The following is a 288,358-nucleotide window of genomic DNA, read 5'->3' on the forward strand; positions in this document are numbered from 1 at the left end:
AGAAATGCTTCTACAGGAACAGTAGCACATACTAGAAGTGAACTGGCATTCAACAAATGACAAAACACTCATATTCTATAACTGTAACTATTGGAATTTTATTAATATCTTCAAATTATTATTATTATTTACTTAAATGCAACCTTATGTTAACATTTACATTTATATTTTTCTTTTCACATTTGTATTTTTTTAAAAATATTTTCTTGTTATATTTATATTTATGTTTTCTTGTTATGTTTATATTATCCTATGACTAATATTACTGAAATGAGAATATTCGTAATTGTAGGTAATGTGAATTTTTTTATTTCTCTTTAGTGTAATCAAGCTTTCCATCTGTACTCATATATTATCATATTATATTATATATACTTATATTTTGTCATGTAGCTCATGACAAGGGTTAGGTGGCAGAGCAGACTACAGCTGAACCTCGCCCGCTAAATAAAGGAATTATTATTATTATTAATACAACTAATAAAGAGATCAACTCCTTATTATGAACGAAATCCATAGTTATGTCAAGCACTGAGATGTATAAAAATAATAGTATTTAAAGAAAGCTATATTAGCAGCATCATTCTGTTGAACGAAATATTTGTATTCACATGCAAGTAAAGTATTCTGTGTACCTTCAGATAAACAGGTTTCAGCAAAACGGGAGCAATTCCTAGAGTACAAAATAACTTCGGGATTGATATCTACAGTGCCCACGTAGGAAACACACAGTAAAGCATAATGAGGCCAGGGTCACATACTAGAAGTGAACTGGCAACACTCATATTCTATAACTGTAACTATTGGAATTTTATTAATATCTTCGAATTATTATTATTATTATTGTTGTTTACTTAAATGCAACCTTATGTTAACATTTACATTTATATTTTTCTTTTCACATTTGTATTTTTTTTTAAATATTTTCTTGTTCTTTCACATTTATATTATCCTATGACTAATATTACTGAAATGAGAATAATTGTAATTGTAGGTAATGTGATTTTTTTTATTTCTCTTTAGTGTAATCAAGCTTTCCATCTGTACTCATATATTATCATATTATATTATATATACTTATATTTTCTTATGTAGGTCATGACAAGGGTTAGGTGGCAGAGCAGCCTACGGCTGAACCTCGCCCGCTAAATAAAGGATTTATTATATTATTATTATAACCAACATACAATAGGTATTATTTAAAACAGTGGCAAGAAGGATTCACCAAGGACGTACTGCCTACAAACTTCAGTGATAACTGATATGCATGTGAGGAAAATTATTTAGTGTTACAGTAGTGGCTTTTATGAAATTTTATTTTTAGTACCATAGTATCAATCCTATAGGAAAAATTGCTAATTAAACACTGTGTTGCAACAAACTCTCTCGCTCGCTCTCTGTCTATCTAGGCAAACTGAGTTGTCCATATATATATATATATTGTAGTGTGACGTCGGGTATGGCACGAGATCGAGTCACGCCGGGACGTAGCTCAGTTAAATAAGATAAGTTTTTAGTTTTGATCTAGCTGAACCACGTCTACCCTGAATGATACAGATGAAGGATTGTTGGGAGCCTAAGTCGTTGAACGCTACTCACCCCTTGCTCGTTGTCGTGGCCCTCGGCTTCTAGCATTTGCGATGGTCGGAATGGAGACGGGTGCCCACTGGAGAGTTTGTTGGCGGCGATAAGAGGCAGCTGGCGATATGGCGACTCAATTAATAAAGCACTGATTCTCTGGACTTGGGCTGGCTTTAGGCTAATGACTCTCTGTAGTCCGGACTGCTTATTGAACTGCTCGCTTGTTGCCGCCTCGTAAAGTCATGATCTCTCAGCTGGCAGTTATCGTGGTTTCCTCAATCAGCTTGCTAGTAATTGCGAAGATTAAAAAAGATCGATTTACTTTCTCCAGGGGTTTTATACATTGGAATTGAGTCATGACGTGGTGGACTTTGCACCTGCAACTGTACACCTGGGGTATCCCTGGATGCAAGTGGAAATTTACAGTGGACGTGCACTCATTGCTGGCGAGGGCCGTTTGCCTTGCTGACTGTGCGGAGCCGAGTGGAAAATTCTTGTTGCTTGGCTCTGCATCCGGTGGAATTTGGGGTGAATGAGCATTCAGGATGATGTTTTAGTAAAATTGATATTTCTACTTTTATGCTCCCAATTCCTTCATCAATATATCGAAACGAATTACAGTGAGTTCAGTGCCTGTGCGAGTTTATTCAACACTTCACAATATCGATTGACTTTGGTTTCTTGTCATTCATACTGTGTCTACATGTGGGAACATGGTGCAACAGCACGTGAGGGCCAGGGCCTACCTACAAACTGCCAGCCTTACTGAATTAGTTTCCTTATTTTGCGGTTTTGTAGATTATTTTTTATCATCGAACGAGAAAGATTGCTAAGAACAAGAAAACCATTGAGAACTCACCATAAATTGTCCATATTTCATTATACTTTGTAGTGGCATTTTCGAAACGAATCAAAATTTCAATGTTTAATTGACACTGTTGCAAGAGACAAGGAAACTTCTGGCACACAGATCAGTTTCTAGGATCATTCTTGTGTATTTCTATTTTTCTTTCATTTTACTTATCCTTTCTGCCTTTTCAGGCAACTCACAACCACGACGACGAACGATCCAGTGACACCTTTCTCCAGGCAGAAACTCGAATCCAAAACCTTTGGTAGCAAAATCGTCTGTCGATCACTAAATGTAATTGGCCACTGAGGCAGCTTGAAAATATTTCTTTGCGCAGTGCTTGACATATGTGTGGATAATTTGGCTTTAGTTCCTGCTAAGGATTGATTGATTTGGTTTATTTTATTATTCAATTTGGTGTTTCAAGTCTACTTTAGGCACAATAAAGCTAATCGTTACTGGGCCTACAGTTTAAAGTGGCATCCAAACCACTATGTTCTTCCACCATGTATCAAACCAGGGACCCCTTGAGTACAAGGCAACAACACTACCACTGCACCATTGAGGAGGATTTGTTCATTTTCTTTCGCATTTATGCCACATTTGACTAATCCCAAAGAATAGGGTGAGTGATGATGTGATGAAATTGTTGAAGTAACACTCAGAAAGATTATCCATGTGTAGGCGGGGCCCCTGGTGGAAAGAAGACTGCGAGATTGCCTAGAACCTGACTTCGAAGAGGAACAAGTGCCATTCCGTACAGGGACATAAGACCATATATTCTCATTGCAAACCATATTGGACAGATTTTTGAGCAGAGGAAAAGAAACAAACCTGTCATTCCTCGATTTGAAAGCTGCTTTCCACATGATGGCACTGAAGGTAATATGGGAACTGTTAAAAAGGAGGAAGGTCCCACCAAGACTATTCAGAGTAGTAACGTCGATGTATGAGAAAGTAGAAGGAGTTGTTCAACTGAACAGCGAAACATCACAAACCATTACAATATATAGAGGAGTAAAAGAGTAATGGATGAAGTGATAAAAATAGATAAACGAAGAACAGAGAAAACCAAGGTAGGAATGTGGAGAATGAGGCCAGTGTATTGTCAAACTTTGGTGTATGCAGACGATATAGTACTTATTGCAAACAGAGGGAAAGTTACAAAGAGCAGTATTAGAATGGACAGAAACCTAAACATAAACTGTAATGGAAATCAGCTCGAACAGGTCCCAAGTTGGAACAATACTTCATTAAAATGGGGAAATAGAGCAAGAAGTCTCAAATTGTGTCCAAAAAGCAAATAATGCATATTATCAATTGAACCAGACAATATTTGGAAAACGAGAAATAGGAACGAGAGCCAAACTACAAATATATAAATCAGTAATAGAGCTAATAATAATGTATGGACAAAGAGCTGGCCAACGAAAGGAAAGGAACTTAGTAAGATAAGAACTGTAGATATCAAACGCTACCGAAAGATAGTAGGAAAAACAAGAAGAGATAGAGTAAGAAATGAAAGGATAAGGGAAGAGATGGAACAAACATCAATTGAAAACCATCTAATCAAAAGACAGATGAAATGGTTTGGCCACGTAACCATAATGGAAGAGGAAAGGAAACCCAAGCAGTTCTTGGAGGCAAGACCAGAAGAAAGAAGCCCAAGGGGCAGACCAAGGAAGACGTACGAGAATATGGTGGAAGAATTAGGGAAGAAAAGAGGGAAGACACTCCAAGAAATAAAGAAGATTGCCAAGAGAGAAGAATGGAAACAATGGGTTGAGGCATCCCCGACGCTGTAATGACATAAGGGGTAGAGAAAGAAGAAGAAGTAAGGGGCTCGACCCCGTTTATGTAAATGACTCAATTAGATATTACGCTACATGCCAAGGTATAATTTCCAAATAAATTGTTACAGTCTGCATGTTTGAAACAAGGCAGCAAGCACATTATGATTTCATTTGTTCATTCTTCGATTTCATCAGCATCTGTCACACGCCTCCCTTGCGATTGTTTTTGTCAATACTGAAAATACTTCTTACAACATGGCAAGTATCATCATTTTGTTTGTATTTTGCTCAGGTAAGACCGCCAAGACACCAAGCGACGCGTAATTTATGGGGTGGAAAAACTAGGTTACAAAAACCTGAATTTTCAGCATGTGGGTATAATGCAACCAAAAGTTTTTGATTTTGAAAATCATTGCAAAGACATGCTCTTTTGCTACAAAGAATGAAAATTTATGGTTTTTTTAATCCCCATAACAAACATTTTACATTTTTTACACATTGTGGAAAATTTCAGTCAATCCACACCAAATGGTCCAGAACTTGCCAGCACAACTTCACCATTTTTTAAAATTTTCTTTTTTTGTTTTAGTGTGCAAGGGTGGTTCAAAACAGGCATTATTCTTCTAAAACCTGACTTCATTTGAAAATGACGGCCATTTTTGTTTCATAACTTGCGGCATTTTTGGCCTCTGCAGAAAGTTGTGATAATTATGATAATTCAGCTAAGAAAAATGATAGAAAGCTGGGGGTAAAAAACATTGTTTTCAGTACATTCCAAGCTACATTTTATGTTTGGTACCTTTTTCATCATCTCTAATTCAAATGGCTGAAATTTCGGGCCAAAATTGATACATATTCAATTTTGAAGAGAAATGAATGTTTAGGATATTTTTTTAGTAGGTACGCAACATAATATTAGAGCTACATCTTTTTAGAGGAAACATATACATTCCAAGTTTTAATAGAAAACATTTGAGCTCTATTCCTGGTTTCATCTTTGAGTTAAAGCTCTGTGAAAATGTTAGTTTTTCTTCTTCTTCATAATTTGGGACCTAATATATCTAGTTAGGGTCTTAGGGACCTAATAAGAATTTGATATTTACAGCATAAAGAGTGGTACCTGTAAAAGTTTTGATATTCCATGAATAACGAAATTACAGCAGGGGGAAGTTGGGAATAAACAGGCAAATTTACATTATGAGTTACAAAAAAAAATTACCATTAATGAACTATCACACAATTATAATTTTACATTACATCATACGAATGGCATAGTAAACCTGTTACGAGGGTCACTATTTATATTTTGAGCCTTGGCAACACTGATTGAAGTTAGGTGCGATTTTAGGTTTGCACGGAATCGTTTGGCATTATTGACCATAACGTACTTCAAATGTTTTGTCAATAGCTTCATTTCTGTCGTTTATGTTGCCTTGGAGATTGCGCGACAACAATAAAATGGAATTAACTCGTGAACATTTTCGTGCGATGATTTTTTACGATTTTCGACGTGGATTATCAAGACAAGTGTGCATCGATCAACTTACTTCCATATTTGGCGATGAAGCCCCATCCTTTGCCACTGTGAAACGCTGGTATAACGAATTTAATCGCGGCCGCCATTCGCTCACCGACAAGAGATTCGCGAAGGTCGTCCAAAATCAGTTGTTGTTCAAGAAAACATTGATGCTGTGCAAAACCTAATACTGCAAGATCGTCATGTGACATACTGTGAGATTCAGGCAACCATAGGCATTAGTTCCACCAGCATATATAAAATATTACATGATCGTTTAGCGGTGAGAAAGGTATGTTCTCGTTGGATCCCACACAATTTGACAAAAACTCAAAAAGACGCTCGCGTCAATTGGTGCAAACAAATGCTCAATAAATACAATCGTGGTGCTTCAAAAGACGTATATAAGATTGTAACAGGTGACGAATCATGGATATATGCATATGAGTCGGAACGTAAACAGCAGTCGACTGTATGGGTGTTTCAAGATGAACCCAATCCAACGAAAGTTGTTCGCGCTTGAAGCACATCGAAACAAATGGTCGCCTGTTTTTTCGGGAAAACTGGTCATGTGGCAACTGTGCCTTTAGAGGAACTTAGAACGGTCAACTCTGAATGGTACACAACAATTTGTTTGCCAGAGGTCTTCGGTCAAATACGGAAAACAAACAAACGCCGTCGGATCATTCTTCATCAAGACAATGCCAGCTGTCACACATCTCGTCTAACAACCGACTTTATGAACAGTCAAAAAATCGAATTGATGGGTCATCCACCATACAGTCCTGATTTGGCACCCAATGACTTCTTCTTGTTCCCGAATGTCAAGAATAAATTGCGTGGACAACGATTTTCGTCGGCGGAAGATGCCGTTGATGCGTTCAAAAACCATATTATGGAGGTGTCTCAAGAAGATTGGAAAAACTGTTCTGACAAATGGTTCGAACGAATGCAAAAGTGTATTGACCATAAAGGAGAATACTTCGAAAAACAATAAAGCAGTTTTCAATGCCAAATTCCTGTTTTTTCATTGTTAGGCTCAAAATATAAATAGTGACCCTCGTAGTAGCTATTATGAATGAAAATATGCATAAGGCAATGTGTCAAATATTTTCTGCTAAAACTTTGGATGTATATGTTTACTCAAAAAAAATATAGCTCTGATATTGCATTGCTTCCCTACTAAAAAAATATCCTAAACATTCATTTGTCAAAATTGAATATCAGTTTTGGCCCATAATTTCAGTCATTTACATGAGAGATGATGAAAAAGGTACCTATCATATGTACTGAAAACAATGTTTTTGCCCCAGTTTTCTATCATTTTTTTAGCTGAGTTATCACAATTATCGCAACTGCTTGCAGAGACCAAAAATGCCGCAAGTTATGAAAAAAAAATGGTCGCCATTTTCAAATGAAGTCAGGTTTTAGAAGAATAATGCATTTCGAACTACCCTTGCACACTACAACAAAAAAATTAAAAAATGGTCGGAGCGACCAGTGCTGGACCATTTATTGTGGATTGACTGAAAATTTCCACAATGTCTAAAAATGTAAAATTGTTGTCACAAGAAGTAAAAAAAACAAACATAAATTTCATTCTTTGTAGCAAAAGTGCATGTCTTTGCAATGATTTTCAACTTTCAACTTTTGGTTGCATTATGCCCACATGCTGAAAATTCAGGTTTTCGTAACCTAGAATTTCCACATAAATTAGGCTACAAGTACTTTATTAGTCTCTTTTTAAGGCTTTTATAAAATCTTTCGAGTGCTGATATATTTTTTTCTGAAATCCTCATTATTCCATTAAGCTTTCTGTAAAATTTCAGAAAGATCTGATCATTGGTTAAGGAGGAAAACAATAAAATGTAAGCAAGGGTATCTTGTGCCGAGAGTCTCAAGAGTGACAGACAACCCAGATTTAATTACATTTTGAAGTGCTGTAAAATTTAAACCATTTGAGATAGAGCATAAAATTTCAGGTTTCCTTCAACCATAAGAGAAGGGTGTACACCAAGTTTCATCAAAATCTGAGATGGTGGGTGAAAAAAATCTTTGTTTTTTTTCGTTGATTTGATGTGGAACAATTCATCAAATTTTTCACATGAGACAGGCACTTGAGGAAAAATGGGAATATAATCAAAATGTCCATTAGGTATTCATTGATTTTAAAAAAAAGATACGATTCTGTTAAGAGATAAATTACATAATATATCAGTCGATTTCATGATGGATGCGGTAAAAGCAGTTTAAAATTACTTACGTGAAATCTGGAAATCTCCAGATGCCGTACCCTTAGTGAATGAAGACAGAGAGTCTTCAAAATTAATAGGATTTAACCATTAAATTGTGCAATGTGGAAATACGAAATTTCAAAATTTCACGTAAGTAATATATTAGTCGAGTTTGGAATACCTAAGAAGCTTGTTAATATGATAAAAGTATACAATAACGAAACAGAAAGTAAAATTAATGTGGGTATTACAACATCTGATAAATTTACAATTCATGATGGGTTAAAACAAGGAGATGCATTATCTCCATATCTCTTTAACTTATCTTTACAATCTTTTGTTAGAAGGTAAAAGAAACTAATGAAGCACTAAAATTAAATGGTCCTACTCAGTTGTTATCATATGCAGATGATGTAGACTTACTAGGGAATGATGTAAATACAATTAAGAATAATGCTAAAAATATAATTTAAAAGCAGCTAAAGAGATAGGTTTGGAAGTTAGCAAAGAGAAAACTAAATATATACTTACACACCAAAACAAAGTGTTAGGTAATAATCAAAATTTAATTACTGATAACAACTCGTTTGAATCAGTTTCCAAATTCAAGTAAAAGGTCTACCAATTTGAATGTCAGAACTTTGAGTGTTATGGCAACACTGACTGAATGACGAGATGGAACTGGGACATCTGTGTGCAGTAGTCTGTGGCACGTTATCATGGAGAGCAACACAATGCAACAGAACACAGAAATTACTCAAATTTATTATCAAAATTCGTGTTCAGTTCAACAGACATTTCGTGCATTTTCCGATGAAGCACATTTTTTCTTCATGGCTACGTTAACAAACAAAACTGAAGGATTTGGTCAGATGAAAATCCGCAAGTGATTCTGGGCATACTCCTTCATCCTAAGAAAGTGACTGTGTGGTGTGGTTTTTGGGCCAATGGCGTGATCGTGCCTTATTTTTTTGAGCACCAACATGGAAATCACAGACTGTCAATGGGGAGCGATACAGGAATATGGTGGTGCAGTTTTTGTGGCCTAAACTGGCAAATCTTGACATCAACAATGTGTTTTTCCAACAGGACGGTGCACCTTGCCACACAACTTGCCAAACAATGCAATTATTGCAGGCAAAGTTCCCTTGGACGAGTTCTGTCCAGAAAGGGTGATGTGAACTGGCCACCAAGATCATGTGACCTAACCCCCCTGGATTATTTTCTATGGGGTTATGTCAAATCTAAGGTCTATGAGACTAAGCCACGCACAGCTCGTGACCTGAAACAGAACATTGAACGAACCATTGAGGCTATACTGCTCAATATGTGTGCAGACGTGCTGGGAAATTGGACATACAGAATCCATTCCACCCACCGAAGCAGAGGAGGACATTTGAACGACATACTGATCAAAACATAATGCCATTGTTTGCTCTTCAAAATAAAAAAAATATATGTCATCATCACTTGTGGTTTTCATTCTATCTAATTTTAAAGATCTGACGCTCAAATTGGTAGACCCTATACTTAGGACTATTAAAGAGGAAATGAGTGTTACTTTTCTCTTCCTAAACTCTTATCTTCTGATAAAAAATCTAAGAAACTAAAAGTTAAAATATACAAAACAGTAATTTTGCCTGTAGTATTATTTGGTCTAGGAATTAATTGGTGCGGTTGTTACGCACACATTGAAGCTGTAGTTCAAACACAAAATACATAAATACCTTAAGAAAAATATTGTCCATCGCGAGCCACCACTTTCGCCCATCTGTCAGGCAAGTTACGGATTCCGTGGCAAAAGAAGTCCTCATCCTTTGAAGCGTTCCAGTCAGAGACCCATTTTTCGATATCTTCTGAAGAAGTGAACCGCTGTCCAATCAAATTGTTATTCATGCAATCGAACAAGTAGTAGTCCGAAGGAGCAACGTCTGGTGAATACGGCGGGTGGGGTAAAACTTCCCATCCGACATTTTCTAAATAGGTTTTGACCAGTTTTGCGACATGTGGGCGAGCGTTATCATGTTGAAAAATAAGTTTATCATGTCTGTTCTCCCATTCTTGTCGTTTCCTGGCCAGAGCTTGCTTCAAACGCATTAATTGTCGTCGATAACGTTCTCCATTAATAGTTTCACCCGGTTGCAGCAGCTCATAGTACACCACACCTTTCATATCCCACCATATGCACAGCATAACCTTTGCACACTGAATATCTCGTTTCGGTTGTGATGGACCTGGTTCACCTGGCTTCACCCAGGCATTTTTTCGTTTCGGGTTCTCGTAATGGATCCACTTCTCATCGCCAGTAACAATGCGATGCAAAAATCCCTTTCTTTTCTGTCTTTGAAGCAGCAATTCGCAAATGGTTTTTCGTCTTTCAACGTCTCTGTCTTTCAATTCATGTGGAACCCAATGTGACATCTTTTGAATCATTCCCATGGCTTTGAGTCGTTTGGAAACTGTTGTTTGATCAACGCCTAATGCTTCTGCAAGTTCTTCCTGCGTTTGACACGAATCCTGATCGAGCAATGCTCTCAATTCTTCGTCTTCAAATTTTTTGGCTGTCCAGGTCGCTCTTGGTCTTCCAGGCCGAAATCACGACTTCTAAACCGTGCAAACCACTTCTGACACGTTCTCTTAGGTAGCGCATGGTCACCATACACTTCCACCAAAATACGATGACTTTTGGTAGCACTTTTCTGCATGTTAAAGTAATGAAGCAGAACACCCCGCAAAAACACTTTATCTGGCACGAACTGCGCCATGTTCAGTTGACTACAAAATGCTGTTGTTGACACGTCAATCAACTGCCCTATACTACGAACGATGCGCGCTGACAGGAGTTTTCAATGCATGTGTGGATACACGGAACTGTGGGACGAACGCTCGTTACGCCATCTCTTGTCCAGGCGCACGAATTAATTCCTAGACCAAATATATGGATATGTCCCACACCTTGGCAGTGCGGTCTAGGGCATCATGCTTTGGGCTCTGGCTAAGGAATACATGCATGTTAGGTTCTCCTGGAGGAAGCATAACATTTTTTCTCTCGAGATTTCAGCCTGTGTATGAGACCGGTGGCCACACCGCAACTGCTTGGATGATCTCCAACCTCTGCTGAGAGTGAGGCTGGCAGTCGGTAGTAGGCCCTGCACCACAGTTATTTATATGCATGTGAAACTTGGTCCATTACATTAAAAAAGTAACATAAATTAAATAGTATTTGAAAATAAAATCCATAGAAAAACATTTGGACTTAAAAGGGATGAAAAGACAGATGAGTGGAGAAGGTCACATAATTTAAATCTGCATAATTTCTATTCATGTCCAGATTAGGGATGGCCAAACGGATCAGGATCCGAAAAATCTGGATCCGGATCCAAAAGTTCCGGATCTGGATCCGGATCCATGTCCGAAAGTTTCGGATCTGGATCTGGATCCGGATCCGAGAGTTTCGTATCTCAATCCCATTATAATATTACCACACCTTAAAAGGTATTATGATCTTCGATTACAAAGAAATTTTTCGTTAGTCCTACAAGATTTTTTTTCAAGTGATGTTCCTAAAATACTTTGCTACGCATCGGCTAACACACCCGTGCACAAATGTCCGAGGTGATTTTGTAAATGCCATTGAAACGAATATGTATTCATTCGAATATATTGGAAATGAAAACACACATAAATGTGAGACATTCTATTCCAGGATGAAACCTTTAACACATATAACAAGATAGAAATGTTATACAAAAATTATACAATTGTTCTACAGTTACTAACTAACTAACTAACTAACTCTCTAGCCTTCTTAAACCCGAAGGTTCATGGCTGCAGCAACACAGGCCTTCCATGTTTCCCTATCTTGAGCAAGATCTATATACTCTTTTCCATCCCTACCGATTTCCCTTAGGTCCATCTCAACGTTGTCCCTCCATCTTCGTCTTGGCCTTCCTACAGGTCTCTTACCATCAGGTTTCCCAACAAGAATCCTGTAAACTCCTCTTTCCTCTCCCATTCGTGCCACATGGCCTGCCCACCTAAGTCTTCTTGATTTAATTATTCTAATAATATCTGGACACAAATACAAATTATGTAGTTCTAAATTATGTAACCTTCTCCACTCACCTGTCTCCTCATCCCTTTTAGGTCCAAATATTTTCCTAAGGATCTTATTTTCAAATACTCTCAATTTCTGTTCCTCTTTCAATGTAAGGGACCAAGTTTCACATCCATATAATACTACAGGCAAAATTACTGTTTTGTATATTTTAACTTTTAGTTTCTTAGATATTAGACGAGAAGACAAAAGTTTATGAAGAGAGAAGTAACATGCATTTCCTGAATTAAGCCTACTTAATTCTACAGTTACAGTTACAGTTTTAAAAATTAAAATAAAACATTATAATGTATGCAGTGTTAAATAATTACAGAGTGTAAGCCTATCAAGGGAGGTTATCTAAGTGTCCCCCTCTGATTTCCATGAAACTTGGCAGTATAGTGGAGCCCAAATGAAGAAATACGTGTTTTTTTTGTTTCGGCTAAAAAACTGTTTTAGGGGGCACCCCCCCCCCCTCAAATGTCAATATGAAGACAAATTTAAGTAGGCATTTGACTTATGTGTCGCCCTCCGATTTCCATAAAACTTGGCAGGTGTATAGTGGGGCCCAAATAAAGAAATGTGTTTTTTTTTTGTTTCAGCTAAAAACGGTTTTACAGGGCGAAACCCACTCAATTGTCAAGATGAGGACAAATTGAAGTGGGGATTTGACCCCTGTGTCCCCCTCCGATTTCCATGAAACGTGGCAGGTGTATAGAGGGGCCCGAAGGAAGAATTACGTGCTTTTTGTTTCAGCTAAAAACTGTTTTAGGGGGAAAAATCCCCTCAAATGTCAAGATGAGGACAAATTTAAGTTAGGATCTGACCCATGTGTCCCCCTCCGATTTTCATGAAACTTGGCAGGTGTATAGAGGGGCCCAAAGGAAGAAATACGTGTTTTTTTTTTTTGTTTCGGCTAAAAAACTGTTTTAGGCGGCAAAACCCGCCTCAAATGTCAAGATGAGGACAAATTGACGTGGGGATCATCTGACCCCTGTGTCCCCCTTCGATTCCCATGAAATTTGACAGGTGTATAGAGAGGCCCTATGCCCCCTGTTTCTTCCTATACCATATTTACATGGTTTCGGGGTCAGATCCCCCCCTTCAATTTCTCCTCATCTTGACATTTGAGGGGGGGGGGCCTCTATACAAATGCCAACTTTAATGGAAATCGGAGGGGGAGACTTACCTGTAGACCTCCCTAGTAAGTGTATTAATTAATTACAAATCGCGCACGTGCGCACACACAATATATATATATATATATATATATATATATATATATATATGAGTGTGAGTGTGTGTATATTATATATATATATATGTATATTAGCAGGTAACAATATGTTATAACCACATTCTTGCTTTCCAAAGAAGTGCATGTGGGATGGCAAAACAGATCCAGATCCGGATCCGAAAGTAGCTGATCCGGATCAGAGAGTTCTGAATCTGGATCCGAAAGTACCGGATCCGGATCCGGATCTGAAAATTCCGGATCCGGAACCAACCAGATCCGGATTTCGGATCCGCCAGGATCCGGATCTGGCCATCCCTAGTCCAGATATTATGAATATAATTAACTCACGAAGACGTAGGTGGGCAGGCCATGTGGCACGAACGGGAAAGGAAGGAAGGGTTTACAGGATTCTTATAGGGAAATCTGTAGGTAAGGGACCTGTAGGAAGGCTAAGACGAAGATGGAGGGATAACGCTGAGATGGAAGGCTTTTGTTGCTACAGCCATAAACCTTTGTGCACCGCTACATGTCCTTGAACCTGTCCACACACCATTCAACTCAACACGGCCCACGGATTATTATGTCGTAATTTTGAGCTGTTATATGCATCACCTACAACATTATTAGCAAATTCATCAGGCCAGTTCTATAAAAATCACCCTGTACTTCCTCCAAATATGGTCCATGCAGCAGAAGAAATTTTGGAAATTGTATTTGTAAGTTAGCAACACTGCCGCCCTTATACATTTATTTTTTTCCCTAAGAAGTATCAGGGTCTATTTTCAATGATACTTTGCACAGTTGTAGGGATGTGCCACTGCTACATACTACATTTTTCATTTACTTTGGTCAATTGTGGTGGGCACAGGAACATGCCATTTTTTTAATATATTTTTTCTTCTTATTCCATAACTGTCATTACTGGAGGGTACAACGTATAAATTTCACCTCCGCTAAAAGACATGTCCTTAAAAAAGAAAACAAAACAGATTTCATCTCTCTAAGACAATTGGTTCTCAAACTACGATTTTTTTTATGTATCACAGCAAGTTTGAAAAAAGCATGAAAGGTTTCGGTCCATAGAAGCTATCCTCATGCATGTGGCTCCATCCACTAAAGGTGAAGCTTTGTAGGAGTACAATGATTAAAAGACACTTGAATATATAAACTATATTTAATTTTGAAATAAAGGTAACAGATCACAGGATTCACATTACATTTAATATACCACATTCTTCTCGTGTGTGATTATTACAATCTTGTAGAAAATATTAAACATGTCGCACATATTCATTGATACGATTCCTTGTACATTTTCAGTAACATGTAAATAATAACATTACAAGGCATGAAATCTGTAGAAAATGGTACATGGAACATCTAAATTATTAAAGTATAATAGAGTAAAAAAAAGTAAAAAGTAAAGTGCTCCCCTGTGCTTTGCACAATGCCATGAAGGCGTATAGGGGGTGCACTTTCTTGATCTCGGCCAAAGGTGGAGATGATGTGATCAGCACCATGCCCCTGGCCACTTTATCCCCCAGATTCCTCCAGGTACCCACTTTGTACGACGCTGGGTGGGCGACGAAGCCACTTGAACAGGTGGAAAAAAATCAAGGTTCTCCCCTTCCGGGGATCAAGCCTGGGTCTCTCGCATGGTAGTCAGACACCCTAATGACTGAGCTCATTAAATTAAAGAATAATAGCGAAATATACAAATAATATTTTTAAAAATCCAAGATGATTTGAATAACTTCTGCTAATGATAAAGAATAAATTGCCATGGGAGAACTTTCAGGTATCAAATATTTAATCGCATATCTTGTTCACAAATTTTCGTTTGCATTTAGATGTACCATTTTAAAGTAATCTTATAACACAGTAGCAGTTATAAATGCTATTCTAGTTTTATTATTCATTATTGAGGAAAATAAAAATTGAAATCTTCCAATGTCATAAACACGGAGGGGGACCAAAAAGAAACCGGAATCATTCTCTGGTGGACAGGCCCATTGTAGTACATGCTTCCTCCACTAGATGCCTCTTGCCTTTCTGCATAAGTCTGCCAACCGGGTCGTCAAGTGAAGTTGTGGTGCCACATAGTAAATCTTTTTGTTAAGCTCCTCTTCCTTGTTGGTCAATTTTTGTGATGGCTGAAAAGTTTGAACAACCTGTGCCTGTGAAATTCTGTTTTCTGTTAGGGAAAATGGCAGGGGAAACAGTTGTATTGCTTGAAACAGTTTACAAGGAAGCTGCTCTGGGAAAAACACAAGTATATGAGTGGTTTCCCCACCTAGAGTGATCCTCGACCTCCCGAATGGATGAAAACATCGCAAGAATTTGGTGAACTGGTCTTGGAAGACCGTTGCAGAACAATTGATGAACTTGTTGATTTGTCTGGTGTGTCCTGCCAACGGATTTTGAGCGAGGAATTGCAAATGAAAAGAGTTGCAGCAAAATTCGTCCTTCAGGTGCTCACAGCTGATCAAAAGCATCCCCAAGTGGATGCGTGTCGGGAATTGAAAGAACATTTTAAAATCGACTCTGACCTTCTTTTGAAGGTCATTACTGGTGACAAAAGTTGGTGCTATGCCTACTACTCAGAGACGAAGCAGCAGTGAAGCAAATGGAAGAGTCCCAAAAAACCATGGCGAGTGAAGTCCAATGTCAACACGATGCTGCTGTTTTTTGTTTTTTTGTTTTTTTTTTGTTGTTGCAAACGGCATTGTTCACTCAAAATTTGTTCCTAATGGTCAGACTGTTGACCTGGCATTTAACATACAAGTTCTGAAACGTTTGCATGAAGCGGTGAGATTGAGATGAAAACGCTCTGAGTTGTGGAAAAGTGGGGAGTGCTGGCTGTACTATGACCCATCATATTAACCTGATCTTGCTATGTGCAACTTCTTTTTATTCTCCCAAATGTTAAAGGTACATATTTTGTGGACATGGAAGGGTGAAGAAAAAACGACAGAGGCATTAAAAGGCATCAGTTTGCAAGAGTTTCAGGACTGCTTCGAAAAATGGAAAACACGTTTAGACTGGTGCATTTCATCAAATGGACAGTACTTTTAAGATTAAATTTGTAACAACTAAAAATAATAACACAATTTTTTATTATAAAAATTCCGGTTTCTTTTGGTTCCCCCTTGTACATCCAGGATTTATGCCAATTAAGTGAGATCATAATTATTGAAAAAGCTGTGACACGAGCACCTGGGAAAACTTAGATCAATTATATTAATTGTAGTTTACTTATGAAGGGCTTAATTTTATAATACAACTTTTTCTCTAACTTACAAATACAATTCACTGCCACCAGTCAACTGTATAGAAACATAATGATACTGGGTAAAGCAACACAGTTCAGATTCACAATCACTCAGCAATACTGCATGCATATTATTACATCAGTTTCTTTTTTCCATATTTATTCTCAATCCTTCTATGGGTGAGAGTCAATGAACACTGGATTTCTCACTCACCTATACTGAGGACAATGTTGCTTAACAATTGAACGAGATACATCAGCATGACCTGGAAGGAGAGAACACAAAATACATAAAGAAAATTGGGAAAAATATTCTGCCAATTGCAAAAAGTAATTCACAAGGAAATTACTCAAATTTCATTAGTGGGCAGGCCATGTGGCATGAATGGGAGAGGAAAGAAGAATTCACAGGATTCTTGTTGGGAAATCTGATGGTAAGGGTCCTGTAGGAAGGCCAAAATGAAGATGGAGGGATAACGTTGAGATCAAATACCTCTTGCATATGGCTAGAACCTTCTCACACATTTCTTGCACTGCTAAAAGCATATCGTGAGATCAGTTTTCAGAATTGGAAGCAGGTACGTTGACATGTAATGACATCTTTAGGAGGAGGAAATGGCCACAAATTGTAGGTTTAATGTATGGGAACAGGGACGTAGCTATTCTGAAGAAAGCTTAACATTGCAGCAGGTTCTCATGCATTAATCTTCATGCGAACTGAGCAGTTTCTCCTGTATCAGTATTACATTAACTATAACTACTAAGTGAAATATTTCAGTGACGCTCAGAATATTGGCAGCAGTTGACAACCTCCGAACAGTGCAATGTCCTACACTCATATTAGTACTTTATATTACTATAAAGTATATTCTACTACACAGGGTGTTTCCGTGACCATGTTACAAACTTTCAGGGATGATGGAAGGAGACAAAAGCATCAATATGAGATAAGCAACACCTGTCTGGAAAAGCCTTGTTCAGAAGTTACAAGCCAAAACCATAGTGATGAGAAGGGTATGCCAGCAGGTTCGCCTGATGTGTTCCTACTTGATTTGTTTACAGGGGTCACGCCTCTGAGGTGAAAAACAGACAATTAATATTCAATTTCCGTATCATTGATTATTGATTTCATCCGAATAATAACAAAAATAAAATAAAATCTTATACAAGATATGCTCCATTACAATTAAAATAAAGGTATGAATCCACCACTGTAACAATGAAATGTTTGTTTATGTTCATCTCAAATTACTCTTAGGTATTTATCGTTAGTCTAGAAATTGGAATGCAACGAAAGAACATTTTTTTTTAAAAAATGAAGAAAGCAGAACTTAGGTTCTTTTTGTAACTTGTCATAAAGATTACTACACATAGGTTAAAGACACACAGAAAATATTTAGTAAGCCAATAAAAATATATATCACATGCATAAAAAAGGAATAAAGATTCTCTCCGCATCTCTGTATGCAGGCATAAGTGCAAGTGAAAAACATTGTATGACACTTTATTTCATCACATATTTCCTGACAATGCAATTTAATTCATCATCATTATTATTATTATTATTATTATTATTATTATTTGAGAAAAAGTGCTGCCAGTGAAAATGGCTTGATACAGTGATTACCATATTCTTTGAGAACAGAAATAAAAATTGGTTCAAGAAAATGAAAATGTAGCAAAATACAATTATAATTATGGCCCAGAAGATGATGCAAAATCATATTTTTCTCTGAGCCTTGAAATCAATGCCAAACGTGATATCAGTCAGTTTCGTTTCAGTTAAAACCAGAAATCATTGTTTTTATTTTACCTTTTTTGGTGGGCATTTTTCAGCCTTTTTCGCTTTTAGGTCATTTTTCAGGACATTTTGCTGTTTTGATTGCATTACATTTTTGTTCATTCCACTACTGTTTTGTGTATTTTAAATGCACTTGCTAGCATAACTTACATATTTAAATTTCCTTTTAATAATATGAAACACTACATGAACTACAGGGTGGCTACAGACAAGCAGAAATAAAATTCCCTGACTTTTCCAGGTTTTCCAGGACAAAAATTTACATTTTTCCCTGACAATTATAAACTAAATTCATGTTTCTGCAAATGGAAATTACAATGTCATACAGATCTAGGTATATTAACCTTTTCAGTCCCAAGCGTCTCGCGGAGGAGTGACCTTCATATAGATTAGGAAGCCAGTTGAGCAGGAATGACCAAACCTTCAAGTTGTATATAGTGATACACACAGGGTTTTTTAGTTTTTTTTTTAACGTTTTTAACATGAGAATAGGTTTATTGTGCAAGTTTTAGTGAACGACGAGCTTTTTATATACGTCTGGGGCGAGGATATAATAACTTAAATGTATCCACACCAACCCTTGTCCACAATCCTTTTATTACATTTCAACGTGGTACTATGCTAAGTACCTAGTTTTTCCATACGAACCTGAAGAAGGGGGTAGTTAATCTCCGAAATGTAGTTCTACAGAAAGGAAAATAGGAACAACATACTCGCATACGTAAGTACAGTTTTTAACGTTAATTTTTTAATGTCTTTTTATATTCTGGAATTGCGAGTAATACACACCAAACCTACAAAATGCTATTTGTAATTTTTCAATCTCTTTATCCATTCTCATTATTATATGTTGATATTTCCACCAAGGTTTGGAAACCTCTTGTTGAAAGAACCATGAGTGCAGATTCATTTTTCAATGCACAAACCTACTTCTCTTTTCTATGTAAAGCAAACAACTTAACCCTTGCACACAAGTGAAACAATTGAAACATACAAAACAAAGTGTCATATTTCCTTACATTATGAATGGGATTTCTCCTTCAGTACAAACATTCACAGTACTGTGAAACTGCCAACATGCATTTATACAATTATTACTGGCAAAAAGGGTATATATGTATTAAAAATTAAACGCAAGCAATTTATGGAAAGGGAATCTACTGCATTGTAAAGGTGCCTGATTTAGGTAATCAAATATTAAAAGAGGAACATGCTGCTGATAACAGCTTCTGAAAGTTTATGTACTAGGGGAATCCAGAAAAAGTTCCAATGGCATCTGTACACAGCACTAGTGGTCGGAGCGCAACATGCATGTGCAGGCAGAAAGAAGTGTCATGTAAGGTGGCGCTGTAAAATGCAGCCGTTTTAGCACAGTTCTAGGTTAAAGATGGCAGCTTTCATACAGTCTCCCACCAACTGCAAGATACGTGTGGTAATCATATTTTTGCATGCTCAGAATCCAGCATCTTGGACCACTCCCTATACAGTCCTGGTCTTGCATGTACCCACTTTCATCTCTTTGTTCAGCTGAAGAGATTTCTGGCAGGACAAAGTTTTGACAGCTACATTGCAGTACAGATAGTTCCAGTGGGACAAAATTTAGTGTCATGCTACGAACAATGCCAGAACAATAGTGGTGATTATGCTGAAAATTAGATTAGGAGACATTGTAACTAATGCTTTCAATTACTACTGATATTCTTGTTTTATTTATGCCTAATCGGTAGGGACCTTGATCTTTTGTTATTTTTCTTCCAAATTGGTGTTATTCTTTATTTATTTATTTTTACTACTCAGTGTTATTTTTCCCAAAATTCATTTTGTGGCAAATATACCTAAAATTATACCTTCATGGTGTTTTTAAACTACTGTTTTAAATTATAGTTCACGTGGTGTACGTATTTGTGACAGTTTGATATGTTGGATCTGATTTTTGAGAAATTAATTTTCCATTATTTCTCACTCGACAAATGGAGATGTTATGACTCCCCTATGGTGGTAGGTCGATCTCGATCTCCACGAAAATAGCACCACTTAGCACGGTGATTCAAAACACTTCTCGCGTGACAAATACTGATGATGTGGCTTCTGTGTGAACCCTGCTACATTGCTCTGAGGTGCAAATTGTTCTGATAGAAGATGAGAAAATCCTGGGAAATATTTCATTGAATGTGGTTGTCAGGATTATTCCACGTACAACATGCATTATAGTTTTCTAGGGGTGTGCGGGACAGAATCTTTTTTGTCAGGACAGGAATTTTTTTAAATCCTGGCATTTGGGACGGGAAAGCAATTTTCCGACTTCCAAATCTTAAATTTTACACGTCATTTTCACCTTAAGTGATTGTTTTTGCATTTCTGGAATAAAAACTAACAATTTCCGATAAGTTTCAGACACTTACAATGCAGAAAACATTGAGAAATAACGACTTTTTAAAATGATCATTCGGTATTTCCCGAGATTTGCTCGGGATTCCGAAAAGCTGGGAAGTAATTTCCCAGTTGGAATCGGGCTAGGAAATGTTTTTTTTTCCGAACCTGGTCCCGACTTTCCGGATCCCGCATACCCCTACAGTTTTCTCTTGGATAAAATGTTGGAAAACTTGTGTGTTCTAGTTACACAAATATGGCACATTTTGTTTCTTTAAGCCTAAAACAGACATGAATGTTGGATTTCGAAGTATTTTTCGTTGTTTACGCACATTTTTAAAAATGACCTTTAAAACGAGGTATTACTCGACCCCCTTGCCATTTGAAATTTTCGAGTTCTTCTCTAACTTTAGACCCCCTTTTTTGGGTCACGCGGTTTCATCCTTTTTTAGTCCCGCAGTCATCATGTGGCATATCGTTGGAAAGCTTGTGTCCTGCACTTTCCGAAACTGTTATGGTGCTGCACTTATCTTAATTGTTAAGCTCGGTATACTCGCTTTGGCTCATCTTCCTTTTTTTGCAAAACCGTTATCTACATGGAAAATGGTATGTCGTACAGACAAATGTTTCATATGACAATTGTATTTTTTCCCCGCCTTTCCGAATCTGCATTCCAAATATACCCTTCCCATTTGAAAATCGCAAGAACGGGGCATGTGCCCCCCACTAAAACCACAAAGGGTGGCTTTCAGACTGTTGCAAATACTTTCTACAGATTCTTTGGGCCCAACTTAGTGGTGCATTTTTTTTGTTTCAACTTGATACGATCTCCCGTTCTCAAGAAAAAGGTAGTGTCTGGGTCACTCTGAAACACCCTGTATAAGGAGCCAAAAAAGTTTTTTCAATGAAATGTTGTACTACACCAGACAAACTCGGATGTACAAGGCTCTGTTTATGCATGGAATTTTTGTCAGATGTTGCAGTCCGAAAACATCCAACAAAAATCAATTCCATAAGAATGCCATGCATGCTATTTTTGTCACACGTTGTAGTGAACATTTTGTCGAAGTTCAACATTAGCCAGACGGCGACATCCGGCAAAAATCGTATGCATCAATGGAGCCTAAATGTTCATCCGACAAATGCCGTACCACGACATTCAACAAATTACAGGGTTGCATAGTGCCCTTTTTGTTTCCATGTTCCTTCAGAATGTCCGACAAAATGCCATGCTATGTCGCCCAACAACTATCGGACAGTGCCACAGTGGCAATGCCCCTACCACCCTACCCCAATCTGTGGAGTGTTCTGTCCCCTTACTACTTCCACACAGACAAGAAAAATGATACTTCAATGCATTTTCCACATGATATTTAGAGGCTTATCAAATTTTTCTGCCCCTCCAGAAATTTCTCTCCCCCCCCCCCCAATCACTGGTTTCTGTTCTGGTGCTGTGGTTGTGTTGTGCATAATAGGGGGCCAAGATTTAGATTTACTGTTCCCATGCAGCACTACATAACAGCATCTTTCAAAGCAAACGACTGGCACATTCATTGCATTAAAAAAAAAACAGTTAAAAGACAAAATTCCCTGACATTCTCCTAACTTTTTTTGATCTCTCAAATTCCCTGACTTTTCCAGGTCTGTCGCCACCCTGATAAAACACAGTATGCTTACATTGGCATTAATTGTAAAACAACACAAAATGGGTTTTCATTTTGTTTCCAAAACAACGAATAACAAAATTTTGTTGTAAGTGTTCGAACGTGAATTTCCTTCTGTTGTCTCTTAAGATGGATTATATCGACTAAAACTGCATTCAATATCGCAAGAAGTAACGGGAGTGGATTTCAAATTTGTCAGTTATTCGCAAGAAATTCACCCAACACTTTCAGTCACACAGCAACATATAGTTCTTGCATGAATATGGAGCATATGTTGAGAAATGCTCTCAAATATGGAAATAATATGTAAAAATAACTAATATATGTAAAATATGAACCAAAATATAATATATGTACAAATATGGAAAATAGTAATGGAATTTTTCGAATCTACATGCCATGATGTGCAAAGATAATACAAAATACAACTGATTTTGGCTTCATCCATAAATATGTATTTAGATATAAATCCCTTCCATGGTTATAAGCACTAAAACCATATACACAGAAACAAACTCTGAGAAGAGAAAAGGCAGGATCACTTACCCAAGAGTATCTCAATGTAAAGTGCTAGCATTATTACATGAATGGGAACATCGCAAGAGGGACTTTTTGATGTCCAAACCTAAAACAAAGGAGAGATAAAAAGTTACACGTAAAAATGTACATTAATAATAATATTTAAACCTTCTTTCTGCATACATAAAGTCACCCTGCTTGGAGGCGTAGATAGTTGCCCTATCACCAAGATTGGGTGCTGTTGGTTAATGAGAGATATGCATATTTCATTTTTTGACAAAAACTAGAAATGTGAAATAACATGATGTAATGCTCATTTTCATGATTTTGAAAGGCATTTGCCTATAAAATGTTGCCATGTGAAATGACCTGCAAAATGAGAAATAAACCCTTAAACATTAAACAGAACACGCTCTAAAGTCTGGATTATCCTGCAAGTTATGCAAAATCACAGAAAAATTGGATAATTCTACTGCAAATATTGAGAAGCAAAAATGGACTGCTTTACATAGGAATAAACGTAATATTCTGGCATGGTAACTCAGTTGGTAGAGCATCTGGCTACCACGTGGAAGATCTGGGTTTGAATCCTGGGGCAGGTGATCTGGATCAGGAATTTGCCAGTCATTTTGTGTTCCTGAGTGGCTCTGAGGCTCATCCAGACTTGTACCAATGCATACTTGGGGGCAAACCTGGGGAACAAAGGTGGCCAAGGCATGAATCATTCCAACTATGGTCAAGATCAAGAATATGTGGAGCTCTACCTCCACATCACCCCATATGCCTTCATGGCATGTGTGCACATGCACATGGGTACCTTTACCTAACCTTACTCTGATAACTATATAAAGTGCTATTAGAAAGAAAATGTTCATTTTGTGCACTAATTATAGTTTTTAAATCAGATGTAGGACTATATTCTCCATTTTATATACTTCTTTTGATCCCAAAATGTGCCCAGTTTGTTTACCATAAATACATGGGTGGCCCCATATATTATAGAATCTAAAGTGGAACAAAGGCAGATTGATCCTAGGAACAAAGCCAAATTGATCCTAAGTTGATAATTGTTGGCATGAAAAGGAAAACAAAAATTGGCTTCTGGAAGTAATTATGTGATCAAGCAGAATGCTAGTTAGCCAGTGACAATATTTTACATTACATAACTGGAAATCTTTTGCGACTCTTGGAACATTTTACTTTCTTACTTCAAATGCTTATACATTTTGTGTACAAAATATCTAAAGTAGATATCTATGAATATTAAGAATGTTTCACCTTTTTAACCATCTTGTCTCATTACTTCTATATTTCTCTTACAGTTTGAAGCAAAAATAATACTGTATTTACGCGTGTATAATGCACACCCTGGTTTTTGATGGGGAAAAGTGACAAACAATTTTATCTCGTGTATAATGTGCAGTATAATCCAGGTTCAAGAAATGGCTTTCTTAGTTGTAGGTCTTATAGTGACATCATACCTATTCAATGAGTCATCTGTTGCTATGTGGAGAATATCCTCTTGTGTAAGCAGTAAGTCACTAACCCAAGCCACCTCCCCCCTCTCCCTCTGCTGTGTTTAACCATCCAAAAGCTTTCACTCTTTAACCACCTTATTTATTCTGTAATAGTAGAAAGGGAGATCAAAATTACCTTATGGATTTGCAGTGCTCAGGAAGTTATTTTCTGTTATATCTTGCCCAACAAATACCGCTGATCAACATTACATGTGTTGGAAGTTGCATGCTCGAAGTCTGCCAGAACGGCACTGCTTTTCTTCTGTAGCAGAACATTACATTACAAAGTGAAAAATCGTGGAAAATGGCCTTTAAAGTTTTATGTGTGGGTTTGCTAATTTTCTCTTTAAATTTTCTGAAAAAAAAAAAATCTTCAAAATATATACTTTTTAGCAGAATAAGATTTATTTCATTAAGGCATTTACACTCTCCTAACTATTATTTTCTTTCTCCTTATCTTTTCTTTCATGAGCCGCAGTAGCTCAGTCGTTAGGGCATCTGACTACCATGCGAGACACCCAGGTTCGATCCCCGGTGGTGGAGAACTGGGGATTTTTCCACCTGTTCAAGCAACTCCAGTGCCGACCCAGCATTGCATAAAGTGGGTACCTGGAGGAAACTCTGGGGGGTAAAGGCAGCCAGGGGCATGGTGCTGATCAAATCACCCCCACATTCGGCCGTGATCAAGAAAGTGTGGGGCCCTAACCCCACACCCCCTATACACCTTCATGGCATGGTGCATAGCACAGGGGAGCACTTTACCTTTTTTATCTCTTCTTTCATCCAAATTACCACAAAAATTCAGAACGTTCATTCATTTTGTGATGAGTTTATTTCAACTGCATTGCACATTAGTGTCACCATATTTAGAAACTACAGAATTCAAGCCTTACAACGATATGTGTAACATGATAGGGTTCCATAAACATGAAAAAATATTCCGTGCGTAATACGTGGCACAGTTTTTGGGTGCAAAAATTTGGGAAAAAAGTGTGCTTTATACATGAGTAAATACAGTACTTTTTATGAATTTCATGGAAGAATGTTTTCATTTTTTTCTGAATGGCCACAAAGTATTTCAATTAAAAAAATACCCTGTAATGTTCATTACGGTTAAGTACTATTTTCTAGCATTTTTTTCAGATTTATTATTGAAAGTTGAAATAGTTGCTTACTGGCAACACTGTATGTAGGTGGTGTGACCTTGACTAGACTAGATTCATGCTGTCCACTATAGCACCAACATTTCCCTTTGCTCACCCAAATTAGATAAAAGTAGAGGAATAAATGTGTTGAGGTAAAACATCAAATTTCTATTTTGATAGTTAAAAATCCTTTTATGTAACTGTTTTTAAATTGCAAATTATGCATACTTTGTAAAATCATTTATAAATAAAAAAATAGACTTAACAATTTTGTTCAAGTATTTTGTAACAATCATTTTTGTATGACTAATTCTTGTATTGTATGAAAAAGAAAGAGGAAAAATAAAATGATCAAGTATCCACAATGATTCTAATAAAAAGTTATTACACTTAAATATAATATAAGAAACTTCCCAATCAACTTATAATACAGTTAAAAAATGTGTTACATCTCATTTACGTCCTATTTATGTCACTAGATGTAATACAATATTTGAGAATGTTCTTTGAAGAGAAACCTTAAAATGCATAAACTATGCCATCAAAATGTTACTTCTTGTGTATTAATAATTTAATTATATGTGCAAACATATAAATTGCTCCACTGAAAAATTGAAAAACTTGGGATATAGCACTTTGTGACGAGGTCGATGATATGTGAAAGAAATACCCACATTAACTGAAAGGAACAGCAACCATGTGTAATACTCCATGACTTTTATATGTCTGAATATTTTTTATGAAATTCCCTGACTTTTTCAAGGCAATATTAGCTATATATGTTGTTACATCTAGAATGAGTCTCGCAGTCGACTTGACCATGGAGTGGCAGCCAGTGCGCTGGTTGGTGAGAGTGCATCTGCCGGCATTTAGACACACAGCTGTACATTGAGTTGCCACTGGAAGCATCAGTGTTTCATTATCCAGATAGCTGGTGTTCAGTTTGCAGGTGTTTGTGAAACGTTAAGGTGTTAACAAGCATTTTGGAATGTTTTGTTTTAGTTTATGAATTAGTAGTGCTTTTCTGCAGTCTAATAATGCCATGCTATCAGTACAATTTAAAACAGCAAAGTTTTATGTACAACTCTTGCATCATTACGAATTCTTGTAATGCAGATAGATGGTATTTTGCAGCAGAATTCCCAGATGCTCCCGATTCGCACAGACAGTGTGTTTGGATACTTGTGAACGAATTCAGGGAAACAGGGTCTGTTCTTGATATGGAGCTAAGGGTAAAAAATCCCTCTGGCACCTTACACAAGAAAAATAATTTCCAAGTTGTCTGCATGTCGAGCTACTAAGCTTTTAAACTGGAAGCCATACATTAGGAGAACTGGAAGAAAACATCAGGTGATACGTGTTAGTGAAAATTTCCTTAATAAATGCCATAAATGTGTGGAATCAGGAGGACAACATTTCCAACAGCTCTTGTAACAAGGTACGTGCTCGTTTTAATTCTAACTGTCAATGTAATTGTATGAGCTTATTCATTACATAGCTAGAGGTTCCAGTTATGCGGACGTTGCACGCAGTTTGCCACTCCACGGCCAAGTCGACCGTGACACTCACTGTATTACCACACAAACATGCAAATAGCAACAGATGTCTCACAAATTAGAAACATCCCCCACCCCCCCCACAAAAAATATTCTCTAATACAGTTATTTTAGTGGATTTTATTTTATTTTATCTGTGATGTTTTGTTCTGGTTTCCCAGAACTTTTTCTAGCTACACCAAGCAACCAGAACGAAACGTCGCAAATAAAATAAAATAAAAATCACTAAAAATAACTGTGTTAGATTATTTTGCATCTACAAAAAGTGGTTATGTGAACCATTAAGAACAAAAAATATTCTACAAATTGAATTAAATGTTACAAAGACAACTGGTGCAAAAAAGATTAGTTTAAATATCTCTTAAGATTATAATGAGTGCAAGAATTTATTTTCTGTATAAACTCACTTCATGTGAAATCAGTCAAGCCATTGGAGTGTGCCTCACTTTGGTTGTTTAACCTTTTCAGTCCCAAGTGTCTCAATCGAGATACCCAAAAGTAAGCCTCACGGCCCCAAGCATCTCGATCGAGACACTGTGTCAAGGTCATAGTTTTTACGTTATAACGTTTCTATTTTTGGCTAGAATTTCGATTTTTTTATATATATTGTTCCTAACACATGTATTTAACAGGAATGTTTTTTTGGATTTTTTTTTGTCTTCATGAAAATGGAGGGGAAAAGGCGGGAAAAGGGACTTCTCTTTTGCGTCTCTTTTCAAGGGAAAATTTTTGCCGACAAAGGAAGACCGGCTTTGTTGTTCTAAAGCAATGCTTTTCATTCCCGCCTGTGAACTGCATTCGAAGGAAGCTTGTTAATCAGTATCTGATGTCAAAATGAAAGTTTTCCGTGAGGGTGCAAGCAGGGGGTGGGGGTGGGGGGAGGGGGAAGACTGGTTGTTGAATCTGCATTGTGAGAATGGAATTTCGAAGCGCGCTGAAGGAAACCTTTGTTTTTTTTAGCACAAGTGTCCACAAGTTGCGACAGAGTTCTAAAAATTGAATTTCAAGCAGCTGCAAGAATCGGCGCTCATTTTTCACTGCGTTCTAGCTTTTCGTCAGTGAATGTTGTGCGTAGGTGCCGTTTTGTGCCCAAGTGCGAGGACATTTTTTGGGTGGTGACAATTTTTTAAAATAATTTTTGGGGGTTTTCTCCCTTCCCCCTCCATATATATGCCAAATTTTGCATTTTGTGCATTTTGACATTTTTTTCGGGGGGGGGGGAACACCATTTTTTTAAGAAAAGTATTTTTGAGGGGATTTCACCCCTTCCCCCCTCCATATGTACGCCGAATGTGCATAAATTATATATCGTCTGAATCTGTGATTCATTCTGACCTATAGTAATTTCAAGGTACCACTGCATTTTGAAGCTTGAATCAGTGGCGTGCCGACCATTCCTTTTGGGGGTACAAGTCAAGTTACATTGGTCATACGACAATGATGCAAATATTTTTCTGTTTCTTACATGCCAGCGATAATTTTTATGTGCATTTTGAACTTTTCATATCCTTTTTTCGGGGGGCGGGAGGGGGGGCGAAACGCCATTTTAAAAAAAAAAAGTATTTTCAGAGGATTTCTCCCCTTTCCCCTCCATATATACGCCGAATGTGCATAAATTATATATCGTCTGAATCTGTGATTCATTCTGCGTACAACGGTATATCGTTCATATCTCCAGTGTAAATAGTCTCTGAGCTAAAGTCATTTGAAGGTACCGCTGCATTTTGAAGCTTGAATCAGTGGCGTGCCAACCATTCCTTTTGGGGGTACAACTCAAGTTACATTAGTCATATGATAATAATGCAAATATTTTTGTGTTCCTTACATGTCAGCGATCATTTCCATGTGCATGTCGACACTGTCATGTACTTTTTTCTTGGGGGGAGGGTGGGGGAACCAATTTTTTTCCCCGAAATTTTGGAATTTTGAGAGTTAGCCCCCTCCCCCCGCCACATATACGCTGAATTTGCATAAATTTCATATAGTCTGAATCTCTGATTCATTCCGTGTACAACAGTATATCACTCATCTCTCTAGGGCAATTAGTCTCCGATCTACACTCATTTAATTGAAACTCTGCATTTTGCTCAAAATCGGCTCAGGACAGAGGCTTACTTGTGAAAATGGCCTTGGGACTGAAAAGGTTAAATTATTTTAGCATAAACTGGTCAGAATTTGCTGTAACTGAAATTTCCTAAATAAATTTGCAAACAGTTTTAGATTTTCTTTGAAGAAAATACCCAGTGAGTGAACAAAAACTGTAAAGTACTGAATTTTAGGGTTCATTAGTTTCATTGTTGAAAAAGTGTTGAAAAATTGAAAGTAGATATCAATTAGGACTGAGCCAATACCGATGCCAATGTATCAGTATCGTTATTGGAAAGTATCAGTTGGAATTCATCTTTCGATACCAACCGATACTTCTCTGGCATTTTGGCCTTTCATGGAGTCTGCAAAAATGACACGCAACACTTTCGCAGAGTCTAATTAACCTGGAAATTATGCAAAATTCAAACTTTATTTTTATTTTGCACCAATTTTGTCCTAAAAACTTAATTTTGTGATTACATAACATCTATTTTAATATTCTGATGCAATTCTTGAATGTTCTAAAGCAAATTTCTTGGTAAATTGATCCATATAATTGGAGAAGAATATTTCAGGGTGGCTACAGACAAGCAGAAATGAAATTCCCTGACATTTCCAGGACAAATTTTATATTTTCCCCTGACAATTATAAACTAAATCCATGTTTTTACAAATGGAAATAATAAACTCACATACAGATCCAGGTATGGATTGTGTTCAGTACCAATATTATTTAGAGAGAAACTGACTTCATTTCGCTATGATTTGAAACTGCATAATAGTGAAGTTGGAAAATTATTACAATTCACAAGCTAGGGAGAATTTATTCCAGGAATTCTTTCATATGCAGAATTTCATATTTTCCACTAAAAAAAAATTGATTACTTTAAAAGTTGTGAGTAAATGAGATTTGAGTGAAGTGCCATTAATAAAAAAATAAATTTTGTAATTTATCAATTTCCTTAGACTTTCTCATTATTATATGTTGATATTTCCACTGAGGTTTGGATCCCTCTGCTTGCAAGACCCATGAGTGCAGACTCTTGTATCATACTTCTCTTTTCTCTACAAATGAAACAACTTAACCTTTGCACATAATATGAGCGAGATTTAGACAGGGAAAATTCGTGACTTATTCGATGCACACATGGCAACACATAGTATCTGCTTGGCACCAAAACTCCTAAAATCCCTTAAACCTGATTCTCGGGAGTAAATGTTCTGATAATGAAACAATGGAATCCTACAAAACAAAGTGTTATATTTCCTTACATTATCAATGGAACTTCTCCTTCAGTTCAAACATTCACAGTATACAGTTTATCCATGTACTGCGAAAATGAGAACATGCAGTTATACCATTATTGCTGGCGAAAACGGTATATACGTACTGTATTAAAAATTTAAGGCAAGAAATTTATAGACAAGAATCTGCTGCAATCGCAGCACAGTCGTGTTAGGTCAGTGCTAGGAGAAAGATGGTGCTTACGGTAATCAGATTTTTGCATGCTAAGAAGTGGGACATCAGTATAGAGCCACCAGCAATTGTGTGAGGTGTACAAACCGGACGTTATGAGCGACAGTATGGTCTTACGATGGTGCTGACAATTTACTGAAGGTCGATCTAATGTGCACTACCCCATACAGCTGAGTGCATGTGGGTTCTTTTCAATCACTTCAAGTGAGAGATGTTAGACCACTCCTATACACTCCCGACCTTGCACATGCCAACTAATCTCTTTAACCAGCTGAAGAGGCACGTTCTACATGCACAAATATGGTATATTTTGTTTCTTTAAGACTAAAAACCACACTAATGTTGGATTTCGCATTATTTTTAGTTGTTTAAGAACATTTTTTTTAAAAAAAAGTGAAAAATGCAAAAATTTGCATTTTATGCCAAATTCGCATTAGTTTGCTATTTCGGATGGGTGAAAAATGTGTCCAGATATTACTGCAAATTCATAAACAGAGTTTGCAGCAATTAACTTATTTCAGTATTATCGCATCAGGGCCGAGTGGGTGGGTGGTGGAGGGTGAATTGCGACTATAGTAGAAAACTGAGGTTGTGACCATGCACAAGTCAAATTTTGTTAACGTTTACGAATGCAGATATCTGTTCCACTTTGTCATGATATTTTTCAATAGATATATCCCGATTCGCTGGATTCTTGACATGGAATAACAGTTCAATGTCAATGTAAACGTGTGATAACCTGTATTATGTTAGGGGGATGAAAGAAAACATTTGTACGCACTGCTACATTAAATAAGGTAAAGTAAGCCAGAAGAGTAATACAATTCTAGCAGCATATTTGCAGTGGTGCAGCAGTGTAAGGTTCCTTTTATGAATTTGATTTTTGTTGGATGTTGCATCTGACAAATATACAAATATCGTAAACTACAAAAACTATTATTCTGGGACATCCAAGGAACATCGGATTAATAAGAGCGCAATGCATGCGATTATTTTCGGATGTTGCATATAACAAATTTATTTATTTAACAGAAGATTCCAAATACAGCATTAGCCATTTTAAATTGGAATGTACTAACAACAGAAATTAACACGAAAAATAATAACATAAACTAATATTACGTGTGATTATGTGACTTGCATATTTTTACTAAACAGCCTTCTAAAACATGCCAGATTTTCAGATGTCTATTTTGTTTGTTAAATTATTGAATTGGCTGGGCAATCTGTGGAACAGGGAACAAATGTCAAACTGCTATGTCTGAAATGCATAAAAAGTTTGTTCAATGGAATGTGGAACCACACCAGACAAACTCGGATGTACAGTCACGGACACTTCTGGGTTGTAACTATCCCATTAAAAGTCAATGAAATTGTTACAATGCTGAATTGTCCATGACTGTACAAGGCTCCGTTTATGCATGCGATTTTTGGCAGATGTCGCAGTCTGAAGACATTCAACAAGAATTAATTCCATAAGAGTACCATGCATGTGATTCTTGTCATATGCTGTAGTGAAACATTTTGTCGAAGTTCGACATTAGTCTCAGACAGCAATATCTGCAACAAAAATTGCAAGCATCAATGCAGCTTAAATGTTTGTCTGACAAATGCTGTACTACGACATTCAACAAATTTTCGGGTTGTATAGCATCCTTATTTGTTTTCATGTGTTGTGCATAAAAAATGCCTAAAAGTTGATGCCGAGACTTAACAAGATTTCCTATTTCCATGCAGCACTTCATAACATCTAAAAAAAAAAAAAAAGTCAATCAAGACAAAATTCCCTGACTTTCTTTGAGCTCTCAAATTCCCTGACTTTTCCCGGTTGTCCAGGTCTGTCACCACCCTGATATTTACACATCAATATTGATCAATATTTTGAACATATTTTAATTATTGCAATTTTCAAGTATCAGTATCGGTATCGGTGGGAATCTGTAAGAGTATCGGTATTGGTTTAAAGTGGTATCGGCTCAGCCCTAATATCAACACTTTCTTGTTAACAATATCAAATAATAGAATAGCTAGAGCAAGAGCTTTCAATTACGCCAGTCTCAGTAGTTTCAAAGTTGTGAATTATTTTATTTCTCAGAAAAAAATAAAAGAAATGAAGACCTGAAGCAGTAAACAATTGGAAGGAACTTGTGTATAATGAGAAGTCACAGAATGGTTTAATTGAGGTCCGCAAAAAGTCATAATGTCAATGAAAGATAGAGAAAAGCACTGACAGTCTTTGTAATTTATTGTGTTTCGTAACTATTAGGCTTAACGGTCCCTAACCCTGTACATATATAAGGGCCAGTCAGTGGAAAACAGGCCACCTCGTGCATATCAACGTGCATATGCCTTGCCACGAAACTTCTGCCAGCAGAAGTGGGTTCAGTTGTCACACGGTAGATGGCAGTTGCGTCACATGCTTGTGTGAAGCAGTGCAAGTGTGAGCCGTGTGAAGTGTAGACATGCAGGGACTTGCCATCTGGCATATCATGGAGCCTGGTAAGGAAGATCAGTGAGCAGACAACGGAACCTCCTTCCAGTGGCAAGAATTTCAATTATTGTAAGCCCACACTTTCTCCAAACATTCTACAATTTATTCTATTCTCAAAAAATATCGCACAATATGAAACCAATTTTATTAAACCAACCATAAAAGTCTCCATAAAAATTACTTACATGCTTGAGAGTTTCTCCTGCTTTGTCCAGTTCACCTCGCATAGCAAAAGAAACAGCCAGATTGTACTGGAGAACAGCCTTCACTGTTGCAAGTGTATTTGGATACCAGGCTGAAAGACAACAAGAAATAATTATTCCAGTTTTTCACTACTGAAAGTTGTAAACATTTAAAAATCATGTATTTTATCATGCAGTTTGTATGTTTTCTGTTGATTTTAAGAAGTACGTTGCCAGCACGTGACATAAGAGGTATTTTACTGTCATATTACACATTTATAGTTAGAGCACTTGAGCGAGTTATCACATGATGATAAAGAAATTCTGCCTAAAAGTTAACACACTGTCTGTTAATTTCAGAGGCACAGCCAGGCAATGGCCAGGAGGGCTGAGCTTTCCCTGTCACTGCCATCAGCCTTCCCGACAATAGGTTAAATACTTTGTAAATTTGTTTGCACTGACAAGTGAAAATGTAGACAGCAGATGGGCCTCCCCGATGGCGCAGTGGCCTTGTAATCAAGGGGTCCCAGGTTTATGACTGATGTACCAATTACCATTTCGGTCTTTCTCCACACTTCTCCAAGCTCTCATTTTTCTGCTCTCTGAGAAAATGCCAGGCCTATATTTAATCACTGGACCTACTTCAAGAGAAGGAAGCCAGTGTGTTCCTGCAATAAACCATCCAGTCTACATTCGGCTCATGTCACCATCAATTCACTTTCGGCTTGATGGTTGAAATTTAGTGAAGCAGGGGGACAACGGTGGGATGCAGCTAATCAGGAAGCTTCAAGCATTTTAAAATTAAAAACCCCCAACGAGACTCTCGCCCTTGTCCTGAACAACGATCCTCTGTTCTCGAGGGAGTATGCAACTGCCCAGGCCAGGAATCAAACCAACAGCTCTGCACACAACAGACCGGAACATAACTCTTGCGAGTGCGCCAGTCAGTCTACAGTTTAAACATCTCCCTGCCAAAGTGACTGAGGTGAAAAATTGAACTGCGACCTTACTCGAGAATATTTATTTCTGCCACTGGAGATATGGCAGCCAAGAAAAGCATAAATTTGACCCCTTGTCAATGGAAAGTGCTCGCAGTGGACTCACGAGGAACTTAATTTAATTAGAGCGAGATATTTTTTGCCCTCCAAATCAACCCCGCAAACAAGAAGTTGTGTTTCCATGCTACGCGATTATTACTTCTCAGTGCAAACTTTAAGTCACGTGTGGGAGGAGTTAAAGTGTATGGGCCAATAGGGAACGAGGACAATCCCTCTCGGTAACAGTGTACTCAGACAATGGGGGTGAAAGACAGAACTTAAAGGGAGACTCTCGCAACAGCTTTCTTCACCATCGGAGGGGAAAAGACTTGACCAAGTTTGGACTCTGTGCATCAAAAGTTCCATTTTATATACTGTGCTTTTAAGTTAGTTATTTTAAATCACGAAGAGGAAAGGTGCGTCCATAAAAACACTACTTAATGTAAGTTGTTTCGTGCAGAATGCTGGCTATCAGTGGCTAGCAGTATTAATCTGTTCTGACCCAGTTAATTCGCTTGTCAACAAATGACGGCGAAGAAGGTGAGCGTGTAATACGACGAGATCTTGTAAGTATGTTCGCAACATGAATTAAACTTCTAGTGTCACTTATAATCCATGGTCTGATTTCTTAATTTGTGAAACATAATTTAATCTCTTGGCTTGTGATTGAAGACCAACAAATAAGAAATTTAGACAGTGGCCGCGGTGGCTCAGTCGGTAACGCGTCTGACTACTATGCTAAAGGTCCCGGGTTCGATCCCCGGCTGGTTCAAATCCGGGAACTTTTCTAACGTTGGAAGCGGCCCCGGCGTCCACCCAGCGTCGAATAACATGGGTACCCGGGGGAAACCCTGGGGGGTAAAGGCGGTCAGGGGCGTGGTGCTGATCACATCACCCCCACTCACGACCGGATCAAGAAAGTGTGGGGCGTTACCCCCACACCCCCTATACGCCTTCATGCCGTGGTGCTAAGCACAGGGGAACACTTTACCTTTTTTTTTACCTTTAGACATTTCCTATCCGTTGGCCGAATTTCTGGGCCGTTAAAACCCTAAACATTGCATCTCCTATGTCACGGTACTTTGGTATGTTTGCTTTCAGTTTGTTTTTATGTAAATACATCCATGCCTAACGTAATCTAGATTATTCGAACCCCCTTCCGTTTATAGGTTCGATACCCGGTGGAGGCACATAGTGGTTCGGATTCCAGTCCTGATTAGCCTTACTGTGCATAAAGTGTACTTAAAACACCAAATCAATCAATCAATGTAGACAGCAGATATTATTTTGCTCATAACTTGATGAAGAATAAATTCATAGAACACGAAGTAATTAGAAGATGAGTATTTCAAATTCAGAAACATTTTGTATGAAAGAAGTACTAAATAAGCACACATTTGGAACAATCATATCACTGATTGAATTTACAATTTTAATCTTGGAACATTTCATGGTGCACACATTGCGAACCAGTGCTATAACCTTTCGATCACATGTATATTTTTAGTTTTGAGGCACAGAAATACATGAATGAATATTTCGCAACAGTGTGCAATGTCACGAGTAACACATCACAAGGGGGCTCTGATTGGTTGGCTATTGGCAGCCGATATATATGAGTGAGTGAGTGAGAGTGTGAGAGTGAGTGAGTGAGTGAGTGAGTGAGTGAGTGAAAGAGAGAGAGAGAGAGAGAGAGAGAGAGAGAGAGAGAGAGAAAAAAGAGAGAGAGAAAGAGAAAGAGAGAGAGAGAGAGAGAGAAAGGGGAGGGGGAATTGTCTAAGCCAGGTATCTCCAATAGCAAAAGCAAAGAGTTGGGAGATGAAAAAAAATATATATTGTTCAGTTGACAAAAAACTTGTAATTAACGCAATTGGAGGGTGTAATAAAAAAGGTCATACACATTCGTTCGTTTTACGTCGTTTCAGACTTTGTCAGTTATTCACAAGAAATTCACCCAAGTCTTTCGATCACACAGGAACATGTAGTTATTGTGTGAATATGGAGTACATGTTGAAAAATATTCTGAAATATGGAAATAATACGTAAAAAATAACTAAAATATGTAAAATAAGGGCCAAAAACTAATATATGTACAAATATGGAAAACAAAAACAATTTTCCGAGTCTACATGCATGATGGACAAATATAATACAAAATATAAAGGATTTCAGCTTTATACATAAATATGTATTTACACATAAATCCGTTCCCTGTTTATCAGTCTCTGGAATCAGCATTCTGTCAAATGAGGAACTATTTGTTTCAGTGCATATCAGAAGAAAGTTGATACCCCTGACACCTTTGATGAATTATACAAAATCACAATGTCTTATGAGCATAAGAACTTTTGCAAGCAGTACAGTGTTGTGTGAATCAGCTTTCTCTGTGTTGAACTGCATCACAACCTCAGAGACTGTCAGTAATTTTACCACCTGCTAAATCTGTTTTTTCTGACATTTGTGGCCTCTCCCGTGGTGAAGTGGTAGCATTGTCACCTTGTAATCAAGGGGTCCTGAGTTCAATTTCCGGTGGAGGCACGTAGTGGTTCGGATCCCACTTTAAACTGTAAGTCTAGTCCCGATTAGCCTTACTGAGCATAAAGTGGACTTAAAACATTAAATCAACAACAAATCTGACATTTGTGACAAAAGAAGAATTTAACATATACAGGGTTGACCATTTAAGTTGATAACTCAAAATATCTTACAAACAAAGCATTTTCAAAAGAAAAATTTCAAATAAAAATTAATTTGCTTTAAGGTTAAAGAGAATGTCATTAATTATGTTTTAGTAGGTGGTCATTTTGAAGGTCACTCAAATTTTTCCTAACTTGAATGTTTTTTCTTAGCACCTGCCCAAAACATCAATTTCGTAGACTCTCACTTCCTGCTCTGTCTGCAACCAATAGTCATAGGTAGATAATCTTTCTTTTTAGTCTTAATCCTCATTAGATGGGCAAGAAAAAAATGTTCTGTTAAATTTTTAGATAATGTCAGTGGTTTTACTGTAATTTAAAAAATAATCTTTAAAAAGTTGAATTTTCTAATACTTTTGAAAGTTTTTGCATTGTAAGTTTTGAACAAACTTAAGCAATTTTCTGGATTTTTCTCTTCTGTAAGCTGGCCACACTGGTTTGCCACTAAGTATCAGCCTATTTTCAATGCAACTTTGCATGGTTGTAGGAATGTACCACTGTTACACACTACATTTTTCATTCACTTTGACTATTGTGGTGCCTATCATTCTGAAAAAAATAGAAGGATTTCATCTCTCTATGATAATTAGTTCTCAAGCTACGATCCTTTGTGTATTGCATTAGTTTGAAAAGCGAGCACTTGAGAGGCTCTACATGCGGGAGAGGTTAGTTTCCTATTGGTTAACTCGATTAACATGTCTGGCTGACAGACAATAATCAATCTAAAGTGATTTGTCCGTATCTGAAAACTGGCAAATATGAATCTAAAAATTAAAAGTTTAATGTGCTATATATTGTTATTGCTCGATTCGTATGTCTATTAGTTATTATCCGCATTAAAGAAAGAGCTATTCAACAAACTACATAACCTACAATAGAAAGTTTTTCTTCCAACTCAACTGGTCTGAAAATGCAAGCAAGAAGTTTGTCAAATGCTACCTATTCTAAAATGATCAACAGAAAACGGATTTATATGTAAGAGGGTTTTTTGATAAGTTTCTGGCCTCAGAAAGAAATAATGGCGTCAGTGACTAATGGATGTTATTTTATTCAACATAGTTCCCTTTCAGGTTGAATGACACACATGACACATTTTCCTGCAGCAATTCTAACCCATGTTAATAGGAAGTTATATCTTGATCTGCAAACCATGTCTCTACCGACGAAATGGCATCACTGGTGTCTCTAAATTCAGTATCTTTGAGGTGTGTTTTGTGTTTGGGGAGAAGATTATAGTATGATGGGACCAGATCGTGGGAATAGGGGGGATGGTCAATGCAATGAGTTCATGCTTTAAATCATGAAATTTCTGCATTGTGATGCCAGCTTTGTGGGAAGGAGCATTGTCTTGGAGGAAGAGGATGCCTTTTGACCATTTCCTCTGCCTCTTTCCTTTAAAGCTGAATATAATTTATCCAACAGGACAACATCAGGTTCAGCATTCAAGGTGGTGCTCTTGAGTATTATGCCCTCAAAATCCCAAAATATCACACCCATTACTGTTCCTGCAGATTTCTGTCAGCGACATTTTTTGGGCTGTGATGATCCACTATGGCACCATTACACAGTGATGCGGAATGCGAAAAAATTTGGCAAAAATCAGGAGCACACTATTTGACCCCTAAATCAATACAAATGTATAAGTTTAGCTATTTTAAGGAATAATTCACACTTTGGGTCCACAGAACCACATGAGATTGATTATTTTGATTTTTATACAAAAAGTATATTTTTGACCTATTTCAATACACACTTGGAACCACAGTAAAATTAAACAATACACTTGGATGACCAAAATCCATTTCCAGAAATAGATTAAATAATAACAACAATAAATAAAAAAAGTGCTCCCCTGTGCTTAGCACCACGCCATAAAGGCATATAGGGGGTGTGGGGGTAACGCCCCACACTTTCTTGATCCGGTCGTGAGTGGGGGTGATGTGAACAGCATCATGCCCCTGACCACCTTTTCGACGCTGGTTGGGTGCCGGAGCCGCTTCCAACGTTAGAAAAGTTAAAAAATAATAACAACAATAATAATAATAATAGTAATAATAAATGTGAGAAGTATCGTTAAAATGAATATATGCACAATAAATGTTTAAAGCAAGGAAAATAGACTTCCTATCAAATCACTTTCAAGATAGATTAATATCTATTAAGGTATGAAATAATATTAATTTACTAGTTCCGGTATCTTTTCTTCCTCCTTTAAATGTACTTTGGTGGTCAATGTGAGTTTCTTAGATGTATTTTCCCAGTGAAGCTCTTCAGTATATCACTTATTATTTCTGTCACTACTTTCTTCAAAACTGATAATCTGCTCTTTAGATTGCATAGAGTGAAGAAAAAGCAACTACAAACAGCACATTTTTTTAAAAGTCAACTGATAAACTCTTTGCTGCAGCACCGTGACACACCAACACTAAAGATCTTAAGCGATATTTTCAAAATTTATAGAATCTAACACGAATTAAACAAATTATTAATCTGATAATTTCTATCTTCATCAGATTTTTCAGGAATAATGTTTTGTGGATTTCTATGACACACCACTACCATTAAGGTAGGTGCAAGGACACGTGAATGGGTAAAAATGACCCAAGTGATTTTAAAATATTTTTTTCATCTTTACCAATGAGAGTGCCTGAGGTGACCCTTCTCAGTACCTTTCCAGTAAACACTCTCGAATGTCATGTCACGATGACCTTGAAGCAGCTATGAAGCTTCGTTAGTTCCCCTCACAGGGTAGAAACATTGCTTGTGCAAATTTCACCCACACCTGTGCTCCTGCGCTTCAGCTTGGTATTTAAACATGATCCTTTCTCTCATTTTTATCAATTGTGAAATACAATAAATATGTTCGAAATTAATACAATTAGTTTAACCAATAAAGGTATTGTTATTCTAATGCTTTAATGTAATTATAATTCGGACTTAGGAAGTAATTTTGCTTCTGAGCAATATTTACACAGTTGAGTCTTTGGGGAAAATGTTAGGGAGGGTGTTGATGAAAGTTTTGGGGGTGTTAGGCATTGTTGGGGATGTTCGAATAAATTTCTGTTACACTACACTACTTCTATATATATTAAGCATCAGCTGATAGCGAAATTGGAGACGATCTATTCCCCTAGCATGCGAACACGTGACCACGTTTGATTCAGGGTTGCCCATTAACAAAGGAGAGCACGTTCACAAATAAGCTACATTTGTCAAAAATAGCAAAAAGTAGCAAAACTTTTCTCCCGTGCCATTTTCACAATACTTTAAAATATCCATTGCTTTAGAAATCGTCGCAGGAAATGGCAGCGAAAGCTATGTTAACTCAAGATAACTTTTGTATTTTCAACTCAAAAATAAAAACATTATATTTTATTGTAATTCAAATATGTGTTCCTTTTCTCTGCATTACTGAGAAGTTGTGAGTCTACCTAGCACAATTACATTGTCCGGCAAAAAAATAATTGCTACAACAAGTCTTAAAAATAAGTACAAAATATAGTCAGAAAATTTCATTTTCACGAACCGCAATTTTGAGACTCGAAAACAAGAACAAATAATCAATTTAGAGAAAAATGTATCTGGCAGTTGCATGCCCCATTTAGTTGTTTACAGAAGTGGTCATGTTTTATCCCCTTACCGAAAAGTCAAAATTTATATTTTTGCCGACTTTTTTGGCATTCTGGATCACTGTGCACTGCATGGATTGATAAATTGGCTCAGGATCATATACATGCAATTAAACTTCATTTACTGTCCCTTCTTTTCCACTTGTGATCAGCTGTCAAGAATTTGGGCACCTACTTGACAAAGTTTTTTCATCTCTAGTTGTTCATGCACAATGTAATACACCAATTCTAAACTGATGCCTAGGGTGTCTGCTATATGCTATACATTGTTACGAGGAATGACGTCTCACTGAGTTTTCTGCTGAATGTACAGTTTTAAAAGCAACCGTGGGCGAAAGGTAATCTAGGCAAGAGCATTTACAAATATCCAAATTTTTACACATATACTTTCCATAATGAAGATGTGTGCGTGAAAACCACACAGCAACATTGCAGACCAATCTTCCTGTATGCAAGGATCATGTCCTGGACAATACCAACAATTTCCTAAGTCACTACTGTTCTGGGTCTGCCTGGCCTTTCCTCATCCTCTGTGCTTGTTCTCTCCCTCCTGAAATCCACCACCCAGGATTTCACTGTGCTGTATGAAGGATAGTCATTGGGCATTGTTTGTGTCAATTTGTCGTATATTTCCCTGGTTCCCATGTTTTTCGAGAAGTACTTGATGACAGCTTGTGACATATTTCTCCACAGTCCGTAAAGAAATTATAAACCTATCAGTTTTATTACTGCAGGAAATATCCCACAAGTTTCCTGATATCTAATTCAGTACGCAGTGCATCATTGTTTTGTTTGGAGTGTTGATTGTAGTATTGGCAGCTAGAGGGACGTAGTGCACGACTGTCCTTTTTTTCCGCATCTGCTTAGAACTCGCACAAGACTCGGCTCACAACACTCACACTCGTTCATCGATGCATGGTCATCAGACGTTCTCCTCTTCGATTGCAGTGAACTGGAAGAAGGCTCTCCCTTACCCCTTATCGCCGCCTTTCGTACAAGAATATGGACAAGGCAGTGTTACGATTGAAGTGAATGGCTTCTTACATGAAGTCTCAAGGAACTATCGTCTTTACGAGAACACCATTTCTACAGTGATAAAGGAAAGGAGATCATAGGACAGCACAATGTTTTTGACCCAGGTCCAATACTACAATTTTGTCGCCAACAATTACGGACGTTTTGGAGTTTTGGATATGCCGTGCTTCTAGGACATGTACAGGGTTGGTGCACGAAAGAGGTATTTGTGAATATCGGTACTGTTTAATCACCTTGTTGCCTTGAGATGAATGGATGTTGTACCATTTTGAAGCTGCTGCTTTGAAGTATTTTCATTGTTTCCAAAAAGAACGATCGCAGAGTTTGGATTCCTACGTAGAGGGAATGGATTGAGGTGGAAGCATCTGCCCGAGTTTGGTTTACTGGGACGACCAATTCAACTTTTGCTTATTTTCCCAAGATACAAGAATACTCGACCATGCAACAAGAGGAACGGATTTGAAGAAAACACTACTGAGCCAAGCCCATTCAAATGGTTCTTCACTCTTCAAGAATTCTTACCATGGGTATTCAATGACAAACGAGGTATGTACATTTCTTATGTAGTGAACTTGTAGCGGTTCATTGACGTGACAAAAAAGAAGGACAAACTGCTTTTGTGTGTGTAGACTTACATTTTTTCACTGGTCGAAAAAAGTGAATGCTTAAAATCGCTTGTGGCATTTCTGCAGGCAGCAGTCACTAGTCTCGTGACGGATGAAAGGAATGAACAGTGGCGGTTGGTGGGGCCCATTGCCAATTGTGTTTTTGTGACGTCGAATTTAGGTTATCCTCCTAAAAATTGGATTTTTACTCACAAAATAACTGAACCCGAAGTGGTTACCTTTTGTAAGATAGTAATTAATTTAAACTACAAATTACCATCACCTTTTCTTGTTATGAATCACACCTTTCCTTATTTTGAAGAGCACCAGTTGTTTCAAAAATTGAAGTTTGTTTGGGGCGTAATTAAAGATTTAATACCAAGAATAATTAAGATAACATTAATTAAGTAATCTTCGCAAGCACGTTCTATACAAAAAAGAGAAGCTTAATGTGTTATATGTTATTCAAGTTGTTCATGAAATTAAGCAGTTGTTGAATATCTTTTTTGATATTGTAAGAATTGACGCTGGATTGTCTAAAATTGGTTTAATATTATTGTTGTATTGCTTGATAATAGCCTTTACTTCATTGTGTTGGCTATTATAATACACCTGTTAGTTAAAATAACCTAAAAACTGTCGTTCTTCAATATCCTGACACCCTTTAGATTATTACGTAAAATGGGTGTATTTTGGAATACTAAAGCTGCTTATTTCAGGAGTTAGTAGTGTAGTAGTGTGATGCCTAGTGGAGTGTTTCGTGTTCTCTTTGCCACCGCTTTATACAAAGGTTCGAGCACACTTGAAGAAGAGACATTTTTATATGCGATTAAGATTGATAATTTATCTTGAAGAAATTGTTCTTGGGCATTGCAGTGGGGCAGCAGTTCAATTTTACCTAGAGTTTTACTTCTGCGTCTAGGTTCTTGTATGAGACTGAAGCGACATGCAAAAAACGTGTCATTAGCTTCCTACTTAGAGACTTTTGTGATTACTAGGATAGGGTATATTTTTGTCCATGGCCTTATGCATGTCTTCCCATTATAAATTTACATCGTCCACCTAGCACATTACAAGCTCTCTTTTCCAATCTGGAAAACTGCATACTCTGTGTTGCCTTGGTCACTTCAAACTTGTAACACAAAAGTATTACTAGCAGTATCTGTCTGAAATTTTGCACAACATGTTCTGAAACATCGACTCACAAAATACTAAAAGAATTTGCATCTATTCCAATACTTTCCTGTCAGGACGGAGACTTATCAAAACCCCCTCCCCTCGTAAATACATATATTTATGCATGAAGCTGAAACCAGTTGTATTTTGTATTATTTTTGCACATCATGGCATGTAGACTTGAAAATTTAAGTTTATTTTCCACATTTTAGTTATTTTTACATATTATTTCCATATTTCAAAACATTTCTCAACATGTACTGCATATTTGTGCATTAACTACATATCCCGAAGTGACCAAAAGAGTTGGGTGAATTTCTTGCAAATAAAGTCTGAAGCAACGTTGAACAAACAAAAGTTTATAACCTTATTTACACTCTCCAATTGCGTTAAGTACAAGTTTTCTGTCATCCGACCAATAATATTTTATTTCGATTTTACACCTCCCAACTGTTTGCTTTTGCTATTGTAAAACACTTGAAATTCCTATTTATTTACAAGCTGTCAACAATAGAAAACGGGGGCTCAATCATTGGCTCCTGGTTGTTATAAAAGTTATTTTGGCAAAAGTTGAAAGAGAGTCCCAAGTCGAGCAGCCCATTGCTAACTCCACCCTCACTACCTTGCACACCCGATAGCAGTGCCAGAAGCAACGATTTGTGGCACATGTATGCTTCTGGTTTCACTTCAAGACAGTCACGGTAATAGTTACAATGCCGAAACTGTATGTTATGCAGATCGTACAGTGTCTCATATTATTAAAAAGATATTTTTTCTTTACAATTTTAAGTCCATGTTTAACTCCATATTCTTGTGAAAATAACTAAATATGTATTTACATATCTAGCATATTTTTACTACACATAAATCCATTCCCTGATGATCAATATAATGTTTATAATTATATAATTATTAGATGACTTACAGTGTGGTTACATTGAAAGATGAAATTTTAACACACAGATATCTACACAGGTATCTCCCAAAACATTAAACATAAAATAATAATTGGTGGATATAAAGAACAGATTGCTCAAACATTGCAATAACATAGATTACAATAAAAAAGCACCAGTAACAAATAAATAGTAATTAGAAAAAACTCTGCAGAAAAATCAAGATACAAATATCAAGTATGTATACAATACAGAGGAAGAGAAAAGAGGAAATTAGTTGGAATTGACAGGAGTGGAGAAAAATAAACAATTAATAGAAGTAAAAGACAATTCAAATGGCAGAATGCAAGGGACATGAAAAGTTAACAACAGATTAATATTGAAAGATAATAAATAGAGGTATGCATATTTCGTTTTTGAAGGAAACATGAAATGTGAAATAACACCCTTTAATGTTACTTTTTCATGTTTCTGTAAGGTGTGAGGTGCATTGTCGTACCTTGTTTTGTCACGAAATGATGTGAAACAAATTCATAACCATGAAATTTATACATTTTTGTGCAGTTTGAATTATCCTGTGAATTATGCAAATCATGGAAAATTGATTAATTTTGCTGTAGATATTTGAAAAGCAAAAAATGGACTCCTTTACATAGGAATAAACTTGATACTCTGTCAACTACATAATTGTGCTATTGAAAGGGAAAAGGTAATTTTGTATAATAAGTTTAGTTTTAAAATCAAATTTAGGGGTTTATTCACCATCTTAACACCAAAATGCCATTTTATATACCACTTTTTATCCTGAAATGTTGCCAGTTTCTGTACCGAAATCTTACTCTTTTATCATCATAAATATGCGGCTCTAATAATAAGTTTAAAAAATATGAAGGGAATATTCAACACATATAAGTATAGGAAAATTCTGAAAAATATAACAAATATAACTTAGAAATAAAAGATGATACCTTTGAGTACTTTGTTTCCCTCAGCAGCCCCTTCTCCCTTCTCCTTTTCCTTCTCACTTTCTCTCTCCCATGCTGGGTACAGAACTGAAATATCTTTCACGTTCTCTGGGTTCAAATGTTCAATAGCATCAGAAACTTTGTCCAGAAGAATCAGAGATTCTGCACAATATAAATGGCCAAGCAACCTAAAGAGAAAAGTTCACACAAAATTACTATAACTTTTTTTTAAATTTTTAATGTGTAACTCATTATGTATAGTTCAAATTGGACTTTTCAGTCAAGTAGTACACATAAATGGAAATTCTAGTCTGGGTGAAATTTACATCCTGCTAAGAATGACTACATACGGCAGTCCTGCTGACTGGCCGCATAGTGTCGCTGTGGTGCACTACAGCAGGTAGGTGGCACCAGGGGGTGGTACCATGTCACTTCTCTCGTCCCAGCAAGAGGTAGTTGCATGCATACAGTGTAAGCAGAACCATGGTCTCTGTTGTGAAGAGTAGTTGAAAACGAATGGTGAAACTTGAGAATGTTGCAGTTTGAGCAATGGGCAAATGTCAAGTTCTGTCAAAAATTAGGCAAATCCGTTAGCGAAACGTTTCAGATGATGAAGTAAAGCAAGCGTATGGTGATGACGCCTTAGGCTGCAGTGCTGTGTTTAAGTAGCACCAACGCTTTGCACAGGGGAGAGACAGTTTGGAGGATGATGAGAATACTGGTAGGCCATAAACAAGCTAAACTGAACGTGCAAAATTGGAGAAGTGCATGCCAACTGCCCCAAAACAGTAGACGATCTCACAGCAGCAGTACGGATTAGGCATGATACGTGCCACAAAATTCTGTCTGATGACCAGAAGCCGTACAGGAACGTCCTGCCAATATATTTCAGCAGTGTTTCCAACAGTTATTCCAGCGTTGGCAGACGTGCACAGTGGCCAACATGGCTATTTTGAGAGACGATGTGGATCTGTGTAACTGTACGCCATGTTGCATGGCTGCCTAAACTCGAGGTGCAAGTCCACGAACTTATTGACTGTGGTAGTATTAAGACTAAAATTATTTCAAAAGAAACCTCAAAATCATCTCAACAAAATAGTATCTCAGTTTGCAGTATTCAAAAGTCAAGATTTGCTAGGAGGATTTTCATTAGGTACACTTAATGACCTGAGAACTCAACTTCACCAATTACGGTTTTACGTTTCTGCCTGGCCAAGCACTGAAGTAAACTTTCCTCTTGTTTCTTCACCACTCCTCTCCCTCTCTCTCTCTGCAATCTTCTTTTTCTTCTTATACTTTGGCCTCTCATAGGCTTCCTGCCAATTTCTTCTGCACTGTAGGTTTTCATTGCACACATCTTCCTCATACATACAAGAAAACTTCATTGGTACAATTCTAGATAATACAAAGTACACATTAATTGAAAGTTGTTTGCTTTCGCCAGGGTTTTTACTGTACAGGGTGTCCTGGAAGTGAGGGGGCAACTGTATCTGATCTATTGATCTATGTTTATTGAACTTGGTCCACATAGAAGTGGAAATAGTTTAAAGGAACAGCATGATTAGTATTACCACACTGAAAGTGTATGTACACATAGTTCATAGTACATGTTCAAATAGTGCAACATTATTTTCCAGACATTTGGTAGCTCTGTGACGAAGTGCTGAGCACACTTTGGTACACAGATCAATCGGAATGTTTGCACATGCTTGTTCGACGTTACGTTTCAGTTCAGTTCATCAATCGTACTTTTAAGTCAAAAGATATTTGGACCTAAATGAAATGAAACAACAAGTGAGTGGAGAATGTTACATAATACAGAAATGCATAATCTATATTCAACCATTAATATTATTAAATCAACTTCAATGGGCAGGCCATGTATATGCGAGATATGCGTCTCTCAGGTTTACTCTACTGTTTCACTGAAATTAGTGACATCTCAGCCCTCACTTTGTACTTCAAATCATTCATCTCCCCAATAATAGAATACTTCTCTCCCGTCTGGTCCATGGCATGTCCCACTCACCTCTCCAGATTCGATTCAGTCTTTCACTTCTTCCTAGCTATAGTCCGTCACAGGGTTCCCTCATTACGCAATTTTTCATCTTCGCATCTCTTGTATTTTCTAAACTTACAAACTGCTTATCAGCGACGTTTGCAGAATCATTTCAGTTACTTATACAAAATTGTGAATGGCAAAATCCGCTGCAACACACTCCTTGAGGAATTCCACTTTAGAGTACCTATGCGCACAACTCGCAATACAAGGTTATTTTATACTAAAAAACCTAGACTCGAAATTCAAAAAAGATCTCTCTTTTATAGACTTGCAGCACAATACAATGATCTCCCCTCAAGGATTGATATATTTTCCTCCGAGTTTGCCTTTCGGTCTTCTATCAGAAGAAATACTTGTAATTAATATCACATAGTGCCATCTCTTACTTATTTTTTTGTTCATTTGCTATTCACTTTTATGTTGTTTTGTTACCCTTAATTATTTCTTATTTATTTTTATTTATTTATTATTTTTATTTTACTTTTATGCTTATTATAATTATTGCTTTCTCATTGTTGACAATTTCAGTGTAAAATGGCCACCTGTGCTGTATCTGAAATTTTCTCAAATAAATAAATAAATAAATAAATGTTTACAGGAGTCATGTTGAGAAACCTGACTGTACAAATCTTGTAGGAAGGCGAACACAATCATGGAATGGCAATATTACAATGAACTTGAAGAAAATTGGCAAGGATGGTCAGGAGTTGATCGAATAGGAAAAATAGAGAGATGGAAATCCCAGCATTGACCTGGCAATGAACTTTCAAGTTGAAGACCTGAGAGTCGGTTAGTTGGATGTATGCATTTTGTGTAATTTGAATTTTCTTGTTGAGTTTTGGCTAGGTTGTTGAGTTCATGTAAAATAGTCAATTAAAGCCCTAAATGAGGATTGGATGAGTCTAAATTGACATTTGATAGTAAGTATCAAATCGTGATGAAGTGTTGACAAAAAATTCTACAGCCACTAAATCAAAAACTCAATATGCTGACCAAGGCAGAATTAATTTTATTTTAAAAAACATAAACCAAACGTTACGTTTCAAGGTCTTCTTCAGACTCTGTACCAAATACAAATAAAATAAGGTACAGAGTTTGAAGAAGACCTTGCTAGAAGGTTGAAACGTAACGTTTAGTTTATGTTTTTAAAATAAAATAAATTCTGCCTTGGTCAGCATATTGAGTTTTTGGTTATCATGGAAACAAGGATTAATGGGGTTAGCCACTAAATATATCAAATAAAATTTCTGTATGTATGTATAATACACAGGAGCCATGGTGGTACTTTGTTTATTTCGGAGTATAACAATGGCAAAGCTGGCATGCGCGATAACCATGTAAAGATGTAAATTCCATTCAAATGTAAAGATTTCCATTGTGGCGACCGTATAACTGAAAAAAAAATGTTGATGCTTAATTTTTACACATTACACTGAAAAAGAAACTGTTCATTGAACAGAATATTTAACTATTTTTTAAATTTTTTGTCGATCTTGTCTCCAACACTGAAAAAAAAGAACCTTGTCATTTTTTTAATTTTCATTGAACAAAATAGTTATACACTTTAAATGTTTATGTATAAGTACACATACAAATTCGGAAGGAAAGTTTATTAAAGCCTTTTTTTTTATTTCTGCCACTAGCAACTGCCATACATACGAACAACCATGGCAAAAAAAACATGTTTTAAGTTTGATTCTAGCAATCCTGGGCACAGATCACAGGGAATTTTACCTTTATTTAGGGATGGGCCGATTTAAATTTTGGCTAATACTGATAAAGTACAGATACAAAATTTAGATATTAATAACAGATTTCCTACCGATCCGATACAAGATTCCAAATGGTCCTTGAAGAATATGAATAGTTCTTTGACCTCCTTAATATATGTTTGTTTCCAGGTGGCTGCAGTGCAAAAGAAGTTTGATACTCAGACATTTACTTTTTTAAAAAGTAGGGCATGGAGATTATCTATTAAAATTATAACAAAATAGCAGAATTTTGCACTAAATTATAAGATATTTATAAACATGTCGGATTGGTAAAATAATCGGTAATTTTACCGATATGCCTACATCGGCCGATACCGATAGAGTACCAATTAATCTGTTCCATCCCTACTATATATAATACACAAAATCTAATTTTTTATATGCAGTGGAACCTCGATTTTACATACCCAGATTTTACATTTTCCGACATTCAATCAAGATGGTCCCAACATTGAAAAATGTTATAAAATTTTATTCAATTGTACATTTTCCTGCATTGAAGTTTTTTGACCTTGGTCTACTAAAAACATCAAATCAAGGTTCCACTGTAAGCTTATTTTCATCATACTTACCTATGAGCTCCAGATAGCTTTGGTTGGTGAAGCAATGACTCTGCATGTTTCAGAGATAGAACGTAGTCTCCAAGGCACAGAGAAACGTACGCACTGGCAGCCAGCACAGAACACTTTAAACTTGCTACTTCGTTTGTCTTCAAGGGATTCGATGGGATTGCACTTAATCCAACAGCTGGAGTAGGATTAGGTTGGTCTTCCGTTCCACTTCCTGTTGATGTGACGGGAACATCGTCTGGTAGCAACATTAATGAATTCCGAAGACACAGACTGCCAAATTCTATTGTAGCAACTGGTATAGCAAATGACTGACCTTCACAGCTAAAAAGATAAATAAAATAATTTACACAGGGTGGGATCAAAGTCGATTTCCCCAAAAATATACATTGCTCATTTCTTTACTCAAAATCTTACATTGCTCATTTCTTTACAAAGTTTGTTCAAAATGGAGACCCTGTTTCAGAATACACAATTTGCATTGTTTAGGATTTGATTAACAGATTTTCGAACATAAATGATTATTTTTATCGATCTTCTCAAATGGTAGTTGGATCAACTGTTGGTTTCTGAGAAGAATCAACATCTTGCACGATAGCCCCAACTGAAAAAGCACATGGTGCTTTATTGCATGATCTGGGTGGCCAATCTGTCGTGCCATGAAGAGCAATCCATTCTTGGCCAGGAAAACGAACACAATAATCAGTGACAATCCAACATTGTAAAAAATATGAAACATGAACAGGGTTGCCAAGTGACACCACTTACCCACGGTGTACTTCTTTGTTCAAGCTATGATGTCTGTACGTGTTTATTCATGAACAAGTATGAAAACTTAGTACAAATTTTTGGGGAAAGGGACTTTTACCCACCCCCCACCATATATTTTTACACTTTCCTTTTAAAAAATATAGATCACATTTTCTGCTTTGAGTTGAACAATATGAGGCAGACCTGAATAACAATCTTGTAAAATGGTTAATTCACTTCAACTACAAAGTCAAACAAGCAGTAAAATGTATAAATCTGAAATTAAATAAACAGAATAACAATCCTCAGATTTGTTTCCCGCCCTTTGTATTGGTTTCTTTGGATCTGACTAGAAATTATACGATGAGGTAGTGGTGACATCGTAAGCTTGTAATTAACGGGTCTGAGGCTTGATCCAATGCTTGATACCCAATCATTCCGGGCAGGAACTTTTCAAGTGTGCAATTTTCAGACTTGGCACGAAGTTAAAGAAAAAAAATGCTCGAGAGCTAATCATCCGTGAGTAACTGGTATCATCACAGGCGGCAGAGTTCTATGAAGAGGGTATCCAAAAACTCATAGTTCGTTACGATAAATGTATAAACCGGCAAGGAAATTATGTAGAAAAATAGAGAAGTTTATGTAAATTCAGAAAATAAACGGTTTTCTGAAAAACATTTACTTACTTCGTTTTTATTGCAAAATGGATCTTACTTAAAAAATAACCCTCGTACTTACATGATTCGAAGAGTATGTCCTGGCTCAATTTTGTGACCCTTTTAAAACATGACAGATACCAATGCAATAGTCCAGTTCTCCTCTCCCAGGACTTTTCCCCTTGCACAGAAAACCATTTTTTTCACATAGATCGACTGCCTTGTGAGTGGTTGTTTGCCATGCCGTGTGTTCTAAAACGAGGCTGGACGACAGTAACAGAATTTGTTTTTTCACATTCAAGCACACAGAAAGCTTTCTCTACCTGGCTAGTGGCCATATTGCTCAACTGACTTCAAGGGCGCTCACAAAAAGTGGAGGTCGTAAACTTGAAGACTTTCTCTATAAAAAAGTACCTAATGCTTCATGATAAACAAACAGTTTTCGATTTATATAGCATTTATTCTGTCAATTTCTTTCAGGCTCACCCTGTGTATCCCACCCGTTTACTAAAGCTTAAAACAAAACCTCAAAACTTTTAAAATACAGCATGTCCACAAAAACATTCCATAATTACGAGGGTCACTATTTATATTTTGAGCCTAATAATGAAAAAACAGGAATTTGGCATTGAAAACTGCTTTATTGTTTTTCGAAGTATTCTCCTTTATGGTCAATACACTCTTGCATTCGTTCGAACCATTTGTCAAAGCAGTTTTTCCAATCTTCTTGAGACACCTCCATAATATGGTTTTTGAATGCATCAACGGCGTCTTCCGCCGACGAAAATCGTTGTCCACGCAATTTATTCTTGACATTCGGGAACAAGAAGAAGTCATTGGGTGCCAAATCAGGACTGTACGGCGGATGACCCATCAATTCGATTTTTTGACTGTTCATAAAGTCTTTTGTTAGATGAGATGTGTGACAGCTGGCATTGTCTTGATGAAGAATGATCCGACGGCGTTTGTTTGTTTTCCGTATTGGACTGAAGACCTCTGGCAAACAAATTGTTGTGTACCATTCAGAGTTGACCGTTCTACGTTCCTCTAAAGGCACAGTTGCCACATGACCAGTTTTCAAGAAAAAACAGGCGACCATTTGTTTCGATGTGCTTCGAGCGCGAACAACTTTTGTTGGATTGGGTTCATCTTGAAACACCCATACAGTCGACTGCTGTTTACGTTCCGGCTCATATGCATATATCCATGATTCGTCACCTGTTACAATCTTATATATGTCTTTTGAAGCACCACGATTGTATTTATTGACCATTTGTTTGCACCAATTGACGCGAGCGTCTTTTTGAGTTTTTGTCAAATTGTGTGGGATCCAACGAGAACATACCTTTCTCACAGCTAAATGATCATGTAATATTTTATATATGCTGGTGGAACTAATGCCTATGGTTGCCTCAATCTCACAGAATTTCACATAACGATCTTGCAGTATTAGGTTTTACACAGCATCAATGTTTTCTTGAACAACAACTGATTTTGGACGACCTTCGCAAATCTCGTCGGTGAGCGAATGGCGGCCAAGATTAAATTCGTTATACCAGCATTTCACAGTGGCAAAGGATGGGGCTTCATCGCCAAATGTGGAAGTAAGTTGATCGATGCACTCTTGTCTTGATAATCCATGTCGAAAATCGTAAAAAATCATCACACGAAAATGTTCACGAGTTAATTCCATTTTATTGTTGTCGCGCAATCTCCAAGGCATCATAAACAACACAAATGAAGCTATTGACAAAACATTTGAAGTACGTTATGGTCAATAATGCCAGACGATTCTGTGCAAATGTCAAATCATGCCTAACTTCAATCAGTGTTGCCAAGGCTCAAAATATAAATAGTGAGCCTCGTATAAACACATATAGAATCGCTCTCGGTACTCATATTTATATAAAATTGGTGTCATTAGAAGCAGAAACTCAAAAATTTGAATACCTAAACTACCTACCTCAGTGGCACTCAATGTGTGCTCCTCGTGTCACACTGCAAACAACAAGGCAATATTCCCACTCATGCCACACACATTCCAATGTATCTACAGTGACGGTCCCGATGGCGGCGATGATATGACGTTTCAGATCTTCCTGGTCTTGAGGCAGCGGAGGTACGTATACAAGATCTTTTATGTGACCCCATAAGAAGTCATAGAACGTCAAGTCAGAACACAGCATCTTTGTTTCCGGAGCACCCAATCCATCTTCCTTCAAGTTTCTCATTTAGAAAATTCCGAACATGAACATGGATTTTGGACACGGAGGATTTAGGGATGTTTAACTGCAGGCTAGCTCTACACAATTTGCTTCTAACAACAATGCCATTTACAATAACACATTAACAATATAAATATTTTTTCCATTTTTCATTCTTTTATTGTTATGCCATCTATTGTTGTTGTTAACGCCAACAATTACACATCCGCTAAAATTCTTTGAGCTGTTCTTTTGAATGGTATCGGCAAATTTCGTAATATACATAATTAAAATTTTGTGGTTGTATATAATCAAGGAATGTTTTTGTGGACACACTGTACAAGGGAATCTTGGCACTGCTTAAGGCTTGATGTTATTTACATATTATTAATATATTTTTTTCTTTTCAAATCACACCATACTATGACATCACATAATCAAACCTGTGATGACTAAGTAGTTAAGCAATTCAATGTTTGTATGTGACAACATGTATAAAAATAGATTCAAGTCTATGTATTAAAAGATATCCTGACAATTAGTTCATCTCAGAGGAACCACCCTATGAAGGAAACTGCAATTGTTGTGTTCAGTTCCACACGTGATTCTCTTGTTAGGAAACCCAAAGATTCCTCAGTAACTGTTTTATTTCTTTTATGGTTCCGTATGAAAACTGAAATGTATGATATGTATATCGAAGCAGAACCATCACACCCCTCAACAAAATTGACTGTATCCGTGACTTTGAGATGCAACAACCAAGTAGGTGTACTGATGTAGAGTGATTGCGAGTGCCACATACATGTACTCAGTTCAACAGGTTTTTATTGTTCATGAATATGTGTGAACAAGTTCATTTAAACAATGCCAAAGGGCATTTTGGAATAGGTATAATGAAGGAAGTGTACTGTCAAAATCCTGCATTTGCAAACTGGTGAATGTACGACAACATACGACAATTAAGGATTCATGGGGGATGCAGGGGCAAAAGTCTGATTGTCAAAATTTGCACCGATCAAGTGGTAGAAAGAAGGTAACACATACCATGTGCTGATAATTATGTATGGAGCTGAGACTTGGACAATGACAGAGAGAGACAAAAGAAAGATGCAGGCAGTGGAGATCACATTTTTAAGGAGTATATTGGGGAAGACTCAACATATAAAATATTATCTAACATTCTTTTAACAAGACTAACCCCACATGCTAATGAAATTATAGAAAAAGGTAAAGTGCTCCCCTTGTGCTTAGCACCACGCCATGAAGGCGTATAGGGGGTGTGGGGGTAACGCCCCACACTTTCTTGATCCGGTCGTGAGTGGGGGTGATGTGATCAGCAACACGCCCCTGACCGCCTTTACCCCCCAGGGTTTCCCCCAGGTACCCAATGTTATTCGACGCTGGGTGGGCGCCGGGGCCGCTTCCATCGTTAGAAAAGTTCCCGGATTTGAACCGGCCGGGGATCGAACCCGGGACCTTGAGCATGGTAGTCAGACGCGTTACCGACTGAGCCACCGCGGCCACTATAATGAAATTATAGGTGATTATCAATGTGGATTTAAACGTAACAGATCAACTACTGATCAAATTTTTCACATCAGACAGATTCTTGAAAAAAAGTGGGAATATAATCAAAATGTCCATCAGCTATTCATTGATTTTAAAAAAGCATATGATTCGGTCAAAAGAGATAAGCTATATAATATATTAGTAGAGTTTGGAATACCTAAGAAGCTTGTTAGTATGATAAAAGTATGCACCAGTGAAACAGAAAGTAAAATTCGTGTGGGTATTAATATGTCTGACAAATTTACAATTCATGATGGGTTAAAACAAAGAGATGCATTATCTCCATTGCTCTTTAATTTTGCCTTAGAATATGCTGTTAGGAAGGTAAAAGAAACTAAGGAAGGACTAAAATTAAATGGTGTGACTCAGTTGTTAGCATATGCAGATGATGTAGACTTACTGGGGGATGATGTGAATACAATTAAGAATAATGCTAAAATATTTTTCAAAACTGCTAAAGAGATAGGTTTGGAAGTTAACAAAGAGAAAACTAAATATATGCTTACAGGCCGAAACCAAGTGTTAGGTAATAATCAAAATCTAATTATTGATAACAACTCGTTTGAAACAGTTTTCAAATTCAAATACTTAGGAGTAATATTAACAAATGAAAATTATATTAAAGAGGAAATAAAAAGTAGGCTTAATTCAGGAAATGCATGTTACTTCTCTCTTCATAAACTTTTGTCTTCTCGTTTAATATCTAAGAAACTAAAAGTTAAAATATACAAAACAGTAATTTTGCCTGTAGTATTATATGGATGTGAAACTTGGTCCCTTACATTGAAAGAGGAACATAAATTGAGAGTATTTGAAAATAAGATCCTTAGGAAAATATTTGGATCTAAAAGGGATGAGGAGACACATGAGTGGAGAAGGTTACATAATTTAGAACTACATAATTTGTATTCATGTCCAGATATTATTAGAATAATTAAATCAAGAAGACTTAGGTGGGCAGGCCATGTGGCACGAATGGGAGAGGAAAGAGGAGTTTACAGGATTCTTGTTGGGAAACCTGATGGTAAGAGACCTGTAGGAAGGCCAAGACGAAGATGGAGGGACAACGTTGAGATGGACCTAAGGGAAATCGGTAGGGATGGAAAAGAGTATATAGATCTTGCTCAAGATAGGGAAACATGGAAGGCCTGTGTTGCTGCAGCCATGAACCTTCGGGTTTAAGAAGGCTAGAGAGTTAGTTAGTTAGTTAGTTATATTGGGGAAGACTAGAATCGACAGAATAAGGAATGAGGAAGTCCGACAGACAGTGGGGGTGGTGAAGCTTCAGGCTAGTATAGTATAGATCAGGCACAGATGAGATGATTCGGATACTGAAGAAAGGGGGAGACCAAGATGTCGGTGGAAAGAGCAGATAGCGGAGAGTGTTAGGAGAAGAGGACAAGATTGGAACACCGAGGAAAGAGAGGAGAGTGGTGGAAGACCAGGAAAAAATGGAAAGGCTTGACTTCTATGCCAACCCAGCCAGAGGCAGGAAACGGCTAAGGATGAGGATGAAGTGGTAGCACACAGCAATAATTGATGCGTCAATCCTTGAAAACTACCAACTATATCTCAATTATGTCTTTTTTGTACATTAGTATACCTGTAAATGTATTACATACTGAAATTACAAAATAATATATTCATTGTTACTATTATTAAGAAGTTCCATTTGAAAAAGGCCTTTGTTTCCCTTTTGTTACTATGGAATAAATTGAAAATACTTCTAAACTACTAATTCTAAATATAAGAATGAGTAATAACCAACATTTTAAGTAACATCTGACAATTAAAGAGTCATGGGGGGAAACAGGGGTAAAGGCCCAAAGTTTGATATTTTCCGTAATTAGGCAAAATTTCCGAACTTCGTAATTTCGGGGTTTTTTTCTTCACAGTTGCAGAACGAGCATTACATATCCTCATAGTGTGGTCTTTTGTCCTGCTTCCCTCCAAATTTGGTCCATCCAGCATCCATAAGATCGACGTTAGAACCGATTTTCCAGACATTGTCCTGAAGCTGGCAACACTGCAACTTTATTTAATGTTATTAGTTTTTTACTCAAAAAGTGTTAGTCTGATTTCAACAAAACTTTGCACGATTGTAGTGTAAGACACTGCTACATACTACATTATTTCATTCACTTTTTTTTCAGTCTATTGCAGGGGGTACAGGTCTTCTTCCTATAACACTAATTATTGGAAGGTACAATGTTTAAATTTTACCTCTGTTAAAAGCCCTGCTTTTAAAAAAGAAAACAAAACCAATTTCATCTCTCTAGGACAATTAGTTCTCGAGTTAAGATTTCTTTTTTTTGTACTTCATAGCAAGTTTGAAAAGCACGATCTTGAAAAGTGCCATCTTCAAAGGGAATATTTCTTCTGCAAGTTTCCATCCACTAAAGGTTAACCCATTCTCATAAGTTTAAAAATAACTTTTATTAAGAAGGACCTTTAATTTCCACCACAAAGTTTGACACCCTTGAACGAATCCAAGCGGTAAAAGAAGCAACGCAACAGCAAGGGGTGTTAGCATCTGTGCAAATTTCCACCATCTTTCAGCCTGCATCACAAAATTGTAACTGAGTGGATGATGGATCCTCCGTTGTTGAACGGTGTACTTTGCAGGCAATTAAAGGCACCATAAGTGTAGCATACCAAACCAAGACACAGGCTTTTTTGGGACGGAACCCTAGCTACAAAATCATTCAATTGTTAAAGCATGGCCGGTGTTATTTCTGGCCTCCAACATTGTGAGAGCACAGGAACATTCCAAGAATACCCCCATCTGATTGTCTGTTTCGAGTGTCTGCTATGAAAAGCAGAAAAGGCAATCGTGCAAGTGACCAATCACGTCACCTATTTCCCCCGATTGACACAACAGTTTAAATGAAAGGGGAGGGTTCGTGCCGGAAACTACAACTGCCCTGGTGTAGAGGTTGTTCATAAAGGACAGAAGACAATTGTGAACCTGGCTGCCGCATATTTTTTAGCTCACTTTATGCACAGATAGACTAATTGGGACTGAACCTACAGTTTAAAGTGAGATTCGAACCAGTACCTTCTCCGAGTATCGAACCCACAACCTCTTCATTACAAGCCGAAGATGTTACCACTATGCCTCGGGGAGGCAAACACCTGTCTTGGGAATCTGAGCAGTTGCATTTATGAAGTGTGCACCAATAACTTCCTGCAGCATGGAGAGAAGGTTCTCCATGCACAAGATGTCTGGGCCTCTCCGATGGTGTAGTGGTAACGTCGTTGCCTTGTAATCTAGGGGGTCCCGGGTTTCATACCTGGTGTAGGCACACGGCACACTCGTTCAGATTCCAGTTTAAAATGTAGGTCGAGTCCCAATTTGCCTATCTGTGCATAAAGTGGACTCAAAACAACAAATGAATTAATCACGGACGACTGGAAGAACTTCACCACAGAGAACATTGAAAAACATATGGTGGTGCAGTACTTCAAAATATGATAAGATTTTGTATTGGGCAAATTGTATCTTTTTTTACAATCATAGAATAGAATTCATTGCACTTAAAGTAGTACCTTTTGTATACAAATTGCATCTAAAACTAGTTATTTCATAAAATTACTATTAATTAATAATTACAGTTATTAATTTATTATAAGCACCTAAAAGTCGTAAAAATCCATTATCTACTGATCACACAGTGCAGGATGTAAATAATTGATTAGTGGCATTGCCAAGAAAATCTTAAACAAGACTTTCATCAGAAACTAAAATATCTTATTCCATGTGTCAAAAGAGCTGGTGAAAATGCAAAAGAGCATTTATATTTTGTGTGTCTGTGCTTCAAGAGTTGAATCCAACAAATTTGGAGGAATTTAAACATTTCTGTTTATGATTCCAACATTTATTTGGAGAACATCCAGAGAGTTTTGAAATTACATTGTTTATGGAAGAAGAGTGACAACACCACCTTGCAGAACATGTATGTATTGGCAGAAGAAAACCCACATGAAATTCATCTGGAGCCTTTACATTCACAGATTGACTGAATGCGTTCGCCGCCAGGGTAGCCTCTTAACTGATGTCATGTTCAAAAAGTGAAACCTGCAAACTAAACTGCAAATACAGGGCTTTCTATTGTATTGCTTTTTCTTCTTTCCTGTAAAATTCTTTCTCACTAAATGGGTTTAAAAGCCATCACATTCTATTAAGACACCCTGTAATTTCCTTTACGAGTTGATAATTCTTCTAGCTAATTAGCACAAGATTCTAACAAAGGTGTTATTTTTAGAAGAATTTATCATGATATTGATCAGCTGAGTTCTGGAAAAAAATCAATCAAGAACCTTTAAGATTTAATGGTATTCTCATCTTCATGGAATTCTAAAGTGGTTGAACCCCTGAAGATAAAAATAATGTTAGTTCTCCGAGCTCAGAAACTTTCCAGAACTCACCAGGTACTCACCTGGAGTAAATCCCTTCATTAAGAGCCATTATTTTGAAATTCGAACAAAAAGTGATATTTGGGTAGTTGTATCCAAGGGTAGTTGTATCCAAACCACTTCTACCTCCACCTTGCATCAAACCCGGGCACTCTTGATTACAAGAAGGCAACATTACCACTATCAACCAAGAATGAACAACTAAAACCGTCCCAGAACATGTCAAGACATTGACTGATCCATTTTTAACAAAGAAAGGGAGGAGAAAGACCTGTTCCACTTTCTGATAGGGAAGGAAGTGTGATAACTTACATTGACATTTCTTAACATTTAAATTTTTTTCTTCCTTAAAGGGGATGAGACACAATATTGTTTCTTTTTTGTTTTGTTTTTCATATCCTTGTCTTAGTACATATATTCAGCAACAAGATGGCATACTTAGTTTATTTCTTGCCTGACACTGTTTTGAGATAAGCCTAATTCTAAAGTTGAAGATTTTGCAATTTTTTAGTATTTAGAGGGTTATATCTGCAAACAGCATCAATATCTAAGTAAAGTGCTTAGCTTGTCCAAATAGCGAGCTTCAATGCACAGTAAACAAATCTTTGGGATACTGTTGCCTAACCAAGAAATTAAGGGCCAAAAACAGGCAAGAACTGCATTTTGGACACTCCTTGTTGGTGCATAATAATGGAAAGCATTAATGCCCCACCAAAACAAGTGATTGTGTACATGTAAGGAGGGTTATACTAACAATATATGAAAACAGAAGTTCGGGGTATTGTTGCCTTGCATAGATACAGCACTCCAAACTTAGTCATATTTCACTTTTCATGAAAAATGGACAGTACGATCTTGAACTTTTGACATTTTCTACAGGGGAGGGAAAAGTTTCTCAGGGTCTCAAAGTTGCACAATATTCATTTCTCATGGCCTACTTCAACATATAAAGAAATCAAGCGAATCAAAAAATACAACTATCTTACTTTGTTCCCATATAAAAATAATGGCTCTTAATCATTGGCAGTCTTGCACCATGGTCATGCACTCTAAGGCGTCATGCTTTGGGTTGCAGCTACAGGATGTGCACAGGTTCGAGTCTCCTGGGGGAAGCGTAACAACTTTTCTAATGAGATTTTGACCTGTGTATGGGACCAGTGGCCACCCACCATTGTGAGGAAACTGGGGAGCTACGAATGAGTAGTGTAACATGCTCATGGAAACTTACAACAACTACTGGAAGTTTGTCGTGCTGACCACATGTTACCCTGTATCTGATTGGATGATCTTCCACCTCGGCACATGGGAGTGAGGCTGGCAGTCGGTAGGTAGGCCCTGACCCTCATGGGCTGTTGGACCATGGGTTATTAATCATTGTCAGAATGTCTCAAGGCACATTTTACACATGTTTATGTCCATTTCTTGTTTAATGGACATACATAATACTCATAATGAAGTTACCTGAACTTACTTGTATTTGGTGTCCGTTGATATATGTGATGTCAGAATGATTTTTCTGTGTGTACCAGCACCAACCACACCCTGAACAAGGTCCTTTCTTCTCGCTTGAATATTGAAATCCCTTTCATTATCCTAAAACATAAAGAAGAAAAATAGACCACATACTCAAAAACAAATTGAGATATTTCACAAACATTTTACCATTGAGAAGAATTACAGAATTTTCTATACAAACTGTATATGAGCAATTCCATTGCGATGGGTGTGACATTCAGACTAATTTACATTATTTTTTAAATTATTTTCTTAGCACCTTCAAATATATAACTCTATTAATTCATTTTATTTCATTTTCCTTGATGAAAGTTATTTCATTTCAGAATATTTCTTCCCCATATCAATTTCCAGCTACAGAAAATACATTTTTTGTAATTGTGACGGGTGCGGCACTTCTGAGACTTGACTTCCAGAAAACTCTGTGAAATATATAGGTCTACTAAAACAATTTTATTTCATTTTCACGAAGCAAACGTTACTCGGCATTTAGATACTTTCAATTTCTAAAAATATTACTACCTACCTTTTCTTTTAAAACATTTTTTTGTCTGAAAAATTTTGTGATGGGTGTGATACCAAGCACATTATTTACATTGTAGCATTATGGAAAAATGCAAAGGCTATGAAAATTATCATAAATAGATTCTTCAAACTAAGGTTTGTTTCAGAAATGAAGTAGGATACTTCAGAGCGTAAGATACACAAACAATAAATGAGACAATTAGAACGAAATTTGAATTATTTTCGATTTCTTATGGTATAATACTGTACCATAATGAAACTGAATTAAGTGGAAAACCCAGACATAAAATCGCACTTCTACTATAAAAAGTAATAGGTTTGACACAATATGTTATTTAAAAACCATGCAACTAATGTTTGTATTAATAATTCCAAATTGTGCATAGTTTTTCCTTTAATTTCATGTGTAATTAGTAGAGACATGCATATTTAGTTTTTGACGAAAACACGAAATATTAAATAACACATTCTAATGTTAATTCTTCATGTTTCTGAAAGTTGTGAGGTGCATTTTCAATACCCTGTTTTGTCACGAAATGATGCGAAATGAACTGCAAAATGTGAAATAGACTCTTAAACACGAAATTTATAGTTTATTTACCGACGCAACACTTTCTGAAGTTTGCAATTCACGGAAAATTGATTAATACTGCTGTACATATTTGAGAAGCAAGAACAGACCCCTTTATACACAAATGAACTTAATACTCTGGTAACTACACTAGTGTCCAAAATTAAAGCAACAAACAGAAATCCTTTCCTCGTGTGATTTTTTTTGTTGATAAATTTGCCAAGTTTAACCTGTTCCTATCGTGATTTTATTGTTGATAAATCCTGGCAGGGGTGCCCACAGGGGAGTTTTATGATGCAGGTTGCGCCATCGAGATTTTTTGGGGGATTTTGTCCCTTCAAATAATATAAAATTCAACATTTATATCTTTTCCAAAATATATGTAAAAATTTTACACCTTAAATGCACCATATTTAATCCATTAGATGAAGAATAGAAAGTGTTTAGGACATTATCAAAAGGGGGGGGGGGTATCAAACTCCTATATATTTGGCCTTAATTAACACATGGGTTCTGAGGGGGATTCTGAATTAAACTAACTTTGGGGGGGGGGGGGGGCAGTATCCAACTCTAGGTCTTAGATTATGGCAAGTACTTTAGTTAAAGGGGGACTGAGCGTTAAATTGAAGGGGATATCCAATTCTTGTGTATTACTATTGTCTTACACTGTTGCGGAAATTCTGGTGTGGAGACTGAGAATTAATTTTTGGAGGAGGCAATGTCCACTCTTCAATATCAACAGTAAGTCTAAAATTGTCATGGAAATTTTGGTGGTAGGATTGAGTACGAAATTTAAAGGGGGAGATAGAAAGCTCTTGATAAAGTGTTAAATCTTAGATTGTCAAGGGATTTCTGTAGTGGAGAGAGAGTTCGAACATTACATTTTGTAGACTGTATTTAACGATAAGGCATCAACACGTTTTCGACCCCGAATGTGCCAAAGGAAAATACTAAATATCTCGGGATCTTAAGAAAGTAATGACACCCCATTCAATTAATATTCTTCAAAGCCTGCAAAGAAAGGGATGTAAAAATTTTCTTGCTCGCTTCGCTCGCAATAATTTGTTGCTACGATGTGTGTTTGGAGTTATAATGAGATGAATATGAAGTTTTTGTGCTAAAGCTGCGTTACAAGATTGATTGATTTGGCTCTTTTAGTCCACTTTATGCACTCTAAGACTAATCGGGACTGAACCTACAGTTTAAAGCGGGATCCACGCGATATTCTCGATTAGGGGTGGTCTTGAGTGATGACACCCCTGTTTAGGGAGGAGGGGCAGATCAATTATAATGTTCAGTAAAGCTAAGAAAAAGTTACGTTCAGTAGACACGTTGTCGTAATTAAATATTTTGTGGGGATTACGATATGGTTTAAGGGCGCGAATGATATGATTTGGGGGAAACGCATGATATGAGTTTCAGGGGGATGCGCCATTGGCCTTGGGGGGATGGGCACTCCTGAATCCTGGCACATTAAGGTTAGTTTATTTTCTATAGGTTAGTTTATTTTCTATCTTAAACCAGTTGTCTATGACAACATAAATATTACTATCACCTGATCGTATTATGTGGTAAAATGGACACACGTTTGTTGCTTTAATTTTGGACATTAGTATACATAAATGTGTTATTAGAAGGGTTGTGTTTATTTGTAATATGTACAGTTTTTAAATCACATTTTGGATTATGTTCACAATTTTAAAACCAAAATGTTATTTTCTGTACCGCTTTTGATCTGATTTGTCACCACTTTAACATCAAAATTTTATTTTATTTACCGCTTTTGAACCCGAAATTGACTTTGTTTTTGTACCGAAATTTTGCTTTTATATTTACCAAAAATATGTGCATCTATTAATTAGTGATACTTTGAATGAAAATAAAATTAACTAAGGTAAACGTCCCTAATTTCGACAATGTGCCTAAGTTCGACAGGGTATTTGAAAAATCGTAAAAGATAAGGAAACGATGCGATGCAGAAAATCGTGTATGTATCATGCGACAGTGTACAGGTTTACCCCACGTCGTGAAAAGGGCGGTTGCTCCAGTTGAGACATAGCAGCAGCTCGGGAGAAATTGTGACGGCACTATTTGCTAACTGCGATAAAATCAACTGATTTTTAGTGGATTTCGTAAGAAGGTAAGTTTTCTACGTAAGGTTTTTACTAGTTTTGTGTTGTTTCAAAACAAATTTCAATACTTTATTATTGTTTTTGAGCCTTTTTCTGAGCTTCCTAGTCTGTTGCGGCAGACAAAGGTTGTTCACGTAACAAAATAAGGGGGGTGTCGAACATATGAGCACAAAACATGGATGGTGCACCAAATTTCGACAAGTGTCGAACCTTATTCGAAAATACACAATGTTGGGTTTTGATGTGCATTGAAAGGCATGTTGTTTACCATTCATAAAAATACCAGTTTCATTGCCCTACGGCAATTGCAACATTAATCCGACAGGGGGCTGTCAAAGTTTGGTGCCATGCATGTCGAATTTTGGGACATTCCCCGAAACGTCATTTCTGGGCTTTTTGCATAGTTTTTCTCTCTTCTGTCATTGCTATTGCCATGAAATCACTCTTTCTTCCTGCGTCACTAAATGTGAGGTACCTGAACTATACAAAATTGCAATAGTTATACCAAGAAATGTCACGTTATAATTACGTGTTTATATTGGCTTAATGCGATAAACTGAACTAAAATTCAATGCAAATTAAATTGCCGAATGATGAAAATTTTGTATTATGTACGATTTTTTAATATTCTTAACAATTCTGTGAAAATGTGGCAAAATTGGCCTGATTAATGATAAATATTACACTGAACTAAAATTTGGCCTCATACAGTACACGTATTTCCTTGTTCTACAATTTTGTGAAAAATGTAGGAGTGTGTGGGACAGAATTTTTTTGGGTCGGGGCGAAGCTCTGGAAATCTCAAATTCTACACATCATTTTCACTTTAAGTGATTGTTTCTGCATTTCTGGTACAAAATGAACAATTTTCGATAAGTTTAAGCCATTTACAATGCAGAAAACATCGAGAATTAACAACAAAATGACCATTCGGTATTTCCCAACTGCTCGGGATCCCGAAAAGTCGGGAATCATTTCCCGGTTCTGACTTTTCGGGATCCCGCACACCCCTTAGAAAAATGTTGCAAAATTGCAAAAATGGGTATAAAAGTAAGCTTAATTTTAATTTATTCTCTGATTAAAATCAGATTTTTGTGATCCTCACAATGACTAAGAAAAGGAAAAGCTTGGTTCTTTCTGAATCCTAAAGGAGGCAAAGTTCTTGCCCAGCGAGGAACAAAGGACACTGGAGCCGCTTGATAATTAATTTACATTAAACACAGCCTAATTTGTGTTTGGCCAAGTCAAAAAACCTCCAAGAAAGCAAAGAGAAAGACTGCCTGCTGTGATTACATCTCCTTAAATGATCAAATACTTTACAAAGGAGGAGGATTGGTTTGGTGTTTTAAGTCCACTTTATGCACAGTAAGGCTAATCAGGACTGGACCTACAGCTTAAAGTGGGATCCGAACCACTATGTGCCTCCATCGGGGATCGAACCCGGGATCCCTAGATTACAAGACGATGACGCTACCACTGCTAACAAAGGAGGAGAAAAAGCATCAAGTAGACGAGGCAAAAGAGCTAGAGAGCTGAAGAAACTTGCTGCACAGAACGAGAAGACAAAGAGTTAGGCAAAAAGGGAAAGAAATGGGTTGAAATGAGTGACTCAGAATCTTCAGATGAAAGTGCACTGTCATTGAAAGAAAGTGATTCTGACTGGCAAGAGGAGGAATCAGATGAAATGACATTAGAGATTGTCAATGAAAGTGATGAACCTCTGTGTTGTTCAGGAGATCCTGAAAAATGTAATAAAAATGATTGGACTTAAGAGTGTTGATGTGGCCAAGAAGGAATTTGTCACCAATGAAAGTGATGTTTCGTTCATATCAGACCGTCAAATTATTGGCCGTGTTGAGTTGCCAGATTTGGTAATGAGGGGGGAAAGGATCAGATATGTTTTCAAGAAAAGAAAAAAATGTCTAAGAGGGTTAGGTCTTTGATTTTGAGGACTCACACCTAACTTCAGACAGAAAGTTGTTTTGCATTTGTTTAAAGTTTATGTTAATTAATTATTAGTGTTATATATAATGTTACCAATATCCCAGATACCAACAGCAATTGTTCCTTAGCATCTAGGCTTGGCTAAGTAAATGTTATACTTAGTCCTCAAAATTTTTTCCTTGTTTTTGATACACCATTGGGAATCACCCTGTAAAACAATGTTTCAAAGTTGTAATATAAACGCAATCAACATTTTCAGTGTTTTATTTGCTTTGATGTACCTAGCCTTTGGCACGATAAGTAATTCATGTTAATATTTTAAATTTTGTTGAGCATAAAAGAGGGGAGTTTAACAACAAATCTTTTTTTGTTCAGTTCATGCCCTGATAAATCTGTAAATTCAGTTAAATATATTGAAATGCCAATAGAAGAACATGTGCAGTTTTTGGTATTATTAACATCTGCATATTTAGTGTCTGATGTTGAGATATAAGGGGCTGTCGAATTTTGGTACACAAACTGTCGAAATTAAGGACAGGGTGTCGAACTTAGGGACATATTGTAGGATTCACTTTTTTGATTTTTTAATAATTATGTAACGTAACTGTTGGAATGCAAAATACTTTTTGGGTGAAAGTAGAATCTTTAAACTTTCAGGCAAAAAAAAGATTACTCGCATTTATGAAATACAAAAGCCACTACAAGCAATTAACTGCAAAAATTTTCCTTAACCTGTCAAACTTAGGGACGTTTACCTTATGTTTGTCAACTTTCACATGGAATGGGTCATATACAGTAGTTCATGTAACGTACAGAAGGGTTTTGTATGGAAGTTCACAATACAATTCAAATTGCAAACTTCATTGACATTTTCAAATTTCTCATGAATGTCAGAGAGGTATCAACTTGAATGGAAAATTCACATAATTGCTAAAGTTCAGGGGACCGGACTTCCCAAAAGACTTACAAAGTACTAAAATTAAGTAATGAAAATATTAGCATTTGTTGCATAATCGATGGTTATTAATTTCCTCTGAACTTTTTAGAAGGCAAGGATTATATTGGGATCATACGGCTTTGAATGACATTTTAAAGAAGATTTATGTACACTACTACTAAAAATAATATGCATAAGATATTAATCAGAAACTTACTTTTCTCCAACTACAACTACATGTAACATCATTTTTCTTATTCGATGAATATTCAATTATTCATCTATTTGACATTAATTCATTGCCAGGACACTTGTTTTTATGTAAATTATTCCAATCTTAAATTAGAAGCATGACCAAAACCAAAATTTGTTCCTTTTCAAAGGTTCATTTACCTTTTCCAACTTACCTTTGGCTTTGAAAAAACTAAAAAATACGTATTTGTGCATTTGTTAGATGAACATGGGACTCAAGTTCCTTGAACAGCAAGTACGTGACAAAGAATCCATATGCAGATAAGACTCGCAGTCAGGTATCTTTCAAATCAAGGGTAAATTTTCCGCAGCATGAACCCCAAAGCAAGACTTGTCTTTCTAATCCTCATTTTCCTATTCCTACTTGTTGCATGTCAAAAACAGATGCAACGGCAGGAGATGCAGTTAATGATTTTATTGCCTGTTCGATTAAGGGAACTTGGAGGTCTTTTGAAAATGCACTTTTCCTCCCTGCTAGGTCAAAATTCAGCCCGAATGACTGGTAAGCCGTAACAGATGTCCCTCAGGATCATCAGGAGCTTTTGGGAAATGATTTTCATTCCGCTCTCAGATTACGGAGATAGTCATAGTTAGGGTGACCATAATATTTTGGCTCTAAACAGGACAATGCCACCCACCCTCCCACCCACCTCCCGAAAAATCGTTTAGGTGTATTTTTACAGAAAATGCATTGTTATTATTATTTATTAAGTATGGGTCACATGAATGTTACATCATGCCTTGTAAAAAAGGGACCTCACGTTCAATACCCGGTGGAGGCACATAGTGGTTCGGGTCCCACTTTAAACTGTATTCCTGTCGCGATTAGCTTTTCTGTGCATAAAATTGACTTAAAAACTGAAACAACTCAAATTGTACATCATAAACAATCAATGAAACGTGGTCTTCTGCTATAATAAGGTATTAACCGTTCATAAAAATCTGCACATATCTGACACAGAATGCAAAATTTGTATTTTGAGTTTTGTCAAGATGCAGAAATTTAAATTCCAGTTACAGGTCCGTACTGAAACATATATGCTTCTTGACCATGCTTATACATTGTTCTACAAATAATGGAATACACACGAAGCAATATAACTCAGGTCGCAAGCTAACTTAAACAGAAAACTGTTGGCTGCTCGAACATTCTAGATGTTATATTAATAAAACCGAAATAACAGACAACATCCATTTCTAGTAAAATTCTACTCTTAAATCTAACATGGTTATTAGTATTGAGTAATTATTACTTACACATATACACATACACTTGCGGTATCGCAGTAAAACACCAATATTATTTAAACTTTGAGGTTTGAGACTGGGAGAGGTGTTTACAGAGGGTGCTCAAGTGTCAACCTTTCTTCCTGCATTGTTGCAGATCAATGAGGCTCTGGCATGTGGACCCACAGTCAGTATAATCCTCTGACAGTTCTGTTGTGTCTTTACTTTGTGATTGTCCATTCATCTTATCACCCACCATTCATCTTCATTGTTAGGATTAAAGCCAGAGACATTATCATAGGAATAAAAGGGGAGGATAACAATGAAGCAAAAGCTGTAAATGTATCCAAACTTTCCAAGTTCTTCCCTGCAATATGCATATATAACACATAAAATATAACATTTGTAATATTTTTTTAATAAAGCTACTTTCCTATCAACAATTTCATCTAACCACTATTCATCATTGTCGTTGCGATTAGCCATAACCAAATGTGTAAATAAAGTGCCGCAAAAAAAAATACAGTAAAATACCAATGCAATCAAGTCAATACGTGTGCCATCAAGTGCCTAAGTGCATTTTCATAATTTTGAGTGCCTATTTGCCTGCCGTTTTTATAAGTTTTAAAGTTTTTAGTGTCTGCAAATCTGCACCCCTGCTCATTACGCTAAGAAACAACAGCATTACGTGTTTTGTACGTGTATGAGATGGTCGGACGCCAGAGAAACCCTGATGCAGTTGTAAACACAAGGGGGTGGAAAAGAGCCAAGCAAACCTTCATCAGGCCCTGAATGCCGACGGTCTGTACGTTCCTTTTCATCTTTCCTCACTTCGGCTACATCCTAAATGCAAGTGCGCGGTGTGATACACCCTCAAATTTGTCTCTGCCAGCTTCAACTCAAAAGAATCATGAATGTACTCCATCCAGAAATAGTTTATGATGGAAAATCGGTAGAAAATTTGTTTCACAAATAAAATAAATATGCCGCTGTTCGATGCCAGACTGTCTGCGAATTTGGACTGATAGCCTAAGAAAAAAAAAGTGAAAAATGCCCCTTCCCCATTATTGGTCTCTCCGATGACGTGGTGGTAGCGTCATCCCTTTGTAATCAAGAGTTCCCAGGTTTGATACCCGGTGGAGGCACAATAAGAAGCACAGCATGCATGCCCCATTAGGGTGGTCCAAATTATTGTGTGTCACATTCCACACAGATGGAAAATACATTAGACTTGCTCTTGATGTCCAGCAAATGGATGATTATATAGGAGTTTTGCCCCTTCAATGATATCCCATTTCTGACTTACACGAATCGGATTGTGGCTACCAAAACTTACGGAGCATTCTGGAGATATCTCTCATTTCTTTCTGAACATCTTGTTCCACTTGCCTTTTTGATGATCGAATGGCATGGAAACCAAGGAGAAAATATCAGAATTTACAACGTCCAAGATCTTCCATATCCCTGCACGACGTCTTCAGATCACAGATGAAGTGGAAAATCTGAAGTTAGCGAACCTTGTCACAGAAAGGATCTATTCCTTTCTTTGATGTATTTATGGAGGAAGCTAAAACAAAATTTGAAACTTTTCTTCATGGTCCCATTTTTCAATTAATTTTATCATAGGATCTCACAAATGAAAGTAGTGAATGACACAGCAGAACGAGGCATTGCCCTAAACCGAAAGTATAATGAAACTATGATAGTAAATGAAGTAACAAATCACAAAAACAAGTTTCAAGTTCCATGAAAAGCAAATGTAATGTCGTAGGTTTCTAAATGTACAGCTCTTAAATAAGAGATACATGCAATACATACACTTAATTAGATAAAAAGTGTAATTTAGGCGAACCCTAAATATTGTTTGTTTGAAGTAAAATTTGGATGTTTTTTAGTTGCATGTCAAGGAATAATACCCTTGTGGAGAGTGGATTTGTGGACTACCCTAATGTTCCATGTTCCCACTTCATAAGATCATAGTAATCTCCTTTGGAGGAAGGAAATGTATTTCCACCTCTCCTGACTCGTGGGAAACGTTGTTTCAACAACAAAAGAATAAACATCATGAAAGGATCAAATCTTCTGCTTCTCATGGTCAGGTGGAACAATGGAGAATGGTGGAGGGAGAAAATAAACCATTTGGATAAAGTCAGCAACTTCCACCTCCTTTCTGCCTTCTTCAAACATATGAAAACATCAAATCCATTTGCCATGGGGACCAGTGTTGTGCAACATAAAATGCAGATTCAAAATTAGTGTGCAAAAACGTGAAGTTTTTACCTTAGTTATACAGGAGATTCGCCAGGACAGGAACGAGAGAGCATAAAGAATGGATAAACATTATATCGCAATACAGATCATGATTTGCACAATACTGTATTTACACGTGTACAATGCGCACCTTAATTTTTGATGGGGACAAGCAACAAATAATTATATCTCCTATATAATGCACAGTACAATTCAGGTTCAAGAAATGGTTTTCTTAGTTGTAGGTCACAAAGCTGTTGCTATGCCAATCATGAGTGAATGACATCATACCTATTCAATACCTGTTGATATGTGGACCAAGAGGAGAACATAGTCTTGCGTATACAATGAGTCAACAACCCACACAAGCTAACCCCTTTCCCTCCACTGTGTTTAGCATCCCAAAGCTTTCAGTTCTGTTTATTCTGTAGTAGAAGAAAGTGAGATCAAAATTATGTTATGGATTTGCAGCACTCGGGAAGATTTTTTCTATTATTATTTCTTGCCCAACAAATAAATACTGATACACATCCCGTGTGCAGCGCTGTTCGGTGGGAACATGGAACATTAGGGTAGTCCACAAATCCACTAAAAAAACATGGGCAATAGCCATTTCACTATTTACAGTGTTTTTTTTTTGTTTTTTTTTTCAATTATTACTAAAGAAATCCAACCTGCTAATTTGTATTTGCGCCTGTTACGTGTTACATGCAGTGACATAGTGAAAACATGCATTGGCTGTCTGAAGTATTCCATGCACAATACGCACCACAGTTATTGGGGACAAAAATTTTGAAAAAAATTTGCATTATACATGAGTAAATATGGTAACTCGAAAAAGTGGAAGTGCAGACATAGAAATCAACAAATATACTTACTTGCTTATGCGCCATGATGCAACATTCTGCTATTCTCAACCATAGTCTGGGATTCATGTGGTATACCTGAACAGCTTCAATAAGGCAGTCAAATGCTTGGGTTGGTTTTCCTGCGTGAAGAAGGGCTACACCCAAGTTATACAGAATTTCATAACATCTGTTGGAGCCAAGGGTATACAGCGGTCTTCCTGTCAGAGGTTCAGCTGGAATGGATATTGCAATAAGTAAATTTACATGCACAGACTAAATTTAGAGCACAAATAATAACTTTCTTTTTTTAAAAAAATTCTTAGCAGCCTTTGAAAATCTTTTATGCAATTTAAATATTACAAAATGTTTCAAATACTTTGCCCATGAAGAGTTGAAAATGTTGTTCCGTTCCTCGACAGTTATTTTTTCTCCTTTAATCAGAAACATGGAGACTCTAAGGGTCTACACTGAAACCTTCTCAGGTAAGCTTGAAGGGAAACTCTGGCCACCGGGTAGAATTTGATAATGGTTTATTATTGGAAAGTTAGTCTTAGTGCATCTGGATAAAAGCAGCACAAGGTCTGGAATCTGGGTATTTACTTTCTTTCGTATGATCGAGTACTTAACACATTCCTACCCGTAAATGGCCATTAGATTATGTCCACTTAGTTTCAAAGTTCTCTACACAAATGTACATTTTTCAACTTAGCAGTTAGGTTAGTTAATTGTAATTTGTTTTTCAAACCTTCTCATTCAATTTGTACTTTTTCTGTTTACTAGTAGTGATTCTAACATAATTATGTAGTTGCACACATAGCAAGGTGCAAAACATGGATCCTCTGCTTTAATTTACTTTGACTCGCCCTTAATAAAATGAAAATGTTCTTGTATCTTTTGTAAAGATTAAACAACAACTTGGATAGCCGAACTAGCTTACCATTTTTTTTAAAAAAAAAATGTGAATGTATATCATAGGCCTATGTTAATGCAGACATCAATTATTTTTTTTAGATAGAATTTCAACCTCAAGTTCACTTGGTACTAGTACATCCACTCATGTTTCAGCCACTATTGCATATTCTTCTAATGAGAGGATTGGAAATAAATCAGAAGGCAAGAAGAGAAAAATTGAAACATTGGATTCAAATGTAGTTAGATCAACACCAGTGCAGAAGAAGTCTTTGGATCAGCAAGTAGCTTGTTTTATATTCGCAACAAATACTGCTTTTCATAGTATTGAACATCCTCAATTTGTGAGACTTGTGCAACAACTTTGCCTAGTTTACACCCCTCCAAACAGAAAAGAAATTAGTCGGTCTTTATTGGAAACTATTTATGAAGAAAAGGAAACTTGCTCCCTTTTTCTGAAAAATCAAAGTGTATGCCTTGGGTTTGATGCTTGGTCAAATGTCCACAATGAACCAATAATATGCCTTACAGTTACCACCAAAGAAGGGGATGTTTATTTAGTGGACACAATTGAAGCCTTTACATGGAAAAGGATGTAAGTGCCAAATATGCAGAATTCAGGAACACAGAGGCCTTCAACAATGATACGCAGGTAATATCCTTAAGTGATGGCAAGAAAAAAGACTTACTGGCAATGCTGGATTACCTGGATGCACAATATCATGCGTTCTGCATAACAACACTGTGCACACAGAATACACACATGAAGCATTTTTGAGATCACAATACTAAGTTTTTTCTTTCTCCTGAAAAATTTACTTTCTGGCACTTACATCCTTTTCCGTGTCAACTCTTCAATTGACACATCTGTTCATGCTCACATGAACACTGCAGATTATCTGGCAGAAGTGGCTCTTAACAGCATTTAAAAAAATATGAGGAAGACTTAAAGTGCAAAGTTCGTTCTGTTGTTACAGATAATGCTGCCAACGTTGCAAAAATGCGTCTTTTGCTTGAAAATTACGAGGATTTGGATGTCATCACATATGGTTGCTCAGCACATGTACTAAATCTGCTAGCAAATGACTTTCAATTTCCAAATGTGAAAGAGCATGTGCTAAATGTAATAAAGTACTTCAGAAGCAACCATTTTGCTAATGAACGTTACAGAAAATCTGGTGCCCAAAACTTGTGCTCCCAAGTGAAGTGTGCTGGAATACCATGGTAGATTGCTTGGAGTCATATCTTAAAGGCTGGCCAATTTTATTAAGAATTTGCGAAGAAAATTGTGAAACTATTGATAAAGCAGTGCAAACACAAGTTTCCAATTTTGTATTAAAGTGGAATGTAGAGGACATGCTTAATCGCTTAAAGCCTATTGCCACTGCCCTTGAAGTACAGAAAAACAACTGCACCATCTGTGAATCAGTACGTGTGTGGAAGAAACTTCAAATGGAAATTGGAGTTACAAATGAGAAACACATGAAACAAAAATTCAAAAACAGATATAATATGGCTCTAACACCAGCCAATTTTTTAGCTTACATGCTGGATCCAAAAAAAGAATCCATCATTTGATTTAACTGAAGAAGATTTTTTTCTTCATAATCTTGTGTAGTAGTAGTAGTTGTGCGTTTGTGTTTTTCTTGTGTAGTGGTTGTTATGTGTTTGTGTTGTGCAGTAGTTATGTGTGCAGTAGTTGTGCTGTGTAGTGTGTTTGGGTTTGTCTTGTGTAGTAGTTGTGGTGTCTAGTGTGTTTGTCTTGTGTAGTAGCGGTGGTGTGCTAGTATGTGGGTTTGTCTTGTGTAGTAGTTGTGCTGTCTAGTGTGGTTGGGATTGTCTTGTGTAGTAGTTATGCTGTCTAATGTGTTTCTGTTTGTCTTGTGTAGTATCGGTGGTGTGTATGTATGTGTCTTGTGCTGTACTTGTGCTGTCTAGTATGTTTGTGTAGTAGTTGTGCTGTCTAGTATGTTTGTTTTGTCTTGCATAGTAGTTGTGCTGTCTAATTTGTTTGTGTTTGTCTTGTGTAGTAGTTGTGGTGTGTAGTTTGTTTGTGTTTATATTGTGTAGTAGTTGTGGTGTGTTTGTGTTTATATTGTGTTATAGTTGTGATGTGTTTGTGTGTGTCTTGTGTAGAAGTTATGCTGTCTAATGTGTTTGTGTTCGTCTTGTGTAGTAATTGTGCTGCCTAATGTGTTTATGTTTGTCTTGTGTAGTAGTTCCTCCATTCATATTGGGGGTTAGGCGTAGAGCTGACAACTCTGTACTGTAAAAAAAAATGTCAAGAAACAGCAATATAAGGCCATGGATGTTCCCAAGGTAAAATATATTATTTTCAATGGAAGATAAAGATGATAATACTAAAGATGATTTTTATGCAGAGTTAGAACAGGTCTTTGATAAATTTTATCAGTATGATATGAAAATTCTGTTAGGTGACTGTAATGCACAGATTGGCAAAGAAGAGACATTTAAACCCACGATTGGTAAAAAAAAGTCTTCATGAATTAAGTAATGATAATGGTATAAGATTGATTACTTTTGCAACATCAAAGAATTTAATTGTGAAAAGTACCACTTTTAAACATAAAGATATCCATAAATATACCTGGTCTTCTCCAGATGGTAAAACTCATAATCAGATAGATCATATTCTCATTGATAAGAGAAGGCATACTAGTATAATTGACGTTCGTACACATAGAGGTGCTGACTGTGCCAGTGACCATTATTTAGTAATTGCTAAATTAAGAGAAAGACTCTCAGTGATAAATCATAAGCAACAAAATCTAAAAGTTATAAAATTTGATACAGGAAAGTTTACTGATGAAAGAATTAAGAAAGATTACCAAATTAAACTGTCAAATAGATTTGATGTTTTGCAGGATTTAAATGATGATGAAAATATAAATGAAACAGACGTAAATAAGAATTGGGAGCACATACGTAATGCAATTGAATCAGCAGCTAAAGAAAGTATAGGATACCATAAATCGAGAAAAAGTAAGCCATGGTTTGACAATGAATGTCATAATCTAATAGAAATAAGAAATCAGGCTAGACTTAGGTGGTTAAATAACTCTGATGATACAAATCTAAACAATTATAATAGAATAAAGCGAGAAGTTAACCGCACGTTTAGAAGTAAAGAAAGAGATTACTTGAAAAGCAAAATTAACGAAATTGAAACAAACAGCAAAAATAAAAATATCAGAGATTTATATAAAGGTGTAAATGAGTTTAGAAAGGGGTGGCAACCTAAAGTAAACTTGATAAAAGATAAAGACGGTGATTTTCTAGCTGACCCAAGCGATATTCTAAATAGAGGGAAGAACTTCTTTAATGACCTTTTAAATGTCCATGTAGGAGATAAATCAGAAGTAAATGAAGTCCACACAGCAGAACCTTTAGTTCCAGAACCTAACTTGACTGAAGTTAAAGATGCTATTAAAAGGCTAAAGAATAACAAAGCACCTGGCATTGATTTAATACCAGATGAGTTAATTAAATATGGGGGAAATTTATTAATATGTCAAATTCATAAATTAATTTGTTTAATATAGAATAAAGAAGAAATCCCTCAACAGTGGAAAGAATCCATAATTGTTCCTGTGTTTAAAAAAGGTGATAAAATGAACTGCAATAATTACCGTGGAATTTCTCTACTCCCAACAACATATAAAATATTATCTAACATTCTTTTAACAAGACTAACTCCATATGCTAATGAAATTATAGGCGATTATCAATGTGGATTTAAATGTAACAGATCAACTACAGATCAGATTTTTCACATCAGACAGACACTTGAAAAAAAATGGGAATATAATCAAAATGTCCATCAGCTATTCATTGATTTCAAAAAAGCATATGATTCGGTCAAAAGAGAGAAATTATATAATATATTAGTAGAGTTTGGAATACCTAAGAAGCTTGTTAGTATGATAAAAATATGCACCAGTGAAACAGAAAGTAAAATTCGTGTGGGTATTAATATGTCTGACAAATTTACAATTCATGATGGGTTAAAACAAGGAGATGCATTATCTCCATTGCTCTCTAATTTTGCCTTAGAATATGCTGTTAGGAAGGTAAAAGAAACTAAAGAAGGACTAAAATTAAATGGTGTGACTCAGTTGTTAGCATATGCAGATGATGTAGACTTACTGTGGATGATGTAAATACAATTAAAAATAATGCTAAAATATTTTTCAAAACTGCTAAAGAGATAGGTTTGGAAGTTAACAAAGAGAAAACTAAATATATGCTTACAGGCCGAAACCAAGTGTTAGGTAATAATCAAAATCTAATTATTGATAACAACTCGTTTGAACCAGTTTCCAAATTCAAATACTTAGGAGTAATATTAACAAATGAAAATTATATTAAAGAGGAAATAAAAAGTAGGCTTAATTCAGGAAATGCATGTTACTTCTCTGTTCATAAACTTTTGTTTTCTCGTTTAATATCTAAGAAACTAAAAGTTAAAATATACAAAACAGTAATTTTGCCTGTAGTATTATATGGATGTGAAACTTGGTCCCTTACATTGAAAGAGGAACATAAATTGAGAGTATTTGAAAATAAGATCCTTAGGAAAATCTTTGGACCTAAAAGGGATGAGGAGACAGGTGAGTGGAGAAGGTTACATAATTTAGAACTACATAATTTGTATTCATGTCCAGATATTATTAGAATAATTAAATCAAGAAGACTTAGGTGGGCAGGCCATGTGGCACTAATCGGAGAGGAAAGAGGAGTTTACAGGATTCTTGTAGGGAAACCTGATGGTAAGAGACCTGTAGGAAGGCCAAGACGAAGATGGAGGGACAACGTTGAGATGGACCTAAGGGAAATCGGTAGGGATGGAAAAGAGTATATAGAACTTGCTCAAGATAGGGAAAGATGGAAGGCCTGTGTTGCTGCAGCCATGAACCTTCGGGTTTAAGAAGGCTAGGGAGTTAGTTAGTTAGTTAGTTAGATCTAGAAGGATATTATAATTTGCCCAAACCTTGTAATTTGTCTCATTTTATTTTCTAAACTTAAACATCACATATATTGGACAAAAATAGCCAACTTACCGGAATCTGCTTTAGGAAAGGTCTTTATAGCAGCTTCATTCTCTTTCAGGGCCTTCTGGAGATAAAAGCATGCCAGGTTGGGCTTTCCCATATAATAGTGTATACAACCCATATTGTTGTAATAAAGCATTCCTAGTGATTCACCCGTATCTCTGAGAATAAATATACATATATATAATTAAAAGCTTGAATATGTTAACATCAAATGTCTGAAATACATAATTGGAAATGATTGAAAGATATGGAAGAAGCATCTTCAAAACATAGTTTTAATCCTATTCAAATTTCTTGCATATTCTGTTATCACTAGAGCCCGGGACTTAATGTCCTATAAAACTGTGAAATATGTATGTAATTATGTCATACAAATTTAGAAATGTGTCATAAAAAATTAAAAATTTCAGAAAAATGCAGAAATATTCCCAGTAAAGCCAATAATATGCACAACAGTACTTCCGAATGTCTCATTACATGGGATGTCAGTATCTTCCATGGAATATTGAGTAGGGTGGGGTATTAAACAAAGTCAGAATCATTTTAGTCGAAGAATGTAGTGGGAAAATACTGAAAATATTGTGAGGTTCATTGCAATTATCCTAAATTAATTTACTATTATGTCAGATTTACACCTGTGTGGAAACTAAAGCATAATTGGCAGCTCGCTTCAGCTCTGGTAAATCTAAGTAATCAATACACGAACACAACTTTTTAGGCAGATTTTAACTACATAGAATCTGAAAAACAGCCTTACTTTGAACTGATTGTTGCGAGAAGTGAAAAAAGGGTAAAGAAATGTTCGAACGACTATCAATTGTCAGCCAAATAAAAAGGGGATAATATTGTTCTGTATTAGTTGGTAAGAAACGAAAGCATCTGCTTTTGATTTCTTCGTGGATTATTTCCTTATCCTGCCATCGATACTATAAACTATCCGTTGAAATAAACAAAGAATAAATTATAAAATAACTGTTTTATACAAAACAATTACGAAATTATACAGAAAAATGTCTTATTACGAGAAAAATGAAGAAATATGTTGTAAAAATGAAAAATTGGTAAAATATGTCAAAATATGCCTTATCAAGTTTGTCTATTTCGGTTGATTTTCATCACGTATGTAAAGATCTCACACCAGTATTCAATCTGATGGCAAATAAAAAATATGTTGTAACATAAAGTACCAGGCCCCAGTTATCACTTTATTACTCACTCTGTCCCATAATTATAGTCCGGTATGCCAAAATGGTGACTTTTTATTTATGTTCTTTTGGATACTTGATCGGCAAATTTGTACTGATCCTTGAGTAATAATGTTGTATGGCTCATTCCCGTCTTTAATTTTCTTCTTCTGTATACACCAATGTCACAGTTTGCCTATCGGACAATTATTATGGGACAACAAACAAAAGTGTACCGGACAATAATTATGGGACAGAGGGAGTAAATTATTGTTCAATTTGAGAAACAATTTTAATAAAGGAGGGAATGAGCAATGGAGAATCCGTTATCACAATGGGCTTGAAAAAACTTAGTCATGGAATATTTCGAAAATCAAAGAAGAATACAAGAGGAAATCATGAATAGAGTATGAAAATCTAACAATGCATGCTACCAACTGAGCCAGAGCATTTTCAGAAAAAGGGAAATAGATACCAAATCTAAACTGCAAGTGTGCAATCCAGTAGTGGAACTAATTTTACTATACGGCAATGAAAGCTGGCCAGTAAGAGGAAAAGAACTAAGATAAATAACAACAGTTCAGATGAAATGCTTCCGTAGAATACTTGGTAAAACAAGGAGATAGAGTACGTAATAACAGAACAAGAGACAAATTAAATCAGAAGCCAATAGAAGAAAAACTGACACAAAGACAATTAAAATGGTTCAGACATGTGGTAAGAATGAACGTAGATAGAAAAACAAAACAATTAATGGAAGCTAGAACAGAGGGAAGGAGAACAAAAGGAAGACCCTGGAAGTCATTCACCAAACGAATAAAAGAAATGAAGAGGATGGCAAAGGAACGAGAGAGATGGACAGAATGGATAGAGGCAACCCCGACACTATAAGGCAAAAGGGGAAAGAGGAAGCTGTAGAAGACGGAAACTAAATAAGAAAAAAGAATGAATTAAAAACTTAATTCTCCACGTTGATTTTTCACAAATGATATAACATTGCAAAAAGGTGTTTGTGTACAATGACATGTTCTAAACACATTTTTCATGCATTTGAAATTGTAAAACAATGCACATTTGGCATAAAAAGCAAATTATGACCTTTTTTGCTAATTTCAACACATGTTGTGCTTACAAAATCCATAAAATTTCAATATTACTTGAGCTTTAGGCTTTAATTTTATTTTTTTAAAATTAAGGTGTGTTATACATGGATTACTTCCGACAGCTACATGAAATCACATGTAAATCAATGTTTCTTACGATTTATCACATTTTAGCGGAAAGTTTTGCATCACTGAACAGATTGGCAGGGTTCCGTCAAGCCATTGAGTGCACACCTACCTCACATGGAAGCTGTAACATCGGTTTTTGTTGTGCAAGAAATGATTTGCATTACTGATCAAATTGACATGGTTTTGGTGGAGATGAAGCACACACCTACTGCCAGATTGGAGCTGTAACAACAGTAGCATTTTGTAGGTTTGGTGCGTATTACTCACAATTCCAGAATATAAAAAGACTTTAAAAATTTTTTTTAACGTTAAAAACTGTACTTACGTATGCGAGTATGTTGTTCCCATTTTTCTTTCTGTAGAACTACGTTTCGGAGATTAACTATCTCCTTCTTCAGGTTCGTATGAAAAAACTAGGTACTTAGCATAATACCACGTCGATATGTAATATAAGGATTGTGGACAAGGGTTGGTGTGGATACATTTAAAATATTATATCCTCGCCCTAGATATATATATATAAAGAGCTCGTCGTTCACTAAAAAACTTGGCACAATAAACCTATTATCAGTTAAAAATGTTAAAAATCTAAAAACCTGCATGTATCACTATATACAACTTGCAGGTTCGGCCATTCCTGCCCAACTCTGTATATGCAGGTTTTTAGTTTTTTAACATTTTTAACTGAGAATAGGTTTATTGTGCAAGTTTTTTAGTGAACGATGAGCTTTTTATATACCTCTAAAGGTAAAAAAAAAAAGGTAAAGTGCTCCCCTGTGCTTAGCACCACACCATGAAGGCGTATAGGGGTGTGGGGGTAACACCCCACACTTTCTTGATCCGGTCGTGAGTGGGGGTGATGTGATCAGCATCACGCCCTGACCTCCTTTACCCCCCAGGGTTTCCCCCAGGTACCCATGTTATTCGACGATAGGTGGGTGGCAGGGCCGCTTCCAACGTTAGAAAAGTTCCCGGATTTGAGCCGGCCGGGGATCAAACCCAGGACCTTTAGCATGGTAGTCAGATGCGTTACCAACTGAGCCACCACCTCTAGGGCGAGGATATAATATTTTAAATGTATCCACACCAACCCTTGTCCACAATCCTTATATTACATTTCGACGTGGTACTATGCTAAGTACATAGTTTTCTCATACGAACCTGAAGAAGGAGATAGTTAATCTCTGAAACGTAGTTCTACAGAAAGAAAAATGGGAACAACATACTCGCATACGTAAGTACAGTTTTTAACGTTAAATTTTTTTTAACGTCTTTTCATATTCTGTAACAACAGTATTTATTGCACAAGGAAACTTTTGTATTACCATGCGAGGAGGTGCAGTTTTGGTGGAGATCAACTGTTATGGGAGCCATAACATCAGCATTTGTCTCACAGGAAATGGAAAATAACTTCCTCTAAAATCATTTCCAAAGTATGCATCATGAACAAGTGTAGGTTATGTGACTTAAAAATTAAAATACTAGATTAAAAGCAGAAAGAAAGTCTAATATTGGGGAATATCTAACAGAAAAGTGTGCTAAAATAAAATTGAAATATTTGAAAAAATAACACCGAAAAGTACAAAAAACACACCAAAAAATTAAGGTCACTATGCATAGCTATTTAGACGATTTTTCAGTAATTCAAGAAAAAGAAAACTTCAATTCATGTAACAGTGAGGGGGGGGGGAGACGGCAAAATTACATATTAAGATGATTTGGACATATATAGAAAAAAAAATTACGAATTGAAGCTATAGGAAACTGACTGCTGGTTCTAACTTTACTCTAACCACCCTCCTCAACAAAAATATGGCACAATTTCACAAAAAGAACAGTGAAGCTTAAAAACATAAATTCATTTACAAAAAGAACAAGGTAAGACAAATTGATACTCGCCTATGATAATAGATCGAGCATTAAACAAAGTAAAAAGAACAAACGATGAAAAATCAAACAAGAAAAAGAAAAATGGATAGAAATTACATACATTAAAGGGATTCTGAAATATAAATGCTAGGGAAAAAAAAAGAGGATGGAAAACAGCATATAAACCTAGAAGAGAAATAAGGAATATCATTTTAAAAAAATCAGGAATGCTGTATATACGAGGGCATGCTGAAAATTAATGCCTCCTATCTTTTATTGGAAAACAGTTGAATTTATTTGAATAAAAGAAATTCACGTAATTTTCTAGAACTTCATTGTCCATATCTACACAATAACTTTTTCCACATAATCGCTCTGGTGATAAACACACGTCTGCCAATAAGAGACCAGTTTCTTAATGGTGCCACTGTAGAATTTTTGACCACGACGACAGAGCCACAGCCTCACTTCTGTTTGCACTACTTCATCAGAATCAAAGTGAACTCCTCTCAAGTGTCCCTTAAAATTTGGAATGCATCACCAAGTTCGTACCTCTGAAGCAACTATTGGCTAATGTCTAGTGTCTTCTGTTTCATGTCAGGGGTGAGCTTGAGGCACAAACAGTGGCACAAAGTTTTTGGTATCACAGATCTGCGATTGGATATACTATATGGAATAAACATCCTCCACACACAATCAAGTGATAGAGAAAAATAAATACAGTGGAATTGTTTCAGCTTGATCCCCTGAAAAATGTTTAACCAAGTTATAGTGTGCCGAAGCTGATTACCGATGTATGAATTTCGGCATCGGCAAAAAACTGATATTTAAATTGGTACCGATAATACTACAGTTTAACCTTGTAATGAGCTTTATATTTTAATTTTGTAAGATTTATTGAAAATTAGGTTATGGGTCTTCATCACTGTAAAGTTTTCGTGATAAAATTTTTGCTAACTCTCATTCAGATAATAATCAACCTACCACAAAATCAGAAATAGAACAGTATATTGCTGAACCAATTATTCCACATGACCAGGATCCGCTGTTGTATTGGAAATTTAAAAATGAGTATCCATACCTGAAGCAAGTGGTGAGAAAATACTTGGGCATACCTGCTGCATCAGTATTCACTGAAATTGATTATTATAATTATTATTATCGGTACCAATTTAAATATTGGATTTCTTTGATCCCAATACTGATGCCGATATGTCAATTTCTGTTGCTGGATAGATTTGTGATAAGAGAAGTAGGTTACTTCCAGAAGTGCTTCCAAAACTAGAGTTTCTGAAGTTGAATCTGCCAGCATCAAATTTACAATATTAAAGACAAGAATTCTTTTTGCATTTCAAAGAACTGCTTGTGACTAATGTTAAATATTTGGTAATATATATTTTATATGCAATTAGAAATGTTTATAGGAAATTTATTTTTGTCATGCTGAAAATAACATTCCATTTCTGTGGAAAAACCTTATGTATCAGAATCGGTTAAATATCTGCATCGATATTAAAGTAAAAAAAAAAAGTCAAGTGCTCCCCTGTGCATAGCACCATACCATGAAGGTGTATAGGGGGTGTGGGGGTAACACACCACACTTTCTTGATCCGGTTGTGAGAGGGGGTGATGTGATCAGCATCACGCCCCTGACCACCTTTACCCCCCCGGGTTTCCCCCACGAACCCATGTTATTCGACGCTGGGTGGGCGCCGGGCCCACTTCCATCGTTAGAAAAGTTCCAGGATTTGAACTGGCCGGGGATTGAACCCGGGACCTTTAGCATGGTAGTCAGATGCGTTACCGACTGAGCCACCGCGGCCACTTCGATATTGGTTCCAAAAATTATCAGCATTGGTAAATTTTCAGCTTCATCACATCACTAGTATAGTGTGAAACAAGTGCTGTTGAACACTAAAACTGTACTAGAATCACACACATATTTTTCCAAGATAGTACATTGGTAGACATTGCAATTGACACAAATGATCACTTATGCACAATGAGAGCACAGTATTCTTGGAAGAGTGATGTCATAGACACAAATGTTGAGAAAATCACGACCGTTACTGCTCTGTCGTATTAAGTGGGTGTTATGAAGTCTTCTCACAAGGTTGTTGAAGAACTTTGAACTACAAATGAGATTGCTCCAGATAGTTTCAATCTTGTTACATCGTGCAAGAGGTTTTGTTTGTTGTCATGAGCATTCAAGGTTGACAACACTGAAACAAGCGATGCAAGGAATTCTATAAATAAATTTACAACAATAAGGAACATATTTATTTTTCTCTCGGTGAGTATGTTACTGTAAAAGAAATGTTAGAAGCCTTCCATGATAGATTTTTGCATTGGTGGATTCTCGAATGTGTTACATGTTAGAAATGGAGTCTTTTGTTGGGACACATGTATCTAAGACCAAGTAATACTGTGAAAAGACAATGCACAACTGGTTTACTGCAATGGATTTGCAAATCAACTTGTAAGAGAAGACAACCTTACAGAGAGCAATATCTTAAGGAAAAACAAAATGGAGCTCCTCCTGAAACTGTAAACTCATGATAAAGCTTGTGAAATGTGACCTGTTATAAAATATATAAATAAATGTATTACATTAAAACATTGAATAATATAAAATGGTAATATTAAGAAGCACACCTCAAAGTGGAAAAGAAGATGGATGCACAGAATAGAGAGCCTAACATCCGGCCACCAATTTTAGATTTTTCAACTCCCTGGCATTTTATCTGGAAGTGAAGGTCTACAATCTTTCCTCTACTCAGATCTCGTATTTAAACTATGCAGCATCGACTTTATACAAAAAAAAGAACTCAGTAAATGTATACAGGGTGTCTACAATCTCGTAAAAACAGAATTCCCTGACTTTTCCAGATTCTCGAGACAAAAGCAAAAATTTTCAAAAACAAACATTACACAGTGGGCCAGAATTCTGAAAATGGGGACAAAAATCTGAATTGGTGAATAGGGATACTTTACGCTGTCAGTATTTCTAAATTAGAATATAATACACACAAAACATAAAATGATTGAAATTCTGTAATTATTCACATAATGAGTGCAAACTATTAAAGTAAAGTCTTCTGTACAAAGAATGTCCCATGCTCATGTAATGAGAAAAACTACGGTTTGCAACATCACATAAACTCAGTTGAATCATGTGCTTGTTGACAAGAAAACACTAATAAATTATTCCTCGTGGTCCAGTCAGTATAGCGTCTGACTGCCAAGGCGGGACTTGGGTTCGATTCTCGGTGTGGGTGATCTACAGTTGGAATTGTTTATGGCCATAAAAACGGATCTGGGGTTTACACACAACATGTAATAAATGGGTACCTGAAGGCACACTGGAAGGGGAAAGGGCAGTATGGTTGTCATCGCATTACCTTCACAAATGAGTGAGATCATCATGAATATGTACACTCTCAACATTCCCCTATATTCTTTCATGGCATGGTGAATTTCACGTACCTTACAGTATGATATATATATATTTGGTCTAGGAATTAATTCGTGCGGTTGTTACACACACATTGAAGCTGTAGTTCAAACACAAAATACATAAATACCTTAAGAAAAATATTGTCCATCGCGAGCCACCACTTTCGCCCATCTGTCAGGCAAGTTACGGATTCCGTGGCGAAAGAAGTCCTCATCCTTTGAAGCGATTCAGTCAGAGACCCATTTTTCGATATCGTCTGAAGAAGTGAACCGCTGTCCAATCAAATTGTTATTCATGCAATTGAACAAGTAGTAGTCCGAAGGAGCAACGTCTGGTGAATACGGCGGATGGGGTAAAACTTCCCATCCGACATTTTCTAAATAGGTTTTGACCGGTTTTGCGACATGTGGGCGAGCGTTATCATGTTGAAAAATAAGTTTATCATGTCTGTTCTCCCATTCTGGTCGTTTCCTGGCCAGAGCTTGCTTCAAACGCATTAATTGTCGTCGATAACGTTCTCCATTAATAGTTTCACCCGTTTGCAGCAGCTCATAGTACACCACACCTTTCATATCCCACCATATGCACAGCATAACCTTTGCACAGTGAATATCTCGTTTCGGTTGTGATGGACCTGGTTCACCTGGCTTCACCCAGGCCTTTTTTCGTTTTGGGTTCTCGTAATGGATCCACTTCTCATCGCCAGTAAAAATGCGATGCAAAAACCCCTTTCTTTTCTGTCTTTGAAGCAGCAATTTGCAAATGGTTTTTCGTCTTTCAACGTCTCTGTCTTTCAATTCATGTGGAACCCAATGTGACATCTTTTGAATCATTCCCATGGCTTTGAGGCGTTTGGAAACTGTTGTTTGATCAACGCCTAATGCTTCTGCAAGTTCTTCCTGCGTTTGACACGAATCCTGATCGAGCAATGCTCTCAATTCTTCGTCTTCAAATTGTTTTGGCTGTCCAGGTCGCTCTTGGTCTTCCAGGCCGAAATCACCACTTCTAAACCGTGCAAACCACTTCTCGACACGTTCGCTCAGCTAGCGCATGGTCACCATACACTTACACCAAAATACGATGACTTTCGGTAGCACTTTTCTGCATGTTAAAGTAATGAAGCAGAACACCCCGCAAAAACACTTTATCTGGCACGAACTGCGCCATGTTCAGTTGACTACAAAATGCTGTTGTTGACGCGTCAATCAACTGCCCTATACTACGAATAATAGCGGTGACAGGAGTTTTCAACGCATGTGTGGCTACACGGAACTGTGGGACGATACGCTCGTTACGCCATCTCTTGTCCAGGTGCACGAATTAATTCCTAGACCAAATATATATATTTTTTAAATTTCACTGTGTTCAGATACTGACAGACAAACCTTAATCTTCACTTTCACTGTTAGCAGTGGATAGATTTTCATTTGTTAGGCACAATGCTGGAGTTCATCTGACACTCAGTGATGTCGAGCAAGTGAGTCATGTCTTCTAAGAGCATACATGATTTTATAGGAGGCAAAAGCCGAAGACTTGTTATTAGTGGATCAGATGAGATAAGCAGATCATGCAAAAGATCATCACTGATATAAATTCGAGCGCTCTCGCGGGCAAGTCACTCTCTTAATGGTCTGGAGATTCTCGTTTCTTGAGCCTCATCCCAGAGCTGCCGAATGGAAGAACAGCTTCTGCTCTGGCATCTGGACCGTGAAAGAAGATCTTGTGTACGCCATCGGGCATATAATACCACACACATTCTACTACTAGAAGTTTCGCAATTTCCAACACATATTCACAAAAACTCTGGACGTTAGTTGCCTTGACGATTGTGTTTACAAAATAGTTGCATCGTTTGATTAACACCTCGTTGATGCCGGTGATTTCGACTGGCTTTCTTGGGATTCTGAATGAATTGATGTGTTGTCGGAGCCACTACCATCTTGTTTAGGCTTGTCGATGGCAACGTCCACGAAGCGTTTGCTTGGTCGTTTGGCTTTCGGACATTCGTTTTCGCTTTGTCTTCTCAACATGTCTCCTCCCTCTTGAATTCAATTCGATACGACATGTGAAAGAAGATCTCAAGAATCAAATCATGTGCACGTAGGATTGACAATTAGAACTGAGTATTTGGCAAAATTGTTTTAATTTCTGTTGGCCAAGCATCACAAATGTAACACACCTTAGCAGATGATGTACTTCTCACTTTGTTGCAAACTAATATCTGAAAAACTGTCAGATCTTCCAGAATGCCAGTTGAGAAGTATGTAGTAGGACTGAGATGCTGTATCTGGTCTCCAATGGATCCTGATTTTGCTCGGTTTACGTTAAATACTGCATTCCAATGCAATTCTGTTTCAACGCAGACATCTTTGTCATTGTGAAGTCATTCTTTTTACATTTCGTAAGTGCGAATAGGCACAAGTTGGCAGCCAATTTTCTCTTGGTTGCATTTGTAAGACCCACCATCTTCATCCCACCTAATCCCACAAATTCTGAAAGTCAAAGGGAAGAAACATATGTCATTGCAACTCAGCTGAAAACGGTAGCGTGTGAATCGGCTTGTATAACAATACCCACAATTCAGTACATAAATTCTTACTCCACCCACAGAAAGTACATACCTTGATGATATGTAGAATATGTGCCACAGAAGCCCACACAGATAACGTTCTGACCAGTCTGAATGGGTGAAACTGTGCGAGAGATGTTTGTGAAATGGGATTTGGTAAATGGGTGGTGGGTTTTGCCCACCTTAAATCCTCCTTTACGCTAACACCCGGATGGAACAATTTGCATTTTGAGGCAGCCTCATCATTGTTCTACAGGGACCTAATGGTTTAAACGTTCTGTTTTCAAGTAGGAATTTCGATTTTTTGTCCCCATTTTCAAAATTCTGGCCCACTGTGCATCAGTGCAATTACTGTACATGAACATGTCTAAAAAAAAAAAGTGACTATATTTCAGCTAAATGCACACTTAGACTTCCACTCAACCTAGTATTGAAATATTTACTTGTAAAGGTAATAATGAGAAGGGAGACTCAACAGTACAGCGCCTTGAATAACGTAGTGTGGAAAACGGCACGGTTCTGCGCTCTCTGGCTGGTTTCACTCGAAAATGATCCGCTAGAGGCGCTGGTGTTGAACCCGGTGCTTGGTATTCGTCTGCTTATAATGGAAGTAAATGGAGTTTTTGCTGCAAAGTCTGATTCTTTTACATGAAGCATTGCTATGAGTGTGATAATTGCTATGATATTTGGTACAGTGGTCGCAAAGATATTAACGAACATTGTAGACAGTCGACCACGTCCTGTTATCGTCATACTTTCGTTAATAATACAGGAGAAAAAATATGCGTGGAATGCTCTTGGTAACTAAATTTTTGTGTATGAATTAGGTTCATTATTATTATCATCATCATCATTTCTTTTAAAGATATACACACTGAAGCATTTGTATTTTTGATATTTACTGTCTCTTTTCTTCCGATTTAAACTAATTGCGGCGATGATGATTGCATGAAACGACAAGGGGAACCCCACAAAACTTTCTTAGTGCTATCGACAGGCAATGTATGCTATGTAAGGCAACTTTCAAACCAATGGGACAAGCGACACGGGATGTTCACACTGTCACACTAATGACACACACTTCCAGACTGTAAAATAGCATTCATTGCACATGAGGGTTCAAACAGCAAATGACACGTTCATATGGCGTATTCGCATGCTACTTGTTACTTCGGTCGGAAAGCTCCTTAAAGGAAGGGTGCTGAGACCGAAGCGACACGCTACAGGGGGAGAACAAGTGACATTGTGCCTTCAGTCTATTAGCAAGCGTTGCTTGCGAACAACAGATAGGCGACACGATAAACCGCACATTACAACAACAGATCTAGGCGATAAGCCACACGTGTCGCTTTGTCGCTTCTGCGTCGCTCAAACTGGGCCATTTCCTCAATAGCTTGCAACATGTTGCCGTGGTTTGTTGTTCGCGCATACGCGATGCAATGAGTGTCTTGCTTTAGTGAGATTGCGCACCAAAGCGACAAGCGGCACGCGACACTTATCGCTTGAGGATTTCACCAACCGAACGCTGGCCTGTGCTTCCCGTCATGCCACTACGATGTGAAATGTTGCTCTTGATTGGCTTGTTTCCAAGCAACATGTGTCACTTCGGTATGAAAGTTGCCTTGGACCAAATGACCCGTGTCGCTTTGGTGTGAAATCCTCGTATCGTTTGTCGCGTGTCGCGTGGTAAAATCTCCTTGAGGAAACGGTGCAGTCAGAGCTTGTGTCCCTACAGTTCGAAAGGCTGCATTGATTTCCGACTGCTCGCTTTCAAGCGACATTTGTGGTTTGTCGCTTCGGTATGAAATATCTCTCAGGATACTATTTATATTCTAATAACATAGAAAAATAAACTCTAATACACAGTCCAAGACCTGACGTCCGGAATCACATTGCGATGTTTCTTCTTGTGTTGCGCATGCATGCTATTTATTTATTAATTTTATTTTACTTTTCTTTCCAAATTAATGCCATTTCGTGACTGCAAATCACTCTACAAATATAACTGTTTCCATCAATTCATGTACCGCCTTTCAAGACAAACAAATCTACATAATATATTCAAAAAACTAACTAAGCCACAATACTTTCATAAGAAAATTAGCGCCCGACCCTGTGGCCGAGTGGTTAGCACATCGCGCTGTGATGCCTAGGGTCCCGGGTTCGAATCCCGGTCGGGCTTGGTTGTTTGTGAATGTCCATTCATCAATTTCATCATTTCATCACTCATCCCCATCTTCGCAAATTAACCAAGAGGCACAAAACACGAAGTAAAATAAACTAAATCAATCAATCAATAAGTAAATTAGCACCGACATTGATTGCACTGCCATCTATGTTTCTCATCCGTCTGGGGAACCAGTTTCTTGGGTCGTTTTCCACACTACATTATTCAAGATGCTGTACGCAACAGTATTTGTTGGATACGGGGTGGGAAGCAAGTACCAGGGGTGAGTTTTTATGTTATACTTGCCATGTATTGAGCAATGAATAATAAAGAATAATTTTCTATTAAAAAATTATAAATTGTTGCATAATACATAATCAGGGTGGCTACAAACAAGAAGAAATTAAATTCCCTGACTTTTCCAGGTTTTCCAGGATACAATTTACATTTTTCCCTGACAATTACAAACTAAACTAAATCGATATTTTTGCAAATGGAAATAATAAACTCATACAGATCCAGGTATGGATTTGTTAAGTAACAATATTATCTTCTATGAAATTGACTTAATTTCTATATTCTCTATGATTTGAATTCAAACAGCAAAATAGTGGATTTGGAAAATCATTACAATTCACAAGGTAGGGAAGGATTATGGAATTTTATTATATGCAGTAAGTTTAAAATAAAATACTTGATTATTTTTAAAGTTATGACTAAATGAGATAAGAGTGAAGAGTGATTGATTAAGAAATATAATTTGTAATTTATCAGTCTCCTTATATGTACATTCTCGGTATTATATGTTGATATTTCCACTGAGGTTTGGAACCCTCTGCTTGCAAGAACCATGAGTGCGGACTCATTTTTCGATGCATAAAGGTACTCTCTTCTCTGTAAAGCAAACAACTTAACTCTTGCATATAAGTGAAACAATTGAATTGTACAACAAAAGAAAGTGTCATATTTCCTTACATTATCAATGAGATTTCTGCTTCAGTACAGTATATCCAAGTGAAGTACTGTGAAACTGACAACATGCAGTTATACCATTATTGCTGACGAAAAGGGTATGTAGGTATTTAGAAATTTAACACAAGAAATTTATAGAATTGCACTGTATAGGTAGGTACCTGATTTAGCTAACCACACATTAAAACAGGAACACTCTGTTAATAACAGCTTCTGAAAGTTCATATATGAGCGGCATCCTGAAAAAAGCTCCAATGGTGCCTATACACAGCACTAGTGGTCGGAGAGCAACACACACATATGCAGGCAGGAAGATGTGGCATGTAGCTGTAATCTAGTACAGTCGCAATGCAGCCGTTTTAGGACAGTTGTAAGTTAAAGATTCCAGCTCTCATACAGTCTCCCACCAACTGTGATGTAGCCTACATGTAGTAATCAGATTTTTCCACACTTAGGATTTGGCACAGAGCCAGCAGCAATCGTGTGAGGTGTGCAGACCGGACGTCGTGAGTGATAGTATGGTCAGACAATGGTGCAGAAAATTCACGGAAGGCCAATCGAATGTGCACAACCCCATACAGCTGAGTACACGCGGGCTCTTTGCACCACTTCAGGTGAGAGATCTTAGACCACTTCCTGTACAACCCTGGCTTTGCATATACCGACAAGGATTTGACAGCTGCACTGTGGTAGAGATAGTGCCAGTCTTTGCTGTCAGACACATATACCATGGGCATACAAAATTTAGTGCCATGCTACGACAAATGCCAGAATAATGGTGTTGATTATGCCAAAAATTAGGTTAGAACTCACTGTTACTAATCCAATAAATTACAACTGATATTTGGTTTTATTTATGCCTAATCGGAAGGAACCTGGATTTCTTGTTATCTTTTTTCAAATTGGTTTATTTTTTTATTTTTTACTATTCGGTGTTATTTTCCCCAAAATTCACATTTTCATTTTAGCGCATTTTCTGGCAAATATCTGAAATTATACCTTCATGGTGTTTTTAAACTATTTCAAATTGTAAGTCACATGGCTTACGCCTCTTCGTGAGAGTTTGATATTTTGAAAGTTATTTTGGGAAAGGTATTTTCCATACCCCCTTTTTAATTTTACGGTAAGAGTTTCAGATAATGGAATTTTCTCCGTATATACTGAAGGGTGGATAATGGCCATAAGTGGCAACGCATCCAAAAAATTTACATCAATCAATCTCACATAACAGATACCTATATATTATGGCACCAAAAATTGGCATTACCTTTTTTTGACTTGTTAGTGTTAAGTTTTCCAAAATTCGCGTTTTTGTTTTAGAACATATTTCTGCCAAATATGCCGAAATGTAATATTCCATTGTGCTTTTAAACAATTATTTTAAATTGTAGGTCACATGGTTTACGTATTTTTGTGACAGTTTGATATGTTGGAACAGATTTTAAGGAGGTAAAAGTAAAGTGCTCCCCTGCACTTTGCCATGAAGGTGTATAGGGGTGTGGAGTTAGGGACCCACACTTTATTGATCAAGGCTGAAGGTGGGGGTGATGAGATCAGCACCATGCTCCTGGCTACCTTTATCACTCAGTTTCCTCCAGGAACCCGCTTGATATGATGCTGGGTGGGCGCCGGAGCAGTTTGAATAGGTGGAAAAGATCCTGGTTCTCCCCTGCAGGGGATCGACTCCGGGTCTTTCGCATGGTAGTCAGATGCCCTAACAACTGAGCTCCATTATTTCTCGCTCAACAAATGCCGATGGCGCACACTTAGCTTGGTGATCGCTCGACACATGCCAATAGTGCGCACTTAGTTAGGTAATAACACATCTCGCGCAAGAAATGCTGAAGATGTGGCTCCCGTGTGACGGTAGATACACACTCGATCTCCTGTTAGAACCCTGCCACTTTGCTCTGTGATGCAAATGGTTTTGATAGAAGTTGAAAAAATCGTGGGAAATACATGATTTAATGTGGTTCTTGGAATTATTTCATGTATAACAAGCATTATAGTTTACTCTTGAATAAAATGTTGGAAAACGTGCACGTTCTATGTAGACAAACATGGCCTAGAAAAGACAAGAATGTTGGATTTCATGGAATTTTTCATTGCTTTAGGACATCTCTTTTAAAAAATCACTAAAAATGCCAACAACAATTTGCATTTTATGCCAAATTCGCATTATTTCGATATTATTTCAAAAAATATGTCCAGACATCACCGCACATTCAAAAACACAACTTCGCAGCAATTACCATTTTTCACGGTTTTAGCGATTGCGAAAAATCAATGTCCCTACTAATTGGAGATTACTTTCTGGCCACCCCTCGTATAAAGTGAAAATTTAGCAGGGCTCGCAGAGAAAAGTCAATTCTTGAAGAAAGTGATTTGCTTTTATGATTGAATGATTCGAGTACATATGATATTAAAATATTTACGTATTTATTATAAGTATTTTATTTCATAATATTGGACATTAACTTCACTCAGTGAGAGAGTAATGACCATCTCTCACGAATTTAAACAGACAGTACAGAGAGTGGCGTTAATTTCATTGAGTTGCAGTGTTGCAGTAAATTTGAGGTTGGGAGCATGCACTTGCCAATTTTTATAACGTCCACCAATGCAGTTTTATGTTTCACTTTTTCATGATAGTATTCAATATATATCCCATTTTGTTGGATTCTTCTTGATATCTAAGAATAGTGCAATGTCATTGTAAACGTATGATAACTTGCGTAAAACCAGTAATACGTCAGGATGATGAAAGAAAACCTTTGTAAGAACTGCTACATTAAATAAGGTGAAGTGAGCCAGAAGAGTAATAAAATTTAAGCAGCATATTTGCAGTCTAAAGTTCTTCTTGTTTGTGCATGCAATTTTGGTTGGATGTTGCAGTCCGAAGACATCCAACAAAAATTAATTCAATACGAGTGCCAAGCATGCAATTTCTGTCGCGTGTTGTAGTGAGATACTTTGTCGGGTGGCGATATTCGACAAAAAATCGTATGTATCAATGGAGCCTATTTGTTTTCATGTTCCTTCAAGTTGTCCAACAAAATGCCTTACTGCAACATCCGGCAACTATCTGACGGCGCCACCCACTCCCATCCCTTCCATCTGTTGATAGTTCTGCCCCCTTACTACTCCCATACGGACAAGAAAAAATGATAATTCAATGCATTTTCCACATAATATTTAGAGGCTTAACACATTTTTCTGCACCTCCGGAAATTTTTCTCGTGCAGAGTTCCCTAACGATATCTTCATCTTCATTAAAAAAAAAAAAAAAAAAAAAAAAAAAAGCAATCAAGACAAAATTCTGAGATATTTCCCTGACTTTTTGGGACACCTCAAATTCCCTGACTTTTCCTGGTTTTCCAGGTCTGTCGCCACCTTGATAATTATAGTACAATTTAGTAACATATGTATTGTTCCCAACAACAATTTAACAAACAAACACCAAAAATAGCAACAGAAAGTAATAAATCCAATAGCCACCTATTGTAGTAGAACTACTGGTAATACTCAGTACATCAAACTAAAGGATAGCTTGTCAACAACAAGTGTTAAATTTCTTGCTTGCCCTTTCTTTCTTTCTTTGTTCAAAAACCTACTCTTAGTGTACTATAACAAAAATGTAGACTTTTTCCAGAAACACAGTAAATTTCCCAGACATTTCCATGGCTTTTCCAGAAAAAATAAATTCCCTGACTTTTCAAGGACTTCCAGGTTATTCATAATGGTAGATACCCTGAATGTATCCCTCGATGCACAAAACATATAAACTAAACAGAAATGACAAAACATTGAATTGAACTGAGAAGAGAATAGAATTTGCTCTGGCAGGCAAGTGAAGAGTATCATCCAATACAGTTTTGAAAGAAATAACAATTATACTGCAGTCAAAGAGCGAGATTAAGATAATTGAGGGAAGAAAATTGAAAGTTACATATTACATCAATGTATTGTACGTAACACTACAAAGAAGAGTTTGTCTTAACCTAGTTATGTTCTGGGAAAACTTTAAGAGTTCTCTCAAACTCTTTCTTTTCTATCCCTAAAGATGAGAGATCAGAAAATTTTTCAGAACAAAACTTTCGCTATCCTGAGTAAATCTATTCATCATTCATCCTCAGTAAGCTTAAAAACAAATAGTACTGTTCTGGTCCATCAATCAATCTCACGTGTTGAAAAATTTTCATGCTCCAGAGTCAGCTTATTCAGCACCAAATTCACTAGATTTATTCACAGAGTTTTCATCCAGTTTTGTGTGCACTGAAATACACCCACAATTTGTTCATTTAATCATCACTCATTCTCATCATTGCAATTAGTCAAAGTGACAGAAATGTGACGTAACATGACAAAATTACAAACTATCAGTGTTCAACTGATTACTTACCTACAAACTAGTGATGTGATGAAAATTAAAAATTTTACCGATGCCGATGTACTCAACGATAATTTTTGGAACTGATAGCAATGGCGATATTTAACCGATTCCGATACATAAGATTATTCAACAGAAATGCAATATTATCAGCATGATAAAAATAAATTTGTCATGTACATTTCTATGCACATTATATACATGTATGTATATACAGCACTCATATATTCTCAGAGATTTAACATTAGTACACAAGCAGTTCTTTGAAATGCAAAATGAATTCTTGTTCTTAATATTGTAAATTTAATGCTGGCAGAATCAACACGAGTTTTTGAAGCACTTTTAAAATAGAAAACTTATTAGAAGGTAAAATACTACTATTATCGGAACCAAATTTACGAGGTGGTATCAAAAAGTTTTGAGACTAGCTCTGTTTACAAAAAGTACTTTATGTATTTATATTCACACACTATCGCCTTCAAAATAGTTCCCTTGCACAGCAGTACAGCACTCCTAGCATTCCTACCACTTCTGGAATGTGTCCTTCAAGTCTTGTTTACAAAGTGTGTAAAGCACCTTCTGTCATTCATGCTGGATCTCCGCAATGGTGTCAAAACAGCGACCTTTGAGCTGGATCTTCATTTTCGGAAAGAGGGCGAAGTCGGCAGTAGCCAAATCTGGCGAGTAAGGTGTGAGATTTTGTTGTTTCTGGAGAGAAACTCACACGTAGAACTCGGTGACAGGGTGCATTGTAGTTATGGAGCATCCAGTTTTTCACACACTGCATGATGAAATCACAGACATAGTAACACACGTGGTCAGAATAGCATCAGTTGCATAGCTCCCGATGTACACAGGACAATTCTCTTGGCACACTGAGTTATGAAGGCCGGTGCTTCATGTAATTGTGCATGTAGCCTTGTGCTGCCATCTGCTGGCATGTTACAGAACTAGTTTCAAAAGTTTTTGATACCACCTCATAAACATCGGATTTTTGCTGATGCCGATATGTCAATTTTGGCCGACATTCCTGCATCGGTAATCGGCTTTGGCACATCCCTACTACAAACAAAGAACCAAAAATAACAAAAAGTAATTAAAAACCTACTTGAAGCTCATAGTAGTCTGTGGCAAGGAATTTAATGCTTTTATTGCTTTCCTGTAGTTTCCTCTCAAGTATTCAAGGTAGGCTTTCAGGTAAATGGATCCAAGATTCTGCAGGGAAAAGGAAAAAAAAATACCTCAGTAATAAATCTTCAATTTTTAAAAAAAATTACACTGCAACTTACTCAAAATTATGTTTAACATTCATAAGCTGGCTGACTCATTTCTGGCCACGCTCGTGCAGTCTTCTTCCGGATGTTTCCGGTGGGAAACGTAAGATGTGGTCAGACGTGTTTGCTTTTAGCTCCTGTGTACGGTGAAGTGGAATGAGATGGGGATTTCCGTGGAACAGTGGCGGCTGGCAATTGGCCTTTTCCGCGTAACCCTGCATGTGAGTAATGCTGGTCGGAGACGTGTTTGTGGTGACAATGAGTGCTACTCTGCATATGGCATTGTTGTGTTTATGTTACTCATTGTAGGCAGTGTTGAACTAAACTCCGGTCCACCCGCGAATATGCAGTCTGAAATTAGGGAACTAAAACAGGTTATGCTTCAAATAAAATCATCTAATGAAGCAATCATGTCTGAGATGAAACAACTTTCTTGAACTGAGAACAAGCTTGATGGGCGAATTGAAAAGATTGAAGTGCCAAAAAAACAGTTGACAAATGATGTTAACGAGCTTCACTCCCATGTACGCTCCCTTGAGGACCATATCGACGACTTAAGAAACTTAGAAAACAGATCCAGGTGGCAAAACCTTGTCTTCCATGGAATAGCTGAAACTGAGCACGAGACCTGGGACGACTCGGCTGTGGCTGTGAAAAATTTAGTCGAAAAAATCTCAGTCTTCCACTGCCATCGGACGACATACAGAGGGTGCACCGTACAGGAAGACCACGATCTGGGCACCCTAGACCTATAGTGTGCAAGTTCTTGCGTGACACAACCAAAGAAAGTATTCTAAGAAATAGTAATAAAACTGAAAGGGACTAATTATTATATCAATCAGGATTACAGTTTTGAAGTCAGAAATCAGGAAGTCCAGATCCAGACTGTCCATTGAGAAGGAAGTCCAGATCCAGACCGTCCATTGAGAAGGAAGTCCATTAAGGAGGAAGTCCAGATCCAGACCATCCATTACGAAGGAAGTCCAGATAGAAGAATATACAAATTGAAGAAAAGAAATAAGAAAAAACATATTGAGATAAAACTTGACTGTAGATGAGAATTATAGAGAAAAGTAGTTCATCATGTAAATATTCTATTTCCATGTATCCTTGTTTATATAATATAGTTGTTTAAACGTCTCCATTGGAAGGCATCCTGTCTGGTTTTGTTGTCTACAAAGAACCCTACCCTGTAGATATTCTAGCTGCTGTAGATATTCTAGCTGAGGTTTAAGATTAAGATTCATGCACCTTGCACCAAATAGAGGTAGCACCGCAGGTAACGGAAGAATCTTGAACTGCATTCCAGACAACCTCCTTGGACGGCCAACTACAGGATCCTCACTCCCCCTCCCCCCCTTTCCATCAGTGAGCATACTTCAACAAAAGCGGACAATATGCCTCGCAAGGACTTCCCCTCCTCCAAGGGTTTCAACAATATCCCACACGTCAGAGCTGCATCCAAGAAAATTCCTGAGACGAGGAAAGAACAACAGTGAAATGCAAACAATTAATAGACAGGCAACGAAATAATATACACGTAAGTAGAGATAATACTCAGTCCATATTTACGATCGCATATCAAAATGTAAGAGGTATACGTACTAAACTTTCCGAACTACACAAAAGTGTACTATCTAATAATTATAGTGCAATTGCAATTGTTGAAAGCTGGTTAATACCCAGTATTAAAAATAGTGAAGTGTTAGATGCTAGGTACCACATTAACAGACATGACCGTGAAACCTCAGTAGGTAAGAAAGATGGAGGAGGTGTTCTACTTGGAACACAAAACAAAATGTCATTAATTCCTGTCGACATGCCAAATATGCCAATACAATGTGTACTAACTAAAACTGTAATCAATGATAGTATGTCAATTTTTATGTGTGTAGCATATCCCCCCCAGTATGTCCACCCGGGTCACCCACGTTCCTTGAAGCCAATTTTAATATACCAGAGATAACCAGCTGCAACTATGATCTCAGTAAAGGTTCACCTAAATGCCAAGCTCTATATAACTTCATGTGCTATTACAACCTTACAAGCAAAAACAATGTCGTCAATGCAAATAACAGAACTCTAGATTTAGTACTCACCAACATTGACAACTTGCACGTATACAACGAAACCCAAACCCTAGTTCCCGCTGATAAACATCACCCCCAACTCAGCATTGAAATACTCTATAACAAAAACTTCAAATTGAAAAAAGACAAACTGACCTACAGGCGAAACTTTCACAATGCCGATTTAAAAAAAATGTAAGAGGAAATTTCCAGCATCACTTGGAAACAAATCTTTAATCAATGCCATATTAATCAAGCACTCAACATTTTCTATGAAAAAATTGAGGATGTCTTCGATAAAACTGTACCCTACAAAAAGTACTCTGCTACTGCGACTTATCCCTGTTGGTTCGATAGTGAAATAATCAGAGCACTCAAGAGTAAATCGCATCATCACAAGAATTGGAAGCGAGGTTTAGGAAATGTGCATTATCATCGCGAACGATTTGTATTCCTACGTGAAAAAACAAAAAAGCTAATTGAAGTTCCGTATAATACAAAAATGAAACTGAGAATAATATTAACCTTGATATAAAAAGCTTTTGGTCTTTTCTTAACCATAAGGATAGGAAAGATAAGAAAAAATCTCCCACATACAAAAATGGATCATTATCCAGCAAAGATGAAACGCACATGCATTCACCCTACATTTCCTTCCAACTTATAAGAGCCACCCCGCTACGTACGATTGTACACTCATTGAAGGACACAAAATAAATGAAGTTCTAAATACATTTGAACTAAATGATATTTATATCCCAGAAGTTGAAAAAGCAATAAAAAGTCTCAAGCCTAAGAAATAATGTGGTCCTGATGGCATCCCACCATACATATTCAAAGGATGCGCTCACGTACTTGCTCCCCCTCTAGCTAGAATCTTTAACTTGTCCCTGACTAATGGTGAATTCCAGACAAAATGGAAAACTACCATCGTGTGCCCTATTCCTAAAGGCAAGGCAGCCGACAAAATTGAAAATCACAGGCCAATAGCTATAATGAGCACACCTGCAAAGATTTTTGAAAGTATAATATTTCAATGCTTATTATCGCATATAATGCCTATACTCTCCCTGAACCAACATGGCTTCTTACCTGGAAGATCCACCGTTACAAACCTCTCTCTTCATACTAACTTTATAGATGCAAATCTTGAAAACAAAAAGCAAGTCGATGTCATATATACAGAAGTATATACTTTAGTAAAGCATTTGACCAGATTAACCATGATGTCTTGTTAAGTAAACTAAAATGTTTGCACTTAACAAAACTGACACTTGACTTCTTCTCTTCATATCTCAGAGAACGTAGACAACGGGTCTGATACGAAGGTATGATAACCGACAAATTCTCAGTGCTTTCAGGGGTTCCCAGGGATCAAACCTTGGCCCTCCCTTATTCTTAATATTAATAAAGGACCTTCCCAACTGCTTGCAAAACTCTATCCATGTTCTATATGCAGATGATCTAAAGTTCGGTAGAATTATTGACAACGACAGAGACTCTGAATCCCTGAAAAAAGATATAACTGAGGTTACCAAGTGGTGTCAACTTTATGATCTGAACCTCAATGTAAATAAATGTTTTGCAATGACATACACACGTAAAAAGGTACATCTGAATTATAACTACAATATTGATAACACTAATATAAACAAGGTCAATGAGATCAAAGACCTAGGGGTTATTTTCGACACTAAGCTAACATTCTCCTCCCACGTCGAAAAAATTGTGAACGAAGCTTACAGAAACCTAGGATACATGATAAGAATGTGGAGGGATTTCAAGAGACAGGATACTCTAAAAACACTACAACGCACTGGTCTGATCGAAACTGGAATATGCTGCCGAAATATGGAACCCTGTAAGCAAAAAATATAGCCATAAAGTAGAAATAATACAATCAAAATTCATAAGATACGTAGTTTTTAAGGAAACTGGAATATATCCTCGCATTGAACCATATCAATCCTTGGTTAAACAAGTTAACATGGCTTTCCTCAATGCCAGAAGAAACGCACGGTTACTTTGCCTCCTGTACAAAACCATCAACAACAAAATCCAATTGCCACAAACACTCGAACAAATAAAATTCAGAGTTCCCTGCGTCAAAACACAACCAAAGGCTGGCTTGTTTCACTGCAAAACCCTCAAAACCAATGTAATGAAACAATCGCCTGTTCGGAGTATGTGTGACCTTCGCGGAATTCAAAAGAGCAATAAAATATGTAGGTGACATAATCAATGTATAACCAGTATCCAAATTTGTATTGATATGATTATAATGTATTATGTATATGCATGTGTGTATATATATTTGTCAACTATCAATAAGAATTATTAAGGAGTTATTCACATTGTATTGATAATCTTGTACTGTCTGAACACTGTAACTGGGATTTATCCTGTTGTGTTCTATTGAATAAATAAATAAATATTGTCATCAGATTGCAATGAAACTTCACACACATATAATGTGATGTTACTAATGCACACAAATTTTCATTTGCAAGTAACTAAATAAACAACATGAATAGCAGAGAAAAACAAGAGCTGTGATCGAGTTCTTGCAAATAGAGGGTTGTTGGGCACCGGACATCCATAGCAGGCTGCAGGTGGCATATGGAGAGGGTACAATTGACATTAGCAATGTTAGGATGATGAAGTTCCGAGAGGAGGAAACCTCGGTGGCAGACCTGCAACAGCAGTGACAGATGAAAACCGAGAAAGAGTGAAAGCATTCTGGGACAGAGAGGTGTCATCTGTACGGACTTCTTGGAATGTGGTGCGATGAGAAGTGCTCAGTACGTGCAGGCTTTAAAAAAAGTTGATGAAAAAGAAAGCACATTCCACTGAACAGAATTGTTTTGCACCATGATAACGCCCATCCCCATGTGTCAGTGGAAACGTCACAAGCCATTGCCAAAATGGGTGGTCAGTAATGTCCCACCCAACCCCCTTATAGTCCTGAATTAACCCCCATCAGACTTCCATTGGTTTGTCCCTCTCAGAAACAACCTTTGTGGACAGCATTTTCAGGATGTGGAAGATATTAAAATCACTGTGAATGGATGGGTCAAGAAACAACCTCCGACCAGAGCAGATTCCAGCATTGAGTTGAATGGTGGCAGAAATGTGTGGAAAGCAAAGGACAGTATTTTGAATAGGTGCCAAACATGTGTATCTATTTTCACACAAACTTTTCAATTGTTCCTCCTTCACATAAAATTTTTACATCAGAGAAAATGATAATCCAGAACAATATACAGGTATTGGACATTGAAACTGAAACACCTGTGTAAATAGCCTGGGATATTCGTGGGACTCACCAGAGCCATCTGGTAGTTGAAATCGTACTTATGGGCAATGAGTCACGTTTGGGTCCTTGGTAGTCACTCCAGTACAAGAGGTTAGTCAGTGAACGTCAAATCGTGTGTGTAGAGCGATATAATGGGGGACGCACGAAAACGGAAAACCACCGCATCGGCAATCACCGCAGAAGTGAATACACACCTCACAGAACCTGTGTGCACAAAAACAGTCCGTCGATACCTGCATAAGGCCAACATTCATGGCAGGGTTGCTATCCCGAAGCCTTTCATCAGTAGCACAAATGCCGTAAAGCGGGTTCAGTGATGCCACACTCATAAAAACTGGTCGTTGGATGACCAAAAACGTGTCATATTTTCGGATGAGTCCAGCTACACCGTGTTCCCAACAACAGGGAGAGTGTTCGTCTGGAGAAGTCCCTCTGATGCATACAACCCAGACTGATTGGTACCCACAGTCAAACATGAAGCTGGATCCATGATGGTGTGGGGTGCAATATCGTGGCAGACCTTGGGCCCACTAATTGTTCTCGAGGGTCGTGTCACTGCCAAGGACTATAGGACCATTCTGGAGGACCATTTACACCCTATGGTTCAAACACTCTTCCCGGACGGCGGTGCTGTGTTTCAGGATGATAACTGCCCTATTCACACTGCTAAACGTACCACAAAGTAGTTCGATGAGCATGACAGTGAGGTTGAACATCTGCCATGGCCCGCTGAACATTATTGAGCCTGTATGGGGTTTGTTAGAGGATCGAGTGCACCCTCCACCATGTACACGTGCTGAACTTGTCGCTGTGCTTCAGGAGGAATGGTTCCAAATCCCTCTGCACACGGTGCAGGACCTCTATTGATCCTTCCCACGTCGTTTTGCTGCTGTACTGGCAGCCAAAGGTGCCCCAACACCTTATTAAATAAAAATTATGGCTTTCTACCAAGTGTTTCAGTTTCAATGTCCAATACCTGTATGAATGTGAGAATTATGAAAGTAACAACGTAAGAATCAGATATTTCTAACTTGGCGCACAACAAGATGTAAACTAGCAAAGCTGACATAAATTAAATGGCATATTTTATAGCTTACAGTACTGCGATCTTAAGTCCAACTGAAGCTCAGGGATTGAAATAAATGGAAACCAAGATAATGATCAGAAGCTGAAGCTAAAGCTAAAGGAGGATTAAATAAAATGATCGGTTCTGCCTTAGCACTGACCATGTAGAACACACGACACCTGACTTTTCCAGAGCTCACCTGATTAATATGCTGAAAAACATCATTTTATGTCACAAGGAAAACTTCAAGACATATTCTGATATAAGTTTTCATTCATAACTTTGTATTCTAGCCAGAGGTTAAAAAACAAGTTTCTAATTCACATTTCATTAAATTCATACTAAGAGGGATGATCGGGAAAACAAAGATAAAGCCTGTAAATTCCAGTAGGTATTTACTAGACAAATGCAAATGGACTCACGTGAAAGGATACTTCATACACTACTTCTCAACATAGTCTCCTCCCTGGTTCAGGCATTTATCCCAGCACTTCACGAGGTTCATGATGCCTGTTTCATGAAACTCGAGGTCCTGTTGTCAGAGCCAAGCCCTTACTTGTGTTGCACAACATCACTCGAGTGAAATTGGCATTACTGCTGTGTGTATGACAGCAATATGGAAAAAAGAAGCCCAGGCTTCTCACCATAAGAGTCAGTCTGCTTCATGACAACTGGACTCCACACATGGCTTGGGTGCATGTGCTCCAACATCCACCATACATCTCGGACCTTACTCTGAGCAATTACCATTTCTTTGCTCCTTTGAAGAAACATCTCAGAGGATGCTGGTTTCACTTGGATGATGTTGTGCAGCATGAAGTAAGGGTTGGGCTTCAACAGTACCCCAGGTTCTATGAGACAGGTATCATGAACCTCATGAAGCACAGAGATAAATGCCTGAACTGGGGGGGACTGTGTTGAGAAGTAGTGCATGATGTATCACTTCACATGAGTCAATTTGTATTTGTCTAATAAATACCAGGCTTTGTATTATTTTTTCTGATCATCCCTCGTACGAACACTTCAAGCATACAAGTATTCCTACACTACCACTATTAAACACAGTCAAAAAAGTTTTGCATCACCCGAGCAGTGATGAAAATAGCATCTGCAACATGCAGAAGCGGACAAGAAATGATGAAGCAGAGCTCATTGTGCGAAGTAACGTGGTCGACGTGCAATACCGATCACCACAGACTACTATCGGAGTCGGCAAGTGCATGCATGTGTTCGAGCATAGCACCACGGTAGTCGGCGAAGGTTAGTTAGGTGTTCCTTGTGTCCAGTTAGCGAAGGCGAGCGAGTGCAGCTGCGTGCAAGGCATGCTTAGGCATACTATAGTGCAGTTTGATCGGGCCAGGATCATCACGCTACTGCAGACTGGCATGTCACAACGGGCTGTAGATAGGGCTGTTGGAGTGCGCAAAGCGATGTCTGTAGGACCTGGAGGTGGTATACAGACACAGGAACAGTAGCAGATCGTCAACAGACAGGTCGTCCATGGGTCACAACACCAGCACAAGACCACTATGTACGACACTCAGCTCGGCGACAGAATACCATTACGGCAAGGAACATCACTCATGCCCTCCAGGCAGCCTCTGGTGTGTGTGTGTTAAACCAAACTGTCTGTAACAGACTCCGAGAAAGTGGTTTACGTTCCAGAAGACCTCTCCGCAGCCAGTACCTATTGCCACGACATCGGCGCGACCGTGTGCATTGGGCCCGTGCACATCGAAATTGGGGACCCGATCATTGGGCTCATGTGCTCTTCACCGATGAATATAGATTCTGTCTAAGGCCAGTTTCATGAAGAGGATGGGTGTGGCAAGGCCCTGGACTGCAGGAGCGGCTTCGTGGTGTCCAGGGGGTCCATCCATACCTAGGAGGAGGAATCATTGTGTGGGCAGGGATCATGCTCGGATGTTGAACGCCCCTAATTCCAATTAGAGGAACACAAACAGCTGTTCGTTATGTCAGGGACATTCTCCAGACGACTGTGGAACCATTTCATCAGGAAATTGGTGACGAATTTGTCTTGGTGGATGACAATGCCCGTCCACACAGGGCACAGATGGTACACGATTATCTGCAGGCGGCGAATATCCGTCGCATGCTTTGGCCAGCGCAAAGTCCCGACATGAATTGCATCGAACATGCATGGGCAACGCTAAAAAATGCTATTACAAACCGTCCTGTGGCTCCCACCAATCTTCGTGAAGTTCTTCTTGCGGCACAGGACGAATGGGATCGCTTACGGCAAGATCACCTTGATCGTCTCATCCTCAGTATGCCACAGCGTGTTCAAGAACTTCTTGCAGACAGGGGAGGACACACCAGGTGGTAGACACTGTTTCTGGTGGATCCGCTATGACGAAGAGTCTTCTTGTGACAGTTCTTTGTTTTTCCACCTCCATCATGAAATGTGTCATTTTCGTTTTAAACACATTTCTGAGAGAATTGTACGTTTTTTGTTCCCTTTTCATTCCACATGTCTTGTTCTTCATCTTTTCTTTTGTATTCCCACTGTCATTGTCAATAAACCTTGTGCTTCATATATCTTTTGTCATTTTCCGTCCTGATGCAGAACTTTTTTGACTGTGTTTAGATACAAAACACAATAATATGAGCAATAAAGAAGTGGCCAGTTTCTTCATGTACACATTTTATAATGCAAAAAGTTGTTCATGGCTTCTTAATTAGACACACTTACCACACCGCCAGATGTCATCACACTCTTCAGTTCCCGTTTGCAGGCCTTCAACGAGTGACTCATCAAACAGCAGCGGGCTTTGTACTGCTGCAACTTTAAACGAAGCGCTTCTGCTGGTGCATCTGGTTCCTAGTGAAGGAGATAAAATTTGCAACTTTTAATTACATCCAGATAATATGCTCATATCATTCTGCTGAAGAACAGCTAACTAGCCTAAGTACAGCAATACATACAAGTAAGTAAAAAAAAGTAAAGTGTTCCCCTGCGCTTAGCACCACGCCATGAAGGCGTATAGGGAGTGTGGGGGTAACGCCCCACACTTTCTTGATCCGGTTGTGAGTGGGGGTGATGTGATCAGCGCCATGCCTCTGACCGCCTTTACCCCCCAGGTTTCTCCAGGTACACATGTTATTCGACGCTGGGTGGGCACCGGGGCCGCTTCCATCGTTAGAAAAGTTCCCGGATTTGAACCAGCCGGGGATCGAACCCGGGACCTTTAGCATGGTAGTCAGACGCGTTACCGACTGAGCCACCGCGGCCACACATACAAGTAAGAAAAACGTGAAAAGATCAAAGATCAATTACTTATGTGTGTGAGTACGGAATGTCGATCAAAACAACGTTTCAGAGGTCATGACTGCCTCCTTCTTCAGGTTAATACGTATTCCTAGACACCTGACATGGTGTCACGTTAAAAAAGTGTTGGTTGAGGATAGAGGTAAAAGGTTATGGTAAAAAATACTTATGGAAAAAGCTGTAACCTTCACACTAATAAAACTCAAATCTAAAACCGCACGTTTCCTATTCTAACAACACTTAAAAGAAACATCCTAAGCGACTGTTAGAAGCTACCTGGCCAGTGCTTGGGAGAAGCGATTGTGCCAGATCTCATCACCACTGAGCTACCGAGCCAACCCTAGTTAGGGTTGTTAGACACCCTACATTCTACTTAAACTGGAGTCTCCATTTGTCTTGTATTTTTGGTTATTTTATTTTAATTTTCTTTACATTAGCCATCTGCTGTGATCTTAGCTCGCGTTAATTTGAAGAAAACCCTTAAAATTTTTCAAGGTCATCGCCTGGTGGGAACTTGCGGACTTCCTGGAGAGAAACTGAAGGTAAGGTGCTGTGCGCTCCACCTAACGACGAGTATCAGAACTACCAAGAGGGCTCAGAAAACTACCGGTGCTCAGTCAAGCGTGGTGAAGGGTGACAGCCATAAGCGGGATTCCTCTGGGTATAAAATTATCTTCTCTGTGGTTTTAGTATGTTACCATAAATGTGTATCTCCAGTTACAGATATTACCATTCAATATGTAATGCTTCAACAAAAACAAAACAAAAAATATTTTGAATATTATTTTTGTAATTTTGTGTGTTTGGAACCTACAAAGTACAGGGTAAGTGTTATAGAACCGGCCTGATGAATTTGCTAATAATGCTGCAGGTGATGCATACAAAAAAAAAAAAAAGTAAAGTTCTTCCCTGTGTTTTGCACCATACCATGAAGGGGTATAGGGGGTGTGGGGTTAGGGCTCCACACTTTCTTGATCTCGGCCAAGTTGGGGTGATGTGATCAGCACCATGCCCCTGGTTGCCTTCACCCCCCAGTTTCCTCCAGGTACCCACATTATACGACGCTGGGTGTGCGCCACAGCCGCTTGAACAGGTTGAAAAAGTTCCAGTTCTCCCCCGCACGGTATCGAACCTGCGTCTCTGGTAGTCAGACGCCCTAACATACAACTGCTCACAATTTCGACATCATAATCCATGCGCCGTGCTGAGTCGAACAGTGTGCGAACAGTGTGCCTGACAGGTGGCAGCTCTTATGCTGCAAGGTTCAAGGACATGTAACGGTGCATGTACGAATGTGTTTGAAGTGGCCAAGCGACAAGCCCCAATATCCCCTAACCTTACCAGCCCCGATTTTTATCCTGTGTTTACTGAAGGACAGGGTGTATGCAAAACAAACCACATACTTTACAAGCTTTAAAGGACAACATTTTGGCTGGAGAAACACTGCAGCAAGTCATGGCAAATATGCAAACACGGATGGAGGCGTGCCTTCTTGAAAACGACTGGCACTTTCATCACATACTCTGGTCACAATGAAGAATCAACAGCACACTATCCAAGGTATGTCATGTATAAATTGCATTAATATCTACATTATTACAGCTCATTTTGTCGGGCCAGTTCTATAAGAATCACCCTGTACAACACTAAATTATTTCCTTACCTTGACTTCTTTGCTGTCCTTTTCCATCAAATTGCCATCTTTGTCTGGTGTACCTTTAGACAGGCTTACAGTGGTAAGAAACTGATTTTCAACATAGGTTATCAACGCAAGTGCTGTTTCCGGTTGGTATCTACACAGGTGAAGTTCTATTATTAACAGGCACACCCGATGAGCCAAACTTTCTTCTGCAAATATCAGGAGATGAGATCAATAAACACACATACGTAGTTAAAGCATAATAGTTAAAGAAAATTCCCTCATCAGAATCCAAAACATATACAGGGTGAGTCAGAAATATGGCTACATGTTTGAAGTAAATGTCGTGTGTTACTGTACACTAGAACGAAATGGCAGGGGCGGCGACAGAAATTTCCGACCGGGTGGGCAGAAGCTGTATATTAATAGATTAGGGTGGGCAGGTATACAGTCCCATGTGAATTAATCGGAACAAGATATTTTTAGGCATGATAGAGTCTCAAACTTGTCTATGGTTTCATGATGATGAATCTATGACAAATCATGTAATATAAATTATATAACAGAAAGAAGAACATATTAGCTATTAAGAAATATTACGAATATGTAATTTATTGTTTCTGAATAGAGTAATTGATGAATTAGGGTATAAGTACAAAAAAATACATAAAGTGTGTAGTTACTGTCGTATTTCAATTAATTCGCACAGGACTGTAGACCTTATTTCTGATTGGCCTACTTTTTTAAAAATATTTTCTCAACGTTCATACATTATTAGTGGGCGAATTCACCCACACATAGCCATAGCTTGTAACTATTAATTAATTTCACTGTTTACATAAGTAAAAAAATATGGTTTTATATATGTATCTTTATCATAAGTCCACTAACTGTTTCTGACTTCACTGAACATCACAATTAGCAGAAGGTGGAATTTCACCAGCTGTCTCTCATTCTACTCAGCATGAAAGGTTATTATTAAAAAAGTAAAGTAAAGTAAAGTGCTCCCCTGTGCATAGCACCATGCCATGAAGGCGTATAGGGGGTGTGGGGGTAAAGCCCCACACTTTCTTGATCCGGTCGTGAGTGGGGGTGATGTGATCAGCAACATGCCCCTGACCGCCTTTACTCCCCAGGGTTTCCCCCAGGTACCCATGTTATTCGACGCTGGGTGGGCGCCGTGGCCGCTTCCATCGTTAGAAAAGTTCCCGGATTTGAACCGGCCGGGGATCGAACCCGGGACCTTTAGCATGGTAGTCAGACGCGTTACCGACTGAGCCACCGCGGCCACCTGAAAGGTTATTATTGCACTTAATAACTATGTATTGTTTCAGATGCTCAAAAGTAAACTTATGCCTGTTATCCACGAGAATACTTTTATACTCTGAACACACTCTCTCCACATCACAAGAAAGAATAGGTGCATGTTGTAATTTCAACAAATCGGAAACGTGCAGTTCACTTGTAATACGTCCACATTTTGTTTCTCTTCATGAATAGAGCAAATGTCCTTTAGGAGCTTGTAGCCAGAATTCTTTGTGAACACATAATGAATCATGTTTCTGAATTGCTCCAAAGGAAAGGAAACTACAAATTTTCAGACAGAAAGATCAGAATATGCATTTGTAAGAAAAAGTTGGTAAAATATGCAATATATTCTGAAGACACTGAAAATATACATTTGCATATGATATATGCAAAATGCATAAGTATCCGAAGCCTAGTAATTATATACTAAGGTTACCAATAGATCATATTCTCATTGATAAGAGAAGGCATACTAGTATAATTGACGTTCGTACACATAGAGGTGCTGACTGTGCCAGTGACCATTATTTAGTAATTTAAGAGAAAGGCTCTCAGTGATAAATCATAAGCAACAGAATCTAAAAGTTCTAAAATTTGATACAGGAAAGTTTACTGATGAAAGAATTAAGAAAGATTACCAAATTAAACTGTCAAATAGATTTGATGTTTTGCAGGATTTAAATGATGATGAAAATATAAATGAAACAGACGTAAATAAGAATTGGGAGCACATACGTAATGCAATAGAATCAGCAGCTAAAGAAAGTATAGGATACCATAAACCGAGAAAAAGTAAGCCATGGTTTGATAATGAATGTCATAATCTAATAGAAATAAGAAATCAGGCTAGACTTAGGTGGTTAAATAACTCTGATGATACAAATCTAAACAATTATAATAGAATAAAGCGAGAAGTTAAACGCACATTTAGAAGTAAAAAAAGAGATTACTTGAAAAGCAAAATTAACGAAATTGAAACAAACAGCAAAAATAAAAATATCAGAGATTTATATAAAGGTGTAAATGAGTTTAGAAAGGGGTGGCAACCTAAAGTAAACTTGATAAAAGATAAAGACGGTGATTTTCTAGCTGACCCAAGCGATATTCTAAATAGAGGGAAGAACTACTTTAATGAACTTTTAAATGTCCATGCAGGAGATAAATCAGAAGTAAATGAAGTACACACAGCAGAACCTCTAGTTCCAGAACCTAACTTGACTGAAGTTAAAGATGCTATTAAAAGGCTTAAGAATAACAAAGCACCTGGCATTGATTTAATACCAGCTGAGTTAATTAAATATGGTGGAAATTCATTAATATGTCAAATTCATAAATTAATTTGTTTAATATGGAATAAAGAAGAAATCCCTCAACAGTGGAAAGAATCCATAATTGTTCCTGTGTTAAAAAAAAGGTGATAAAATGAACTGCAATAATTACCGTGGAATTTCTCTACTCTCAACAACATATAAAATATTATCTAACATTCTTTTAACAAGACTCACCCCATATGCTAATGAAATTATAGATGATTATCAATGTGGATTTAAACGTAACAGATCAACTACAGATCAAATTTTTCACATCAGACAGACACTTGAAAAAAAGTGGGAATATAATCAAAATGTCCATCAGCTATTCATTGATTTCAAAAAAGCATATGATTCGGTCAAAAGAGATAAATTATATAATATATTAGTAGAGTTTGGAATACCTAAGAAGCTTGTTAGTATGATAAAAATATGCACCAGTGAAACAGAAAGTAAAATTCGTGTGGGTATTAATATGTCTGACAAATTTACAATTCATGATGGGTTAAAACAAGGAGATGCATTATCTCCATTGCTCTCTAATTTTGCCTTAGAATATGCTGTTAGGAAGGTAAAAGAAACTAAAGAAGGACTAAAATTAAATGGTGTGACTCAGTTGTTAGCATATGCAGATGATGTAGACTTACTGGGGGATGATGTGAATACAATTAAGAATAAATATAATATATATGCTTACAGGCCGAAACCAAGTGTTAGGTAATAATCAAAATCTAATTATTGATAACAACTCGTTTGAACCAGTTTCCAAATTCAAATACTTAGGAGTAATATTAACAAATGAAAATTATATTAAAGAGGAAATAAAAAGTAGGCTTAATTCAGGAAATGTATGTTACTTCTCTCTTCATAAACTTTTGTCTTCTCGTTTAATATCTAAGAAACTAAAAGTTAAAATATACAAAACAGTAATTTTGCCTGTAGTATTATATGGATGTGAAACTTGGTGCCTTACATTGAAAGAGGAACATAAATTGAGAGTATTTGAAAATAAGATCCTTAGGAAAATCTTTGGACCTAAAAGGGATGAGGAGACAGGTGAGTGGAGAAGGTTACATAATTTAGAACTACATAATTTGTATTCATGTCCAGATATTATTAGAATAATTAAATCAAGAAGACTTAGGTGGGCAGGCCATGTGGCACGAATGGGAGAGGAAAGAGGAGTTTACAGAATTCTTGTTGGGAAACCTGATGGTAAGAGACCTGTAGGAAGGCTAAGACGAAGATGGAGGGACAACGTTGAGATGGACCTAAGGGAAATCGGTAGGGATGGAAAAGAGTATATAGAACTTGCTCAAGATAGGGACAGATGGAAGGCCTGTGTTGCTGCAGCCATGAACCTTCGGGTTTAAGAAGGCTAGGGAGTTAGTTAGTTTGGTTACCAATGAGACCTGTTTTAGTGTCAAATAGGTATTGCTTAAGTGGGTCATGAGTAAGATTGGAGGGATAATGTCATGAGAATATATGACTATTTATAATAATATATATAGTGTAATGATAAAACAAAAAAAAAGTATACATAGAACTGTACATTCGGGTTTAGTAATTGTGCACCAGTGACCAAGTTTGCCCTGGTATCCAGACCAGTTTCTGTTTATATTTTCTTCTTTATTCTTTTCCTATTTTCACACTTCCGTTTTTTGCACTTTAAGTGTGATTACATACATGAACTGTATGTGCGAGTTGTATTATTTTGATGGTATGAACTATTGTAAGGTAATAGTATAAGAAACAGGGACACATGATTGTTAATACACTGCAACCAATATAAAAAGATACATAGTTGTTTTTTTTATTTGTCATCATCATTTCCTTATTTATTTTAAGTATTCCAATAAAATCTAAGTTTGAGTCTCCTCTGAGACTACTGGTGTCCAGCAGAGTACTGGTCTAGCAGTATTTCATATTGATCGGTATCTCTTTGATTGAAATTGCTGAGATTCTTCGGAATTCCCAGAAATCAGCAGGAATTGATGTACAGGATTGTCAGTTTGGTAACGAAATTGTTTATTTACTTGTTTATCACAGGAAGTTAAAACTATCAAAAAATATTTATTTATTTGAGTTTTGTTAATTTTGCCTGGGTTGAATCCTATCCGTGTAGTCAGTCAGGATGGACGAACGAGGGTCACTATTTATATTTTGAACCTAACAATGAAAAAACAGGAATTTGGCATTGAAAACTGCTTTATTGTTTTTCGAAGTATTCTCCTTTATGGTCAATACACTTTTGCATTCGTTCGAACCATTTGTCAAAGCAATTTTTCCAATCTTCTTGAGACACCTCCATAATATGGTTTTTGAACGCATCAACGGCATCTTCCGCCGACGAAAATCGTTGTCCACGCAATTTATTCTTGACATTCGGGAACAAGAAGAAGTCATTGGGTGCCAAATCAGGACTGTACGGTGGATGACCCATCAATTTAATTTTTTGACTGTTCATAAAGTCGGTTGTTAGACGAGATGTGTGACAGCTGGCATTGTCTTGATGAAGAATGATCCGATGGCGTTTGTTTGTTTTCCATATTTGACGAAGACCTCTGGCAAACAAATTGTTGTGTACCATTCAGAGTTGACCGTTCAACGTTCCTCTAAAGGCACAGTTGCCACATGACCAGTTTTCCCGAAAAAACAGGCGACCATTTGTTTCGATGTGCTTCGAGCGTGAACAACTTTTGTTGGATTGGGTACATCTTGAAACACCCATACAGTCGACTGCTGTTTACATTCCGGCTCATATGCATATATCCATGATTCGTCACCTGTTACAATCTTATGTACGTCTTTTGAAGCACCACGATTGTATTTATTGAGCATTTGTTTGCACCAATTGACGCAAGCGTCTTTTTGAGTTTTTGTCAACTTGTGTGGGATCCAACGAGAACATACCTTTCTCACAGTTAAATGATCATGTAATATTTTATATATGAAGGTGGAACTAATGCCTATGGTTGCCTCAATCTCACAGTATGTCACATGACGATCTTGCAGTATTAGGTTTTGCACAGCATCAATGTTTTCTTGAACAACAACTGATTTTGGACGACCTTCGCGAATCTCGTCGGTGAGCGAATGGCGGCCACGATTAAATTCGTTATACCAGCGTTTCACAGTGGTAAAGGATGGGGCTTTATCGCCAAATGTGGAAGTAAGTTGATCGATGCACTCTTGTCTTGATAATCCACATCGAAAATCGTAAAAAATCATCGCACGAAAATGTTCACGAGTTAATTCCATTTTATTGTTGTCGCGCAATCTCCAAGGCAACATAAACAACACAAATCAAGCTATTGACAAAACATTTGAAGTACGTTATGGTCAATAATGCCAGACGATTCCGTGCAAACGTCAAATCTCGCCTAACTTTAATCAGTGTTGCCAAGGCTCAAAATATAAATAGTGGCCCTCGTATCCCTCTTCTGGTCGCCGACTCCTGCCTTCCTGTAGGCACAATGGAAACTCCGGTGGCACCCTCTAGTGCTTCCTCTTCCGCCTGGTGTTCTTATGGATCTGGGGGTGTTCTCCTGGGGTTGTGTAGTCTGGTTGATCTTCTGGGTGGTTGAGGGGGAGAGGGTGGCCGTGGGGGCAGCAGTTAGTTTCTTGATTGTTCTTTGAAACGCTTCAATTCTTCCTCCGATACCGTATCAGCAAGTTCATTGAGCCTCTGTCGGTGCGGACCACGCAGTAGGCTAAAGGTGTTTATGTCTGGTAACGCATTCCTGGCAAATTTGATTCTCTCGCTGGACACAGGGCAGGAGTAAACTCAATGTTCCGAGTGTCTATTTCATTTACGCATGTCGGACATGTGTTGCTTTGCCTTTTTCCAAATCTCTTCAAGTACGTTCCATATGGACAGTGTCCTGTAAGGAAATGAACTAGGCATCTTGAAGGTTGAAAGTTTGCTTGCATTACTTGGTCCTGCATATTAGGAATAAATTGATAGAGAATCTCCGACTCATCCCATTCCTGTTGGCATTCCCAGTTGATGAAACTTTTTATTTCCGGGAACGTAGGGAAGAAATTTTGTATTAGTTCAATAATTTCCCACTCGTGTCGCTTCTTAAAGTGATACGATAACACCCTTAGTTTAACATGATAATCTATCAGAAGAAGGTCTGTTATGATTAGTAGGGCTTGCGTTGGGGTAGTTCGGAAGGTGCCTTGAGCCTCAGGATCACCTTTCTTTGTGACGACCGTAGAACTTGTGCCTATGCTACTTTTTCCAGGGACTTTGCCCAGGATGAGGCTCCATAAGTAATGACTGAGTTGTAAATGGAGAGCAAATAAGTTCTGATTATCGAAGGAGGTAATTTGTAGTTTTTTGACCCTATTGTGGCTATTTTGTTCATTATTGCTTCTCCTTTTGCGGTAGTGTTTTCTATATGTTTTTTTTAAGAACATGCCCTCCTCTAGAGTCACTCCCAGGTATTTTGTTTCTCGTACTCTTCTTATGCTTGTATCTTTTAATTTTATTTGAGGATTACGACTTCTACTTAGATTTCCTTTTAACAATATGTATACAGGGTGGCTACTCTAGGACCATGATAAAAGGTATTCAAGGTGAACTTTCCATAAATTCAAGCAGATGTTTTCTCTATTTCAACCTTACGTATTACCTACCGCCTCTCAACATCCACATACAAATATCTTAATAATATAAAGGGTCTATCCAAAAATTCTGATTCAATTAAACGGTATACGTAATATAATTTAAATATTTAATTTAAGGTACTGAGTTTCTATTTACAATCAGAAGCGCAACCACGAATTTTTGTCTCTGTCTCCTTGTGATCAAGGGGTCCCGAGTTCGATACCCGGTGGAGGCACATGACACAGTGGTCCGGATTTGTACCAATTAGGTTTTCTGTTCATAAAGTGGACTTAAAACCGCAAATCAATCAATCAAATTTACAACTTTTTTAAATTTAGATTGTTTGGTGCCGAGGGCCGACTCCCGCCGCCCCTAGCTACAGTTATAAACTTGATAAGACTAAGAAAAGCCTGAATTACGAGCAAGAAAATTTTACGAAAATAATTTTCATTTGCATAAAATGTGAAGTTGTGGGCGATAATTGCCCCCTGCAGGTACACTTGGTCGTCAATGTTTGTCCACCTTGCCTTGCCCCCCTAGAACTCATTTCCGTCCAAGGTTGGGGGGGGCAATACTCTTTGCCCCCTGTGGTTGCACCACTGTTTAACTAATCTACAAAAAAATGTTAATTGTGAAACTGAAATTTACCTAATCAACCTCAAGATATCTTGCAATAATCTTTCATCTCTCAGATTGTTCTGGAAAGGACAGTAACAAAGTAAACGGATTGAGATAATTGTTTTATTTTTCACACAACTTTCGTTGCCTTCCTAGATAAAAAATGGTAGCTCAACTTTGAAAAACTTACCTCAGGGCATTTATAAATACATGTAAAATTTGAATAGGATTTGGATTAATAAAAGTTGTAATTTTTCACGTCTACGGAGAAAAAATCAAGTAGAATTCACGCATAATTCCCGGAACTCAAGGAATTCCCAGTGAGTAGCCACCCTGGTATAGTTTGTTTAGGTTTTTGATAATTTCAGTTTCACGTTTTCGCACCATGTTGCCAATTTCTTCATTACGGAAGTAGTTTTCCTTTCAATTTCCCTTTGTGAGTTTCCCGTGGTCACTATCAGGAGGTCGTCTGCGTAGGCTAAGGTTTGAGAACTTCTGGCATGGAATTTAAAATTTTGACACAGGGCTCGAGGTCGAGGTTCCACAGATGTGGGCCCAGCACCATTCCGTAGCAAATGTCAGGGAATGCTCTGTAGAAGTATAGTTCGTCCACAACAAATTTAAAATTTCCTGCTTATCCTTTTTTTCTTTACTTGATCAAACACCTACATTTACTGCACTGCCACAAAAATGTTGATTTTTCCAGAAACACAGTAAATATTCCTGACATTTCCATGACTTTTCTAGAAAAAGTAAATTACCTGACATTTCCAGGATTTCCAAGTTTTCCAGACTAATAGACACCCTGATGTATCCACGTTAATTTTTAAAATGCTAACGTTAATGTTATACTTTTGCCTTGCAATTATAAACAATGCTATTGATAAAAATAATATTCTATATTCCACTCAGAATAAGTATTTAGTGTGTTACCATTCTCTCTTTTAATAATCTTTGTTGTCCCTTCACGGATCATTTATTATTTCAAGATGTAATTACCTCCTGGTTAAAACTTAAAAACTGCTTTAATCCTCCTAAAAAGAAAATAGTATATGTTCAAGAGCACCATCTGTGCTTAATGATTTTATATTACGGAATTTCACACCGAGGTTACCTGTTAAAAATATCCTCAAATAGAAATATGATACTTTACCACTATAAATAAATATCTTTAAGAAGCACTTACCCATTGGTTCTATGAAGCTGAATATCTTGTTCATAATTTTCAGTGCTGTGCTGTACTGTTTGATATGATATAAAAGGATTGCTTGATTGTAATAAATTACACAATGTTCAACATCCTCCAATGAGTCAATATCTTCAATGTTTATATGTGCCTAGAAAATATAAAAATAACATTTATTTTAAAATGTGTGCCATTGTGTGTATGGGGTGTAGATATTACAATGCTAGAAAAATTACCTTACGGTTTGGCACACATGAGATGTACTATGCAGAAATTTCAGCGAAAAATGCAGGCTTTATCAGGACTCAAACCTGGGTCTGGCATATCATGCCATTGCTCCACCAAACACATCTGATGTTAAGGGCACGAGGGACAGTTTCCACATCCAGCCAGTCACGAGAACCCAAAACTGCCTCCCTGACCTTTCCCCACTGCAAGCTGAGGACAGAGGGGTCTGTGAGCTTGTAGGTTGAAGAAGGGGGGGGGATAACATGTTATGACTATTGGAGTATTGTTTTACTTGTTCTGTTGGGAATATCAAACTTCCGATGGTGTAAAAACATGTTGAAGATTAGGTTTGTGTTAGGGAAATTGGAAACTTCAATTTGATTAGCCATAACTTCAAGTTGAAGTTGTTTGTCCACAAGGATTACATGGGAGGCTATAAATAATTATTCATCATAAATTATTTTTTTACACCACTTCCTGCAATACTTTGCTTCAATTCTCTCAAATTTTGTTGCACTGGGTGTATACTTTACTCTTAAGGTAACCCCATAGAAAAAATCTGCTAGTGTCAAATCGGGACTTCTCGGTGCCCGGTTTATGTCCGCTCTGCGACTGATGACCCTTTCTGGGAATAACTGTGAAGAGCATTCAGTGAATCATTGGTGACATGAGAAGTGCCCCCCCCCCCCCCATCTTCCTGGAAAAACGTGTTTCTGTTGTAGCTTTCATGGTTCTGTATTGTAGGAGTTTAAAAAGTCCTAATCATTTGGCAGTAGCACTCAGAAGTTAGTTTGAGCATTACCATGATCATTTTTAAAAAATAAGGGCCACTGATTCCTTGGCTTGATAGGGCAGCCTAGACGACAACTTTAGGTGAATGTAATGGCATCTCATAAAGGTTTTTGGGGTTTTCCTCTGCCCAGTATCGGCAGTTCTGTTTATTAACATGCCCGTTTATGTGAAAATTTGATTCATCAGAAAACCATATGTTATTGTAACCATTGAAGCGATCTCTCATGGTTCTACAGAACTTTAATCGATTGGCAGGATCTTGTGGTTTTAATTCTTGTGTAATAACAATTTTGTATGGATGAAAATGCATATCCTTGCGAATAATGCAATGAACAGTCGTCGACTTATGTAAATTTAAAGAAGCTGCATGCAGTCTTAATGACTGGCAAAGATCCTCACTAACAGACTGGCACACACGGTCAACGTTTCTGTTCGATCTCGATGACCTTGGACATCCCGGCGGTTTACTCGCCATAGTGCTTCCAGTGTTTTCAAACTCTCTCACCCAATACTTAATTAAATTTGCACTTGGGATTTCTCTCATTCCTTCCAGGTTATAATGATGCCGGTACAAACGACGCACAACAGCATAAGAATTATTTCATTATTTTTATAAAACACACAAACACAAAAAGCACGTTGCTGCACCGTAAAGTGCTCCATGGCAACTAAATATTACCAATGTTGCCAAGCATTTGCGATCTATCTCATTTCTCTGTAATGTGGGAATTGCCCCAGAGGGCGGATTCAAAAACAAAAATATTTCTGAGACACCTCTTACATATTAAAAATAATTGTGAAAATGAAATTAGCAAGCTAAAGAATCCATATTTTGTTTTGATGAAAGGAAGAACACAAAAGGGTTGTTTCAAAACGATCTACATATTAAATGATGCTTTATCTTAGGAGAAGGGCATCATTATATCAGTCACTGGTTAAGTTGTAATGCCATTCGATATGATCATATGGTTGACTCCACAGCATTAGTTATTTATTTAGAAAATTCCCGATGAGCCCAAATGGTCATTTTAAACTGAAATTGAAAATTCAGTCTTCTGAAGACCAAAAGGGAAAAATATATTGATACTTGATGGGAGATCATTATTTTGTGTGGGAAGTCTGTACGATTTTTTTTTTTTTTTTAATTTCAAATCTAGGGGTTTCTTTGTGTAAAATAAGCTTGTGTTACATGTTGTGTACATAGGTACTCAAAAGTGGAATTCCTCAAGGTGTGTGTTGCAGCAGATTTTGCCATTGGCAATTTTGTATAAATAATTAAAGTCATTCTGCAAATGGCGCTGATATGGAGTCTGTAAGTTTAGAAAAGAAAAGAGATGCCGAGATTAAAAATTGTATAATTAGGGAACTCTGTAACGAACTATAGCTAGGAAAAAGTGAAAGACTGAATCGATTCTAAAGCTGAGTGGGACATGCCATGGACCAGACAGCATTTGATTGATTGACTGAGTTGGTGTTTTAAGTCCACTTTATGCACAGTAAGGTTACTCGAGACTAGACCTACGGTTTAAAGTGGGATCCGAACCACTATGTGCATCCACAAGGTCTCAAACCTGGGACCCCTTGATTACAAGGCAACGATGCTACCACTGCACCATCAGGGAGGCCCAGATCAAACAGGAGAAAACTATTCTATTATTGAGGAGACAAATGACTTGAAGTATAGCTTCAAGATCCATCGAGTTCAAGAAGTTGTGAGTGGAAGGAAGAGAGAATCTCGAATGGAAAACGCTGAGGGAGAAGAGAAAATCATGACACAGTCACGTAGTCTTTAGAGAACATACTTCCTGTTATCTCTGAAGCAGCATTGCAAAATTGAAACTGCACGTGATAGCTCTGGCAATGTTGATACAAGCACTATGCAGCTACTAAGGCTTTGGGGGGGGGGGGAGGTACATTAAGTCAGGGCCTCCTGTTTAGGTATAGTTGGAAATTAATGATGCTTCAGATTTCATCCTGGATGGGGAATGGTTTTTTGCAAGAGTGGTCCGTGAGGTTGAAGGATGCGATTCTATTCCATTCTATTCATTACTTATTTTTTTTTACAAAACATCGCCCATAGAACAACACATTTTTTTAAGAAACAAAGTGAACAAATCTTAACCACAACTCAAAACTATTTTAGATTTCCAAATATTCTATTATATCAAAAACCATTACAAGTATATACTGTAAAAAATAGCAAAAATTCTTGACTTTCTTGACCTATCTGTTGATTTCTTGACATTCTTGACTGGTAGACAACCTGTTTACGCTTTTTCACAGCAAGTGTTATCTTAGCAGTATTTAACTTTGCAGTTACTCTCCCACGCACATAATTGATCTGGATTGTTCAAACAGTTGCTTCCCATATTTACAATTACTAGTGTTTTATGCACCCAAAAAATAATAATGAGTTACAATTTTTGCAACTTTACACTGAAACTGTGGGTAGTGTGTAATGGCTGACACATCACAATGAACTTTCTGAAAATATATTCCGGTAGCTCAGTCATTAGGGCATCTGACTACCATGCTAGAGACGAGGGTTCAATCCCCAGTGGGGGAGAGCCAGGATTTTATCCACCTGTCCAAGTGCCCACCCAGCACCGCATAAAGTGGGTAGGTAGAGGAAACTCTGTGGGGTAATGGCAGCCTGGGGCATAGTGCTCATCACATCACCCCCAGCTCGGACGAGATCAAGAAAGTGTCGGGCCCTAACCCCACAGCCCGTAAATGCCATCATGACGTGGTGCAAAGCACAGGGGAGCACTTCAAACTTTATATTCAAACATATACATAAACCTGGACAGTTGCCGCTGCTTACGGTGCAAGTTTTGGCCGTGTAAGGTAATAAATAGATTTATTATTAATTTTTGAAACCACACCATTCATTTGTAAACACAGTGTATATATCTAACATCTACAAATAAAAAGCAACTAGTTCAAAATGGTTGTTTCATGTCAACAATCAGATATGCAGTAGGTCGAATATTTCCTCTTTCCTCCACAATGTTGCACACTGTCATTGGGGGAGAACAATCTTTACTGGCAACAATTTTAAAATGTAGTTGCATATTTTTAGATCAACATATAGAACTGATTTCAGAAATAGATCACGTGCACAGCAGGATATAATTAAATTACTACAGTATAATATACGTAAAAGTGAGAAATCGTTTTGACTTTAGCCCTGAGCTATCACTCAACTTCATTTTGTAAAATTTACAAATTATTTTTTAATAATGCACAGCACTTATAGTTTGAATATCAGTAAGCTGTAAATGTGATGCAAAGTTTGTTTTAAGTACACTTTTATGCTCAGATAGGCAAATCGGGAGTGGAACCACAGTTTAGTTACAATTTTGAGCCACTGAGAAACAAACCCAAGGTCCATTGATTACGATGTAACATGTTGTCCTCTCGGGAAGGCTCCTGGTATGCAATTATGAATTTTAACCCTTAAATGCCAGCTGTGACATATCTGTCACATTTTGGTGAGGTCGGTAGTACCAGGATGTCACATGAAGCATTTTCGAATTTTGGAACATAACAATGTTTGAAGATACCTTAATATTTTTTTCTCTGAAACTATCAGCAGCAAGTGTGCAATTCTTGCTACAAGAAAGGAACATATATCAGGCAATATGCAGACACTGTTTTGAACCCTCATGTTCCAGTATTGCCTACATGCGGGCCAAGCTAAATATAAATTTCGTAAGATTTTTTTTTTTTGCTTTTGTCGTCATCTACTTGATAAATGAAAATTACGTTTTTGAGACAATAGGCTTAGTGCCTAGCCTGTAATAAAGAAAACTAGTAACTTTAGTATTCATAGTTTCAGAGATATAAAATTTTGTTGAGAACCTTGGAGAATTTTAAATTTCCGAAAACAAGCATGACTTTTACATTAGATTTTTTTATCTCCAAAAGGCAATGATTTTTCTTAATTGGTACACCTCATTAAGGTTAGGATTAATAGAACATTTGGAAGCACTGGTCTTGGGCTGGTTGGTCATCTCTCTGTTCCTAAGAAAGTGCAAACAATTTGAATAATAACATTTTAACCAAAGAACCTTTATTGTTGAAACTTTAAAATGATACAGGGAGGTTATTTCAGTCGTTTACAGTGAGAGCGCCGGCCGCTTATCGGCCCTTTCATGCAACAGGTCCCGGCAAATTGCATTACAGGAAGTCTGTAACAGAAACAGCTTGTTTTGTAATGTTTCCACTTTTCACAATTCCAGTTACAATTACAATTGAAATAAGCAAGTACCTTGTCGCAAGGATGCTGGAAAAGGTGCCCTCCCAAATACAAATATTTCTGGCACCTTATTTCTGACATCTAATCTTAGATTAGACATTGCTACTTTATCCTCAGTTGTCGCGAGAGCGCCGGCAGCTTATCGGGGAGTTGTCAGCTGCGAGAGGGTACTTCTTACTGCTGTCGGCAGTGATGCCAACCGTAGGGACATGTCCCTACGAATAGGGACTTTTCACTATATTTCGCCCATGTAGGGACAGATTTGCAAAATGAGGGAAAACGTAGGGACCTTTTCAATCTTGGAAAATAACATTTTATTGTGCAAAGGTGCAAAGCTTACTCGCCAGTCAGTTGCACTTTCTTCGTTCTCGGTTTGGAATGAATAGATTAGTTTATCTGGATACTTTAGCGAGGAGGAGAAAAAAGAACTAACTAACAAATCTCCATCCCTGGGCTGGGTTATCTTCCCAGAGGCGGAGCTGTATGCCACCAGGCGCGTCCCCAGGTTGCGGATAGGGGAACGGCCAGCAGATATGTTGGCTGGCTAGCTGGAAAGTCGCGGACAAGCAGCAGCAGGATTGGGGGGGGGGGGGGGGCAGCAAGATGTGGAGTGGCAACTGCAATTCGGTAAATACTGCAAGGCTCCGATGAAAATCCTGCGATGTGGCGAGGAGAGCCGCCACTAACTAAGCTCAGCCCCTGCTGCCTTGCAGGGAGGGGAGGGATCCCCAAAGGCTAAGGGAAGGATACACTGACAGAAAACCAAGGGCGGGGCAGACTCGTAAGGCATAGTGAAGCCAGCTGCCCTACGGGAGTAAACCCTAAACAAATCCTGGTCCTCCAAGAATGGGGGTTGGGCGTGGGGCCGACAACCCCATCCCACAAAAGGAACCACGTTACAAGACCTCAAAGAAATGTAGCTGGACAGATCTACCGACGACGGACTGGCGTGAACAATGGACAAGCGAATTATGGAAAGGGAAGGGATCTATATGTAGGGATCTGGAATGTGCTATCTTTGTATAGGGCAGGTGCATTGAGGATGTTGCTGGATCAACTAAATAATTATAAGCCTGCGATAGTGGCATTGCAAGAAGTACGTTGGATCGGAAAAGGAGTTTTGGAAAAGAGAGAAGCAACTGCCTTCTATAGCTGTGATGAAAGGCTGCATATGCTAGGAACTGGGTTTATAATACATAAACAACTAAAACATCTAGTGATAGGATTTAAAGCTATAAGTTCAAGATTATCGACATTAACAGTTAAAGGAGAGTTCTTTAATTACAGTATAATCAATGCACATGCACCCACGGAAGTATCCACAGATGATGTAAAAGAAGATTTCTATGATGCGTTAGAGAAAGCATTTGATGATTGCCCAAAAAATGACATAAAAATAGTAATTGGAGACTTTAATGCCCAGATAGGCATTGAAGACGTGTATCAAACAACAATTGGTAAACAAAGTATGCATAAAGTAACAAATAACAATGGTATGAGGCTAATAATGTTTGCAGCATCTTGGAATCAAGTAATAACAACAACAACTCTGTTCCAGCACAAGGATATTCATAAAATGACATGGAGAGCCCCGGATGGAAAAACTTACAATCAAATTGACCACATGCTGATAGATTGTAGACATAGATCAGATATCATTGATGTTAGATGTTTTAGAGGGGCTAATATTGATTCCGACCATTATTTGATTATGGGAAGGATTAGAGCAAGAATATCTAATAGTCGAAAAATGAAGGCGACTAGCCTGATTAAATTTAATGTCACGCAGTTAAGAAATCCAACGGTGGTTGAGAGGTACAGAAGTAAACTACAAGAGGGATTCGTCGGGATGAAACCGGCAGAAGTGGAAAATGTAGATGAGAGGTGGGATAGATATAAGCTGAGGATCAGTAATGTAGCGACGGAAATACTTGAAACACAAAAGTCAGTAAAGAAAGAAACGTGGTTCGATGAGGAATGTCAAAATGTAACCAAAGAAAAGAATGAAGTATATAAGAGGATGCAGCAAAGAAGTGCAACAAGGAGAGCTAGGGATGAATATCAAGAGAAAAGAAGGATTGAGAAGAGAGTCCATAGGAAAAGAAAAAGGGATTGGATGAAGCAAGAGATGAAACAGTTGGAAAGCCTGCATGAGCAGAAGAATGTAAGACAGATGTATAAGCTGGTAAATAATACAAAATATGTTTTTAAACCAAGGACAACAGTCTGTAGAAATGAAACAGACGATATAATTAGTGACAGTAATGAAATTTTAGAAAGGTGGAGAAGGCATTTTAATGATGTATTGAATGGCAGTGCAGATGTAGCAGGTATGCTGGAAGAAGGATTAAATGAAGAAGAGGAAGGAGAAGAGGGCATAGAAAGTCCAAAGTTAGATGAAATATGGGAGGCAGTCAAGATATTGAAAAATAGTAAAGCACCTGGTATAGATAACTTGCAAGCAGAGCTGCTTAAGCATGGAGGCGAGAGTGTCATTAGAGGCTTGAAGGAAATAATAAACATAATCTGGAAAAAGGGACAGATGCCAATTGAATGGAGGACGGGTATCATAGTACCTATCCACAAGAAAGGGGATATGATGGAGTGTGCAAACTATCGTGGAATTACATTGTTGAACGTTGCATATAAAGTATTTGCAAGAATTATATATAAAAGACTACTACCATATGTAGAAAAGTGCATTGGACCATATCAATGTGGGTTCAGGCCAGGAAAATCTACAATTAACCAGATATTCACCTTAAGGCAAATACTGGAGAAAACGCTGGAGTTTGGGATAGGAACGCACCATCTATTTCTTGATTTTAAATCTGCATACGATAGTATAAACAGGACCCAACTATATCTGGCAATGAAAGATCTCGAAATTCCAATAGGATTAATAAGAATGGTGAGGATAACTATGGAGGGCTCTAATAGTAAGATAAGAGTAGGAGGACAACTCTCAGAACCTGCTGAAATAGAAAATGGACTAAGACAAGGCGATGTCCTGTCCTGTTTGTTGTTTAACATTGCCTTAGAGAAGGTTATACGGGAAGCTCGGGTGCTTATACCATATATTATAAGTCAATCCAGATACTTGCATATGCAGATGATGTGGACATAGTTGGAAGATCTCTACATGCAGTGGAAGAAGCATTTCTGGCCATAGAAAGGGAAGGAAAGAAGATGGGATTGGTGGTGAATGAAGGGAAGACTAAGTACATGGCAGCAGGCAAAGCACACGGATATAATCCATCACCGACCATAACAATGGCTAATTATACCTTTGATAGAGTGGATGCCTTTATCTACCTGGGTTCTGTTGTGACAGATGAAAATGATTCAAAGGAGGAAGTAAAGGCACGACTTATAGCAGCGAATAGGGCCTATTATGGACTACAGAGACATTTTAAGAGCACCATATTGTCCAGAACAACTAAGTTAATACTTTACAAGACACTGATAAGACCTGTATTGACCTATGCTGCGGAAACTTGGACCAGTTCAAGGAAAGATGAAGAGCTGGTAGAGACCTTTGAAAGAAAGATATTACGAAGAATATTGGGACCAGTATGTGAGAATGGAAAATGGAGAAAGCGATTTAATAAGGAGCTCTACGACTTATATCAAGAACCAACAGTTATTGGTGTAATAAAGGCGGCTAGATTAAGATGGGCAGGTCATGTGATGCGCATGAGTGATAGTGACCCTGCAAAGAGAGTGATGTTGGATAGCCCAGGTGGACAAAGGAAACGAGGAAGGGCTAAATTAAGATGGGTGGATGGAGTGGATGAGGATGTTCGGATGCTCCAGTATAGAAATTGGAAAGTTGTGGCAAAACGTAGAGATAGATGGAGACAAAACACAGAGGAGGCCAAGGTTCATCAGTGGACTGTAGCACCATAAGAAGAATAAGAACAAATCTCCATCAGAATTTTGGAACATGTTATTGGTTACCAAGAACTTTCAAGGCAAGTTCTTTTTTTAAAACATTTCCACTCTTGCGAAAATAGTGCTAACATTGCCACATTTTAATGCGGAAACGTAAAGAATATTTTCAATGTTAATTGATACAAAAACAAAAAAAGAGAAATAGAATGGGACCAGAATTGTTAAATACTGCAGGAAATACAGCATCACGAACCAACATCTATCTCTTCACAGAAGCAGCATGTATGACTTCAAATAACATAATCAACAGTAAATGACTCAACGTTATTCATTAGGGGTGTGCGGATTCCGAAAAGTCGGGACCGGAATTGGGGAAAAAAATTCCCGTCGTGATCCTGATTTGGGGAAATGTGTAAGTTTCTGGAACTTATCGGAAATTGTAAGTTTTTATTCTACAAATGCAAAAACAAACACTTAAAGTGAAAATGACGTGTAGAATTCGAGATTTCCAGGGCTTCGGAAATTTCTCGTCCCGAAAATTTCCCGACTTGGTCGGGAAGTTGCAAATTTTTCCCATCCCGATTTTCGGGATATAAAAAATTCCCATCCCGATCCTGTCCAGACCCAAAAAATTCTGTCCCGCACACCCCTATTATTCATTAAGGCAAAAATTTACAATACCGGACCATTCTGTAATTTCTATGCTACGTCTTATACTCACGAAATAATTAGTCGTGATGATTTATCTCAAGTTAACATGTTGGGGTGAACTGAAAAAATTGTTCATTAACGTGTAGAAGTTGTGAAATAAGCTTTTAAATTCTCGCAATGATTCTCCATATACAAATATGGTAGCCATATTTGTTGATATGAACAATTGACATTCGCAATTAGTTACGATGTCTACAGCATTGCCACACTGTTGATTTCATACTTGGAGAGCATGGATCGTGTAAGAATGGCGGAAGAGAACAGTAAAAAAGATGTTAATGTTGTATAGATTTTTAGGTGTAGTGTGCAGGAGGATTGCTGTGGACTAATTAATAAACTTATGGATTTCGGTATATTGCCCAAAGAAGGTGCTTACATGTGACAGTGACAATCACGATGTAGAAGAATATGTGGAATGTGGACTGATTTGATTACAGGTAAGTTAGGCAACAGTGCATCGATCGTAAATTTGCAGGATACGAAAATGGCATCTTCAATGATGAACGTTTGCCGTTAAAGTGCTACGAAAATAAGATATTTTTTATCGGTTCGTAATCAAAATTGGCGCAAAACCATTCACGGATAGCCCCACTGTCCATTCTCGGTAAGGTTAGGTTAAGTTAGGTTATAGTGTGCGTCAAATCTCCTGCATATGGCGATAGCCAATAGCAGCGCACTGCAGCGGTGCCATGTCGAAATCTCACACGGAAAAGAGACAGCGTGGTTGAGCGAAACGCCTTGTCACGGAGAGCACGGAACATTATATAATATAACATATTATCATATTTATACATATAATAAACTTAATGGGAGAAAAGAACATACCTGATTATGCCAGAGGGCTGCATAATTGTTTCAATATTCTCAAGGTGGAAGTTGTACAGCCTTTGTAAGATATTTTGTCCCGTAAAGAGTACGTTATCTTTTTGGCAGTAGAAAATTCGCCACAATCGTAAATTTCAAAGACGTTTCTACGAACTATGTCTTTTTCAAAGTCATCTAAGTTTGTCGTTCTTTTTTGGTACGTTAATGTGCTTTCTAGGTGATTGAAACATTGGAGCAGGCCCCGATCCACATTGTTTTGCCCCCGAACATATCCGACAAACGGTAGCTTGATTCACACCACACGCTTGAGCTGTTAGAGCCTGGCACTTCTTAAAGTCAATTTTACTGCTCTCTTCTTCACTCAAACATTCTTTTTTAAAAAGTTGTACACCTGAAAAATCACCTGTCGTGCCTGGCTTCGTACAACACTGTATTGTTCTCTCTTCTCTCTCTCTATCACTATCACTTGGTTTACTCAACGACATGCTGCACACACACACACACACACACACACACACACACACACACTAAAAACGTAGGAAAAACTAACAGTGACGGTATCCTCTTCGTCAATTTCTCCTTCTACCATCACTGGGAACGAACCTGCCCTGTTCCCTTCGCTAATCGGAAAGTTTCGGAATGCAACATGAACGAAGGGAGAAAAAAAAGGAACAATGCAAATACGTTTATAATAACATTGCTTCTACAGAGGGAACGGTATAAGCTACAATCACGCTTGTTTTTCGTACACACTCGCAAATTCATTATCTTTCCATCTGTTGAACTACTGACACTTGAAATAATATATTTATATCCGAGCGCCAGGTACACAATTTAGTAGCGAGGTGAAACAGGTTCTGAACTAGGCAACGCCGCACGTCTGTGATTCGCTGGTGCTGTTCAGCAGTTCAAAGGCCATATGCAGGAGATTTGACGTGCACTCTAGGCAAGGCAAACATAGTTAAAATTTGGGGTCGAAAAACCATGCACGGGTAGCCCCACAAACCATTGACGGATAGCACCACGAACCCTTTAACGGTAATGTTAGGTTAGGTTAGGTTAGGTTAGGATAGGCAAACATAGTTAAAATTTGGGGCCATAGTAATATGAGGAATGTATATTTCGTTTTTTAAGTATTGGAAACACAAAATCTTCCGGTAAATAATGAGCAATCGTACCGATCGTGGACCACTCAATTTATCTTATTTTGCAATTTCTACACGTGACCCCCAAATTTTAACTTCAAGTTCGTGATTAGGAGGTTTCAATTATTGAGTATGCGGAATATTACAAAAATCGGGGAGGGGTCCTGTATTGTAAATTCGCTCCTTCATTAATTGTGGAAGCACCGAGCAGAAAGATTTGGTAAGTAAATGTGTATATTTTATCTATTTTATCTTCTGTTTTGCACACTCATGAGGTGTTGTTTTTTGTAGTCGCTTTACTTGGCGTAGGGACATTTGGTAAGTTGTAGGGAGATTTTGACTACGTCTGTAGGGACATTGCCGGAAACTGGTTAGCAACACTGTCGGCTACCAGACGTAGTGAGTCTACGCTATGTTCACTTCTGTTTGCTTTTATCAGTACGCGTGTTGTTTATACTGTGTTATTGAGTTAGTCTGCTATTCAGTGCTAGTGCTTTATTGTGTGTTAATTCATTCATTAGTTATTCCGCTAAACAAATATAGTCTTGAACAAAGAGTTTTTATGTACGATAATTACGTGAAAACGAACTCTTGCAGAAAAGTGGTCAGGCAATTACGAACGAGAGACAGGATCTCTTGAACCTAAGAAACGTGTTGTATTGATGTCGAAGGAGGTCATTTTCAACATCTCTTATAACACAGGATGTTAGTGATCATTATTATTACTTTTAAATATCATTTTACGCTTTCAGTTTGCTTTATGCACCGGGATGCTGTCTTCCCTTTCTGTCAACTGAGGATAAAGTAGCGATGTCTAATCTAAGATTAGATGTCAGAAATAAGGTGCCAGAAATATTTGTATTTGGGAGGACACCTCTTCCAGCATCCTTGCGATAAGGTGCTTATTTCAATTGTAATTGTAAATGTAATTGTGAAAAGTGGAAACATTACAAAACAAGCTGTTTCTGTTACGGACTTCCTGTAATGCAATTTGCCGGGACCTGTTGCATGAAGGGGCCACTAAGCGGCCGGCGCTCTCACGGAAAATGACTGAAATAACCTCTCTGTATTATGTGATCAAATATAATGTTAATGTAAATTCACACGCATGCAGTGACAAAGAAAATTGAAACAACAAAATCATGTTCACTGCATATTTTGGTGCCCTTTATAATTGCCAATAAATGTGTACCTTAGTCATTTAGTTCTATGTGCAAGGGTAGTATTCCAAATGGTGCCAATGAAGACATGTATGCCAATACTTTTTCCACCCATCTTAATAATGTAACACTTAATACTCTGATATGGAAACTTAATATGTATTATGGTCATACAAGGTGCATTCAGAAGGTAGTACCCATTTGGTAATAAAAAAAAGAACAAAAGAAGTTAACTGAACAAAACCTTATTACTCTGAAAGTGATTACCTTGATGTATTTTTCTACATGGGCACCCACAGCACTGAGGCACATTGTACTGAGAGAGAAGTCATACACTCTTGCCACCTGTCCTTCGGCAGAAGGATTCTGTGTCGGTAGAAGGATATACAAAGGGTATCCAAGATCATCCGTTACGAGTCAGTTGCGTGTGAGCTCTCCTGGTGCAAGTTGAATCATTTTAGTAGCTGTACACGTGTTTCTATGGGCAATCAAGATGAACCAGAAAATTTAGAATCCTGCCAAGTGTGAAATTGGAGCTGTCATTTGATTTTTGGATGCCAGAAAAACTCGACCTTCTGAAATTTATCATCACAGAAGTTTATGGTGATTAAGTGATGGACACATTAACCGTGAGACAATGGAAGAGAAAGTTAAAGGGAGGAGGGGAGCAAGGGGTTGGGTGATGAAGAATGTCCTGACTGGCCATCTGCCACTACGGACAAATGGCTACATAATGAAGTCACACAGGACAATCAGTGTCTCACCGTTCATGAATTCCATGCAAATTTTCCACATGTGACATCATTATCAGTCATATCAATTGAAATGTTTGTGCTAGGTGGGTGCAATCGAAGGTGATGACTTTCTGTTCCACATTGTGACAGGTGTGGAAACCTGGGTGACTAAACCCAAGAGCAAACAACAATCCATAGCATGGTATTATCAAACCAGAGGCAGGCATGCAGACCATCTCCATCAACAAGACAATGACCACTGTGTTCTGGGACAGACATGGTTCACTTCTTCTGAAGAGAACCATTCAAAATGACAGGAAAGACATTTTGTCTGACAGTGGGATCATCCTCCATGACAATGCCTGGCCACATGTCACTGCACAAACACACCAGCACCAGCTGCTTCAAAAGTATTGGTGGGAGATTTCAGAGCAACCAGCTTACAGCCCTGATCTTGCCCCCATCAATTATCAACTCTTTACAAAATTGAAGAATTTTTTTACACAAAAGCACTCTGATGACAACAAAGAGGTCCAGGTGGCAAAAGTGTATGACGAGCATATACAAAAAGTTGTCTCCCATTGCAGTTTGTAGTTTCAGAGTAAAATCGTTTTGTTCTCAACTAACTTCTTTCATGCTTTATTACCAAAACAGTATTACTTTCTAGACATGCCTCGTATAAGCATTGATTGCTTCACTTAGAAAATGTTTCTCAACTATGAGCATTATCTGTTGCACAATGAAAATAACCAATCTGAATATTATAAGAAATCAACATGTGTAATATACATAATAAAAAAAAAGTAATTTCTTTGTTCTCCTGGTAGCATTGAAAGTAGTAATTCTGCTTGCTACACAAAAACATTGTTGTTGAAGAAGTTATTAATGAGCAGTGTTAAGTATTATACAAAATATGAAGTAAATTATGTCTTGCCTATGCTTTACTATAGAAAAAACATGTGATTTGAGTTATTATGTATTGTAAATCACAGACACACTCACTGGTTTTGAATACACCCGTTAGATGTGAATTCAATGGGACACTTGTAAAATTTACCATATTTACGAGAATATGATGTGTGTGCGTGTAAAATGCACTCCTTATCTTTGATGGGGAAAAGTGACAAACAATAATATCTCATGTATAATGCAAAGTACAATTCAGGTTCAAGAAATGGCTTTCTTAGTAGTAGGTCATAAAGCTGTTGCTGTGGTGACGAGCAAATGACATCATACCTATTCAATACCTGTTGCTATGTGAACCAAGAGGAGAAAATAGTCTTCTGAAAACAATGAGTTACCAACCCATGAAGTTATTTTCTATTATTTCTCGCCTAACAAATACCGCTGATACGCATCCCATGTAACAGGAGGTGCATGTTCAAATTCTGCCAGAACAGCTCCACTTTTCTCCGTGTCACCAAGCATTCTATTACAAAGTCAAAAATCACGGAAAACAAAAAATTCAATTTTATAGTGTTATCTTAAAAATTATTATCACTAAAGACATCCTGTACAGTGCCTTGAGGGACACCACAAGGAATGTTATTTCCACGAAGATTTTTCATATCGGTCAATGACACATTGTTGACGTTCTTTTAGATAGGAGCAGAACCATTAACTGCAGAGTCAGAAAAATTTAATAACGATGATATATTAGCGAGTAGAATTTCATGATCTACGCAGTGACAGTGAAAGCATGTGTGGTTTCATGTTGGCTATCTGAATTATTCTGTGCATAGTATGCACCAGTTTTGGGGAGACAACTTCTTGGAAAAAAGTGCACATCATACATGAGTAAATACAGTAATTTTCAAATGATGAATTACAAGAACAATCTAAATTAACCCTGTTCTTATAAACAGAATATACACAAACCATACCTGACTGCACACAAGGTTCATACTCTTCCGAAATTGATCCGTCTTCTTCAATTCACTTTTGTAGTACTCAACCACAGCTTTGTTATGAGCCACTTTCATATCTGATGGTCTGGAAGACTCAAGTTTCGTAAGATGCTGCAGACAAGATCCATAATTCCCCTTCATGAAGTCCGCTAAAGCAGACTGTGCCAAGTCTCTTTCCTGATCAGATATCACAGGGGTTGATGGAACGTTTGGAGCTTTTTCCGTCTCTGTCTCTTTCTCAGACATTTCTTAGATACACTTCAGCAACACAAAATTCTGTAACAAAAGACAAACAGAATTAGAATCAGAAAGATAAATAATTATACATTTTCAAATTTTGCATTGACAAATTTCCTACTCATTGCACAAATGAAACACTACTTCTGTGTCAAAATAAGTTGACTTGTACTGCTGTTGAAGTGTTTAAAGAAATTACAATAGGGTCACTCCATGCCAAACAATCCAATGGTGGTTGCATGACCATTTTAGAAAAAATTCATTTTTAGTACATAGGTTTGTACATGTTTTTAGATATCAAAACCAAAGTTCAAAAAAAAAAAATTGTCTTTAGTTCTCCTGGGGCAGCCATTTTTCCAACATGGCGCATTGCTTTTTTTGCTCATGTAGCAGTATACAGAAACCTTAATATCACAAAAACCATTAAAGCTAGAGACCTGAAACAAAATTCATTTTGTAGCTAATGAAGTATACTTCCTATGATATTCAGGTATGTTTTGCTTGAAATTGCATCGTAAGTACGAAAATTATGGTGAAAAATTGCATTTTTAAGCCCGATTTTTTTAATGAGGGGGTTTAGTCTAAGGCTTGTTTTATTTTTTCATGTGTAGACCTACCTGCAGGGTGTCTGTAAATAAAATATCAGTGCCTAGAAATTCACCCCTTTTTTACAGCATAGGCTCAAACATGGCCGTTCATTGAATTTTGACAGTTTTTGGGGTTAAATATCTCAGATGAGTCCCACTTTAAAAAATCTGAAATTTGGCACATAGGAAGCACTTCATGAACCTAACTCACAGTAAAAATCTCAACTTTTAGATTCAACTCGTTTTGGTCAATATGAGGTAACATATGTCACCTAATTTTTGACGTTGCAAAGTAAACTACATCCCATACTTAAAATAATGAAGTCTTTTCTTTTTCTTTTTTAAATTTGGGTTAAATAAAGGCTCAGAAAATATAGTAACATAAGGTTTTAATACTTGACTTACCATAAATTGAAATTACAAGGTATGACAATTGAAAATCAGCAAAATTTCATTGCAAAAGGTTTGATTTATTAGGTACCCACGACCAGTTGGTATTGTCAGCTCCAAAACTGAGCTTCCCCCATATTTTTATCAATGTAGCAGTACATGCAGCTTAAGATAGGCAGTGGCATACCCAGGAATTTTGAAAGGAAGGGCAGGGGGGTTACATATACTTTTTTAGTATACAGCCCTGTTTTTGCCACATTATCTTGCCTTTGACGTAATTGTTTATGGAATACTAGGCCAAAGATATTGTACCTATGTACTAAAAATGAAATTTTTCTAAAATGGTCAAGCAACCAATTTTTAAAAAATTGGTTGATTTGACATGGAATGACCCAATAAACAGTGGAACCTTGATCTTACGTTTTATGGGGGGCCCAAGACGAAAAAACTTAAAATGTGGGAAAATGTAAAATTAAGGAAAACGTTATAACATTTTGCTATCTTGGGACCATCAAGATTGAATGTATAGGGTCTGGCAATATATCTTTATCTATTCATTTATTTATTTATTTCGTCTTTTTTTACATGGTGAAGTTAAGGCTGTGGAACCTTTTCTTCCACTTGCCCATGTTTACAAAAATTCTTGAATCTGGAATATTGAAATATTGAAAAAAGAAAGAAAGAAAAGAAAATATATAAAAATTACAGAGGAACAAAAAAATACATTCAAGAATGGTAATCTAACCTATAGATACCGGCACACACACTAACACTCACACATACATATTCTTGCCCTTACACATACACACGTACGAGCAAATACATAACATTACACTTACTTAAACACAGTCCAAAATAGTATACTTTAACGATAATCATTATGTTAAATCATTTTTGTGCCTTACATTCTTCTATCATTCTCTGCACCTGCCACTTTATTAGGAAAGTCAAACATTTAATTTTCATTATATAATGTGTGTAACTTTAACAATTTTTTGAACGTTACAATTGAGGAAGACACATGAATTTCAGGTGGCAACTTGTTCCAAAGGCCTGCTGAGGTAACAGTAAAAGAATTTGCATAAAAGTTGGATTTCTGGAGTGGAATTAAGAGCAGAGACCTTTCGCGCGATCTGGTGTTGCGGCTGTGAAAGTCAGAGAGATGTTGAAATTGGTTATAGATATATTGCGGTTCTTTTATTTGGAGAATTTGTACAGCAAAATTAACTTATGAAAATTACATTTGTCGTTCCTTAACTTAAGCCACTCAACCTTCGTAAAGTACGATGTCAAATGCTCTGAATATTTTAGATCGAAACCAAAACGAATGCAGGCATTTTGTATTCGCTGCAGTCGTTTAGCTTGTTCGTGATTGACATCCAAAAAAAAGCAATGTCGCAATAGTCAATAATGGGAAAGACAAGAGACTGGACCAGTTTAATCTTTGTGTGTTCAGGGAGGATGCTTTTGAGCCGATACAGTGAAGCATAAATGCAATGCACCAAAAGCTCTTCTAGATACTGAGTTAACATGATCTGCCCAGGTGAGATGGTGGTTGAGTATCACACCTAGATTCTTAACAGTAGTTGAGAAGGGCAGATGTGTATCATTTACGTTGAGTTTAGAGAGGCTACATTTATCTATTTTGCTCAAAATTCTAGGGGAAACTACAAGAATACACTGGGTTTTAGTAGGGTTTAGATATAAGCCATGGCTTGCAGACCAGGTACCTATTTGTTTAAGGTCATTGTTCACAATTTCTATTGCATGCAGTATTTATTGAGGGGGAAAAGAGAAATACAACTGAAAATCGTCTGCACAGATATGGTATTTACAGCAGTTAAGCACCGTCGGCAGGTCGTTCATATACAGAGCAAATAAGAGGGGGGCCGAGTACAGTGCCTTGAGGGACACCACAAGGAATGTTTTTCCACGAAGATTTTTCATATAGGCCAACGACACATTGTTGACGTTCTTGTAGATACAGTGATCAAAAAAAGTTTTGCATATTATGATTGCATGCGGTTTGAGTAATGATATCCCTAAAAGGTATACAATGTTCATTATGAGAGCAATGCCCGAGACAGAAACCGAAAATAATGCCCCAAGTGAGTTCAATATTCAGCAGATAGAGGGCAGTAGTTGCCACATGATCCCTGAGCAGATTAGAAAGCAGTCCGATGGGAGGCATTGTCCGTGTCTTATCAGCACTTGTGAGTTGGAAACTGCAGAGAGAGCAGGTGGAAAACGACGGGCAACATGCCTGGAGCAACAGTTTCTGCTACGGACCGGATTCGAATTGTAACGCTGCTGCAAGAGGGATATCGCCAAGTCGACGTCGCTGCCCGTGTTGGAGTGAGCCAAGGTGATGTCTCTCGAGTGTGGAAAAAGTTCAGGGACACACAATCAGTTGCTGATCAACCAAGGACAAGGCGGCCATGCAAAACAACACGCAGGGAAGATCGGTACGTGGTGATTTCGGCACGTCGTAGTCCCACTGCAACTGCTACCAGTTTTGTGCCAAGATCTGCGGAGGGCCTCAGGAGCGAATGTTTCCAATCAGACAGTGCGGAATCCACTTTATGAGGAAGGATTGACGTCAAGAAGACCCATACCCAAGGCTCCTCTTAATCTACACCATACGAGAGACCGTGTGAGGTGGGCAACAATGCACAGTGAATGGAGTCAGAAACAGTGGGAGCACACGCTCTTTACAGACGAGGTCACCATCAGATTGCACCCGTTAAGCAAAAGCGAAAGGGTTTGGAGACAATCAGATGAGAGATTGAACGAGCCCTTCATCCAGGAACGTCACCAGCAGCAGGGGGGATCCATCATGTTTTGGGGTGGAATCATGTTTGGTCGACGTACGCCCCTAATTCCTCTCCAGTGTCACATGACTGGTGTGATGTACAGAAACGCTATTCTGGAACCCGTGGTAGCAGGTTTCTCTACAACTGTGGGGGATGGATTCACGCTGGTGGATGATAACGCTCGACCACATCGAGCCAGAGTGGTTCAAGAGTTCCTTGATGTGCATGGCATTCGATGCATGGTGTGGCGGACGTATTCTCCAGACATGAACTGTGTGGAACATGCATGGGGACACCTGAAGCGAGTAATTATCAGCCGCAGAAATCCTCCTGTGAACAAGGTGCAATTGCGGGAGGCTGCCATTCAAGAGTGGGACAGTCTTCCTCAGGAGAAGTTGAATGCTCTTATCCTTAGCATACCCCATCGTGTTCAAGCATGCCTTCGGGCTCGAGGTGGCTATACACGGTACTGAACTCCCATCTGTTGATCTCAAGCATGCCTGCGAGCCGTAGGAACACGGCATTGCACTGCCTTTCTTTTGTGTATCGCATCCCACATTTTCAATCTTGTGCTTGTTGTGTGATTCTGGTATGATTTTGTTTCTTCTGCATGGCTGCAGTGTTTTCTTTCTGTTTGTATGTCTCCCCTGTACTCTTAAATATGATTCCATGTATCAAGTACAATAAAATGATCACAAACCCTGAATATGCAAAACTTTTTTTGAGCACTGTAGGAGCAGAACCAATTAACTGCAGAGTCAGAAAAATTAAATAACGATGATAATTTAGCGAGTAGAACTTCATGATCAATGGTTTGAAAAGCTTCTGTGAAGTCTAGAAGTACCAGAATCGTAAGTTGTTTATTGTCCATGGGTAGCCTCATGTCATCTGTTACATTGACAAGAGCCATGCAAGTGCTGTGGTTACTTCGAAAGCCAGACTGAAAAGGATCTACCGTATAAAGTTATTTCGCGTTTCAAAGTCCCAGCTTTGATCACTAACGAGATGCTCTAGGGCTTTAGACAAGGCTGGGAGGATGCTGATTTGTCGGTTGTCATTGACGTTTATTATGTTGTTTGTTTTAGCTATAGGGCATACCAGGGCGAGTTTCCAAGACGAGGGAAATGCGCCAATAATTAAAGAAAAACTAAAAATATAAGTGACAGGAGCAAGTACGTGGTAGAGATTTTATTTTAATCATGAGGATAGAAATTTCATCTACTCCTACGGCTGATGACTTCATCTTCTGTAACGATTTTCTGACTTGTTCTGGAGAAAAATAAGAAAAACAAAATTTTGGAGCAGTTGTGGAGTGTGTTATGAATCGTTTTGTGTTTCACATTATCATCGACAATCGGAATCTCACAAAAGTGATCGTTCAATACTTTACTTACTTAGTTGCGTCCTCTTCTACCTGCCGGTGTCGAGGGGTTACAGAGAGCTCTCCAGACGTTTCTGTCCAACGCCTTTTCCTGTGCCTCTTTCCATCTTATGCTTCGTTTCTCCAAAATCTCTTTGACACTCATATTCCATGTCTTTCTTGGTCTTCCTTTTGGTCTTGTTCCTTGTGAACGTGCTTCCCATATCTGCTTTTGGCAGTCTCGTCTTACTCATTCTGCTCAAATGACCGAACCATCTGAGTTGATTACGTTCAACTGTTTCTTGTAGTGGCTGAGCATTTAAAGATTGCCGAATGGTTTGATTCCTTATCCGATCTTTCCTGGTTTTCCCACTTATTCTTTGAAGGTACCTCATTTCCATTGTTTGTACACTTTGCAGGTGTTTTCCAGTCATTGTCCAATTTTCACTACTATATGTAAGTGTTGGTATATAAATTGTTTTATATACAGTGAATTTTGTTTGGGTAGATATTTCTTTTTTGCCTATAAATCCTCTATTTATCATCTGATATAGCTTTCTTGTCTTCATGATTCTATCTCTTATTTCTTCCTCTTCTTTTCCTTGACTGCTTATAATTACTCCAAGATACTTCAATACTTCTGGTGGAAATTTATTAATGGATTCGTGGTTTCTCCGTTTCCCCATTCCCAATATTTTCATTTTTTTCCAGATGGCGTCAGGTTTGCTTTCATAGCTTAGTAGTTGAGATGTGAATCGGCATTTTGCAATGGTTCCTCAGGATTCAGTAATTTTCAAAGACGGATATGTTATGATCACCGACCTTCATCTCTTTCCTATACTTGGTGTATGCTTTGTCACGCATTGCCATAAGCTGGTGCAACTCGTCCGTCATGCAGGGGGCAGGGGGATGCGAAACGTGCTTCTTCCTAACTGGAGAATGTTTATCGTACAATTGGAGAGTAAAGGTATTTAGCAATAAAACCACTGTAGGTAACGTACTAATTAAATGCCACGGTACAAGAGCAGAATCTTCATTTAGGTGGTTTTCGTTAATATTTTTGAAGTCTCTATATGAAACTTGTTTTGCTTTATATTTAGGAACACGAAGATAATAGGACATGTAAATTAAATCGTGGTAGGAAATCCAGGTACTGGTATTTGACCATGGCACGTTTAAGTCCACTTTATGCACAGTAAGGATAATCGGGTCTGGACCAACAGTTGGTAAAACTTCGAAAGTGTCCCAACACCTCTCACTAATAGTATCTACTAAGAATGTGCTGCATCTTGAAAAACACATATTTTTACATCCTTAAATTTGAGTATCATTGCAGGAGGAAGAAAGTAACAAACCTGACTGATAAAACTAAAAGTCTTACTGTAAAAAAGTTATTTATTGTTCTTATTTCTCTGGGAAGAATCGTTGCACTATTCAAGTTGATTTGTTATGTTACTGTGTTGCCCCATTCAAGTATAAACACACAAATATGCATTTCTCTAGTTTGGGTCATTGATTGATTGGGTTTATTTTACTACTCTTTTGTGTCACAATTGGCAAATCGCAAAGATTAGAATGAGTGACGATGTGATGAAGGAACATACAAAGAATACCCATGCCCAGGCTGGGATTTGAACCCAGGACCTGTGGCATTGTAGGCATTTCTCGTTAGAATAAAATGTCACCTACAATATGGAGTACTGTTGTTGACTGCCAGAAAAAGCAGCACTGGTTATAACATATTTGTACTTCCCCCTCCTGATTGCTGGACACCAAAGTATGCATCTTAGTTTTACAGCACTGATTATTCATCTGACATGTTCAGACATAATTTCTGAGGTTCAACACATACCTCCTCAGAAAATGCAACACTGATCACAAAGCAAAAGCATTAACTATTACTCCCTCCAGGAAGAGTAGAATCAAACTGTTAGACAAATATTTTAGAACTGAATATTTTAACAGAAATGTTAAATAGCATTTGATTCAATGAACTATTCCCTGTCTCGGTTATCTCTGGAGCAAGACCATGCATAACATCAGAGAAGGGGAGGAAATCGAGTGGGCAGAGCAAAGCAATGCACACTGCTGTGAAGGCTGGTAACTGCAGTCGTGCAGAGACTTGTTTTAGTTTACTTCTCCAGAGATACTGGGACAGGTTATAAAGCAATACAAATTGAATGATATTATACATTATTACTAGAGGAAAAATGTATTTCATTTTAAAATATCAATTTTTAAACATAACCTGAAAAAAAGCAATAAAACAGTTTTACCCAGGTTTTTTGGGGTTTTATCTGAAGAAAAAAAAGCAGGCAAAATGCCAACCCTGACAGGATTGTGTAGGTACGGGATATAATATTATTTTTCATCTGTAAGCATTGCATACAATGCTTAAATGTACATCACACTTTTGCTGACACCAGAGCACTGTTACTGTTAGCACTAGTTACTCATGACAATAATTTTATAATATTAACTAAAACACTTGGCTTCCATTAAATGTCCCATTCTTCTGCAAGTCATGAACTGCAAAAGTAATGATATTTGATAAGGTTTGTAAACAACAATTCAAATTACGGTAACGGTACCAAATGTTATATGTTTTTTCAAATTCTCCTACCAGGAAGATGGCAATTATTGTCACACGAAATTTGAACCTTCCTTAAAGTAATGAGTACTGTTTGGATTTTGAAAAAAGAAATAGCTATTTATGTTGAAAAAAAAAACAAATTAAAAATTACCTTATGCAAGAATGTGCACTTCACATGGACAATATTTTTTCCATTGACAAGCAACTGTAAGTATCACAGACAAGTGAAAATTACTGTAGAAGTAAATCGGATATTTGGTAGAGTACATTTAGAGACTTTATTTTAAGGCTAAGAAAACCAAACTGGCCTGCCTAACCTAACTGCAAAAGTATATACTGAACAAAATCTTAAGTAATCGCTAAAACTCCGCAGTATGTGTTAACAGAAGTAAATCAAAATCGAACCATGTTGAAATTGCATTCGTAGCATAATGAAATCGCAATAAAGCAAAAGGAATTTGGGCCCAAATTACGGAGCAAATTTACAATAGCGGAAGGATCTCCAAATTGTTTCTTAAACTAAGTAATGTTGGCCTCGTAATCATGAATCTGAAGTTAAATTGTGGGGGGTCACATCTGGAAATTGGAAAATAAGCCAAATGAAGTGGTTTTCGGTTATGTTTCTTTGGAGCTATATGTGCATTGTTTGACGAACTAAATTTTAACTATGCTTGCCTAACCTTAACCTTACCGAAAATGGTCTTGGGAATATCAGAGAATGGGTTGCGGGCCAATAGCGAGCATATACATTAACGAAATGTTAGTTTTGTAACACTAGAGAGGCAAGCAAAGTTTTTCTCCCTCACGCAAGATGCCATTTTAATCAAATGAACGCTCGAGAATGTCACTTGTTCATATCATCAAACATGGTTCCCAGGTTTGTGTATGGAGAATGATCACGGTAATTAAGAACGTTATTTTACAACTTGTACACTTGCATGTACAATTTCTACACGTCACCCCCAAATCTTAACTACAGATACATCATCAGGACTCGATATTTAGTGAGTATAAGAAGTAGGAAAGAAATTGGAGATCCTTCTGGTATTGTAAATTCTTACCCAAATTATAATGCAGAATACATAGCCTAATTCAAAATGTATAACAAATAACACAGAGTTGCCAATAATGCCATGGTGTGATAAATAGTATGGTATCAAACCACTTATTATGTACAAGGTATTTCCATCAGCTAAAAACAGAAAATGTTCATATGAAACACAATCTGGTCACACAATGCAATATTTTCCACATTCCACAGGGTACAATTCATGTAAATTACAACAGGATCATTATCCAGCCATCGGTAATTGGGCTACAATTTCATTTACGTTTCTTATGCCAATTAATTTGCATTGCAATTTGGCAACATCAGAAGTAATGGCCTTCTCCATGAAATTATATAAAGTGCTGTCTCATACCGACACAAAACACTGAGTGTAATGCTTGTCAGAAGCCTAGATTATGCCTCACTCCGTGCTTACTGTTCCACAGACTACACAGCTACTATCCGTGGCAAAAATATTGAGCCCTCGGTTTACGCACTTGTAAAATTGAACTCCATGGGAGGAAAAAATTCAAACATACCTCATTGGAAAGCTTCAAGTATCTACATTTTAATAAACATTATCTGAAAATTAATCTTAACTTTGTTATCTTACTATAATAAACAAAATCACTGAGAAGTAGTTTTTTCATCCAATTTTCACAAACGGGGAACTTAACACCATACAGTTCATAATTGACAGTGCATATAATTTTTAGATTTTGTGTACTTGAAGTTTGATTATTTCTGCACCTCTGTAGAAAAAATCAAATGCATATTTTTACTACATGCTTCAAAAATTGGCGTTTTAGGGAAACGTGCAAACTTGAAATGCAAAATTACAAATTCAATGAAATTGCAAAATATTGTTTATATAACACATATGATCAAATGCCAGAAGTTTGGCGTGTGCACCTCAAATATGATTCCAGATATTAATTATTCTTTTGCAATCCTAATAAGGTAAATGGGCGCATGACGTATGCCTGAGTGCGGCCAATCTCAGACTCCGCGGGCTGCATGCGACTTCCACATCATTGCAGTTTCACTGCACTTCACTGCGAGAATTGCGCAAGTGGGTTCCATCTAGCCAATCCAAAGTATTGTCGCAGCATAAAATAATGAATGACATATTTCTCATATTGCAAATGGAGTTCTGCCATACTGCAGTTTTTTCTGATGGGGGGGGGGGTGCATTTCTTCTAGCTGTTAACTTCATATGAAAGTCGTCTCCTTCGATATCCGGTGGAGATACATAGTGGTTCGGATCCCACTTTAAACTGTAAGTCCACTCCCGATTAGCCTACCTGTGCATAAAGTAAACTTAAAGAAAGAGAAAACAACTCCACTCAGCTTTATATGAATGTCATTTTCCCAGTATTATTTTATGTTGAACATTTAAACAGATATATTGAGTGCAACGATGTTCGATGACAGATCCAGTCTTCTCTGTATACAATAATAACGCACCTGCTGTGGACAGAGATTTCATAAGCAAAGGAAACAGAGTGAGGTGTGTACTAGCAATAGCAACGCATAAAAATTATACTTAAAGAATTGCGCATTTGAAGCCTTCACGCCAACTAACATTATAAAATATATTTCGAGCAAAAAAGCATGTAAAATGTGTTTATCTCGCAAAATTTACTTAAGCATTGTATCGAGTAGTGGTGGTGGTTTCAGCATTTAACATGTTGCTATACATTCCACCTGAAATATTGTTTTTATATTTTGGCCTCTTACACAGCTGCAACTGTTGTTATAAGCAAGGAGTTGTGGGTTCATTTAGAGAGACAGAAGGACTAAAAACTAATAAATTTTCAATAAATATAATGAGTGAAAGGTAAAAGTATAAAATGATGTTCATAATGGATTCTGTTGAACTGGATAATTAAAATAAAAGACGTGTATCTATCTTCTCACCATATCTTGCAAAACTCGCCCAAAAAAATATTGGGTCAATGCAAATCTTTGTTGTTCCCTTCTTCTTTACATACCTTTTTCACTGTGCTGACGTAACCCCCCAAACACTCTGCCGTGCACTTGACACCTCGGTTTATGTTGTGAGATGCGCCCATTTGTTTCTCCTGATAGAAATATCTCTTGGCATGGACTATCATTTCTTTTGCACCACAATGATATTTCCGTCTTGCCATTATCATGCAACAAAAAAAATCACTTCACAGAACCGCTATCACTCAATACTGTGTGTACGAACAAACACGCGAACTTGTGAGAGACCGACTGCCTGGACAGAATGCACGTAAGAATTATTATTATGGCTATGTGGGTGTTCAGGCAATATTCATGGCAGGAATGTAAACATAGAAGTAACAAAAGAAACTTTCGGCATCTCTACAATGCTTTTCCTTGTGCAACACATTGTTTCAGCTCATTTCCCGTGTCAAAGCTGCATGGACACAGAGCTTAAAGGGCAAGCAGAAACATTTGGCAACAAAGCTCACTTGTTCTTAGCCACGATGTGAATCGCGCGGGAACCGGTTGCCAAGAAAAACAATTCACTCTGTTGTTTTCAATTTGCACAGTGTGAAAGATGAGATATGGAAATTTGATTTTTATTCCATGGCCATCTTTTTGATATGTATTTCATGAGCATTGCACTAACCAGTTCTGAGATTGCAACATCATAATTAATCATTAATTGTGGCTGTTCTACAAGTGATAGTACCATTATATTTGGCTGAGATATTTCCACATAACCAAGCTTCAATCACAAAAAAATCATATTTTTACGACGGTTTTACATGAAGCTACACACAATTGAATTCGGCTAATGTAAAAATTACACGAAAAAACTACACTTTTACAAACATTTTTGTCTGAACAGAAAATAGTTAAAATCACTTTGTCTTGCTTTCCAATGAGGTATATTTGACTTTTTTCCTCCCAAGGAGTAGTTTTAGAAGCTCGCAAACCAAGGGCTCAATATTTTTGTCACGGATAGTAATTGGGTAAAACTTCAATAGCGTCCCAACACCTCTCACTGGTTTATTTCGTCATTTTTAACATTCGTACCTATTCTGCATTCCGAAAGATTCTTCAAGGTGCTTTTTTGCTTTTTTCACGAAAAAAAGTTCAATTTTTGACATAAAGAGTAATTATTAAACCATTGATGTTAGCCCCAAAAACCATTGACGTTAGCCACACAAACCATTGACGTTAGCCCAAAAAAAACATCCACGGGTAGCCCAAAAACCATTGACGTTAGCCCCAAAAATTCACGATAGCCCCACGAACCATCATGTGGACAAGGTATGCCTACGAGGTTAGGTTAGGTTCCATAAGCACTCATTTCCTTCAATTTAGCATAAACGGACAACATCAGTTTTTCTCGATAAAAGAAAATACCAACAAGAACTCCTAAATGCTACAGAAACTCATTTCGGTAAGTAGTTTCTTGTGTAAAAATGAAGAAATCCGTTGGGACGATATTGAAGTTTTACCAGTAATTGAAGATTAGGCACACACAGGTGATGTACTACATAGAAATTTTCAGCGAAAAATGCAGGCTCGACCAGGACTCGAACCCAGGTATCTGACATACCGTGCCATTGCTCTAAATTAGGCGTGGCCAGGCACGCTCAGTAGCTAAGTGGTTAGAGCGGAGTGAATTTACAATACCGGAAGTATCTCCAATTTGTTTGAAATTCTGCATACTCACTAATTTTGGCCTCCTAATCACGAATCTGCAGTTGAAATTTGGCAGTCACGTCTAGAAATTGCAAAATAAGACGAAATAAGTGTAACGTAGTAAACACCCTTGATTTATGAAGAAAACAACTATTTTTTGTAATGATTAGAGTTTCAAAACTATGTTTATGATGACCCTTAGTTTTTACTATGCTTGCCTAGCCTAACCTAACCTTACCGTGAATGGTTTGTGGGGCAAACATTTATTCCACCTTATGCAAGACGGCATTTTCTCGGCATGAGTTTACAATACCGGACCACTCTCCAATTTCTATAAAATTTCGCCTACTTACTAATTTCGGTGTCCTGATGATGTAACTGTAGTTCATATTTGGCGGTCGCTTGTTAAAATTGTACATTTACGTCTAGAAATTGTAAAATAACCTTGCGATTTACCACGCTGATTGTCCCTACACAGCAATTCGGAACCATCTTTCTTTCGCAATTCGTTAATGGTCTTCCTTTATGCACAACAATCTTGCTGACGTAAGATGAGGAATGCCTACGAGGTTAGGTTAGGCCTGTTAGGTTAGGTTCCATTAGCATAAATACAAAGAAAAAATAATATTTTAGCTACGAGAACTATACCTTGTCTTGCCTGTTGCTTTCTTCATGTTGGGAAAATGGCGTCTTCCGTGGAGCTATTGTTCTTATGGTAGGGTTACGTTAAGAAAACATAGTTTATTTCGTTTTTTTCTCGATTTCCATATTTGACCGCCAATTATTACATGCAGATTCGTGTTTAGGAGTTCACAATTAGTGAGTAGGTGACATTTCATAGAAATTGGAGAGTGGTCCGGTATTGTAAACTCGTTCCATTTTCTCAAATGCAAATCAGTGTATCGACAATCATAGCATTAATATGTTCACGTAATTTCGCAACTTCTGGAAGTGACTGACAATTTTTAACTGCAGATTCTTGATTACGAGGCCGAAACTATTGAGTATGCATAATTTCAACGCAATTTACAATCCGGTATTGTAAATTTATACAGTTAGAGCAATAGCACAGTATGCCAGAGACCCAGGTTTGAGTCCTGGTCGAACCTCACCAGACATTTCTGAAAATCAGGCAAGTGTCAGAAGCCTGTTGTACAAAGAGAAGTCACTTAACTCTTAGTTCATTCCAGTGTAAAACGGCTAATGCTGTATTTAGAAAACTTCTTAAATTAATAATTTGTATTCTAAGCCAAGATACTAATTTTGGTACATAATTTGTTTCTTGGTAATAAAACAAACTTTGACGACTGAATTATCTACTTTAGTGCATAAATTTTACTAATTGCCCTTACTGTCGGTACATGATTGATTGATTGATTTGGTTTACTTCGCATTTTCTGTCACTTTTGGATAATCGCTAAGATGAGGATGAGTGACGAAATGATAAAGGATGCTCGCGAAGAATACCAATGTCCAGGCCGTGATTCGAACACGGCAATCTTAGCGTGCTAACCACTCCGCCAAGGAAATAGGCTATCGATGCACAGTTTCTACAGTAGAATTTATTTATTGCTTTAATTCACTGACAAGAAGTTGGACGACAGAGACACTATTCGAATTAATGTGGAGAACAGAATGTAAGTTTCAATAGTCTTACCCGGCATGATAGCTGTAGAATGCAATTATACACGATAAAATCATATTTACCTGATTTTAATTAGTTCAGTACCAGTTTCATCCTCTGTATTTATTTACACCATAAGTTAAATTTACAACTCCATGCTGCAAACACAACACAATTTCGAATATAATAGGTCCTTCCAATTGTCCCGGGCTGCAAAGAAGTCAACAAAATACTCTACTTACGAAGAAAAAGCATTTATTGTAGACCAAAGTATCACTACATATAATCCAACATAAATAAAATAAACATGGCATGAAATATGAAAATAATGTCAACTCATACTGCTTCTAACAATATGACATGGAAGGTCATCATTACGTCCTGGGGGAAATTTTTCAACCCTATTTCCAAACAGAGCAACCAACGAGATAGAACATAGTATGAATAGAGTGGTGGAACTCATCAGCCATGACATGTCCATAAAAAAAAGTAGTGTCTGCTGCCACGTTCTTTTTTTGCTGGGACCTGCCTGAAAAAAGATGCGCGTGGCAGCAGACTAGGTCTTTGTCTTATCGTGATTTCATCATGCTATGTATGCAATTACGTCTGTAACACGTACTGTGAAGTTGTAGTTGTAGCTATGGTTGTAGCGATTACTTTCACAAAAATGTTTTAAGATTATGTCCCTTGGCATTCTTCTAATAATAAACCTAAATGCTCTCGTAGTTTGGTTCTGTTAGCATTAAAATAATATCGCTAAATGCTTTCTAAAGAAAAAGGTTCTAAATTACCTGTACATTCATTCCCACTAATCATAAACTTGCATTTCTCTCGTCTCAATCTGTTCTTAAGATTTGTAACACCCTCTTAGCAGACGAATTACGTGGCAGCAGCAAATTTGACACTTATTCTTACTGCTGACATAAAAAAAAGCCAAATGGATATTTCCATACAACAATTTTAAAAAACTACACCATAGAAAAATTACACCTGTGCGTTTTCGCGTTTCTTTGAGTCCAAAGTAAACTATTTTTTTTTCTAGGTAGCAGCACAGCACCCCTTGTTGTTTTTCCCACCAGGGGTGCCCATCCTCCCCAAGGCTCATGACGCACTTCCCCCTGTTTATGCCGAATTAATTACTCAAATTATTTTTGTCAGACAAAATTTGCGGAAAAATATAATACCAGGGGTGCAACCACGAATTTTTGTCTCGGGGGGCAAGTACCAGGATAAACGTACCAATAATAATAACATTAATAATGACTTCATTATTATTATTATTATTACTACTACTACCAGTTGTAGTATAGTGGAACCACGAGCAAAACAACCTGGGCAGACCCGCGACTCCTGTTCACCGTACTCCCGCCAGGAGGGGGGAGGAGAGTGGACCATGCTTCCTTATGGTACAGCGCCTAGAATAACGTAGTGTGGAAAACGGCATGCTTCTGTGCTCTCTGGCTGGTTCCATTCGAAAATGATCCGCTAGAGGCGCTGGTGTTGACCCCGGTGCTTGGTGTTCGACTGCTTATAATGGAAGTAAATTGAGTTTTCGCTGCAATGTCTGATTCTTTTACATGATGCATTTCTATGAATGTGATAATTGCTATGATATTTGGTAAAGTGGTCGCGAAGATATTAACGAACATTCTAGACAGTCGACCACGTCCTGTTATCGTCATACTTTCGTTAATAATACGGGAGAAAAAATACGCGTGACAAGCGACATGGTGCCTTCCGTCTCTTGGAAACTAAATGTTTGTGTATGAATTAGGTTCGTTATTATTATCATCATGTTATCATCATCATTTCTTTTAAAGATATACACACTGAAGCATTTGTATTTTTTATATTTACTGCCTCTTTTCTTCCGCTTTAAACTAATCGCGGCGATGATGATAATGATGATTGCATGAAACGACAAGGGGAACCCCACAAAACTTTCTTAGTGCCATCGACATGAGTGTAAGGCAACTTTCAAACCAATGGGACAAGCGACACGGGATGTTCACACTGTCACACTAGTGACACACACTTCCAGACTGTAAAATAGCATTCATTGCACATGAGGGTCCAAACAGCAAACGACACGTTCATATGGCGTATTCGCGTGCTACTTGTTACTTCGGTCGGAAAGCTCCTTAAAGGAAGGGTGCTGAGACCGAAGCGACGCGCTACAGGGGGAGTTCCCAACTAAGTGACAAGCGACATGGTGCCTTCCGTCTATTAGCAAGCGTTGCTTGCCAACAACAGATAGGCGACACGATAAACCGCACTATACAACTACAGATCTAGGCGACACGATAAGCCACACGTGTCGCTTTTTCGCTTGTGCGTCGCTCAAACTGGGCCATTTCCTCAATAGCTTGCAACATGTTGCCGTGGTTTGTTGTTCGCGCATACGCGATGCAAGGAGTGTCTTGCTTTAGTGAGATTGCGCACCAAAGCGACAAGCGGCACGCGACACTTATCGCTTGAGGATTTCACCAACCGAACGCTGGCCTGTACTTCCCGTCATGTCGCTACGATGTGAAATGTTGCTCTTGATTGGCTCGTTTCCAAGCAACATGTGTCGCTTCGGTGTGAAAGTTGCCTTGGACCAAATGACCCGTGTCGCTTTGGTGTGAAATCCTCGTATCGATTGATTGATTGATTGATTGATTTAGTTTATTTTACTTCGCGTTTTGAGCCTCTTGGCTAATTTGAGAATTTGCAGATGGGGATGAGTGATGAAATGGTGAAATTGATGAATGGACATTCACAAACAACCAAGCCCAACCAGGATTCGAACCCGGGACCCTTGGCGTCGCAGCGCGATATGCTAACCACTCGGCCACAGGGTCGGGCGAAATCCTCGTATCGTTTGTCGCGTGTCGCTTTGGTGTAAAATCTCCTTGAGGAAACGGTGCAGTCAGAGCTTGTGTCCCTACGGTTCGAAAGGCTGCATTGATTTCCGACTGCTCGCTTTCAAGCGACATTTGTGGTTTGTCGCCTCGGTATGAAATATCTCTCAGGATACTATTTATATTCTAATAACATAGAAAAATAAGCTGTAATACACAGTCCAAGACCTGACGTCCGGAATCACATTGCGATGTTTCTTCTTGTGTTACGCATGCTATTTATTTATTAGCTAATTTTATTTTACTTTTCTTTCCAAATTAATGCCATTTCGAGACTGCAAATCACTCCACAAATATAACTGTTTCCATCAATTCACTTACCGCCTTTCTAGAGAAACAAATCTACACAATATATTCCAAAAACTAACTAAGCCGCATTACTTTCATAACAAAATTAGCACCTGGGTCGATCGCACTTCCATCTACTTGTCATCGCCTCGGGGAACCAGTTTCTTGGGTCGTTTTCCACACTACGTTATTCAAGGCGCTGTACTTATGGCCCGAGGTGGAGGGAAGAAGGGAAAGCTGCGCGGGGACTTTTCGTCCCAAGGTTTAAATATTGCGAATCCGATGTGAATTCCAGGAACAATAACGAAGGTGAAGCTGTGCTGAGAGCGAATCATTTAATTAAGATAATAGAAATAACACGGGAAACGCACACGAAACTAATGTATACGCACTGGTTTTTCAAAGCGGTGCTGTTTCATATGCACTGCACCTCGGTCGTAACTGCCTAACTGGGGTTCTCAGAAATGATTTGAAAATTTAGCAATTCACTTGTATTGCAAAGCTTGGGAGGAAATAAATGAAAACATGCTGTTGCAGTTTTTTCCCCAAAAGGCAGGTTGGTTTAATAACAACACCGGATAGAGATAATAATAATAATAACAATAACAAGAATTTCATTGAGACTATTTTCAGTCTTCTCTGAAAATTGACATGCTGAATGAAGCAGCAACATTAGTATGCCAATTATGTTTTTCTGACTTACCTTTATGATTACGGACATTAATTAATTCTCAAACTATTTTCATCTTTGGACTTAATCGACTTGCACCTGTTCCAAATTACATACATAATACATTGTTTTCGAAAAATATGTTATAATCATAATGAGTAATTTAAAACTTACTTTCATGGCAATAAAATCATCTTTCCGAAAGATTATTTCGGAAAATTGAGTGAACAGACTCGTATTACATTCTTTGTAATTTCCTTGCCGCATTTCAGTTATGCCAATCTTGTCAATCAGTTCTGTTTTCCCTGATTTATTTAAACATTTCATTTTGTTTATTCCAATAGGTGGAAAACACGTGTAAGCTTTTCACTTGTCCTGAACCACAAAACGATTTAGAGCAAAAAACTGAACAGTATACGCTACTTTTTCGCAAGTCCCCCATGCTTTGAACGGCTTCAACACGGCGAACCACGTGGAGTGGTTCCTGAGAATCTCACCAGATGGCATATCGGATAATTTTAATCGCGAATAGGGTATCCCACGAACGGCGCAACTGGGAATTAAGAGTGGCGTTACTTTGTAACCGAAACCTGTACATACATAAGTCATAAACCAAATGTTAGCCCTGTCCAAGTAGATATTTTTAAACATAGAAACAACAAACGGGGTGCAGTGTTGTTCATGCAGTGTTGCCAAATGTAAGTGAAAGTGTAAATTTATTTTTCACAAAGCATGGAAAATTGCATGTCAAACAATCGTACGGAAATTTGGACGTCAATTTCCACCTTGGGTAGGTGGACTATTTCGCCATCTATAGTTCAGAGAAGAAAACCGATCGTTTTCGCGTATAGCCAATCCTGAAATGCCTCGTAAAGGCGTACCGGTCCAAATGGGTGTTTTAAAAACATTATGAGGTACAGTGGCAACACTGTTGATGTTTGAAGGCAACAAAAGGTGTGTTTAGTGATGGTCTATGACATGGGAATACTCGAAACAGGAAAAAAAAGAAAATGAAAATTATGGTGAAAAAAAATGTTACTTACCTACTCCTGGCAACCATGCAATGCGATAAGAGCGCCCACCGAACGAGAACAAAAGAATCAGTTAGTTGTGTACTCAGAACTGTTTGAGCCGTGCATTTCGCATTGTTCGTAGGGGAAGATTAGATTTGTTCTGTGAAATGAAGTACTCTTTGGAAGAGAGGGTGTTCATTGTGGAACATTATTTTTGTTCAAAATCGTACGCTAGTGTAAAAACTGTGTAAAAAGTAAAGTAAAGTGCTCCCCTGTGCATAGCATCACGCCATGAAGGCGTATAGGAGGTATGGGGGTAACGCCCCACACTTTCTTGATCCGGTCGTGAGTGGGGGTGATGTGATTAGCATCACGCCCCTGACCGCCTTTACCCCCCCAGGGTTTCACCCCGGTGGGCTCCGGGGCCGCTTCCATCGTTAGAAAAGTTCCCGGATTTGAACCGGCCGGGGATCGAACCCGGGACCTTTAGCATGGTAGTCAGACGCGTTACCGACTGAGCCACCGCGGCTCAGTGTGTTTCGCGAGAAATATCCAAATAACAGTGTTCCAGAAAATTGGACGATATATCGACTTGTTTCCAGATTTCGTGAAACAGGATCAGTTAATGACAAACCCTACCACAGACAACCACCAGTTTTGACACAAGGTGTGCTGCAGGATGTGGAGCAGAGAATATCACAATCTCCCAGGAAATCTGTTCGTAAACTTGCTGCACAGTCAGGTGTATCAAAAACAACAACTCACCGAGCGTTAAAACAATTGCACCTACGTGCATATAAGGTACAGGCTGTGCAAGAACTGAAGGAAGCAGACAAAGATGCACGTGTAAGATACTGCCAGTGGTTTAGAAATTTTATTAGAGACAATGGTGTAAATATTTTGGATAAGGTTTTTTTCACGGATGAAGCATGGTTCCACTTAAATGGATATGTCAACAGTCAAAATTCTCGACACTGATCAAGTAACAATCCCTATTTGTTACATGAACAATCACTTCATCCACAAAAGATCGGTGTGTGGTGCGCGATTTCGCGGAGAAAAATAATCGGTCCATTCTTTTTCAACACAACAGTTGACGGAATAGTTTATCGTGACCTTATCACACAGTTTATTTCTCTGTTGGAACGTGATGAACGTGATTGTTGGTTTCAACAAGACTCCGCAACATGTCACACGTCTAATGAAACTTTAGACATGTCGGCAGAGTTTTTTTGGCGATCACATTATAAGCAAAAACTTATGGCCCAGTCGCTCCCCGGATCTGACGTCTCCAGATTTTTTTCTGTGGGGTTATTTGAAACAAACAGTTTACATTAATAACCCAAGAACACTTGATGATCTAAAAATAAACATTTGCACAGCCATTAACAGTATAAACCAATCAACCTTGCATAAAGTTGCTTCCAACATGATAAAACGTGTTGATGAATGCCTCAGGGAAAATGGTTGTCATTTTCAACATCTTTTGTAAAGCTACTCTGCCCGTTACCCACATTGCATGGTTGCCAGGAGTAGGTAAGTAACACTTTTTTCACCATAATTTTCATTTTCTTTTTTTTCTGTTTCCAGTATTCCCATGTCATAGACCATCACTAAACACACCCTTTGTTGCCTTCAAACATCAACAGTGTTGCCACTGTACCTCATAATGTTTTTAAAACACCCATTTGGACCAGTACGCCTTTACGAGGCATTTCAGGATTGGCTATACGCGAAAACGATCGGTTTTCTTCTCTGAACTATAGATGGCGAAATAGTCCACCTACCCAAGGTGGAAATTGACGTCCAAATTTCCGTACGATTGTTTGACATGCAATTTTCCATGCTTTGTGGAAAAATAAATTTACACTTTCACTTACATTTGGCAACACTGCATGAACAACACTGCACCCCGTTTGTTGTTTCTATGTTTAAAAATATCTACTTGGACAGGGCTAACATTTGGTGTATGACTTATGTATGTACAGGTTTCGGTTACAAAGTAACGCCACTCTTAATTCCCAGTTGCGCCGTTCGTGGGACACCCTGTAGCATAGACGGTAGTAGTATCAAAAACGTTATGATCCTCATAAATTACGCAAAATGGGGTAGAAGTCGGTGCTAAGCATTTGCTTGGAACAAACGATTTGAAATATTTTTTCGACAGCGTGAATTACACATTAGCTAATAATGGAAATCAAGCACACAAACTGTATTGTTGAATCGCAGAAAGTGAATGATAAATTTATTCCGAAGATACATGTGTAACTTTCATGTACAACATATGTTTTACACATGCAACATGGAGCAACATAAAATAGAAAATAAATATGGAACAAGTTAACACTAAGTTGTGTACGTATTCAAAGCTTATTCAATACAAATATACAACACATATTATTTATATACATCACATTACAGAAAAGAAGCACAATGCGAGCGAAGCGAACAAGAAAATTTTTAGATCAAATTTTTGCAATTGAAAACAATATTGATTTAATAGGGTGCAAATAATTTCGCTGGACGTCATGGCATTCTCTCTTTCACAACTTTTTTTTAGATCATTCGGTGCCCATGGCCGACTCCCGCCGACCTTAGCTACAGCTCTGAACTTGACGATAATGCGAGCGTAGCAAGCAAGCAAGAAAATTTTACAAAATGAATTTTTATTTGCATAAAATTTTTAATCGAAGGAGTAATTGGTCTAGACTCAAGTTTACGTCCTTCTTGCCCGTTTACGTCTTTCTTGCGCACTCCTTCTTGACCGTTTACAAAACCGTGCTAGCAGACAGCATGCGCTCCGGCATCCGCAGGGTAAGTAAGTTTTCTTTTTACACTTTCTGTCACTAACCATTCACGGGAACGAGATATGCCTACGAGGTTAGGTTAGGCCTGTTAGGTTAGGTTCCATTAGCACTCATTTCACCCATAAATATGTGCTTCATCATCGAAAAATGTCCTGAGTACGTTCCATCACGCATATCTGGACAACATCGGTTTTTCTCGATTTTCTCCTCCAGGAAATTTTTCCTCGCCTTGGGATTTACTTTGTTGAATTCCTTATAAAATAACCTTTCCAACGATATATGACACGTATTCCTTAGGAAAAGGACGTAAACTAGAGTCTTACCGGTAATTGCTTCTCTGTGCCCCCCTTGCTACCCTAGAATTGACTACTGTAGAAGGTTGGGGGAGCAATGGCCCTCCTGCCCTCCCTGTAGTTGCGTCACTGTATAATACAGACATATTTAAGCAATATATGTTTATTTTATATACTTTAGGCTCACTGCCATTGTTCGTCAACCTTATTCTGCACAGTTTGTCTGCTCGACTAACCTTGTATTAATGCCATCTATTCAATTTATTTTACAGCAATTTTAAAAACTACACACTGAAAAAAATGACAGCCGCAAGTTTTCGCGTTTCTCTGCGTTCATTTTCAGGCTAGCGTTGCGCTCAAAGCACGATCCACCATGTTGATCAGTGTTGCCAACAACTTGAACGTAAAAGTCGCTAAAACTCCTTAGAAAATCCGCTAGAAAGTCGCTAAATGAAATGGAAATGCTCTAGAAAAAGTCGCTAAATCAAATGTACTTCTAAAAATAGCAAAAAGGTGAAAAATTTTAGTACTTGCCTATAAAAACAACGTTTCCTCGTCACTTTCCTCTGCCTCCGAACACTGCACTTCTGAAGATGATGTTGACGGTTGAGGCTGTGATGATGAAAGGCCCTGTGTGATGACACTAACTTGAGAATAAGTGGCATTTGTCCTGATTTTCTGTAAAACAGTCGACGGAACGTCCTAAGTGTAGCATGTTTTCCTCAAACATCTTAACGAGTTTCTAATTTGGAGAATAGACGTTATGGTTTTTGTCTTTAGCCGGTTTCTGAGCTTCGTCTTGACGATATTTAACTGGCTAAAAAGTCTCTCAACTTCAGCGTTGGAATATGGAAGACAGAGGATATTTATAGCAAAAGTAGCCAGTTCTTTGAATGGGTTGTTTCCAGCGGCGTCCGAGTATTGAAGAACTTCCATCCAAAGTTCTGCTGTTGATGATGTGTTTTCCCACTTGATAATACTTAAGTTGCGTAACTGAGTATTGATGTCTCCAATAAGAGAAGGTGTACACCCGATTTCTTCAGCTAAGTCAGTAATTGGGCTTTTTACCACATTCAAGCAGTTATTCACAGTTAATAAAGACATTTTCTTTAGCACTTCGAAACTACTTGGAAGTCTACATTTAAGTTCCTTGATTAGTTTCATTGTGAATCCTATGCATCGCTTCCGCACGATTTGCACATTTTCTTTCAGTTCTACTTTCTCTGCCAGTTTTTCAAACTCAGTAGAGTAATCAGATTCCTTCAAATCCATACTTGGTACGAGGCCTATTATTTTTATTAATTTTAGCAGTGGAAAACCTATTTTGATGATGTTTTTGTTGATTTTATACTATTGCAAATCTGTGTTTTTTTCACCTCACACTTGGTACGAGTGTCATAATTTCTTACGAGTTAAAGTACGTAACACCCACTCATACCCACGCACACCTACGCATACCTACACCTACACCCAAGCACACCTACACCTACACCTACACCCACGTACACCTATACCCACCCACGCACACCCACGGTATGCAACAAGTTATTATAACATAAGATGTCTCATTGCAGGCCCATCAGGTTGTGGAAAAACCACTTTGCTGGTTGATAATTTCTTGCTTGCCCCCAATTGGCTAGATTGGAAAAATAGATACTTGTATGTGTTTTCTAAAAGTTTAGAACAACCGAAATACCAACAACTCATGAAGCTGTACGAGGGACTGGGCATAGCTACATTTGCATCAACAATAAAACCTCTCGACCAATGTTTGAAAAATTCTGTTGTGGTATTCGATGATGTTATTCTGGAAAATCAGAATGAAATTAGAAATTTTTTTACAGAGGGTCGTCACAAAGAAATAGACTGCTTTTATTTAGCTCAAACTTATTCCAAAATTCCCAAACAATTACTACGAGATAATACAAACTTAACCTGTTTGTTTCGTCAAGATCATACTAATTTGAAACATGTATACGATGATTATGTGGGACGAGACTTAAATTACAACCAATTTTCAAAATTGTGTTCATCTTGTTGGAACAGGGACGATTTTGGATTTATTACTATCGACATGACTCGGAAACCTAACAATGGTAAGTTTAGAAATAAAATCAACGACTTTTTAAACGTTGAAACGATATAAAATAACCATTAATCAAAAAATAAATATGACGAAACATAAAATAGAAGATAATTCGAAATTACGAGAGTACTTGTCCAAACGTTTCAAAGGTTGGAAATCAGAGAATCTAGGTTTTTACGAGCAACACAAGCGTCAAGACCAACCTATTATCGAAGCAATCAGTGGTCTCGGTAAAGAGATTAAGAGTGTTACAGAACAAAATAAAAACCTCATCAATGAATTGGTACCTCTTACTGCAGATTTATTATGCAGATTTCCCTCCTAAGCCATTATCCAGTATCCACACACCCCTGGTACTTAAGGAACCACCTGCTAAAGCAGCTATAGAAGAATCAGAGAAAATCGAGTTGGGTCCCATGGCAAGGGATTATTTGAGTACTGGAAAATTCGAAAAAGATGAGGTATTTGGATTGTATCCAACTATGGAGGGAAATGAAGGCGTAGTATGGAAAATTGGCAAGTCTAAAGTAACATTCGAAGGGGATAACATAAAAATTAATTTGGTTGGGAGAAACAGCTGGTCCAGGTATCCTGGTACCGTAGGGCTATGGGAGCTCATTACCAAAAAACAACCAAAAATTTTTACAGAAGATGATTATCAAAGTTACTCTGAAATTTTGACACTTACTGATGCTTTGTACCAAAATAACGATGCCAGTCAAAAGCGTGTGAAATCGAGCAGCGGGGATAAATACAAAAATCTGATTAAACCTATCTGGAATCAACTAAAAACTGGTAGTGGTATAAAACAATACAATAATCTTCCTAAGGAATTTGTATGGGTAAACGATGTGAGAAAATTGATAGATAGGTTGCTGGTTATAGCAGGGGAGGAAAATGCTGGGAACAATAATCTCCATAATGAGAAAATGGGTATTGTAAACATGATTAGTGACAAATTAGCTAATTTTATTGTAAACGATCCTAAAGGTATAGGATACTTAATTAAAATTATCAATACTTTACCTCCTAAATTCTGGAATATATCAGAGGGTCGAGGTTTAGTGAATGATATTATTAATAAACTTCCATTCGAATTACACGTACCTGGTTACCAATATTGTGGTCCTGGTACAAAACTTGAGACTAACTAACTAACTAACTCTCTAGCCTTCTTAAACCCGAAGGTTCATGGCTGCAGCAACACAGGCCTTCCTTGTTTCCCTATCTTGAGCAAGATCTATATACTCTTTTCCATCCCTACCGATTTCCCTTAGGTCCATCTCAACGTTGTCCCTCCATCTTCGTCTTGGCCTTCCTACAGGTCTCTTACCATCAGGTTTCCCAACAAGAATCCTGTAAACTCCTCTTTCCTCTCCCATTCGTGCCACATGGCCTGCCCACCTAAGTCTTCTTGATTTAATTATTCTAATAATATCTGGACACGAATACAAATTATGTAGTTCTAAATTATGTAACCTTCTCCACTCACCTGTCTCCTCATCCCTTTTAGGTCCAAAGATTTTCCTAAGGATCTTATTTTCAAATACTCTCAATTTATGTTCCTCTTTCAATGTAAGGGACCAAGTTTCACATCCATATAATACTACACGCAAAATTAATGTTTTGTATATTTTAACTTTTAGTTTCTTAGATATTAAACGAGAAGGCAAAAGTTTATGAAGAGAGAAGTAACATGCATTTCCTGAATTAAGCCTACTTTTTATTTCCTCTTTAATATAATTTTCATTTGTTAATATTACTCCTAAGTATTTGAATTTGGAAACTGGTTCAAACGAGTTGTTATCAATAATTAGATTTTGATTATTACCTAACACTTGGTTTCGGCCTGTAAACATATATTTAGTTTTCTCTTTGTTAACTTCCAAACCTATCTCTTTAGCAGTTTTGAAAAATATTTTAGCATTATTCTTAATTGTATTCACATCATCCCCCAGTAAGTCTACATCATCTGCATATGCTAACAACTGAGTCACACCATTTAATTTTAGTCCTTCTTTAGTTTCTTTTACCTTCCTAACAGCATATTCTAAGGCAAAATTAAAGAGCAATGGAGATAATGCATCTCCTTGTTTTAACCCATCATGAATTGTAAATTTGTCAGACATATTAATACCCACACGAATTTTACTTTCTGTTTCACTGGTGCATACCTTTATCATACTAACAAGTTTCTTAGGTATTCCAAACTCTACTAATATATTATATAGTTTATCTCTTTTGACTGAATCATATGCTTTTTTAAAATCAATAAATAGCTGATGGACATTTTGATTATATTCACACTTTTTTTCAAGTGTCTGTCTGATGTGAAAAATTTGATCTGTAGTTGATCTGTTACGTTTAAATCCACATTGATAATCACCTATAATTTCATTAGCATATGGGGTTAATCTTGTTAAAAGAATGTTAGATAATATTTTATATGTTGTTGAGAGTAGAGAAATTCCACGGTAATTATTGCAGTTCATTTTATCACCTTTTTTAAACACAGGAACAATTATGGATTCTTTCCACTGTTGAGGGATTTCTTCTTTATTCCATATTAAACAAATTAATTTATGAATTTGACATATTAATGAATTTCCATCATATTTAATTAACTCAGCTGGTATTAAATCAATGCCAGGTGCTTTGTTATTCTTTAGCCTTTTAATAGCTTCTTTAACTTCAGTCAAGTTAGGTTCTGGAACTAAAGGTTCTGCTGTGTGTACTTCATTTACTTCTGATTTATCTCCTACATGGACATTTAAAAGGTCATTAAAGTAGTTCTTCCATCTATTTAGAATATCGCTTGGGTCAGCTAGAAAATCACCATCTTTATCTTTTATCAAGTTTACTTTAGGTTTCCACCCTTTTCTAAACTCATTTACACCTTTATATAAATCTCTGATATTTTTATTTTTGCTGTTTGTTTCAATTTCGTTAATTTTGCTTTTCAAGTAATCTCTTTTTTTACTTCTAAACGTGCGGTTAACTTCTCGCTTTATTCTATTATAATTGTTTAGATTTGTATCATCAGTGTTACTTAACCACCTAAGTCTAGCCTGATTTCTTATTTCTATTAGATTATGACATTCATTATCAAACCATGGCTTACTTTTTCTCGGTTTATGGTATCCTATACTTTCTTTAGATGCTGATTCTATTGCATTACGTATGTGCTCCCAATTCTTATTTACGTCTGTTTCATTTATATTTTCGTCATCATTTAAATCCTGCAAAACATCAAATCTATTTGACAGTTTAATTTGGTAATCTTTCTTAATTCTTTCATCAGTAAACTTTCCTGTATCAAATTTTAGAACTTTTAGATTTTGTTGCTTATGATTTATCACTGAGAGTCTTTCTCTTAATTTAGCAATTACTAAATAATGGTCACTGGCACAGTCAGCACCTCTATGTGTACGAACGTCAATTATACTAGTATGCCTTCTCTTATCAATGAGAATATGATCTATCTGATTATGAGTTTTACCATCTGGAGAAGACCAGGTATATTTATGGATATCTTTATGTTTAAAAGTGGTACTTTTCACAATTAAATTCTTTGAGGTTGCAAAAGTAATCAATCTTATACCATTATCATTACTTAATTCATGAAGACTTTCTTTACCAATCGTGGGTTTAAATGTCTCTTCTTTGCCAATGTGTGCATTACAGTCACCTAACAGAATTTTCATATCATACTGAGAAAATTTATCAAAGACCTGTTCTAACTCTGTATAAAAATCATCTTTAGTATTATCATCTTTATCTTCCGTTGGTGCATGTATGTTTATTAAAATAATTTTACACCACCTACCCTGTAAATCTGCATATGATATCCTATCATTAATAAATTCTACTGTTTTAAGAGCCGAGATAATTCTATTATTTATAAAAAAGCCTGTTCCAAAATTATGATTTTCAGTACCATCATAGAAAAAAGTATAATTTTTAGTTTTACAATTCCCTTCTCCTGGCCACCTAACTTCCTGGACAGCTAATACATCTAATTTATACTTAACTATCTCATTAACTGTACACTGAAATGCCCCAGGCCGGTAAAGGCTCAGAACATTCCAGGTGCCTAATTTAATATCCTTATTCCTAACGTAGATCTTATCCTTAGTCCAGGGACCTCCCAAAGTAGTCCCCACCCGGAGATCCGAACGAGGGACTATTTTACCTCCGGAATATTTTACCTTGGGAACATCCATGGCCTTATATTGTTGTTTCTTGACATGTGTTTTTACAGTGCAGAGTTGTCAGCTCTACGCCTAACCCCCAATATGAATGGAGGAACTACTACACAAAACAAACACAAACACATTAGACCGCACAATTACTACACAAGACGAACACAAACACATTAGACAGCACAACTACTACACAAGACACACACATCACAAGTATAACAAAATATAAACACAAACACACCACAATAATATTAATTAAAATATTCAAATTCATTATTTTTTTGCGGTGGAGGCACAGAGTGGTCCGGATCCCACTCCAAACCGTAGGTCCAGCCCCGAGTAGCCCCACTGTGCACAAAGTGGACTTAAATGTTACGTTACAAGTAGTAATAAAACTTGCATAAATCTTCTAACTTACTGTCATTCAGATGACAATACATCCTTTCCTTCCAATAAGTTTGGCGGAAATAAACAGCCCTAGATTAAACTCCCTGGACCCCCCCCTAAATACGTCCTTGGCTGTTCGTAAATTTATTGCGGTTGGAAACCCTGACAAGCATCCCAACAACGACCCCTGCTCCGCCAAACACAGTGCACCCCGCAAAACAACCCGGTGACACGGCAAGGCAAGACAAGTGCGAACATTCTGCAGTAATACAACCCTCAATGAGCCCAGAGACCCGTGTACACGACGATACTCCACAACACCGGCTACCCTCCAAAAACAATCATGCGAACAGCAAGGAAGCAGTGCAACTCAGCAACATTGCCCGACCCAGCCCCAGAAAAACAACATGCCGAGTTCCACGCGTGAGGGAAAGTCTCCGTCCACCCCGAGCCTGCCCTCAAAACACCAGCAAGGACAGCCCCCGAAACGAATAGAAAGAGGGGACAGGGGTATTAATCCTCTGGATGCAGCTTGCAAAGAACATGATATTGCATACAACACACACAAAGATCTGAATGATCGTCATGTAGCTGATCAAAAACTGGAAGAGGCAGCTTTTGGAAGATTAACAAGCAGAAATGCATCATTGGCTGAAAAAATAACAGCGTTGGGTACAACCATTGCTATGAATACAAAACAAAAATTAGGGTGGGGTTTGTAATATAAATACCCTGAAAAGTAATAATAATAAAACAACATGAAACCAAACGGAGTTGTATACCAAATACCATATCACGATCTTAAAAAATTAAAACTTAATTCGATTTTAACTAAAAAAACAACAAGAAAAGAAGAGGCAATGTATAGCCAAAGGAAATGGAATGAAATTATTACTCAGTACGCCACAATTAAAACGATTGCAAAATGCAGGAAAGAAAACACACAGTGTTGGATTCATATTCAGCATTCCAGCTATCCTGGCTGCATTGGGGGCAGTTGGGAGCTTGGCTGGGAGTAGTGCTACTATTGCCAAAACTGTAATTGATTCGAAAAATAATAAGGCAGAACTAGAAGAGCAAAAGCGTCATAATCTTGCCATGGAGAAAAAAATATTCAAAGGTATGAAGTCTAGAGCACTCAGAAAATTTTAAAAAAAGCTCTTACCAACCAAGACATTGAATCTTTAATTAAAATATTTAAAATTAAACACTTCAGGGGGGTTTTCATGTCTGATTCTCTCCCTACAGGTAGTCCTCACTCTCGAGAATGTGGCGTGGTGAATTTGGACAAGTCCGAAAACGTTGGTACTCACTGTATATGCTATTATAAACAAAATGACAATGCTTTTATTTTCGATTCTTTCGGAGGGTACCCCCAACAGAATTAATTCGTTACTTGAAACATGTTAAAATTTATTACAACGACGATCGTATTCAAGTTTCGATCAAATTATATGTGGCCATGTTTGCATTACGATGCTCAGAATTTTAAATAAAATACCAAACATCAAATTAAAAGATTTTCAAAAAGCTGTATTATATATTAAATATGAGAATTTTTCATCTCTCCAGCGAGACTTCGGTTTTGAAACTACATCTTCATGATGATATTATCTATCAAAATTCCATAGCTCTAAGAGAATTCTAAAGTATGTATCTGATTCCGAATGTAACTGCCTACAACAATACTATATTAGTAGGTAATAAAATAATAATTATTCCTCCTGGACAGTATAACTTATCTACTTTACAATTTGAACTTCCAACCACTGTCTTGCTTTCTCAAAATTCTGTAACACACAGAGTAGAGATTGTAACTACCAATGAAACAGTGGACTTACCATGGGAGAACTTTTAGGATTCGAGAACAATAGCAAATTAGAACCAGGTGTTAGGCACATAGGTAAATTTATACCAAAATTCTTAGCTATTGAGATATTGAATATTCACTGCAACATTACCAAAGGTATGATTATCAAAGCAGAAGAAAATTCGATTGGTAGCCACAAAGAAACAGGTATCATTGCTACATTTAAACCAAATTCAGAATTTATGGAACCTATCTTCTATTCTCCAATCCCACCAGTCTATTTCCCTGTTTCTATTGATAAAGTTAATTAAATAGAAATAACAATTACGAATGAAAAAAATTAAATCATCGATTTTGCCGGTGCTAATAGCACTGCGATAATAGAAATTAATATTTAAAATATATAAATAAAAACCAAGATGGAAAATATCGAGAGTTATGAATTACAGTCCTTCCCTCCAAACAGGAGGACATTTGCAAATTTGAATCAGCCCAATAAAGAGATACAGTATGACATCACGGTGGGGGGACGGGTTCATTCATCCACATAAATCTGATCTGTATATAAAATTTGATATTGTAGAACAAAGTAATGGTGAAGAATATCCCCCATCCGGGGCTAATGTAAAACTTATAGATAATTTTTTGTTCCAATCTTATTTTCTCAAATTGAAGTCAGAAAGCATGGTAGAGTGATTGACAGGATTGATTGCCCTGGAATTACTTCCACTACAGTGGGAACATTGCAACTGTCCAAATCAGAAAGTGCATATTATAAAATTGGTGCGTTCGAAGCTGGAACAAAAATTCAAGCAAAAAGTCACACAGTACTGTTCCCCATGAGATTGCTATTTGGATTTTTCTCTGATTATGAAGAAATTATGTGGAAAGGTGGTGTGAGTGTCATATTTCGCAGAGCACCTAATGATCATAATGCCATCATGAGATACAAAACTTTGAATGCAGATGGAACAGCTAATGAGGCTAGTTTACACGAAGCTGCGAAATGTGTGATCCAGTCTATGGAGTTGCGAATGCCTATAGTTGAATATGAATCGAATTATGCTCTCAAATACAAAGAAAACATTTTGAAAAATCCTCAAATTCCGATTCAATTTTATGCTTATCAATGCATACAGAAGCCTGTGAAGGGTAACTTGTTTGAATTTGATCTTACTAATCAGTTCCAATCTTTGCAGTATGACATGCCAGAGTTCGTAGCTGTACTGTTTCAAACAGGGAGAGATGACAATCAGGAAAAGGATAGCAGCCAGTTTGATAATTGTAAAGTTAAAAATGTGTATCTGAAGAATGGCAGAAATGAAGTATTTTCTCGTGAAAATTACAATTTAAACATTACAGAACAAGATTATTTAAAATTATATGAAGCTTATAGTGCATTTAAAAGAGTAACTGAATGTAACATAGATATGTATTATAATCCAGATGAGTTCATAGTTTACAGACCAATGTTTTTAATCAATGCATCAAAAAGAAAATTGGTAGTTATAAATGATCGAACTAATAATAAATTAGTATGTGAATTTCATGAAACTCTACCTGAAAATACAACATGCAGTGCAATTTTAATTGTGGAGAAATCATATACAGAATTTATGATGTAAAAAATGAGTGATAGAAAAATTTTAATAGGAGAGAATAATATATAAAAAATTAGACTACGTGTAGATTTTTTTTGTTATTTTCAAAATTTTGGTTTGATGTTAGGTTTATTTTTTTTCACATGTGTTGAGTGCAATTATTATTAACTTCTAAACTAAAGTGTCCCCAAGGCATGGATTCCACACTCGAGAATACACCTCTTGTCGTCGTGTGGATCCAGGGCTACTTTTCTTATTTTATTCGTTGTAATCTCATGGTTTGATCTTTGTACGTATTCTATTATCCTCTCGAAGTATCCTAGACTGTGAAGAAAGGCAATCAATATAATCCTGCAATGTTAGTTTGTTTTCCACGGTATCTTTGCACGTTCCTTTTGCTTTCTTCGTGACGCTGCTTTCTGTTCTGAATGTATACATCTTCGAACGCAAACCAGCGAACTCAACAATAATATCACCGTTACATTCATCTTTGAACTTACCGAGAACCTTCTTGTTGTGGGAAGGAATTCCAAATCTGTTAGGTTGAGGGTAGGAAGAAGTGTCGAAATACCCAAGCATGGAAGGATGTTTAAGATCTTCGTAGAGGTTAGGTGTTTGTATATCATAAATAAAACTATCGGTGTCTATGTACAAAATTGACAGCTTATTAAAGTATTATAGAAGGGTTTGATAATATTATGATGAAATTCGAACATGTACAGTTTTGACAAGTCGAGAACTGTTGCACCAACGTAAATAGATTTTCTGAATTTTATTAATTTTATATCTAGATTAAAAAGTGTTAAATTCTCGTTGTAAATTTTTCGCGATTTGAATCTAGGAGTAGATACCAATTTTCTACATTTATTGTTATCTGAAACCAATTTTATGTCTATATGCTTTCTGACGTTTTCCATCATTTTTTCATAAACGGCATTATTCATTAGTTTATAAAAATCTTTATCTAATTCTGAAATGGCAGCTGTTCTGTATCTCGTGTTGGTCTCGATATAAGATTTTAACCATGAAGAGTGTTTGAACTTGAGAATTCTTCTCACATTTACTACCTGAACACCCTTCCCAATCAAAAACTGGAGATTCTTGTAGTGGACGACATATCTCTCTTTTCTCTCTAGAGTTAACATAAGCTTGCTTTGATTAGAATCAGGTGGACATTTAATTTCGGGAGCCGGAGGTAAATCGGAAAAAGTATCATGTAAATTATTTGGAAATTCAATGTCTACCTCAATAAACTGACCAAATTCACGATCATCGAAACGATTAATATCAATTGAAATGGGATCTATCCACTCGAATCCTCCGTATGGAAGTTTTTGTATCATTGCAAAACCGTAGAGATTGTTTACGTCAGCATAAAATATGTAATTCGATGGTCGATTTGAATCGTATTGATTCCCAGACATGTGAATGTTGTTACCTTTGCATGTCTCTGCGAGCATTGCACCATCCCACCACGTATCCCTTTTTCTATAACAAGTAACATGTCCACATCCGATATCAATTCCAACTTGATCCTGGTCTGGAGCAACATAGGGGACCACGCCAAACCAGGAAGACTGTAGAAATATGCTGGATCTAATTTATAAATATTTATTGCTGTTTTTCTGAATACCTGAAATACGTCAGCAAGTATTGTTATGTCTAATTTGAGATATGCATCGTGATAATCGCCAAGAGTATTGAATCTCAATTCCTTCCATATTAATTTCGCATGTTCGTATTCTTCATTCGTAATTCCGTTTTTTTTTTCAGTTGACTTAAGAATTCTTTTTGAGGTGGGCGAGTGTCATCGTCAAATTTAGATTAATCGGTTACATATTCGTAAGGATAAATGCCTTTACGTTTAATCAGTTCTACGTGTATGTTGGGGAAACTAGCTTTTGTAATTTTAAATTGTTCGTCAGTAACTTTACTTGCTAAAGCATAGAGACTTGCCGATAGGAATCTAAAAGAATCTTGAAACCTCATCTCTATGATTTCATTCGGTCCTCGAATCTTAACTTTCTTACTTATAGAAATATAACGTTCTTCGTTTTGAGCAAGAATATCTATTTTTTGCGTATCGTATCCAAGATTCCTAATTAAAAAATGGAAGTCGTAATTCGATCCATTGTGAAAAAATATTGGTACGAAATTGGGCTTCTGGATCTTGAGGTTGCAGGTGTTACAGATTCCACTAATAGTCCGCCGCCGTAACACATATGTTACAAATAAAGTATGCCCCTTGTAGCCGCTGTAACACATATGTTACAAACAGCTTTAGATACAATTATCGAGGGTTTGCCACACTTATAATTGTATATTGAGGCTGAAACACTGACAGTTCGTTCGGGAACATGTTTTGCAATTGTGTTTTTAAAAAAATTCCAAATCCCCCCCTTTTCTCGGAATATGTCACGTGTTTGGGCTCAACCAAACACGTGTTGGCTCTTCCGTTGACAGACACAATAAATGCTTGGTATTTACGATGCTGTTTTCCTCCAAGCTTCCAAAGCTGTGATTTAGTACTGATACTGATAAGGCACACATTCTTCTTTGTGTTTAGACCTGGTGATTCAGCTGAAGTAGCGGCCGGGGGGGGGGGGGCTAGGGCAAGGAGAGAGGGGATTGGATGAGGTTTGGCGGTGTCAGCTTTCTGTCGCCTCTATGTTAGAAATGCAATGAAGCTTGACGATAGCCAGAGGCCAGAAGCATGAGTCTAAAGCGTGCGTCTATCCAGAAGTATAGACAAAACAAACGATTGCAAAGGCTCTCTTCCCTCCTCTGTTAGGAAAGGCCTCACCATAAATAGTTCGTATCATATTGTATAACAGCTCATCGATTTCCCTAACGCACAATCGTTTCCTTCCGGACATATTTCCACAAAGAGCCGAGTCAACAGGGAAGAAATAGATTCACAGTAGTTACACAAGATGCAAGTGCGAACGAAAAAAAGCAAAAGTTCGGGTTTTCTCCCCAAAGTAGCTGGAGAAGAGGGAACAAATTTCACATTCTTATGATTTTTTCATTGAAATTCGGGGGATGCAGCCCCCGCCCGTAACCCCCCCCCCCACGCTTGGGGCATCCAAATTTTACTTGGTTGCATGCACTGATGTTCTTCCTGCAAAACAAAAGTTATCCGAAGTAGATTGGTCCCATAGTGTCAGTTATAACAATTTTATGAATAATATGCAAATTGGCTAAAATTCGCTAGAGGTTTACGTTTTGCCTTATTATTCAAATTGTATTGCACCCACGAACATGAATCAAGTTTCATTCTGTTGCGGAAGGTCCATTCTTGAAAAAAAAAAGCAAATGTTCCGGTTTTCTCCCCAAAGTAGCTGGAGAAGACGGGGCAAACTCCACATTTTCATGCTTTTTTCATTGAAATTCTGGGGATGCAGCCCCCGCCCGTAAGCCACCGCGGTTGGGGCATCCAAATTTTACTTGGCTGCATGCACTAATGTTCTGCCTGCAAAACAAAAGTTATCATAAGTATATTGGTCCCATAGTATCAGTTATAACAATTTTATGAATAATATGCAAATTGGCTAAAATTCGCTAGAGGTTTACGTTTTGCCTTATTATTCAAATTTTATTGCACCCACGAACATGAATCAAGTTTCATTCTGTTGCGGAAGGTCCATTCTTTGAAAAAAAAAAAAAAAAAGTTCCGGTTTTCTCCCCAAAGTAGCTGGAGAACACGGGGCAAACTCCACATTTTTATGTTTTTTTCATTGAAATTCTGGGGATGCAGCCCCCGCCCGTACCCCCCCCCCCCCCGTGGTTGGGCATCCAAATTTTACATGGTTGCATGCACCGATGTATTGCCTGAAAAACAAAAGTTATCCGAAGTAGATTGGTCCCATAGTGCCAGAGTTATTACGATTTTCTCCATTATGTATACGAATTCAAATTTCCCGCTCAAAGCCTCGGCGACACTGGGCTTCCTTTCGTCAGACCGCGCGGCGTACTAAGGGTTTCCGGTGAAATTATTATGGTGAAATACTTTCCGATTCTCATCCGTGAAATGTTGATCACACACCGGACACGTTTCAATGTTATTGTAAGATTGAAGTTCATTGCTGCATAATGGAAACATTGATTTTGATTGGCATAAGAAGCTGCCAATTTTCTCAACCTCCTCCACCATCTTTTAAAAAAAGAGTTCAATAACATTCGGTCCGCGATATATATATGGTTTATCTATCCTATCCTGCCAAACAACAATATATCCAAAAACCTGATATATCATGAAGCTGGTACGGTGTTGTGGAAGAAAATTCGGGATCCGGATCGCAATAGGACAATGGTTTGAGAAAAGCCTCAAAGTCTGCAATGATAATGATCGGATGTTCCAAAAAGGCCTTGTGCATTTTAAATTCTTCGAATTCATTTGCTTTGGGCATCAACATTCGAGCCGGTCTGTTGACTCCACAGTAGACTTTATGTTCAGCAAGTTTTTGTTTGGCAATTTCTTGATTTTTGAAATATTGGTAATTACGTCGATCAAGATCCTCGAATACGGTTAAACACCTTGGACAAACTTCGATGTGTGCATTATGCTTGGTTTTTTGGCTTCTGACCAAGCGGGAGAGTGAACGAATTAGCGTGTAATGATGAACATGATCGTCAGCAATGAGAAGCAAATTGATTTCCACGGCTTCGTCATCAACAATATTAGTTATCCTAACAGGATGCACAAAATTCTTAACTGAAGTATAGCTAATCGTTTTCCTTCTCCATTTCGTACCTTGTTTTCAAACTTTGTTATGTCAGAAATAGCAACAGGGTATTTGATGCCTGTCATAGCATATTCAATCTCGTCTACATATTGTGTGTAATGACTAACCCGTTCCGGATGATTTGAACAATGAACCGGGTGAAGCGCTGCTAAAATGCACCACATAAAACACTTATTGTCGGTGTTATAAAAGTTCAGCACGGCTCTCTTATGCTGAATTTCTACCGGAAGTGGTAGCTCGAAGCAGAAAAAGGTGTAAATTTGTTTACATAAGCGTTTAATCTGTGAGGACTTCTACAACTTCTGTGAGGACCAACCTGATCCCTTAGCCTCAAATTCATCATGTTTCCTAATCAATTCACTAGTAAGATTAGAATAAAAACATTCAAATTTTCAATGTCTGCCAAATAAAGAACTTGGTTTTTCGTTTTGTGAAAGAAAATATTTCTTGTACCATCGGTTTTCTTATATTTACAGATTAGTGCAGATATACTTTTATGGAGTTGTTTTCCAGTTTATTTTTCAAAATATTTATGATAGATGTTTTAATTTCACTCAAAAAACTAGAAATATCACAGCCTGGTTTCGAAGTAAAAAGAAAATCCAGGAGTTGGTTGTTGAATGCAGATCTAATCGGCTTTTGGTCATTAGACATCTTAATTTGTTTGGAAGTAGAAGCTTCAGTTTCAGGATGATCAATTTTTCTTTTCAATGTTCCATGTCCGGTTGATGCCTTGCAAATTTTCATGTGTTTACTTAAATTAGTAATGCTAATTATTTTTCCACATTGAGTACAAGGCATAGTAGGTAACAAACAATTTATTTTTGAACCTGTGTCGCTACATCTTGCCCTATGTTTGCTAATATTAATTTTGGAGATGAATTTCCCACAAATAGCACATTCGATGAACTTGGTAGATGACATTTTTTTTAATATGCTTTAAGTAAATAACAATAAGACGCACAATCAACTCAAAATTCAATAAGATTGTATTTACTAAAAAAAAAACACTTTTAAACTTTTAATTGATAGAATGTAACTAAAAAAACAATAGTTATAATTATAATATTTTTTTCAGCTCTAGTATTTATACTTATATAAATTTTCTCGGGAAAAAAATACAAAATTCAATACAAATACAAATTCATACAAATTCAATGTGTGAAAAACGACTTGAATCACCTTCAAAATAAAATAATTTTAACTATTACGATAAAATTTTCAGCTATGTTATTTATACCGAATTTCCGGAGACAACAAGTACCATCTGATCACATCAAAACTCAATCTGATCGAAATTACTATGAAAAAAAAATCACTTGATACACTTTTTAAACTTAAAAATAATAAATAGTATGTAGCTTTAAAATAAATTAAATACTTAACTTTTAACACTGAAACAACACATCCGTACTCTTCAAAACACTCTCACGATACTGACTGATCTGTAATGCGAAAACCCTTTAAGTAACCTAAGCGCGGATGAAAACATCCGAAACAGTAAGTCAATCAGAAGACACCCATTACGTCATAACCAACAACACGCTAGATACGGGTCTGCGTAATAACTTGTTGCATACCGTGGGTGTGCGTGGGTGGGCATGGGTGGGTATAGGTGTATGTGGGTGTAGGTGTAGGTATGCGTAGGTGTTTAACTCGTAAGAAATTATGACACTCGTACCAAGTGTGAGGTGAAAAAAACACTGATTTGCAAAAGTATAAAATCAACAAAAACATCATCAAAATAGATTTTCCTTTGTAGTTAAATTAATAAAAACAATAGGCCACGTACCAAGTGTTGGTTTGAACTCCCAAAATATATGTACTTGTATACTTAAAAAAACCTGGAAAAACTCACAGGTGTCTATCAAGTGGACCGGAAGTAGACCGGAAGTGGACCGGAAGTAGACCGGAAGTGGACCGGAAGTAAATAGGTGTAGGTGGGTGTGGGTGTGGGTGGGCGTAGGTGTGCGTGGGTGTAGGCATTACGTACTTTAACTCGAAAGAAATTATGACATTCGTACGAAGTACGAGATGAAAAATCACAGATTTGCAATAGTATAAAATCGACAAAAACATCAACAAAATAGGTTTTCCACTGCTAAAATTAATAAAAATAATAGGCCTCGTACCAAGTATGGATTTGAAGAAATCTGATTACTCTACTAAACTCGTATCCTAGATAGGGTTTTGGATCAGCAAAGCTATCTAATTCTGTTTCAAATGAAAAAATATTGACACGAGCAGTAGGATTCAAAATTTTCCTACTTATAAAAGTGATTAAATTAATTAGATCGTCCAAAAAACGAACACTGTCAGCATTTTCCGCTTCAAATGCCTTCATAGTTTTCTGGACCTCATGGAGAATAACTTTTACGTAAGTCATGTACAATTTGTTAGTTACATCGGAATACATTTGAAACAGAATTTCTGCTGTGTAGCAATTTTCTTTCCTTCTAGTTACTTCGAAATGAAGTTTCAGTTCATCCCATTGTTGTAAAATACGGCGGACTGCAGGCTCAAGAGAAAGCCATCTTGTATCGCACACTTTCAACAGTTTACGTGGCTCTTCATTGTTAATTGTAACGTATATTTGTTTATAAGCATTCTGTCTCTTACTTGAATGTGCAAACCAATTATATTTTTTCCGCACAATATAATCAATATTTCGGGGTAAAGTGTCTTCTGATGCATGCGATACAGCCATTTGTAAAGAATGGTAGACGCATCTGATCATGATTAGATTTGGTAAATTGAGTTCTCTTTTCAGAAGTTCATACGCGCCATTTTTTAGTCCGGTGTTTACAGATGCATTGTCAACACCAATACCTAACAATTTAGATGGATCCATTTTGATTTCTAGCAAATAATCTTTAATTGCATTGACAATACTAGCCGCTGTGCCATCGGACAATTCAATAAGTCCTAAAAATTTACAAACAACTCTCTTTAAACTTGCACTAAAATACCGCAAAACTATGCCTAACAGTTTCGTAACAGAAATGTCTGTGGATTCATCAATTATCAAATGTAACACTGATTACCGATGTCAGATACATCGAGAAAATGCACTGCAAGAACGTTGTTTATAATTTCTGTGCACTTGGTTCTATGCAGACGAATGTCTGACACACTGCAGCTGTCAACAAACCTTTTCATACATAATTCGGACAAGTGATTCACGGTTAGCAAAGAACAGTGTTCGGTAATGAACAAAGCTAAACCAGCTTCAGCATTAGATGTATTTACATTTTGCGGTTTGAATTGTTATTTCTGCTTAGTGTTGCCCACGAGACGAGACGAGACGAGACTTTGGTCTGTCTCGTCCCGTCTCGTGAAAATGCTGTCTCGTCTCGTGTCTCGTCTCGAAAATATTCGTTTGTCCCGTCTCGTGTCCCGTCTCGTCTCGTCCCGTCCCATCCCGTTTCGTTTTGTCTCGTCTCGTCTCGTAAAAGTGATCCGGGATATCATGCCAACAAAAGTCAAAAGTAGCAGAAACACATTATTTTTCTGGAAAGTGGGATAAAGCTCCAAATATTTTACCCATTGCGTGGTGAGAATAAATAAGGTTCGTTAATCATGAGGGCATTAATATTAAAAATCAAGTTTTTGGTTACTGATTGCTATGTACATTATTGTACCTTATGAAATCTACCTTGTGTTTTTTCTCGCTTCCATACAACTGTCTATCCTTTTGAAATGTTTTCCCCTAGACCATCTTTCTATCTGAATATCGAACTTTCGTGCACTATGAAAATTTACCTTTTTTTCTAAATTATTATTATTATTACATGAAATGTTAAAAAGACGGTAATATAAGAATAGTAATATAACAGAACGAATATTAGCTAATATCTAGCTTAGGTGTAGTTCAGATCGCCAAAATTTGCATAAAAACAGCTGTCCTGGTAAGAAAATTAATGTCAAAAAAGGTGATGAATTGAATATTTGCTGAATAACAAAAAAGGATGTTAAATGCAGTTGACGAAAAAACAGTTCCTAATTAATATTTCTGTACATAAATCTTCATTGATACTGTCTAGTGTTGCCCACGAGACGAGACTTTGGCCTGTCTCGTCTCGTGGAAATGCTGTGAAATGCTGTCTCGTCTCGAAAATATTCGTTTGTCTCGGGACACATGATCAATCTCGTCTCGTCTCGAATTTTTAAAAGCCTGTCCCGTCTCGTCCCGTGGGCAACACTAATACTGTCATGCAAAGCTGTATGGTCGCAATAGAATCCTTGTTCGGCAGGAATAAGTAACTCTCGATTATGCTAAACAAATATATTTTTTTTTAAGCTAGAGCAAGACCCCAGGCGGATGCAAGAAGCCGTTCCTGCAAATGTGTCTGTTTCATGAAGCGAAGAAACGTGACAAAACCACCACGTATGGAAGGCAAAGCTGCATTTATTTTATATCGCACATTTTCAGATCCGTGTCTCCTGAAGTTATAAAAATCCAAACTTCAATGACTTTTTTAGACATGCTATAGTTGAAAAAAATATGTTTAGATGCACCAAAAGTGCATAATTATCAGATTATGCATATAACGTGTTATTGGAATCAACCTGTTTGTGTAAATTGGATGCCTCCCCGAAGGCGTAGTAATAACGCCGAGGTCTTGTAATTAAGGGTCCTCGCGTTTGATACCCAATGGAGGCACAAAGTAGACCGGTGATCACATCACCCCCACTCATGACCGGATCAAGAAAGTGTGGGGCGTTACCCCCACACCCCCTATACGCCTCCATGGCGTCGTGCTAAGCACAGGGGAACACTTTATCTTTTGAATAAGTAGTTGTATTTGTGGTATAACCAGCTCGATAAAGGAAGAGCTCTCCTCCAGCAGATTTGTTTACACTTAAAACTAGCTCAACATGAGCATATGAGCTTTTTGCTCAAGTGTGGAACCCCCTCTAATCCAAGATTTTTGTAAAAAAGCCCTCATGGATTCCATGAGAAAGGAAGAGCCCCCTCAGATTGATTTGCCTATACTTACAAAAGGCACTTCTCTGAGATTGTTGTCCATAAACTTGTCAAAAATATGCCCCTCTTGATGGCCACACTTAAAACTAGGCCACACACACACATACACACCCACACTCACCCACATACACCCACACACACATACACACCCACACTCACCCACATACACCCACACACACATATTTACTTCCGGTCCACTTCCGGTCCACTTCCGGTTTACTTCCGGTCCACTTCCGGTCCACTTCCGGTCCACTTCCGGTCCACTTCCGGTCCACTTCCGGTTTACTTCCGGTCCACTTCCGGTCCACTTCCGGTTTGCCTACTTCCGGTCCACCTGTGGCCAAGTTGTGGCCTATTTCTGGTTTATTTATATTGCATCATGTTTTGCAATAAATTATTAGACACGTGTTGTTTTCTGATTGGTTGCTTATGACATAATGTGATTATGTGTTATATTCTGATTGGCCTATTGTTTCAGATGTGTTGTTTTCTGATTGGTTGCTTATGACATAATTTGATGATGTGTTATATTCTGATTGGCTTATTGTTTCAATGCGGTCCGTGCTTAGGGTATATAAAGAGATTTTGCATTGCATATCAGCCAGTATTGTAAGAGCTGTTGAAGAGTAAGGTTGTATTGTTCCAGTGCTGCTTATATTTTTTAATTGCAGATTTGTATAAATTGAATTACAAATCATACTGCTGAACCCAACTGATATTTTTTATCCAGCATAGAGTTTTGATTTGAATCCCAAGAAATTTTATATAAATACCAAAGCCAAAAATATTAGCACACATATATACATACACACATACACACACACACACACAGCACAGTGCTGAACCCAACTGATCCAGCATAGAATTTTGAATTGTATCCCAGGAAATTGTATATAATAAACAAACAACAAAAATGCCAAATCAAAAATATTGTAATCAATGCAATAAAAATATATTTAGCTCTAATTGGGCTAGACACCAAAAGATTTGTAACCCAGGCAAATACAGAACTCCCACAAAAATATGCCCCAAATGCAATAGAAAATATAGCATGGAATATTTCACATATAAACATAAAAATACTTGCTCTGCACAGTCATCAACATTGCCCCCACAACCATCTACATCTGGTCTGAAAAGGAAGCATGAAGCACCTGTTAATGCTGGACCTGCAAAGCAGCCACGCTATGAACCCATCCATAGCAGTTTTAATGCCCAACTTAGGGATTATCGGTTTGTATCAGAGCCAAGATGTGGTATTGAGAATTTCTTGAACAGTATAAATCCTGATCTGCAGGCAATTCTAAATGCACAAAATGGCTCTTATAAGCTCTCCCTCAAATTGTATACTCAATATAAGAAACCAAATGGCATAAAATTTACACAGCCCCACATAACAGAAACTGTACCTGTATATTCAAATACAAATTTAGACACAATAATAAGCAGTTTGATGGATCAATTGAATATTAAATACTCTGAATTTGCGGCAAGAGAGTCTGGATGGAGCCTATGCGGCTCTCCTCACAAGTTATATGTTAATATTTCTGAATTCAGCCCATTACAAGGTTCTACATATCTGCCATTACCTGACAATATTAAAAACAAACAAGCCGTGGTTAATATAGAAAATAATGATAATAAATGCTTTTTGTGGTGTATTTTAGCTGCTTTGTATCCAGTTTCAAGAAATTCTCAGAGAATAACTTATTACAAACAACATGAACATTTTTTTGACGATGCAATGGAGGGTTTAGAATATCCAATGTCTGTTCAGAATATTGATAAATTTGAAAAAAGGGCCCTGGATATTAATGGAAAACAATTATCTATTAATGTATTTATTTGCTCCACTGGCCGTGACACTTGCTTGATAGAACCTCTCAGAATCAGTGCAATTGATGATGAATCTGCTGTTCTGATTGATCTGCTCTTAATTGAAGAGGATGGCACATACCATTACACTTTGATACATAATCTTCAAGCTTTAGTGAGAACACAACTTGACAAATCCAATACAATATTCAAGTTGTGCAGAAGATGTTTAACTGTATTTGATGGCAGGAAAATGGTGAATGGGGTTTGTAAAGAGAATGCAGAAATTGCTAAGAACAAGTTAATTGAGCATCTGAAATATTGTGGCAATCATAAACCTGTTCATATGGTGATGCCTAATCCAAGTGAAAATTGCAAATTCAAAAAGTTTGAAGCCTTGTTGGAACACCCAGCATATATTGTCTGTGATTTTGAATCAATCCTCAAATCTCTTGCATCCTGCAATCCAGATCCTGAAGAATCTTCAATTACACCATACCAGCTACATGAACCTTCCAGCTTTTGTTATGTAGTTGTACAGGATGGTGTTGTTAGTAAAGAATATTCATACATGGGAGCAGATGCCATCAAAATATTTGCACATAAAATAGAAAATGAGTGCCGTGACATAGCATCTAACATCTTATTAAAATCAAAGCCCATGTTGCCTTTAACAGAGAAACAGATTGAGGATTTCAACAATGCAGAAAAATGCCCGGTATGTGATTCTGAATTTTCAGATACAAATATCAAGGTGAAACACCATTCTCATACAGATGGTAAATTCTTAATGGCCCTGTGTAATAGCTGTAATATTAAGATCAAGAGACCAAAATTTATCCCCATACTTTGCCATGGAGCATCCAATTATGATTTTCATCATCTGATCAGATATGAGGGGTTTGAGAAGCAGAATTTAAATATTTTAGCTGAAAATGATGAGAAATATATATCTATTAGTAAGATAATTAAAGTTAATGGTGTTCCTATTCACATGAGATTTCTTGATTCTTACAGATTTTTATCTGCTAGCCTGGCTACACTGGCCACTCAATTATCTGATAATGAATTCAAAATCACACGTGCATTGTTTCCAAATCAGGATCTGAAATTAATTAGGCGGAAGGGTGTATATCCTTATGATTATGTTACAGATTTTTCTAAATTTGATGAGTGTTCCCTGCCACCACAAGAAGAGTTTTACAGCAAAATCAGAGGTTCTGGAATCACAGATGAAGATTATCACCATGCCCAATTGGTGTGGAACAATTTAAAATGCCAGACATTTGGTGATTATCACATGGCTTATTTGAAACTTGATGTGACCATCTTAGCAGATATATTGCAGGCATTCAGAAAATCATCAATGCAAAATTATGAGCTGGACCCAATATATTTTTTCAGTGCCCCGGGCCTAGCATGGTCTGCAATGTTTTTAAACACCAAAAAGCAATTGGATCTGATCCAAGATCAAGATATGTATCTGTTTATGGAACAATGTATAAGAGGAGGCATGGTGCAATGTTCTCAGAGATATGCCAGAGCAAATAACATATATATGCGTGATGATTATGATCCAGCACAGCCATCAAATTATATAGTGTATGTAGATGCAAATAGTCTCTATGGTCATGCCATGATGCAAAAACTGCCATACGCAGGGCTTGAATGGGTCGAAGATTTCAATATTGAGGATCTTCAGAACTATGATGACAGAGAACATGGCCTGTTCTTAGAGGTTGATCTGGCAATTCCAGATCATTTACACAACAAATTTTCTAATCTGCCCCCAATTCCCGAGGTTCAGTGCTCACCTGGCTCTAAACAGAAGAAGCTCATGATGACACTGGATCCAAAACAAGGCTTTGTCATATATTACAAAAACCTCCAGTTCCTGATGAAACATGGTGTTCAAGTGACCAAACTTGGAAAAGTTTTGAGGTTCAGGCACTCAGAATGGTTGAAACCATATATTGATACAAACACGGAGCTTCGAACATCTGCAAAGAGCGAATTTGATAAGGGCTTGTTTAAATTGATGGTTAATTCTGTGTATGGCAAAACAATTGAAAATGTCAGAAAACATACCGATGTTAAAATAATTACTGACCCCAGCCTGAGCAAAAAATTGGTTGCAAAGCCTAATTTCAATTACAGAAGAATTTATGATGAGCATATGGCACTCTTCAACATGAAAAAAACAAAAATTAAGTTTGATAAACCTATTTATGTAGGGGCTGCAATATTGGAATTGGCCAAATCGCATATGTTAACATTGTATTATGATGTGTTGAAACCTTTTTATGGTGATAATGTAAAATTGATGTACATGGACACGGATAGTTTTATTCTTGATATTAAAACAGAAGATGTTTATAAAGATATGACCCAGCCTGAATTGTTTCAATATTTTGATACCAGTGAATTGCCAGACCATTTGAATATTCAACCCCACAACAAAAAAGTGCCCGGCAAGTTAAAAGATGAGACACTTGGTGATGTTATTGTGGAATTTGCTGGGTTAAGTGCCAAGATGTACAGTTTTAAAACATGTAGTGCTGTTGTCAAAAAAGCCAAGGGCATTGGCAAAGTAGCTGTGGAAAAAGAGCTTAAATTTGAAGATTATAAAAATTGCCTCAAATCCCAGAATTTAATCAAAACATCAGAATCCAGAATCCAGAGTGTGGATCACTTATTGACTAGCAATATTGTAAGAAAAGTGGCTCTGGACCCACATGATGATAAGAGATGCATTTTATCATGTGGCATACATACTCTACCATGGGGGCATTGTGATTTGAAAAATGGCAATCAATGCCCAAGCACAGAGCATGATTTGAAATAAATAAACATGCCTATGAACTTATTTGGGTTCAAAAAAACAGGCTGTTATGGAGCTGCCAACACCACAACCCTCTCCTGATATGCTGTCTAAACTAAGTGCTTTGTTAATTATTCATCTGAACAGCATACTTACAGATATTGATGATGAAACAGGCAAAACATTGTACATATTTAACAATAATTTAAATTATTACCAATTACCTGTAGGTGGGCAACTGCAATTTATTACAACCCCTGAGGGTGATGTCAAGATTTCAATAGGGAGAAATATTTACAGAATTAAGCACTCAAGCATGGTTTCTGGCACTGTTTATACTGTTTCTGCTGGTGACTGCTTATATATTGAGGTCCCTGGATCTTATGACAAACTTATACCCTTTTTTATAGAATTAAGAATCAGATACTCTATAATAAATAACTACTAAACAAAATGCCTAATGATATTTTTGGCCATACAAGACATGAAGATCACAGCGATGAGATTTTGATGCTTGATGTCAGAGTCAAGAAATTAAGAAGTGATTTACAAGCTTTACAAACCACACTGAATGCCAGTCTTCAATTAGAAATTACAAATTTGCAATCACAATGCATGGACCCTCTTCTTAAAATTGATTCTGAACTTAAATTGCTGCTTCAGAAATATACTGACCTGGCGACATTGGATAATTTTCAAAGTTTAGAAGAAGCTGTTGCAGCTCTTCAAGCCAAATTTAAGACCCAGGCCACCAATTCTGAGCAATTGAAACAGCAATTAGAAGAACAGATTAATAATGTCCAGGCACAGCTCCAAACAATTGTCAAAAGCATAAAATCACAAGAAGATTTTGATCTAGTGATTTCCACTCTAAAAGAACAGATTCAGTCACTCCAAATACCTAATCTGGACCCTCTGAACAATGCCATAGCCGAGGTTAAAGAAAAAATTGAGACACTTGAAAATTTTATGAACAATTTGCCATCTTCTGATGCTTTGAATGCAATAACTCGGAGTGTTGCAAATATTAAGCTGCAACTTGAAACATATGAAGATTTTGGAAAAATTCAAAGTTCCATAACCCATCTTGAAGGTACAATAGCAGCAGTGCAAAGTGATTTGGCAAATGTACTTGAATCCCGATTGCCTGGGATTGTAGATACCCTTGTCAGTGTCCAGCAACAAATCACAAAGCTTGAAAACCTCAACACTGAATCTGAACTGTCTCATTTTCATCATTTGATAGATGATATCCAAACAAAACTTGAAATTTTACAACAATCCACACCCTCTCAGGCAGATATAGCCATGCTCCAAGATGCTATGCAAAATGTAGCTGATGCTTCTGAATTACACAATGTAAAATTGGCACTTGAATCTTTGCAAAATACAGTATCAAATCTGCCTACATCACAGGAACTTAAAAATATTAAGAGGGCAGTGAATCGCATATTGAAATCAGAAGATATCAAGAATATCCAGGCAGAGATCAAACATCTCACACAGACAGTGGCCACTCTTCCAACCAATCAACATATTAATGAACTGCATGCCCTGTTTGAGGATATCAGAAGACAGGTCCATGATCTTACAGCTCAAAATTCAAAATTGGCAGTTGTTGAAAATTTGCAACAAATTGTAGCTAATATCAAGCAACAGCTAGGAACCATGGAATCCAATCAAGCAAATACTCTGTCTGTTTTTGCCACCCAGCTACAAGAAATTGTGCAGCAATACAAGAGACTTGCTGTGGACATAAAAATAAAGCCAGGCCATGATGATGTTGTTAGAACCATCAATGAGCACCTTGAATCTGTAACAAGCAGATTGCTCACAGCAGAAAAAGAAATAACAGGCATAATCGAGAATCCAAAACATTCAGTAATTCTTGAATTGTACAGCATCCCCAACAAAGAATATGATTCTCCATTTACACCAGGTGGCAAAATATATATGCTGTCCCCTGCACAATTTTATTACCAATTTTTTGTTGGGGGCACATTGAGACCAATCAAGATCAAATATTGGCTACAGCCACAGGCACACCACTACCCTACCTTATCAATAACAAATGCTGATAACAAAGTGAAAATCAGCAGTGTAGAATTAGAGGATTTTACAGACCCCAATACATTAGAAACAGCCTATACTGAAGATGATGGCACTTTGGAATTTAAAATACATATAGGGGACAAATTATATTTAGAAAATCCTGCAGTATCAGCTGCTGAACACCCCATAGTTGCAATATTCTTGTTTACATATCATGTCTAGACAAATTATTGTTGATGAATTACACAGACAGGCCCGACATAATTTTAAGAGACTCCCAGTAGTCACAAAGGGCATAGATGATTTATGGCAGAGCGACTTGATTGAAATGGCAAGTGGGCAGTTGAAAAACTTAGACAAAATCAACAAGGGCTACAAGTATCTACTCACTGTTATAGACACATTTTCAAAATTTGCCTGGGCTGTGCCACTCAAATCCAAGACTGGGGCATGTGTTACAGAAGCTTTCAGGACAATCATCAATCAGAGTGGAAGATCACCGCGCTATTTGCAAACAGATAATGGCAAAGAATTTTATAATTCAGTATTTCAACAATTTATTAAAAGCCAGGCAATAAAACATTATTCGAGTTACAGTGAACTCAAAGCCTCAATTGTAGAGAGATTCAACAGAACCTTAAAAAATCTTATGTATAAACAATTTACACTGCAGGGTAATTATAAATGGATTAATATTCTTCCAGAACTTCTACATAAATATAACAATTCTGTCCATTCCACAATCAACATGAAACCCTCTGAAGTAACTTCATCTGATGAGCAAAAATTGATCAGCACTGTTTATTATCCTAAATATCAGCCAACAACAAGAAAGGCCAAATACAGGGTAGGGGATCAAGTAAGAATCAGCAAATATAAGCACTTATTCAAGAGAGGCTTTACAAGAAACTGGAGCACAGAATTATTTACAGTGGTTCAAGTTAAACCCGGGACCCTTAACACTTATATAATAAAGGATCACCGAGGAGAAATTCTCAAAGGCAGGTTCTATGAACAAGAGCTCAGCAAAACTAAACAGCCTGACACATATCTCATAGAAAAAATTATCCGCAGAAAAGGCAAAAAGTTACTTGTCAAATGGCTGGGTCATCCGGAAAACAGCTGGATCGATGCAAACAAAATAATAATATGAGCACCTGGGATGTTATAAAAAGGCTGCCAGAACCTGAACAACAGAATAAGAGAAATGGCAAATTGTTACCTGATAATATTAGGTGTCTTATTGTTGGGCCATCTGCTTGTGGTAAAACTACACTAATGGTTGATAATTTTTTATTGGCACCCAACTGGTTAGACTGGAAAAACAGGCACTTGTATATCTTCTCTAAGAGCTTGGAACAATTAAAATATCAGCAGCTGATGAAGCTATATGATGGATTAGATATTGCCACTTTTGAACCAGATGTTAAGCCACTTCATGAATGTCTCGATAATTCTGTTGTTGTGTTTGATGACATTATACTGGATAATCAAAACAAGGTTAGAAATTTCTTTACACAGGGCCGGCACAAAAACATTGATTGCTTCTACCTGGCACAGACTTTTTCAAAAATTCCGAAGCAGCTGATCCGGGACAACAGCAATTTTATATGTGTATTTCATCAAGACCATACCAACCTCAAACACATACATGAAGAATATGTAGGTGGGGACTTGAGCTACAATGATTTTTCCAAGTTTTGCAGCAAGTGCTGGAACCAGGACAGTTATGGGTTTGTCACAATTGATATGACAAGAACACCCAATAGTGGCAAATACAGAAATAAAATCAACAATTTTCTAGACATTGAAACATAAATAAATAACCATGAAAAGGCCAATCATTGATGATCTTAAGTTAAGAGATTATCTTGTAAAAAGATTTAAGGGATGGAAATCAGAGAACCGTGGAATTTATGAAAAACACAAACAAACAGAACAGCCTATTATTGATGCTATTAATAATTTAGGTAAGAATATCAAAACTGTTACAGATCAAAATCAAAATTTGCTCACAGAGCTTGTACCTGTAGCTGCAAGGAACATATTAGATTATCCATTCACCCCACTTTCAAGTATTCATAGTCCTATTGCTCCTCGAAGAATTGAAGCTACTCAGGATCCTATTGAATTGGGTCTTCTTGCTCAAAAATATTTAACAACACCTAAAGACAATAAAGATGAGGTGTTTGGCTTATATGCTGACACAGAGCTTGATGGCAGCATCATACATAGAATTGGCAATTTCAGAGTAACATTTATGGGAGATGATATAATTGTATATTCAGAATCTCGACTTGGAGAAAAAGGTGCTTTTGTTAAGTACACCGGCACACCTGGATTGTGGGAACTGATGACTAGGAAAAGGCCTGGCAGCTATACAGATCAGGATTATGAGGATTACAAAGAAATATTAATAAAATCAGATGCTCTATACCAGAACAATGATCCCACACAAAAAAGAGTCAAGTCGAGCAGTGGGGCAAAATACAACAATTTAATCAAGCCCATATGGTCACAAATCAAGACTGGCAGTGGAATCAAACAATACAACACCCTGCCTAAAGAATTTGTGTGGGTTGATGATGTCAGGAAACTTGTAGATAGGTTATTGGTGATAGCTGGGGAGGAAAATGCTGGGAACAACATTTTTTACAATGAAAAGGTTGGAATTATGGACATGATAAGCACCAAATTGTCTAATTTTATAGTGAATGACACTAAGGGGATTGGATATCTTATAAAAATTATTAATACTCTACCACCTAAATTTTGGAATATCTCTGAGGGTCGGGGGCTGGTTAATGACATCATAAACAAGCTGCCATTTGAGCTACACATTCCAGGCTATCAGTATTGTGGTCCAGGCACAAAATTGGACCATAGATTAAACAGAGGGGATCCTGGTGTAAATCCCCTAGATGCTGCTTGTAGAGACCATGACATAGCATACAACACACATTCTGATCTTGACAAGAGACATGTTGCAGATAAGAAATTAGAAGAGGCTGCATTTGGCAGATTTGTAAGCAAAGATGCATCTTTGAGTGAAAAAATAGCAGCATTGGGAACCACCATAGCTATGAGCACCAAACAAAAACTGGGGTGGGGGTTGTGAATATGTATATAATAAACCTACAATGAAGGCCAAGGGTGTTATGTATCAAGTACCTTATGCAGGTCTCAAATCTCTTGGGCCTATTGACAGTCTTTTGACCAAGAAGCAGCGCAAGAAAAAAAATTCTTGTATTGCAAAGGGACATGGTATGAAATTGTTGCTTAGCACCCCCCAATTAAAAAAATTACAGCAATCAAGAAAAAAATCACATGTGGGGGGATTTATATTTACCATCCCTGCCATCTTAGCTGCTCTCGGGGCTGTTGGGAGCTTGGCGGGGGGATCAGCTGCCATAGCAAAAACAGTAATAGATGCCAAGAAGAATAGGGCAGAATTAGATGAGCAGAAGCGCCATAACCTGGCAATGGAGAAACAAGGCAAAGGTGTTAAGAGAGCCATGAATAAGTTTAAAAAAAACAAGAGCCGCTTACAAACCAAGATATTGAAGCTTTAATCAAGCCACTGGGCATCAAACATTTTAGAGGTGTGTACATGTCAGATTCTTTACCAGAACAACCACTCAACAAAGAGTGTGGCATTGTTAATTTGGATGAGTACAAAAATCAGGGCACTCACTGGATTTGCTATCTTAAATATTTAAAAGATGAGGCATTTGTGTTTGATTCATTTGGAGGTGTTCCACCTGAAAATTTAATAAAATATCTAAATTCAGCTAATCTTTATTACAATAATGCCCGTGTTCAAAATTTCAAAGATGTTAATTGTGGACATTTGTGTTTATCTGTTCTTAGATATATGTCTCAAATAAATAAACCATCAATTGAAGATTTTCAGAAAGCCTTGTGGTATCTGAAACATCATGGGGGTATTCCATCTCACCAGCCAAAATTCAATATTGAAACTCAAATTACATGATGACATTGTATATCCCAAAACAATAGCTCTCAGGGCATTTTACGGCATGTACCTGATCCCAAATATTACACACCACAACAACACAATTGCAGTTGGTGATGAAAAAATTGTCATCACTCCAGGGCAGTATAATCTGTCCACTCTAAATGCTCAATTACCCAGAGGTATAGTGTTAAGTCAAAATTCTGTCACTCACAGAGTAGAAATTGTATCTGCTACAGAAACAGTGGATCTGAGTACCATAGGAGAGCTGTTGGGCTTTGAGAACAACACAAAACTTGAACCAGGCATCAAACACACTGCTATGAATATACCTAAATTCTTGGCCATAGAGACTCTAAATATTCACTGTAATGTAGCTGAGGGTATGATCACCAAATCAAATGGCATAGGCACTCACAAACAAACTGGCATCATTGCAACATTCAAACCTAACTCTGAATTTATGGAGCCCATCATCTACAATCCATCCCCAACATTATATTTTCCTGTGTGCCATAATAGAATAGATTATATTGAATTGATGGTCACTAATGAAAAAGAAGAATTAGTTGATTTTGCTGGAGCCACAACAACTGCAATCATAGAGATTAACATTTAAATAAAAATACATACAAGAAGAAAATGGAAAATATTGAGAGTTATGAGCTACAATCATTTCCCCCAAACAGGAGGACATTTGCAAATTTAAATCAACCCAACACAGAGATTGAGGTTGATCTTGATGTAGGGGATGGATTTATACACCCCCACAGAGCAGATTTATACATCAAATTTGATGTTGTAAAGCTCGATGGAACAGATTATCCGGCAAATTCAAATATAAGATTGGTAGATAATTTTGTGCCACATCTATTCTCTGAAATTGAGATCAGAAAGCATGGCGTTGTTATAAACAGAGTGGATTATCCCGGCATTACCTCCACAGCTTTGGCCACATTAAAATTATCCAAAACCGAGGCTTCATACTACAAAATAGGCGGATTTGAGGCTGGTGATAAGATATTATCTAAAAACCACACAGTGCTGTTCCCTATGCGCCTATTGCCAGGATTCTTCTCAGATTACAAAGATATTATGTGGAAGGGTGGGTTAAGAATTACATTTAGAAGAGCTGCAAATGATAACAATGCTTTGATGAGGTACAGTGCAATAAACCCTACAGGAGAAGCTCTGCCCGATACCCTACCAGATGCAGGCAAATGCATTATTCAGACTATGGAGTTAAGAATCCCTGTTGTTGAGTATGAGGCCAGTTATGCTCTTAAATACAAAGCTGATATAATAAAAAATCCACAGATTCCTCTGCAATTTTATACATATCAATGTGTACAGAAGCCCGCATCTGGTACATATTATGAGTTTGATGCTACAAATTCATTCTCCAGTATACAATATGACATGCCTGATTTCGTAGTGGTACTGTTTCAGACTGGGAGACACAACAATCAGGAAAAAAATTCAAGTAAATTTGATAACTGCAACATCAAGAACATATATCTTAAAAATGGCAGAAATGAGGTATTTCCTAGAGAAAATTACAATTTAGACATGTCCAAGGATGATTTCCTCAAATTATATGAAGCTTTTACATCCTTCAAAAGAGTCACTACAGGCAATACTGACATGTATTACACACCAGATGAATTCAAAGCACAGAGACCCATGTTTGTAATCAACACTTCAAAAAGAAAACAAGTTGTGGTGAATGACAGGACAAATATTAAAATTATCTGTGAATTCCATGAGGCATTACCTGATGACACCATATGTAGTGTTATTCTCATAGGAGAAAAATCATATGTTTATGATGTAAGAAATGAGAGAGTCACGGAGCAATTCTAGAGGGTCTCTGCATATTGCATTGTTTTAATATTAGATTGAACCTGGTATCCAATTGAACTTAAATTGGGAGTAAATATGTGTGTGTGTCTTGGCCTAGTTTTAAGTATGGCCATCAAGAGGGGCATATTTTTGACAAGTTTATGGACAACAATCTCAGAGAAGTGCCTTTTGTAAGTATAGGCAAATCAATCTGAGGGGGCTCTTCCTTTCTCATGGAATCCATGAGGGCTTTTTTACAAAAATCTTGGATTAGAGGGGGTTCCACACTTGAGCAAAAAGCTCATATGCTCATGTTGAGCTAGTTTTAAGTGTAAACAAATCTGCTGGAGGAGGGCTCTTCCTTTATCGAGCTGGTTATACCACAAATACCACTACTTGAATAGTAAGAAACCGCGATGAATCCACAACAACTGACATGTAGTGTCGGTTTTTCTCCGATCACCTTTGGTCCCGGGTTCGATACCCAGTGGAGGCACTTTAAACTGTAGGTCCAGTCCCGATTAGCCATTCTGTGCATAAAGTGGACTTAAAACACCAAATCAACCAACCAGCTAAATCTTGAATCAACTTGTACTACATGTATTTTACTAATTAGCGTTGTCACTAACAACCCACGATTAGAATAATCTTCCCGTACTACAGATGATGTTTTGTGGTCCTCAAAATATCCGTGATGTTTTAAAACCACCCACATTCAACGCTTACTCCCAGTTCTTAAAACTGGTTAATCTCGTCGATTACAGGACGTAAATGAATAAGAAATCACCTATGCCCAGGTCAGCGCTGGAATCTTGAACAAAAGTCGCACACACACATTCGAATATATACTAAAACAAATTTAGTCAAGTTGGTATTATAAGCAGGAAAGTGATATCATGCAGAATACACCACTTTGAAAAGGTGAAAATTGTCATACTCTTATAAATGAACTCACTTATTATTCGATATTTAATTATCTTCAGTTGGGGGGCACGGGGGGTGCGAAGTGTCTGACTTGGGGCGTCGTCACTGCTTTCAACCCTCTAATAACTTCACTGCTGATGGCCTCAGCTTCGAAATGGAAGCTTGCGTGTCGGCGAATAATGCAAAGGACTTGTTTATCTTACAAGGGGTTCACTGTCCTTCTTTCATTCAAAGTCTGCCGTTTTTCATTCCTCTCAGCTTTTCCTAGCAGCTGAAAAGAATCCTATATAAGTGTCCCTCGTATTATTGTTCCTGCAAAACTTCCTGTTGGCAAACAAAGCAAATTACAGAATTTTTATTGCCCCTCTCTTGCATCAACCTTCTCCTAGGTCTGGATTTATGGCACTTACCCGCTACTGCAGGTCAACCTCGCCCCTGAAGCAACGGTGTCCATTGTTCAAAGCGAAACCTCTGTCAGTGGTGAGCGGCGAAAAATAGTCTCGGAATACACCCTGGCCGTAACCAGGCAGGGTGTGCGCTGAGCTCCCGCAACCCTTCCTGGCATTGCTGTCAGCTTCCCTCTGAAGTTTGATAAAAAACTACTTTGTGAAATTTGTTTGGTAACGAGTGAAAATGTAGACAGTAGATACTACATGTATTTTGATCAAAAAACTTGGCTAAATTCACAGAATAAAAAGAACAGATACAACATTCGTTCATCTGATTTACAGAAAGGCTAATCGGGACTGGACCCACAGTTTAAAGTTGGATCCAAATCACTATGTGCCTTCACCGTGTATCATACCCGGGACCCCTTGATTACAAGGTGACGACGCTATCACTGTCCCATCGGGGAGTCCCCTCATAGAACAAAGTTTCCTCCTACGACAATTATGCAGAACTTAGTTATCTTCCTTCACTTGAAATCTATTCTATTGTATTTCAGCCTCAATATTTTGTTATTACAATTCAAGGAATAGTATTCTCCTTAAATAAAAATAAAAGCATTGGAAATAATCTTCAAACGGACGTAAAATAATCGAATCCAACTACCTGTGGAATGCCTGAGGGAAACAACAAGAATTTTCTCAACAAAGACATTTCCGAAATTTCCATAACATTCTAATAATTTCGCATCCCGTGCAAATAATGTGTTAAAATCTTGTCATGGTTCCCTGTAAACTCTAAAATCACCAAATTAGTTCTTTCCAAATTTCCCGTATTTTCTCCTTCTCTTTAGCTCTCAGCTGCTCGGAGTGGGATAATGCAAGATTATTTGTCCCTAATTATCTCCTCTTAGACTTGCTAATATCTTGGACTCCCTAATAACTTTACCAAGAACTCCTCATCAATTTGTACTGGCATGTTTGCTACAATACTCGAAGGTAGAATTCTGTGTACGGTGTGAAGTGGATACCGTGACAGAGAAACGAAAATCGGAAGCGGAGGTAGAGCAAAGATGTGTTCTGTCACCCCTGCTCTTCGCTCTCTCTATATATTATATAGTGGCGTATATAAAGAGTGAACAAGCCGACATCCCCAAGGTGGGGACGACAAGGGTACCGGCGCTCCTGTTCGCAGATGACATGGTTCTGATCTCTGAGACAAATGCCGGCCTAAAAAGGGCTCTGGACGTTTTGGAAAAATACAGCAGAGAATCCAAACTGCAAGTAAATCTCACAAAAACAAAAATTATGGTGTTCAAAAACGGATATGTATATGGAAAAGACGAAAGGTGGACTTTCAGAAAGCAAGAATTGGAAAGGATAAAAATAATAAAATACTTGGGACTAGTTTTCACTATGGCAGGGACATAGACAAGACATATGGAAACGGTACAAGGAAAGACTGGGGTAATAACAAATGAAATAATGCGGACAGTACGGAAATTGGTGAAATACGATATAAATTTTGTGGAAAAACTGTATAATATATTATTAATAGGGTCAATAGGGTACGGGAGGGAGATATGGGGAGCAAAGGGAGGCCATGTACTAAAGCGAATCTAATGCACATTTTACAAGAGCGCTTTGCATATCAGCATGGGCACTGCAAACTGCGGCGTACTACGGGAACTTGGACTGGTCAGGGAGCATACGTGGGGTATGTTGAGAAGGGTTAAATACTGGGCAACATTAATATCGAGAAGGGAGAACTCGGTAAAATGGCAAGCGCTGATGCAACGGGTACAAGGGGAGGAAATGGGAACATGGGCGAAAGAGATCAGAGGCAAACTATACGAAATTGGACTGGGATGGATATGGGAAGGGGGACACGTCGACCAGGGGACATTGCAATTAGTGAAACAAAGATTAGAGGATATAGATAGACAGGAAATAATAGTGGAATGTGAAACTAAGAGATCGCTCGAATTCCAAAGAAGGGGAGTTCCGGGAATGGGGACACGTAACGTACATCAAGAAGGTGAGTATGGTGGCAAGAAAGTGGTTGACATGGATGAGGCTGGGGGGATGGAGATACAATACAGTAAAAAACGAGCAAGGGAGATATAAATGCGTATTACGAAATGGTAATGATAGGCCAGAACATTTATTCTCATGTCAGGACATGCGCGTTCTGCAGGAGGAGAAGCTACGCAACATAAGCTTGGAGAGAGTGTTCGAATCAATTGTAGTGCAAAGTAGTATGGAACTATTGGAAAAAGTGGGGGTGTATTTACAAACATTTAGGGGGAAAAGAAGTGCTGTAAAGAGAAGGGATAAGGAAGAGGAATAAGTGTTAATTTACCAGAACTGCTATGTTAACATCTATACGGAATGTAACGGATAGTGTAGTCTGTAGGGAATCATAGTTATGTAATAAGAATAGATGTAGTGCGCACAGCCTATGGCTCGCACACGAGATGAGCAATAAATAATTATACAATGTTTTTCCTACTTCCTAATAACATTCACTTCTGTACAAACTTTGGTGTAAAACTTAAATAATAATAATAAACTCTATCCGTCAGTCCGTTTATCTTACCAACCTATAGAGCTGAGACTATGTTTACAAGATAAATCTCGGACTCGGATACTCCACGATGTTTTGGCCTCTCCTTCCACCTTCTCTACCTGCCCTTTTACTTGATGTTATTCAGAATTGTTTTAGTATCTGGAGTGCCATCGTAACATAAAATTATTAATCTGGAATATTTTTTTAAAAAAATGGATAGTGTGGCTGTGTTTCGAAAGAGTATTGAAAATAAGTTTAGGTATTCAATTCATTCATTACTCTCTCTAGAATAGTTTTCTTTTGACTTAATAGACGTTTATCAACGTTTCTAATTTAAATACTTTATTCCAAGCAAACAAGTATTTGCAACTGATTAAATATTTTGCTTTTATTTTTTCGAGACATTCGAGACGAGACGAGACTTTGTCCCGTCCCGTCCCGTCTCGAATTTCAAAACGTTTGTCCCGTCTCGTGTCTCGTCTCGTTTTCGAGACGAGACACGAGACGAGACGGGACATATCCCGTCCCGTGAGCAACACTATTTCTGCTGTTTTGCAGAACAGAAGTGACCAGATCTGACTTTATGTTTTTGTGTTTCCGATTTTTTTTTTCAGATCAGTAGCTTTGGCATACAGTTCTACTTTGCAGTACTTACAATGCGCTTTCGCTGCGTTACTATCGACAGGGGCCAACCATTTGTACAGTTTTTCCCACTCTTTCCGATAATGTTGTTTGGATTGCGGTTTTCCCATACTGGACACTGCCCTGCCCTAGCCTGGCCTGCGCACAAACACTCATGGACTTTATAATTTACACTATCACTTCCTTTGTCACCACACAATGCACAAAAAAACTCCAATCTTAATCCACGCACGACGCGATCGCGAAGTCAAACGTTCTGTTTTATAATAACGTGGCGTGAAGTGAATTATCGGCTCCGTTCCCGCCTGTCTGGCAGCCCCCCCGCAACGGCGCCAGGAGGAGTGTCGGACAATTATGAGCTGTGAGTAGTGATGTTTACAAACATCACAAACCATTCTGAAAAAGGGAGCACGCTTTGCTTCGGTTTCTCTTTGTGTATCAGAAGCGAATTGCGAAGGGTTTTTTTTCTTATTTAATAACTATGAAACAGACATTTTAAGCATTTAGACGTACCTACGCAGATATTTTGTGAATTCTCCAGATTTGTCGCTAAAGAGCACACGAAGTAGCCAGAAAAGTAGCTCGTCGCTCGTCGCTTTTTCATGTCTTTCGTCGCCAGCTAGCATTACAAATCCGCCAGATTTAGCGACTTGTCGCTAGAATTGACAACACTGATGTTGATACGTCATGTTTGTCGTCTGCTCTTAGAGGCAGAGTTCAGTTCACGTGGAGCTTACGGAGAGCGTGTGCGGCAGTTTAACGATCTGTACAGATTAAAATAATGGAAGAAAGAGCAATAGTGGAAGGGAAATTATGCTTTCTGATGATCACTCTTCTATTATTCTCCCTTCTGCCCACGTGCAAGATAAATGAAAGAGGTTTCTCGCGTGTATGTTCTCTAGTCATGAGAAAAATATTGCTTCTGAAATTGGTTGTTGATCAAATTTTCAAAAATAAATGTTAAACTTATATTTATCGAAATTTAACCTGCAGTGCAAAATAATAATGAGATAAAAGTACGGTATTAATCTTTTCATTTTCTATTTTACTTTCTTTTCCGAAAGGCATTTTCAGCTTGTGTTTCCTAGTCATTATAAATTGTGATTAAATATTTTTGTGCAGATAAGAAAAAAATATAATGTAGAAGATTACATCAGTTGTACAGAAAATGTCAATACTTAGTTTATGAATAATGGTTACAATGAAGTAATATGTGTAAGATCACATGCGGAAATGGTACGATATATTTTCATTTTCATTAGCCGAGCGCGTTGGTTTGTCGGCTCACAACTTCAACAGTAGAGGTGGTATCCGGACAAGACGAGACATGACAGTCTCGTTTCGAGTTGTTAATGTCTGTCTTGTGCTCATTTGCAAATGTTTCATTGACGGTCTCGTCTCTCTCGTCGTCGCCTTGTAATCAAGGGGTCCCAGGTTCGATACCCGGTGGAGGCCCATAGTGATTCGGATCCCACTTCAGCCTGTAGGTCCAGTTCCGATTAGCCTTTCTGTGCATAAAGTGAACTTAAAACAACAAATCAATCGATCGTTCTCTTCTCAAGTGAAGAAAATATATAGGGTCACAGTACAAACTTTCAGAGTGCATAGAAGTTATTAAGACAACTTTCCTTACTGGCGTTGTTTGTTTGACGTCTCATTTCGACGCTACCAGACCTCGAAAATGGAATATTATCCTGAATATACATGCAAACCAAACATCCGATTCAGAATTACAACGAATGAATTGGGGTTATAGTAAATTTTAATTATACACAAAATTCATGATTTATCGGAGGAAGTCGCCTAGTAAAGTATAAGAAATTCGGTTTACATGATTATTTTTTCAATATCGTAAAAAATTCTCGAACGAGATCGAGAATCTCGGACAAAGTATCAGTTTCTACTCTATTTTTCAGAGGTGTCTCTCGTAGGGTCTGTTATCGATTATTACAAGCCCATCTCGGGCTCTTCTCGGCACCAACCATACTAACAAACAATGTTCCAGGTTTGACACTCGTCTTGGGCATACTTTTCCCTTTTTGAATGTTATTTCCTTTTTAGGTGGGGGTGCTTGCTCGATCCTTAGCCCAGTCAATACAGTTTTCATGTCGGGAATATTTCCGTAAAAGCTGAATGTTGGTCACTTGTTAGAACACTACTAGTAGTGCAAAATCCAGAAAGTCCCCGCTCCTCCTCAAGGTGCTTCCCTCCCCCCAGCGCCTGCCCCCCCAAACATCAATTTCGCAGACTCTCAGTTATATCTCCGTAACCAATCATTGTAGACAGGTCTTTTTTTTGTCTTAATCCTCATTAGATGGGCTACAAAAAAGATTCTGTTTAATTTTTCGATAATGTCGGTGGTTTTGCAATAATTTAAAAAAATAATCTTGAAAGAATGAAATTTTTCTAGTACTTTTCAAAGTTCTTGCCTTTTAACTTTTGAACAAATTAAATGACAAGAAATTGTTTCGAATAAAAGTTGTAGCCTATTTTATAAGCTTTAAAATTATATAAGTATTTTAATGAAGGATACACCATAAAATGTGTCTCCAAATGGAATATGTTACATCTGGAATCAATTACTTTTTAATAAAAGCAAGAGACTTGGTAGAATTAATTGTTGTACTACCTAATATATGTTCAGTCGAGTAGCGAATCGCCATCTGCGTTCTGACGGCCGCCATCTTGAAAAGAGTCCTCCATATTGGATAATTTTGATTTGATATATCTCGGGAACGGTGGCACCTTAGAGTATAGAAGGTATAGAGAGAGCGTGTGTGACGTCAGCTGAAGCCAAAATAGCTTGCGGCGGCCGCCATGTTGGGATGTGCCACCCGGCTGTTGATTCTATTTGTTAACATTCAGCGAGAGGGAATTTCGTGGGGAAAATTAAGGCTGCTTGTTATGTCTCTTTATGTTTAAATCGTCGGAAACAATAACACGAAGCTCTTAGTAACTAATTTTGACAAAGAAACAAATAGATCTACACCTTTTTGTGTACTGGTGCGCATGGGCGTCCGCAGGATTTTTCCAGGGAGGGGCAAGGAAGGTATTTTTTTCCAGGGGGGCCAACATGGCATATTTTCCCCAATAATAGTGTTCATCCTTCAAAAAACATTGCTTAAATTTGAATTTATCATGTTCGTGCAATAATTAACACACATTATTGTGGCTGAAATTAATTTATATGTGTGAAATAAGTAATTTTTGGTTGACTTTCGTTTTCCAGGGGGGGCACGGCCCCCCCTTGCCCCCCCTTTCGGACGCCCATGCTGGTGCGTGTTCATTTACTATATGTAATGCTACGTTAGTATATCAGAAAGAGTTTAGGTAATGAAATAACAATAGAATCAAAATAGAAATTGCATTTAAACTCCTACCCTCGTAAATTGATTGATTAGTTGATTTGGTGCTACACTCGTAAATGCATCACAAAACATTATTACGTATATAAAAATATGAGCTATGTACAAAGTAGTGTTGCCCACGGGACGAGACGGGACAGGCTTTTAAAAATTCGAGACGAGACGAGATTGACCATGTGTCATGAGACAAACGAATATTTTCGAGACGAGACAGCATTTCCACGAGACGAGACAGGCTAGTGTCTCGTCTCGTGGGCAACACTACTGAAAGGTTTAACACGATATAACACAATTTACGCCACCTCAATAAGTAAACCTAAGTCGAGATTATATGTAGATTTCGGACCGAAACATCAGGCGATACGCGACAAAATACAGGAGCCCGTTCATTCGATGGAAGCATTCAGACGAAGCGGCAGGCGACAAGCGATAAGTGTCTCTTGGCACTCAGAAATTAATGCATTTTTTTTAAACCGAAGCCACACGACAATTGTCACTCGGACTGGGTCATTTTCCCAATACTATTCATACATAGTGCCGCTTCGGTGTGTTGCTCGCACATCTGCGGTGAATATTTTCTTTGGTGAGAATTCACGCCGAAGCGACAGGCGACGCGTGTCGCTTGGGAACTAGCCAATCAACAGCAAACGTTCCACACCGTAGCGACATGACAAGCTACACCATCAGAAATAAATGAGACCTTCCGAATCGAAGAGACGCGCCAAGCTGCAGGTGTCGCTCGGACTGGGCCGTTTTCTTAATACAGTCCATCATGTCGCCTCGGTTTGTTGGTGGCTTGATCGTTCCGACGCGACATGAGTCACATGTACATTAGATCTAAAAACTTCATTATTTGAGGCCACAAGCGACAAGGGCTCCTTCAGTCTGAAGCAAAAAAATTAAACGTGCATGCCCCACTAACGCCGAGACGGTATTAAGAAAACGGCCCAGTCCAAGCGACACGTGCAGCTTGGCGTGTCGCTTCGGTTCGGAAGGTCTCATTTATTTATGATGGTTGGTTTCCAAGAGATACATCTCTCTTTTTCCACGTCTGAAGTCTCTCTTTGTTCGTTCAATGAATTTACATTCCACAAAGTTCTCAACACCTACAAACATTTGCAAACATTTACCTTTATGAAACGTGCGAACGATTTTCGCTAATCCGATCATGTCACAATTTTGAATTTAAAATTTTATACATACCGTTAATAATAATACCACTAATAAAATCACAACAGAAATGCGTGTATAATAAACGTAAATATGTTGTAAGTATGTTTATTTGAGAACCTCTCAATTCCTTCTTTTTTAAAGCATTTCTTGCCACTTTTATTGTTGCATCCGAAAGCTGCGCACAGAGGCATAGCTTCTTATTTATTATCTACTCGCAGTGTCACTGAAATGTACAGAGAGTATGCACTATAAACGAACATTCCACGCTCAAATCTCTACTTCCACCACTGTATCACCTGTAGAGTCCAGCACAGATATTTCTGCCGTGCGATGCGCGACACAACTCAAGTGTTGCTAATGGAGCAGATAGAAAAATCGCTGCAGTGCGCCGATGCACAGCTGTTACGTACAACAAGAAAATTAGAGAATTCAGCTCTATTTAACGTTGAGTTTTAAACGTCATGCATTATACCAGGACTAGGATTAATATGTACTAATAAGAAGTGGCTTTGTATGTAGCTACATACATATGGACTAAAAATTCGCAAATTATGAACTAACACATACGTAAAATTGCCAAAAATGCTGCAAAGAAGACTTCTTCATACGATTCCTTATTTGAGTGATTTCAAACAAAATAAAAATAATATTATTTTCCATTGCATTATTGCACTGGTGGCGTTCTAACTGTTCACTCCCAAAACCCGTATACACTGGTACGGAACTGCAACGGCAGATAATAACATGCCAACGTGTTAAACCGCGACAATTGGACCACGACACTCCGCGTCAAGCAGTATTATTATTTCCTCTCTGTGATCGGCGACAGTCGGTTGCCTTTGTTGTACACTTACAAACGATGCCGGCTTCCAAAAGAATAACAACATATACTGCCACTAGACGATAAGCTGCGAGGCCTTTTCTTTTGCTATGAACCAGGCCCGGCGTTAGTCATTTTGCCTCCCTGGGTGGTGGCGGCAGATGCCGCTCCATTTCGACCCCCCCCCCCCCCGTCATTAAGCAGGAACGGGAAATTGAAAATCAATATATTCCTAAGTAAAACATCAAAATATAAAATAAATAATGAGACTTCTTATGCTATTTCAATACTATTAAGCGCAAAAGAATATCTCGCTCGACCACAGTTTTCAATAGGCTTATTTTCTTCTTCTCTTCAAATTTTGCCGCCCTGAAAATTTGCCGCTCTGGGGGGAGATGGGGGGGTGGCACGGTTCGCCCTCCCCTTCTGCCGGCCCTGCTATGAACTTGGTCACCCATCAAAGCATGGCAATTTTAACACAGAAAACAATATGCATCGCATTAAGCAGCAAAAATGACAGCCTCCTCTATGCAATTTCTACAAGAACACGTGCCGAAGCCAAGAGTTGAAATGCTGTTGGAGCCACATAATTTATTTATTTTTAACAATTTCACAATTATGCAATATGAACAATTTGTGAATTAAATCTGTTGAAATATGTAAAATTAAGTATGTTTTCCTTAAATATGTAGAAGTAAGTATTTATTAAATCACTACAAACATTACTATTCGCAAAGATATCACAAAATTTCAGCGATATTTCGTCAAACTAAAAGTATGTATTTACCTATAAATCCTAGCCCTGATTATAATCAGTAGATAACATTGAACACAGCTATGGGTTCGGTAAATTGTCCACAGTTCAGAAGCACTCGCACACAACGTCAAACCGGTCAAATACTTAGTATAAAATAAAAATATGGTGCTTCCAATCCAACAAAACTCACCGTCACTTTACCTGCCTTTCCCCTTCCGTGACAGAAATAGTGCCTCATTATTACAGTTGGCAACACTAGTTACTAGCTAGCCAATGAATATGCACTGCATAAAAGAAGCAACCACTACGCCGTGCTATATTGCCACATTAGCGTCCCTGCCGAAGGGTGTGAACCGCGAGCTGGAGCGCTATTCAATTGTTTTCAATGGTGTTTGCGCGAGTGTGTCCAGGAATGGAATGACAATATGGCAACAATAGCGAAGGTTTTCGAGCATGGTAGAACACTTGATGCTAAGAGAGAGGGAGACGAAACGAAAATTGGTATCTACGCAACGGCAACGATATGTGTGTTGTACTTTTTTTTTTTCTAACTGTGGTACATCCCAAGATGGCGGTTTTACCTCACCCCCTTCCCCTCACGGCCATTCCCCTCGCCAAGAAAACAAACTTGCGTTCTCTCTATTCCCTTCTATACTCTATACCTATCAACTTCCGTTTCTTTTTTCCGAAATGTTCCAAATAATGCAAACTTATAATATATTAATAAATCTAGTTTTGAAAGATAAAAAATAGTAGTTTTGTAGAAAAATTCACTATTTATAATACATTTTGTGAATAACGGCAAGTTTAAATTCTTAATAATTCTCGAAGTAAAGAATAGTATTTTATATCTTGTAAGGTTACGCAATGTTTGTTAGAAAACTTTTAGACGAACTGATCGCTTATAGAGGCCAGCATAGTCTGCCTTTTACCTACCCACTGCCCGCTTGCACGCGATAACAGGTTTACCTGCTCGCCTGCCCACGGCAACGAGTCGACTTGCGTCGTTACCCGGGTTCTTGGTCCAAGGCGCTCTGCGCTTACAAGGTACCTGGGCATTCAACAAGACCCGGGCGCCTGCAAAACCTGCTGGAAGGAAACAGCCCTCCGGCAGCGTGTCGCTCCAGGTGTTTCATCACCACGTGGACGGCTGCAGCCAGTGTAGCCAATAGTACCAACGGCGAGGTCGGGCTTGGTAGTTGCTAACCCCTTCGTTTTAGATCATGATTTCAATAATGAAAGCACGTCAGATACATGAAAAATGTTAAAATATAGACCAAAAACTACAAACAAAAATAATTACACTTCTGCAGTTGCGGCGATTAGGGGTGCAGTCCCCCCCCCCCCCCACTTTTTGCTACTCTACTCCCACACTATGCTAAACCTTATGTATAAAGAGAAAGTAAACTGTCTTACGTAGCTACTAAATCCTACGAAGTCCTAGGAGGAGCTTCTTCTCCAAGGAGAATTTATATACTTAGCGATTTCAGTTCAGCGTAAGAAGTTTTTATCTTATTGCCAGGAAATGCACGCAATATTACAGTTTCATTTATCTAAATGAATGATCGAGCAAACAAAAATCTCCTCACTGAAAACTAATTGTTTTTCATTGCATGGTGCCTTAACCAGGCACGCAGTGGCGCAACCAGAGGGGGCAGGGTGCATTGCTCACAACCTTGGACGGAAATTGTCTAGCGGAGGGGTCAGGGTGGGGATCAAACATTAAAGTACAAGTCTCATCAAGTTCAATGCCGTAGCAAAGGGGTAGCGGGAGTCGGCCCTGAGCGCCGAACGATCTAAGTGAGAAAAGTTTTAAAACAGAGAATGCTATGGCGGCCCGTGATATTATTTGCTATTAATGTTGGTTTGTTACGAGTTGGATGAATTAATTATGTAATACGTCGCTTCATGTGAAAAGAAAATATTGTAGATGGAAATTTTACATGCCATATGTATGTACATTCGGAATGCATTTATCATGCACTTTCTTTCTTTCAAAAATAGTTTTTGTGCTTGTTTTCCATTATTAGCTAATGTGAAATTGACGTGTTGAAAAAAAATATTTCTAATCCTCTGTTTCAACACAAATGCGTGAGAACCGACTTCTACCCCCTTTTTGCGTGATTTATGAGGATAATAATGCCTTTCATTCTACTTTATTACTATTATTGTGAATGTTGTTGTTACGTTTATCCAAGTACTTGCCCCCCCCCCCCAAACGAGGGTAACGGCAATGCCCCTGGCTGGCTACGGCCCTGGTGTTCGCAGTAGAACAGTGTGTTGTTTGACTCGCGACCTCAGAGTCGAACGTGACATGTTTCAGTCCTGCCCTATATCACTATATATACGTATATTGGTTATTTACGACATATACTTATGGATCCTGTGTCACGGAAAACCTATTTCAATGTGTGTGTGTGTGGGGGGGGGGGGTAGCAACATTCGTAAATCTCATTTCATTGGTGATGTGGCTTACGAAGCTTTGAGTTCCCTTTTTTAAGTAGTGAAAATCTATTGCAGTTGGCAACACTGCAGAACGGTGTGGGCCCGGTGCAGTTTCTACTCGAAGCAACTATGTCATGCAGAGGGAGGGGCCTGCAGTTGATGGAAAGAACGAACTGAGACCTACTAGGTATCGTAAGACTGCGGGTACCCGGCGGGTCTACAATGCCTGCCAGGAACGATCTGGACAGGTGGGCATACACGCTGCTCAAGCGAGGATGTTGCGCAGGTTGCATGGCATTTCAGGAGCGATGTCTCGCGAACGGGTCTGCTCCAAGTCTTGTGCAGGCCTCTGATCGCTTATACGATTTCTTACATTTATAGATTTACCTTAAATAATATTTTTTCAAGGAAATACAATTTATATACAACCTATTTTGATTTCTGAAAATGGATTGAAAGAAAAACACATATTTATTGTAATTGATGATACGAAAATACTGAAATTTGTTTTACAAAATACTTTGATATGAATTTCTCATTAACAAGATCGGTTCCCTTTTTGATCAGGTCTTCAATTCAAATCCTACATTTGGATAATGTAGTAGTACAGGCAAGATTTCCTATTCAACACCAATAACCTATACTCTATCCCGGAGATCTCTGAAGCAAGGCCAGAGAGAGAAAGCGAGAGGGCGGAGCAAAGCAGTACATGCTGATGCAAACAGCTGCTAAACGCCGTCCCTTTTTCCCCTCCACGCAATCCCGTTTTCTCACAAGTTTTCATTGGTCGAACCCTCTCGAGTTACTATTTGCGGAGAGACTTACTTTCGTTCGCTTGCTCCATAGATTCCAGAGACAGAGTATAGTACCTCCTGCTTGGTTGAGCGTAGAAACCCACTGCAGGTTGCACAGAGATTGGAGGTATAAAGAGTGGTTTATTTCATGAAGGCTTTTTCCCAGGTGAACAGTGTGAGGTTCTGTCTAATTTAAGTTGTCACACTGAGAGTTTTGGGCTTTTTAATTCCTTACTTGCACTATCTTGAGTCAGCTTCGACGTTACAATTGACAAGGTATACTTCCTTATGCAGTTTGTAGAGTGCACACGTTGAAGTCTGAGAAGTACTTGCTGTAGTTCCTCACATGTCAAGCTTTACGAAATCCCTTGTACCAAGTAAGAAGTACTTTCAGTTTGCTCCAGAGTTTATATCTAGTTTCTTCCAGCAAGAACACCACCATGCATTTTAAGACGGTCATTTCAAAGTGATTCCAACATGATGACTCTTGCAACAAATTAGGCCAAGGCACACGACACACCGGCTTCGGTCCCCTCGAAAGACAAAGACCGGGCCTCGCTGCCTACCATTTCTCTTTCTGTTATAATATATAGCCTATACATGCCACGACTATACTCAGTACCTGCGGGTCATGAGAGTCCGCATCTCAGAGTTCAGGTAATGGTATGCTTTTGAATAATAATAATAAAAATAATAATTTATGCTTATTTATCTAAGAACTCTAAAATAAGGTAACCTTCCTTACGCTTAAACTTCCATCGTGATCGCACCCGCATCCCACTGACCAGTGAAGATACGCATGCGAGTCGCGAGCGAAATCAGCGTAATCAAAACTGACATCTTATGGATCGATAAAGCCTCCGCCTCACTGACCAGTGACGGCGGGATACCTCATCAAACCAAAAGGATGCCAGCTAATTTGTACTTATGAACCAAATTTACTCTGAAGGACATACCCATTAACGATTACAGAATTTATTTACTTCTCAAATTTCCAATAAACATTTCAAAATTGACATGAGAGAAGGTTCTCCGTTTAAACCTTAATCAACGTATTCACAAATCCCAACATAGTTAAGTTAAAAGAAAAATATACAAACTTCTGATCAAAAGGAAAACTACAACAATGCCAAGATAAAATTTAGATCATAACGGCTCCCATAATATAGTCAAAACTTTCTATTGAGTAAACATAAAACCCAGAGAGCACTCTCTTATATTACATGTCCAAATCCCATCATAGAACTAACACAGCTGTAACTTGGTTTCAATAAACGGGTGACAAAAACTACCATCTTCAGGGTCAACCTCTAAAAACATTCATAATTAAAATATATGGGGAGACTTTCTCTACCCTTTATCAATGCCATATCTCGGCCACAAATTACAAATGTCCACGTGGAATTCCTTAACATAATAGGGGAATCTATGCCTATCCTTTTCAACGCCGTTGGCTACTCACATTACAAAAGCAAAACAATAGACTTTTACATAAATGATTTCTAGAAAAACTCATATTCGACCGGTCACCTATTATAGCTGTTTCAAAATTACATCTAATATAAACCTAAATAAGAGAAACCATAAACTTTCCTCAACGTTCCGGATACTCAGACTCTAAACGGACATGTAAACTACATAAGCTGAGATTTAAAAGGCACCCTCTGGCCAGAGGTATGCTCTCGGATTAAAGTAAATAAAGAAATAAACCTTTATTTAATGGAACCTCCTGACCAGGAGAATTCCAAATGATTTAGATTTAAAAAAAAAACTTGACGAGAAGGATGTATATCTTTGATGAGCGTAATTTATTTAACTTGAATTTACGTCGGAGCCACACTGACCAGTGCTAACTCCAACAGAATTTACGATTTATGAATGATATCAATTTTCAAATTATTAAGATTATTTATATATGAATCAAATTATTTATATGCTCGCTAAATCCCCTTTAAGGATCATGTTGACCAGCACTAATCCTGAAACAAAGGCGCCGACTCCATGGGGCTTGGGGGGCTCGAGCCCCCCCAATGTTATGGATGTGGGGTGTAGAGCCCCCAAATAATTTTGTTTAAGAGAGTGTAATGTATTATTTTGCTTCTCTTGTAAAGTTTACTCTGAATTGTGCCACATGAACTTAACTTTAAATACACATTTCAAATATTCTAGACCATCAACTTTGGGGGCTGAGACCGCTAAACCATCAACTTTGGGGAGATATGACCAGAGACAGCAAAACACATGACCTATTACTATATACTAACTATATAATTATGAGTATTGTTAACATTTTTACTAAAAAGAGTTTCAAAAGATGTGCATGAACTAGGAGAGTGGATGGGACGTTCGGGCTACCAATGCCTCTCACATGACATTCAGAACGAGATCATTGATATATTAGGGAGATCTGTTTTACACTCCGTGGTAGCAAATATTAAAAGTTGGGAATATTTTGCTATTATGGTTGACGAAACTTGTGACATATCCATCCGTGAACAATTGACATTTTGCATTCGAACTGTAAATGAAAATTTTAATTTAATATTTTTGAGGAATTCACGGGCTTTTACGAGATTCCGAACACTGAGGCCAAAACTTTTAAAAAGGGAGGGAGTGAGTCATTCATTAATTTGTTTCAGAGCCCCCCAATAATTTTGACAAGTCAGCGCTCCTGTGAAAGGTGGCTTACGGAAAACCTCGGACATTGTGGAAGGGAGAGCTGATCAGCCACTCCCCACACAAAGCCCGTATTCTCCCAGCCCTGGACCTCGACAAGTGATTTAATCACCTAAAGATTCCGTCCGGAATATGCTGATTATTTTGCCAGCGAAACGGCTGGTATGTATACTCGCGGGATTGCGCAATTCTATTCCCTGAACAAAAGATTTGGACATATGGAAAGTTATTTTTAGCTTTAACAATTACCTCTTCGAAAAAGGCATATCGAGAAACACAAAGCAGCAAAACTTACTTACAAAACCGCGCAGCGCCGACTGAAAAAGAACCCATTGTTGATAAGAAAGAAAAAGAATGCAAGCACCAACTTGCTTTGCGTTCTTTTTCGCTTGGCAGAAACTGTGTTACAATTTTAATAAGGAACAAAATATGCATACAAAAAGATTAGAATTCCTAAAGAATTTATACGAGGGCTGTCAAAAATAAAAATGAAAGTCACGAAAATTTACCAAAATTTCTTGATCGTAACACACTCTTATCGTCTCTATATACATGGTGTCTTATAAATCACTCCCAATTTTAAATTGTTATAATTTATTTATTTATTAACCAAATTGTTTAGAACTAGTATTATTACACTCCTTGAGGTTTTGTTTGGCATCCTGTTAATCTCCACATAAGCCCCAGCATTCTCCATGCATTTCCTTAAGTGAACTGGTTCGTTCGATACTGCTGCCTGCAACGTGGAACATTGTTTATCTCCTGGCCTTACTACAGTTTTCTTACCATCATGTTTCCCAACAAGAATCCTGTAAACTCTTCTTTCCTCTCCCATTCGTGCCACATGGCCTGTCCATGTAAGTCTTCTTGATTTATTATTCTAATAATATCTGGACATCAATGCATATTATGCAGTTCTAAATTGTGTAACCTTCTCCACTCACCTGTCTCTGAATTGCAACGTTTCTCAGAAAGTTCGCGAGTATTGAGGCAACAGCAAAGATGAGAATGAGTTAGAAAGTGTATATGATTCCCATATTGACCCGGAATATGTACCACCGACTAAGAATGAGGAGAATGAAGAGGTTGCCAATCAGAAATGCGACTAAAACTGTGCATTCTATTTCATGTAAAACGCGGTATCTACTGTACTGTAGATACCATTGTTTACATGCAGCAGTGCTCATAGTGGCAGTTTCGCATTAACTTTTACTCTCGTACCTGGATCTAGCAGAGAAGCACGTACTTTTCTTCTACTAGATATAAATAACTGTAGTCGCATAGAAATTCGTTTGATTTTTAATTGGGTATGCACATTTAAGGCTGATTTAAGATACCATGCCTTACAAGCAAGGTCAAAATGTATTACACTTAAGGAATATGTAATTTGATCTGAATCATATCAATTATTTGGAACAGTTTACTTTTTTTATAAAATATTCCTTTCATAAATCTGTAATGCGCATTGTAAAAGTTATAATATTTTTATGGTGGACCTAATAACGTATTTGTAATTTAATTAACTACGTATTTATGATACGTGTGACTTTGATGAAAGCAAATTATTTTATTGTTGATATTGCAAATACCGTCAAACAGGGTTACTTTGCACCAGAGTTAAGGAATGTCAAAGAAAACTGCATGTATTTTACAAACGCAAAGATGGAAAACATTGTATTTTAAACATATAATAGCTGAATACATAAAGAAAACATTCCTACAAGTGCATTAGTAATCGAGGAGTATGACAATGGTTATTGAAAAATGAAATTTGGTGCAAAGTATCCTCATAGGGTGAGGATACTTTGCACCAGATACAAAAAAGTAGGTTCAACACACGAAAATAATGCTTCTGTGCAATGTTAACCCACCAGCGTGTATAAATTGCACTTCCTGCATAACGACACAGAAAACTGTATGTCGTTTGCAAATACTGATATTAGAATTAAGGTACCAGTATCGGTACTTAGTATGAATCACTGATGCTTTTATAGAAAATGTTGTATAAAATGCTGGTACTGTCACAGGAACCACTTGCTGATAGTTTAGCACATACTATCCCACAAAAATGCCAACTCAGGAACAGAAAATATCTCCTTTGAACTGATTTGGTTTGGCTGCTCTATATGTCCAAGAATATCATCCCAACTGTACTCCAGTTCATCGACTTTATGTGGCCACTTCCATTATCGTCCACTCCTCTGCATTGATTGAACAACTTCTCCATCCTGTGTGACTGCTACAATTTTCCCTGGGAAAAGTTCATTCTCATATCTGAAAATAACATATTCGCCCACTTCTCGGTTCACAGTATCCCATTCTGGTGGTGGTTCATGCCCATTCAGTTCACGGTTCACAGTGATGTTATTTTCTCCAATGGGATGTTCATGGTCACTGAACTGCATTTCTGTGGACGAGAAATCACAAGAAGGAAGAACTTCATCACCATTACTGGATTCTGAATCGATACTGGTTTTCCTTGATGTACCAGGATGGCTACCGGTAGCAGATGACGAGGCAATCTGTTCGCATTGGCCAGTGGCAAGATCTATGGATGCAATGCTCTTTCCAGGAGGCACATTCATCTTCTTTCTTCTCTTGATCGGTGCCTTTTCTCCTATGACTTCATTCCTCTTTTTTTTTTTTTCCAAAAAGTCTTTAAAACTTGCCTCTACTACTGACGTATCACTACCACTTGATGATCTCCTTCCGTTAAAACTCTTCAGGAGTTCATCAACACTTGTTGGGCATATTCCGCACTTCTTGAATCCTGCTTTCAAGTTCGCTTCCTGATGTGGTTCAATTGCTTGCATCAATTCTTTCAGTAGGGTAGGAAAATGTTGCTTCTGCAGAACTCCAGAATGCGTACCACGCGGTGTCTCCTTGTATGCACGCAAAATCTTTCTCCATGCAACCTTCATGGGATGAAAGAATGTTACATCAAGAGGCTGCGTGAGATGCGTGCTGTTCGGTGGTAAACAGATGAACCGAATTCCATTTTGCTCGCACAATTGCAACACCTTAGACGACAGATGTGAAGACAAATTGTCCCCAATGATGACTTTGGTTCCTTGCATTTTCTTGAGACAAGGAAGCATCAGAGAACAGAACCACTCTTCAAATGCTAACCCATCAAACCAACCACTTGTTGTGTTTGTATAACGTGCTCCGGTGGGACCACCCTCGCACCATGTCGACCACATTTTATTAGATTTATACACCACGAAAGGTGGCAATAATTTGCCACCTGCATTTCCTGCAAGCATGACAGAGATGCTTGTCTTCGATGTATTACAAATCTTACTTGGATATTTGCATCCCCTTTTCACAAGACACTTTTTATATCCAGGGTCGTCTGTCAGATTAGTTTCGTCAAAGTTCCATATGTTGTCAGGAGGAACATCTTTAATTTCTTCAGAGAGATTTTGTATGTATTCCTTAAGCACAGTTTCGGTAACATCGGCACGACTTTTCTTCATATTGGCAACAAATCTGACAGTCAAAGCTGGATTGCGCTTCAGGAAACCTTTTACCCAGTCGGTCCCTGGAAAGTTCCCATTCTTGAAGTTCTTGACAACCCTTCCCGTTTTCAAGAGATAATCTTGAACAATGTGCTTTAAATCACTCTCATCTAAGGGAAAACCAAACTTGCATGTGTCAAGTAGGCACTGCAAGAACTGTGATTCCTCTTCTTTTGAAAAAACTGGTTGTTTGCCGGGACGCAACATGTGCTTCTTTTTCAATTTATAGTTGATTGTTCGCCGCGAAATATTGTACTTACTTGCAGCCTGCCGTTGCGTCAGTGTCCCAGCTGATACAGCTTCCAAACACTCACGTAAGGCACCTTCTGTATAATCAGCATAGCGTCTTGCTCCTGGAGGCCTCTTGTAGTATCTCGGCATCTGAAAGAAGAAAACAAACGGAAAGTCGATAATCTTGATATACACACGTATATATATATAAATGCCATGTCAATAGGATTCAATCATGTACCAGTATGCTTATTTTCGTAATTTATTTTCAAAAATTAGAAGGCAGGAGGTACCAATTTTCTATGGTGCAGAGTAACCCCGATTTCAGGCTGAAACCACGGTCTCCTCATTTTATTTTTCCTATGACTTTACAAAGTTTCACACTTCAATTTCCAATGTTGCTTCCAAGTTCCATAATGTAAACATGTATTTTACGGAACTGACTTACCTTTGCTAGAAATTCATGTACATGATATCTTCCAAATTTTCGGGCCTTCACAGCAGCTGCTTTCCACACATCCACACCAACAACACCCTGGCGGGAAACTAGAACTGATTTCAAACACCAACATCATTATCAAAGTACAGTTACATGTCCCATCTAGCGGTAGCAGTTGAAACTTTCTGCTTCATGTTCATGCTTTTCCTGCCAGAGGACTCTGCAACTCTTTTCAACTTTGGTGCAAAGTAACCCCTGAAGGTGCAAAGTAACCCCGTTTGACGGTATGTCTTCTTCTTGGTTCTAAATTATAACTATTTTAATCCATAAGAGCTAAATATCAGTGAAAACTATTAAAAACGTAACCCTGTGTACATTTGAAATCATTCTTTACAAACATGTCAAGTTAAAGAAAAATACAACAGAAAGTTACAAGGTCATAATTGTGTCTTTATTGATTTGCTTTATTTTATTTCGCGTCTTGTGTCACTTTTGGCTTATTTGCGAAGATGGAGGTGAGTGATTATATGATTAAATTGATGAATAAGCACTCAAAAACATCCAAGCCTAGGCCGGGATTCGAACCCGGGACCCCTGGCATCGTAGCGCGATTTCCTAACCCCTCCGCCACGGGGGCCGGTAATTATTATCTTCAAGATAGAGATTTAAACTAGTGATAGCCTTTTCGAAAAAAATTGTATTTTTAAAAAAAATCGTTTTTCGAAAGAAAATAGTGTTTCGAAAAAAGACCGGTCATCCCTATTTTATGTATACTATATTGCTTATTGGATCACAAAAATCTCATATTGCCATTGTATGCAATTTGGATAATCTACGTGTATCAAGAGAGGCTTGTGAATCGCATTCTGCTTCGCATGCTGAAGTAATAAATAGAGCCTCTGTGGATGTGAAGTATGACAATCAGTTTTTGTCGCCTACTTTTTTTTATCCTAGGTTTTCCTTATTTTATATTTTTCTGTAACTTCGTATCCGCTTGAAGCTTCGGTAGAAAAACACCACGTTTCTGAACCTTTTGTGTTTTTCTGCTTTTGTCGACTTTTCCCCCTTTCGGTCGTAGGAGCTCGGAACCAACAATGTGCTGTGATAAATCTTTCACTGTTTTTGAGCGACTTTTGTGCATTTGGCGACAGGAAAGTCAACGTGGGAGGCCAATTACTGGAGGAACATGTTACGTACCGGATGAGGGTAGAACTATTCTTTTCACCCCATTCTAACGCAACACGTGTGCCCCAAGAAGCTGGATCAGGCAAAAAATGGACGCTTGACCACCAACGTCGTAACTTCAGATTTCCGCGCCTAAAAGTCAGTCTGTTGTATTCGAAATTTCAAGTTGTCTTTATATAGTGGCAGAACGGACAAACATCTACAGTCTAGCGCCAGTTTTCGAACCGACAACACCTCTGCGACAGTCGGAGTAAAGATTCGGGACTTTGTCTTTGTCTACCGCGCCGTGTATTTTATCCTGCGTGAGTGAGTGACAGTGACTAGTTGTACGAATACGCCGTGTTAATTTGTGACCTGTGCACTGGATTCGAGTTATTCGTTTTGTGACGAGGAACATTAATACCACAATGGCGGGCTAATCACGAGAGAAGGAGGGCCATGGGTCTTCCTAGCCTGCATGAAGCCGACAACGCAGCAGATCATCGCTCAGCGTCGCGACGTCACACCACTAAAACGCCGTCGCAAGCGCCACGAAGGCCACAAATGACGCCCACAGCTCGATTAGAAGCCATGAAATGATACCGCCGAAAACCGCCAGTCGAGACGCCGACGCCCGACGAGAATTCTACGGAGAGAGAAAGAGAGAGAGAGAGAGAGAAATTGGAAGATGAAGCGACACCAGCCCACACTTAGATCTACCGTCTAGAAGAGAGATTGAGATAATGAAGCGACACCTACTGCGTCTTGAGACGACGCCGACGTCCCGCGTGAGATTAGCAGCGAGAATCCACGAGTACCCCCGGTAAAGAAACTTCGCCCGTTTTCGCCGTCCCCCCAGAAAGAGAGAGAGAGACGATGCGAAGCAATTAATCGCTCCATTACGAGGCCGACAAGATTATCGCCGTGATGTTGAAGCGTAGAAGGAAGGTGTGTCCAAGAAGATTGCGAAGTGCCGCTACAAAGAAGTAGCGTGGGGAAGTGTTAGTGTCGCAAAGAGGACCGCGGGTTAACGTCACGCCGCCGTTTAGAGGACTACGGTAAACGTCGCTGAAACGTCTATAACGCCGAGATGGTATAGTATACTACTGTTAATTTTCTATATGTGTGAGTGATCATCTACCCAAGCCTCCAAAGATCGGCCGTCGGACGAAAAGATACCTGTATTTAAAGTTAAAAGTCGCAAAGGTATTGATTAAATTATTTCTTGCCATCATCATCTAAATTTCACAATTGTTAATTCGGAAGAGATATTCACAGCATACTGTTGTTTTTTCCACGCTCTGCGCCGAACTGTTGAGTAATAATGTTTATTTATGTCACCTTATATGCTTTACTCGGTAAATATTTGATTTAAAAACAGCATAAATCGTGTATCTCTTGCAGAGATCACCTCTCAAGTTTGCTAAGTGAGGAAGTAAATTAATTTCGTGCTATTTTTAATATATTCATACATCAGTGTCTTCATTTTTCAGTCTGTAAACATGTGTGCCTTGCAGTTGATATCTAAGCCTAATGTTATTGAAGTTCCAAGGCGCATTAGTGATAATTCTACAACAATTATTTAAATGTCTAAATAAATTGCAAGAATAAAAGGTTTACGTGTCATGCCCGTTGGCAGAATGTAATGAGCACGCGCAGATGAAAGTTTAGTATCTTTAATTCTAAGCAAATTAACGTCTTCGGGCGCAGTTTAATATTCATATGAAAAACTAAATATCGCATGGTGTCTAAAAAAAGGGCCAATGTCTTAATATTAATGTAATTTGTCCCCTGAAGTTTGACTGAGTGCGTGAATGCTGAGTGATAGCGAGGGGTTGTGTAGAGTGTCTATTTTGTGTGTTATATAATATACATTTTTGTTATCTATGTTTGACTATGATTTGTGTTCATACAAATAGTATACTAATCCTCATAACTGTTGGTATTTATATTTTAGTTCAACGTTAAGTCAGCAAAGCACTTCTGCGGGCTAACATCAATCATTATTACTATCTACGTCATTATTATTATTATTATTATTGATTATTATTATTATTATTATTATTATTATTATTCAACGTCACTTTATGCACGAGTCGGCTATTCGTCGGGGGTAAAAACCGATCCGGTCACACGTACCCTGGAATCAAATCGTTTAGCTGGGCCCGGCACCTAGGAAGGGGACTTCGGTCTCCGGACTAAGTGCCAAACATTGGTCAGGTACAAAGGTCCCGGTGAGAGAAGTATATAGATATGTGAAGCTAAACAAACCACTCATATATAAACATTTCTTTACGAATATTGATCTTCATATAGATATATGGAAGTTATTTTAAATCACAAGCTTTCAGAACTTATTTTTTTAAATACTAACAAAAAAACGATGAAATGTATTTTTCTAATGGTGTTCATTTCAGTCATAGACAAAGGAAAGCAAAAACATGTTACAGCAAGTAGCTGAGGTTATTGTTTATTGAATAAAATTAATATTATTAAAGGCTTTCATTTTTGTGTTACAAATTGTTATGGTTGCTATAAAAAGTCTATCAAAATATTATTATTGAACTGACATCACAAGTTAATTGAATAAAGCGGTATCTGATAACTCGTTTTGATAATATCTTTACATGTAAAGCATGGTAACTACAACAATTCCTTGAACAACCCTCAAACAAATTGCATGTAGCATCACCGAAAAATATAATTCGGATGAAATATCATGTTTGTATGATAGTAAATATAAGTACAAGTGAATCATATTTGCTGTAAATAATTTAGAAATTTATTTTAATTTGTAACTCAGATATTTTTGAAACATCAACTTTCAATATCTCGAAACCTGCATTTTGTCACTTACCATGTTTTACACCCAAGCCCTTCAAATATAATTGCCAAAGAGAGTTAGCAACTGTGTGCGAGCAGCATCCGAGGTTGCACGACCCGTGTTTTGTGTATCAATATCCCACACGTAAGGCGAGTGTCATTCCAATGGGAGTGGTGCAAAAAGAGCTACAAAATATCACATCCTTTAAGTGGCATGCTCAAGTCAGAAATCATAGACCTTGGTACCAAAACATGAATCTACCTCGGGCAGTGGTTGTTTTTATGTTAAGAATGCGTACAAGCCATGTATTAGCAAAGCAACATTGGCACGTTTAAAGGTTGCGTCATCAACTTCCTGTGATTGCGGAGAGGCTATCCAATCACTCAATCATTTATTTTTTCGCATTATTTTTTGCATCGAGGCTCTTTATGTATAAACTTACAACAAGCACAAATTTAATTTCCAATATCCATATCTACATTAATATCTGAACCTCGTACTGCAGTTATTTGGATGCTCTATAGTTTCGCTCGAAAAGATAGATTTGCAATCTAAACAGCCATAACCCTCACGACAAATTAAACTTAAGAGACCTCGCAAAGTCATAAAAACAGAGTAGACAAGAGCACTCAATAAGAAGTCAATAGTGTTTTGAAGGAAGTGAAAGATATTAATCAACATTTTGGCACATCAGCAACTTTGGCTAGGAATTTCAAAATACGCGGTGTGAGGCTGTGAACCATCGAAATAAAGAAGAAGATGAAGATTGTCATTCCAAACTCACACCTGCAAATCACCGAAAGTATCGGATTACAAACTGGAACGGGGCTAATGCTCCCCGGCAAAGATGAAGGTATATACGTATTTTGCATTGCAAAATCAAAAACCGAACATGACTCAGCATTTGCTTTTTCTATCTTTTAAATCGATCATTTGTCATTTGGAGGCGAAGTTGAATTTATTCTTTCCACGCGTGCCCCTTCTGAAATTATTTCACCCTTGCATAAGTAGATGGTCGAACATTTGATAGCCGTTATAGTTTAAACGATGGCCGTTGCGGACATTTCTCAGAATTTCCATCGCAGATGTTGAAAATTGGCTCCCGTTGGCTTTTTTCTAGCTCAGAAGGGAGCGATGGCTATTTTTACATTCTCGTTTCTGCTTACGATGCACAATTGAAACCAACTGGCCGCTGGACTGGACATCGCGCCTTGCCTCAGAAACCTCGGTAAAAATACATTTCCCCGCGAAATCTTGGATTTATGACCCTAGCAGAAAGGGAGTTCAGGAAATCTGGCCGAGAAATGCGAACTGCCAAAAACATGAAAGATCTCCATATCTCCCGGTTCTGTCTGTTAGGACTTTGGTTGGCGATCTTGTCTGTGCCTTACTATCTGAGAACCACGAGACACACAGACGTTCTTGCACACGCGCGCACACACACACACATTCAAACACACACGCATTAACACATAGTTTCTATTTCAGGGAAGAAAAGTTCTGGTACTCTTCAAATTGTTTTTCTTGTTATTGTTTTGGTTTATTATGGTTTTCATAATTAGTGGCCGAATACGGAAATAAATTACTGCCGGTATGCTCGTATGCACAGACCTGTCTTTTGATACAGTCCTTTCTTATTTTAGATTTCTTATATATTACATCGATTTTCATTCTCTCTTCTCTTTTATCACCACAAATTGCTCTCCGTATTTATTTGTGTCACGCATGAATTATAATAACTAATAATGTATTAGATATTAAATCACTCACTTGCAGAACTTCCACAAAGACCAGCCTTAAAATTAACATGCATAATCTCTGTGATTTATCCTGCCAACTGATGCATTGTTTAATTAATTGCAAGTTATGTATAAACCTGCAAAAGGCCGTCCTTTCTTACCAATATTATATACGATTCTAAACACGTTTCTGGTTGATTCCAAGTATTTCTGATTATGTTAAATGATTCCTAGTTCAGTTTAGAACATTTTAGCACATTCTCTGCACTATTGTTGCGTTTCTCATGACGTATGCTCGCCAAGGAGATCTCGGCCACGGACGGCGTGGTGGGGGAAGAGTGGAGTAGAACTACCGTACGGTCTGCTCAATACGTGCTACCATGGTGTAGCACGTTACCCAATTTGCTAAAATGAAAAGAAAGAAAAGGACAAATTTCATAGATTTAAGAAGTCCATTAAAACACTGAAGTAAAATGAAACTTCTCACGTTAAGAGGCTCATAAATTTGCTACACTCCATGTATTTTCCGCACGCTGTTTAGCTACAGCGAAAACGTATACCGGGCTATTAGCTTCATAGTACGTTTTCGCCACCTCGCTGCGCCCCTGAATGTCCCTCGGTTCTTTACGGAGATGTAGGATCTCTCTCTGCTCGGAAAACCGTCTGCTAGCGTGGTATACAGAACCACAGCATGGTAAGTGTTGTCTTCTCAGTATAAGAAGAAAGTGTGCGGATAGCTTTACAGTTTCAGACACGAATTTTTTTTCCCGCGGTTCAGTGTCAAGCGCGTCGCGTGGCATGTGAAGCAGTCATTGTGAAGGATCAGTTGTGTTTTGTTGTTCCAAGCAGTGGCGTACGTGACGTTGGAGCGGGGGATTTCATGGCAGCTACATTCCATATCGATATTTTAAGTTTCGGATGAAACAATAAAGAACTCAGTAAGAAAAAAACAGTGTTAAATGCAAATACCCCTTAAAATGATCTCCGATTACCGTCATTGAATAACTTTTAAAATTAAGGTTTAAAGCGGCAATTTCAAAATATTTTATAGTTTATTCGCCCTACCTAGAAAGCAGCTATGTGATACAGACTTTTACAATTCCAGACCCCTCGGGAAAAGTCCTGCGTACGTGGTTCCAAGTGAGTGTATGTTTGTGTGTTGGCGGGGGGGGGGGGGGGAGGGGTCATTGTAAATTCAAGAAACAATATCTACCTGTAGCACGCATCTTTGAAAAGTCACGAGCTGCCGCTGGGTACAAGTACAACTCAAACGTGCAAGATAGAGAGAGAAAGAGAGAGAGAGAGAGAGAAATGAGCGCCTTTGCGTAGTTACTGGTGCGATCAGCTCTAATAAATAAGTGTCAATTTCAAATATTTACTGCTGGTATGCAATTCGGCCTTTTCATTTACTACCAGTATGCCATATCGGCTCATAACGCCCCAATTCGAGCACTTCATCGTTATTAACTGCTCAAAATACCGTGGTATGTTCATGAACAATCCAGTATCCATGTAGTTACGCACACAAACAATTCCATTTTCAAAATAAAATGTTAGTAGTTTTATTCTAACCAGGGACGTAGCGAGACTCATGGGGGCCCTGGGGCAGACTTCTCAATTGGAGCCACCCAATTATTGCTATTAATGGCTGGATCTACGAATACAAAAAATGAGTAAATTGTAGGATATTGACTGGTAAATAGATATTATTCTTTTTATTATGATTAAATGTGTATTTATTCGTTTTTGAGAAATGCTACAGACTAATAATAAGTATGCGAAGATAATAATTTTAAAAATATATATTGTTGTAGGCACAAGATCAGCAAGCTCTTTCACATCATTCATGTCCTTTATCTTGTATTTGAAAGAACTTCTTACAACTGAAATAGAGACGATAGATCGTTTGAAAACGTTTTGCACAATTTTTCAGCTTCGTTGCGAAACTCAGTGACTGTAGAACTTGGTCAAAAAGAAGGTTGTGAGCAAATTGTGCCTATCATCGGGTAAAATATTGATACTTTGAACGACGTCTTTGAGTTGGTAAGTCTTTGGTCCTGACAGAGTTCGTCAAAGTGCTTCTTTTTCTATCTTTTTGATTATTATGACACAAAATTCACTTGAAATCCGCCACGTGGAACATATTTTCGTCTCTTTTCCAACAAAGTTTTTTCGCTACCGGTATGAGAATTTTAGCAAACGTTAGATAAGTTTACTGCATAGAAAAACAGAAACAGGTTAGAAAATAAGCGGAGAAGCCAATTTGTTGAACACGGAAATAAAGTTCCAAATAGGAAAGAGACAGGAAGGATATAGTTACTTGTTCTGGCTGAAGGTTTTGATGAGAGCTGAGCATTTAATGTATTTTTTTAAAAATAACATTTTATTTCAAATTTGCATTTTTATTATTTTACGTAGCTACTCGGCCACATGTGGCTAATCGGCACGATAAGTAGTGACCACATCAAATTAATGAAGGGGCCCTTACTTATAAATAATAATAACCATGAGCAGGTCGGGACTCGAATCGGGGAACTTCGGTAACGAGATTGAAAGTCCACCACTTAATGCACTCGATTACCGAGTCGGCGGCAAAAACGTTTGAAGCACATGGGTATAAACGTGGGAAATGAAGTTCTTTAGTAATAATGTAGAACCATCCCTTCAGAGTAAGAATTGGGAGGGGAGGGGGCGTCATCTTTACATTCGCCTATAGTCGGCGACTTTTGATATATACAGTTTAATTTCCCTTGGTACATAAGGTTAGCGTGGTGCCAAAGTGGGAAAAAGCCCCTCTTGGCCCGCCCTTAATCGCCGCCACTGCTGACACCTGCAAAGGAGTACGAACCAAGTTTGGCAAAAAGTGCCATCGTAAATATTTTGGAACTCTGTGTAACTGGTGGTTGTTCTACATTAAACATTTTTGGGGGGTGCTCCTCTATGGCGCAGAGGTCGTGTCGTCGGCTTGCAATCAAGGGGTCACAGGTTCGATACCCGGTGGAGGCACATAGTGGTTCGGATCCCACTTTAAACTGTAGGTCCAGTCCCGATTAGCCTTATTGTGCATAAAGTGACCAAATAAATGAATCAATAAATTAAACAGATTTTCTCTCTGGTGTAATTTTGTCAATTCAATATCCGAATTAGTTGCTCAAGATATCACCCCTCAACACTAAAGAACGATGGTCCATAAAATGGATCGTGAAATCAGAATTTGCATTATAAAAGGTTTTTGCATATTGTCATCTCTTTCAACAAATCGTCGTTCGCTCATGTTGTTGCTAGTTCTCTAGTTCTACAGACCGCATTGATAAACAGGCAATGCTATTTACACAGTTCAAAAAACAAACGACGTAAAAATGAAACCGAGAGAAGATTTACGATTTCAAGACCAGAAAAGTGACATAAAACGAACAAGACACAAAAACCTATTTCAAGACCTTTAAAAAAATTGGAAAATATGTGGTAGTCTCTTTGACATAATAATGAAACTAATTTGAGAAGTTACAAAATCTTAGTTATACTACAGTGGCGTAGCAACATATCGCGAGGCCCTGGGCGAGATTAGAATGCAAGGCCGCCTCATCCGTTCTTTAAGTTTGAAATATCAACGTGAATCGATACACAGTCATCAAGGAAACGCCAGCAAATTATCATATTTATATAATAGCCAAATAATAATAATAATACATTTCTGAGGAAAATTATATTTAATAGTACGCGACAGAGAAATTTACACTTGGCAGAGCTACAGTAACACGCTGCTGGAATTTTCATAAAACCGAAGCAGTAGTAATAGCACGGTTTTTAAGATGTTCTTTAGGCAGTAAGACACAATTGAAATATCCTTAAATACGCTAAATTTTTTTTTAAAAAAAATCAGAAATACAAACTAAGAATCTTTAAATATAATCTATAAATTATTTAATGAGTCGTTCTTTGTTTCCTCATTTCAAAAGTTGTAGGATGTAAATGTCACAAACCATGGTTTAAGAAGAAAATAGCGAAGGACGTATATAAAATTTCGGTGCTTGATAGAGCCCCCCGCTCTATCAAGGGGTGCGCTAAACCACAATCCTGTTTAGGGGCCCAAAATATCTACCTACAAGCTCTTCGACACAATCGGTTTCAACATCAACAAATCTTAAAACGAAAGTCATTTGCCCCATAAGCGTGAAATCTTTAGTGAAATTAATTGATACGGCTAATTTGACTTTTTAATTAGCAATTTTGACTTTGTTGCACGTTAATTGTACCAGTTAACTTTGAATTTTTGGGCTTAGATGATAATAGTGATTGTGAATCTCATTTTGTTGTTACGTCTTAATGTTCTTGTAATATTAAATATTTGACGCAGTGGCGAAACAAAATCGTGAAGTACGCGTCCGCAAGAAACAAATTTGGGTCCCTCAAGTACAGTCAGATTCTTTCAGGAAATGTATGTAATTACTTAGAATGGCTGGTTGTGGCTACACTTACATTAATAATTATACAAATCGATGCTCTACATCTGAATTGTAACATATTAGAACATATCTTTCTTTGACATTTATGTATTCAAAAGAAGAAAATATAAATACTTACTTATCGCCTCCCCGCCCCTCTTAACAGCTGGGTGGATAAAAATAATGATTTTTATTTATAATTTTTGATATTTTATTTATTTAAATCTATCTTCTTTTTGACACCGTACACATAGAAATATTTTTTATATAGAAGGGCTTTTTATGATAAACGGCCCTGTAAAATATTTGAACAGTTCGATTAAAGGAAATAACAAATTACATGTAAATATGCATTTCTCTGTTTCTGGAACTGAACATAATGAACCTAATATGAATATGTTTGTTGAGTGTGTTAAGGAAACTATTATAATTTCAGTAACTTTTCTTACAGTGAAAATAATAAACTCTGGAAGTACTTTATATTTTTAACTTAAAATAATTTTTACAGTCTTTGTAGCCGAATTTTAGTGTTTTTAATGATAGTTATCCAAATATCAGCTGCCATATTTATTTACAGTTTAATGATTAGTATTTTGTATATTATTCTATTTTAAAAAATGTGCTATTTTTGCTTATAAAAATTATTGAATTTTAAATCAAGGGAAATTTAAGTGTTTTTTTTTCAGATGACATATTACATTCACTTTTGTATGAGCTTCACCCCATGAGTACATATATTTTGTTTCCTTTATTTCCTTTCTTAGAGCATAATAAACACCATTAAATAATTACAAGATTAATATACTTTCACAAAAAGTGATTCTGATATCTACAAATTTCTTGTGCACATTATTCTGTAATTTTATTTAAAGTGATTTCAATAAGTGATTTTTTAAAGTAGAATTCCCCAATTTAAATCTTGATTTAAATCAACCTGATTTAAATGAAACCACCTTGCTTAACAGAACTTTTCTTACTGGCTTCTGGGCAGCGAATGACACTTTTACATTAGATTTTGCCCTTTCTCGTTCAAGAGTGAGATTACTGTGTACGCTAAATTTGGGCTGAATCATACCATTCGACACTACCTTCCAGAAGTTTTTCCTAAGTTTCAATTCTGAGAAATATAGTTCTTTTTTCGTGGTTGTTACTTGAAGAGTAGGAAACAAACAGAAGGCGGTACAGGATACAGAGAACACTGGAAGCTAGTGTAGAGCTATCAAGGTGAAGAAACTTTCCCAAAGCACTTGATTTCAGATTTAAGCACATTCCTGAAACGTAGAACTTGATCAGGAAATTCGGAAGATAAATCATCGTCGTGCCCGTTACAGAGGGCAATAGCTGCATCTGAAGTTGTAGGTAGAAAGGAAGAACTGCTAATTTTATCCATAACTGGAAGCATTAAATGCCCCATACTTTGCTCCGTGGCAGTTTGAGGTACTTTATCATTATCATATTAAAATCGGGTAGGCTATGCAAGGTCACGAGACAGAAGAAAAGCCAAGACAAAGCGTTTTTTATTCAAGAAAATAATAAATGGATAAAAATGTCCAGACTTTTTCGGGGCCTCTTAGGTCTAGAGCTCCCGCCCGTTTCTGATTTGACGCATTCATTCAAATTATAACGTTCAACTAGAATATAAAGCCAGCTAAAAAACTGGTTTTAATGTTATTGCCCACAAAAAATAGCCTTTTCTATCTTTCTCACTTCCATTTATTACGATTTTCGTATCAACCTCATGGGACGCGAAGCCTCTATATGCGCGAGGCCCAGGGGGATCGCCCACTTCACCCACTCCTTGCTACGCCAATGGTTATACAACCTCAAGGCACCTGCGCCTAGCAGAAATTCAAATATTCCCATGCGTAGTGAAATATAATGGCCGTTGGCAACACTGACAGTAGTGCTCGCGTCTACCTGCAAGAACTACATCGAGTCTCACGGGTCTTCTTCCCTATCCCTACAATGGAAACATTTTAGCAGACGGCTTGAGATGACGTCAGAAATTTTGAAACAAACTGGCCAATGAGGAACAGGCAGGTGGACTGGTGCTGCCGCCGCCGTCTAGGTACCGAACTACGTTGGTTGCCATAGCAACGCAGCAAGCACGCTATATGCAGACGTCTTTCAGATTCAACACTACAGTCAATTGGATATTGAATTTAGTGGTTTCGTGTTGCGCAAAACATTAAAGGACTGAAATATGTTGTTCGATTATTAAAATCAATTAATTGTCTATACTTTAAGAAGGATATACTTATCTATTTTGATAATAGTTCTCTGCATGCTGCTCATCATCGGAGGAATAGAGCAAAACCCGGGTCCAGACTCTGAGAAGATGACAATCGAGAATCTGTATAGGTTGCTGAAGGAAGGTCAGGAACAGTTATCGTCCCAAGTGAACGAGATAAATAAGAACGTGCTGTGTTTCCGGGAAGAACTGTCGTCTCTCAAGAAAGACGTGAAGGCCATTAAGCAAGAAATGGACTTCTTAAAAGAAGAGAACGCCAGGTTAAATGATCAAGTATCCTACCTTGAGTCCCAATCTAAAAGGAACAACCTCGTTTTTTACAACGTCCAGGAGGAAGAACGGGAAACATGGGAGAGGACTGAGGAAATACTATGCCAAGTGATAGAAAAGAATACAGGCATCGCGCTAGAAGGAAATTCGTTCGAGAGGGTCCATCGCTTTGGCTCAAGAAGAGGCTGCCGTCCGATTGTAGCCAAGTTTCTCTCGTTCAAAGACAGGACGAAAATACTGATGAAATCTAAAAGTTTCAAACAGTGCGGTGTAGCGGTTTCGGAGCATTACTCTGATCGTGTGCGTCAGATTAGAAACGAGCTAAAACCTCATCTCGAAGAAGCCAGGAAGTGCGGTGACAGTGCGTTCCTTCGTTACGATCATCTCGTTGTTAACGGTGTGCGTTATTCCTTGCAACAGTGCGAAGAATATGCAAGATCGCATTCCGTTGAAAGAAATATGGCAACGCAGGAAATTCCGGGAAATGCATCTGTGAATGAGAATGTAAGTGTCGAACGTGAATCACGAGTGTCTGCTGCTATCCCCACCCCAACACCATGTCACCCCCGGCTATCGAACTGCGAGGATTCCAGGATGCAGCTGAGGAACCGAAACAAGTGAGTCCTGTGGAGTGGGAGATCGGGTCAAAGGGGAGGTAAGAATCCGTCGAGCAGTGACCTAGCATTAGAAACTATCACCATATTTCATAGCAACGTTCAAGGTTTGATATCAAAAGCGTCAGAGATAGATATATTTTTTGAGGAACAAAAAGAAAACAACAATGAAATTACTATTTTTTGTTGCACTGAACACTGGTTAGCGAAAGATGAAACAAAGTTTAATTATATTGATAATTTATGTATTGCATCTAGTTACAGTAGGCAAAATATAATAAGAGGCGGGTCTTTAATTTTCACTCAGAATGAACTTAAAAGTAACGTAGTTGAAATAAAACAAGCTGTTGAGTTCTCTGTAGAACAAGACTTCGAATGCGCAGCAATTGAAATAGCTATTTACAACTTATGCATAATATCAATATATAGAACGCCTAGTGGAAACATGGATGTCTTCTTAAATAAGTTAACATTATTACTAAATCTCGTAACAAAAAGCTCCAAAAAGAATATTGTTGTTTGTGGAGATTTTAACATTGATGTAGCTAAAGACACTGCAGAAAAAAATAGTTTTCTGGATGTAATGAACTCTTTTGGTCTGTTTCATACAATTACAACTCCAACTAGAATCACCAAAAAAACAAAAAGTACAATAGACAATATTTTTACCAATATAAACGTTAATAAATATTCAGTAGAAACTTGCATAGGTTTTTCTGACCATGATTCTCAGCTTATTAAGGTAAACGTAATAGAAGACAAGCGAAATCATAAACCACGCGCAAAATTCAGATTTGTCAGACCCACAAACAATGATGAGAACATTTCAAAATTCAGAAAAGCGCTTAAATCAGAAACATGGGATTTTATAAACAATATGGCTGTACACGTAAACGAGAAATTCGAAAAATTTCTTGATACTGTAAGATACCATTTTAATAAATGTTTTCCCATAAAAAAAGCACGAGTTCACAACAAAAACAATTGCCTATGGATAACCAAGGAAATTAAAAATCTTAGCAAATTAAAGCGATCATTGCATAAACAGAGTAAATATGCAAACAGCCCTACCCTTAAAGATCATTACAAACAGTTCAACAAAAATTACAAGAAAACATTAAAACATTGCAAACAATTATATGTTGATAAAAAGTTGAATAATTCAGAAAACAAAACTGCAGAACTATGGAAAATAGTTAATCATATTACAGGTAAAAAAACGAACACGAATCAAGATATCATATTAGAAACAGGTAATGTAATAGAGACAGATCCGCAAAAAATAGCTAATATTTTTAATAATTATTTTGTTAATGTAGCACTTAACCTGCAACGTTACATCAGCGTAACGGACACATACAAAGAAAAGTTAAATAACGTCAAAAGATCTTTCACGCATTCTTTTTATATGACCCCTACTACAGACGAAGAAATTTCCAACATAATTCGAAATATGAAAAACAAAAAGTCAACAGGGCTAGATTCAATGCCGATTAACGTGATCAAAGAGGTTTGCACGTACATTAAGGAGCCCTTGGCTAAATTAATTAACGAGTGTATGGAAAATGGCAGCTTCCCAGATTGTCTAAAAATATCAAAAGTAATACCCTTGTATAAGAAAGGAAATAAAACAAAAATTGAAAACTACAGACCAATTTCCTTATTGTCAATTTTTTCAAAAATTTTCGAAAAATTAATCTATAATAGGATAATAAAGTATGCAGAAGATAAAAAGATACTCATAAAGCAACAAAATGGGTTTGTGAAATCGAAAACAACAAAAAATGCCATTTTTGATGTAATTGATAATATTCTTTCCGCCATAAACAAAACGTATTCTGTTGTTGCAATTTTTTGTGATTTATCAAAAGCGTTTGACTGTGTGAATCATCACTTGCTACTAGAGAAATTAAAATACTACGGAATCCGCGGTGTATCAAACAAATTAATAGAATCCTATTTATCGAATAGAAAACAGAGCGTTGCAATAAATAGCATATCCAATAATGGGACGCAATCAACATATTACTCCGAATTGAAAGATGTTTTTATTGGAATCCCCCAAGGATCGATACTAGGACCCCTGTTGTTTTTATTGTTCATAAATGACCTTCCAGCAAATGTTGATACTGCCCAAATTACTCTTTTCGCTGATGATACTACGGCTTTGGTAGATTCTGTTAACGATGTAACATTAATTCAAAAAACGGAAGAAGCTCTTACTGAACTACAAAGCTGGTTTTCAGCAAACAAACTTTCTATGAACAACGAAAAAACTAATATAATAAAATTTGGTGTATCTAGAGCCAAAAACTCTTCTATTAAGCAATATAATTTCACAGTAGGGCATGCCGTTATAACAGCTACTAACAATACAAAATTTCTTGGAATATTTATAGACGAGTGTCTAAACTGGAAAGTTCACATAGATCATTTATGCAAGAGGCTAAACACCGTATGTTACCAATTAAGAACCTTAAAAAATAGTTTCAATACAGTATGTTTGCTAAATATCTATTTCTCAAACTTCGAAAGTATTTTGAGGTACGGTATCCAATTTTGGGGAAACTCGGCTCAATCGCAGAGGATTTTTAAAATTCAAAAAAGAGCATTGCGTATTTTGGCAAATGCACATAAAACTGATACATGTAAACCGCTTTTCAAAAAATTACGTATATTAACACTTCCAAGTCTGTACATACTTGAAACACTTACTTTCATACACGAAACAAAATCGAACTATCCAAGGAACATAGACACTCACGATTACAATACCAGACAAAAATATAACTTCCACATTCCCAAAGTGCGGCTAACTTCATTCCAAACAGGACCTTTTTACTCAGGCATCCAGTTATACAATATATTACCAAAAAGTTACAAAAATTTTGAGAGAACCACAATCTTTAAAAGTAAAGTGAAAAAATTGTTATTGGAATACACATTATATTCAGTTCAAGAATTTCAAGAATTAACTAACTTTATAAAATAAATTTAGATTGTATACACTATATAACATGTACTTTTACAGCACTAGTTCACTTCAACAAATAATTTGTCATTGTGTGTTTTACTATTATATTATGTTATATTATTATTAAAAAAATTGCCAAATTGATGTATAGATATATATATATGTGCGATGTCAACATGTCTTTTGTAATGTACATGCACCAATGCCCCCAGGGGTACTATCGGTGTGAAAATTGCTCAATAAACTCAATAAACTAGGGCTAGGATCATTTTCATGACAGAATATTTTTTTAGGGTAAGGGTGATATGTTCCCTGAACATGTAGACATTCATATTATGAAGAAACTAATTAAATTAAGGTGCTTATTAAGGGCATATTTGGCCATTTCTACGTGATAAGCATATTTTGATGAATTTTCGGTCATATTCAGCATATTTTTATATTTTCAACAAATATAGTCATTTTTGAAGTGGATTCGCTCTTACTCCCATTTTCACTCGATTTTTTTCCCACTGTAGTAAGATCTTTTGCATTTTTCTTTGAAAATTTAGAGAAAGTATTCATTGTGTATTGCAACTCGGGGCCCATAAAGTGAACTAAAAATAGTACATATGTGCAAATATGTCTGCATTTAGATGTTGATGTTTGAAACAGTCCAGTTATAAGGGCATATTTTGTAAAATTTTGGGTCATAAGAGCATATTTTATTTTTTATATTTTGGTGATTTTTAGGTCATAAAAATCCTAGCCCTAGTTATCACTATGATATGAGTAAATTAATTTGTACCCATGAGATCAGTTTTATTATGTATTTTTTTGTTGCTCCCCGAAAAATTGTCTTTTCATAATTTAGGCACAATTTCGGACACTTCATGCAGCTGCAATAAAATTGTAAACCTATATAAATTCGAAGTCGAGAATGTTCTTGAGAGTGGGGAAAAAGCACAATTAGTGCATGAAACCATGCTCTCCTATCGTTCCTACAAACTAAAACCAGTATTTCCTTATTTACTTGTTTAACAGTAGAAAAGCACAAGTAAATAAACAAATAAAACATATAAATGACAACCATTCAGTACATAGGAGGACTGTCCAAAATGCAGCCTGAGAGTTGCTTCTGGCTTGCTAAAGTTACTTTAGTACTTATGAAACCTCATTATTTTTATTCTGAGGTATTATCTTCGCTGAAAGTAAAATGCAACAAGACCTGCAAACAACTGTTCCATCGGCCTCATTGGCAGTACGCATGAAAATCTTGAAGTACCCTGGTGTATACAGGGGAAAAAAAAGGTTGTTTCTTCACACTTCTAAATATTTTTTAAAGTAATAATAGTATGCACAATGTCTTCAAGATACTGAAAATTGCACTGGCAAAATGTCCATTTTTGGTAACAAGAAATGGAAATTTTTAGCCTGCTACTCATCCTATATGAAGAAAATCTAGTACTTTGGATAATTAATTTGAGCTATAATCATAATTCAGATAGTTACTTATCAACTTCAGTGTGTCATTATGAATCAAATTAATTTTTAAAACTTTCCTACTTACCGACTTTTACGTAAAAAATCCCCCTTATTTTGTATTTTGAAAATATTTACGTAGTTAACAAACATTGTTTGGAACATACTGGAACCAAGTTGTAAAACGGTCCCATACACTTCCATCTTTGAATGTTAGTTAATCATGTCTGCTGCTGGTCGGGAGGGAAGAGGAGATGCAGCAACACAGGGTGCTCTCTTTCTAACACACACAAAAAACGATGGTTGACTACGATATGCATGCAGGAGTAGCGCAGATAAAGAATGCATGAATTTTTCATACATCTTAAAAACATACCTGGTGCTAAATCTCTCTCCCATCCTCACAACCTAAAAGTGTAATCAAGGCCAAACCTGTGCATTAGACCTGACTTCAATACCTGGTTGAAGCAGTGGTTCAAATCCTACTAAACTGTAGTTTCAGTCCTGATTAGCATAAGTGGAACTAAAAACACACAAACCATCAATTCAGTTCGCTTACAGGTGTTTCTACTGTTCAATGAAAAAAAATCATCAAAGGAGTAAGTGCCCAAGAATAAATTAATGCAGAAACTGACTTCACCACTATCATGCAACAATAAAGATGTCAAGCAGTCCAAATACATAGACTGGCCATTTTCATTTACAGGCTAACCTATATTTGCCCACAAGGAGGAGGCTCCCTTTGTTTTAAAAAAAGTTTACTTTGGTGGCCCCTTCATTACATAAATGAACATAAGAAATTAAATAAATAGCTATGAAAACTTATCGAATGTTACATATTCCTCAGTAAGATTCTGCTAATTCTTACTAAAAGTATGCACGTATTTTACTTGAACATATGCATTGCAGAGACTGCACAAATAATGATTTTGTTATCTTATTACATGAACAGTGTACTTACTGTATTATGTCCCCATATTGTGTTACTTTGTATATTCATTAAACAAGTGAAAGGTGTAACAATTCTTTTGTGTAACAAAAAAATCACTAGATTTTTTAATGCAAAAATTATTTTTTTTAGATTCTACCATGGTAATGAACATGGGAGTGTCTATATAATACCTAAATAAAAGCAATCATTCCTTCCTCTCCTTTCATTAAGTGAAACAAGTGTAATTCACTAAAAATCATGTAAATTCAGAGTAAAAAAGAGGCCACATGTGAAGTACATGTAGGTTCAAATCTGATGACACCACCATCAAAATGCCAACTCACGGAAGATCCCCTGCTCACTTTATTAAAACTTATTTTCACATTTCCACATTTTAACAATTATTTCCAGGACATTCTGTAAAGGTTCTATTTCTTTTACTTACATTTCGGTAAGTTTTTAATGATACCAACCTTGCGTTCTGAAGTCACTGTGGGATGGTTTCATTGTTAGGCTAAATGCATAAGTTGTTAGGTTAGGCTTATTAGTATTAGCTCTCTGAGCATAAATAATACATATGCAGTGTATTTATGCTAAGAGAACCAAACTTGACAACCTAGGCATATCACGTCTGACGTCATAACACAAGGTTGGTATCGCCATCTGCGAGAAGGAAGACCTCTCGGAAATACTTAATCGTTGGCTCCTATTTTTTTAAGAAAAAAATCTTACATGCAACTACCTGTTGTAGCAAATTGGTGGCTAACAATATGGAAAAATCCAAATAAATATAAGTAGACACTGGAACTCACTTTTCACAACAGCTCTTGGATGTGCACTTTGCATTATGTGCCACTCCTGTTAAAACTTGCTGAAACAAATGGAGGTACTTACCCTGAAGCTGTTTTAGCTGGTTTTCACCCCCACCCCCAAATGTAAGTTTTCTATAGAATATCTTGGTAAAGTCAGAAGTGTCTTCACCACAACATGTGAACTATACTGCTAAAAAAAAAGTCTTCAATATTCGATATGGAGAATTATTTCCACCACCGAGGCGAGCATCTGGGCTATTTTCACCAGGGGCCTAAGTCTTGAACTGTCAACACGTTAAGGTCTAACGAGTTCGTGACGTTTTTGTCAAGAAAGGCTAACGAATGCCATTTAGTGTAGTCTCCACTCTTCGTTAACGAATACGGTTACGGACGCGCTAACAGAAAACGAGTGGAACCTACTCACAAGCCAGGCACCTACCGAGTTCGTTCACGGCTGCAGATTTTCAAGATGGACACTATCAGCTGTTGCGGATGATGGTTTTGAAGAAAGAAGAATTGCAAGCCCACTTCGTTTCAGTCGTATTTCGAGTAAGTACGTCATGTTAGTATGTTATTAATATTATTGGGTATGAACATAAGGACAATTGGAACAAATCTGGGGGAGAGTGAAATACGTACGTATTGTGAATTGTTGCTACGATGTACCTAAAGAATTAAATACTTCGTGCCATTTTCCTTCTTATTGTTAATTACATTGTTCCACGTACTTTGTAAGAATTAGAGCTGATATTTTTGCAACATTCCTTAAGCTTAGCAATCGCGAAATAAAATACTACTGCAAAATATATTTTGATACACCTGGGAAATGTATGCCAACATTCCACCAACGTCACATCAAAATGTAAAATAACGATGCCGCACAAAATAAGAACAATTAATTTTCTGCAACATATTGTCCTGTTGCAACCAGTAAATGAAATTACGGTACTATAAAATACATCAATTAGGCACCACTACCATATGTTATATATAGGGGGGAAAAAATGGTACACATGATTTATACAGTACGTGAACTGATGATAAAGATTTTAAAGGAAATTTTGACACTATGTTTTAAGTTGTATTAATTGCAGGTCGAGTGTACTAAATTACGTACTCCCTCGAATTTCCAGGAAAAATTCCCCATGGAAAGATTAACTGTTGTTAAGACTATATCAGAAGCTTGGGGGCATAGAAACGTATATTTACAGAGTTACGGACATTAGAATTAATCCCAAATCTATTTTTTTTATCACGACGGGAATGTAAAATTATCTTTTTTTTTTATTGTAATCACAAAATCTAACCTAAACGCCTAAGCACCAGTAAAAGTGAAAGTACTCCATTCGGTTGCCCAGACACTGGTGAGAGAAAACCTTTTTTTGTGACAAAAATGTCATTAGTAATGTATATATGTGTGTGTGCATGGGAGGGGGTACTTGGTATACTGTATTCATAACCATCAATTGAAAAGGGGAAAATATTTTTTTTCTATATGAAACCACTCAGTTTAACTACCTTATGTCATGTGTTGATAGTGGGTAGCATGAATTTATTTTAAGCATGAAAATCTTTGAGTCAGTGGGAACTGTTTGATAGAAGTTTCCTTGTAAGAGAATTTATATTTATTTTTTCTGAAATAATTTTATAGGTGCTAGAAGCTCTCATTTTCACAACATGGAGGTACCAGCCAGATGGTTATAGGTCTTTAATCAATTTATAAGCAAGTGTGCAGTGCTATGGTGGTTATTGCTGCTCACAATGGATGAAGTTCCCAATGATACAAGCAGATCAGCTGGATGTTAAAAGGAGGTAAGATAGTGTACGTTATTTTTGTTTCATTATAATAACACCTATTGACATCCATCATGTGGTGGGTTTTAGACAGCTTCTACAATAAAATGTAATAAAACATAAATACTGAAATGAGTGGCTGACTGGCCATGTAGGTAGGTATATTGTGCAAGTGAACATGCTAGTTTATTTTCAATACTATCCATATAGTTCTGGATTAGCAAACAAATTTGTATCACTTTTTATCTCGTATTCCTATTTGCATGGACAAAACAATACAATTATAATTGTTAAGACAAACCAAATCAAAGGTGCTCATGGCAATAACAGTTCCAGAGTGATATTCTTTTAATATTTTATTATTTTTTATTGGAACACAGTAAAAGGTGAATTTGTGGGGTTTTCAAAACAGTTGCTATTTTCAAATAAATCAGAAGTAAACAACTGAGTAATGTGTAACATCAGATGGATGGTATTTCTCATTCAGAATAACATGAATATATATATATATATATATTTTTTAAAAAAATCATTAACTTTGTGCAGTATCTTATTATGATCAATACCTCAACTTGTTAACCCAATTATTTGTGCAAAAGTTACAGTACTTTTCCTCTTTTGCAGATAGCCGATTAAAATGAAAATATTGTGACTACTCTCGGTATCCAGGGTGGACACATGAGGAATTCCAACATCAGATACTTTTGTCAATATAAGAATAAGGCAGGTACAAGGAACACTTGGCTGTTAGGTATGTAGATGTTCTAAGTCTGGAATAATTATTGTTAATAATTTTTCCATGAAGTATTTAAATTGCACTCATCTCTTATATGAACTGCATTATTAAAGATGTGAAGTACTATGTTTATTACCATTACTGTATTATGAATACATGTGCAGTGTTGTTTCATAATTATCTATATTCTACAATAAGTACAATAAGTACAATATTCTACAATATTCTCTTCTCTCACCTTTTTATTATTACAAAATGTGCATTATCCGTAAATTTTAAACTTAAACATTTCTGAGTTCTTCAAATGTTATCAAAACGTTTTATTCTTAGATACAAGTAGTAATAATAATAATAAGAAGAAACCCTACCAGTATACAACAAGACCATGCTAGGGACAATTTTATGTGGAAGCATTTTTATTAATAGAAATGTTACGTGAATGTTTCATAAAATCATATAACTATTTTTATTCCAGACAATGCTTTTCATGGAAGCCTTCACATAACATTTACAGTTAGCATAATCTATAATGTTTGCCACACAATGAGCATGTGATTAAATATGATACATGTTTAATTTGGATATGAATAACAAGATTATTGAAATGTAATAGAATTTGTAGAATGTAAATTGAGGATGTTGTAGGCAAGTTTATAAAACACCTAGGAGTCATAACACATTAGCCCCGTCTAGTTGACTGCACTTTTTGACTCTCTTTGCACTGAAGCGTCTAGTTGGTTGCACGGTGCAACACTGAGTTGTCTAGTTTGTTGATTTGGAGTCAAGTAGTGTATTTGGTGTCTGCACCATCTGCACTACCTTTCAGACTGGTGTATGGTCACGTGGTGTGTGCTAACTAATCAAATGACCGTTCAAAGCAGCAGACAGGCATTTGTTGAATCTTCTTAACTGGAACACTGCTTTCCGTCTAGTTGGTTGAACGTGATTTCCTTGCACTACTCTTGACACTGGATACACCTGCACTGCACAGAGTGTAAAAAAGTGCAGCAACTAGATGGGGCTATTACATGTTCATTTGTTCAACATTCCATTTGCTATGGAAATAGAGCTTTTGTGGAACACTTGCGTATTTTTGGAAGTCAAACATTGACATTGCGATTTAAACGAAAGTACTCAAAATTTATATAAATGTGGCACTTTAGAGGATTGCCAAATTTAACATACAGTTTGTTTCATAAGACACTGGGGGGCCCATCACCGGATATGTGCACTTTAGATGTTTTGAAGTAAAGCAATAGATTATAGAAGTGCTCATAAGTTAATACTTGAATTCCTGCTGATCCTTTAAAATCTTTTAAGTGAAGTTACTTGTTATTGGGATATTTATTATCTACAGTGGAAACTCAGGACAGGCCTTTCTTTATCTTTGCAGGTAACAGTGGGTATCCAGAGGACCATGGGTCATACACCAATAGATGGTGCTGGTGAAAACACTCTTGAGGTGCATAGCTGTCTAATGCCATTTGGACCATTGGCATCCTAAAACAAAAATGGAGGTGTCTTTTAAAGAACATGGTGCTTCACTATCACCCTCCTATGGCAACAAAAATCAAAGATGGAGGGATGGAAGAAAATTCAGTTTTCCTATCCACTGTCAACTCTGCATGTGTGTGTGTGTGTGTGTGTGTGAATCTTCAGATGTGCTTTAATGTTATTAAGTTTGTGTGAAATAGGTTTTCTGTGACATTCTTTTTGAAATATAACATTGTAACGGTACACCAGAACTTTATTTCAATATTGTTAGCAGTGCCAATTCCTCACTTATTTCATTTAATTATTGAATACTTTAAATGGTTCACTTATTTATTTTTACTGCCTGCTGGAAAGTTTTCTTGAAGATTGGGACTCAACCAACAGAAAACTAAATATCTGCTTGAGCCAGAATTTTCAGATAACTTTTCAGTAAAATGCACATCAGCCATTTCATATGGCTTGGATGGCTGTTACCTTAAAATATATTTCTTTAAAGAAAGGAGATTTATATTTTCATATGCAAGATGAAACATGAAAAGGTTTATTTTATTCTGTTTAAAGCTTCCCCTTTGCAACAGTTTTTAAGCCTTGTTTGTCGTTATGAAATATCAATGTACTTCATTGCCTTAGTTACTTTTGCCATAAAGTAGTGTGTTGTTGTAGAACATTGTTATTGCAAGAGCTGTAACAGAACACACAAAAGGGTTTTCCTGAAGTTTTAGAAAGCTGATATTACATGCAAAGTTCCCATGTAGTCAGTTTTTTTTTTTTTTTAACTATGCCTTTTCTGTGTACAAAAGGTCTGCATCAGTGTGTATCTGATTTCATGAATACATGTTTCATAATGTACACAATCACCTCCCACTTGATTTAGAAAAGTTTCATTGCAAATATATTTTTCAGTGCTGTTCTATCTGAAATTGGTTTACTTTACTCATTTGGTCACTGACAGTTCAAGCCTCTTCATTGGTGTATTGGAAATGTTGCATGTTGCCATCTTGTAATCAAGGGATTCCATGTTCAATACTCAGCAGAGGCACTTAATGGTTCAGATACCACTTTAAACTGTAGCTTCTTTGTGCATAAAGACGACCTCATGTCATATGTTGCCGTGTGAGAACCAGAGGAACGTAACTCTAAAAAAGCCGTGTTTGGAATCAGATTCACCCATGTCCAGCTTTTCTCATTAGTGGTAAAGAGGATTTAAGTATCTTCAAATTACTGACTTTTTTATATTCAGACATAATCACTCGTGAAAATTACATAAATTTAAGTTAGGTCCAACTGGTTCTCGTACAACAATATTGCAATAGTCATTAATGGGAGGACTTCTTTGAACAGTCTCCCCATTAATAGATTAGTCAAATCTTAATTACCTCAACATCAAGGGGACTCCAGATTTCATTTTCAATCTCTTGAGAGACTTTTTATTATTATTATTTTTACCTTTTGATGCTATATTTCAATTTTCATACGGCATCCACAATAATTTTTATTACATCATCTACTTCAAATGGTACGGGTGCTTCCCCAATGGCATAGTTGTAACATATTTGCTTTGCAATCAAGGGGTTCCAAGTTTGAGAACCGGTGAGGCATAGTGGTTCGGATCGTACTTTAAACTGTAGGTCCAGTCCCAATTAGCCTATCTGTGCACAAAAGTTGACTTAAAACTCCACTCCACTCAAAGAGTAAGGGAAATCCTACACTAAGATTGTCATTATAATTCATAAATCTTTTCACATCACTGTCTCGGTACTATAACGACTGAAATAAATAGTTTTGAGGAATTATAGTTGTTGTACCAATCATTAAATAGCATCTAGGAATGCAAAATTTACATGTTAGAGACATTAAAATTGACTGAAAATTTATGAAATGAAAAAACATGTCTTTGGTATTATGTGCCAATGCTCACAGAGTTTCCAAAAAAAAAAAAAAAAACCTGTGTATTGCACTCCCATAATTTCCACAACTTGGATCTCTGTGTAAATTTACAATGCCAGTTCTGTAACTTCTTGGTTTCTGTTAGGCATTAATAAGTTACAGCATACAATTTGTCATGCAATTACTGTGTTCTTCCTGCAATGGAGGTGCCATCTAGTTAAGCATATTCACAACTTGCCATAAGCTATTGCATATAACTAGCTAAGGATATTCACACTTCCAGAAATGTTAACTTGAATGGTAAGTAGATAGGTTGAGGTACACAATGAAGATTGTGTGGCTGTCATAAACTTCCAGAAGTAACAATTTTCATTTTTGATAAAGCACCTTTATGAAATCAGTAAGTATATTTTCAGATTTTTTTTCCCCTTACAGGCCTCAGATTTTTGTCATGTTTTTATCCTAGCTTGTTTCTCCACACCAAATTAAATTTCCTATCTTCTGTGAACGCTATGATGATGCTGTCATTTGTCATGTAAATGCATAAAAAACCTAAGGCATATTTTTTAGCAAATTCATTGTATGACAGCATATTTTTGTCATTTTTGAGGTATGTTTTCTGTACATTTCACTGAGGAAAATCACACTTGAATTGGTAATGCAAAGAAATTCTGTATACTTCCATCTCCATTCAATAAATTATGAATTAGTGAGGGGAGGAACCTGGATTTACCAGGAATGTGCCATAAAAGAATTACATCAAAAGGTTGCTTTTGCACTTTAATGTTATGTCAACAATGGATAACTCCTGTATTTCCCAATGTTTGATGTCTTCGTTCGATTTTTCAATTTTTTTTTTTTTTTTGTAAATAAAATTTGGAAAATATAGGATAAAATGCATACATATTCCTACAATGCTCATAGAAAATCACCCCTCATTCACAAACTCCCACAATTACCTACCGAAAATCAATATTCTGTCATTAATAGAGAAGTTGGCAACGGTTCCGAATGTTGAATGGTATTCTTTTCTTTTTTCTTTCTTTTTCATTTTTGCAAATTTTATAGATGTATTAGAAAGTAGTTTGGAATACTGGAAACAATATGTGAAGGTAAGTTTGAAGCTTGGAGAAATGAATTAGCACTGTTAAATTCTACACAAAGTATTATTTACCCGAGATACTTCGATTTTTAAAGGAGCTTACACGAGTAGCTGTGATTTGCAGCAAATAATCATTCTTGGTTTCCGGTTATGTAAGACATGGAGTTTTAGCAGATTTTCATCAAGGTTCGAAGGGAGTTTTGTGCTTGAGACTGGATGTTTTGTTCACTTAGAGATATTGTTATAATGCTAAGAACCCTAAACCTGACTAACCCAACCTTACAACGAAAGTATTTAGGAATGTTTTATTAATTCTAAGAGCCTTAAATCTAACCTGCTTAACCTAAAACGTAAGATACCAATCAGCTATTTGTATCAAAGCCAAGCAAAACATTCATTTTAGGAATATGTGTGTATTTTTGCCATTAAAATTTCGTAAAATATTATTTACCAAGAAAAACCTAACCTTCAATATGTTGCAATATATATATACTCCCAAACAATCATGTAGGTATGTGTGGAGGGGAAAAATCGTTCTTCACACGAGATGCAGCAAGAAATCACTAAAACTATAAAGAATGTGTGGTAACGATGTGTTAATACAGATAAAAAAATCGAGCCGTGTAAAAAATACCATTAATTTTGAATTAAACGATCGGAACTTGGACCACATATTTGAAACACCTCTTTTCATAATAAATTTGAAAGAAACAACCCTCCCTCTCCCTGCCTTCTATGCAGTGAAGAAAACTACTATTACATCTTTAAAAAAAATTGGGCTGGACATTCATAACATTGTACAACTTTTTTCTTCCTTTTTTAAGTCTTGACGTTATTAGCTAATTTGGTAAGTGCATAGATTTGTTTTATTTTTTCTTCCGAAAAATCCGCATGGAGTGCCACTCACATACATACATGAATATTATCTATTCGAATAAACTCACTATTTATTTTTCCGTGCAGTTTTACATTTAAGATCAATTTCGACATTTGGGCAACTTCATAAGACAGTAAACAAACCACAATCGATTTTTAGGAAGATCGATCGATTCTTCACGACTCTCGATTTCAATTCTCGCAATCTGATTGGTTCTTTGGGTGTAGCCTCTACGACAAACTTGTTTTGAGTGCATCACAGACTATATTCTCAGTCGTTAGCGAGAACTCGTAAGCCATCGAAGTCGGCACTCGTTAACGACCAGTCAGGACTACGATTTTCTCTCCAATCACGAGTTGGGGTGATAACGAAATGGTCGTTTCCGTTCTCACGTATTGAGAGTCGGGACTAAGCACCCAGGTGTTGAAGATCAGAAATTACACAATCAGGTATTGAAAGTATTTATGGAAGAAATTTTAATTCTAACAGCCATAAACCTGAGCTGCGTAAGACTGCAGAATATGGGCTGCTTAGGAGGAACGTGGTTCATAATTTTTTGGTAATGTTTTGTAGTTAGTAATTGGGAAAAGTAAGTTTGAAGGTACGGAAAATTTTATTTCTTTGAAAAAACTAGAAATACCCATGCAGGTTGGGCGCTCTTGGAAGGAAAAAGTGACATGGTGGTGCACATTCCTACACAAATTTAGTGAAAGCAAAAAATTCCTACGTTGTTAGGTAGCTAGGTTTAGTTCTCTTAGCCTGAATAATAATTTGTCATTGCATTTATGCTAATAAAACCTAACCTTGTAGGCATTCCTCATCGAAATAATTAAAGTAGCTGTGCGTAAACAATATGGATGCGAACGAATAGAGAAATGCATTATTTTAGTAGCAGGAAAAACATTTTTCATTGTGTTTATGCAATTGGAACCGAACCTACCAAGTCTAAGCTAACCTTGTAGGCATTCCTCATCGAAATTAATTAAAGTAGCTGTTCGTAAACAATATGGATCAAACGAATAGAGAAATGCCTTTATTTAGTAGCAGGAAAAACATTTTTCATTGTGTTTATGCTATTGGAACCCGACCTAACGTAACCTTGTAGGCATTCCTCGTCGAAATAATTAAAGTAGCTGTGCGTAAACAATATGGATCAAACGAATAGAGAAATGCCTTTATTTAGTAGCAGGAAAAACATTTTTCATTGTGTTTATGCTATTGGAACCCAAACTAACAGGTCTAACCTAACCTTGTAGGCATTCCTCATCGAAATAATTAAAGTAGCTGTTCGTAAACAATATTGACGCGAACGAATAGAGAAATGCATTATTTTAGTAGCAGGAAAAACATTTTTCATTGTAATTATGCTATTGAAACCCGACCTAACCTAACCTTGTAGGCATTCCTCGTCGAAATAATTAAAGTAGCTTTTCGTAAACAATATGGACGCGAACGAATAGAGAAATGCATTATTTTAGTAGCAGGAAAAACATTTTTCATTGTAATTATGCTATTGAAACCCGACCTAACCTGTAGGCATTCCTCATCGAAATAATTAAAGTAGCTGTGCATAAACAATATGGACGCGAACGAATAGAGAAATGCATTATTTTAGTAGCAGGAAAAACATTTTTCATTGTGTTTATGCTATTGGAACCCAACCTAACAGGCCTAACCTAACCTTGTAGGCATTCCTCGTCGAAATAAGTAAAGTAGCTGTGCGTAAACAATATGGACGTGAACGAATAGAGAAATGCATTATTTTAGTAGCAGGAAAAACATTTTTCATTGTGTTTATGCTATTGGAACCCAACCTAACAGACCTAACCTTGTAGGCATTCCTCGTCGAAATAAAGTAACTGCGTAAATAATATGGATGCGAACGAATAAGAGAAATGCAATATTTTAGTAGCAGGAAAATCAAAACAAATGACAGCAACTGTGTGTAAACAATATGGACGCGAACGAATGGAGAAATGCTTTGCTTTTAGCAGCAGTAAAAACATTTTTTACGTGCAATAATATAGGCTAATAGTAATCGGAAGAGTAACACCTGAAAATGGAAGTAGAAGGTACGTAATTCTGTTAATCTATTTAGAGGCAAAAAGCAGCCCATGTTCTGCAGTGAGACCCTGAGCTGCCTAACCTAACAACATTAGCATTCACTGACATAGCAGCAGCAGTCCATATCAGAATACCTGGTGGTATTTTTGCAAACTCCATGAATATAAATGCACACTAACGTAAGTTTGATTCACATCAACAATTATATCCATGTAAAAGACCAAGCCAGGTCATAGATCATACACATGCAGAGTTTTAAAACCTGGTGAAAATAGCCCGAAAGCTAGCTTCACAGCGATGAAGCAAGTCCCTCCATTATAATATATGGTTGTGCTTTTAAATATATTTCCTGTGTTATTTCCACCTCAATATATTCTCCTGTTTAATGCCTACACCTTAGTAAGGAAAAAGAACAAACCAAATAGAATTACTCTCTTAGAATTCATTATTCCATCCATGTATACACTAGAACCACGTATCTTAGCACACTACATGAAACCACAAAGCAGCCACAAATAAACACTAATCAAAACAGATCATCACCATGCTCCCTGCATTTGTGTAGATTCACATAACCACCATAAAAAGTATGATATTGTCTTCACTCCCTTTTGATGTACATACTATTACTACTAACACTATACACTGTCTGGAAACACAATCTTCAATGAAATCATATATCATCTTTATATAAAAATTTCTTCATTCACTAACACTGTACGGTACGTATAAACAGAATTGACCCCTTTCACCTCAATGGAGATTCACTAACAAGATAAAAATCGACCACACTGAAACATTTTTTCAGTATTATTGTTGCAGAAAACAGGCAGGGTATTCTTTTCACAGATAAAGCGAAATGTGTCCTTGCAGTCCAGACTTTCCATTCCATTCAACACCTGTGAATATCTGTAATAAAAAAACGAAATTTTAGTATTTTAATAAAAAGAAAAATACATTTACAATCACAGTATATACTATAATATAAATTAAATAACATTTTATATCTCTATGTATTTAGTGAATGACAACCATTCTTTCACAAGCTTGAACTTTAAAAAAATAATAATTTGGGAAATAAAGGCAAAACAAAAATTAAAGATATAGAAAGATTCAAAATAATACCAGCACTTTTAATTTTAGTATAAATATGTGGTCAATTTATCTAAATACCACGTGTGCGTTGTAATGTTTATTTGGTTTCCCATTTCTTTCAATGATAAATTTGGTCTCACTTGTCTGTGCACACACCAAAGCATAGCATCATTTTATTTTCCACCCATGAAAGTATATATATCCCCATATCATATATTTGCTTAATTTGTTGTTACATAGGAACTAAAATACACGTGAAGAAGCAACTACACACACAAATACGTACCTCTCTCTTATATAGTATGTATATCCATCGCTTTTTTCCAGCATATTCGGTCAAACATCATTACAAACTGCTTCAAATAATTATCAATCTTCATAGTTTCAATTTTTGACAACATTAACCCGAACTAGAACGAACTATGATACTCTAGTTCGACGTCAACGGTAGCAGCTCAACGAAACCAGACAATCGTTATTTCAAATTCGAATACACTCACGGGATGCTGCATTCATTTGTTAACAGTAGAGCGCATGTTAGTTCACTGTACCTAAGGTGCGACGTCGCTAGTGTCGCAGACCTCGAGAGATGAAGTGCGCATGCGCGGCGTAATTTCCATTTTTAGGCTCACTCGGCGCTCTTTCCGTGTATACTTTTTGACGCGCCTCCTCGCAGACGGGTTTTCTCTGGATCTTGTGCAGGTCTCTGTGCGTGCTTGGTGGCGCGAGCGCGTGCACTCGAGCAGTTGGTTACGAAACTGCGCTCTAGCGGTAGTATTCGAAACTTTAGACCTTCCTCTCTTTCTTGTATGTATATTATTCATATTCAATGTATATATTCAAGGAAATATACATGAATGAAAGTGAGTGCATCATTTTGAATAACCCTGTATTTATTTGTTTTATTTATTTATTCATTGACCACAACAGGCTAATGCCAATTTACAGTGTTCTACATAATTGAGTATAAACTACGAAATAAATATAAATTTATAGAAAATACGTTCATATTTACATGGTTGACATTTATTCTTAAATCCTTTGAATAGCTTTTTGAATGTCCCAAAAGGCATGTGAAATATATCTAATTTTGGTACCCTTTCGGAACGTCTGTTGTACAGTTCACACATTCTCCTTTCATTTCTTTGTAATTTTCACCATTTTTATTTCTATGATTTTGTCCACATCATATTTACAACAAATATTTGATCAATTATAGTATTTTGTTATCAAATCGTAAATTTTATTTTGTAATCTATTACTACTGTAACCGATGTCAGAAATGTAAGTTTAAATGCACTCCATGACACTGGCTACGTGGTGAAACAGCATCAGGCTGAACCTCGCCCACGGAAATAAAGAATTTGAATTTGAGGTAAACAGAAATGTGATGTTAAACTGATAGGCCATTTCCACATCTCTGCGCAAATGAAAATACTTGACTGTTAGTGTTAAATTCATTTTGAATTCTAAGCGTTTGCAATTCTATGTAGTATCACTTTTGAACAGCGTATTAATGATGGTTTGCAAATGGTATGCATATTTAGGCTACATACTGCATTTAATGGGTCGAAAATTTGCCAAAAACCTTGCCACAAAATCAATAACGTAACACAATATGTTGGAAAAATGAATTTCTAGTTGGAGCATTCGTGTCCTAACAAGTATGTAGGCCCAGCAGGAAAGCAAATGGCCCTTGTTAATATTCTGCACATTTGCATTTGTCTTATTTGACTCCGTCATTCGTAGCCAAACACGGCTCGACATTCGCAGACAACACAACAGTGTTTGTGCAGTCGCCTTTTTCTCGATTTCTTGGGACACACTTTTTAACAAGTGCCGTTTGAGCAAACAGATCTTGCTTACACTAATCTGGCTTCTTTCCCTTCGCTTCCTAGTCGAAATGCACGTTTCATTTGCCCAACGGGGCGTGTTGAAGTTTGCTGTGGAAAACAGAGACACCAGCAGGATTTTGTAGTTTTAAAGCACTCAAGCGCCATTTCTGATTCCATATCTTGGATATTTCGTTTCCAAACAATTTAAACAGTTAGCCTAAGTGACCTCGCCTCCCTAGAAACACAGATATTTACGTTTCCAATCCAAGCTTAACAAGGAACCGATTTAAATAGGTAATCGTAATTCTAATTAACCTAAACTCAGAAAAAAAGTAACTTCCAACCCAGAATTGAATTGAATTGTAAAGTAAAGTAAAGTAAAGCAAAGTGCTCCCTGTGCTTTGCACCATGCCATGAAGACGTATAGGGGGTGTGGAGTTAGGATCTCACAGTTTCTTGATCGCGGTCGAAGGTGAGGGTGATGTGATCAGCACCACATCCATGGCCACCTTTACCCCACAGATTTTCCTCCAGGTACCCACCGCTTGAACAGATGGAAAGAATTCCGGTTCTCCCCCGCCGGGGATCGAACCAGGGTCTCTCGCATGGTAGCCAGACTCCCAAATTATTGAATTTATTACTAGGCGAGATTCAGCTGTTGCTGGTGGTCCACCTAACCGCAAAAAGTACAGATTAATATAAAAATAAAATTTAAGATTACAAAGAAATTAAACGTCATTGAATAAATAAATATTTTCTTAATTTCCAATTCTACCTAATTAGGAGGCGATCAAATAAATGTTAAGAAAAAGGGAAAAACAGGTCATGAAAAATGAAAGAAAGATCAAGAAAAATGAAAGAGAGGTCAAGAAAAGTCATGAAAAAGTCAAGAATTTTGTTTTTTTCATTTTGGTAGACACCCTGGGTATACATGCTTTTTGAACTTTCTGTTTTTTCATTGTAAGCTCTTTTTGTCATTCTTAGCCCGTAAACATCCTTACAATAATCGAAAAGGGGGAAGATAAGAGACTGAATTAAGTCGACCAGAAGATTGAGGCTTTTTAATATTGAATACGGCTTGAATTGCTTGTCCATGTTGAATTGTAGCAAACATATTGAGCAAAATATTCAATATCGTTTTATAGACATTACCTGTTCTTAACATGAAACATTATTTATCTAAGTTTTTACGTAATTGATATTTTCTGAATACTTTCTTTAAGCAGTAGGACTGAAGTAGTACTAGATTTGGTTAAACTAATGCAATGGTTTGCAAGAAAAGTGAACTCAACATTTACAGACAGAACACTTAGATACATAATTTACATTCTGTGCAAATTGAGGTCGGCCCACAGCAAATTATCACCAAAAGCAGGCAGATTTTTCATTTTAATTTAAAACTATTAGTAAACTTCACCATGGGTAATGTAGATAAAAGAATTCATGACATGAATTAATGTAATGGCATTACGTCAAATAAGACTACATTATTTATTATATTTAAATAGCAATATATACGTGCGCTGTAAATTAAAAGAGGCAACACTGTCAGAAGGAGGTGATCAAAGAGTATATATAACAAGATACCTCAATACGCTGGTAAAGTAAACGTCACTTCCGGCGCTGTCGCCATCCGTGCAGTTAGTATTTTTTTTTTTTTTTTATTTTGAATTTAAAATTATGGGAGCGTCAGCACTGAGGCTATTTTGCTCCCGTCACATTATACGGGGGCCAGCCCCTTATCATTACAAAGAACAACTCTAACGTTGCATAATTAAAAATCTTAAAATATTCTGACTTCTGTTAAAAGCTGAGGCTGTAAAGGGGCACTCAGCACACATAAGGACAAAAGAACAGGACAACACAAACAAAATTATACTGGCCATGCGGCCAGTCGCCAGAGCCTCGTTAGTCTTAAGTCCAGGGTGTACTAACGTGGAAGTGAGGTTGACATTTGGGTGTACTACGTGGAAGGTCACCCCTTACACCCCAGTTAGTATGGAAATGGATCCCGAGGGTTACATTTTGTTGTGACAGCGTTTATCAAAGAAAATGGTACTATGTATCTTACACCATTGTAAAGATTAGATGTAGAAGAATACGTAGATAAAATACAGGTTGCTTACAGGCGACAACTTAAAGAAGAAATTGAAAAACAAAAGCAGGCATTTTCCAAGAAAGTGACGAATTTCTTCAGTTTAGCTACCATAGGCTTGCTGGCGAGTAAAGGAACGTGAAGTCACATGGCTCTTTGTCTGCGGTCAGATATGTATTTCTGCTTTGTGTGTGATTGCAAACATTAGGTACATTTCCTGCCTTCTACACCACTGGGTATTAAACTAAAGTACAATCAATGCATTATCTCGCTCAGAAGAATGTCTGGAGCTATATTAATCCATAGTCAATGGATATCTCCAGAAATGTTTGTAGGGGTGGTCAGGCCATTGACTAATTTGAATAGTAGTAGCAGTACTAGTAGTAGCACAGACAAATAACATACCTCTTTGTCTGTGGTGGTAGTATTAGCAGTGCCTAAAGTGGTTTCATTCAACAACCTGAACGCCAACCGCAATGAATAGACACGACTACTACTACTACTAATAATAATAACAACAACAATAATAAATGCATATTGAGGTAACAACTGTATTATTATTAGCATTAATACTCCATCCAAAGTAAATATATATACACACAAGCTCTGTCACGTCTGTCGTTTCAGGAAATTTGGTTACCATTTTCATCTTTAAGGAATAGCACTTACTAAATTATAATATTTTTCTATATTTCCGGAAATACTGAATAATCGTAACTCGTAAATAAGCGAATACTAACCGGAAATATTGACTTCCATTTATTATCAAGGATTGACATAAAATAATGTAATTGTTTCCAAGTGATTTTATTTATCACAGTACACAACTGACAATGGCAAACTGAAAGGAATAGGAAATAATTCTCCTGAATTAGCTTATCTTCTCCCTTCTGAGAAATTCACCCCTCTTCCAAGGTATGCATATCGCTTTGGGCATTTCAGGACTATCCAAGGAAAGATTAAACGTGTGATAAATAGAGACCGGATGTTAGGCAAAATGCCTATTCTATCCTGTTAGAGATATGATGAAAACGAATGTTGCGAAGGCCAGGGGGGAGGGATAAGCTTCATTTAAAGGAAATTTAATTTTGCCTATTTTGCCTATTTCATAAGATATTGCCTATATTATTTCATAAATGCCAGATATTGCCTATTTTAGGCATTCTTTTTTAAAATTGGGACATGACTGAACTCGGTGCATACAATTTCCTGTTCCCAGGATTAGTTTCCGATGCTTCCAAGAAATTTAAAAATAACAGTTAGCGAGTAATTGCAGCTAATAAGGACTTGGACAAATTAAGGGCAATTCAACAAGTTCTGAAAGGTGAAAATATACAAACTGAGTTAGATCCACATGTTCTCGCGTGCTTTAAGTATGCTCCGGTAACATCTGTGGAGGTTGAAAGATCTTTTTCAATTCTACAAAATGTGTTGTCCGATTGCAGACATAACTTGTCGGTTGATCACCTGAATAAATACCTTGTTGTTATGTGCAACCACAATTAGTGCTTCTTATTCAGAGACTGCCAAACCATACAGTACAAACTTGAAATGCACTTAAACAGATTCTTCGTTCGAACTGCTGTGTAGAATATATAGTGTAAATTTTTTTAACTGAAATAACCCTATGTGCAGTGATAAAGTGTATATTTAAATAATTTGCGTACTGGTTGGAAGTAGCCAACAATTTCTTTTGTCAGACTATTGTGTGTAGCCATCATACAATGGAAAATTTTGGGCTGACGTGACTCCTGTTTGCAGTGATTTATTAAGTACAATATTGGACTGCTGTCTCTAATGATGAGCTCCTGGTTTATTTTAAGCAACTATAAAGAATGTACAGGTATGTTTCTATATTTTTTAAACACTTATTTCTTTTTGTATGTCTATCTTCATTATTTTGAGTTAAATTTAATTGCCTTTTTATTGCCTATTTGTATTTTAATGCCTCTTTTACTGCCTATTTTGAAAATTATAAGTGCTTATTTGCCTGCCTATTTTATATGTTTTTAGTGCCTAAACATCCGGTCTCTAGTGATAAACCTGTCGCCCTGGAATGCGTGGCGCCTGGAACCTACTGACTACTCACCGACAGGAGACAAATTTTAATCACATAAACTGTTTCTGTTCTTCTTCATCTATTGTTTACAAATAGGAATTCACGTCATAAAGGATTGACTTTTGTAAAGTTATTTAAAAAATAAACTAAATGTCCAATGCTGCATCAGGAACAGATTTACCGGAACGGAGTTCCGATGCATTCTGGTGCCCTGGGTATTAGTAATAATTGTTATTATTACGGTTGTGATTGTTGTTATACAATGACTATTATAAACTCATGGATATGAACCAATTTTATTCAATAATAATAATAATTATTTTTATTACTATTATTATTATATCCTTCGGAAGATTCTTCTATTCGATCTACCAGATAAGTGAATAACTAGCACAACTGTTTTTCATTTTTTCTTCACTTTTCATGTAGTTGGCGTACTGAAATGCATAGTTATTCTAAATTGTGACTAAATTTTACCCACAAAAGTTACACTAAATTTTAGTCCTAAAGTTTGTGTGACCTCTCATATGAAACTAATTTTTGGAAACTGTGAAACCATTTATTCCTTGAATTAAATTGTAGAACGAGAAAACATAAGCTGGTTTCTGTATTTTTCAAACCCAATGCAGTTTTTACTTTGGTTATTCTGATCTCTATTCCTCTTTTCTGCTTTTTTTTCTTACTTGTAATGAACTTATGTCGATTTCCATGGGTGTCCAAGAACCGATTCGACTCCCCTTCCCGACGCCCATAATTCATGCTATAATATATTTTACTTAGTCTAGCAATTTCGTTCGCTCTATTTATTTATTTATTTACCAGAGAATTCCAAATACAGCGTTGCCCATTTTACATTGAAATGTAAAAAACAGCAAGAACAACAATGGAAGTAACAATAATAAATAAAACAAACTAAAATATGTATATATATAAGATAAAGTGAATTATATGTTGTGAATACTAAATCAAAGTTATCAGTACTGCTGATATTTTTGTTTAGAGGATTTCAATATTTTCTCTCCTTCCTACAATCTCAGGAAAAATCAATTTCAGAGTTACATAAACTCGGCCACTGGTTAGTTAATTCGGATCGAACTGAAGATGTTTTTAGTTTGGCAGACCATTATTAATTACAACAAATTGATTTCATTCAAATATATTTTGCATAAATTGGAATAGGAACGACAAAATAGTTACGAATAGAGAAACGGCAAATATTGTGTTCAACCCTTTTGTCCTCGTGATTACCTCGTAAGAAAGGAATACAGACCACATTGGTTAAATAATATTTAATCTGGCTCCCGTAAACATATATTCGCTCACACACAAAGTTATTATTAAGAAAACTGCTGTAGACATTTAAAAAAAGTGCTAGTCGCAACATGTGCGACATCATCTGAGTAACAGTTTGCTTAATATCATATTATTTTTCTATCATGCTTCCTTCAATGACACCTTCTTATCTTACGTATCTAAAACCCTGCAAGTGGTTTTGCTTATGTGCTAATTCTCCCTTCGGCTCATCTTTCCAAACTGCAAGAACGCGGAATAGCGTTTCTCAATTTTGGCGGCTTAGCAACCACCCTATCAACCGGTTGTATACAGCCAAAATGGCCGCACCCATGTGCGGGACTAGCTGACAACTTTACCAGCGTATAGGGCTCGAGAAGCATCGTACGCATAGGCGTAGCTAGAACTTTATATTTGGGTGTGCACAAGGGAAAAAAATGAGGTCTTGTACCTTTTTAATAGCATATTTTGCTACACAATCACTTGGCTCTTTAACTGCACTGATGTTTGTAAAGGAATATAAATTCACTAAATGACAGTTTTGAAAATTTCTGAATACATGTAGTAGAAAAAAATCAAATTGCATAGAAATTACACACACACAAAATGATCATAAATGTTACAAACAAATACATCAAAATACACGTCATCTATAACAAGAGACGTCTGTCAAAAGCTTTTTCCTGTTCCACAAATAGCAAGAGCAGGGCTTCCAATCTACCCTGCTTCTGAGTTGTTCTTAATTTAGTTTTAACTTGGGTAAGCTTGGAGAAAGCTCTCTCTCACACGTGCAGCTTCTGACAGGTATAGAAGAAAGGCGCTGTAGTACAGAGTAGAATGTAGTAAATATCTTCTTTCTCCAATGACATAAAAACATCGAAATCTATAGACATCAGCGATAATGCACACGTTTGTACCAAGTAATGACATTTTCAACTTCTTACAAACTGCCGCTTATTTTTTTCTCTTATTGAAATATCTGTCTTTAATTCTCTTTGATAAAGCAGCCCATTAGGGTGAGCCTAGGCACACCCGGCACACCCCGTAGCTACGCCTATGATCGTACGCAGTAGTTTGGCATTTACCCAACAGATGCCTCTTACCTTAGACGTTGTTCCTTTGTCTTGCAAATACAAGGGTCGTTCAAGGTTGACCCGGACTTTTATTTCTGCAGAGGAAATAGGTAGCAGAAGAAACACCAAACTATGTCAGTTTTTCAAAGTATTCTCCGTGCGCGCCGAGGCACCGTTGCCATCGTTCTGGCAGCTCCCGAATTCCTTTGGCGTAGAAAGAACTTGGTTGTTGTCGTAGCCACTGGAGGACATCGCTCCGCAGTGCTTCGTCTGTCGTGAATTTCTTCCCTCCCAGATGGTCTTTAAGGGGTGCAAACAAATGATAATCACTGGGGGCTAAATCCGGACTGTAGGGGGGATGGGGCAGAACTTCCCAGCGCATGTCGGCCAGAGTTGTTGTTGTCACATTGGCCGTGTGAGGGCGGGCATTGTCATGGAGAAGAATGACATTTCCAGACAACATCCCAGGTCTTTTCTTGCGAATGGACTTTCGTACAGCACCACTCAACAATGTGGAGTAATACTGGGCATTAATTGTACTCCCTTTGTCCAGAAAATCCACATGGATAACGCCCTTCATGTCCCAGAAGACACTTGCCATGATCTTTCCAGCGGACGGCTGCGTTTTGCTTTTCTTGGGGGGCGGGGAACCTTTATGCCGCCACTCCATGCTGCGTCTTTTGGTCTCTGGGGTTGAATTGTGCAACCATGTTTCATCACACGTGATGGTGGATTGCAACAATTCATCACCTTCTGCTCGAAACCGATTCAGAAGCTGTTCACAGACCGTCCTGCGTGTCCACTTCTGATCGAATGTCAGCTGGCGGGGAACCCACCTTGCACAGATTTTGCGGAAGCGTAAGTGGTCGTGAATGATTGTCTCAACACTCCCGACACTGATATTCACCTCGGCAGCAATATCCCGCACTGTTACTCGCCGGTTCTTAAGAATCATTTGCTCAACACGTGCGATATTCACTGGTGTGACTGCAGTCGGGCGAATGTGTCCATGCGCTTCATTTGTCACCAGCTCCCGTCCTTCGCGAAACTGCTCACACCATTCGTACACTCTTGTCCGCGGCATCGTTTGTTCACCATACTGTGCTTGCAATCGTCTGAAAATCTCAGCTGGTTTCACTTTCTCCTTCACGAGAAATTTGATTGCACACCGCTGCTCCACAGCCACAGACACATTGCTTGCCGCCATGTTCGCTGCAACTGCTGCGCATGCGCGAAATACGTCATGCCGGGCGCTAGTTACTCGCGAAGGAATACATTACGTCACCCGCACGTTTCATCATGATCCGGCTATTCATCGTTTTTTTACGTACGAAAATCTCGGTCAACCTTGAACGACCCTTGTACATTGCTAATAGTCCTTTATTTCTCCACTACAGTTGGAAGGAAATTTACTGAGAGAGAATCTGTTATCTAGAAGAAAGAGGTTTATTACAGTTCTGAAATAAAAGTTTTAACCGACATACGGTACCTCGAATAACAATTGATTGAGTAGGTGTTAATATCTCGAAACATTAGCAACTCTGTCAACCCGGGGCCTCCGAGATTCGTATACTTGGTGTGTACTCCGTATACGGGCAAGACCATCTTGAGGTTCAGGCCACAGCGCTCAGTCAAGACGTCATCATCTGGAGGCGATCGTCTTAACGCAGTAAACTCCTTGTCGTAATTTTACCGTAGATAATTAAGGTATATTTATTTCTCTTATGAAGTTAAATTTTGACATTTACCCTCCCGACGAATATAGTTAGAAGCAAAATTTATAATATTGAATATATACACCAACATTTTCATTCAGGAAGTCACTATGGCCACCACAAAAATTCCTACCATAGCACAGAAAGAGTTGAAAACAGTTAGAAACTTCCTGGCAGAAAAATTTAAACATTGTATATCTTTGAAAAATATTATCGGGAATATTGGTCAGCTACAGTAAAACTCGTAACCGCTTTTGTATGAACTTTTGTATGTAAAAACAATTGATTAAATAAAACAAAAAAAGTGTTAGGTTGACCGTAAACTTTCCAAGTTACCTAATCAATTAAATTGTCTTTAAGTTTACCCAAAATTAATCAACCAAATAATGCAGATATTCTGTGTAGCTATACAATCTAAATACAAAACCTTAATTTCTATATTCTTGCAGCAAAAGCGAAAGAAATTGGTACAAGGGCAATGTTACATTTCTGTGATAAAGACTAAACCTAAATCATTTGTCACATTGTAATTTCGATCCTATTGACTTTATTGAACGAAAGATAATATACAAATTTAATCTTTTCATTGTCGTTACTAAGATCTGTGACAATAACTTAAGAGTTTCATTGAAAAAAAACAACAGATTAATATTTCCATTTTAACGTTCACTTGGGAAATAAACATTTGGAATATTTCCTTATACTGTTTTTTACATTCTGTTAAAAAAATCGTGAAGAATGTTAATAAATTATGAAACAATAAACATTATCACTGATTTAATAATCAAAGTTACGAACATTGAAGCTTCACAAAGACAAAAAATAAAAAGCAGTTCATATGAAACAGTTTTAAAAATTTAATACATTTGTAGTTCATATTAACATAGCTAGGTAACAAAATGCTTTCTGTGTGAAAACATTTGTATTTGAAACATAAGTAATATATTCTTGGATAGTTTTACACACGAATATTTCATCGAAGTTCTTGTTACACATCGCACCTTTGTATTTGAATGTACAACATATCTTCCATTAGCCTCCGATTCCCCGTTGTATAGCTTTCTTTCATTAAGCACATTTTGAAACTGAACACTTGTGTAAATAATATGAATAATTTATCGAATGCTTGCATAAAATTCACACTAACAAATTGCTTTGGTAGACGTAATATTAACCAACGTTTGTAATTCAGGGTAAATTATTTGATATTTCTAAAAAAATGTTGACATGTTGTCCACATTTACAAATATATTTGATGCCAATTCCGGACACATGAAATGTTTACATCATGAACTATTACTCTTATTTATTTTTAGTATAACACATTTGTTACTTAACTTGTATCTTTTCGTAGTGACTGAATCACATGGAATTGCCCTAAAAATTTCTCATTTTTAACAACATCTTGAAGAAATGTGAATGTTACTCTTACCTTTTTCATTGTAATTGTCTCTGCAATTGAGTACACAAGACTTATACACCATACCTCTTCCACATTTAAGCATATTCACACGTCATGTAAACTCGATTACAGTTCTTAAATTTGCATTACAATTCCATATTCACTAAAAAGGTCCAACATTGGTTCCGAAGAAGCAAATCAAACATGGCGGCTATCTCGCCTCCAGTTGATGACGCTTAGTCACGTGACCGGAGCAAGCCATGAGGCTTTCAGATTGAGAAGGTAATGATACGGGCCGCAACCTGTGATGTTACAAGGACTGCTGATGACGTCAAAAGATTAGTTGTGTGTTTTGGGGAAATACGTGCATTTGAATTAGCGAGTTGAATCTAAAAGAGTTCCAGTAAATGTATTTATTTCAGAGTAAGAATAATAGTTTTTGTCGCAAATTAAGCATAGTTATGTCCTGATCAGTTACAAATAAATTTGTGCCTTTCTATGTAATACAACATTTAATAACATGTTAATAAAATAATACATAATTTGTATTCATGTCCAGATATTATTAGAATAATTAAATCAAGAAGACTTAGGTGGGCAGGCCATGTGGCACGAATGGGAGAGGAAAGAGGAGTTTATAGTATTGTTGTTGGGAAACCTGATGGTAAGAGACCTGTATGAAGGCCAAGACGAAGCTGGAGGGACAACGTTGAGATGGACCTAAGGGAAATCGGTAGGGATGGAAAAGAGTATATAGATCTTGCTCAAGATAGGGAAAGATGGAAGGCCTGTGTTGCTGCAGCCATGAACCTTCGGGTTTAAGAAGGCTAGAGAGTTAGTTAGTTAATAAAAGAAAAGTGTGTTCAGCCAGTGCGAAGTACGACATTTAAAATTTGTGTATGGTAATATTAATTACATGTCGGCTGAACTTGTAACTACTAACTTGTATATTCCTTTATTTAACACGAAAAATGTTGATAGTTATTTATACGTCCATATTATTGCTCATACATTGTCTGAAATTGTGTAGTTCAAAGTTCAAAAATCACGTCTTAAACATCTTATTTATTTTCTAGCCACAGTAGAGGATATTCACTTACTTCTTCAAGCTATGTTTCGGTTTACAAGAATTATGATATTGATGATATACATCACGTGAAAGAAATATAATGTTCGTACATCAATAGAATTTTGCGACTTTGTTCAGTTTTAATAACATATTTCACAAATACATTGTGGATAATTTTGTACCTTTGTACTCAGTAATGGATGTTATATTTTCCCTTTGTCGATTATTTCTGTCAAAGATTGGAAGAAATCTTCATGATTATTGCGATGTAGTTAGCGAACTTTAAAAAATGTATACTTGCGTCACCAACATTTGAGATAATTGGAAACAAAAATCTATAGACAAGTTGCTAAAGTTAAAAACTAATAGTATTTACAGAATAACGATTCGTTTCTTACACTTGCACAGTCAGTCATTTTGATTCCATGTAAGCTATTTGCTTTATTTAAATTTATGCTCTGTGTAAAAGTTGAAAAGTGGGATTTTATCTCAACCTGTTCTAAATATCACAAGTACTAGGGGAAAATATAATAATTAAGTTATATATCAGCAAATTTTGCATGGTACGATTTCAATACATGTCCAGGTACAAGTAAATTGTCGTTGCTAGGGATGAATGAAACACACACTGATATTGCTAAAACTTACGTCGTATCCAGAAAAAAGAACTTGTCTCTTAATTCTTACTATATCTAACTTGTACAGTCACAGCTTTCAATGGAATCTTTACAACCCAGAAGTGTCCATGACTGTACTACCGAAAAGTGATATAATTATAAGGATTTTAGAATACGAAATTCTTCTAGCAATATTCTCCTCATAGAACATGAAGTTTTTTATTGTGTTCTCCTTCTTATTGCTTTTGACTTCTTAATTAAAGTAAGTTGCTTGCATTAATATTATCATTTTTCGTGTGATCGTAAATCCCTTTTCATAGGCTTCAATTACTGTTAGATCATTTAAGGTTAGTGTTCTTAGCATCCACGTATTTCGAATAGGTTAGGCTAGTACGTTTGTTGCATTAGTATGTGTACGCTTTCTCTCTTTGCTTGATGTAAAATTTTAATACGAAAACTGATTTAAAAGAAATTGTAACCTACAACCAATCCAGTCACACTTGTGCAGTCAAATATTTACCGGGTTTCTAGAACATTAAAAAATTATTCAAATTACACACAGGAATTGACTTTCCAAAGTTGGAAAGCTTATTTAATACGAGCTCTTTCCTCAACCTTCTGAACGTAAACTTTTACAAAATTATTATGACGGTAGGTGTCATAAGCGTTCCTCACAAGTTGATATATGTGGTTTAACCTGGTTGATAACATAGAAGTCTATTGGGTACTGTAATTGCCCATAGATGGCAGTAGGATACAGATCAGCCGACAGAGCTGATATTTGATTCAAAGGACTCTCAATAGATGTCCTCAGTGCACCCTGAATTTAAATTTGTCAAATTAATGTTTTGTTTATTAATTTAATTATGATTGAGATCTTAATACAAAGAGTGATATTGTTTACGAATAATATATCACCAAGTTGAAATGCAGACTTATTTTGTAGTGTTTATTACGAACTTGCATAAAGAAGAAAGATCCATGAGGCCGGAATATAGGTACCGTTCAACAGGAACTGATTCCAAAGAACGGATCGTGGAACCCGTTGGCCTAGTAAAAAAACGAAGGGGCTTGGACGAATGGAATCGGATGCAAGAACTGGTGATAGGAGGAACGGATCAGGGACTCGGTCCCAGAGGAGACATGTGGATGGTGGTTGAAACGCAACGGGCGGAAAAAGAATCATTGGAAATCGCGCTGAATGAAAACTATAAGTGAATCCATATGGTTGGACATGTTCCCAAAAGGTTGCGATTTACGAATCTCAACAAGTTTCGAAATAAAAGTGAGTGTGGAAAAGGATATTATAAGTTGAATTCTGTGGTGACATATCCGGCCGGAGGACTGGTGACGTGTAAGTACACATCTCTTTGAATACCTGCGCAGTAATCAGGTGAGTGTACCAGGAACACGAAATATTCAATAATTAATCTACTATATTCATATGCTAGCATTCGTGTGTTCGATAATGGCCATTATGCGCGAGTTGTGCTTCCGTTAGACTGGGCGGGAAAATTTGCGCGTCGCGTAGCCATCTTGGTTAAAATGTTGAAAAGGAACTCGAATGATGGCTAAAGGGTATTGAATGTGTAAATTTGAATCTCATTCATCTTTGAATTAATTTAGGCAACAATATTCCAGCATGTATGGATCATAGTCATTAGGTTATATATTTGCTTACTTAGAAAAAAGTTGGTGTAGAAAAGAGTATCGATTTTCGTATTTACCAGTATCGGTATGCAGTGCAACTAGCTTGCTGGGAAAGGCCTTTTATGTTCTAAGTAGAATGTTAAACGGGGACTGTATTATGCTCCGTTAATCTAAAAATATACATGTGCAAGCATATATCCTTAAGGGCAAATTTTTGAGAAAAGGTACAAATTCATAAAATACTGAATTGCATTATAATTCCTTATATTGTAAATTTACTTATTTTCGTGTTGCCTGCATAAAGGAAATACATTATTGCTTATAATCTTGAGTATGGATTTGTCATTATTATTCGTTGAAACTTATCACTTCTTGTCTGATAGTTGTGAAATTGCAGGCACGCAATTGTAGTACGTGGCCTACTTCAAGGATAAACAGGGTCCGTTATAAAGTTGTAATTGACATTGCTATAAATGCTTGTTGTTAAATAAACATCTATTATCGACTCGTGATTTTGCGATTTAAACCTTATGATTTTCTTATAGTGTAAATTGTGTACATATTTCTGTGTTTAATGCTGATATTCCTTTTCAGTCGGGGAGTGTACGTTTCGCTCTGGTCAATACGGGTTGTTGTTTCCATGCTTGGGGGAAAGGTTTAGTGGTAAAGAATAGCTGAAACTATAGGTTAGGACGTATTCAGGTTGTGTGATGGCAGCCTGGGGGCGTTGGGGGAATGTGGTATAGAAAGGGGGGGCGATTCTGTTGAGGAGTAGATGTATATGAGGAAATTGTCTGTTTGAAAAGGATGGGCATTGTTAACTTCGTTTCACTGTAGTCCAATTGACATCGCTACTAGCGTTACCGATTGCAGTTCTAGGGTTTTCTGTAAAATTTTGGTCCTATTGCAACAGATATCGAGAATCTGATTTTCAGTTTTTCGATGTCAGTTTCATAGAATTTGAATCTTATTTGAGTTTCAAATTCCCAGGGGCATTTCTTAAGATCTCGAAACCCAATTTGAACTTGCACTTCATAAGATTATGAGACTCAATGGCAGGGTGACTGCAGTGGTCGGATTTGCTCGGTCGTTAAACAAATTAATTTTGTTTCTAATTCTAATTAATTAAAAAAAAATGGGTACGGAAAATGAACCAGTGACTTTGGACACCTTACTTTCCTTCATTAAGGAAAGCAGTCAGGCGTCCAAAGAGAGCACGGAGTTGCTCAAGCAGGAACTTAAGGAGAGCAGTCAGAAGTTGAAGTCTGAATTGACTGAGCACTCCAGTAGTTTGGTAGGTGACCTTAGGGCTGACCTCAATGATACAAACAAATGTATCTTAAATATGCAGGAAAATCTGGTTAGGAATTGCGAGGGCCTCAAAGAACTTACGCTTACGTTATCACAATATAGGATTGAATGCATAAGCAGGGCGGAGGGGCTTGATAAGAAATGTGAAGATCTGGCTAGTAGGTTGGATGTGGAAGTACAGGGTGTGCAAAGGTCCTTGGGCCAGATGGAAATTCATAAGGAAAATCGTTTCAAATCCTTGGAAGGGCAAATAGTAGAAAGGGTGTTGGATAAGTTGGGAGGTAAGGATATAGAGAAGAGGCAAATTCCGAAAGGTCTTCAATTAGCAAAATCGGTTAGTGATAGTGAGGTGGGAGTAGTAAAGAAGGAAGTTTCTTCGCCTTCTCAGCAGTTGAAACATATTTCTTCTCAGAATCAAGCTAATGAAGCTCTGGTTGTTAACTCCGTGCCTGCAGAAGTTATGGTGACATTGAGGTCCCTTGAGGACTCGATGGGTAGAGTTAGCAAGGTTTTGGATAGCTGGGGTCGAGAAGGTACATGTAAAGTAGACCGTCTGCAAGTTAATCGAGGTAAACCAGTTAAGAGTAAAGATGTTGGTCACTTGGTCTCTGGGGACACTGGGGTGGGTCGTAAGGATAAGGCCACCTCTACGGATAATTCTGACGCTGCAGATAGTCGGACAATCATAGAATCAAAACAGTTTGTTTGCAACTGTGTTTCTAGTGCAGAGTCTTCTACGGAAACTGAAAGACCTGGGAAGGGACTAACTGCGTTGAAAGGGAAAAGTTATTTAAAGACCAGACATAGAAGGGTTAAACCGTGTAGGTCTTTAGAAAGGGTTGAAGCTCTGAAGGGTGCTGGCCTGGGAAACGGGGAACAATCTGATCTTAAGGGGAATCAGGGCTTGGCTCATACGAAGTTGTTCAGTATAAAACCTCAAGATTTGTTGAAGTTCCCAAAGTTTAATGGTCTGATTACAAATGTAACACCCACTGAATTCCTCGAAAAAGTGGAGGAACTTCTAGAGTTGTATGGTATCCATCAGGTTCAATACATTAAATATGTGCCAAAACTCTTGACGGAGAGTGCGAAGATCTGGTTTTCCGAAAGAAAGGCTCGGTTGGTCTCATATGATTTGTTCAAATCAGAATTCATCAATCATTATGAAAGCTCAAGGTGGCGTAGCACCTGCCTGGCAAAAGTATTAAATTCACCTTATCAAAAAACCTCTGAGGAAAGCGTGTTACAGTTCTTCTCTAAGAACTTTAAGTTGCTTCGCACCATCCAACCCAAAGCAGAAGAATCGCATATTGTAGCTCAGCTGGGTATTCTCTTACCATACAAATTAAGAGAACATTTGGTGATGCAGGACATTTTGTCTTTCGCTGAGACAACTCACGCAATAGAAAATTTTGAGTCGCTGAAAGAGGCAGTTGTCAAGCGAGACCTAGCTTCTCCTCTGAGGGGCAAGAGTTTCAAGGCAGGGATTAACAAAGTTATGGTTGCTTCGCAGGATTCAGAAATCCAGGACAAGTCGTGCATTCCCACATTGACAACTCCCTCTATGAATGGTGGGAAGGGCACTCGTTCGAGTCCTAAGTCCAAACGGCGATGGCATAATAACAGAGATTTTGTAGAGGATTCTTCGTCGGGAAACGGAGATCGACTCGCATCGAAGGAGGTGATGTGAGCTCGCTTGGGAATAATCCTCCTTGTAAAGGGATCGCCTCAGTAGTACAGCAAGGCCAAAGGGATGTAGCTAAGATGTCAAATACTTGTGAACCATTATTGGAAGGAAAACAGTTGATCGGCGATAGCATGTTGCTTAGGCTTGCTCAGAAGTTTTGTAACAGTCAACTCAATGTTGGTGAGCAAGGTAATCGGGGTATAGGACTGTCGGTGAGTGGGCAAACCACGGAGCAGCTGAACTGTAGATTAAGATCGTGTTCAAAGTTGACCGATTCGGTAATTCTCATGATTGGCACAAATGACATCCTTAACTTCCAATCTGAAGAAGTTGTTAAGCGCAACATGTTAGAAACGTTGGAGCTGTTATCGCACAGAACAAAAGAAATTAATTGGTTGACCCTACCTCCCTTAGCACGCATTATGCGTAATGAAAATTCATATGTTTGGAGGAAATGGAAAGGGATCAATGAGTTTATAGTTTCACTTCACGATGATAGAAATGTCAAGGTGCATGACATCTCTTCGCTGTTCTTCAGCAGTCAGGGCGATATACGAGTAAATTTGTTTGAAGAGTTCATAGGTAATCCTTCACGGGGAAAAATGGATCGTGTGCACTGGAATAGGGAAGGCATGGTGTGTGTGCTCAATTTTCTTAGGGGTAAAGGAGTCTTAGGAAAATCGCAGCCAAGGGCTACTCAACCAAATTCGCAGATTGTGGTTGAGGCCGAGGTTCATGCGGTTGATGAACCGTCCATGCAACGACCTAATTCGGAAAACCGAAGGGAAGCTCTGACCTACGGGCGGGGGGTGAGAGTAAGGTAGAACATCCTGCCATTATGTATGTAAATATTAATGACATCGGGGAAGGAACTGATTTTGATGATTCGAAGAATTTATTTGTACCTGTAAATATTGATTCTAAACGGTGCGCTTCTGCTTTGATTCAAATTGCTATTTTAGGTAAACCATTTGTTGCCCTCTGCGACAGTGGCGCCGAGGCGAGCCTATTGGGAATGAGCGTCTGGAAATCCATCTCATCATTAATCTCTAGGCCAAGGTTGGAACCTGCTTCCGGCATAAAATTGATTGATTATTCCGGCTCAAAAGCAAAATCAGTAGAGGGAATTGCGAAGGTAATGATCAATTTGGGGGGCTATGATTACTATGTGCGTTTTATCGTAGTGAAAAATTTAAATATTCCTGTGTTATTAGGATTAGATGTCATATATGGGATTCATGGAGAACTCAATTTTGACGAGGAGGCCTTTTTCTATAGAACACCCAATGGTAGGGCTCTTTTAAAGTTTACTCCTCTTAAAGAAGTCGACACTCTGGAGTCGGAGGTGCCAATATCCAACGTATCTTTGAATTCACCCGGATTAGAAAATCAACCCTTAGATTGGATAGACAAATTAAAAGGTTTTCTAAATCTAGATGGGGATTTAAATTCAAGGTTTTTGGGGATGCTAACCTCGTTTGAACAGACCTTTTCGGATAAGCCAGGGTTGTGTAAAGAATATGTCCATCGCATGGAACTTGACACAAAGGTCCCGATCGTTGCAAAGAACTACCCTATTCCCTATGCATACAGAGACAAGGTGAGGGAACAATTAAATCGAATGTTGGAATGGGGGGTGATAGAACTATCAGACTCAGAATATCGTTCGCCGTTGTTAGTTGTCCCGAAATCTAATGGGGAAATTCGCCTGTGCGTCGATCTAAAGAAAGTCAACCAGCATGTTAAACCCATGCAACTGACTCCAATGAAAATTGATGATCTATTGACTTCTTTTTTAGACTGTAAATTTTTTACTTCACTTGATTTGGGAAATGCCTATTGGCAGGTACCTTTGCATGAGGACAGTCGCAGGTACACTGCTTTTGCATTCGAAGGTATTCTGTATCAATTCAGGCGGGTGGTGTTTGGCTCGGTGAACGGCACAGCGGTATTTGTTGACGTGATGAACAGAGTGCTCGGTTCGTTCTTGGATTTTGTTGTTGTATATGTGGATGATATAATAATCAAGTCTAGGGACTTCGAGTCGCATCTAAAGCACGTAGCTTTGGTGTTGGAAAGGCTAAGCTGTGCAGGTTTCACATTGAAGTTGGAAAAATGCAAATTCGCGGTTAAAGAGTTTAAATTTCTGGGACATATCGTCTCCACGCAGGGTATCACCAAGGATCCAGCTTACGTGGACTCAATGGTCAACTTACGTAAACCAGAAAATTTGAAACAACTACAAAAAATTCTAGGCAGTTTCAATTGGTTGGCTAAATATATACACAATTATGCCATCATTGCGAATCCTTTATATGAATTGTTGAAATTGAAGACAAAATGGCGTTGGTCCATGGAAGCTGATGAGGCGTTTAAGCGACTTAAGTCGCTGGTAGTCCAAGAGGTGACACTGAATTTTCCGAATTTTGAAGCAACATTTTATATTCAAACGGATGCATCTCTTGTGGGATTAGGGGGTTATTGTTTTCAAATCGTAGAGGGAAACATGAGACCTTTAGGATTTGTTAGTAGACTGCTCAGATCATATGAAAAGTCTTACACCTCGACTGAAATTGAGGTTTTAGCTATCCTGTTTACTATAGGGAAATTTTCCACCTTTCTCAAAGGTAGACGGTTTGTAGTCGTGTCTGACCACAAATCCCTTACGTGGCTAGAGTCGGCCCATTCTTGGAATGCTCGACTTACTAGATGGTTCATCCAAATGCAACAATATTCTTTTGTGGTACAGTATTGTAAAGGAGCTGACAATGTTTTGGCTGATACACTGAGCAGGAATTTTCCCGATGTATTGGATGAACAATTTCTAGTTAATATTTCAGCTGTCTCACCCTTGGTTAAGGAAATTGTCACTAGGGAAGAATTGATTTTGTTTCAGAGTCAGGATACTAATTTGAAACAAATCATAGATCATTTAAGGGGCACGCTGGTGAATGTCAATCCTCGATCTAGAACTTGGAACCAAACGTATAGTTTGTATAACGATGTATTGTATATTAAAGATTTCCATACAGATTCTCGCTGTAGGATCTGTATTCCTGACAAGTTAATTGAAAAAGTGTTGAGCGCATGTCATGATGATTTGGGACATTTCGGTGTCGCGAAAACCCTATCACAAGTTTACCAAGTATTTTATTGGAAAGGGATGCAGACGGATGTAAAGTCTTACGTAAAAAATTGCGAGCTCTGTCAGCGCACAAAACCAAATAAACATCCGGCAAAATTCGTCGCAAAATCTCACGTCATGAACAAACCTGGGCAATTACTGTTCATTGACCTCCAAGGTCCGTTCACGTTGGGTCCGAAGCGGGAAAGGTTCCTATTTACGGTTTTAGATGCTGCATCCAGGTATATGGTTGCCTATCCCATTGCTAATAGTAATGCCAAGACGATAGTAAATAAGTTAACTCAGATTTATTTTGTGCACTTAGGTGTCCCGAAACAGATAGTTTCTGATAACGGACCGCAATTCAAGTCAAAAATTTTTGAAGAGGCTATGAAAACATGGGGTATTCAACTGGTGCATACTCCGGTATACCATCCTAGCTCAAACCTGGTCGAGCGCTATCACTCAGAGTTAAATCGATTGATGAGGGTGCTGTGTTGTTCTAATCACAACAAATGGCCGGAACACATAGCACAGGCGTTATACCTCTTAAACGGTTCCATTGCGACTCAGACGGGATACTCTCCTTTGGAGCTTAGGTTAAATATGTCAAGAAGACTGACGGATATTCCGCTTAGGGACGGGGAAAATAACGTCACGTGGGATGGCAAGCTGGTGATGTCAAATCTCAACAGTTTTAGTAAAAGGCAAGAAAGATTAAAAAGGCTCAATGCCGAAAAGATGGCTAATCCTGCCGTCGAAGTGGGTAATTTGGTCTTCATTAAAAACCAAAACCCAGGTGGTCTGAAAGATAAAATAATAAAAAAGTACTGTCAACTGTTTGTAGGACCTTATCTGTGCGTTGAGAACAACGGGAATTCGACGTTGTCGTTAGTTGATTGTTTATCAGGAGAAAGATTAAATAATCAGTCAATCGAAAACTGCAAATTGTGGTTATGTTCCCGCGACAAATGGTTGTTTTGGGTCAAAAGGGTGCAGGAGTTGAATTTGGACGGGGTGAACGAGTTGTTGCCGATACTCATCGGTTCCTGTGAGCAACCAAATGTCAGAGCAGGGGTTAAGGATGTTCACGAAAGTCTTTGAAATTTGGCAGGATAAATCTTTTGTAGGTCAAGTGATATCATACCTGCGGCGGGCATGATAGCCAAGTTGGTGTGGTTTCGCGGCGGACTGCAGTTTTGGGATTTAATTCTGTTGTTTTCCTCAGCCTTACAAATATGGTTAGTTGGGTCATTTTGGCTCCTATTTTGCCTCTGTTCAGACTTGCTGTACTGACTTGATCAGGGAAGTGATTTAATGAGCCAAACATCCGGGATTCTGTGGTCGTAAAGTCCAAGTGGAATCTTGCTTGCGGCGGGCTTTGGAGCCAAGTGGGCAAGGTTTTGCGGCGAGACAACGCGCAGCTGGGGTGGTCATTGACTCATTTATGACCTGATGTTACATGCAACCATGTAGTGACCAGAGCGACATGGGCATTCACTTTCTGAAGAATTCATTCAGTAATCACGCTGTAAATACCAATACATTGTTAATAGTGTAAATAATTCTTTGGGACTTATGTGTATCAAGAGAGTATATGTCTTATGCTATATCTATGTATGTTGGAGTGTAACGTTTAGTTGTAAATTGTTTAGAAGATGGAATTGTTTGTACGGGGTTCGGCCTTTAGTTGGGCGCCAGTTATGACGGTAGGTGTCATAAGCGTTCCTCACAAGTTGATATATGTGGTTTAACCTGGTTGATAACATAGAAGTCTATTGGGTACTGTAATTGCCCATAGATGGCAGTAGGATACAGATCAGCCGACAGAGCTGATATTTGATTCAAAGGACTCTCAATAGATGTCCTCAGTGCACCCTGAATTTAAATTTGTCAAATTAATGTTTTGTTTATTAATTTAATTATGATTGAGATCTTAATACAAAGAGTGATATTGTTTACGAATAACATATCACCAAGTTGAAATGCAGACTTATTTTGTAGTGTTTATTACGAACTTGCATAAAGAAGAAAGATCCATGAGGCCGGAATATAGGTACCGTTCAACAGGAACTGATTCCAAAGAACGGATCGTGGAACCCGTTGGCCTAGTAAAAAAACGAAGGGGCTTGGACGAATGGAATCGGATGCAAGAACTGGTGATAGGAGGAACGGATCAGGGACTCGGTCCCAGAGGAGACATGTGGATGGTGGTTGAAACGCAACGGGCGGAAAAAGAATCATTGGAAATCGCGCTGAATGAAAACTATAAGTGAATCCATATGGTTGGACATGTTCCCAAAAGGTTGCGATTTACGAATCTCAACAAGTTTCGAAATAAAAGTGAGTGTGGAAAAGGATATTATAAGTTGAATTCTGTGGTGACATATCCGGCCGGAGGACTGGTGACGTGTAAGTACACATCTCTTTGAATACCTGCGCAGTAATCAGGTGAGTGTACCAGGAACACGAAATATTCAATAATTAATCTACTATATTCATATGCTAGCATTCGTGTGTTCGATAATGGCCATTATGCGCGAGTTGTGCTTCCGTTAGACTGGGCGGGAAAATTTGCGCGTCGCGTAGCCATCTTGGTTAAAATGTTGAAAAGGAACTCGAATGATGGCTAAAGGGTATTGAATGTGTAAATTTGAATCTCATTCATCTTTGAATTAATTTAGGCAACAATATTCCAGCATGTATGGATCATAGTCATTAGGTTATATATTTGCTTACTTAGAAAAAAATTGGTGTAGAAAAGAGTATCGATTTTCGTATTTACCAGTATCGGTATGCAGTGCAACTAGCTTGCTGGGAAAGGCCTTTTATGTTCTAAGTAGAATGTTAAACGGGGACTGTATTATGCTCCGTTAATCTAAAAATATACATGTGCAAGCATATATCCTTAAGGGCAAATTTTTGAGAAAAGGTACAAATTCATAAAATACTGAATTGCATTATAATTCCTTATATTGTAAATTTACTTATTTTCGTGTTGCCTGCATAAAGGAAATACATTATTGCTTATAATCTTGAGTATGGATTTGTCATTATTATTCGTTGAAACTTATCACTTCTTGTCTGATAGTTGTGAAATTGCAGGCACGCAATTGTAGTACGTGGCCTACTTCAAGGATAAACAGGGTCCGTTATAAAGTTGTAATTGACATTGCTATAAATGCTTGTTGTTAAATAAACATCTATTATCGACTCGTGATTTTGCGATTTAAACCTTATGATTTTCTTATAGTGTAAATTGTGTACATATTTCTGTGTTTAATGCTGATATTCCTTTTCAGTCGGGGAGTGTACGTTTCGCTCTGGTCAATACGGGTTGTTGTTTCCATGCTTGGGGGAAAGGTTTAGTGGTAAAGAATAGCTGAAACTATAGGTTAGGACATATTCAGGTTGTGTGATGGCAGCCTGGGGGCGTTGGGGGAATGTGGTATAGAAAGGGGGGGCGATTCTGTTGAGGAGTAGATGTATATGAGGAAATTGTCTGTTTGAAAAGGATGGGCATTGTTAACTTCGTTTCACTGTAGTCCAATTGACATCGCTACTAGCGTTACCGATTGCAGTTCTAGGGTTTTCTGTAAAATTTTGGTCCTATTGCAACAGATATCGAGAATCTGATTTTCAGTTTTTCGATGTCAGTTTCATAGAATTTGAATCTTATTTGAGTTTCAAATTCCCAGGGGCATTTCTTAAGATCTCGAAACCCAATTTGAACTTGCACTTCATAAGATTATGAGACTCAATGGCAGGGTGACTGCAGTGGTCGGATTTGCTCGGTCGTTAAACAAATTAATTTTGTTTCTAATTCTAATTAATTAAAAAAAATGGGTACGGAAAATGAACCAGTGACTTTGGACACCTTACTTTCCTTCATTAAGGAAAGCAGTCAGGCGTCCAAAGAGAGCACGGAGTTGCTCAAGCAGGAACTTAAGGAGAGCAGTCAGAAGTTGAAGTCTGAATTGACTGAGCACTCCAGTAGTTTGGTAGGTGACCTTAGGGCTGACCTCAATGATACAAACAAATGTATCTTAAATATGCAGGAAAATCTGGTTAGGAATTGCGAGGGCCTCAAAGAACTTACGCTTACGTTATCACAATATAGGATTGAATGCATAAGCAGGGCGGAGGGGCTTGATAAGAAATGTGAAGATCTGGCTAGTAGGTTGGATGTGGAAGTACAGGGTGTGCAAAGGTCCTTGGGCCAGATGGAAATTCATAAGGAAAATCGTTTCAAATCCTTGGAAGGGCAAATAGTAGAAAGGGTGTTGGATAAGTTGGGAGGTAAGGATATAGAGAAGAGGCAAATTCCGAAAGGTCTTCAATTAGCAAAATCGGTTAGTGATAGTGAGGTGGGAGTAGTAAAGAAGGAAGTTTCTTCGCCTTCTCAGCAGTTGAAACATATTTCTTCTCAGAATCAAGCTAATGAAGCTCTGGTTGTTAACTCCGTGCCTGCAGAAGTTATGGTGACATTGAGGTCCCTTGAGGACTCGATGGGTAGAGTTAGCAAGGTTTTGGATAGCTGGGGTCGAGAAGGTACATGTAAAGTAGACCGTCTGCAAGTTAATCGAGGTAAACCAGTTAAGAGTAAAGATGTTGGTCACTTGGTCTCTGGGGACACTGGGGTGGGTCGTAAGGATAAGGCCACCTCTACGGATAATTCTGACGCTGCAGATAGTCGGACAATCATAGAATCAAAACAGTTTGTTTGCAACTGTGTTTCTAGTGCAGAGTCTTCTACGGAAACTGAAAGACCTGGGAAGGGACTAACTGCGTTGAAAGGGAAAAGTTATTTAAAGACCAGACATAGAAGGGTTAAACCGTGTAGGTCTTTAGAAAGGGTTGAAGCTCTGAAGGGTGCTGGCCTGGGAAACGGGGAACAATCTGATCTTAAGGGGAATCAGGGCTTGGCTCATACGAAGTTGTTCAGTATAAAACCTCAAGATTTGTTGAAGTTCCCAAAGTTTAATGGTCTGATTACAAATGTAACACCCACTGAATTCCTCGAAAAAGTGGAGGAACTTCTAGAGTTGTATGGTATCCATCAGGTTCAATACATTAAATATGTGCCAAAACTCTTGACGGAGAGTGCGAAGATCTGGTTTTCCGAAAGAAAGGCTCGGTTGGTCTCATATGATTTGTTCAAATCAGAATTCATCAATCATTATGAAAGCTCAAGGTGGCGTAGCACCTGCCTGGCAAAAGTATTAAATTCACCTTATCAAAAAACCTCTGAGGAAAGCGTGTTACAGTTCTTCTCTAAGAACTTTAAGTTGCTTCGCACCATCCAACCCAAAGCAGAAGAATCGCATATTGTAGCTCAGCTGGGTATTCTCTTACCATACAAATTAAGAGAACATTTGGTGATGCAGGACATTTTGTCTTTCGCTGAGACAACTCACGCAATAGAAAATTTTGAGTCGCTGAAAGAGGCAGTTGTCAAGCGAGACCTAGCTTCTCCTCTGAGGGGCAAGAGTTTCAAGGCAGGGATTAACAAAGTTATGGTTGCTTCGCAGGATTCAGAAATCCAGGACAAGTCGTGCATTCCCACATTGACAACTCCCTCTATGAATGGTGGGAAGGGCACTCGTTCGAGTCCTAAGTCCAAACGGCGATGGCATAATAACAGAGATTTTGTAGAGGATTCTTCGTCGGGAAACGGAGATCGACTCGCATCGAAGGAGGTGATGTGAGCTCGCTTGGGAATAATCCTCCTTGTAAAGGGATCGCCTCAGTAGTACAGCAAGGCCAAAGGGATGTAGCTAAGATGTCAAATACTTGTGAACCATTATTGGAAGGAAAACAGTTGATCGGCGATAGCATGTTGCTTAGGCTTGCTCAGAAGTTTTGTAACAGTCAACTCAATGTTGGTGAGCAAGGTAATCGGGGTATAGGACTGTCGGTGAGTGGGCAAACCACGGAGCAGCTGAACTGTAGATTAAGATCGTGTTCAAAGTTGACCGATTCGGTAATTCTCATGATTGGCACAAATGACATCCTTAACTTCCAATCTGAAGAAGTTGTTAAGCGCAACATGTTAGAAACGTTGGAGCTGTTATCGCACAGAACAAAAGAAATTAATTGGTTGACCCTACCTCCCTTAGCACGCATTATGCGTAATGAAAATTCATATGTTTGGAGGAAATGGAAAGGGATCAATGAGTTTATAGTTTCACTTCACGATGATAGAAATGTCAAGGTGCATGACATCTCTTCGCTGTTCTTCAGCAGTCAGGGCGATATACGAGTAAATTTGTTTGAAGAGTTCATAGGTAATCCTTCACGGGGAAAAATGGATCGTGTGCACTGGAATAGGGAAGGCATGGTGTGTGTGCTCAATTTTCTTAGGGGTAAAGGAGTCTTAGGAAAATCGCAGCCAAGGGCTACTCAACCAAATTCGCAGATTGTGGTTGAGGCCGAGGTTCATGCGGTTGATGAACCGTCCATGCAACGACCTAATTCGGAAAACCGAAGGGAAGCTCTGACCTACGGGCGGGGGGTGAGAGTAAGGTAGAACATCCTGCCATTATGTATGTAAATATTAATGACATCGGGGAAGGAACTGATTTTGATGATTCGAAGAATTTATTTGTACCTGTAAATATTGATTCTAAACGGTGCGCTTCTGCTTTGATTCAAATTGCTATTTTAGGTAAACCATTTGTTGCCCTCTGCGACAGTGGCGCCGAGGCGAGCCTATTGGGAATGAGCGTCTGGAAATCCATCTCATCATTAATCTCTAGGCCAAGGTTGGAACCTGCTTCCGGCATAAAATTGATTGATTATTCCGGCTCAAAAGCAAAATCAGTAGAGGGAATTGCGAAGGTAATGATCAATTTGGGGGGCTATGATTACTATGTGCGTTTTATCGTAGTGAAAAATTTAAATATTCCTGTGTTATTAGGATTAGATGTCATATATGGGATTCATGGAGAACTCAATTTTGACGAGGAGGCCTTTTTCTATAGAACACCCAATGGTAGGGCTCTTTTAAAGTTTACTCCTCTTAAAGAAGTCGACACTCTGGAGTCGGAGGTGCCAATATCCAACGTATCTTTGAATTCACCCGGATTAGAAAATCAACCCTTAGATTGGATAGACAAATTAAAAGGTTTTCTAAATCTAGATGGGGATTTAAATTCAAGGTTTTTGGGGATGCTAACCTCGTTTGAACAGACCTTTTCGGATAAGCCAGGGTTGTGTAAAGAATATGTCCATCGCATGGAACTTGACACAAAGGTCCCGATCGTTGCAAAGAACTACCCTATTCCCTATGCATACAGAGACAAGGTGAGGGAACAATTAAATCGAATGTTGGAATGGGGGGTGATAGAACTATCAGACTCAGAATATCGTTCGCCGTTGTTAGTTGTCCCGAAATCTAATGGGGAAATTCGCCTGTGCGTCGATCTAAAGAAAGTCAACCAGCATGTTAAACCCATGCAACTGACTCCAATGAAAATTGATGATCTATTGACTTCTTTTTTAGACTGTAAATTTTTTACTTCACTTGATTTGGGAAATGCCTATTGGCAGGTACCTTTGCATGAGGACAGTCGCAGGTACACTGCTTTTGCATTCGAAGGTATTCTGTATCAATTCAGGCGGGTGGTGTTTGGCTCGGTGAACGGCACAGCGGTATTTGTTGACGTGATGAACAGAGTGCTCGGTTCGTTCTTGGATTTTGTTGTTGTATATGTGGATGATATAATAATCAAGTCTAGGGACTTCGAGTCGCATCTAAAGCACGTAGCTTTGGTGTTGGAAAGGCTAAGCTGTGCAGGTTTCACATTGAAGTTGGAAAAATGCAAATTCGCGGTTAAAGAGTTTAAATTTCTGGGACATATCGTCTCCACGCAGGGTATCACCAAGGATCCAGCTTACGTGGACTCAATGGTCAACTTACGTAAACCAGAAAATTTGAAACAACTACAAAAAATTCTAGGCAGTTTCAATTGGTTGGCTAAATATATACACAATTATGCCATCATTGCGAATCCTTTATATGAATTGTTGAAATTGAAGACAAAATGGCGTTGGTCCATGGAAGCTGATGAGGCGTTTAAGCGACTTAAGTCGCTGGTAGTCCAAGAGGTGACACTGAATTTTCCGAATTTTGAAGCAACATTTTATATTCAAACGGATGCATCTCTTGTGGGATTAGGGGGTTATTGTTTTCAAATCGTAGAGGGAAACATGAGACCTTTAGGATTTGTTAGTAGACTGCTCAGATCATATGAAAAGTCTTACACCTCGACTGAAATTGAGGTTTTAGCTATCCTGTTTACTATAGGGAAATTTTCCACCTTTCTCAAAGGTAGACGGTTTGTAGTCGTGTCTGACCACAAATCCCTTACGTGGCTAGAGTCGGCCCATTCTTGGAATGCTCGACTTACTAGATGGTTCATCCAAATGCAACAATATTCTTTTGTGGTACAGTATTGTAAAGGAGCTGACAATGTTTTGGCTGATACACTGAGCAGGAATTTTCCCGATGTATTGGATGAACAATTTCTAGTTAATATTTCAGCTGTCTCACCCTTGGTTAAGGAAATTGTCACTAGGGAAGAATTGATTTTGTTTCAGAGTCAGGATACTAATTTGAAACAAATCATAGATCATTTAAGGGGCACGCTGGTGAATGTCAATCCTCGATCTAGAACTTGGAACCAAACGTATAGTTTGTATAACGATGTATTGTATATTAAAGATTTCCATACAGATTCTCGCTGTAGGATCTGTATTCCTGACAAGTTAATTGAAAAAGTGTTGAGCGCATGTCATGATGATTTGGGACATTTCGGTGTCGCGAAAACCCTATCACAAGTTTACCAAGTATTTTATTGGAAAGGGATGCAGACGGATGTAAAGTCTTACGTAAAAAATTGCGAGCTCTGTCAGCGCACAAAACCAAATAAACATCCGGCAAAATTCGTCGCAAAATCTCACGTCATGAACAAACCTGGGCAATTACTGTTCATTGACCTCCAAGGTCCGTTCACGTTGGGTCCGAAGCGGGAAAGGTTCCTATTTACGGTTTTAGATGCTGCATCCAGGTATATGGTTGCCTATCCCATTGCTAATAGTAATGCCAAGACGATAGTAAATAAGTTAACTCAGATTTATTTTGTGCACTTAGGTGTCCCGAAACAGATAGTTTCTGATAACGGACCGCAATTCAAGTCAAAAATTTTTGAAGAGGCTATGAAAACATGGGGTATTCAACTGGTGTATACTCCGGTATACCATCCTAGCTCAAACCTGGTCGAGCGCTATCACTCAGAGTTAAATCGATTGATGAGGGTGCTGTGTTGTTCTAATCACAACAAATGGCCGGAACACATAGCACAGGCGTTATACCTCTTAAACGGTTCCATTGCGACTCAGACGGGATACTCTCCTTTGGAGCTTAGGTTAAATATGTCAAGAAGACTGACGGATATTCCGCTTAGGGACGGGGAAAATAACGTCACGTGGGATGGCAAGCTGGTGATGTCAAATCTCAACAGTTTTAGTAAAAGGCAAGAAAGATTAAAAAGGCTCAATGCCGAAAAGATGGCTAATCCTGCCGTCGAAGTGGGTAATTTGGTCTTCATTAAAAACCAAAACCCAGGTGGTCTGAAAGATAAAATAATAAAAAAGTACTGTCAACTGTTTGTAGGACCTTATCTGTGCGTTGAGAACAACGGGAATTCGACGTTGTCGTTAGTTGATTGTTTATCAGGAGAAAGATTAAATAATCAGTCAATCGAAAACTGCAAATTGTGGTTATGTTCCCGCGACAAATGGTTGTTTTGGGTCAAAAGGGTGCAGGAGTTGAATTTGGACGGGGTGAACGAGTTGTTGCCGATACTCATCGGTTCCTGTGAGCAACCAAATGTCAGAGCAGGGGTTAAGGATGTTCACGAAAGTCTTTGAAATTTGGCAGGATAAATCTTTTGTAGGTCAAGTGATATCATACCTGCGGCGGGCATGATAGCCAAGTTGGTGTGGTTTCGCGGCGGACTGCAGTTTTGGGATTTAATTCTGTTGTTTTCCTCAGCCTTACAAATATGGTTAGTTGGGTCATTTTGGCTCCTATTTTGCCTCTGTTCAGACTTGCTGTACTGACTTGATCAGGGAAGTGATTTAATGAGCCAAACATCCGGGATTCTGTGGTCGTAAAGTCCAAGTGGAATCTTGCTTGCGGCGGGCTTTGGAGCCAAGTGGGCAAGGTTTTGCGGCGAGACAACGCGCAGCTGGGGTGGTCATTGACTCATTTATGACCTGATGTTACATGCAACCATGTAGTGACCAGAGCGACATGGGCATTCACTTTCTGAAGAATTCATTCAGTAATCACGCTGTAAATACCAATACATTGTTAATAGTGTAAATAATTCTTTGGGACTTATGTGTATCAAGAGAGTATATGTCTTATGCTATATCTATGTATGTTGGAGTGTAACGTTTAGTTGTAAATTGTTTAGAAGATGGAATTGTTTGTACGGGGTTCGGCCTTTAGTTGGGCGCCAGTTATGACGGTAGGTTCCTCACAAGTTGATATATGTGGTTTAACCTGGTTGATAACATAGAAGTCTATTGGGTACTGTAATTGCCCATAGATGGCAGTAGGATACAGATCAGCCGACAGAGCTGATATTTGATTCAAAGGACTCTCAATAGATGTCCTCAGTGCACCCTGAATTTAAATTTGTCAAATTAATGTTTTGTTTATTAATTTAATTATGATTGAGATCTTAATACAAAGAGTGATATTGTTTACGAATAACATATCACCAAGTTGAAATGCAGACTTATTTTGTAGTGTTTATTACGAACTTGCATAAAGAAGAAAGATCCATGAGGCCGGAATATAGGTACCGTTCAACAGGAACTGATTCCAAAGAACGGATCGTGGAACCCGTGGGCCTAGTAAAAAAACGAAGGGGCTTGGACGAATGGAATCGGATGCAAGAACTGGTGATAGGAGGAACGGATCAGGGACTCGGTCCCAGAGGAGACATGTGGATGGTGGTTGAAACGCAACGGGCGGAAAAAGAATCATTGGAAATCGCGCTGAATGAAAACTATAAGTGAATCCATATGGTTGGACATGTTCCCAAAAGGTTGCGATTTACGAATCTCAACAAGTTTCGAAATAAAAGTGAGTGTGGAAAAGGATATTATAAGTTGAATTCTGTGGTGACATATCCGGCCGGAGGACTGGTGACGTGTAAGTACACATCTCTTTGAATACCTGCGCAGTAATCAGGTGAGTGTACCAGGAACACGAAATATTCAATAATTAATCTACTATATTCATATGCTAGCATTCGTGTGTTCGATAATGGCCATTATGCGCGAGTTGTGCTTCCGTTGGACTGGGCGGGAAAATTTGCGCGTCGCGTAGCCATCTTGGTTAAAATGTTGAAAAGGAACTCGAATGATGGCTAAAGGGTATTGAATGTGTAAATTTGAATCTCATTCATCTTTGAATTAATTTAGGCAACAATATTCCAGCATGTATGGATCATAGTCATTAGGTTATATATTTGCTTACTTAGAAAAAAATTGGTGTAGAAAAGAGTATCGATTTTCGTATTTACCAGTATCGGTATGCAGTGCAACTAGCTTGCTGGGAAAGGCCTTTTATGTTCTAAGTAGAATGTTAAACGGGGACTGTATTATGCTCCGTTAATCTAAAAATATACATGTGCAAGCATATATCCTTAAGGGCAAATTTTTGAGAAAAGGTACAAATTCATAAAATACTGAATTGCATTATAATTCCTTATATTGTAAATTTACTTATTTTCGTGTTGCCTGCATAAAGGAAATACATTATTGCTTATAATCTTGAGTATGGATTTGTCATTATTATTCGTTGAAACTTATCACTTCTTGTCTGATAGTTGTGAAATTGCAGGCACGCAATTGTAGTACGTGGCCTACTTCAAGGATAAACAGGGTTCGTTATAAAGTTGTAATTGACATTGCTATAAATGCTTGTTGTTAAATAAACATCTATTATCGACTCGTGATTTTGCGATTTAAACCTTATGATTTTCTTATAGTGTAAATTGTGTACATATTTCTGTGTTTAATGCTGATATTCCTTTTCAGTCGGGGAGTGTACGTTTCGCTCTGGTCAATACGGGTTGTTGTTTCCATGCTTGGGGGAAAGGTTTAGTGGTAAAGAATAGCTGAAACTATAGGTTAGGACATATTCAGGTTGTGTGATGGCAGCCTGGGGGCGTTGGGGGAATGTGGTATAGAAAGGGGGGGGTTCGATTCTGTTGAGGAGTAGATGTATATGAGGAAATTGTCTGTTTGAAAAGGATGGGCATTGTTAACTTCGTTTCACTGTAGTCCAATTGACATCGCTACTAGCGTTACCGATTGCAGTTCTAGGGTTTTCTGTAAAATTTTGGTCCTATTGCAACAGATATCGAGAATCTGATTTTCAGTTTTTCGATGTCAGTTTCATAGAATTTGAATCTTATTTGAGTTTCAAATTCCCAGGGGCATTTCTTAAGATCTCGAAACCCAATTTGAACTTGCACTTCATAAGATTATGAGACTCAATGGCAGGGTGACTGCAGTGGTCGGATTTGCTCGGTCGTTAAACAAATTAATTTTGTTTCTAATTCTAATTAATTAAAAAAAAATGGGTACGGAAAATGAACCAGTGACTTTGGACACCTTACTTTCCTTCATTAAGGAAAGCAGTCAGGCGTCCAAAGAGAGCACGGAGTTGCTCAAGCAGGAACTTAAGGAGAGCAGTCAGAAGTTGAAGTCTGAATTGACTGAGCACTCCAGTAGTTTGGTAGGTGACCTTAGGGCTGACCTCAATGATACAAACAAATGTATCTTAAATATGCAGGAAAATCTGGTTAGGAATTGCGAGGGCCTCAAAGAACTTACGCTTACGTTATCACAATATAGGATTGAATGCATAAGCAGGGCGGAGGGGCTTGATAAGAAATGTGAAGATCTGGCTAGTAGGTTGGATGTGGAAGTACAGGGTGTGCAAAGGTCCTTGGGCCAGATGGAAATTCATAAGGAAAATCGTTTCAAATCCTTGGAAGGGCAAATAGTAGAAAGGGTGTTGGATAAGTTGGGAGGTAAGGATATAGAGAAGAGGCAAATTCCGAAAGGTCTTCAATTAGCAAAATCGGTTAGTGATAGTGAGGTGGGAGTAGTAAAGAAGGAAGTTTCTTCGCCTTCTCAGCAGTTGAAACATATTTCTTCTCAGAATCAAGCTAATGAAGCTCTGGTTGTTAACTCCGTGCCTGCAGAAGTTATGGTGACATTGAGGTCCCTTGAGGACTCGATGGGTAGAGTTAGCAAGGTTTTGGATAGCTGGGGTCGAGAAGGTACATGTAAAGTAGACCGTCTGCAAGTTAATCGAGGTAAACCAGTTAAGAGTAAAGATGTTGGTCACTTGGTCTCTGGGGACACTGGGGTGGGTCGTAAGGATAAGGCCACCTCTACGGATAATTCTGACGCTGCAGATAGTCGGACAATCATAGAATCAAAACAGTTTGTTTGCAACTGTGTTTCTAGTGCAGAGTCTTCTACGGAAACTGAAAGACCTGGGAAGGGACTAACTGCGTTGAAAGGGAAAAGTTATTTAAAGACCAGACATAGAAGGGTTAAACCGTGTAGGTCTTTAGAAAGGGTTGAAGCTCTGAAGGGTGCTGGCCTGGGAAACGGGGAACAATCTGATCTTAAGGGGAATCAGGGCTTGGCTCATACGAAGTTGTTCAGTATAAAACCTCAAGATTTGTTGAAGTTCCCAAAGTTTAATGGTCTGATTACAAATGTAACACCCACTGAATTCCTCGAAAAAGTGGAGGAACTTCTAGAGTTGTATGGTATCCATCAGGTTCAATACATTAAATATGTGCCAAAACTCTTGACGGAGAGTGCGAAGATCTGGTTTTCCGAAAGAAAGGCTCGGTTGGTCTCATATGATTTGTTCAAATCAGAATTCATCAATCATTATGAAAGCTCAAGGTGGCGTAGCACCTGCCTGGCAAAAGTATTAAATTCACCTTATCAAAAAACCTCTGAGGAAAGCGTGTTACAGTTCTTCTCTAAGAACTTTAAGTTGCTTCGCACCATCCAACCCAAAGCAGAAGAATCGCATATTGTAGCTCAGCTGGGTATTCTCTTACCATACAAATTAAGAGAACATTTGGTGATGCAGGACATTTTGTCTTTCGCTGAGACAACTCACGCAATAGAAAATTTTGAGTCGCTGAAAGAGGCAGTTGTCAAGCGAGACCTAGCTTCTCCTCTGAGGGGCAAGAGTTTCAAGGCAGGGATTAACAAAGTTATGGTTGCTTCGCAGGATTCAGAAATCCAGGACAAGTCGTGCATTCCCACATTGACAACTCCCTCTATGAATGGTGGGAAGGGCACTCGTTCGAGTCCTAAGTCCAAACGGCGATGGCATAATAACAGAGATTTTGTAGAGGATTCTTCGTCGGGAAACGGAGATCGACTCGCATCGAAGGAGGTGATGTGAGCTCGCTTGGGAATAATCCTCCTTGTAAAGGGATCGCCTCAGTAGTACAGCAAGGCCAAAGGGATGTAGCTAAGATGTCAAATACTTGTGAACCATTATTGGAAGGAAAACAGTTGATCGGCGATAGCATGTTGCTTAGGCTTGCTCAGAAGTTTTGTAACAGTCAACTCAATGTTGGTGAGCAAGGTAATCGGGGTATAGGACTGTCGGTGAGTGGGCAAACCACGGAGCAGCTGAACTGTAGATTAAGATCGTGTTCAAAGTTGACCGATTCGGTAATTCTCATGATTGGCACAAATGACATCCTTAACTTCCAATCTGAAGAAGTTGTTAAGCGCAACATGTTAGAAACGTTGGATCTGTTATCGCACAGAACAAAAGAAATTAATTGGTTGACCCTACCTCCCTTAGCACGCATTATGCGTAATGAAAATTCATATGTTTGGAGGAAATGGAAAGGGATCAATGAGTTTATAGTTTCACTTCACGATGATAGAAATGTCAAGGTGCATGACATCTCTTCGCTGTTCTTCAGCAGTCAGGGCGATATACGAGTAAATTTGTTTGAAGAGTTCATAGGTAATCCTTCACGGGGAAAAATGGATCGTGTGCACTGGAATAGGGAAGGCATGGTGTGTGTGCTCAATTTTCTTAGGGGTAAAGGAGTCTTAGGAAAATCGCAGCCAAGGGCTACTCAACCAAATTCGCAGATTGTGGTTGAGGCCGAGGTTCATGCGGTTGATGAACCGTCCATGCAACGACCTAATTCGGAAAACCGAAGGGAAGCTCTGACCTACGGGCGGGGGGTGAGAGTAAGGTAGAACATCCTGCCATTATGTATGTAAATATTAATGACATCGGGGAAGGAACTGATTTTGATGATTCGAAGAATTTATTTGTACCTGTAAATATTGATTCTAAACGGTGCGCTTCTGCTTTGATTCAAATTGCTATTTTAGGTAAACCATTTGTTGCCCTCTGCGACAGTGGCGCCGAGGCGAGCCTATTGGGAATGAGCGTCTGGAAATCCATCTCATCATTAATCTCTAGGCCAAGGTTGGAACCTGCTTCCGGCATAAAATTGATTGATTATTCCGGCTCAAAAGCAAAATCAGTAGAGGGAATTGCGAAGGTAATGATCAATTTGGGGGGCTATGATTACTATGTGCGTTTTATCGTAGTGAAAAATTTAAATATTCCTGTGTTATTAGGATTAGATGTCATATATGGGATTCATGGAGAACTCAATTTTGACGAGGAGGCCTTTTTCTATAGAACACCCAATGGTAGGGCTCTTTTAAAGTTTACTCCTCTTAAAGAAGTCGACACTCTGGAGTCGGAGGTGCCAATATCCAACGTATCTTTGAATTCACCCGGATTAGAAAATCAACCCTTAGATTGGATAGACAAATTAAAAGGTTTTCTAAATCTAGATGGGGATTTAAATTCAAGGTTTTTGGGGATGCTAACCTCGTTTGAACAGACCTTTTCGGATAAGCCAGGGTTGTGTAAAGAATATGTCCATCGCATGGAACTTGACACAAAGGTCCCGATCGTTGCAAAGAACTACCCTATTCCCTATGCATACAGAGACAAGGTGAGGGAACAATTAAATCGAATGTTGGAATGGGGGGTGATAGAACTATCAGACTCAGAATATCGTTCGCCGTTGTTAGTTGTCCCGAAATCTAATGGGGAAATTCGCCTGTGCGTCGATCTAAAGAAAGTCAACCAGCATGTTAAACCCATGCAACTGACTCCAATGAAAATTGATGATCTATTGACTTCTTTTTTAGACTGTAAATTTTTTACTTCACTTGATTTGGGAAATGCCTATTGGCAGGTACCTTTGCATGAGGACAGTCGCAGGTACACTGCTTTTGCATTCGAAGGTATTCTGTATCAATTCAGGCGGGTGGTGTTTGGCTCGGTGAACGGCACAGCGGTATTTGTTGACGTGATGAACAGAGTGCTCGGTTCGTTCTTGGATTTTGTTGTTGTATATGTGGATGATATAATAATCAAGTCTAGGGACTTCGAGTCGCATCTAAAGCACGTAGCTTTGGTGTTGGAAAGGCTAAGCTGTGCAGGTTTCACATTGAAGTTGGAAAAATGCAAATTCGCGGTTAAAGAGTTTAAATTTCTGGGACATATCGTCTCCACGCAGGGTATCACCAAGGATCCAGCTTACGTGGACTCAATAGTCAACTTACGTAAACCAGAAAATTTGAAACAACTACAAAAAATTCTAGGCAGTTTCAATTGGTTGGCTAAATATATACACAATTATGCCATCATTGCGAATCCTTTATATGAATTGTTGAAATTGAAGACAAAATGGCGTTGGTCCATGGAAGCTGATGAGGCGTTTAAGCGACTTAAGTCGCTGGTAGTCCAAGAGGTGACACTGAATTTTCCGAATTTTGAAGCAACATTTTATATTCAAACGGATGCATCTCTTGTGGGATTAGGGGGTTATTGTTTTCAAATCGTAGAGGGAAACATGAGACCTTTAGGATTTGTTAGTAGACTGCTCAGATCATATGAAAAGTCTTACACCTCGACTGAAATTGAGGTTTTAGCTATCCTGTTTACTATAGGGAAATTTTCCACCTTTCTCAAAGGTAGACGGTTTGTAGTCGTGTCTGACCACAAATCCCTTACGTGGCTAGAGTCGGCCCATTCTTGGAATGCTCGACTTACTAGATGGTTCATCCAAATGCAACAATATTCTTTTGTGGTACAGTATTGTAAAGGAGCTGACAATGTTTTGGCTGATACACTGAGCAGGAATTTTCCCGATGTATTGGATGAACAATTTCTAGTTAATATTTCAGCTGTCTCACCCTTGGTTAAGGAAATTGTCACTAGGGAAGAATTGATTTTGTTTCAGAGTCAGGATACTAATTTGAAACAAATCATAGATCATTTAAGGGGCACGCTGGTGAATGTCAATCCTCGATCTAGAACTTGGAACCAAACGTATAGTTTGTATAACGATGTATTGTATATTAAAGATTTCCATACAGATTCTCGCTGTAGGATCTGTATTCCTGACAAGTTAATTGAAAAAGTGTTGAGCGCATGTCATGATGATTTGGGACATTTCGGTGTCGCGAAAACCCTATCACAAGTTTACCAAGTATTTTATTGGAAAGGGATGCAGACGGATGTAAAGTCTTACGTAAAAAATTGCGAGCTCTGTCAGCGCACAAAACCAAATAAACATCCGGCAAAATTCGTCGCAAAATCTCACGTCATGAACAAACCTGGGCAATTACTGTTCATTGACCTCCAAGGTCCGTTCACGTTGGGTCCGAAGCGGGAAAGGTTCCTATTTACGGTTTTAGATGCTGCATCCAGGTATATGGTTGCCTATCCCATTGCTAATAGTAATGCCAAGACGATAGTAAATAAGTTAACTCAGATTTATTTTGTGCACTTAGGTGTCCCGAAACAGATAGTTTCTGATAACGGACCGCAATTCAAGTCAAAAATTTTTGAAGAGGCTATGAAAACATGGGGTATTCAACTGGTGCATACTCCGGTATACCATCCTAGCTCAAACCTGGTCGAGCGCTATCACTCAGAGTTAAATCGATTGATGAGGGTGCTGTGTTGTTCTAATCACAACAAATGGCCGGAACACATAGCACAGGCGTTATACCTCTTAAACGGTTCCATTGCGACTCAGACGGGATACTCTCCTTTGGAGCTTAGGTTAAATATGTCAAGAAGACTGACGGATATTCCGCTTAGGGACGGGGAAAATAACGTCACGTGGGATGGCAAGCTGGTGATGTCAAATCTCAACAGTTTTAGTAAAAGGCAAGAAAGATTAAAAAGGCTCAATGCCGAAAAGATGGCTAATCCTGCCGTCGAAGTGGGAAATTTGGTCTTCATTAAAAACCAAAACCCAGGTGGTCTGAAAGATAAAATAATAAAAAAGTACTGTCAACTGTTTGTAGGACCTTATCTGTGCGTTGAGAACAACGGGAATTCGACGTTGTCGTTAGTTGATTGTTTATCAGGAGAAAGATTAAATAATCAGTCAATCGAAAACTGCAAATTGTGGTTATGTTCCCGCGACAAATGGTTGTTTTGGGTCAAAAGGGTGCAGGAGTTGAATTTGGACGGGGTGAACGAGTTGTTGCCGATACTCATCGGTTCCTGTGAGCAACCAAATGTCAGAGCAGGGGTTAAGGATGTTCACGAAAGTCTTTGAAATTTGGCAGGATAAATCTTTTGTAGGTCAAGTGATATCATACCTGCGGCGGGCATGATAGCCAAGTTGGTGTGGTTTCGCGGCGGACTGCAGTTTTGGGATTTAATTCTGTTGTTTTCCTCAGCCTTACAAATATGGTTAGTTGGGTCATTTTGGCTCCTATTTTGCCTCTGTTCAGACTTGCTGTACTGACTTGATCAGGGAAGTGATTTAATGAGCCAAACATCCGGGATTCTGTGGTCGTAAAGTCCAAGTGGAATCTTGCTTGCGGCGGGCTTTGGAGCCAAGTGGGCAAGGTTTTGCGGCGAGACAACGCGCAGCTGGGGTGGTCATTGACTCATTTATGACCTGATGTTACATGCAACCATGTAGTGACCAGAGCGACATGGGCATTCACTTTCTGAAGAATTCATTCAGTAATCACGCTGTAAATACCAATACATTGTTAATAGTGTAAATAATTCTTTGGGACTTATGTGTATCAAGAGAGTATATGTCTTATGCTATATCTATGTATGTTGGAGTGTAACGTTTAGTTGTAAATTGTTTAGAAGATGGAATTGTTTGTACGGGGTTCGGCCTTTAGTTGGGCGCCAGTTATGACGGTAGGTTCCTCACAAGTTGATATATGTGGTTTAACCTGGTTGATAACATAGAAGTCTATTGGGTACTGTAATTGCCCATAGATGGCAGTAGGATACAGATCAGCCGACAGAGCTGATATTTGATTCAAAGGACTCTCAATAGATGTCCTCAGTGCACCCTGAATTTAAATTTGTCAAATTAATGTTTTGTTTATTAATTTAATTATGATTGAGATCTTAATACAAAGAGTGATATTGTTTACGAATAACATATCACCAAGTTGAAATGCAGACTTATTTTGTAGTGTTTATTACGAACTTGCATAAAGAAGAAAGATCCATGAGGCCGGAATATAGGTACCGTTCAACAGGAACTGATTCCAAAGAACGGATCGTGGAACCCGTGGGCCTAGTAAAAAAACGAAGGGGCTTGGACGAATGGAATCGGATGCAAGAACTGGTGATAGGAGGAACGGATCAGGGACTCGGTCCCAGAGGAGACATGTGGATGGTGGTTGAAACGCAACGGGCGGAAAAAGAATCATTGGAAATCGCGCTGAATGAAAACTATAAGTGAATCCATATGGTTGGACATGTTCCCAAAAGGTTGCGATTTACGAATCTCAACAAGTTTCGAAATAAAAGTGAGTGTGGAAAAGAATATTATAAGTTGAATTCTGTGGTGACATATCCGGCCGGAGGACTGGTGACGTGTAAGTACACATCTCTTTGAATACCTGCGCAGTAATCAGGTGAGTGTACCAGGAACACGAAATATTCAATAATTAATCTACTATATTCATATGCTAGCATTCGTGTGTTCGATAATGGCCATTATGCGCGAGTTGTGCTTCCGTTAGACTGGGCGGGAAAATTTGCGCGTCGCGTAGCCATCTTGGTTAAAATGTTGAAAAGGAACTCGAATGATGGCTAAAGGGTATTGAATGTGTAAATTCGAATCTCATTCATCTTTGAATTAATTTAGGCAACAATATTCCAGCATGTATGATGGATCATAGTCATTAGGTTATATATTTGCTTACTTAGAAAAAAATTGGTGTAGAAAAGAGTATCGATTTTCGTATTTACCAGTATCGGTATGCAGTGCAACTAGCTTGCTGGGAAAGGCCTTTTATGTTCTAAGTAGAATGTTAAACGGGGACTGTATTATGCTCCGTTAATCTAAAAATATACATGTGCAAGCATATATCCTTAAGGGCAAATTTTTGAGAAAAGGTACAAATTCATAAAATACTGAATTGCATTATAATTCCTTATATTGTAAATTTACTTATTTTCGTGTTGCCTGCATAAAGGAAATACATTATTGCTTATAATCTTGAGTATGGATTTGTCATTATTATTCGTTGAAACTTATCACTTCTTGTCTGATAGTTGTGAAATTGCAGGCACGCAATTGTAGTACGTGGCCTACTTCAAGGATAAACAGGGTCCGTTATAAAGTTGTAATTGACATTGCTATAAATGCTTGTTGTTAAATAAACATCTATTATCGACTCGTGATTTTGCGATTTAAACCTTATGATTTTCTTATAGTGTAAATTGTGTACATATTTCTGTGTTTAATGCTGATATTCCTTTTCAGTCGGGGAGTGTACGTTTCGCTCTGGTCAATACGGGTTGTTGTTTCCATGCTTGGGGGAAAGGTTTAGTGGTAAAGAATAGCTGAAACTATAGGTTAGGACATATTCAGGTTGTGTGATGGCAGCCTGGGGGCGTTGGGGGAATGTGGTATAGAAAGGGGGGGCGATTCTGTTGAGGAGTAGATGTATATGAGGAAATTGTCTGTTTGAAAAGGATGGGCATTGTTAACTTCGTTTCACTGTAGTCCAATTGACATCGCTACTAGCGTTACCGATTGCAGTTCTAGGGTTTTCTGTAAAATTTTGGTCCTATTGCAACAGATATCGAGAATCTGATTTTCAGTTTTTCGATGTCAGTTTCATAGAATTTGAATCTTATTTGAGTTTCAAATTCCCAGGGGCATTTCTTAAGATCTCGAAACCCAATTTGAACTTGCGCTTCATATTATCTTGCATGTATAACTTGAATAGTAAGTGTTAATTCCACAGCAATTCAATATCAATTATATATTAACGATGATAATTATTACGAATTTAGAGTAAGTTTCAATTGTAGGATAAAATTTTATCTATGTCGCCTTTTTTCCCTTGGTAATTTGGAAAATAAAGGTAAATTATGCAGAACGGTAAAGATTGGATTTTACTTTTATCAATATTATTTACGTCCTTTCTAAAGCCCCATAATATTTGAAATGTTCTTGATGTTATAGCAACGTTCTGAGCGAATAAAAATGGACGATTCAGTCAGAAAAATAAATATTATATTCTTATAATGCACTTTGTAAAATGTTGTAAATAGATTAGTTGACTAATCCTGTGACGTCACGGAAGCTGGTGTGAGGCCCGTATATAAGTATCTCGGAGGCCCCGGTCAACCATGAGAATGGAATGATTTCATTCCAGGGCTGTTTCACTCTTATGGGAAATTGGTTGACAGTAGTTGGTATTCTGTGTGTCTACGGTGCCTCGCGAACCGGATGAAGTCAAATTTGTGTCCATATTCATGAATCTTCTCTTTTAATGGTAAATTGTATGGGGGCTATTCACCGGATGTGCTTCCTTGGCGCGGGCGGGAACTTTACTTCCGGTCTTCAATAGAATAACATGGAGTTCAAAGGTGTAAAGGCAGTGTCTTAAGAAAAGGCGACAATCATTGTGTGGCTTTTGGTTACAACACGAGGTTGGGAACAAATATTTTTTCTCGGGTATCTATACATAGTTTTCAGACAGATCCTATATGGAAAAATGAGTGAATTCAGGCAGTAAAAGACTGGACACAAACACGAGGGAATAGGCTCTACATTCGACACTACATCACCAGAGTAATTCAAAATATTTTACGTGTTTCGAAAATCATAATTGTCTAACGCACATGTATTGACTATATTTAAAAATTGAAACTGTTTATAATCATCCAGAATTTAAAAAATTATAATTTTAAAATTTAATGTAATCAATGTAAACTTTTTTAGTAAAACTTTTACTAACTTCTAAAGTCTTTCTTGAACGACACTTATGAAAGTTAATAATAAAATACAACTAACTAACTAACTAACTCTCTATCCTTCTTAAACCCGAAGGTTCATGGCTGCAGCAACACAGGCCTTCCATCTGTCCCTATCTTGAGCAAGATCTATATACTCTTTTCTATCCCTACAGATTTCCTTTAGGTCCATCTCAACGTTATCCCTCCATCTTCGTCTTGGCCTTCCTACAGGTCTCTTACCGTCAAGGTTTCCCAACAAGAATCCTATAAACTCCTCTTTCCTCTCCCATTCGTGTCACATGGCCTGTCCACCTAAGTCTTCTTGATGTAATTATTCTAATAATATCTGGACATGAATATAAATTATGTAGTTCCAAATTATGTAACCTTCTCCACTCACCTGTCTCCTCATCCCTTTTAGGTCCATATAATAATACAGGCAAAATTACTGTTTTGTATATTTTAACTTTTAGTTTCTTAAATATTAAACGAGAAGACAGAAGTTTATGAAGAGAAAAGTAACATGCATTTCCTAAATTAAGCCTGCTTTTATTTCCTCTTTAATATTATATTATTTTCATTTGTTAAGTACTTGAATTTGGAAACTGGTTCAAACGAGTTGTTATCAATAATTAGATTTTGATTATTACCTAACACTTAGTTTCGGCCTGTAAGCATATATTTAGTTTTATCTTTGTTAACTTCCAAACCTATCTCTTTAGCTGCTTTGAAAAATATTTTAGCATTATTCTTAATTGTATTTATATCATCCCCTAATGAGTCTACATCATCTGCATATGCTAACAACTGAGTCACGCCGTTTTATTTTAGTCCTTCTTTAGTTTCTTTTAACTTCCGAACAGCATATTCTAAGATAAAATTAAAGAGCAATGGAGATAATGCATCTCCTTGTTTTAACCCATCATGAATTGTAAATTTGTCAGACACATTAATACCCACACGAATTTTACTTTCTGTTTCACTGGTGCATACTTTTATCATATTAACAAGCTCCTTAGGTATTCCAAACTCTACTAATATATTATATTATTTATATCTTTTTGACCGAATCATATGCTTTTTTGAAATCAATGAATAGCTGATGGACACTTTGATTATATTCCCACTTTTTCTCAAGTGTCTGTCTAATGTGAAAAATTTGATCTGTAGTTGATCTGTTACGTTTAAATCCACATTGATAATCACCTATAATTTCATTAGCATATAGGGTTAGTCTTGTTAAAAGAATGTTAGATAATATTTTATATGTTGTTGAGAGTAGAGAAATTCCACGGTAATTATTGCAGTTCATTTTATCACCTTTTTTAAACACAGGAACAATTATGGATTCTTTCCACTGTTGAGGGATTTCTTCTTTATTCCATATTAAACAAATTAATTTATGAGAATTTGACATCTTAACGAATTTCCACCATATTTAATTAACTCAGCTGGTATTAAATCAATGCCAGGTGCTTCGTTATTCTTTAGCCTTTTAATAGCATCTTTAACTTCAGTCAAGTTAGGTTCTGGAACTAAAGGTTCTGCTGTGTGAACTTCACTTACTTCTGATTTATCTCCTACATGAACATTAAATAGGTCATTAAAGTAGTTCTTCCATATATCAGTTGGATTAGCCAAAAAAATCACCGTCTTTATCTTTTATCAAATTTACTTTAGGTTGCCACCCCTTTCTAAATTCATTTACGCCTTTATATAAATCTCTGATATTTTTGTTTTTGCTGTTTGTTTCAATTTCACTAATTTTGCTTTCAAGTAATCTCTTTTTTTACTACGAAACGTGCTGTTAACTTCTCGCTTTATTCTATTATAATTGCTTAGATTTGTATCATCAGAGTTATTTAACTACCTAAGTCTAGCCTGATTTCTTATTTCTATTAGATTATGACATTCATTATCAAACCATGGCTTACTTTTTCTCGGTTTATGGTATCCTATACTTTCTTTACCTCCTGATTCGATTCTATTGCATTACGTATGTGCTCCTAATTCTTATTTACGTCTGCTTCATTTATATTTTCATCATCATTTAAATCCTGCAAAACATCAAATCTATTTGACAGTTTAATTTGGTAATCTTTCTTAATTATTTCATCAGCAAATTTTCCTGTATTAAATTTTGAACTTTTAGATTTTGTTGCTTATGATTTATCACTGCGAGTCTTTCTCTTAATTTAGCAATTACCAAATAATGGTCACTGGCACAGTCAGCACCTCTATGTGAACGAACATCAATTACACTAGAATGCCTTCTCTTATCTATGAGAATATGATCTATCTCATTATGAGTTTTACCATCTGGAGAAGACCAGGTATATTTATGGATATCTTTATGTTTAAAAGTGGTACTTTTCACAATTAAATTCTTTGAGGTTGCAAAAGTAATCAATCTTATGCCATTATCATTACTTAATTCATGAAGACTTTCTTTACCAATCGTGGGTTTAAATGTATCTTCCTTACCAATCTGTGCATTACAGTCACCTAACAGAATTTTCATATCATACTGGGAACATTTATCAAAGACCTGTTCTAACTCTGCATAAAAAACATCTTTAGTATTATCATCTTTATCTTCCGTTGGTGCATGTACGCGTATGTTTATTAAAATAATTCTACACCACCTACCCTGTAAAACTGCATATGATATCCTATCATTAATAAATTCTATTGTTTTAAGAGCCGAGATAATTCTATTATTTATGAAGAAGCCTGTTCCAAAATTATGATTTTCAGTACCATCATAGAAAAAAGTATAATTATTAGTTTTACAATTCCCTTCTAATGGCCACCTAACTTCCTGGACAGTTACTACATCTAATTTATACTTAACTCTCTCATTAACTGTACACTGAAATGCCCCAGGCCGGTAAAGGCTCAGAACATTCCAGGTGCCTAATTTAATATCCTTATTCCTAAAGTAAATCTTATCCTTAGTCCAGGGACCTCCCAAAGTAGTCCCCACCCGGAGATCCGAATGGGGGACTATTTTACATACGGAATATTTTACCTTGGGAACATCCATGGCCTCATGTTGCTGTTTCTTGACATGTCTTCTTACAGTGCAGAGTTGTCAGCTCTACGCCTAACCCCCAATATGAATGGAGGACCGCACCTGTCGTTGGTCAGCGGATCCCTCGGATCTAGCTGGGAGGATCACATAGTAGTTCACCAACCGTAACCCACTTCTGCCGATTGTGTGACGTTCATAGAGCCATGACAGGACAGCTCTGTAAATCCCAACAGAGCAAAATGTTGACCATTTCACTCTGTTGGTTGACTAACTGCAGTGAACAAGCCACTGGGCGATGAGGTCGTCACATCCCTACGCCAAGCTAGGGTTAATAATTTGAATGAAATTTAACGAAAAGGTATTCAAGAGATAAAAGATTGAAGGAAACGTGTTAACATATGTACAAACGCACAGAAGCAATTGTAATAAAGTTATGTTTAAAAGAATGACAATACTCTTAAACTAATATTCATTGCCTTTTACACAATTCTTGATTCTATTAATTAAATTATTATTATTATTGTTTTAAGTGAATTAAACGCCAATATCTATAATTTTTAATCCGATAGTAAATGATATTGTTCAACATTATTAAATAAAGGGGGAGATATTGACAAAGAATGACATGAAAAGATAAATGTAGATATTGAAAGTTATTTCTTGTGGTATCTGTAAATAATTTACATTGTCCTTGGTGATGTTCTGAGTTGATCATCTTGGAATTGCAAAGAGACATCATATTTGATTTTGTGTGTTACTAGTAAGTACAGAGAACTGTCAAAACATCAAGACTAGGGCTGAAAACTATGACATGGTTCGATACTTTTCCAGAGTCAATGTTTCTCATGGAGTCTACAAAAATGAATGTCTCCTCCAATGATATAGGGGTAACATCGTCATCTGGTAACGAACGGTTTAGTCCCGGGTTCTATACCCAATGGAAGCACATGTTGGTTTGGATCCAACTTTAAACTGTGGGCCCAGTTAAGTGGACTTAAAACAAAACTCAAACTCAAAAGATAACACAATTAGGCTATTATATACAACCTTTTCTGCTTTTAAGATTAACTGTGGTTATGATTAGGTGAAATTTGATTGAAAAAAAGCCATGTCCAGGATGGGACTCAAACCAAAAATCTTTGGAGGAAAGATCAGGAATCCTGCAGAGAATAAATTTGGCCATCAAGATGGCAGTTATCAAATGTAACGTAACTAGCAAAAAAAACGGTTTAAAGTCATTTTTCTATCTACATGCAAAGCAGTTTAATACACGGAACAATGCACAAACTTATAGAATCAAGCTTTCAACTACCACTGTCTGGTTCCAAAGGTTTACACTGTATGGTTTATATGTTTGAAATGAATGAATGGTGACAGAACCAATCTATGTAGAAATTTAAACAGAAAATGCAGACTCGGCCAGGACTTGAACCTGAGTTTCTGGCATACCGTGACATTGCAATATGAATAGGAACTTTTCTGCCAATATCCCAGCACAAAAGCAGCTGTGAGGGTCACTAAAATTTGTACTTTGGAGAAACTCTGTTGAATGAGGGGAGGCAACTAGAGCTTGGTGCTGATCACATCACCTTCACAAATGGCTGAGATTGTGAATGTGTGTGGCCCCACCTCCATAACCCCTATATGCCTTCATGGCACTGCAATGCGAAGCGGTAGCTTTACTCTTTTTACCTTCTTTTTTTTTACATCTCACTTGCATTCCATGTAGTTTTTCACCACATACTGTACAAAAACATTAAGGCCAAATTCAAATTGACAATTGAAAAAAAAAACCGTCTCGAGTTTGAGTTTTTGTTTTAAGTCCATTTTATGCACAGAAAGGCTAATCGGGACTGGACCTACAGTTTAAAGTGGAATCTGAACCACTGTGCAATGTGCTTCCACCAGGTTTCGAATCCGGGATCCCTTGATTACAAGCTGAGGACGAAGAAAACACCTACAAAAATATCATCCAAGGTTATAATGCTTCACAATAAATATTGCTATTTAGTTCATGAACAGTTCAATGTAAGAAATCAGAGAATAAAACACAAGCTGCAAAAGAGATCACTTGCACTTACCTTATTTAATGTAGCCAGTGTCATTTTACAAATATCATATTCTGGGCTATCTACAGTTATTCTTCGGAAAATGGCATCAATAAGCAGAGGCATCCTCGTTATATTCTGCATTGGAAGCATCAGAAAGGAATGAAGGGACAATGACTGACACACAGAGCTTGCTTCCAATGTATTTAAAATTGTTGCAAACTGTTCACTTTGTTCCCTCAGGCGTTTTAATGTCCTGTCCAAATACACCTGATTTGAACAGCTTGATGTAAACACTGAAGTTGCATCTTGCATGCTCATACACAATGTCACATATTCCACTAAGAAGAATGATGTCTTGCCAACACTTCTTGAAGTCAGAGAGGAACTTCTCTGAACACAATTTTACTGGTATGATGTTGGAAAACAAGACATGGCGGTCATGCTTTGAAATTATGCTTTGATTCTGGAAATCAGGAGACTGAACGAAATGTTTAATAAGAACTCGTTTATTAAATGTTTAATAAGAATAATAAAATACAATAACTGTGGATTTCAATATTGTAACTGTTGTGCTGGATATGCACTCGAATAGCATTAATATAGCCTATATAAATAATAATAATAAATTTAGAATAAAATTTGTTTATTTCATTAGTTTAGTAATTATTTATTGTATAACATTTATAACAGTTGTAATTATTATTATTACTTCTACTATTTTACTTTTATTACTGGCCTCTCTACCCCTTACAAAAATTTCTGACGACGCTCTCTCTAAGCCATATGATAAAATTAAAGGGGCTGTGTTTGATTACACAATGTCGAAAATTATACATTTTATTGTTGTAAAATTGAAGTATTTCAATGTTCATAATTTATGTAAGCTTTATTTTAACCTGCAGAAGTCTTAACACGAGTCAAAACTGTTGGTAGAAGATCAACATTGTCTTGGAAAAGACTACTATTTTTCCGTAAATCTTCATCCAAAGGATCCGGGGAAATTGCCAATCTTTTCTAGGTACATTTGTTTCTCTACATCACTCAAAAATTTGAAGTGATCCATTTTGTATTCGATCTTTTATAAGAGTAAGCTCGGTGACGATCTGTATTCCACTTGTTTACATTGGAAAATTGCCCAAACCTGAAGTTTTCCCCGCCATCTATAATCGAATTGTCTGATCGATTATTTTTTTGTTTATTCAGGAATAACCCCCATTGCGAGAATACAAGTAGAATACGTGCAATA

General features: G+C 37.6%; 1 protein-coding gene and 1 long non-coding RNA gene across 2 annotated transcripts; one reads left to right on the top strand and one right to left on the bottom strand.

Annotated features, from left to right (window-relative positions):
• Positions 1-14,462: 14,462 nt before the first annotated feature.
• On the bottom strand, positions 14,463-147,278 carry Not10 (CCR4-NOT transcription complex subunit 10). The gene is made up of 14 exons (XM_083139457.1): positions 147,181-147,278; positions 132,774-133,073; positions 117,141-117,291; positions 108,128-108,312; positions 105,889-106,017; positions 96,559-96,665; positions 77,617-77,768; positions 71,657-71,859; positions 60,897-61,018; positions 49,834-50,154; positions 45,431-45,615; positions 33,392-33,501; positions 22,960-23,038; positions 14,463-16,844 (listed from the first exon to the last, which is right to left on the bottom strand). The coding sequence occupies exons 2-14, from the start codon at positions 133,041-133,043 to the stop codon at positions 16,789-16,791; spliced, it is 2,070 nt and encodes a 689-aa protein (XP_082995583.1). The 5' UTR covers positions 133,044-133,073; positions 147,181-147,278; the 3' UTR covers positions 14,463-16,788.
• Positions 147,279-229,381: 82,103 nt separating this feature from the next.
• On the top strand, positions 229,382-231,576 carry LOC146001306 (uncharacterized). The gene is made up of 3 exons (XR_014443562.1): positions 229,382-229,434; positions 230,041-230,167; positions 231,546-231,576. It is a non-coding gene; the product is annotated as an uncharacterized LOC146001306 (long non-coding RNA).
• Positions 231,577-288,358: the final 56,782 nt, after the last annotated feature.

Source organism: Lepisma saccharinum, chromosome 17 (assembly GCF_977018435.1).
Source record: "Lepisma saccharinum chromosome 17, izLepSacc3.1, whole genome shotgun sequence".
In the NCBI taxonomy this organism is placed as follows: domain Eukaryota; kingdom Metazoa; phylum Arthropoda; class Insecta; order Zygentoma; family Lepismatidae; genus Lepisma; species Lepisma saccharinum.

Coding starts and splice junctions, on each gene's coding strand:
- Not10 (XM_083139457.1), bottom strand. CDS start 133,043: ATGTCTGAGAAAGAGACAGAGACGGAAAAAGCTCCAAACGTTCCATCA. Junction 117,292..132,773: donor TGAACCTTGTGTGCAGTCAG/GTATGGTTTGTG, acceptor TATATTTTCTAG/GCACATATAAACATTGAAGA. Junction 23,039..33,391: donor CAGGAGAAACTCTCAAGCAT/GTAAGTAATTTT, acceptor CCTTTGTTTTAG/GTTTGGACATCAAAAAGTCC.